Source organism: Leucopleurus acutus, assembly GCF_964270905.1.
Source record: "Leucopleurus acutus genome assembly, chromosome: 1".
Lineage (NCBI taxonomy): Eukaryota > Metazoa > Chordata > Mammalia > Artiodactyla > Delphinidae > Leucopleurus > Leucopleurus acutus.
In genome coordinates, this window is record NC_139142.1 from 28,552,402 (window position 1) to 28,797,699 (window position 245,298).

Below are 245,298 nucleotides of genomic sequence, written 5' to 3' on the forward strand. Positions count from 1 at the left end.
GAGATCTAGAGAAATTTTCCATTTTTCAACTCAGATTCATGTCCTTATTAGTTTACATATTCCATCTAAGTTAGCATCCCTTAGTGAACTACATCAACAGAAATCTTCCTGACCAGACTAACAGCAAAGGGAGGGCGGTGGGTCGAAGGAAAACACCTGCGTTAGAATTTGTTCTTTAGAATTTGTTCTCTCCCATCCCACAACCTCCCATTGGTTATCACTTAATCCTCCCACTCCATCGTATCCTTTCTGGAAGAGCTATACTGTCAACAAATAGTTACCAAATGCATGTATTATACTTAGGCATCATGGCTGTGCCAGGAAGTGTAAGACAGTTTTTCTGACTCTGAGGAGTTTGTTTTCTTACTGGATAAAAGGGGCTCATTTGTTGGAGGCAGCAGCATCAGTGCCTCTCAGAGGTCAAGAGTGAGCTGGATACTCTGACTTTTTTGAGACTTCAGCTATATTTTTAAAAATGAAGTGCCAAAATGAAATTTCTAAAAATACAGTAGGTTTTTAATGTATCCACTTAAATTATTGCTTTTAACACAAAAAATTACAATGACTAACTTTTGAAACAATGTCAAAAATCTAAATTAACATGAATGTTCATAGCAATATTATTCATAATAGCCAAGAAGTGGAAACAACCCAAATGTCCATCAACTGATGGATGGATAAATAAACTTTGGTGTATCCATACAATAAAATATTATTTGTCAATAAAAAGTAATGAGGTACTAGTCCATTGACAGATGAAAGGATAAAGAAAATGTGATTATATATATATATATATATACATATACACACATATAAATGTATACCCACATATACAATGGAAATACTACTCAGCCATAAAAAAGAATGAAATAATGCCATTTGCAGCAACATGGGTGGACCTAGAGATTATCATACTAAGTGAAGTAAGTCAGACAGAGAAAGACAAATATTATATGATATCACTTATATGTGGAATCTAAAAAAATGATACAAATGAACTTATTTACAAAATAGAAAGAGACTCACAGACATTGAAAACAAACTTATGGTAACCAAAGGGGAAAAGGGGTGGAGAGGAATAAATTAGGAGTTTGGGATTAGCAGATACACACTACCACATACAAAATAGATAAACAACAAAGACCTACTGTATAGCACAGGGAACTATATGCAATATCTTGTAATAACCTGTAATGGAAAAGAATCTGAAAAAGAATATATAACTGAATCACTTTGCTGTATACATGAAACTAACACATTATAAATCAATATACTGAAGTATTGATAAATGCTACAGCGTGGCTGAACCTTGAAAACACTATGCTAAGTGAAGGAAGCCAGTTACCAAAGATCACATATTGTATGATTTCATTTATATGAAATTTCCAGACTGGACAAATTTTTTTAATTTGTCTATTCCTTCTTAAACCAATTGTCTGTTGATGTGCACTTGGGTTATTTTCATGTCTCGGCTATTGTAAATAGTGCTGCTATGAACATTGGAGTGCATGTGTCTTTTCAAATTGGAGTTTTCAACTTTTCCAGATATATGCCCAGGAGTGGAATTGCTGGATATATGGTAGCTCTATTTTTAGTTTTTTGAGGAACCTGCATACTGTTCTCCATAGTGGCTTCACCAATTTACATTCCCATCAATAGTGTAGGAGGTTCCTTTTCTCCACACCCTCTCCAGCATTTTTTTATAGACTTTTTTCTTTTTTTAACATCGTTATATAGACTTTTTGATGATAGCCATTCTGATCGGTATGAGGTAGTGCCCAATTGTGGTTTTGATTTGCATTTCTCTAATAATTAGTGGTGTTGAGCATTTTTTCATGTGCCTGTTGGCCATCTGAATGTCTTCTTTGGGGAAATGTCTGTTTAGGTCTTCTGCCCATTTTTTGATTGGGTTGGGTTTTTTTTTTTTTTTGATATTGAGTTGCATAAGCTGTTTGTACATTTTGGATATTAACCTCTTGTCAATTGCATCATGTGCAAATATTTTCTCCCAGTCCATAGGTTGTCTTTTAATTTTGTTGATAGTTTCCTTTGCTATGCAAAAGCTTATAAGTTTGATTAGGTCCCATTTGTTTATTTTTGCTTTTGTTTCCTTTGCCTTAAGAGACAGGTCCAAAAAAATATTGCTACGATTTAGGTCAAAGAATGTTTTGCCTATGTTCTCTTCTAGGAGTTTATGGTGTTATGTCTTATATTTAGGTATTTTAACCATTTTGAGTTTATTTTTGTATATGGTGTGAGGGAGTGTTCTAATTTCATTCTTTTACATGTAGCCGTCCAGCTTTTCCAACACCATTTGCTAAAGAGACTCTCTTTTCTCCTTGTATATTCTTGCCTCCTTTGCAGTAGATTACAGAATATCAAATTTATATAAACAGAAAGTAGATTAGTGATTGCTTAGGGCTGGGAGAGGTGGGAATGGGGGAGGGAGAGTCGGAGAGGGGAATAGGAATTGACTGTTAATGGGGTTTCTTTTGGGGGAACAGATATGTTCTAAAATTAGACTGTGGTGATGATTGTTCAACCTTGTGAATAAAATGAAAAAACATTGCATCATACACTTTAAATGGGTGAATTGTATAGTATGTTAATTGTACCTCAATTCGGCTGTTTTTAAAAAATCTAAATCGAAAGGCTTTTGTGACTGTGAAAGGCCCACAAGTGTAGGATGCTGTGCAGTGTGGAGTAGTGAACAGAACACTGGCTTTGGAAGTCAACATGCCTGAGTCCAAATATTTTGCTGCTTATTAATTATGTGACCTTTGGTGAGTGACTTAAATTCTCTGAGATTTATTATTTTTTTAATAAATTTATTTTATTTATTTATTTTTGGCTGCATTGGATCTTCGTTGTTGCATGCTGGCTTTCTCTAGTTGCGGCAAGTGAGGGCTACTCTTCGTTGTGGTGCGTGGGCTTCTCATTGTAGTATCTTCTCTTGTTGTGGAGCACGGGCTCTAGGTGCATGGGCTTCAGTAGTTGTAGCACATGGACTCCGTAGTTGTAGCACATGGGCTCAGTAGTTGTGGCTTGCAGGCTCTAGAGTGCAGGCTCAGTAGTTGTGGCACACGGGCTTAGTTACTCCACGGCATGTGGGATCTTCCTGGACCAGGGCTCGAACCCTTGTCCCCTGAATTGGCAGGCGGATTATTAACCACTCTGCCACCTGAGATTTCTTTCATTCACTGTAAAATGGTGACAATAATTCCTACTTCATAGGACTGGGTTTTGTTTTTTTTAAAAAAAACATTGATTCAAAAAATATTTATTAAAGAGTTATTACATTCCAGGAACTGTTCTAGGTTCTGGGATATAGCAGTGACCAGGATAGCCAAGGTTTTCTACATTATAACTCATGCAAAAAAATCTAGATTTTTACATGAAACTTGTCCACCGTAAAACATTGGCAATTACTTTAAAAATATTAAAAACACTGAAAACTAACACTGTGCAAAACACATCTGGGAGCCAAATTTTGCCCTTGGGCTGAGAGTTTGTGACCCCTGATGTAGGCTTTTCAGAGGGTGAGTTTCTAGGCTATTGCCCTCAGCACCCTCAGCCTGTTCCCATGTGCTGCCCAGCGCCAACCAAAGAAAAATTCCTCAAAAATTCAGCGAAATCGTCCTAGCAAGTAATTGAGCTAGGCAGTGGCCTGGATCTTACCCATCTGTATAAGATGCTGCAGGCTTCCTCAATGACCCAGTGAGGCCCCATTCATTTTCCATGCCTGGGCTGAGCTGGCACTTCCTACAGGGTAGGTTTGGAAGTCGCTTGTGCTTCCCATACCTTTCAAGATCATCTGTCCTCTGAGAATCTCTTTGGGAGGCCAGTTTAGGACACAGTCTCAGATGTTAGGATTTAGCCCTTTCATTCTTCCTTATCTGCTGATACCTGTCACCTCAACTGTTTTTGGACAAACATATAAGTGTGCACTAGTTGTATGGGAGGCTGTTTCCTGGAACTCAGTAATGGGTAATTCATCTATTTTAGTTCTCTAACATATCCCAGATCTCAGAAAAGAAAAAAAAAAAGCTCTAAATATATCTTGTAACTATTCAATTCAGAGTCAAACAAATTTAAATTGCTCATTTGTCCATCAACAGAGCAGTAGAGTTTAAAGCTCTGGGAAGAGGGATTCTATAGAGAGAATTCAGGAAGTCAGTGCCTTCATTAGTCCATTTTACCCTCTCAACACCAAAATGCTGTTTGGGGTACTTCACCCCATAGGGTCATGGAATTTTCCAGTGCCTCTGAGTTTGAGACTTTCACAGGCAGAAGCTAAGTGGAGCACATCAGACTTCCAAAAGCCTCTACCAAGACAGCGTGGTACCATACCTTTGATAAAGGAGGCAAGAATATACAGTGGAGAAAAGACAGCCTCGTCAATAAGTGGTGCTGGGAAAACTGGACAGCTACATGTAAAAGAATGAAATTAGAACACTCCCTGACACCACACACAAGAATAAACTCAAAATGGATTCGAGATCTAAATGTAAGACCGGGCACTATAAAACTCTTAGAGGAAAACATAGGCAGAACATGCTATGACATAAATCACAGCAAGATCCTTTTTGACCCACCTCCTAGAGAAATGGAAATAAAAACAAAAATAAACAAATGGGACCTAATGAAACTTCAAAGCTTTTGCACAGCAAAGGAAACCATAAACAAGACGAAAAGACAACCCTCAGAATGGGAGAAAATATTTGCAAATGAAGCAACTGACAAAGGATTAATCTCCAAAATTTACAAGCAGCTCATGCAGCTCAATAACAAAAAAACAAACAACCCAATCCATAAATGGGCAGAAGACCTAAATAGACATTTCTCCAAAGAAGATATACAGATTGCCAACAAACACATGAAAGAATACTCAACATCATTCATCATTAGAGAAATGCAAATCAAAACTACAATGTGATATCATCTCACACCGGTCAGAATGGCCATCATCAAAAAATCTACAAACAATAAATGCTGGAGAGGGTGTGCAGAAAAGGGAACCCTCTTGCACTGTTGGTGGGAATGTAAATTGATACAGCCACTATGGAGAACAGTATGGACGTTCCTTAAAAAACTAAAAATAGAACTACCATATGACCCAGCAATCACACTACTGGGCATATACCCTGAGAAAACCATAATTCAAAAAGAGTCATGTACCACAATGTTCACTGCAGCTCTATTTACAATGGCCAGGACATGGAAGCAACCTAAGTGTCCATCAACAGATGAATGGATAAAGAAGATGTGGAACATATGTACAATGGAATATTACTCAGCCATAAAAAGAAACGAAATTGAGTTATCTGTAGTGAGGTGGATGGACCTAGAGTCTGTCATGTACAGTGAAGTAAGTCAGAAAGAGAAAAACAAATACTGTATGCTGACACATATACATGGAATCTAAAAAACAAAACAAAAAAATGGTCATGAAGAACCTAGGGGCAAGTCGGGAATAAAGACGCAGACCTACTAGAGAATAGACTTGAGGACACGGGGAGGGGGAAGGGTAAGCTGGGACAAAGTGGGAGAGTGGCATGGACATATATACACTACCAAACATAAAATAGATAGCTAGTGGGAAGCAGCCACATAGCACAGGGAGATCAGCTTGGTGCTTTGTGACCACCTAGAGGGGTGGGATAGGGAGGGTGGGAGGGAGACACAAGAGGGAGGAGATATGGGGATATATGTACACGTATAGTTGATTCACTTTGTTTTAAAGCAGAAGCTACACACCATTGTAAAGCAATTATACTCCAATAAAGATGTTAAAAAAAAAAAAGAAAATGTGATATAGAGAAAAATGGTAGAGTCGCGTTCAAACTCCCTTCTGCTACGAATAACTATGTGACTCTGTGAAAAGTACTTTATCATTCTGAGTTTTACTTTCATCATTTGTAAAATGGGAAGAATGATAATTATCTCATGGGTCTTTTGCAGTGGTTCTCAACCTGGTTGCACATTAACATTGCTTTTAAAAATGTGGCAGCCTGGGACTTCCCTGGTGGTCCAGTGGTTGAGATTTCACCTTCCAATGCAGAGGGTGCAGGTTTGATCCATGGTTGGGGATCTAAGATCTCACATGCCTCACAGCCAAAAAAACCCCCAAAACATAAGACAGAAGTGGGCTTCTCTGGTGGCGCAGTGGTTAAGAATCCACCTGCCAATGCAGGGGACACGGGTTTGAGCCCTGGTCTGGGAAGATTCCACATGCCAGGGAGCAACTAAGCCCGTGCACCACAACTACTGAGCCTGAGCTCTAGAGCCCGCAAGCCACAGCTACTGAACCCACGTGCCACAACTACTGAAGCCTGCACGCCCAGAGCCCGTGCTCCACAACAAGAGAAGCCACGACAATGAGAAACCTGCGCACCACAACTAGAGAAAGCCCACGCACAGCAATGAAGACCTAACACAGCCAAAAAACAAAAAAAGAGAGAGAAACAAATTCAATAAAGATTTTGAAAATGGTCCACATCAAAATAAATTTTTTTAATTAAAAAAAAATGTGGCAGCCTGTTCTACAAATTAAGTCAAAATCTCTGAGGGTGAGATCCAGATAGCAGTAGATTATAAAAGCTCTGTAGATTATTCTAATATACAGTCAGGATTGAAAATCACTGGTGAGGATTAAATAATATTACTTGTGTAAAAAAAAAAATTGTTACTTGTGTAAAGCCCATCTTACTAGTTCCTAGTTACTCCCTAACTTAAATTTCAATCCAGCAATTGACTATACTTTTGGCATAGGTTCTAAGATTGCGCCACCAGGTGTCAGTCTGACCATGCAAGTTGGTTCCTGAAAGCTTCTGTTTACCTGTTCTCACAGTAACAGCCATGTACCATCCCTACAACCATTTGTTGAGTACCTGCCTGCCTTATGCCACCTATAGTGCTAGTGACCATGTGATTTCTAATCGTATGACAAGTAGGCAAGATAGTTATTGCCTCTATCGTGAGGAAGCAGAGGGTCAGAAAGATTCCGTGACTTGTACAGGATGCACAGTAAGCAGCAGAACTTAGATTCAAGCCTCATTCATTCATTCACTCATTCAAAAACACTGAACCTTACTATGTACAAGGTACTCTACATGGAATTGCGGATCCAAAGGTGAACAAAGTATAGTTCTTATCCTCTGGAAGCTCATTTTATCCTTTACTTGTAGGTACATTTGGGGAGAAAAAAGTGGGGGGGCATCTCATTTTACAGTTGTTCTTGGCCTCAGGCGAGCTATATCTAGAACTCAAATGCTATGTCCCCAAGAGGGTAGAATGGCCCTCATAGAATTTCCTGGGATGGCTGTTCCACTGTACCCAGCCATTATAAAAAAACAAAAAGAATTTGAGAGCCTATTAGTTACTTATGAAGCTAGGGACCACATCTGTTTTACCACTGTCTTATTTGCTTATTTACACCCTCAGCAGCAAACTATTAGCATAGAGTATGTGTCTAATTTTTAGTCAATGGATATTTACTGAATGAGTGAATGCCTAGTATTCTAAGCACTGCACATGAAGAGTCACAAGGGAAATGTTTAAAGAAGTCTGCACTGTATTCTGGTAAGCAGATTTGAATATTTCCTTCCAAAGGTTGTTCTAAAAAGCTCCAGTTGATTCATCCCTGAGGTGGGAAAGTCTCACAGATCTTGCAGAAGGTTCTAAATGAGCCAGGGGCCGGAGAATTATTATATTACTACATTTGATCACTGGATCCAGGGTCTAATGGCTACTCTGGAGTTTGGTCCGTATCACAAAGATACCAGCTGTTATGTCTCTGAGTTGGCATTCACTAACCAAGCAGTTTGACAGTTAGGACCATAAGGATTACCAGGTTGAGACAGACCTATAGTCCATTTAATATTCTCTTACCTTGGACGAAAGGTTATTCAAGTAGTGGTTCTTAAACCTGGTTATGAATCAGAATCACTTGGTGGAGCTTTGCAAAAATGAAGTACAGATCTCTGGACCCTACTCCAACCTAATGAAGTGGAACCCCTGGAACTAGGAAAGGGATCTGGGACTCTGCAGTAGGACTGGGGTTGAAAAATGACTGGTTCATTCATGTATGACTCTGCAATTCATAAATTTGCTCTAATCATTTCTGTATTCTGACTATATTCCCTCCCTGGATAATGAGCTCCATGCATTTATTACCTACACCTTAAAGTATTCTTTTTTTTTTTACCAGTCCTCATCTTAACTCTACTGGAAGTTTGTCAATGATGTTATAATCCTAGGATTCGGGGATTTGAGAGCAGAGTTCATGCTGATCTTCCCCATGCTGTTTGTGATACTATAGAGTTAGCTCAGCTCTCCCCCTAAAGCATGCCTAGCAGTCACGTGCCCATTCTTGAGATATTTCTTGGTTTACATGCAGCTCTGGCTTTATTAGGTGATCCATTCTGCATCAGTTCGACAACCTTTGTCCAGTTTGTGCAGCAGCAGTAAAATAATATCTGTTCCTGTGATGATTGTGACCTGGGATTGTTACTGCTTAGGTCATTCAGGACAGGTAAGTACTTGTTACAGGCTCAGGTTAAAGTCCTGTTATGAATCTAGTCAGCCTGTTAGCTTTGGAGACACCAAGAAGGGGAATATACTTTCACTTAAGAACTCCATGACTAATGTATCACTTTGGAATGACAATCTGGTTGGTTTGTGGAACAGAGACCAGGAGGGGTAGTGGGGCAGGAGCATTTATAGCAAAGTATACAAGGGAGTGAATAGAGAAGTAGAATACCAGGGTCACATACCTGCCAAATAGAATGATAAAGGGTCTGGTTTAACCACTTCCTTAAAAATAAAAGGGCTAAGTGGTGGGAGATGGAGAGCCACAATTGGGGTGATCATTTTGGAGTCTCCAAATATCCTTTGATAAGTCAAAGTTCCTAAGTAGCCTTACACACATATAAAAAAGAGGATAGGAGGGAGGGCTTAGGAGAGAGAGAGAGAGGGAGGAGTGTTACCAGGTCACAGCCTATACATCCCTCCACACAAATTAGGCCTGGCCAGGATCTGTTGCACAGAAAACTTACTGGTGCTTGGTTGGAAATTTGTAATACTCCAATGATGGGGATTATTGGTTGTATTCCTTACAGACATCGGCAATGAACATGTTCTCAACTGAGGTTATTAGAAAACAGATCTCCAGGGACTGGTCCACCCAAGATGAAAATACTGTGGCCTCTGATTCCAATACAGGAGCTCAAAGATGCTCCGGGTCCTCTATGAATCAACAATCAAAATAATAACAACTTTTCCTGGCATGTCTTTTCATCTAGAGATTTCAAAGCTTTTCACAAACATCTGCCCATTCCTTGGGTAGCTGATTAAGCCACATCTCTGACAATCATCTTTTGCATGGGGTCCTTCCATCAACTGATGGCTGAGCAGGAAATAGAGTGTGGGCCTCCTGATCTAAGACCTCACACTCAACGCTCACTCCCTCTCTTTACTACCCAATCTGCAGCAATCTGTGCTCCCATGGGGCATAGTTCTTAGTAGGGCCTGTGTGTCAGATCTGCCCGCTTCTTTGCTGTCATCACTTCCCACTGACTGCATTTCTGATTCCCTGTGTCCTGGCAAGTGGGCAGTGCCTTGGTTGTTTGAAGGATCCTGTTGAAGGATCCCTAGGGATTCTTCATGTCTTGTCATCCTTCATCCCAATTCACAACTCCCCCACCATCTCAGGGCCATCAGAGTGCTGTGTCCTGTGGTGTATCCTTCCTCCTTCTCTATGTCCATCCTCACTTCCCCTCTGCAGAAGAAGAGGAAACCACAGACCAAGAGCTTTTGAGGTAGGAAGGAATGGGAAGGAAGAGTTTTGTCTTTTCTCTCAGTTTATCCTCTTGTTCCCAAGGAGGAGGCCAAGGCCATGAACAACGACCCCCAACGGGAGGATTAGCAGGATGAGTCTTTGCTTGCATCACTCATCCTGAGGGAGTTGAATTTTTTTGTTTTTTATCTGGAGCAGGAATGACTCAGTGCAGACCCTTGATGGGGAAATCCATCCCAGAGCCTGAGAGGGAAGTAGCAGAGGGCCACCACCAGCCCAGCATTTTAATTTAATTTTCAGACCAGAACAGTTTCACTGAGTCAGAGGAAACCGAGTTCTCCCTCTCCCCACTTTTGGCGACTGAAGGAATGACCCTGTCTCTCTATGGGAGTCCAACAGAGACAGGCAATGAGATTTCCAATTCATAATGCAGGGAAGGCCCTATACACACTGGTAGAAGGCTTTATTTAGTCATATCCCCCCACTGTGCTTTTACCAACTAATTAATGTAACCACTAGTGATCATTATATGATAATTAGCACATGCCTTTTTCATAACTCCCATAGCACCACCCCAAAATAAATGATGGTGTAGAGTGGGAAGGCTGCCCCTAGAGACAACTCCTGACTCATTCATTCACTAAACATTTAGTGAGCTAGTTTGGGTCAGGCCTCGTGCTAGGAGCTGTGAGCAGGATGGATGAGTTTCCTGGTATCACAATGCTGCAGAGGAGATAGGCACTATGCAAGTTTACACATGGGGTGTGTGTATTCCACACGGAAGTGCAGTGTGTGTAAGAGGGGCATCCAACCCAGTGGTGGCTGGGAGAGGAGGTGTCAGCAGGCCCCACTGTAGTAGTGACTTTGAAGGTGAGATCTGTAAGATGAGAAGCAGCTAGTAAATGGAATCTAACTTAGGGTAAACCTATACTTTTGGTATAATTTCCCCAGAACATAGAATTAAACCCAAAGCTGCCTCCTTATATCAACCCTCCAAAGTAACTCCCAGGCTCCTTCAAATACAGTGCCTTGGAGTCTGCTTCTGTACAGTGTGACGAGACCTTGGGAAAGTGTGAAATTCTACACAAGTGGAAGATGTAATTATTGTATCCCACTAGAGAGACTATTTCAGGGAGGAAGATGGCACGAGGGAAATAGGTGTGAAAATCAGGTTCTTCTATTTCCACACCCAGGCTCAGTTCTCCGTGCCCTTGGGATGTGCTGGGTCTGCCTCAGGAAATATGTTTGTCTGCCTTCACTTGAGCAACAAAATCCTTCTTATCAGCTGCTGCTCTGAGAAGACACTGGTGTCCTTTTGCAGGAAACTAACAGGAAAAGAAAGAAAGCCTACCACTAAATACACTTCCTGAGGACAAAATGAAATGGCTGTTGCTCTGGCTGCCTGTAGGAAAAGGCTGAATAAATAAACACACCATCTCTATTGTGTAGGCAGACTTCCTGGGGGCAAGTCCTCATCTCCTCAGCCCCTTTCCCTTCTAAAATTGGCCATCCTGCAAAAAAGCAGACAGAGATCTTCTCTGGCTGCTGAGTGGTACTGAGCCTTATTTATAATTCTCCCCTTTCTCAAACACAGAGGAAACATAGAGTTAGAAGAAGAAGAGACAAGAGTAACAGGAAGAGGAACTTGATGTTGCTATACACCTCTCCTTTAACCTCACCGAACTTTCCCAGCAACTTCTGCTTTGAGCCTTTCTGTGCACAAACCTGGAAACACCTGGGAACGCGCCCAGAGGAGAAGGGACCAGAGCTGGTGCATCTCAGAAAATCAAGGGGCCTGTTTAAATCACAGCTGCACAGGTGACTTGATTTGGAGGCAGAGGTGTAACTGTTATTACCTGCGAGTATTTATTGAGCTCTAATGGTCTAGCACCACAGAAGAAACTGTTGGAGACAGAGGCTCTGGATCAGGAAACAGCTCCAGTTGAAAAGATCCTAGGGCATTTCCTTGTGAGGATAGTTTCTTCTTCTGCCTGGAACACAGACAAAAGGAAAGAACATGTACAAATATAAAGAGAGGGGGGGGGAGGGAGGTAGGGAGAGAATATTTGAGTAGCTACTCCTAGCCTGAAAAGATAAGATGAGGTGAGCTATGCACTTGGACCTTTGTTCTTCTACAGTGTTTTCGGTTTAAAGATCATTTATACTTTAGGGGTATTTCTCTGCCATTTTTCTATATAATAATCATGGGTGAGCCCTGAGAAATGACTCAAAGCCAAAATAACGGGGTTTCCTTGATTATAGTTCCTCATTTTCTCTGGCCACTAGCCAGACCTCAATATCCTCCTCCCTTACAAGGAATCCACTCAACGCAGCCCTGCTGGGTCACTCTAACCTTGTAGTGATCTTTCGTTCATGTTGCAAACTGGACTCTCTTCTTCCAACTTTCTAATTGCAAAATTTCTCTTTCTTCAGTCTCTTGATTCTGACTTCTCCCAATCCAGGTGTGCAATCCACCTCTTGGGTGTCCTTACTCCATCCACGGAGCCTGGGTAGAATCCCCCTTTCTCTCATCCTCAGTTAACGACTGACAGCAGACTACACAGTGACCAGCTTCTTTTGAAAGGAACAAAAGTCACACAGCCAAGTCCTTGCTCATTCTGGGCACACTCCCCTCTCCCTGGAACTTTAATGGATCCAGGCTCAGATTTCTGCATACTGGAAGGTGCGGCCGTACTTAGCCCATCTTGCTTGTTTTGAGCATGCCTTTCTTAGTATAGCGCAGGCAGGAAATTAGACTGGATCATGGATTTGTTGGTCATATTTTATGAGCCCCAAATCTAGAATTGTGTTCTGGCAAGTATAGGGTACACATGGATAAATGAGGCAAAACATTTGAAAATTAGACCACTCTGGAAGTTACCGTAATCATAGCATATCTTTCCAGTAGCTTGGAGGGGCACAGATAGCATATACTCATATAACATTAATAATAATTAATGGTTACTGAGCGCTTACTATGCGTCAGGTCCTTCCTGAATTATGTAGATTATCTCATTTATTGCTCATAAAAGTTTCCTCCTAGTAGCTAGAAGGGAGAGAAAACCAATCATTATATACTCAATAATAACATTAATAGTAATAATAGTTATTGTATACACCAGGTACATAATATATGCCAGGCCCTGAATTGAACATATTCTCTCCCTTAATGTTTAAACAAAACCTACAAGTAGGTGTTATTATTATTATTATTATTATACTAAGGTAGTCTGCTTCTAAAGTGACTCCAATGATCCCTCTTCTGGTAAGTACATCCTTGTGTAATCCCCTTTCCTTGAGTGTGGGCTGGACCTAATGACTTGCTTTTAACTAATAGAATGTGGCAAGAATTTTGGGATGTCACTTCTGTGATTAGATTACAAAAGACTATGACTTGCGTCTCTTTAGCAGTCTCACTCTTACCGGCCCTCTCTCTTGCCCTCTTGCTGGCTTGCTCTGATGAAGTAAGCTGCCATGTTTTGAGGTGCTCTATGGAGAGATCCACAAGGCAAGGCACTGAGGGAAGTCCTGAGCTAACAGCTCGTGAGGACCTAAGGCCTTAGCCTAAAGCCTGTGAGCTAAGGAACCCTGCCAACAATGATATGACTGAGCTAGGATGCAGATTCATCCTAATTGAGCCTTTTTTTAAAAAAATTAATTTATATATTTGGCTGTGCCGGGTCTTAGTTGCAGCACTCAGGATCTTCGTTGCCGCGTGGGGGATCTTCGTTGTGACATGCAGGATCTTTAGTTGCGGCGTGAGGGATCTAGTTCCCAGACCAGGGATTGAACCCGGGCCTCCTGCATTCAGAGCATGGAATCTTAACCACTGGACCACAAGGGAAGTCCCCCAATTGAGCCTTGAGATGACTGCAGCCTTGTGAGACCCCCAGAGCCAGAGAACCCAGTTAAGCTGCATCAGGATTTCTGAACCACAGAAACAGAGATAATAATTGCAGTTTTAAGCTACTAAGTTTTTGCGTAATTTGTTGTGCAGCAAGAGATAACTAATACGTATCCCATTTTGTGGATGAAGGAACTGAAATTTAGGTAGATGAATCAACTTTCCCAAAGTCACACAGCTACGAATGGCAGAGCCAGGATCTGAACACATTTAGGTTCAAGAGTCTGAGTTCAAGTCTACTTTCTTATGAGATTCCAAGTGATTAGGAAACTGGAGCTCTAGAAGGTATTCTACTCTCTGAAATCCTTGGAGTGTAGCCATGTTTCCAGGAAACTCTTTGTGTGTGTGTAAAACTGGGATGGACAAAAGTTTAAAAGTTCTTTGAGCAGCCCACTCCCTGCTGCAGAAGAATGGCTGGTCCACCCATAGATCTGGTGATAGTAACCAGGGGTTCCATTCAATAGCACAATGGCAGAGCTAAGAGCTGCAGCCCATCCATTTTACAAGCACTCAAGCCATCTTACCTATGCTATGCAAGGTGGGTAGAGGGGTACACACACTTTTCTTGAGGATGAAAATTCATGCATTGAGTTATGAGAAGGTATGGTGTGCTATTTAAAAATCACATGAGCCCTGGAATTGGAAAGCAAATGGTTCTGCCTGAGGGAACACCCTCTTCCACTGACTTTTTTTTTTTGTCTTCTTCCCTCCATGGAACAGAGCCTTGAACTTTGAAACCACAGTGCTTTGTTCGAGCATGGAAAGCAGCTTGGCACGTCCTTTTGTTGGAAGCTCCCCAGTTTGGGATGGCAAAAACATCTTCTTCCAGAAAATTTCCCTTTGTTTATCCAGAGCTTCATGCCAGTGGTCACCTTTATGAAGTCAAATGAAGATGCACTTGATGGCTGGCTGCAGGGATCTATCCTTCCTTGTCAGCTTTGCCCTGGTGCCGAAGCAGCACCTGGGGATTTCCAGGTGGCAGGAGAACGATGATCCCATAGGGTAGCCTTCTGGCCCCATTCTCCTTTCAACCAGTGGCAGAGGCTGCGCTTGGTTGGTGCAATTGTGCAACCTGGTGTAAAGTCCATAGCTGCGGAGGTGGGGGTAGGACTCTAAGCTGGCTCAGCACTCTGATTGTGGCCTCTTGACTCTCTCTCGATTTCATTACCCTCTTCTCTATGGGCCCTCTCTCTCTTTTTCTTTCTCTTTCTCAGTTCTCATTTCCTCTGTCTCTGTCTCTCTTTCTCTCTCTTTCCTCCCTTCTCTCCGATGCCTTCATCCCTGTCAACCTCCACCTTCAGGGGTCCCAAACTCAGGGAACCATCGCTTATCAAATATCATGGCTTTGCCCCTAACTTCTAGCAGCAGGCAGCTCTGGCCCTTGCCCGCTTATCTGAGTGATTTTCTTCTCCACCAGTTGTTTGTTTCTCTAATCCATTTGGAATTGTGTGTAGAAATCACGGAGAAAAAAATCCAAAACCGAACAAACAAAAACCCCCAAAAGGAGCTTTTCCATAGTGAGACTGACCCCTGGACTAAAACAGAAATGAAAAGAGACTTAGATTCTGCTCCCTTGAAAAGTGATATGATGAAAAGAGAGGAGTAGCAAAGAAAAGAGAGCAAAAAGCACCAGCACACACTAGAGCCCAAGGCAAACCATACCACTCAGATATTGGGGCATCACTCTCAGTCCATCATTTTCCACTTCATCAGGATTTATAAAGGTTATTTTTGCCTGTAATATACCTGTCGTCCTGGTCTTGCTCAAGTGGTTTTGCACAGATACCATCTGCACCACCTCCACAGCCAGCCATGCGACGCAAAGCTGCAGACTCCCTGACCCCAGGGCTCTTGCTTTTTAAGAGGGGGCCTTGAGAGTGATGAAGAAGCACATAACACAGCAAAGAAAAGAGAAGCTGGATGGAGTAATTACTTTACAAGGTTACTTTGTGCACACAAAATCAAAACAAAATTAAAATGTAGGGTTCAAGCATTAACTTTTCCAGTACTGCATGGGCTTCAATAACACAATAGCCTTCTGTGGGATCAAAGAATGTTCCTTAAAACCTTCCTTCTTTAAGGTTTTCTCTCTTCTTACTGCATTGTACGTGTTTATATTACATTTTTCTTTTCTTTTTGAAAATTTATTTATTCTTGGCTGTGTTGGGTCGTCACTGCAGCGCATGGGCTCTCTCTAGTTGTGGCGTACCCTTTGTTGCGGTGCGTGGGCTTCTCATGGCGGTGGCTTCTCTTGTTGCAGAGCACAGGCTCTAGGCGTGCAGCCTTCAGTAGTTGTGGCACGCAGGCTTAGCAGTTGTGGCTCACGGGCTCTAGAGCGCAGGCTCAGTAGTTGTGGTGCACGGGTTTAGTTGCTCCACGGCATGTGGGATCTTCCCAGACCAAGGTCGGAACCCGTGTCCCCTGCATTGGCAGACGGACTCTTAACCACTGCACCACCAGGGAAGTCCCCATTTTTCTTCTTAACTGATTTTCACAAGGAATGGGAGGGTAGGAGTGTATATGTATGTGTGAGCAAAAATATTTATAAATGCTTTTTTTTTCTTTTAGTGTATGAAATAGGAGGGGGACTTCCCTGGTGGTCCACTGGTTAAGACTCTGCTCTTCCAGATGTGGCACGTACATACAATGGAATATTACTCAGCCAAAAAAAGAAATGAAATTGAGTTATTTGTAGTGAGGTGGATGGACCTAGAGTCTGTCATACAGAGTGAAGTAAGTCAGAAAGAGAAAAACAAATACTGTATGCTAACACATATATATGGAATCTAAAAAAAAAAAGGTTCTGAAGAACCTAGGGGCAGGACAGGAATAAAGACGCAGACGTAGAGAATGGACTTGAGGACACGGGGAGTGGGAAGGGTAAGTTGGGACGAAGTGGGAGAGTGGCATGGACATATATACACTACCAAATGTAAAATAGATAGCTAGTGGGAAGCAGCCGCATAGCACAGGGAGATCAGCTCAGTGCTTTGTGACCACCTAGAGGGGTGGGATAGGGAGGGTGGGAGGGAGAAACAAGAGAGAGGAGATATAGGGTTATATGTATATGTATAGTTGGTTCACTTTGTTATAAAGCAGAAACTAACACACCATTGTAAAGCAATTATACTCCAATAAAGATGTTAAAAAAAAAAAAATGAGCCCAGTAAGGAGAGTCTCAGCAAGCACCTGGGCAGATGGACAGCCTTGAAGAGTTGCTGTACCCTGTCATGCATGGGAGCAACCAAATGACTTCTGTGTCCCCGAGAGTAGCGGGGAAGTCACAGAGGGGCCCTCCATACCTGAAGGAGTCATACAGCTGGGATCTAGGGACACCTCCGCAGCACCCTGCCTGGCTGATGTTCAAAGCCCAGTCCAAGTGACTGCCATCGCTGTGGGTGTCAGTGTGAGCAGACGGTACCAGGGACTATGCACCCCTCACCCACTCCTTAAGTCCCCAAGAAAAGGAGAGAACAGAAATCCCCAAAGCCATTAATGGCATCTTCTCTATGCCAGGCACTTGTTCTAGGCACTTGTATTACAGCAATAAATAAAACATTAAAAAAAAGAAAAGACTCTGCTCTTCTACTGCAGGGGGCACAGGTTCGATCCCTGGTCAGGGAACTAAGATCCCACGTGCCGTGTGGTGTGGCCAAAAATTAAAATGAATAAATAAATAAAACGAAATAGAAGGAATAACTGACCTTTCTGGCAATTTTCCTGGTTTTGTGATAGTAATTCTGTTCAGTTCCTGAACTTAGATGACAAGTCCTCTTAGTGAGGCTGGCCTAATTCTATGTTCTCTATGGCACATAGTGACTATGACTGTGCAAGGGCCATTATTACCCAAAGTACCATAATAATGGACATGTCCTCCTATGACGTTATTGTTTCCTATCTTCCAGGACATTAATTGCCTTCTAACTTGCTCTAAAATTGGTAGGTAGGACACACTGCCAAGACTAGAGAGAAGAAAGCTGCTGGTAATATACTAAAAAGCTGGGTAAAGGACTTACTGCTACCTCCTTCTCATTGGAGCGTCTTCACATTTACACGTTACTTCTTTTGTTATGGGATGTTAGTTCAGCCTTGCCTTTTGTCTTGGATTCCGTCTTATCATGGTCAATGTCTGATCTTTCCTTCAATTGAATGATTCAGACAACTCTGAAGTTATTTTGGCTTTTCCACTTTCCTTTTACAGGCTTTTTATGAGTCATTGAATTGAAGGGGAGGTTATTTCTAAATTGGAAGGTGAGGATGAGAGAAGGGGGAGGAAAGTTCCGGAAAATAACTGGGAAAAGACACCTTATTGTTATGTAGAGTTGCTGGAGGAATAATTTCCGCTTAGTTTGGTGATAGAGGTATGTAGTTTATTTAAACCTGACTAAAAATATATGTTAGAAAATAGACAATGTTTTTTTGGATAATGAACCATGCAGTTTTAAACTCCTTGTAGCTTGCTGGAACAGGATATAAGGGTAAATAGAAGAGATATGGAACAAAGAGTTAGTGGGAATAAGAAAGGGGCAAAGTCCAGATTCCTGGTGCCACAGAAAGTCCCCAACCACTAAAGGGATGCTTAAGAGGGAAGTACCCTTGACCTGTCCCAGTCCATTCCTGAGTGTATGTTTCATGACCCACAGGTTTGTGTATGCTAGGTGGAGTTGTGAGGAAGGTACATTTAAATCTGATTCAGAAATTGAAAGAATAATTAGGCCAGCATTTTGCTATTTAGGAGCAGGAAAAGGGGTGGAAATGAAAAAGAAATGCAAAAAACTAATGATGGATATATTTCTAGGAGCTCAAGAGTTTTTATAGCAACACCAAATTTCTCAAAAGTGTCTACTGTGATTTGTACCCAAATGAGTAAAAATGCAATCATTTATTCTTGTGCATTGTGCCAATATGCGAAAGGAACTGCAGTCTTTCAATGGTCCTAATTTAGACTGCTTAGGAAGAGGAGAGGTTTAGAAAAAAAGACAAGTTTTTAAGTATCTGACACACAACTAGTAGGGCTATTTAAGAACTGCTGAGCATAAAAATCAAGTTGCGGGAGCCGAATTCTCTTGTCCAGAGCATCACAAGGGTAAAATATGGCCCATTTAGTCCAAACTTGCTGTTGGTTGCCTGGTCACTTCGCAGGAGCCAGCCAGGGGTGAGTCTGGAAGCTGGAGAACCCTCAACACGCCACTTCAATTTATTAACTGCAACCAAAGTGGACTGACCTCTGCAAAATAAACGGTTGTGCTTTGCCCTTTAGCATGGAGACTTCTGGAAAGAACGTCAAGGAAACTGGGCATCTTAGGACCTCAAGAAGGGGAAATTTTAATCTGTATACTGCTTTTCTCTCAAGGGGTTGTAAATGATTTTTAAACACAACCTCTGATGTTGCTGTTTTATAAGTACTACCCTCTGGGTAAGCTAGTGATAAGCTTCTCCTTATAGGGAGGAAGTTGGAGAAAGGGACGAGTTTCCAGAGTCCACTGTACCACAAAGAGTTAACCCTTCCCCTCGAACGTGAGCGTCTGCCCCTTGCTTTCTACTGCGCAACCAAACTGTGCCCAAGCTAGAACCAACCATGGCCGTCACATACTTTGCCAATTGACTTAACAGACACTTTCGGCAGCCTATCAGAACTTTGAACTGCCCAACCATCAACCAATTACAACTAAAGCTTGGTCTAGGACGCTCCAGGTCCGGGAGGGGGGGTAATACCGGGTCAGGAAAAGGGGTGGGAAGGAAGCTTTGACGGACGGGTAAACTAAACCAATAAGAGCAGAGAGCTGCCGCCCCACTACCCAATGGAGAGATAGGAAGTGTGAAGCGGGGTGGGCCTGTTGTCATGGGGGAGGTGGTGGCGCTAGGTGGCTACTGGCGCCCGAGGTAGAGGCAGTGGCACTGGAGTTGGCCGCGGGCAGCGGCAGGTGAGTGCTGGTAACGCGGACCTGAGGTCTGGGGGCAGTCGCGGGGCGGAAACTCCAGCTCGGCGCTCCTGAGACGGAAGCCAGCGGAAGGGGGCCTGGACTGCGGGCCGGGTCGGGCCCCGGTCGGGGCCAGGGCGGGGGCGGCGGCGGCGGCGGCGGCGGCGGCGAGTTCGCGCTGACTGGGCTGGTGGGAGAGCAGCCCGGCTCCTGGCGGCGGAGTTCGTGGTGGCAAGGTAGGCTGGGGCCAGACCCAAGCGGGTCAGGCCGGGAGGTCCCTTGGGACGCTTAGCTGCGCGGGTCTGGGGCACTGCCCGGCGTCCGGTGTGTGAGGGGTAGGTCCTTGGGGAGACGGGGGTGTCTGGGGTCCCAGAGAAAGGGGTGACCCGGGGTGACCGGTTACGACCTGGTCCGCGGGCCAGGTGACTCGGACAGGACAGCTTGGGTGCGAGGAGGAAGGGGAACCCGGGAAGCCCGGGAGCGGCCCGAGAGGAGAAAGCTGGGGGGCCGGGAGACTGGGAGTGGCCCGGGTCCGAGGGAGAAGGGAGGCCGAGGGCGGCCGGGGTCTCAGCGAGGGCGTCGAGGAAAGGCAGGGAAGGCACCTGAGGATCCTCCTGAGAAAGGCGGCCATCCGAGAGAGGAGCGCTCCTGGGGTGCTTGGGGAGCTTTGGAGTGTCGGACCCGTGGAGACCTTGAATAGCTTGGGGAGGAACGGGAGCGCCCTGCCCCCCACCGCTGGTCTGGGATGGGAAATTCAAGACTGGCCTGGGAACCCCTAGGTCTGAGGGTCCCCAGGAAACCAGGGTTTTGAAAAAAGTTTTGGAGGGGTAGCTCGGGTTTGAGACTGTGGTGAGGGGTTTAGCTGAGGAATGGAAGTTCTCTCAGTTGGGGATAAGTCAAGCAAAATGACACGGCGGTGGGCGGGAGAAGTTGTTTCCTTGTAGGAAGGGAGTGGGAGGTAGGGTGTAGTAGGAGGGAGCGAGAAAGTTGCTCGGGAAGAGACTAGAGGTCTTGTGGAAACTGGCCGGAACAGAAGATATGAGAAATTAACATGGGGCCCTTAATAGGTTCTAAAGACTTCAGAAATAGTAGAACCTTCAGCTTCATAATACTAAGATGCCATCTAGGACCAGGGAAAGGGTTCTAAAAGCAGAGTTGTGACTTACATTCCAATGCTTTAGAAAAGAAATTTGTTTCAGGACGCGAGCAATAATGTTAGAAAATAAGGACATTGACAATATGGGGAATTTAAAAGGGGAAAAGGGGATAGCTGAACTAAAGGAGTGCGACCGGGGACTTAGAAAGAAGAGAGGCATGAAGAGAACAGGCTTAACTTTCGCCAAATTAGAAATAAATTTGAATTCTAGTTCTACCACTTAGCTTTGACAACTTAACCTCTCTCTGTTTGGAAGTTTCATCTGTGTAATAGGAATAACAATACTTCCTACTTCTTAGGGTTGCTTTTTCACATGAGTTAATATCTGTGGAACTTTTAGAATAGTGACTGGCACAAAGTAAGCACTGTACTGCATTATTAAATGTGTAGAGGATAAAGAAAGTCCTGAATTCTTTAATGCGTTGTTCTCAAACTTTAACTTAAACCAGAATCACCTGGACGGCTTGATAAAATGTAGACTGCTGGCTCCACCCAGAGTTTCTGATTCAGTAGGTCTGGGATGGGGCCTGAGAGTTTGCATTTATCTCAGGTGATGGCTTATGTTGGTCAGGAGAACCACTTGCTTTATTGAAAACAGTAATAATGTAGCAACCTTAAAATACTTGTCTACCCTGCTAGAGACAGGTAGAAGCAAATTGCAAAACAAAGATCCTAATAATGTATAAGGGATGCCGTATTTTAAGCCTGTGTTTTTCAAACTGTGGATCATGATTTATTAGTAATTTATAAAATCAATTTAGTGGGTTAAATTGATTAAAAATAAAATAGAATAGAACAGAATTGACTACCATTGCACGTGGCAAGGAAAAATATTGTTTTGGGAAATTTTGCTCATACATGTGTGTACTAGGTCACAATGTAAAATGTATTTCTTGCATTAAAAAGAGTTTGTAAAACTGTTTTGAGCCATGCAGTGCAGCAAAAGCAGCCCTTCAGTAGGGACATCCAGCGACTGGGTTTATTGTTTATTTATTTTTCTTTTTGTGGTAATTTTATCAGGTGGTGATACATTCTATTAAATTGCTTCAGTTTCTGAATTGGTTTCTCCTGTGTTTGCCTTATCATACATTGTGTTGCGCTTCTTTTTAAATACTGAGAATCTTTAACAGGAGGACTAAAGGGAATTTGAGGTAGAGAGGTGAAATTGAGTGGTGTTTCTCAGATGTGGTCCACTTTGGTTTCACTCATGCCCTCTTGTTTACCTTTTCTTTTTTACCAGTGTACTGTAAAGCACTGTCTGTATAAAACCTAAGTATACACAGACGTGTTGACAGTAAACAACCAACACAAATAGACTGGTTTGAGATCAGTTCCTGTATAGAAAGTAAGCAAAAACCAAATAAGACACATTTCAAAAGAGAAAAGCAAAAGGGTGTTTCCTTTTTAGAGAGTAAGGAATTCTGAAGTTTTCATGGCCTTAATACAAAATATATAATATAAAAGCATTTTTAAGGGAACCAGATATACTTGTGTATTTTAGATTTCTAGGTTTTTGAAGAGAGAAGACATAGTAATAATGCTCAGATGCACCTGGGATAGAGTTTTAACTACAAAGTAAATAGTTTATTAAGCAGGAGCTTTTGTTTTGATGGTTTTCTCCCTTGAGAATGATCTGGATCTGGCATAGAGTTGTAAATTTAACTTGTTTGAGGGACCCAAATGTAATCTATATACTTATTTTAAGCTATATTAAGAATATATATGTATGTTTTGTGCTGTTCTTCGTTTGATTTTTCTTCTGTAAGACTAGATGGTTTATATTTAGAAAGAGTTGATTCATGTTTGTTTTAATGGATGTAAGGACAGAAAACAGTATTGAAAACTGAAAGAGATTCTTATAGCTCTCTTTAAAATCTTTAATCTAGGGGATTTATAACCCTTTCATTAATGTTTTATGAAATTGTGAAGAAACTTTTGGAGTAGCTTTGCATCAGGATTTTTAGATTTTTTTCTCTCAAAAATAATTTTTAGTTCTATTTCATGTTTTTATTATATTTTTACAAAATTTTAATTTTTGTTTGGAAGACTATGAAACATGTAATTATTTCATTTTTGAGTTGAAAAACATAAGCAGTCTTTTCATAAAACAAATTTACTAATTTTTTGTGACAGAGGTTCCAAGGATGAAAGCTTTTGAATTACTTGCTTTGAGTTAAATGTAGTATCCCTACCACCAAAATGGTTAAGTCATTGTACAATTGATGGGCACTTTTGTATAGATCATTCAGTTCTTCTTTTTTTTTTTTTTTTTTTTTTTGCGGTACGTGGGCCTCTCACTGTTGTGGCCTCTCCCGTTGCAGAGCACAGGCTCCAGACGCGCAGGCTCAGCGGCCATGGCTCACAGGCCTAGCTGCTCCACGGCATGTGGGATCTTCCTGGACCGGGGCACGAACCCGTGTCCCCTGCATCGGCAGGCGGACTCTCAACCACTGCGTCGCCAGGGAAGCCTGATCATTCAGTTCTTTACTAACTGATGGAAGAATGTAAAATCTTAGTAATCGAGTGTGGGAAAAATATAAAATTCATTCATCATAATTGTGGACATTAACTAGTTTGATTACTTACTTGCTTTTTAATGAATGGACTTTATTCAGTTGACTTATTATTCACCCATAATTTAATCATACTTATCTAGGAATATCTCTGATTGCTCAACCGTTTTTACAGTGAGATTTGTTAATTTGTAGTTGAAAAAATGGTGGTTTTTAAATCCCAGAGAAACTGCTCCTGATGGTACAATTTATTGAGGCTCATTTTCCAGTTTCAAAGATTATTCAGGTAAATGGTTTTTAAAAGTGGAAGTTCAATTAACACTAGTTCATTAAGTTTATTTTCTATTTCAATAAAGTTTTGTCTTTTACACATCGCTTCTGATCTGCTTTCTCTGCTTCTTTCTCTTCAACTACTCATACAATAAATCCTAATGGAAATGTGCTGCCTGAAAATCTAGTTCTGTGAAAGTACAGAACCCCAACATCTGGTTTTTAGTTTGCTGGGAGAATTCCTTTTATCAGAAAAGGTCCCTTGGTAAACTTATTACCTTAAAAAAAGTCTTTTAATAGAGTACTTGGAAAGCTACGTGTTTTTTTATTTTAAATAAATTTATTTATTTATTTTTGGCTGTGTTGGGTCTTCGTTTCTGTGCAAGGGCTTTCTCCAGTTGCAGCGAGCGGGGGCCACTCTTCATCGTGGTGCATGGGCCTCTCACTGTCGCGGTCTCTTGTTGTGGAGCACAAGCTCCAGACCCGCAGGCTCAGTAGTTGTGGCTCACGGGCCCAGTTGGTCCGCGGCATGTGGGATCCTCCCAGACCAGGGCTCGAACCCGTGTCCCCTGCATTAGCAGGTGGATTCTCAACCACTGCGCCACCAGGGAAGCCCGGAAAGCTACGTTTTATTTTGGACTTGCCAAAATACATGTATTGTGTTTAATAAATTTTGATTTCTATGGAATGGATCTTTAATTCTGCCAGTTTTTGAACTCTGATATATGTTTCCTTGGTGGGGCTAGGGAGAAAGGAAACAATTGTACTCCTTAAATTTTTTTGCTATATTATTTTTTATCTTGACATTATGATAAATCCTTTATTTGCAAAGAAATACAATTTTTTGGAAAGAAAGAAAAATTTATTTGCAAAGAAAATTTATATTCAGTAATATAATGTATTGGAAATCTCATTATTAAAGATGGAAATTCTATATAAGGCTTTAGGACGTTTGTTCAGATATGAGACACAGGTAATGATAAATAGGATGTCATTATCCTATTGCCATATATTTTTGAGAATATAAAATATGCACTTGTAAATCTTGGGGCAAAAGGATTGAGACTAAGGGAGAATGAGGAGAATACTGATATGTTTGAGGAGGAGTCGGAGGATCTGCAGGAAGTATGTCTAGAGGAGTGAGCCTTTCTTGGCAGTTTTCCTGGAGTGACATATGTAAAGGAGGATGATCCTATTTGCAACATTCTCGCACGGACATATTTTTCGCTGTGCTTGTTAGAACTCTTTCTTTGTTGTGTTCCTCTCAGGAAAGCGTGTCAGAATACAAATGAATACACTGAGAATTGCTAGTCCTAGGATGGGAGGCTTTGCAGGACCATGTGGATTTAGAAGGCTGGACACTTGTCTCTGCTTCTCCGGTTCTTGGGAATAGGTGCCCAACAATTGTAACTAGGCCAGGTCTTCCCAGTTGTCCTTTCTAATGGAGTCTGGGATTAGGCAGTAGGAAGAGACTCCCAGTCATCTTAAATGGATTAACCAAGGGGCTGCTTAATAATTAATGTTCAGTGACTTCCCTTTCCCTCTCTACCGAAACTGTTTCTCCCTACTTGCTTGCTGATACCTTACCTTCAGGATCAAAGTCTTGAGTTCTCTGATTAGATAGCAAAATATTAATTGTGGTAACTTGTTTATATTAAGGTGGATATAGTTAATTAGGAAAATGATTATTATCCAGTTTTTTTCCAGTTTAGTTGGGGAGGAAGAGGGATTTAAAGCCGTAGAACACTGCTTGGCTCCTGAATAAAGGCAAAGTCAGGGAAGTCAGGAACACAGAAAAAAGCAAAATTTATATCTTTAAAATTGACTTCCTTTGACCTTAGAAAAGTAAAAGTGATGCTTTTGTCCTGGTCAGCTGTGCACAAGTACTCCATGGGTACCTTTCAGTTGTGTCATGTGGTACTGCTTTGCATAATTTATAAGGGTTTATTTACCTAGTTATTTTTAATATAGCTGACTTTGTTATCAGGAATTTTAGCTCCCAGGATTATTTCATCAAGATAAACTTTTTTTTCAACCTAGAATCTCATGGAGTCATAGAATAGCCTGATGATCACAGAAGTATATTTGTAATAGCATATTATGATATTGAAAAAAGCATCATTTGTGTTCTGAGTAAGAATGATAGAATGGAAGAAAAATCCAAGTTTTATCATTGTATGACCATGTTTTTGAATCCTGGATCTGTCATTTACTAATTGACTAATTGGGCAGTTTATTAAATCTCTTGTAGCCTCAGTTTTGTCATCTATAAAATAGAGCTTATCCTCCTTAACTAAGCTGAGAACTAAATGAAAAGCATTTTATGTAGTACCTTGCTTATAGTGGGCACTCAACACATGATGATGTTAATTTTTTTTATTAGTAATTATAACAATATTAGACTTCTCTTTCTAGGAAGGGCTAATATCCCAGATACTGTGATTATAAGCAATGTGGCAGTTAGAAAAACTGGAATTGACTTTATTTATTTATTTTTAAGTTAATTAATTTATTTTTGGCTGTGTTGGGTCTTCATTTAAAAACGGGGTCATCTTTTATTATTGAGTTATGAGTTGTGAAAAACCTTTATATGTTCTGGATACAAGTCCCTTGTCAGATGTATGATTTGCAAATATTTTCTCCCAATATGTGGCTTGTATTTCCGCTTTCTTCCTTTCTTTTTTAAAATTAATTAATTTATCTTTGGCTGCGTTGGGTCTTCGTTGCTGCATGCAGGCTTTCTCTAGTTGCGGCGAGCTGGGGCTACTCTTTGTTGCTGTGCGCGGGCTTCTCATTACAGTGGCTTCTCTTGTTGCGGAGCATGGGCTCTAGGTGTGTGGGCTTCAGTAGTTGTGGCACGTGGCTTGCAGGCTCAGTAGTTGTGGCGCACGGGCTTAGTTGCTCCGCGGCATGTGGGATCTTCCTGGACCAGGGTTCGAACCTGTGTTCCCTGCACTGGCAGGCGGATTCTTAACCACTGCGCCATCAGGGAAGCCCCTATTTTCACATTCTTGATGCACGAAACTTTTTTTGAAGCATAAAACTTTTTCACTTTGATATAGCGCTATGTTTGTGCTTTTGGTATAATATCTAAGAAACAATCGCCTAATCCAGGGTCATGAATATTTATGCCTATGTTTTCTTCTAAGAGTTTATACAAATTTTAGTTCTTATGTTTAGTTCTTTGATCTATTTTGGGTTAATTTTTGTGTATGGTATGGAGAAGGGGCCCAACGTAATTCTTTTACATATGGTTATCCAGTTGTCTCAGCACCATTTGTTGAGACCATTACTTTTTGTTTATTGGCTTGTTAGAAAAGTTTAATAAAATTTTCTGCTTTGTTACTGATTCTTTGAAGTAGCATTTTGTTGGCCTTTTGGTCTAGTGTGGCAGTTGGGGTCATGGTGCTGAGGGAAACAGTTTAGAGTTGCAAGAATGGTTTATAAATGAACCTGCTGATTTAAATATATGGTTGTCTAATTTCATCATTACATTACTTTATACTTGAATACTATATGAAGTTCAGCTGCCATTTTTCTGCCTACTGGGCGACCATGTCCCATAGTTCTGCAGAAGCTTCAGTGCTGGACCATTTAATGGAAATCAGGGTCAGATTTTTAAACATGTGGCTTAAAAGAAGAAAAGCTTCTATTATGGCCCCTTTTCCTACCCCTCCCCCCTTTTCCTTCTTTAACTCACCTATCCTATTACCTTTTTATCTTAAGAAGACTCTTCTTTTGGACTATTAACAGATAGTCTTTTTCTGAAGGAAGATCAAATACTAAGGCTTTTTTATTTTAAGTTGGAGATTGAAGGAAATGTTTTATAGTGATGATTGAAAACATTATAGAGAAATTATAAGTATTTTTGTTAACCTTGGTAAATTTAAAATCCAGAATTAATATCAATAATATCAAAGTTTCCTTTTCCTTGTAATCCTAGTTGAAGGTTAGAAATAGCATGGTATTTTCCTTTCATTTAAAAAAAAAAATAGTTATTTTACAACTTGTGAGATTACTTAGCATTTTGAAAGAAACATTATTTATAGAACATTTAACTCTAAATTGGGCTTTTAACTTTTTTCCTATTTTAAGAGGCATTAATTATTCTCTTTTGGAGGTCTTACAAGCAAAGGCAAAAGTATACATCTTTTACGGAGTATTTGAATTTTTTGTGTCTCATCTCTGTAGAGTTCTGCTTCTTTAGAATATGAGGCCAGTACTTTGCCAAGAAAGAGCTAATTTCCTGGGAAATCAGATTGCTGGCTTGACTTCTTGCTGTGCCTTTCCCTTCTTCTTTTGTTGCTTTGTAAAAGAGCTGAGCTCAGTCCTGTGGAAAATCACTAAATTATCTAATTATTTTCCCCAGTTCAGATTAAATATGATTGATATATATTTGCACTGCATTGAATTCTGTGAGTTTTTCTTGTTATAGATTTGTTAGCATACCCTGAAGGACTTTGACTTCATTTGCTGAGTTGGCTGTTCGTATCTGAAATAATATAATACTAATGGTGTGTTTCTTTAATGAATGTTCTTACTCTTTTGGTCTTTTTTTCCCCCTCCAGTAGACCTAGTTAGTGAGGGGTATAACTTGTGTTCTTACAATAAAATTCAGACACTTTTATTAACATACATTTTATTAACATACATTTTAATATCATTACAATTATTTGAAAACAGTTTAAAAGAGCTGAAGAATGTTCCAATAATGGATACATCATTTATACAACCAGTGTCCATAGTGTTCACATTTAGATTGTTAATTTCCAGTTATTATAAACAAAACTTTAGTGAATATGCGAAACCCAAATCTTTGTCCACATTTCTGTGTTCTTTAAAAAATAAATTTATTTATTTATGGCTGCGTTGGGTGTTCGTTGCTGCCCGCGGGCTTTCTCTAGTTGCGGAGAGCGGGGGCTTTTCTTCGCTGCGGTGCACTGGCTTTTCTTTGTTGTGGAGCACGGGCTCTAGGCGCACGCTTCAGTAGTTATGGCTCTTGGGCTCTAGAGCGCAGGCTCAGTAGTTGTGGCTCACAGGCTTAGTTGCTCTGCGGCATGTGGGATCTTCCCAGGCCAGGGCTCAAACCCGTGTACCCTGCATTGTCAGGCGGCTTCTTAACCACTGCGCCACCAGGGAAGTCCCACATTTCTGTATTTTTAAGATAGATTCCTGTAAATGGAACTATCAAGTCAAGATATACATTTCTTAGGGCTTTGAAGAGAGCAAAACATTGCACAGTTGCTCTCCAGAAAGGTTGTAGGACCAATTTACATTCCCATTAGCGATACATAAGATTGAGATATATACCTTTTAAAGTATTTTAAATATTTAAAATGTTAACATAAAGAGAAAATAGTAACTGATTTCTTAAATTTGAATTTATTCGATCACTAGCCAAATATTTTAAATGTGATCTTTAACCTTTAAGTATTTCCTTTAAGTTAAGTTACTGTTGTTTTCGAATTTCATATATTTGCAGTAATACCATATGTACTCTTGGGACTTCCCTCGTGGTCCAGTGGTTGAGACTCTGCACTCTCAATGCAGGGGGCATGGTTCGAGGATCAGGGAACTAAGATCCTGCATGCCGCGTGGTGCGGCCAAAAAAACCCCCCAAAACCAAAAAACAAACCAAAACCCCATATGTACTCTTTTTATCTGACTTCTTTTGTTTAACATGTTTTTGAGATTCATTTTGTTTTGTACACTTTTATTACTAAGGAAACCATAACCAATAGAAAATTACAGCAATGGTATGGCCTTTAAAATAAAATGCCATTAAAGCATTCTCTAAACCACAGTTTGTTAACTATTTAATTTACCTCAAGTCCAAGTTGTATCTCCCTAAGACACCATTTCCATCATAGTAGCTATTTTAAGCCAGGCTTATTTCTACACGTGGGTAATTTCTGGAGAGAGCACTCTACTCAGGATGAACATGCACCAGGAATGCATAAGAAAAATATGTATGTGCAAATACATTTAAGAGTTTCTGTGGGAGAATCATTTAATAAAACCCTGGGATTTATTTGCCTCTTAAAAGCACCAATTAAAACATTTCTCAAAAGTTTATATTGTGGCAAGAAAACTCAAGTTAGTTACTAAACAAACAAAAAATAAGGTTATTTTCAGAATAAAAATTATCTTCAACTAGGGATTGTTTAAAATGCATTTTAAAATGAGAGAGAATTTGAAGAGAATAAAAATAAGACTTCCTCACTGAATAGTAAATTCAAAACATTTTTGTAAACACCAGATAACTTCCTAGGTGGCATAGTATCCCATTTTATAAATATAATACACTTTTTTTTTTCATTCTCCTGTGGATAGACATTTGCATTATTTCTGTTTTTTTTGTTTTTGTTTTTTTTGCCTGTTATGAATAAGACTGCTGTAAGCATTCTTGTACAAGTCTTTTAAACATATGTTTCATTTCTCTTGGTCGAATACCTAGGAGTAGAATTGTTGGGTCACAGGGCAGATATATGTTTAACTTTATAAGCAATTGCTGAATGGTTCTCCAGTTGCTCCATGTCTTTGCCACCACTTGGGTTGTTCGTCTTTTTGACTTTTAGCCATTCTAATGGGTGTAAAGTGATATCTTAGAATGGTTTTAATTTGCAATTTCCAGGTGACTAAAGATGTTGAGCACTTACTGATTTTTTTTTTTTTTGGTTAAAATCTTTTACAAAGGCAAATTTGCAGATTGATAGTAAATACTTTAACAGAAAGTTCAGTGTGTTTTATTACTATATAATGGATCTAGACTTATCTGATTTCTAAGATCAGAGATTAATTTGTAATTAAAAGTAAAATGAAAAATATTTCAAGTATAAGATTTTTCAGAAGTTCCATATCATAGTGATAATTCATAGTGGTTTCTTGGAGTTAAGTAAACATTTGCTGTTGATTAATATTTGTGAGAACTTTGTTTGATAAGTAAATGATTCAAAAGGAAGGCTTCAGACTGTGTGTTGTAGAGCTGCTTTTTGAATTTTTGCAGTTGAATCATTGATTCAGGAACATGAATATTGCATGATCTGGCTCAAAAACTATTCTGTATTTGAGCCACACGTGAGAACTGATAGTCTAGTAAGGGTATCAGGTAATAATAATAATACTGCCAACAGCTAACACTGTATTCCAGGCTTTGCTCGAAGTGCTTTACATGCACTAATTTAATCCTTACAATAATCCCTACGAGAGTAGGTACTGTTATTATCCTTACTTTCCAGTTGAGGAATCTGAAGCACAGAGGTTAAGCAGTTTGCCCCAAATCATAGAGCAAGTGATGGACTCATATTCTTACCCCTCAGTGCTAAAGTAATTGAATCAAATGCAGTCAAATTTGCATTCTTTATAGAATGTGTGGGTAGTGGTGGTCAGAGTTTAAACTGGGATTTCTAAGTTTGAACATAGGCTGTCTACCAGTCTCTCTCCCTTCACTATCAATACTCCTGTCATGTATCCCGGGGGGTGATTTATGGAAGGAAAGTTTTATCTGAATTAACAGATGATGGAAACCCTAGTAACCTGAGATTGAGTGCTTTCCTAGAGAAGATGTCATTTCTCTCTATACCTTAATTGACTCTTGGAATTGGAGCATTTATTTTTGGACAGTCTTTAGTAGTGTTTGTTTAACTGGTCTTTGTGAAAATCTCTAAGTGTAAATGTTTAACATCCTCTGGAAACAAACTGGGTGAGATATGAGGTTGATGGAACTTGTGCCTGAAAAATGTTGGGCCTAATCTAAAATACTTAATGTTCATAGATATTTATGATGGGGAATCACAGTTCTTGACATTCTTTTCTTTCTTTCTGAAACCCCTGCATACTGACCCATGGAACACTTCTTTGTCATTAGTTTGGGTTTAGATAAGATTAATCTTTGAGGGGAGGACTATATTTTTTGGCTAATTTCCTTGAAAGAAGATTTGGAGATGGAAGAAAATGAAAGAAGTATCGGCTTTTTCTTTCACCATACCTTTTGTGGCTTCCTCCACTTCTGATTTGTGTCTGTTGATATGTTGATATCATGGGTAACTTGAAGTTGGGGTGGGTGGGAAGTATTTTGTGTGTATTAAATGAGGGAATGCCAATTCCCGAATGAATAAATCATGAGATACGAGTTTAATTCCTGTGCTGCCACACTCTGTGATTTGGCTAAATGTTTTAACTTCTCTGGGTCTTTGTTTCTTCTTTAATAAAGTGAAGTCATTGGACTAGATCTTTAAAGTTTTTTTGATGCTGAAATATTTAAATTATTCTAAAAATTACAGTGAATAATACAATGACTATAATTCAGTTTTTCCATATAGAAAATAAGTAGTACTAACACCCCATTTATTGAGTAGCATCCATTCCTCACTGATCTATAGTGAGGATCTGGTTTTTTTTTTTTTTTGGCCACACCACATGGCTTGTGGGATCTTAGTTCCCCAACCAGGGATTGAACCCTGGCCCTCGGCAGTGAAAGCACCGAGTCCTAGCCACTGGACCGCCAGGGAATGCCCTACAGTGAGAATCTTAAGTCATATGTCATGTTCTGTATACACATGGGCCTGTTTTTATGCTCTCTCTATTTGCCTATCCATGAGGCAGTACTACACTGTCTTTATTTACTGTAGCTTTGTAATAAATTTAGATGTCTGGTATGGTGAGGCCCCATCCCCCCACTTCATTATTCTTTAAAATTATCTTGATTTTTCTTCTCTCTGTTAGCCTATAAAATTTTGTGATTTTGTGTGTAGTACTGTAATACTGCTTGGTAATCAATACTTACTTATTGAATGAGTATAATGAACAACAGCTAGTTATGTTCTATAAAGCTTATGGACAACAACGTGTCACAAGTTAATATCAGTAAAAATATGACTCTTGACTTTTGAGAATACCACTAAAATACTTGGCTTTTCCTTGTGGAAATGTTTAATTAAATTACTTTGAAATTTAGGCTGGGTGTAATATTAAATATCTTGAATGCTCCCCCCACTCCCTGCCCCATTCCATACTCCCTTTGGTTACAGTTTTGGAAAGAGTAAGCAGGATTTTTGAAAAATTGTAGTTTAGACAAATAGTTTAAAACCACTTTAAAAGTCATGATAAATTTCACATGAAATTGATGAAACATGCTTTATGAGTATCTTTTACTTTAAAACTAGTTGTCTGTATAAGCTCCGTCATTTGGAATTTAGACCTGGAAAGGACATTCGTTTTCATTTACTTGAAAACACTCCATATTTTCATTTTATAGTGGATAAAGTTGAGTTCTATATCACACTGACTGAAAATTTTGTTTCCTATTTCCTAACTACCATTATCAAACATTGCAGTAGAACTCTGTAGTTCCTCATGTTCTAGCTGCATTGATCTTTTTAACCTCCTCTCCTTATATACCCTTTACTTTCTCCCTTTTTGTCTTTTCATTAAGGTTGTTTGGTCTGCTTTGAATGCTTTTTCTTTGTTGTCCTTCCAAGCCATAATAGAACCATCTACTTACATGAGGGCTTTCTTATCACTTTCTCTACAGTTTTTCTTTCTCTTTTGATTCTTTAGCACTTTATACCAATGTTATATGGCATATTGTCTGCTTTGCATTATAGTTAAGTTTACATTTTCCCCCCTAACTAGATTATGTACATACTGGGAACAGGATCCGTGTTACTTTGACTTATTCTTTGTAACTCCCACAGTTGCCTATCATAGTTTCTTGCATGTAGCTTCCATTTTCTTAATGAAAGTGTCAAATTAAAAGAGTTGGGAGGGGGACTTCCCCGGTGGCGCAGTGGTTAAGAATCCGCCTGCCAATGCAGGGGACATGGGTTTGAGCCCTGGTCCAGGAAGACCCCACATGCCGTGGAGCAACTAAGCTTACGTGCCACAACTACTGAGCCCGCTTGCCACAACTACTGAGCCCGCTTGCCACAACTACTGAAGCCCGTGCACCTAGAGCCCGTGCTCGGCAACAAGAGAAGCCACCGCAATGAGAAGCCTGTGCACCGCAATAAAGAGTAACCCCCGCTCGCCACAAGTAGAGAAAGCCTGCACGCAGCAACGAAGACCCAATACAGCCAAAAATAAATAAAATAAATAAATTAAAAAAAAAAGAGTTGGGAGGAAATGGAGAGGAGGGGAGAGATGTTTAAGAACTGAGGAAAAAGTATAAAGCAGCAACTACGGGGAACTTTTAGAGCGATATTGAAACTGGGCGGGACCCTATGGGGCCCTCCCAGGCACAGAGGCCTTTCCCTGTCCCTGTTTCTTGTTTGTAGAAAAAAGGCTTTCAGTCTGCTAGACCTTCCCTGAGTTCCAAAGGGCAGATTCAAACAGTTGCTAATTGGGGGAGTGTAGGAATGCAGAAAGAAGCCCCAGTGCAATGATGGGCAGAGTCCTGGTTCTTCCTCAGAGGATGTGCATAGCAATTTGATAAATACATACCTCTGAGTTCTATAGGAACTAAGGCCCCCCACCCAGGTGGAGTGTGGTAACTTCAGGCTAAGCATAAGCACGTGGACCCCAGACTGGTTGGAACCAGAGGCTGATGATTGAGATTCCTAGAACAACACCTGTTACCTCATCACCAACCACTCAGAGGAAGGTCACACACCCTGCAGCCCTCCCTGCAGTTTTGCCTGTAAAACTTCTTCCCTGAAAACCATCAGGGAGTTAGGGCCTTTTGAGCATGAGCTGCCCCATCCTCCTTGCTTGGTCCTTGCGATAAATTTTTCTTCACTCCAAACTCCGATGTTTTGGTTTGTTTGGCCTCACTGTTTGTCAGGTGCACGAACTTGGTTGAAGTTGTTAAGTGTGAATTTATGACAATAACCATTCTGCCTGGATATGTTATCTTCTTCAAGATTCCACTGCTCTGTTGCAGTCTTGGAGAAGGTTAGCTGGAATTTTGCTAGGAGAGTGTGAAGGAGAGAGACATGGGAAACATTGAATTGAGTTCAAGGAGTGATTATATTGTTGGACTGTGAAATCTTAGTTGGATAAAAAAGAGAGGGACTTCCCTGGTGGTCCAGTGGTTAAGACTCTGTGTTTCCACTGCAGGGGGCACGGATTCGATTCCTGGTCGGGGAACTACGATCCTGCATGCCATTTGGCGAGGCCTCCCCCCCACCTAAAAAAAAAAAGGAGTGAAACCAGGAGATTGATAAGGACCAAGTGGGGACTTTCATAAATAGGTCCTCTCATTAAGCACTAAGAATTATTTCTTCTTTTTTTCCCCTTTTTGGCTGCTTTGGCTCTTTGTTGCTGTGCATGGGCTTTCTCTAGTTGCGGTGAGCGGGAACTACTCTTCATTGTGGTGCGTGGGCTTCTCATTGCGGTGGCTTCTCTTTGTTGCGGAGCACGGGCTCTAGGCACTCGGGCTTCAGTAGTTGCAGCACGTGCCTTAGAATGCATGGGCTTCAGTAGCTGCGGTGCATGGGCTCAGTAGTTTTGGCGCACGGGCCTAGTTGCTCCATGGCATGTGGATCTTCCCAGACCAGGGATCAAACCCATGTCCCTTGTGCTGGCAAGCGGATTCTTAACTACTGCACCACCAGGGAAGTCCTAAGAACTAAGAATTGTTTCTGACGGCCAGTTGAACAAGTGAGTTGGAAAGATCAAATCTTTTTTATTATGTCTTTCTCATTTATGTTCCAAATGACCAGAATTTGTGAAGACTTAACCACTTGGAACCTTCCATTCTAAATAGACAGTTTAAACCCACATTCTAGCTAGACTGAAGTGGGTGCGCACACGGACAGAGTTAGTGACCTATAGAGCTTTTTTTTTAAAAAAAATGTTTATTTATTTATGTAGCTGTGCCGGGTCTTAGTCACGGCACACGGGATCTTGGGATCTTCGTTGTGGCATGGGGGATCTTTAGTTGTGGCATGCAGGATCTTTAGTTGCGGCATGTGGGATCTAGTTCCCTGACCAGGAATCAAACCCGGGCCCCTGCATTGGGAGTGCGGAGTCGTAGCCACTGGACCACCAGGGAAGTCCCTATAGAGCTTACGACTGTGATTTCAAACATGACATTTTTTTTTTTAACATCTTTATTGGAGTATAATTGCTTTACAATCGTGTGTTAGTTTCTGCTTTATAATAAAGTGAATCAGTTATACATATACATATGTTACCATATCTCTTCCCTCTTGCGCCTCCCTCCCTCCCTCTCACCCTCCCTATCCCACCCCTCTAGGTGGTCACAAGGCAGCAAGCTGATCTCCCTGTGCTATGCGGCTGCTTCCCACTAGCTATCTATTTTACGTTTGGTAGTGTATATATGTCCATGCCACTCTCTCACTTTGTCACAGCTTACCATTCCCCCTCCCGATATCCTCAAGTCCATTCTCTAGTAGGTCTGTGTCTTTATTCCCGTCTTGCCCCTAGGTTCTTCATGACCTTTTTTTTTTTCTTAGATTCCATATATATGTGTTAGCATACAGTATTTGTTTTTCTCTTTCTGACTTACTTCACTCTGTATGACAGACTCTAGGTCCATCCACCTCACTACAAATAACTCAATTTCGTTTCTTTTCATGGCTGAGTAATATTCCATTGTATATATGTGCCACATCTTCTTTATCCATTCATCTGTCGATGAACACTTAGGTTGCTTCCATGTCCTGGCTATTGTAAATAGAGCTGCAATGAACATTTTGGTACATGACTCTTTTTGAATTATGGTTTTCTCAGGGTATATGCCCAGTAGTGGGATTGCTGGGTCATATGGTAGTTCTATTTTTAGTTTTTTAAGGAACGTCCATACTGTTCTCCATAGTGGCTGTATCAATTTACATTCCCACCAACAGTGCAAGAGAGTTCCCTTTTCTCCACACCCTCTGCAGCATTTATTGTTTCTAGATTTTTTGATGATGGCCATTCTGACAGGTGTGAGATGATATCTCATTGTAGTTTTGATTTGCATTTCTCTAATGATGAATGATGTTGAGCATTCTTTCATGTTTGTTGGCAATCTGTATATCTTCTTTGGAGAAATGTCTATTTAGGTCTTCTGCCGGTTTTTGGACTGGGTTGTTTGCTTTTTGATATTGAGCTGCATGAGCTGCTTGTAAATTATGGAGATAATTCCTTTTTCAGTTGCTTCATTTGCAAATATTTTCTCCCGTTCTGAGGGTTGTCTTTTCGTCTTGTTTATGGTTTCCTTTGCTATGCAAAAGCTTTTAAGTTTCATTAGGTCCCATTTGTTTATTTTTGTTTTTATTTCCATTTCTCTAGGAGGTGGGTCAAAAAGGATCTTGCTGTGATTTATGTCATAGAGTGTTCTGCCTATGTTTTCCTCTAAGAGTTTGATAGTGTCTGGCCTTACATTTAGGTCTTTAATCCATTTTGAGTTTACTTTTGTGTAAAACATGACATATTTTAAAGTCTTAAAAAAATCTTTTTTGTCTACTTGATAAATACAGATATTTATCAATATGAATATTTATTATTTATCAAATCAACTTCCTTTGTTAACTCCTACTTCCTATAAATAGGACATAGGAAAATAATTTCCTCTGATAAATAATTTCCTCTGGATCTATTTAGAATCTTTCTATGAAGTTTGTGACATAAGATCTAAACTTACTTTTCCTTAAAACCATTAAACAACTTATTCATTTTTGGTATAGTCTTTTTAGAAAACAGGTTGGCAGGTTCTTATATATAGTTAAACATACAGTTAACATAATAATCCAGTAGTTCTACTCCTAGGTATTTACTCAAGTGAAATGAAAACTTGTAGTCACACACAAATCTATATGCTAATGCCCCAAACTGGAAACAAACCCACATGAACCTCAGCTGGTGAATTGATAAACTTTGGTACATTCATAAAAATGGAGTACTATTTGGCAGTGCAGGCAACAACATGGATGGGTATCAAATGCATTATGCTAAGTGAAAGAAGCCAGACTCAAAAGGCCACATACTGTATGGTTCCATTTTAATGGTACTTTAGAATAAACATAACTAAAGGGACAGAAAACTGACTAGTGGTTGCCAAAGTGTGGGGGGATGGTTTAACTACACAGGGTAGGAGGGAGTTTTTTGTGGTGTTGTATATTGTCTGTTAACTGTTCTATATCTTGACAGTGGTGGTGTTTACATGACTATGTGTTTTTCAAACTCAGAAGTGTACACTTAAAAGTGAACTTTAGTGTATATAAATTATACCTCAGTTAAAGTTCTAGCATGTAATATGTTACCATACTAAAAAGTATTTTGGAAAACTGTCTCAAGAAAATGTTGTTTTGTTTATTTTTAGATTTTGCATATGTAACTTTTTGGGAGGAGAGAGCGGTGGACAGGCATTATTGGCATTTATAAAATTCTTTGAAGCTCTAGAAAACGCATACATGATGAATTTGTCTGCATTTAGCAAACATTCTTACCATAAGTTTAAAAGAATGTTACAATGTTACAATTAGTAAAGCCCTAGAGACTTATAGTGTTTGTTTTACAGGTAAAGATGAAGCCTAGTTTAGGTTAGCTAAAGTCACATAGCTAGTTAGTGGCAGAAGTAGGTCTAGAATTTAAATGGTGGGTTACTAATTTGATGCTTGTTTTACCAAAACACTTTTTATTCGAGTTATTCTTTCTAGAGACTATTTTAAATGGCCGTTCAGAACCTTTCAATTGTGTCATCTTTAAGCTGGAAACCACAACCTTCTTAGTGGTAGGAAAGTCCTGTGTCTGGTTGATAATAGGAAGGCTGAATTTGAGAGATACTACATCACTTAAAGTTTGTGTAGGCATAGTCAACACATTTAGTTATAAAGACAGTTTGCTTTAACCGTGGGAAACTGGATGCTAGATTTTGGAGTTGTCAAAGGCTATCATTTAGAAATAGGTTTTTGACACTTCATTGCATTTAAAAAAATAATCTTTTCAGATTATCGTGATTATTGGTTTGTTGCGAAGGTAGAAAAGGTTTAAGAGTGTTAGGTTTTTCCTGGTTACCTTAAGTAATGAGGATTTATCTTATAAATACTGAGATGTAAGAGAAAGCCCTGGAAACGGTCTTAATAGTTACACTTTCAGGAAATGGATAATGGAATGTCATTCAGACTATAACAGCAGCTTTAGTTGTCTTTTTTTAAAAAAATATTTATTTATTTATTTGGCTGTGCCGGGTCTTAGTTGCAGCACATGGGATCTTCGTTGTGGTGTGCGGGATCTTTAGTTGCGGCATGCAGGATCTTTTAGTTGTGGCATGTGGGATCTTTTAGTTGTGGCACGTGGGATCTTTTAGTTGTAGCATGCAGGCTCTTAGTTGTGGCATGCGGGATCTAGTTCCCTGACCAGGGATCGAACACGGGTCCCCTGCATTGGGAGCACAGAGTCTTAACCGCTGGACCACCAGGGAAGTCCCTTTAGTTGTCTTCTATTCTTGAGTCTCAGCTAACTTTCCTTGTCCCTCTTGTATTCACCTCCCTCCTTGTATAGTAGTTTCACACTTGCCTTTGGACCCCAGTTCTAGAACCAGGCTTAGAGTTCCTGCCCCTCAGAGATATTGGTGATACTGTGGATATTGCAGAGCCAGTCACAGACCTAGCAGGTGGCCTGGTTTCTTTCTTGGTTTTGAAGCTGTGTCTGTATCCTGCAACCTTCCTGGGGGTTATTTCCTGTAACCCATGACCTCAGGCAGAGTTGGCAGTTGTTTTATAAGAGAGCCCTACCCAGCCCTAGCTCTGGCCTAGCTCTGATAAGCCCTCTGTCTCATATGGAGCACTTTTAGTCCCTGTTCCCCAGGGAAGCCAAAGTCCCAGCTGCCACCGCCTGTTTCTAGACCAGGAACCCAGTGGGCCTCTGGTTTCAGCACCACATCATTTTACATCTCTGTTCCTTATCACTGCCTGAGAGATATTTATATTGTTTTTTGAGCCAGCTATGCCTTGTTTGTTTATTCTTTTAATTAATTAATTTTTAACAAATTTATTTTTTAAATTTTTGGCTGTGTTGGGTCTTTGTTGCTGTGTGCAGGCTTTCTCTAGTTGTGGTGAGCGGGGGTTACTCTTCACTGTGGTGCGTGGGCTTCTCATTGTGGTGGCTCTCTTGTTGCAGAGCACGGGCTCTAGGCGCGCGGGCTTCTGTAGTTGTGACACACAGGCTTTAGCAGTTGTGGCGCACAGGCTCTAGTGTGCAGGCTCAGTAGCTGTGGCACGTGGGCTTAGTTGCTCCGAGGCATGTGGGATCTTCCCAGACCAGGGTTCGAACCTGTGTCCCCTGCATTGGCAGGCGGATTCTTAACCACTGCGCCAAGTCCTGCATTGTTTGTTTATGTATTTGATACGTTTATATATTGATTGTTATTTGGGTGAATTTACTGTACCACCTTGAGAAGCCTTTTACACACTTGTATATAAATTCTTAGAACAATACCTAGCATAAAGTCAGTTCTCTATATATGGGAGCTGTTGTATGTTCAGGTGAGTCCTAGAATTCCTTGTTGATTTCTGTGTTGAGACAGTGTGTGTGTGTGTATATATACACACACACATACACACATATATATAGTGTGTGTATATATATAGTGTGCATTATATATATGTAGTGACCCCAAAACACTTGTCAGTCATTATTTGAAATTTCTGCAAATGTGTCTGGGGATTATGGCATGTTTTGAGGCTTTTTGGTGGGACATTTAAATTGAATTTTAATCTGTGTTTTGGCAAGCTTGAATTGGAAAATTTTCAGGAGGAATTACAAATTGTTTTTCAATGTAATAAAGTGCTGAAGTGCTTTATTCTTTGGGTTTGTGGTAGTCCGGTAATTGATATTCTTTTAAGCTCTATTGCATGTACTTTCCATTAGGTACTAGTCAAAAAGTCAGTGCAATATGTAAGAAGATCATAGAGATTATGGAAGTTATAACAGAGTGAATTTTAAGTCAGGAAAGGGAATGTTAAAAGTGTGCATGAGAGAGGAAAAAGGGTGGTTTGAGGGAGAGGTTTTGGCTTTGACAAGCATAGTTACGCTGAGGTAAAGATCCTCTTTGGGAAAGAGGAACAAAAAGGAGGGATAAAATATTATGACAGATTTCCAGTTTGTGTGTTTAGGTATAACTAATATGCTTGAATATTGTAACCCCTAAAGCCTTCATTCTAGTCTGTTAAACTTTACCCATGAATTCAGAAGCATAAATTAAAAATTTTTTTCTTTTAAAAGAGAAATGTCAGTTAAATTATTCTTTCTTCTTGGATTTTGGGTTTGAATTAGTGGAAGGGTGAGTCTGATAGATCATCAGCTACTACTGTTTTTAAGGTTATGCTGAATCGATTATTCTGCCCTTTAGAGATGTGTCTAAGATGGTGCTTGCTGATAAATGATCTTACTTCCTTATTTCTTCAGCTGAAATAATAAGACACACTACTTCCTTTTTCCTCTTGCATCAAGCCCTGATGCAAGGGCTTTTATTTTTGTCTTATGTTGTAAACTATTGTGCACATATAGGTATTTGGAACCAAGAAAGTGGTTCAAAGTAAGAAGCATGGCACAATACCATTTAGAGTCTTAATCTACTGGTCATGAATGAAAACTAATTCAATATGTCATCCCATCATGTAGTCATTCTCAGGTGAACTTTAGATATGTGTTTCAGAGAGGACTGATCCAGCTGGTGACTACGTTAGTGGTATTTTGCTTAAGTTGAGATTTTTAAAGAGTTCTTAATGGTTATGCATTTCTCCCCAAACTGAAAGTTTTTAAAAAAGACTTCATTAACTCTTTAATTGTCAGAATCTGTGGTGGGATTCTGAAGTGTTTGATTCAGTAGAAGATTCATTAGGATTCTGATCCAGAATCTTTCTGATATTAGGAAATAATTAGACACTATATGTCATGGTAACTGCTAAAAGTTTACTTTTTTCTTTTTAAGTATTTTTCTTTTTCTTTTTCAATATGAGACAAGACTGTTAACATTTTAAAATTTCTCATAGGACTTCCCTGGTGGCGCAGTGGTTGAGAGTCTGCCTGCCGATGCAGGGGACACAGGTTCGTGCCCCAGTCCAGGAAGATCCCACATGGCGCGGAGTGGCTAGGCCTCTGAGCCATGGCTGCTGAGCCTGCACGTCCAGAGCGTGTGCTCCGCAACGGGAGAGGCCACAACAGTGAGAGGCCTGTGTACTGCAAAAAAAAAAAAAAAAAAAAAATTCTCATATTGAGAAATAACTGACATATGTAGTATAAGTGCAACTATCTGTCATATATCAAAATAGATTGAGGCTATATATTGACACTTCTGTTGTACTGAGTGATGAATTTCCTTTGATCTGTATTGCCATATTGGGCCTTTGTGAAGCAGATACTAGTTTGAGGGAAAGACGCAGGATTTGAAATCAGAGGGCTTAAAGTCCTGTCTCTGTCAGTTTATTAGCTCTGTGACTTTGACCTTTTTTTAAAAAAATTTAATTAATTAATTAATTTATTTTTGGCTATGTTGGGTCTTTGTTGCTGCGCGCAGGCTTTCTCTAGTTGCGGTGAGCGGAGGCTACTCTTCGTTGAGGTGCGCAGCCTTTTCATTGCAGTGGCTTCTCTTGTTGCAGAGCACGGGCTCTAGGTGCGCGGGCTTCAGTAGTTGTGGCACACGGGTTCAGTAGCTGTGGCTCGTGGGCTCTAGAGCGCAGGCTTAGTAGTTGTGCCACATGGGCTTAGTTGCTCCATGGAATGTGGGATCTTCCTGGACCAGGGCTCGAACCCGTGTACCCAGCATTGGCAGCGGATTATTAACCACTGCGCCACCATGGAAGCCCCGACTTTCACCTTTTTATTTATTTATTTATTTTTTGCGGTACGCGGGCCTCCCACCGCTGTGGCCTCTCCCGCTGTGGAGCACAGGCTCCGGATGCACAGGCTCAGTGGCCATGGCTCACGGGCCCAGCCGCTCCGCAGCATGTGGAATCCTCCTGGACTGGGGCACGAACCCGTGTCCCCTGCATCGGCAGGCGGACCCTCAACCACTGCGCCACCAGGGAAGCCCTGACCTTTTTAGATTGTTTTCCTTATAAGTAATTTGAAAAGAATAATGATATCTGTCCCATAGAATTGCTATAAATATTAAAATTAAAAATGCTTTGTGATCTATAACATAATCTTTCTTACAGTGTTTTTCAGTTGTGACATTTGTTGTATTTTAGCCAGATAGCAATACTGTCCTTAAGGATTGCCATCATTTGGGTGGAAAGACTGCCAACTTTTGGTTTGATGTATCAGTTGTATTTAAGGCGAATATCCTTAGGTTTTTGCCTGCCTTTATATTTTCCCTAACAATAAATTCTTCACCTTATGAGGATTCCTCCTTTGCCAAAGTTAGAAATTGGTTAGACTTTATCATTTACATTCAGCTTCGTGATGTCATGTAAAATAAGGGGCGTCTAGAATCCAAATTGGGACCTAGCCTTTCTCAAAGTCACCGGTTCTCAATGGAGTAAGTACTTCCCCTATGATGTGCTTGGATCTTTGAGTGTGCACCTTTGGTTGCCACAGTGATTAAGGTGGGGTAGGTGCAGCATTGGCATTTAGTGAGCAGGACTCAGGAATGCCATACATCTCACAAGGTATGAGACAGTTCTGCATGAATTTTGAACATTTCCCCAGACCTTCTTAAGGGTGAAAAACCTGTTTGTACTTATCTGATCCTAGTTCTGTTTTACATTTAAACACAAAGTGGTTTTTTGCATGGCTTTAATAGACACTGAATTTTCCAGGAATGTAATTCCTGGGTAAATGGAGAGCAAATTGTACTTTGTTTTGTTCAGAACTACAACGAGTTGTTAACTGTTTTGGAAAATCATATTACCAATGGCATTGCCCCTTGTGGTATTTGATTTCCCAACACAGCTCATTTGTGTCAGTCTTCATTTGTAGCTGTCATGTTCATGGCATTTCTTTTCTTTTTTTCTTTTTTGTATTTATTTATTTATTTTGGCTGTGCTGAGTCTTAGTTGCAGCATGAGGGATCTTCATTGTGGCATGCGGACTTCTTAGTTGCAGCATGCAGACTCTTAGATGCGGCATGTGAACTCTTAGCTGCAGCATGCATGTGGGATCTAGTTCCCCAACCAGGGATCAAACCCAGCCCCCTTGCACTGGGAACACGGAGTGTTACCCGCTGGACCACCAGGGAAGTCCCTGTTCATGGCATTTCTGTGTGTGGGAGCAAGTGTCTATTTTCTTATTAATATGAATTTTAGGATGGTTATACTGGTACATTTACATATTAAAATATTTTATTAAAAATTACTTTTTTCCCCTCTTATATTACATTAGGCATTATCTTTTTAAAAATTTTTATTTATTTTATTTATTTATTTTTGGCTGCATCAGGTCTTTGTTGCCACGCAGGCTTTCTCTAGTTGTGGCAAGCAGGGGCTACTCTTCGTTGTGGTGCACAGGCTTCTCATTGCAGTGGCTTCTCTTGTTGCAGAGCACAGGCTCTAGGCCCGCAGTCTTCAGTAGTTGTGGCTCATGGGCTCTAGAGCACAGCCTCAGTAGTTGTGGCGCACGGGCTTAGTTGCTCCAAGGCATGTGGGATCTTCCCGGACCAGGGCTCAAACCCATGTCCCCTGCACTGGCAGGCGGATTCTTAACCACTGCGCCACCTGGGAAGCCCTAGGCATTATCGTAATTTTTAAAAACTGAGGATAGGTAAGTTACCTACTTGCGTTTCATTTCAGATTTATGCTTTCAAAACAAAAAACTTTTGTTTTAGTGGGGTTTCAGGATGGAGCGTATATTTAATGCAAGTTTATGTGCCCTTTGCAGGGAGAGATAGGAGTTCCATGTTGACTTTCATTATTGATGTCTGTCCTTCCCTTTCCTTTTCTTCCCTCTCCCTTCGTTTTCTGTTTTCCCTTCCCATTATGAACTATTTGATATATAGATTAGAATATGGTACTGTGTATTTAAGTAATGAGGCATATAATGAAACCAATACCTGTAAACCCACCACCCAACTCAAGAAAAAGAACATTACCAATGTTGTTGGTATATTTCTCCTTGTTTTCCATCTACTTGTCTTTCCACCAGGGATGAAACTATTCAGGATTTTGTTTTGGAGTGTTTACTTATCATTCCCTTCCTTTTTTTAAAAGTTTACCACATTTGCATGTATTTCAAAAATATATTGTTTAGTTTTATTTATTTTTTTAACTCTAAAAATAGAACCATGGTGTATGTATATTCTTGCTTGCTTTGGCTAATCAACATTATGTTTTTGTTTTTGTTTTTGTTTTTTTGCGGTACGTGGGCCTCTCACTGTTGTGGCCTCTCCCATTGCGGAGCACAGGCTCCGGACGCGCAGGCTCAGCGGCCATGGCTCACGGGCCCAGCCGCTCCGCGGCATGTGGGATATTCCCGGACCAGGGCACGAACCCGTGTCCCCTGCAACCACTGTGCCACCAGGGAAGCCCTGTTTTAACCATTTTTACGTGTACAGTTCAGTGGCATTCAGTACATTCACATTGTTGTGCAACCATCACCACCATCTATCTCTAGAACTTTATCTTTCCAAACTCAAACTCTGTACCCGTTAAACATTAACTCCCCATTCTCCTCTTCCCTCAGCCCATGGCAACCTCCATTCTTCTCTCTGCCTCTACATATTTGACTACTCTGAATATCTCATATACATGGAATTATACAATATTTGTCCTTTTGTATCTGGCTTTATTTCACTTAGTGTAATTTCTTTAAGGTTAATCCATGTTGCAGCATTTATCAGAACATTGCTTTTTTTTTTAAATTTTATTTTTTTATAAAGCAGGTTCTTATTAATTATCTATTTTATACATGTTAGTGTATATATGTCAATCCCAATCTCCCAATTCATCCCACCACCACCAACCCGCCCTCCCCCCCCACTTTCCCACCTTGGTGTCCATACGTTTAGAACATTGCTTTTTAAGGCTGAATAACATTCCATTGTATGTCTATTTGGAATAATATTCCATTGTATGTACATTTTGTTTATTCATTAACCTATCACCGGACACATGGATTGTTTCCATCTTTTGGCTCTTGTGACTAATGCTACTGTGAACATTGGTGTACAAATACCTGTTTGAGTCCTTCTTTCAATTTTTTTAGGTATATACCATATGGAATTGCTGGATCATATGGTAATTCTACGTTTAATTTTTTGAGGAATGGCCATACATTTTACTGGTTTTCTTTTACATCTATAATTTATTATAGATGTATTTTTAATCAATAATTATAGATCTGTTTTTATCATTTTTGACAGCTACATAGGGTTTCAGGGTATGGATATGTCATGGTTTATTTGTAGACATTTCTACTGTTAACAATTCTTGCTATTATAAGCAATATTATGGTTCATTCATCAAATATTTATTGAACACCTGCCATATGCTAGGCATATGTAATGGCTCTTCTGTACACACATATTTGCACACATCCATTTATTTAGAATAAATTTTTTAGAAGTGGGGCTGTTTTGTCAAAGGATAGGCATATTTTGAAATTTGATTATTTTCCTAAAAGTTTTTATAAACTATTTTAAAATATAGTACCTTCAGACTATACTACAAAGCTATAGTCATCAAAACAGTATGGCACTGGCACAAAAATAGAACTATAGTGCAATGGAACAGGATAGAAAGCCCAGAAATAAACCCACGCACCTATGGTCAATTAACCTATGACAGAGGAGGCAAGACTCTACAATGATGGAAAAACAGTTTCTTCAACAAATGGTGATGGGAAAACTGGACAGCTACATGTAAAAACTTGAAATTGAGATCATTCTTTAACACTGTACACAAAAATAACCTCAAAATGGATTAAAAACCTAAGTGTGAGACTGGACACTATAAAACTCCTAGAGGAAAACATAGGCAGAACACTCTCTGACAAAAATAACAGCAATATCTTTTCTGATCTGTCTCCCAGAGTAATGGAAATAAAATAAAAAATAAACAAATGGGACCTAATTAAACTCAAAAGCTTTTGCACAGCAAAGGAAACCATAAACGAATGAAAAGACAACCCAGAGATTGGGAAGAATATTTGCAAATGATGTGACTGACAAGGAATTAGTCTCCAAGATCTACAAACAGCTCCTGTGGCTTAATATCATCAAAACAAACAACCCAATCAAAAAATGGGCAGAATACCTAAATAGACATTTTTCCAATAAGACATACGAGTGGCCAAGAGGCACATGTAAAGATGTTCAGTATTGCTAATGATTAGAGAAATGCAAATCAAAACTACAAAGAGACATCACCTCACACCAGTCAAAATGGCTATCATCAAAAAATCCACAAAGAATAAATACCGGAGAGGGTGTGGAGAGAAGGGGACCCTCCTACACTGTTGGTGGGAATGTAAATTGGTATAGCTACTATGGAGAACAGTATGGAGGTTCCTTAAAAATGAAAAATAGAGCTACCATATGACCCTGAAATCCCACTCCTGGGCATCTGTCTGGAGAAAAACATGGTCCGAAAGGATACATGCACCCCCAGTGTTCCTTGCAGCGCTGTTTACAATAGCCAAGACATGGAAGCAACCTAAATGTCCATCGACAGAGGAATGGATAAAGAAGATGTGGTACATATAGACAATGGAATATTACTCAGCCATAAAAAAGAGTGAAATAATGCCATTTGCAGCAAGATGGTTGGACCTAGAGATTGTCATACTGAGAGAAGTAAGTCAGACACAGAAAGACAAATATTGTATGATATCGCTTATATGCAGAATCTAAAAAACAGAAACAGACTCACAGACTTAGAGAATGAACTTATGGTTACAGGGGGGCAGGGGGAAGGGTGGAGGGAAGGGATGGTTAGGGAGTTTGGGATTGACATGTACACACTGCTACATTTAAAAAGGATAACCAACAAGGACCTACTGTATAGCCCAGGGAACTCTGCTCAATGTTATGTGACAGCCTGGATGGGAGGGGAGTCTCGGGGAGAATGGATATGTGTATATGTATGTCTGAGTCGCTTTGCTGTGCACCTGAAACTATCACAACATTGTTACTTGGCTATACTCCAATATAAAATAAAAAGTTAAAAATAAAATGCAAAAAAAAAAAAATATAGTTCCAATAATAGTGAATAGGAGTGCCAGATTCCCCATACCTTATAAAACACTGGGTTTTATTGATCATTTTCGTATTTGTCAAGAAATTATAGTAATTTGCATCTCTTTGGTCGCTACTAGTGAAGTTGAACAGCTTGTGCTTATTATTTTGTTTCTTTTTTTGTCAGTTGGTATTCATGTATTTCTGCTCCTGTCTTTTTATTAATTTGTAAGAGCTCATTATACACTAAGGATAGTAAACCTTTGTTTTATATTGTAGATATTTTCCCAATTTGTCATTTGTCTTTTAATTTTTCTTCATAATGTCTTTTGCAGTGTAGATGTTTTACATTTTTATAGTCAGTTTTATTAGTCCTTTACTATTTCTATTTTGGCCCATTGTTCTGGTGGTCTTGGCCCACCCTGATTTAATATTTTATATATATATATATATGTATAAAATTGAGAGATTTCTAGAAAATGTTTTTTTAGAAATAGAAATCTCTGCATGAACTGATTAAATCTGTTTTGAATTAAATCTGATATTGTAAGTAGTTTGGGAAAATGAAATGTAAAAGGCAGGTGAGGAATCAAAACTTTATTTTAACCTTTTTTTTTTTTTTGGATGAAAATCTTCATAGAGATTGATGAAAACTTTTCCAAACCAATACTTAACTTGCCATAGAAAACATAGTACATATTGAACCTAATTTGCTTTTTATTCATCTCTAAGGGTTTGGGATGTATTTTCTTGTTAATTTAGATATGGAGGATATAGTAGATGGGAGAAATGATACACTAACCTCATGAGATATTCTACAGTCTACTTGCTCTAAAAATTTCTTGCATTATGTGTCATCATTAGAGGTTGTTGACGAGGATGCTGCCTCGGCTGGTATTCTGCTCTTTGTCTTTGTAGCCACTTTTGCCTATATCTCATTCCTTGAGACCTTTGATTACTTTTAATCCTGATCTCTTCTTTTCTATATCTTGTTGCTATATCTGGTTCCTGATTTTTTTTGTCTTTCCCATACCTTTATTCATTTCTTTTCCTTTTGTTTCTTTTCTCTGTTTCAACAAGAGCTAGATAAGGATCGAAAGAACTTATTTCTTCTGGTTTTAAAAAAATTAATCATACCATGTAATCTTTAATTTTTATGTACAGATTCTGTCCAGCAGTGTGTAAATTTTAGGCTTCCTTAAATTCTGAGTGCATAACTCTTCTGGACAGTTGAACTTGCTAGCTACCTAGATGATAGTGGAGGATGTATTGATATACGTAGAGGAAGTATTATAGTCTTTTGACCTAGAATATAATAATGAAATACAGTAATATTAATAATTATGTAATGATTTGATTAAAATGTTGTTGAGTCTTATGAACTTAACCATGAACCTGCCTTGTGACCTCGATCAAATCCTTTAAAGTGTTATATTTTTCCTTTTTTAAATTTAGGTGATCTCATATGTTAGCTTCCCTTACCTTAGGTAGAATTTTGCTTACATAGCAAATGGAAGAGCCAAAGAGTTAAGAGTTGGAGGACTTTAGGGATCATCTGCTATCTATTTTGTTCCCTTTACAAATATTTGCCTGGCACTGTTTTGGTTTTGAGGATACAATGAAGTCCCTGGCTTCATGGAGTTTACAATCTTTTATGAAAAGGTTAGGAAGAAACTATGTAGTCTTATTTAAAGATTCCTTATTTCATTTTGGTGGCTTTCAGTATGCTCAAAAGAAAAAGGATCTGGTCCCTTATATGCCAGATAGGAAGTGAGGAACTGTAAAGCAGGAGAAAGAGACCCTGAATGAGTGAACAAGGACAGTGCCTCTCAAATTTTTCTATGTGTATCAATCACCTGAGGATCTTGTTAAATTGCAGATTCTTAGCCAATAGGTCTAAGGTAGGGCCTGAGATTCTGCAATTCTGACAAGCTTCTTTCTGGGTGCTGCTTCTGTTACCAATCTGTGAACCACACTTTGTGTAGCAAGGAATTAGTGTATAAATAAGAGAAAAGAAGAATAGCCTGATACCATTTTGAGAGGAGTGATTTGGGGCCATGCAGCACAGACTTGGAATTCTGAGCAGCACATCACTCAGAACTTGGCCTTGGTGAAGTGAAATGATAAGAGCTGTTAATGTTCATATACAAAGAAGGGGTATTAAGGAGGTAATCAACTGAGGTTGGATAGTGGGTGGGTCTAAAACCTTTGAAAAGATACTAGGCGGTGAAAGAGATGAGGATCTTCAGGTATGATAAAAGTAAATATCTAGTCAGAGAAACAAAATTTGTTAAGAGTTAGGTATTGACTAGGAGGACTTAGTTTGTAATTGGGAAGATTTTCTCTCCTCTTTATACTTACTCTTAATTGGCATAGTGATTCTAGTAAAAAAAAAAAGTAAAAATAAGTGTTTGTTTTTTTTTCTTTAAATAGTATAATTTTTTCCATAGGCATATTCTGTGTGGAGAGTATGTCAAATTTCTTTGTTTGGGCTTCCCTGGTGGTGCAGTGGTTGAGAGTCCGCCTGCCGATGCAGGGGACACGGATCCGTGTCCCGGTCCGGGAAGATCCCACATGCCGTGGAGCAGCTGGGCCCGTGAGTCATGGCCGCTGAGCCTGCGCGTCCGGAGCCTGTGCTCCCCAATGGGAGAGGCCACAACAGTGAGAGGCCCGCGTACCGAAAAAAAAAAAAAAATTCCTTTGTTTTACAGATCTGAATAAGCTTAAATGTGATTAAGTTGCCCTTCTCTGATCTGTTCCTCTGGTGACAGCTACTTGGAGCATAAGCAACCTGGGAATTCATTTATCTTCACAGAATTAGCAGAAGACTCTTAATCTTGGAGGTGGTATAAAATGTCCAGTGGGTATCAAGCATTTATCCATAGAGAAAAATTTGGCAAGCCAAATCTTTGAACCAGCAACCTTTTATGAATTCACAATGCTAGTGTTTCCTGTTGTGTTTTTAGAAGTTTAGATTTTTTTTTCCCCTTTCTGGTACTATTTTAAAAGTAACATATTTTCATGTATCCTCTTTAATATAACACCTAGTTTGTTCCAATCTGAAGATATTGGGGAATTACTACTAACATCCATAATTTATTATGGCTCTTTGTTTTAGTGTCATTGGAACATGTTAGTTTCCTTTTAAAATATTGGGTTGGCCAAAAAGTTAGTTTGGATTTTCCGTAAGGAAAAACCCGAACGAACTTTTTGGCCAACCCAATAGTTATAATATTGTAAGGAGACTTAGTTATTGTACTGTTATGTAGGCAGAAAGATGTGAAATGTAATCATGGACAAAATCTCAGTGTTCCTTTAATTGTATTGGTTCATTATGATTAAATGAACCACATGTCAAGTTTTTTCGCTAGTTACATACCCAGTGCGATTTCTGGCATATTTGAAAAGCGTTTGCTGCACCTATTGTTATTTCAGTATTTCGTTCTCTTTTAACATAACTGTTAAAACTGAAAGTAAAACATTAAAAGCATTATAGTCTGTTCTAGAATCAGGCCAAGGAAGAAATTAAGTAAAACACATTATAGGCTAAAAATATATTTGCGAATTACATCTGAAATTGTTTTGTTAGAGCATCTACTGGAAATGAAATTCAGCTGTTCTTATTCTGTGGGTTTTAAAAAATGTAGTTATCTGGGGACTTCCCTGGTGGTCCAGTGGGTAAGACTCCTCACCCCCAGTGCAGCAGGCCGGGGTTCGATCCCTGGTTGGGGAACTAGATCCTGCATGCATGCTGCAACTAAGACGCCTGCATGCCGAAACTAAGATCCGGCTCAGCCAAAATAAATAAAATAAATTTAAAAATAAATAAAAAATAAAAATGTAAATATCTCAAAGTAGGTGTCCATACAAAATAAGTTTCTAACGTTTTCCAGTTTTTAACCCAGTTTTCCTTTAGAACCATATAAGCCTTTCCTATATATTCTGAAAACTCAAGATAGTAATACCTGGAAATGTAATTGAAATATGAAATAAATGAACAAGTAATGTAAATGTAAAGTAAATGAGAAAGAAAATACAGATAAGTCTAACACTGAAAGAATTAAATTTAAGAATAAAATTAGGGTGTGACTTGTTAATATTACATCACCACGTTGGTGTGTAATTGAGCCTTTGAGGGCAGGAACTATATTATATATTTGTGTTTAGCGCACATATTAAAGGACTCTTTGTTTAGTTTTTTTTTTAAGACTCATTAGGAGCATATGTTTCTAGTTCTGGTAAAATCTGTTTTGTTTTTTCTTAAAGTTATTTAGTTAAAGAAAAATAAAAAGAGGAGTCTGGAGTCATGCAGCCTGATTTTTTTTCTTTAATCCCAACCCTACTGCTTAGTAGTTTTGTGATGTTGGAAGTAACTTGACTTCTCTGTGCCTCAGTTTTTCTGGTTATAAAATTATTAATAGTCCATTTCATAAGTATTGTTGTTAGGATTAAGTGAGATAATTAATCCACGGAAAATGCTTTGAAGAGTTTTGGCACACAGTAAGTATTCAATAAATGTTAGTTGCTGCTAGTCTTTTTGTTTGGGAACACCACTATTGCATTGTCTATGATGAATTTATTTTGCTTTTTAAAACAGGCATGCATATCCAGGTTCTAATACGACAGGTTTGGGTGCTTAACATATACACTTAAAATTAGTTTTGAATAAAAATCTTAAGAATTTTTACTTTCAGCTACTATAACTTTAATTCCTGTATAAAAAAAGAGAGAGAAGCCATTCATTCAATAAGTCATTTTTTCCTAATAAACTTTATTGATACCTGTTCTTTATAAGGCATTGTACTAGGTGCTAGGAATGTAAAATGGAGCAAACTTGGTTGTGTCCTTCAGTTGTTCAGAGGCTAGTAGAGAAAGGTACCACTGAGTGTAAATCAGTGTTGTAAATAACCCCTTTTGTGCCAGCTCATTAATACATGATACATTTTTATTTTGTCTTCAGGAAGGTATATAAGCCAAATTTGTGGGTGGATTGGCCCTTTATTTTTAGCATCTTGTCATATTTACCACAACTCAGTGGTATCTGTAATCATTCCTGTTTTGCAAATGTGGAAATTTGCAAATTGAGGTTCAAAGAGGTAGTTTCCTCATACAGCTACAAAACTCAGTCCAAAATCCTACTTAATTTAAAAACTCATTCATTTTACTGTTCTACCTCCTGTATGTTTGTCGTAGGTGCAAGACCTCTCTTTGAAGACTTAACCCATTAAATTGTATTTGAGGTTTATGTGTCTGTTTCCCTGTTAGATTGGGAGATTATTTTAGAGCAGGGACTAGTCTTAAGTATTTCTGGGCTCCCCCCAGCAACTAGTAGAGTACTTGTCACATATTAGTTACCTAATAAAAGTTGAGTAGTGAATGAATATGTAGAATGTTAGAAGTAAAAGGAATTTTAGAGCTCATGTAAATATTAGACACTAAATTTCTAAAATAGAATTTTTGATTGTTTACATAGGGCTTCAGCTTTTGATTTTGCCTATTTAGGGTATTTAAAACACAACTACTGGGCTTCCCTGGTGGCGCAGTGGTTGAGAGTCCGCCTGCCAATGCAGGGGACACAGGTTCGTGCCCCGGTCCGGGAAGATCCCGCATGCCACGGAGCGGCTGGGCCCGTGAGCCATGGCCGCTGAGCCTGCGCGTCCGGAGCCTGTGCTCCACAGCGGGAGAGGCCACAACAGTGAGAGGCCCGCGTATTGCAAAAAAAAAAACAAACAAAAAAACACAACTACTACTGTCTATCACATCATCTCATAAAAGAAGCCATTTTAACACCAAAAAAGTAGGAAAGGCAATCTCATAGTAAGCACAGTTTGGTAACTTTAAACCTATCTTTTTGTCATGGCTGGTACCTGTTCAAGAATTAGATTTCAGGAACTATTATCTAATGCAGTCCTCTCCTTTTAGAGATGATGTATCTGAATCCAGAGAAGTATCCAAGTTCTTACAGCAAGGCAGAATGACCACTGAGTTTAGAACCCAGATCTTCTGACTCTCAGCCCCAAATTTTGATCCTGTCCCCTCAGTCTTCATCACATGCTGAGATTAAGGCACAATTTGTGCCTTCACTAAGATCATATAGCTGTTAAGAAGTAGAGTTGGACTGAATCCATGTTACCCAAATCCATTTTAGCGAAACCTGTGCATTCACTTCCATGTAATTTTAACCTACTCTAACAGCTCCCATTCAGTTGTAGAGATGGAATTATAAGTGATTTTAAAAAGATGTCTATATTTAGCGTTTTCTTTCCTTGAAAATTTCAGATTTGGGGCTTAAACAACTTCCAGGGAAGAAGGCCAGTGCAGCTGCTGTTGCAACCCAAGATTTTGATCCACATCCATAGATTGGAATATTGGTGGGCCAGCCATCCTCAGACACCTCACTGAGGACAGGTAAGTGAAAGAGATAAGAAGGATAAGAAAAGTAGAATGAGTGCTAATACGATTCCTTCCTATTTCTTGTTAGATGCAAACAGTTGACTGCCTTTAAGAATTTAACCCTTTATCCTATTAAAAACAAAGCATTTGGAATTCTAGGTGGGTGGGCAAAACATTTTCTTGATTGTAAAATATATGTCAAAATGTTATCAGTGGTGAAACTTAGGGTAATTAAAATATTTTTCTTTTTGTATGTTTTTCCAAATTGTATTTATGAACTTGCGTTAGTTACCTATTGTTGCATAACAAAACACTGGAACTTAGTGGTTTGAAACACATCAGTCATTTATTTTGCTCATGAATCCACAATTTGGGCAAGGCTCGCTTGGTGGGGACAGCTTGTCTCTGTTAAGACGTGGTGTGAGGTGGGGTTGCTGGAGGGAGGGTGGTGGCTCAATGGCTGGGAGCTAGAATCATTTTTCTTTTAACATCTTAATTGGAGTATAATTGCTTTACATTGTTGTATTAGTTTCTGCTCTATAACAAAGTGAATCAGCTATACGTATACTTATATCACCATATCCCCTCTCTCTTGTGTCTCCCTCCCACCCTTGAATCATTTGAAGGCTTGCTCACTCATGTGTCTGGTGGTTAGTGCTCTCTGTAGGCCAGAACACTTGCAGATGACCTCTCTTTTTGGCTGCTTGGCTTCCTCACAGCATGGTGGGTTCCAAGCGAGAGCATCCCAAAAGAACGAGGCGAAGTTACATGGCATATTTGACTTAGTTTTGGAAGTCACCTAGTGTTACTCTGCTCTTTTTTTGTTGGTTGAGGTAGTCATAAAGGTCCACCCAGGTTCAGAGGAGGGGCTGGGCATAGACCCCACCACTTGAAGGGAAGAGTATCAACATCAATTTATAAGAGCATATGGGATGGAATCTGCCATTGTAGCCATTTTTGGATGATATAATCTGCCACAATTTGTATTACTTTTAAGATAAAGAATATAAACATGGGTATAATAAATGAAAAACTGGGATATTTGCAGGAAATTATGGTGTATGAGTCCAATAAGAATTTTTTGTGCTCTTGTCTACTAGAATATGATATTGAAAATAAAATGCCCAAACAGGAAGAAGTGAAATAGATTTTGAATTTTCTTGCGTATCAACAAAGCAGCATACTGCTATAATCAAAAGTAGAGACAAAAATTTATACACAAGATGCAAAATAAGATTTGTAGTTCGGGTTTGTTGTTTTTTAGAAAATGCTAGTTATTTTTGTTCAAAGTTTACTTGGGTTTTTTTTCCCTTGTTTATTTTAATAATTTGAGAATTATTTGGGAAAGTGATTTCCAATACAGTATTTAGATTTGAGAAATTAGTGCCAGTGTTATCATCATATGTATCAAGTTTGTCTCTCTGCTTCTTTTAAGAAAAACTATGTAATCTTTTTCAGGATTTTTTTTACCTGCTAAACTTCCGCTAAATAGGAAAATATTTTTTCAGTGTGACAGTAAAACTTGGAAAGTTATAGAATATTTGGTTGTCTTATTGATCACACTTACCAATTATATAAATTGTGGCATTTATATAATTATATAAAATTATATAGATCTGTGGCAATTTTGAATATAGCTAATACTCAATTTCTGGATGTAACGGGATGTTTTTAGATAATCTTCTAAGCGTTACATGAGGGTGTTGATCCATTCACTATAGCTGGGAAATAAGTTCTAGGGAGCAAGCGTCTCGTTATCTCTTAGACCCAGAACATTTTCTTGCTATCTAGATGCTTTCCCATTTCTAGTTGATTTATGTTATAATGAGCCTAATTCAGTTGAGTTGGTTCATTACTATTTCCCCACTACTCACAGGTAGATAGATACTTTACAATGGAAAGTGACTGAACCAGCTATTGTGACAATAGAGGTAATCGTTTTTCTCTCAACTGTGAATAATAAGAATTGACTGAATTTGTGAAATAATATATTTTAGTTCAAAAGGTACAATAATTGGGAAAGCTGTTTTTGTTTTTCTTGGCATTTAAAAACAAGATGAGATGGTTTCCAGGAGAATTAGATTGGGAATAATGATTACAGATATTATAAAATAGTGTATCTTATACAACAACAAAATATGTGCATATATGTACGAACATATATAAAGTCTTTAAGCAACTAACTTGCTGCCTTTTTTGTTTTAAGCATTTTTTTAGCCCACTTTTGCGTTTAAGTAGTCTGAATAGGTGAATTGCTGATAACATCTTCAGGTTTATTGAATACTTTGCCTTGCCTCCTTTCCACAGGGCCAATGCCTGAGGGGATAAAAATCCCTTAAGTAAGTGAGATACTGCTTTCTGACTGAAGCTAAAACAAAAGACAATGGAAACTCCTAAAACACCATATAGAAATTGCAAATATGGTGGTGTTTAGTCTGTGGTACTTTATTCAATTCATGGAAGGAGGTAAATGATGAGGTTCTCTTGTAAATATGAATGGCTGTGTAAATATTCTTTTAAAACACAAAAAGAATTTTGAATAATTGTGGAAGGCAGACATATTTCTTTGGGGTCGGTGGTTCTCCTGCTTACCATTATCTTTTGGTGAGATTCTTATTTCTAACAAATGGCGTTCAGTTCATGCTCATTCAGGTTTTTGGCAAAACAGAAGTTGTGTGACTTTCTTCTTGTGTGTGCCCCATTATTAAAAGGTATGGTACCTTTTATATATGAAATGTTTAACAAAAGTATTTAAAATCTGTGGCAAGGAATTGATTGACCTAGCATAAAATTGACCATATTGGGGACTTCCCTGGTGGTCCAGTAGTTAAGAATCCGCCTTCCAATGCAGGGGACGTGGGTTCGAGCCCTGGGTGGGGAACTAAGATCCCGCATGCCATGGGGCAACTAAGCCCGCGTGCTCTAGAACCCATGTGCCACAAAAGAAAGATCCCATATGCCGCAACTAAACACCTGATGTAGCCAAATAAATAAATAAAGTATTTTAAAAAAATTTGACCATATTAATCTTTTTTTTTGGCTGCACTGCACGACTGTGGGATCTTCGTTGCCTGACCAGGGCTCAAGTCTGTGCCCCCTGAATTGGAAGCATGGAGTCTTAACCACTGGATTGCTAGGGAAGTCCCCATATTAATAATTTCTTTTTATAAATTTATTTTTTATTTTATATTTACTTTTGGTTGCATTAGTTCTTTGTTGCTGCACGTGGGCTTTCTCTAGTTGCAGTGAGTAGGGGCGACTCTTCATTGCAGTGTGCGGTCTTCTCATTGCAGTGGCTTCTCTTGTTGTGGAGCATGGGCTGTAGGTGCGTGGGCTTACGTAGTTGTGGCCCACAGCCTCAGTAGTTGTGGCCCACGGGCTTAGTTGCTCCGCGGCATGTGGGATCTTCCCAGATCAGGGCTTGAACCCGTGTCTCCTTCATTGGCAGGTGGATTCTTAACCACTGCGCCACCAGGGAAGTCCCCATGTTAATCATTTTTAAGTGTACGGTTCAGTAGTATTAAGTATGTTCACATTGTTGTGCAACCAATCTCCAGAACTCTAAACCTTGCAAAACTGAAGTTCTACCCAATAAACAACTCCCTATTCCCTCCCTCCCTCTAGCCCCTGGCAACTAACATTCTACTTTCTGTGTATGAATTTGACCACTCTAGGTACTTCATGTAAGTGGAATCATACACTATTTATCTTTTTGTGACTGGCTTATTTCACTTAGCATGATGTCCTCAAGGATCATACATGCTGTAGCATGTATCAGAATTTCCTTCATTTTTAAAGCTGAATAATATTCCATTGTATATACCACATTTTGTTTATCCATTTATCCTTTGATGGACACTTGGGTTGCTTCCGCCTTTTGGCTACTGTGAATAATGCTGCTATGAATACTGGTGTACAAATACCTCTTTGAGCCCCTGCTTTCAGTTCTTTTGGGTGTATACCCAAAAGTGGAATTGTGGTAATTATGTTTAAATTTTGAGGAACTGCCATACCATTTCCATAGTGTCTGCACCATTTTACATTCTCACCAACAATGCACAAGAGTTCCAGTTTCTCCATATCCTCACCAACACTTGTTATTTTCTGTTTGTTTTTCAGTAATAGCCTTTCTATGCAAAAAGCATGGACTTTTGATCAGATATACTGGAGTGAGTGCTGGTGGGGAGCCCACCTCTTCATACCCATGTGACCTGGAGCACATTTGTTAACCTCATCTGTTAGAAGGGTACAATTGTCCTTCTATCATTCAGTATTAAATGTTAGGATGGCCTGGCACAGTCTAGACATTCAGTAAATGTTGCTTGCCTCCTTGGCCCCATCACTCCTGGAAGTCTGCATTGATTCCTTCTGTGTCATCTTCTCTCCCCTGAGCAGCCAGCTCCAGTTGGAATTAAAGCTTGGGAAAAAAAAAAATAATAATAGCCTTTCTAACGGGTACTAGGTGGTATCTCATTGTGCTTTTGATTCGTATTTTTCTAATGATTAGTGATGTTGAGCCATCTGAGCATCTTTTCCTGTGCTCGTGGGCCATTATACAAATATAAATATAGTTTCTGTGGAGAATATCTATTCAAGTCCTTTGCCTGTTTTCTAATCACGTTGTTTGGTTTTCTTTGTTGTTGCATTGTTGGAGCTCTGGGTATTAACTGCTTGTCAGATATAAGTTTTGTAGACAATTTTTCCTATAGGTTGCCTTTTGACTCTGTCGATTGTGCCCTTTGATGAGCAGAAGTTTTTAATTTTGATGTAGTCTAATTTATCTATTTTTACTTTTGTTGCCTTTGATTTTGGTGTCATATACAAGGACTCATTCCCAAGTCCAATGTCATGAAGCTTTGCGCCAATGTTTTCCTCTAAGAGTTTTATAGTTTTAGGTCTTATATTTAAGTCTTTGATCCATTTCAAGTTAATGTTTGTATAGGGTGTAAGGTTGAGTTAATTTTTTTTATATGGCGTGATGTAAGGGCTCAGCATCATTCTTTTGCATATGGTTATCTAGTTGACCAAGCACCATTTGTTGAAGAGACTGTTCTTTCCCTCATTGAATGGTCTTGGCATCCTTGTTGAAAATCAATTGGCCATAGATATATGGATTTATTTCTGGACTCTCAATTCTTTTCCACTGATCTATATGTCTATCCTTATGTCAGTACCATACTGTTTGATTACTGTAGCTTTGTAGTTAAGTTTTGAAATGAGGAAGTGTGAGTCTTCTAACTTTGTTCTTTTTTATTTTATTTTTTGCTGTACGCAGGCCTCTCACTGCTGTGGCCTCTCCTGTTGCGGAGCACAGGCTCCGGACACGCAGGCTCAGCAGCCATGGCTCACGGGCCCAGCTGCTCCGCGGCACGTGGGATCCTCCCGGAACAGGGCACAAACCCATGTCCCCTGCATTGGCAGGCGGACTCTCAACCACTGTGCCACAAGGGAAGCCCCTAACTTTGTTCTTCTTTTTCCAGATAGTTTTGGCTGTTTGGGACCCCTTGAGATTCCATATGAATTTCAAGATTGTCTTTTCTATTTCTGAAAAACAGGCTGTTGGAATTTTGGGAGGGATTGCATTGAATTTGTAGATTGCTTTGGGTAGTATTGCCATTTTAAAAAAAATTATTTATTTGGTTGCACCAGGTCTTAGTTGTGACAGGCGGGCTCCTTAGTTGTGACAGGTGCGCTCCTTAGTTGCAGCATGTGGGCTCCTTAGTTGTGGCATGTGAACTCTTAGTTGTGGCATGCACGTGGGATCTAGTTCCCTGACCAGGGATAGAACCTGGGCCCTGTGCGTTGGGAGCTTAGAGTCTTATCCACTGTGCCACCAAGGAAGTCCCAGTATTGCCATTTTAACAATATTAAGTTCTTCAGTTCATGAGCATGGAATGTCTTTCCATTTATTTAGGTCTTTAATTTCTCTCAACAGTGCTTTGTAGTTTTTTTCAGTACAGAAGTCTTAGTTAAACTTATTTCTAGGTATTTTATTCTTTTGGATGCTATTATAAATGGCATTGTTTTCTTAATTGCCTTTTTGGATATTTTACTGCTAGTATAGTTGACCCTTGAACAACATGGGTTTGACTGAATCACTTTGATGTATACCTGAAGCGTAAGTTAACTATACTTCAATTAAAAACAAAAACAAGAACATGGGTTTGAACTGCAAGGGTCTATTTATACATGGATTGTTTTCAATAAATGCATATAATACTATGAGACCCAAGATTGGTTGAATCCATAGATGTGGAACCTCGGACTGGGAGGAATGGATGTGTAAGGCAGATTATAAAGTTTTACATGGATTTTCGATGGCATGGAGGGTAGTGCCCTTAACCTCTGTGTTGTTCAAGGGTCAACCTTATACAGAAACTCAACTGATTTTGTATGTTGATATTGTACCCTGAAAATTTTGCTAATTTCATTTATTAGCTCTAATGCGTGTGTGTGTGTGTGTGTGTGTGTGTGTGTGTGTGTGTGTATTCTTTGGGGTTTTCTACATGTAGAATCAAGATATCTGAGAATAGAGATAGTCTTACTTCTTTATAATTTGGATTCCTTCTGTTTCTTTTTCTTGCTTAATTCTCTAGCTAGCATGTCTAGTACAGTATTGAATAGGACATTATTTTTGTTTTAAATAAATTTATTTATTTTTGGCTGTGTTGGGTCTTTGTTGCTGCACGCGGGCTTTCTCTAGTTGGGGTGAGCAGGGGCTACTCTTTGTTGCAGTGCACGGGCTTCTCATTGTGGTGGCTTCTCTTGTTGCGGAGTGCAGGCTCTAGGCATGCAGGCATCAGTAGTTGTGGCACATGGGCTCAGTAGTTGTGGCTTGCGAGCTCTAGAGCACAGGCTCAGTAGTTGTGGCACACGGGCTTAGTTGCTCCACGGCATGTGGGATCTTCCCAGACCAGGGCTTGAACCCTTGTCCCCTGAATTGGCAGGCAGACTCCCAACCACTGCGCCACCAGGAAAGCCCCCAGGACATTCTTTTTTTTTTTTTTCATAATAACTTTCTTTAGCATCTTTATTGCAGTATAATTGCTTTACAATGGTGTGTTAGTTTCTTCTGTATAACAAAGTGAATCAGCTATACATATACATATATCTGCATTTCTCCTCCCTCTTGCGTCTCCCTCCTACCTTCCCTATCCCAGCCCTCTAGGTGGACACAAAGCACCAAGCTTATCTCCCTGTGCTATGCGGCTGCTTCCCACTAGCTATCTGTTTTACATTTGGTAGTGTATATATGTCCATGTCACTTTCACTTCATCCCAGCTTACCATTCCCTCTCCCCATGTCCTCAAGTCCATTATCTACATCTGCATCTTTATTCCTGTCCTCCCCCTAGGTTCTTCAGAACCATTTTTTTTCTTTTAGATTCCATATATATGTGTTAGCATACGGTATTTGTTTTTCTCTTTCTGACTTACCTTACTCTGTATGACAGACTCTAGGTCCATCCACCTCACTACAAATAACTCAATTTTGTTTCTTTTTATGGCTGAGTAATATTCCATTGTATATATGTGCCACATCTTCTGTATCCATTCATCTGTCGATGAACACTTAGGTTGCTTCCATGTCCTGGCTATTGTAAACAGTACTGCAGTGAACACTGTGGTACATGACTCTCTTTGAATTATGGTATTCTCAGGGTATATGCCCAGTAGTAGGATTCCTGGGTCATATGGTAGTTCTATTTTTAGTTTTTTAAGGAACCTCCATACTTTCTCCAAAGTGGCTGTATCAATTTACATTCCCACCAACAGTGCAAGAGGGTTCCCTTTTCTCCACACCCTCTCCAGCATTTATTGTTTGTAGATTTTTTGATGATGGCCATTCTGACCGGTGTGAGGTGATACCTCGTTGTAGTTTTGATTTGCATTTCTCTGATGACTAGTGATGTTGAGCATCCTTTCATGTGTTTGTTGGCAATCTGTATATCTTATTTGGAGAAATGTCTATTTAGGTCTTCTGCCCATTTTTGGATTGGGTTGTTTGCTTTTTGATATTGAGCATGAGCTGCTTGTATATTTTGGAGATTAATCCTTTGTCAGTTGCTTTGTTTGCAAATATTTTCTCCCGTTCTGAGGGTTGTCTTTGTCTTGTTTATGGTTTCCTTTGCTGTGCAGAAGCTTACAGGTTTCATTAGGTCCCATTTGTTTACTTTTGTTTTTACTTCCTTTTCTCTAGGATCTTGCTGTAATTTATGTCATTGCGTGTTCTGCCTATGTTTTCCTCTAAGAGTTTGATAGTATCTGGCCTTACATTTAGGTCTTTAATCCATTTTGAGTTTATTTTTGTGTATGGTGTTAGGGAGTGTGCTAATTTTATTCTTTTATGTAGCAGGACATTATTTTTTTATGCTTAACTATTTACAATGTTTAATGGAGGCTAGGCTATTTTCTACATTTTGCCAAGGAGGTCTTGCCTTTTGATGCATATGGTGATGTGTTTCACATTATGTGGAATACTAACTTTTCTTTTTTATCAATTCAGTAAATTAGAAGTTCTACATATTATTATTTTTTAAAGGTGGGTTTTTTTTAAATTAATTAATTTATTTTTGGCTGTGTTGGGTCTTTGTTGCTGCGTGCAGCTTTCTTTTTAGTTGCGGCGAGTGGGGGCTACTCTTTGTTGAGGTGCGCAGGCTTCTCATTGCCATGGCTTCTCTTGTTGTGGGGCCATGGGCTCTAGGCGCAAGGGCTTCAGTAGTTGTGGCACATGGGCTCAGTAGTTGTGGCTCGTGGGCTCTAGAGCGCGGGCTCAGTAGTTGTGGCACACAGGCTTAGTTGTTCCGCGGCATGTGGGAGCTTCCTGGACCAGGGATTGAACCCGTGTCCCCTGCATTGGCAGGTGGATTCTTAACAACTGCGCCACCAGGGAAGCCCAATTCTGCATATTATAAGAGCTTAGTCATTCATAATGACTGGCCATTTTTATATTATATCAGTAGAGATATAAATTTGTCTTGGTTTTAACCTGATCATAATATTTAAAAAATGTTAGCTTCTGAGAGAATTTGGAAGTTTACTAACTCCAAGTTACTTTGACTGATTGAACAGTCTGTGTCAGAGGATTGACAGTAAAAACTTCATGACATAAGCCTCTGTTTATAAGGGCACAGATTGTATGTTAATCAGTAAACATTAACGTTAGAGATACTTTGCACAGATGTTTTTCTTTTATCTTCTAGCTATGGAAGAGAAAACTTAACTATTAACTCCGACTCACAGAGAACCATTTAAATTTACAGGAAAGGTGAATCCTAAGAGCCTTTTCTGACTACAGTAGAAGGAAGTCAGAGCTCCCTCTCCCGTTGGGATAATTTAATCTTTAGAAAAGGGAGCCTTTGAGAATTTTGATATCTTTGAATCTCTGGAGAGTCTTAAAGCGATAAACATCAGGAAAGTCCAGTTCTGGCAGTGGTTAAAGGTAAATTAGAAAACTCAGTGCTCAATAAAACCAGGGTTAGAATGAGCAGCGAAGGATGAATTAAAGATTAACGGGATTTTTTTTTTTTTTTTTTGCGGTACGCGGGCCTCTCACTGTTGTGGCCTCTCCCGTTGCGGAGCACAGGCTCCGGACGCGCAGGCTCAGCGGCCATGGCTCACGGGCCCAGCCGCTCCGCGGCATGTGGGATCTTCCCGGACCGGGGCACGAACCCGTGTCCCCTGCATCGGCAGGCAGACTCTCAACTACTGCACCACCAGGGAAGCCCTAACGGGATATTTGGATATTTATATTTCTTTACATTATATCTCATCCTTTTGAATATGTTAATACTAGTTAATATTTATTAAGAACTGTTTCACAGAAAAATGTGATTGAATGAAAAATGTGTTATTTTCTGAGTCCATTAACTATATAAGAAAAACCTGGTTATTCATATCATAAAACTGCACCATTTTCAGCAATTGCATTTTACCCAATTCGTGACATGTTGATTAAGAAAAAGTAGAGGAGAACTTTTAGAGGCTTGAGCAGCTTGCAAATTAAGTCTGGAAAGTGATGACAGTGCCATAAGAAGGAATTTCCCAGAGCTTGGGGTACTGTATTGAAATTAACTCTTTTTGCCAGAGCAAAACTGAGATAGTGTTGATTGGGTCTGGTCTTTGGAATTTTAAGATTAATAAGAATATTGTCATTTATTTTATCAGTGTAATATGGACCTGCTAAACATGGAATCTCAGGATGATTTTGTGATGTGAATAATTTAATAGTCTTGCTCTGCATTTTAACTTTAAGCAAGTCTTTTTCTTTGCATTCTCACTGTCATTGTCTTGCATTTAGGTGTCATTGATGTCTTTCAACTGTCAAATAGGCCCCCAACCAGCCTTTTTACTGCCAGCTTTGTGTTCTAGTCTATTAGGAACTTGCTTTGCATAGATATCTGCATTAAAAATTTTTAATTATATTTATTTCTTATTTTTAGGTAGATTTATTGACAATACAAGCATACCTCATTTTATTGCACTTTGCTTTGTTGTACTTCACAGATACTGCATTTTTTACAGATTGAAGGTTTGTGGCAGCCCTGCATGGAGCAAGTCTGTTGGCAGTGTTTTTCCCAACAGCATTTGCTCACCTCATGTCTCTGTGTCACATTTTGGTAATTCTCACAATATTGCAGATATTTTCATTTTCATTATATTTGTTATGGTGTTCTGTGATCAGTGATCTTTGGTGTTACTGTTGCAAAAGATGATGACTCACTGAAGGATCAGGTGATATTTAACATTTTTTAGCAATATAGTATTGTTTTTACATGATTTGTTTTTCATTTTTTAAATGCACAGTATGATGTTAAAATACACGACACTGTTGAAAAACAAATATTTCAGAATTTTTTAAATGACATGAAATCCACTGATGTCCAGAATCCTTAACAAGGTAATAGATCATCCTGAATAATTCGTTTACTCAAATAAGAAGGAAAATAAAGTTTCACGCTTTCTGGAGAGTGGTTAATGAAAGTTCATTCTGTCACCTGAGTAAGTTGACAAAGACAGACCAAATACTAGTGATGTTTCTGGACCTAACATCTTAGAACCAGGTCTTGCAGTGGGTGCTGATTCTTTTTTTACACTACTGGATTGGTTCCAGAGGGCCCAGTGACATGATGGTAAATCAGGAAACTCAAAGATTGGCTTCGTACTTCACCAGATCATTCTCTCCACCTACACATGCTTTTTGCTCTGTCTCATGTCTGTTTCCCCTGGTGGGGTAATAGGATCCTTAAATAACTCAGGGCCCATCTCCTGCCCTTAGGAATATCACTCAGCCATCCTATCAGAGTCAGGCTGCTTTGGACAGGGCAAAACTGCATACCTATTGGAACTTAAATGTTGATGGCCATTGTCCCAACCTAAATTTTTAATCTTCTGTAGGGGAATTTGTTGCAGTTGTACCAAAGTGAGGTAAAGTTGAGTAACCCCATTTTTTTCTGAACCAGTTGCTCTGGGGTCAGGATGGACGAATGCAAATATACTGCAATGTTAATGAAGGGCAAGGTTGTCCAGCTTGGCTATTTTGGGCAATATTTATTTTAAAAACAAAACAAAACAAAAACCCTTAATAACATTTCTTTTCATAAAGAGATTTTTGGAAAGAAATTCCTTCCAAGAGTAATGTTTCAAAAACACTTAACATTTTCACTTGAAATCTTTATGTTGGAAGATGATCATGGCTTGGTCCACTTTCATGTAGTGGGCAGTCATAAGGTTGATGGATGCCTCCAGCTACCAAGAGGCCCTACTTGCTGGGAAGGGTTCTTTCCTCTAAGGAACCTAAAATCCATGTGCATCATTAACAGAGCAGATGCTTTCGTGTGAGAATAGTGATTTAGTAAACTCCCTACCCAGAGAGTAAGGACCTCACTGAATTCTTTTATAATGTTGAAAATGTGAATGGATATGTCTGGAAATTGACAATCTCAACTGTGTAAAGGATTAAGAAAAAAACAAACATATAGTCCAAACTTCCACCCAGTACATCCTCTCAATTTATCATTGAACTTCTCGATAATCAAGGGCTCTCCAATCCTGATTTCTTACAATTCTTACTACAGGGAAGAGAGTGCTCGGTTCTAACATGATGACTGGAAACTAGATTGGTTTCTCCGTCTCTCTCCTTCCAAGTAACTCTCCTTGGTTCCTCTTTTCACGGTTGGAGGAAACATCATCATGTTGGTTCTTTGGTTGCATTGGTGGTGATGTTCAACATTTTTTAGCAATATAGTATTTTTAAATTAAGGTATGTACATTGTTTTCTTAGACATAATGCTATTGTACACTCTAAATATTTAGACTACAGTATAGTGAAAAAATAACTTTTTTCCAGTTTTATTGAGACATAATTTACATACAGCACTATATAAGTTTAAGGTATACAGCATAGTGATTTGACTCATCTATAACATGAAATGATTATCACAGTAAGTTTTGTGAAACTTATCCATCATCTCATATATATATACAGAATTAAAGAAATAGGAAAAAAATTTTTCCTTCTGATGAGAACGCTTAGGATTTACTCTCTTAACAACTTTCATTTATGACACACAGCAGTGTTCATTATATTTATCATGTTGTACATTACATCCCTAGTACTTATAACTGGAAGTTTGTACCTTTTGAGTGCCTTCATGTAATTCCCCCTCCCTATACCCTCCTGCCTCTGGTAACCACAAATCTGATTCTTTTTTCCTATGAGTTTTATTTGTTTTTGATGACCTACAACACTATGTTTGTTCCTGTTATACAACATATTGATTTGATATTTCTGTACATTTCAAAATGATCACAATGACACGTCTAGTTCCAATATGTCACCATGCAAAATTATTGACTGTGTTCCCCACACTGTACATTTCATACCCGTGATTCATTTATTTTGCAACTGGAAGTTTAGACTTCTTAATCTCCCTCACTTATTTGTTTCCTCCCCATCCCCTCCCCTGGCAACCACCTATTTGTTCTCTCTGTCTGTAACTCTGTTTCTGTTGTTTGTTCATTTGTTCTACATATAATAAACATAACTTTTATATGCACTAGGAAACCAAAAAATTTATATGCCTTTATTGTGATATTTGCTTTATTGCAGTGGTCTAGAACTGAACCTGCAATATCTCCAAGGTATGTCTGTAATTTATATACCACAAAATTCACTTGTTGTAAGTGTACAGATCAGTGACTTTTAGTAAACTTACAAAGTTATATGACCATCTCCAAAATTCAATTTTAGAATATTTTCATTACCCCCCCTTCCCCCCCACCAAATTCCTTGTGCCCATTTGCAGTCAATTCTTGTTCCTACCTCCAGCCTCAGGTAGTCAGTGATCTACTTTCCATTTCTACAAATTTGCTTTTTCTGGAGATTTCATATAAATAGAATCATACACACATCAATATGTGGTCTTGTGTCTGGCCTTTTTCACTTAATGATTTTGAGGTTTATCCATATTGTAGCATGTATCAAGCAGCATTGTTCCTTTTCATTGTTGAATAGTATTCCATTGTATGGATATAGCACATTTAAAAAATTCATTCATCAGTTGATAGATGTTTGGATTGCTTCCACTTTTTGACTGTTATTATATTTATATCATTATATTTATCATCTCATCCTTTAAACATTTTCTACTTATGTGTTTAATATGTGACTATAGTAATGTCTAGATGTAGTATACATACACACACATTGAGGGATATGCTCAAAATTTTTGGTAATGGGGTACAGGATCAAAAAAGTTTGGAGGTCACTGTTCTAGTCCAGAACAGTCAGAAAATAACCAGAATTATCCTAAGTCACAGGTCTGATTTACCACTCATAAATAAACCCTACTACTTGTGAAATAAATTCCTAAATGTGGTGTTTAAGGAGCCCTACCTTATGGGCCTGAACTTTATCGGTAGCTTCATGGGTGAGCCACTTGCATGACCCTGAGAGTGAGTGCCACCTTAAATTTTGTGCTAGGGTACCTCACTTGCCTCATCCTAGTTTATTAGACCCTGCTTGCATCTAATAAAACTAGGCTAGATCCCCCTGGCTTATAACTGGACCTGATAAGCTTTAGATTGGTTTTAGATTGGCCATGCTGCCTTCTATTTTCAATAGTTGATATCACAGGAAATAAATCTTTGTTAAGAGACTTTTAATAAAATTTAGACTGAAAATTGGAGATCAGTTTACCTTGATTTTTCTTGTATCACACACTGCATACTATTTGGTACATAATAGGAGTTTAATTAAGGTCTGGTAAATGTAATAGTAATAGCAAAGAGTGATTGACCTTTTCCTGTGTGCCAAGTACTGCTCTAAATCCTTTACATGTATTAATTCATTTAATCCTCATAGCAAGTTCATAAGGTAGGAACTGTTGTTATCCTCATTTGACAGCCGAGGAATCTGAAGCTCAAATATTCACATAAGTAAAGGGCATGTGACTCAAACCTGAGCAAAATCTGGCTCTAGAGCCATCCCACTTAACCACTGCCACTGTTCAGTAGAGCAAAGGAAGAGGTTTAATTTTTCATATAGGGTGGTTCCAAAAATAGTTTTCAGGTAAGATAAATAGATATCCTCTTAGAGTAAATATTTTAGTGGCAAAGTTTGATCATTTAATAATTCAGTGTTAGGAATGATTATTTTTCTAGACTCAGCTTAAAAATTAGCTTTACTAGGAAGCTTTTGGTTTTTTTTTCTTTTTACTCTGTGTTCTCTAGCTCCCTTTAAAGAGTTTAAGTACACTTACAGTGTTTTGTGTTTGTTTCTCTGAATAAATGAAACTACTTAAGGGACAAGACTTACTCAGTTCTTTATCCCAAGGCTTAGAACAGAGTTACTGTTCAATAAATGTACGTTGAATGAGTGAATTGGTGAGTTTGGTATTGTAACCCAGGTCCTCTCATCCTAGGTTCTATGCTTCTACCTGGTTTAAACACTACTCCCTCCCTAGATGTTTTTTTTTGGTTGCTGCTGTTAGCTTTTGGGATCTTAACTTCCCCAACCAGGGATTAACCCCTTGCCCTCAGCAGTGAAAGCATGGGGTCCTAACCACTGGACCACCAGGGAATACCCCCTAGATGTTTTTATCCCTGCCAAAACTTATCTTTTGTCCTGATAATTCCTGTAGGATATTTTATGTATAGTGATTTATTCCTTCTAGTATGTATACTTCTGTTATTTGTATTTTTTTTTTAATTTTTAAATTTAATTTTTTTATACAGCAAGTTCTTATTAGTTGTCTATTTTATACATATTAGTGTATATATGTCAATCCTAATCTCCCAGTTCATCCCACCACCACCACACCCCCGCCACTTTCTCCACTTGGTCTCCATGCGTTTGTTCTCTACATCTGTGTCTCTATTTCTGCCTTGCAAACCAGTTCATCTGTACCATTTTTCTAGGTTCCACATATATGCATTAATATATGATATTTGTTTTTCTCTTTCTGACGTACTTCACTCTGTATGACAGTCTCTACATCCATCCACATCTCTACAAAAGACCCAATTTCGTTCCTTTTTATGGCTGAGTAATATTCCACTGTATATATGTACCACATGTTCTTTATCCATTTGTCTGTCGATGGGCATTTAGGTTGCTTCCATGACCTGGCTATTGTAAATAGTGCTGCAATGAATATTGGGATGCATGTGTCCTTTTTTTTTTTTTTTAACGTTTTTATTGGAGTATAATTGCTTTACAATGGTGTGTTAGTTTCTGCTTTATAACAAAGTGAATCAGTTATACATATACATATATCCCCATATCTCTTCCCTTTTGCGTCTCACTCCCCCCCACCCTCCCAATCCCACCCTTCTAGCTGGTCACAAAGCACCGAGCTGATCTCCCTGTGCTATGTGACTGCTTCCCACTAGCTATCTATTTTATATTTGGTAGTGTATATGTGCACATACACTCTCTCACTTTGTCCCAGCTTACCCTTCCCTCTCCCCGTGTCCTCAAGTCCATTCTCTAGTAGGTCTGCATCTTTATTCCCGTCTTGCACTAGGTTCTTCATGACCATTTTTTTGTTTTGTTTTTTTAGATTCCATATATATATGTTAACATACGGTATTTGTTTTTCTCTTTCTGACTTACTTCACTCTGCATGACAGACTCTAGGTCCATCCACCTCACTACAAATAACTCAATTTCATTTCCTTTTTATGGCTGAGTAATATTCCATTGTATATATGTGCCAAATCTTCTTTATCCATTCATCTGTAGATGAACACTTAGGTTGCTTCCATGTCCTAGCTATTGTAAATAGAGCTGCAGTGAACATTGAGGTACATGACTTTTTTTGAATTATGGGTTTCTTAGGGTATGTGCCCAGTAGTGGGATTGCTGGGTTGTATGGTAGTTCTGTTTTTAGTTTTTTAAGGAACGGCCATACTGTTCTCCATAGTGGCTATATCAATATACATTCCCACCAACAGTGCAAGAGGGTTCCCTTTTCTCCACACCCTCTCCGGCATTTATTATTTGTAGATTTTTTGATGATGGCCATTCTGACCGGTGTGAGATGATATCACATTGTAGTTTTTTTTTTTTTTGCGTTATGCGGGCCTCTCACTGTTGTGGCCTCTCCCATTGCGGAGCACAGGCTCCGGACACGCAGGCTCAGTGGCCATGGGTCACAGGTCCAGCCGCTCCGTGGCATGTGGGATCCTCCCGGACCGGGGCACAAACCCAAGTCCCCTGCATCGGCAGGCGGACTCTCAACCACTGCGCCACCAGGGAAGCCCGCATTGTAGTTTTGATTTGCATTTCTCTAATGATGAATGATGTTGAGCATTCTTTCATGTGTTTGTTGGCAATCTGTATATCTTCTTTGGAGAAATGTCTATTTAGGTCTTCTGCCGATTTTTGGATTGGGTTGTTTGCTTTTTGATATTGAGCTGCATGAGCTGCTTGTAAATTTTGGAGATAATTCCTTTGTCAGTTGCTTCATTTGCAAATATTTTCTCCCGTTCTGAGGGTTGTCTTTTCATCTTGTTTATGGTTTCCTTTGCTGTGCAAAAGCTTTGAAGTTTCATTAGGTCCCATTTGTTTATTTTTGTTTTTATTTCCATTTCTCTAGGAGGTGGGTCAAAAAGGATCTTGCTGTGATTTATGTCATAGAGTGTTCTGCCTATGCTTTCCTCTAAGAGTTTGATAGTGTCTGGCCTTACATTTAGGTCTTTAATCCATTTTGAGTTTATTTTTGTGTATGGTGTTAGGGAGTGTTCTAATTTCATTCTTTTACATGTAGCTGTCCAGTTTTCCCAGCACCACTTATTGAAGAGGCTGTCTTTTCTCCATTGTATATTCTTGCCCCCTTTATCAAAGATAAGGTGACCATATGTGCGTGGGTTTGTCTCTGGGCTTTCTGTCCTGTTCCATTGATCTATATTTCTGTTTTTGGGCCAGTACCATATTGTCTTGATTAATGTAACTTAGTAGTATAGTCTGAAGTCAGGGAGCCTGATTCGTCCAGCTCCTTTTTTTTCCCTCAAGACTGCTTTGGCTATTCGGGGTCTTTTGTGTCTCCATGCAAATTTTAAGATTTTTTGGTTCTAGTTTTGTAAAAAATGCCATTGGGGGCTTCCCTGGTGGTGCAGTGGTTGAGAGTCCGCCTGCCGATGCAAGGGACATGGGTTCGTGCCCCAGTCCAGGAAGATCCCACATGCCGCGGAGCGGCTGGGCCCGTGAGCCATGGCTGCTGGGCCAGCGCGTCTGGAGCCTGTGCTCTGCAACGGGAGAGGCCACAACAGTGAGATGCCCGCATACTGCAAAAAAAAAAAAAAGCCATTGGTAATTTGCATTGAATCTGTAGATCGCTTTGTGTAGTATAGTCATTTTCACAGTATTGGTTCTTCCAATCCAAGAACATGGTATATCTCTCCATCTATTTGTGTCATCTTTTATTTCTTTCATCAGTGTCTTACAGTTTTCTGCATATAGGTCTTTTGTCTCCCTAGGTAGGTTTATTCCTAGGTATTTTATTCTTTTTGTTGCAATGGTAAATAGGAGTGTTTCCTTAATTTCTGTTTCAGATTTTTCATCATTAGTGTATAGGAATGCAAGAGATTTCTGTGCATTGATTTTGTAACCTGCAACTTTACCAAATTCATTGATTAGCTCTAGTAGTTTTCTGGTGGCATCTTTAGGAGTCTCTATGTATAGTATCATGTCATCCGCAAACAGTGATCGTTTTGCTTCTTCTTTTCCAATTTGTATTCCTTTTATTTCTCTTTCTTTGATTGCCATGGCTAGGACTTCCAAAACTATGTTGAATAATAGTGGTGAGAGTGGACAACCTTGTCTTGTTCCTGATCTTAGAGGAAATGCTTTCAGTTTTTCACCATTGAGAATGAAGTTTGCTGTGGGTTTGTCATATATGGCCTTTATTATGTTGAGGTAGGTTCCCTCTATGCCCACTTTTTGGAGAGTTTTTATCATAATGGGTGTTGAATTTTGTCAAAAGCTTTTTCTGCATCTATCGAGATGATCATATGGTTTTTATTCTTCAGTTTGTTAATATGGTGTATCACATTGGTTGATTTGTGTATATTGAGGAATCCTTGCATCCCTGGGATAAATCCCGCTTGATCATGGTGTATGATCCTTTTAATGTGTTGTTGAATTCTGTTTGCTAGTATTTTGTTGAGGATTTTTGCATCTACATTCATCAATGATATTGGTCTGTAACTTTTTTTTTTTTGCAGTGTCTTTGTCTGGTTTTGGTATCAGGGTGATGGTGGCCTCGTAGAATGAGTTTGGGAGTTTTCCTTCCTCTGCAATTTTTTGGAAGAGTTTGGGAAGGATGGGTTTTAACTCTTCTCTACATATTTGATAGAATTCAGCCGTGAAGCCCTCTGGTCCTGCACTTTTGTTTGTTGGAAGATATTTTAACTTTTTTTTTTTTTTTTTTTTTTTGCGGTATGCGGGCCTCTCACTGTTGTGGCCTCTCCCGCCTAAGAGCACAGGCTCCGGACGCGCAGGCTCAGCGGCCATGGCTCACGGGCCCAGCCGCTCCGCGGCACATGGGATCCTCCTGGCCCGGGGCACGAACCCGTGTCCCCTGCATTGGCAGGCGGACTCCCAACCACTGCGCCACCAGGGAAGCCCTGTTGGAAGATATTTAATCATGGTTGCAATTTCATTACTTGTGATTGGCCTGTTCATATTTTCTATTTCTTCCTGGTTCAGTCTTGGAAGGTTATACCTTTCTAAGAATTTTTCCATTTCTTCCAGGTTGTCCATTTTATTGGCATAGAGTTGCTTGTAGTAGTCTCTTAGGATGCTTTGTATTTTTGCTGTGTCTGTTGTAACTTCTCCTTTTTCATTTCTAGTTTTATTGATTTGAGTCCTCTCCCTGTTTTTCTTGATGACTCTGGTTAATGGTTTATTAGTTTTGGTTATCTTGTAAAAAAACCAGCATTTAGTTTTATTGATCTTTGCTATTGTTTTCTTTGTTTTTATTACATTTATTTCTGCTCTGATCTTTATGATTTCTTTCCTCCTGCTAACTTTGGGTTTTGTTTATTGTTCTTTCTCTAGTTCCTTTAGGTGTACGGTTAGATTGTTTATTTGAGATTTTTCTTGTTTCTTGATGTAGGCTTGTATTGCTATAAACTTCCCTCTTAGAACTGCTTTTGGTGCATCGTATAGGTTTTGGATCGTCGTGTTTTCGCTGTCATTAGTCTCTAGGTATTTTTTGATTTCCTCTTTGATTTCTTCAGTGATGTCTTGGTTACGTAGTAAAATATTATTTAGCCTCTCTGTGTTTGTGTTTTTTACGTTTTTTCCCCTGTAATTGATTTCTAATCTCATAGTGTTGTGGTCAGAAAAGATGCTTGATATGATTTCACATTTCTTAAATTTACCAAGGCTTGATTTGTGACCCAAGATGTGATCAGTCCTAGAGAATGTTCCAAGTGCACTTGAGAAGAAAGTGTAATCTGCTGTTTTTGGATGGAATGTCCTATAAATATCAATTAAATCTATCTGGTCTGTTGTGTCATTAAAGCTTGTGTTTCCTTATTAATATTCTGTCTGGATGATCTGTCCATTGGTGTAAGTGAGGTGTTAAACTCCCCCACTATTATTGTGTTACTGTCGATTTCCTCTTTTATAGTTGTTAGCAGTTGCCTTACGTATTGAGGTTCTCCTATGTTGGGTGCATATATATTTATAATTGTTATGTCTTCTTCTTGGATTGATCCCTTGATCATTATCTAGTGTCCTTCCTTGTCTCTTGTAGCGTTCTTCATTTTAAAGTCTATTTTATCTCATATGAATATTGCTACTCTCGCTTTCTTTTGATTTCCATTTGCGTGGAATATCTTTTTCCATACCCTCACTTTCAGTCTGTATGTGTCCCTAGGTCTGATGTGGGTCTCTTGTAGACAGCATATATATGGGCCTTGTTTTTGCATCCATTCAGTGAGCCTGTGTCTTTTGGTTGGAGCATGTAATCCATTCACCTTTAAGGTAATTATCGATAAGTATGTTCCTATTAACATTTTCTTAATTGTTATGGGTTTGTTTTTGTAGGTCCTTTTGTTCTCTTGTGTTTCCCACTTAGAGAAGTTCCATTAGCATTTGTTGTAGAGCTGGTTTGGTGGTGCTGAATTCTCTTAGCTTTTGCTTGTCTGTAAAGCTTTTGATTTCTCTGTCGAATCTGAATGAGATCCTTGTGGGGTAGAGTAATCTTGGTTGTAGGTTGTTCCCTTTCATCACTTTAAATGTATCTTGCCACTCCCTTCTGGCTTGTAGAGTTTCTGCTGAGAAATCAGCTGTTAACCTTATGGGAGTTCCCTTGTATGTTATTTGTCGTTTTTCCCTTGTTACTTTAAATAATTTTTCTTTAATTTTTGTCGATTTGATTACTGTGTGTCTCGGCATGTTTCTCCTTGCGTTTCTCCTGCCTGGGACTCTCTGCGCTTCCTGGACTTGGGTGACTATTTCCTTTCCCATGTTAGAGGAGTTTTCGACTATAATCTCTTCAAATATTTTCACGGGTCCTTTCTCTCTCTCTTCTCCTTCTGGGTCCCCGATAATGCAAATACTGTTGCGTTTAGTGTTGTTCCAGAGGTCTCTTCGGCTGTCTTCATTTCTTTTCATTTTTTTTTCTTTATTCTGTTCCACAGCAGTGAACTCCACCGTTTTGTCTTCCAGGTCACTTATCTGTTCTTCTGCCTCAGTTATTCTGCTATTGATTCCTTCTGGTATATTTTTCATTTCAGTTATTGTATTGTTCATCTCTGTTTGTTTGTTCTTTAATTCTTCTAGGTGTTTGTTCTTTAATTCTTCTAGGTCTTTATTAAACATTTCTTGCATCTTCTCGATCTTTGTCTCCATTCTTTTTCCGAGGTCCTGGATCATCTTCACTGTCATTATTCTTAATTCTTTTTCTGGAATGTTGCCTATCTCCACTTCATTTAGTTGTTTTTCTGGGGTTTTATCTGGTTCCTTCATCTGGTACAAAATCTTCTGTCTTTTCATTTTGTCTATCTTTCTGTGAATGTGGTTTTCCTTCCACAGGCTGCAGAATTGTATTTCTTCTTGTTTCTGCTGTCTGCCCACTGGTGGATAAGGCTATCTCTGTATGTTTCTTATTGTACTAGAACCTTGCTGAGGTCATGTTCTGCTATTTTCCATAATATTTTATGTGGGTTGTGACTTACCCAGAAAATGTATTGAGTAAATATTTCTTAAATGCATAAAAATTTTTTTCATTAATAGGGAAAGGTTTTAGAAGTTCCTCAGTGGCTGTTGGTGTATTTTTAGTTCATTGTGAGCCAGAGGTTCTGTTATCTGTCAGATGTGTGTCGGAAAGATATAAAATTTGGTGTCTTTGTTAACAAGTACTGCATACAAATTTGTGGAAGTATAACAACCTTGTATGTTATTAAAAGAATTATTTTCATGGGTCTAAGAATTACGTGACAGTGCATCTAAAAGCCTTAGCACAGTGCTTGGCATGTATAAATGTTACTTATTGTTATCAATCATAGTGTTAACCAACAATTAGTTTGATTTATTAACCACTTGTACCCACCAACTCTAGTTTGTTCAGTGAAATTTAGAAATGTATATATGTCCCAACTTGAAAAAAATCGATATTTGGTATCTGAATTTACTAAGAAATTAAAGCAGGGGAGTAGCCTTTCACTATAGGTTAAGTAGGTTAGGTTAAATTTTTTCTTTTTAAAAATATGTAATTGGGTACTTCCCCCCACCCCCTTTGTATGATTTTCCTATATCCAGAGACTAGCAAGATTTGGATATTCCTTGTTATTGTTAGATGCAGAATTTTCTTTTTTTCTTTTTTTGGCGGCCCCCCGTGTCTTGCGGGATCTTAATTCCCCCAGAAGGGATGGAATCCCGGCCATGGCAGTGAAACCACTGAGTCCTAACCACTGGATTGCCAAGGAATTCCCAGAATTTTCTAATTCTGTCATTTTCTGAGTCATTTAGAAATCTAGCTTCCCTCCCTATTTTCTAAATTGAGTCTTGCCGTTTTTTAGAAAACAAGTGATACCACACTCTCTAGTGGACATTAGGAGAAGTTTTGCTTTTTAAAAGGGGCATTAATTTGTTTGGAAAGGATAGTAGCAATTGTTAATGGAAAGGCTTCAGGACAGTCAGGTGATATGTTGAGACTTCTGTCCTATTAGAAGTTCGGTTTGTTTCTTCAAAAGGTTCTTCAAGCCTGCTGATACTTCAATCTCAGGCACAGAGGAAGACGACTTTTGGTACTTAGTCACTTTAGGGGTTTAAGATTTTCATTAGTAAACAGAATGAATGATATCAGAATTCCTGTGTAGAGCAGGACAACTAAGGGTTGGAGGAGCTGGAAGAAGAATATTTTCTCAGTGGTTCTGCCAGTGGTGAAATGATAATACCAACTGCTGTTTACTGTGCATTTATTTGTATACCAGTTGCTATGTTAAGCCATGTATATACTTTCCTATTTAATCCGGATGAGGTAGATGTTTTTACAGACGAGGAAACTGAAGCCTAGACTGGTTAAATGACTTTGAAAGCCAGAATGAGAATTTAAATCCAGGATTAATTCCAAAGAGTGGATGTGCTCTTTCCACTGCCCATAGTACTGATTTGGGTGTCTTTTACTTGTAGTGAACTGTCTATAATTTTTAGCCCAAAGGATAGATGTTAAATTGGACTTCTGGGGGGTAGAAGGGAAAGTTGATTTTATGGTCACCTTCTATGCCTGTTTTATAGTATGGCATTGTTGTGTATAGATAAGAAATTTGAGAGTAGGCAATAATTGATAGCATTACAGCCGTTTGTTTAAAGTTGAAGGTGGTTATTACAACTTTTAAGTTAATCCCATTTTAAAGGATCAACTTCAACTGTTTTATCCTAACAAGTTATATCTAAATTCCTTTGTGTTCTATTTGCCTATCGGGGGACTAAATTATAATATTATTTCTTTTCTCTTTTAAAAGAAACTTTTGTAAGAAAAGGAGTAAGAATATGTCTCTTTTTCCATATTACATGTTTCTTCATTTCTTAAAAAAAATTAAGTATAGTTGATTTACAATATTGTGTTAGTGTCAGGTTTATGGCAAAGTGATTCAGTTATATATATATATATTTCCAGATTATTTTCCATTATAGATTATTATAAGATATTGAATATAGTTTCCTGTGCTATACAGTAAATCCTTGTTTCATTTTTTTTGTGAAAAATAATGATTTGTCATTCTGTAGATTATGTAGGTTTTGATTCATAAACAAAACTAAAACAGAGAAACTGAAAATTTTGATGTAGCTCAAAGTTCTTTAATTCAGTACATTTTGTTTCAAAGATCTTTTAATAATTGAAGTTAAATTCAACAAATTTATATTAATTCAGTGAAGATGTTGAGGTGGGTAAGAGATGGGAGCCAAACTTCATGGTCTGAAAGCATTTTAAATCTTTTAGAAGAGATGGAACTTGTAAATAACTATAAAAAAGAAATTATATTTCTTAACATAGATGCCAAATTTCAGTGTGCAACTTATAGTACTTCTTGAGTTTATAGGTGAGAAATGTTCTTTCTTACTTGCTTCATGGATATGGCATTTGAGTGGTGTCCTGTGATTGAGTAGGATTTTAGGTAAGTTGGAGTCTGAAAAGAGGTCAGTCTACATTGAGGGGTTGCCTAAAGATGAGGAAGAAGAGTGGTAGGTGCCTCCTGGTTCATTATGTGAGATGAATGGTTTCCGAGTTTTTTTCATTCCTTTTTTCTTTTTTTTTAGACTGAACGTATTTCAGTAGTTTGATTTTTTTGAAAACATTAAAATGGGAGGGAAAGAAAAAGTATATTTTAATTCAAAGGACATTGAAATCTTATTCACAGCTTTTGGTTACTTGATTTTTCAGTTCTAAAATTTGTTCTTCTTTATGTCTTGTATTTTTTTGCTAATGATTTCTAATTTAACATTTATTTCAAGAGTGTTTGATGTTCATTTGAGCATTTTTACAATAGCTGCTTTAAAGTCCTTGTGAGATAATTCCCACATCTAAGTTCATCTCTTCATTGGTGGTGTGTTTTCCCATGTGAGCAGAGATTTTTGTGGTTCTTCTTATGTTGAGTAGTTTTGGTTTGTATCCTGGACCTTCTGAGTATTATGTAATGAGATTCTAGATTTTCTTTAAAGTCTGTGGAAAATGTTGATATTTTTGTTTTAGCATTCTGTGGGTTGTGGTTCCAATGTCAATTCAGTTTTCAGAGCTTTGTCAGTGCCAGATCTGTCCCATATGTGTTCCACTCGTTGGTCAGTCTGGGATCTGGGTGGAGGTCTACTCATTTTCTCAGTTTTCAAAAATTTTACTATGTTAATTAGCATCAGATTCATACCTACACAGGTTGAGTGTGAGCTCAGGAGTTCATAAACAACTTTATGGAGTCACTTTCTTGAGAACGGAGAGAGAAGGAAAAAAACAATGGAGTTTGGTCTGCCCATTTGGAGGCAGGGCTCCATTGAATGGAGAGGAATGTTCCCCTCACAATTTTCACTCCTGAAGGCTTTCCATTCCCAGTTGATCTTGCTATTGTTGCTGTTGCACCCACCACAGAAGACCTGGGGACTGGGACATGAGAGAGAAAGGAGAAAGAAAAAATACCCAAGTGGATTTCTCCACTTTCTTTGCACTTTAGGAGTTCCCTTTTCTGGCTTTGAGCCAGAGCTAGAGGGTTTCTCCTGTATCTCGCTGCCTGCACAGGTAGTGCTCACTTCTGGGTTTTGGGTTGTGTTGAGTGCAGGCTGGGGGATACTAGAGGGGAAAAATGGTAAACTCACAGCAAGTTAGGTGATACTTTAAATTCTGGTGCTCTTCCCAGATCTACCTGTAATATTTACATTTCACAGTATTCAAATAGTTCTTCATGCATTCTGTCCAGGTTTTATAGTTTAGTTCAGTGGGAGATAAAGAGAGGTGTGTGTTTATTACTAAACTGGAAGTCTTCCCAGCGTTTTGTTTTAACATTTTATTTTGATATAATTTTAAATTCGTAGGAAGTTGTAAAAAGAGGACAGAGAGGTTCTGTGTGCTCTTTACGCAGTTTCCTCCAGTGGTTACATCTTACATAGCTATAGCACAATATCCAAACCAGGAAATTAACATTAACACCAACTTTTTATTATGAAACCTTCAAATGTATAAGAATGTTGAAAGAATAGTACCATTATCCAATACCATTATCATACCTAAGAATATTAACAGTATGAGTTTTTTTTGGACAGTAGTCTTAATGTTCCAGGGCTTTAATTTTGACTCTTGAAGGCTTAAGTTATTGTTCAAGGAGATGGCTCGCCTGATGATATGCTCTTGGTGGTTATTTTGAGAGTCTGGGCTCTTAACAGTGTGTGCAATTCAGAGCCTAGAGAGCTTCCTGATTCTATATTCTTGTTCTCTCTCATTCTTCCCTCAGCTCAGACTTCCTACAGGTCTGTGAGCAGATACTCATTAGAATAGTCCTTATCAGGAGGTTAGAACTTTGTCAGGCTAATTTATTACTTACAGTTAAAGTTGTAGAGTTTCTGATACGGTGATATATAAGGATTGTATAAACTATAAGTAATTAAAAATCTGACTACAAGGCTTAAACAAAGAGAAGTTTGTTTTTCTTACTGAAGTCTGGAAGTAGGCAGTTGCTCATGTTGCTTCAGTGACTCAACAATGTTGGGGCCCATATCTTTGTGATTTGCTTGGCCTTCATGGTCCTAAGATAACTACTGTAGCCCTAGCCTTCCACGCACAATTAAGGATGAAGGCAAAAGATCCAGGCCAAGCAAAAGCTTTCCTAGAAGTGACTTGCTCAGAAGTGCTTCTAATGTCTCATGGGCCTAAATTGGGTTATATGGACACCTCTAACTGTAGTTAGCCTTTTGGCCTCTATAGAGAGGCAAGGAGGGCGGAAGGATTTGGGAGTGGCTTTTTGGGTAGCCAGTAAACAGCATCTGTCACAATTATATGATTGCATTCATTTTACTTTAGAAATGCATTCATTTTATTTCAGTATGATGTTCAACACATAGGTGCTTTATAATTACATAATAACATCTTACTGGGTACTAAGGGAAACAGGAAACAAAATGAATTTTAAATTTAGCTGTGAAGGTGAGATTTTGGTTACGCAAGATGAAACTGGCTTGAATTTTGGGACCTTGGTACAATGATTTTGTGCTGGGAATTTCATTCCTTTTTGCTCAACACTGTTTTAAGACTTAAACGTGTATAAATCTAGTTTATACCTACTGACTGTTGTATAATATTGCATTTTATATGCATTTCTACATTTTACTTATGTATTTCTCTGATAATGGATTTCTAGGTGTGGCTTAAAAATTACTGATACAATAGTACTGCTATGAACTTCCTTATACATATCCCCTATCGACTTGTGCAAAGGTTTCTCTGTAGTACATACTGAAGAAAGGAATTCCTGACTTGTGGTCTATACACATACTTAATTTCACTAAATACTGCTAGATTGTTTTCCAGAATGGTTTCCCAGTTTATGCTCCCACCAGCAGTGTATTAAGGTTCCCATTTCCTTAAATCCTCGCCAGCATTTGGTCTTATCCATCTGTTTAGTCTTGTCAATCTGATGGGAATAAAGTAGTATTTTGTTTTAATTTACATTTCTGTGATTGAGAGTGAGGTTGGGTATCTCTTTATTTACTTTGATATCATTTGTGTCTCCCCTGCATATTGACTAAAAAAGTTACCCAAACAATACTTGTTAGTTGTAGATATTTTTGAAAATACAAATAGGCAGATACAAAAAGGTCATCTCTAATACTCCAGTCCAGAGGTAATTGCTATTAATATGGCTGTATCTTTCTGGTCTTTAAATATTCATGCATGTACAAATTCGTATACACATACACAAATATGTATTTTTGATTATTCATAAGATCATATACACAATTTCATAACTTATACTTTTCACTTCACAATAATTTATGACCATTTTCCCCTGTTGTTGGAAATTTTTTTACATCACCATGTAATAGGTGCATATCATTCCGTTTTCTGGCTTTAAGTTATTTAATCTACTATGGCACATTTATGCTTTTTACGTTTTTTCCTCTCATTATCCATACCTTGGTGAACTATTAATCAAGCCTGCATTTTGACGAGGCAGGGCTAGAGGCATCATGCTTTTGCTCCCTTTGTGAAACTGGGTTTATAGCAAGTTGCAGGCTCAGTCTGTTTTCTGCTTGGATTCTAGGGCAGCTGTTAACGCTTCATTTTATAAAGATGACATCTAGCCCTTGATGTTCCAGGGCTAGAGTTCAAAGATTTCCCCATTGGGCCTTATCTTTCTCTCTTTTCTTTCCCACTTTGGCAAGCCCAGGTTAGCAGAGAAGGATAGCTCAAGAGTAGACTTAGACCTGCATTTAATAAATATAACTGTCTCCTCTGATAGAGGGCTGCTAAATTTCAACTATAAAAAACTCTAGGGCTTCCCTGGTGGCGCAGTGGTTGAGAGTCCGCCTGCCTTTGCAGGGGACACGGGTTTGTGCCCCGGTCTGGGAAGATCCCACATGCCGCAGAGCGGCTGGGCCCATGAGCCATGGCCACTGAGCCTGCGCATCCGGAGCCTGTGCTCCACAACGGGAGAGGCCACAACAGTGAGAGGCCCACGTATCGCAAAAAAAAAAAAAAAACGAAAAAAAACTCTAATCTAAATTGATAATTTCATTTTATTTTTCAAAATGTTAATAGCTTTTTATTATAAAAGTAAGAATGTTCATTGCAAAACAATCAATATAGAAAGCCATAAAGAAAATAAAATTCCTGTAATCCTTCTACTCAAAGATAACTGTTACCATTTTACCTTATATCATTTTTTTTGACATATAGTGTCTGTGCATTTATTTTAAAATATTTATTTCTTTATTTATTTGGTTCCGCTGGGTCTTAGTTGCTGCAGGTGGGTTCCTAAGTTGCAGCTCACAACCTCCTTAGTTGCAGCACTTGGGCTCCTTAGTTGGGGCATGCAAACTCTTAGTTGCGACATGCATGTGGGATCTAGTTCCCTGAGCAGGGATTGAGCCTGGGCCCCCTGCATTGGGAGCATGGAGTCTTAACCACTGTGCCACCAGGGAAGTCCCTTACCTTATATCTTTTTTGATATTTTTCTAAATCATTGACTCACCAGAGCCAGTAATTAAAGAATTATGCAAATCCATATCATTGGTAACTTGATATTAGCTATGGTGGGAGTAGTTACACTAAAGAAATTGGCAAATGCTACAAATCGGGGCTTCCCCTTCCCTGCTGAGTTCTGTCCAGAATCCAGAGCCAGTTTATCAGCACACTACTGCATATATACATTATATCAATATAGATCTACTTCATTTTCAGTGGCTTCATGGAAGTCCATTCTGTAGCTCAGTGGTTCTCTGTGGTCCTTAGACCAGCAGTATCAGTGTTAACTGGGAATTTGTTAGAAATGCAAATTCTTGGCCTCTACCCAGACTTAACAGAATCAGAAACTCTTCTGTTGGGGCCCCAGCAGTCTATGGTCTTACAAGCTGTTTAGGTGATTCTGATGCATGCTGAAGTTTGAGAAGCACTGTAGAAGTATACAGATGTACTGTAAATTATCTGATTGATCTGATGATTTCTATATGATAAATTCCTAGATATATTTTCATTTAAAAGTCTTTGGATGCATATTGCCAAACTGTATTCTAAAAAGGCTGTACTAGTTTCCATTCCCACCTGAAGTCTACATCAACTTCATTTTAGGTTCTTTTTCTATATAGAGAAAAGTAGCTGTATTAAAGATCTTACTTCTTTTTTAGCTGTTTGTATCCATTTATACATCCTAGAACTCAGTTCACCTGCATTATCTTCAACAATAAAGTACTTTAATGTTATTTATACTTTTAAAAAGAGAACAGTTTAAAAAGACACAGAAAAAAACTATGCCTTTCCTGCTGCAGAGCACATCATATGTGGCTATACCTGTGAGTACCTACCTTTAATCCCTGTTGTGAATAGTTAGATCATTCTTCTTTCCTTACCTCTGGCACGGTATTTCATTCTGAAACACAACTTTAAAATGGACAAAGACTTGCTGTGAAAGTTGCTACTAATGGTGCCAAGCTGGTAAAACAGAGGAAAAGATCCCAGTAAGAACTTGTGACTCTTCTTGGCCCACATAGACAATAAGCTGGAAGTACTTTATTTTAAAGACTTTTGTTAAATTAGGAGCCAGAATTTATAAGTATTGGGAATTTTTTTCTGTAGAGCCGTTGTATATTTTGACATTCAGATTTTTAAATTTTACTTATTTAAATTTGATTTTGTCTACTTTTAACATCTGACAATGGAAAAGAGAATGGGTAGCTTCTTGGCTGAAACTCCTTTTCTTTAAGAAAAGAAAAAGTCTAGCAGTGCATTTATTTTAGTTCTTAAGTAAAAATGAATGTGAGTGAATTTCCGGCTTTCTTCTGGAATTTATATTATATCTGGAATGTTCTATATTTCTAAATATTTTGCTTCTAATAGCGAGTGAAACATGGTAAAATGAATGTCAGCATATTTTATAGCAATATGAATATTGAACACAGTGCATTATTTTTTCATGTAATTTATTAAGTGTGTTCTATAGTCACATTAATAAGTGATCTGGGGACTTTCTGGTGGTCCAGTGGTTAAGACTCCGTACTCCCATTGTAGGGGGCCCAGGTTCGATCCCTGGTCAGGGAACTAGATCCTGCATGCTGCATCTAAGATGTGGTGCAGCCAAATAAATAAATAAATTGTTTTTTAAAAAGTGATATGGGGGCTTCCCTGGTGGCGCAGTGGTTGAGAGTCTGCCTGCCGATGCAGGGAACACGGGTTCGTGCCCTGGTCCGGGAAGATCCCACATGCCACAGAGTGGCTAGGACCGTGAGCCATGGCCACTGAGTCTGCGCGTCCGGAGACTGTGCTCTGCAACGGGAGAGGCCACAACAGTGAGAGGCCTGCGTACCGAAAAAAAAAAAAAAAAAAAAGATATGGTTTGCAGTATTTCCATTCTTTTCTTCTAGAATTTGTCAAAATTCTTGAAACTTTCTGGAAAACAAATTCAGTAAATATAGTTGTTTTGACCTTTCTTTCATTTGAACCACTGTTCTTTATTTTTTGGCCGTGTGGTTTGTGGGATCTCAGTTCCTTGACCAGGGATTGAACCCAGGCCACGGCAGTGAAAGCCTGGAATCCTAACCACTAGGCCACTGGGGAACTCCCTGAACCACTGTTCTTAATAGGGAATATTGATCTTGCCCCTGCAGGAACTTTTGGTCTGATATGAAATAAATTAACTAGTTGAATGTGTACCTGTCAGTTTTCTTCTTTAATATTTGATTGACAAATGATTAAAAATGAGTTCTCAGAGCCACAATAGACAATAATGATTTTTAAAAGAAATAATGATAGCTTAATTATGTATAAATCATTTATTCTAATAAACTTCTACGAAATTTGCTTTCTGCTGTAATACAATCATTAAAAGTTTTAAGTCATTTCTCACTTAAAAAAAAAAGTCCTCACAAGGAAGTTATATCTTACAAGGGAGAGGTTTTCCATAATTTTCATTTTAGTGATAAAGTTTTTTTTTTATTAGACTGCTTAACAAAACATCTGATAGATTGAGTATGCTTTATTACCTTTCCTTTGATTTATAATCTCAGTGATTATAATTGGGCTGATAACATATGACTCTCAACAAAATCTCTGTGGGTTGCTAGGCACTGAGGGCATTTAGAATCTTTAGACTTCACTATGTAGAACAAATTTTGAATTGGAACTTTCTTTACTTTTGTTTTGTTTTGTTTTGCTGTCACAATTTCCTGGTAGTATTCAGTTAAGACTCAGGGATTTTCTTCTAGAGATTAGGCAGCCTGTTCTTCCCTTAGGAGGTTATTCAGAGTCTGTTTTTTCTTTGTGTTATGTGCTTACCAGGCTGAGTAGCCACTGTATTCTAGTAAGAAAACCTATTGCCAAAACACTCAATAGCAGAGAACTGTCCTACTTAATACTGACAAGTTAAAAAAAAAATCTTTGGAAATGTACCAACATTGGATTAACTTCTTCCTTCTCTTGTGGTGGATAGGGTGGAGTAGAGAAGAGGATAAGAAAGGAGAGTGAACTGCTGCAGGGGAGTAAATGAATATTTAATTATCTGAAATGATTTGATTAAAGGCTATTCACTGTACAGCACAGGAAACTCTACTCAGTGCTCTGTGGTGACCTGAATGGGAAGGAAATCTAAAAAAAGAGGGGATATATGTATACGTATAACTGATTCACTTTGCTGTACAGTAGAAACTAACACAACATTGTAAAGCAACTATACGCCAATAAAAATTAATTTTTAAAAACAGCTATTCATTTGGTACAATTTGAAGGCCTCTAAAGTGCTGCAGTTCTTCTTGGATCACTTTAAACTTTGGGGGGAAAAAAAAAAGCCCTAGGAAATTCCTAGGGCTTTCATGCTAATAATCTAGAAAAGCCCTCTGGTTAAGGTTGTCAGTCAGCATTTCCTGAATAATTGGGGTTTTTTGCAGGAGGGTATGGTAAATTTATTAAAAACTTTCAGTTATAGTTTTATCAGTGTAGTACATTTCAGAATTGATAGATATTGAAACAGAGAAGAATGTTTGGAATATTTATTTGTAGCAAGTGACTATGGGCCTTAACTTTATCAAACCCGTTTCCACTGTTATCCAACCAAATTTTCACTACTCGCAGTATCTCAGTAATTAGAGCTGTGCTATTCAGTACAGAAGCCACTAGCCATATGTGGCTATTTAAGTTTAAATTAATTAAAACTGAATAAAATTTAAAAGTAATTCCTCCATCAAAGCCACATTTCAAGTGCTTACTAGCCAAATGTGGCTAGTGGCTACCGTATTGGGTAGTACAGATATAAAACATTTTCATCATTGTAGAAAGTTCTGTTGGATACGATTGTTCTAAAGTCTGCCTCATTCTGTCATTCTTTAATTTTTGTTTCCCCACCTGGGCACTGTTGACATTTTGGGGAGGATAATTTTTTGTTGTGGAGACCTTATACGATGTTTATCAGCATCCCCGGTCTTTACTTACTAGATGCCAGTAGCACTCACCCAGTTGTGACAATCAAAAATGTCTCCAGACATTGCCACATGTCCCCTGGGAGCAAAATCAACCTTGTTTGAGAACCACTGACTACTTACACATATTAGTGCTGTATCAGTTAGTTTTTAGTTAAAAGGCTTAGTAGCTTAAAATAAATCATTTAATAGCTCATGGTTCTGTGGATTGTCAGTTTGGGGTATATTGGTCTCCATAGTCTGGTGGTGGTTTGGCTAGGGCCAAATGGTATAGAATAGCCTCACTTATATGTGTGTTGGTTGGCAAGCTTTTGGCCAGGGTAAGGGTGTGGGAAGTTTGTTCTCCATGTGTTCTTTCCAGCAGGCACATTCATTCACCTGATGACTCAAAGTTCTAAGAGTAGCCGAGAGATTGAAATGTGCAAGCACTTTTAAAGTCTCTGCTGTATCACATTTTCTAATGTCCCATTGGCCAAAGCAAGTCATATGTCCAAGCCCAAATTCAAGAGGTAGAGAAAATGAATTCCACCTCTTGATAGGAAGAGTAGCAAAGTCACATTGTAAAGGGGTGTGCATAAGGAATGGGAGGAATTATTGTGGCCATTTTTGTACACAGTCTACTGCTATTATTTTCTGGACACTACAGGTACCTTACAGCTCTTTCATTCCATTTATCGTTCCCATTTTGGGTTTTGTTTATTTGTTTGTTTGGGTTTTTTTTTGCTTTGTTTTTATTTATTTTTTTATTGTTTTAAATAATTCATAGTTATTTAATTTTACTCATGTTTTCTCTTTCTGGTGTTCTTGAGTCTTTCCTGTGTTATCATGCTTTCATCTGAGAGTATTTCTTTCTTCACAGATAATTTCTTTTTAAATTTTTAAATGAAGTATAGTTGATTTACAATATTGTGTTAGTTTCAGGTATACAGCATAGTGATTCAGTTATATGTGTATATATTTTTTCAGAGTCTTTTCCATTATAGGTTATTACAAGATACTGAATATAGTTCCTTGTGCTTGTTACTTATCTGTTTTACGTATAGTAATTTGTATCTGTTAATTCCATACTCCTTATTTATCCCCCTCTTTCCCCTGTGGTAACCATATGTTTGTTTTCTATGTCTGTGAGTCTGTTTCTGTTTTGTATATAGATTGATTTGTATTATTTTTTAGATTCCACATATAAGTGATAACATATAATATTTGTCTTTGTCTGACTGACTTCACTAGATCATTTTTTTCTTAGTGTGAGTCTACTGGTAGTGAATATTCTCTTTTTGTCTGAAAGCACTTTTTATTTTGTTTTCACTTTTAAAGGATATTTTCATTGGGTATAGAATTCCAGGTTGGTAGTTATTTTCTTTCAGCATTTTAAGTGTATCATCCCATTGCCTTCTGACTCCATTGTTTTTGTTAGAGAGGTAATGTCTTTGGTTTTTCATGTTTTCAGTAAGGCCTTTTAGGCAGTTTTCTTTGTATTTAAGGTGCTTGAGTTCCATAGATACTCTTGAATCTGTAGCTTGATGTCTTTTGTCAGGTTTGGAATATTTCTTCTGATATTGCTTCTGCCCCACTCCTGCACTGACTTTCTTCTGGGGTTTTAGATGTGTGCTGGATCTTTCTCTGCATCCCATATATCTCTCATGTGCTGTTCAGTATTTTCTTCCTTCCTTCCTTCCTTCCTTCCTTCCTTCCTTCCTTCCTTCCTTCCTTCCTTCCTTCCTTCCTCCCTTCCTCCCTTCCTCCCTTCCTTCCTCCCTCCCTCCCTCCCTCCCTCCCTTCCTCTGTTCTTCCCTCCCTTCCCTTCTCTTCCCTTCTCTTTTCCTTCCTCCCTCCCTCCCTTCCTTCCTTCTTTCTGTATTTTCCATCTTTTTTTTTTTCCCTGTTCTTCATCTGGATATTTTCTGTTGACCTATTTTCTATTTCATTTAGTGTCCAATCTGCTGTTACAAGAATCTGTTTTATTATTAATTTTTTATTATGTATTTCTTAGTTCTAGAATTTTAATTTAATTATTTTTCATTTGTTTTTGTAGATTCCACTTCTTTGGTGAAATTCTCATCTTGTCATCTGTTTTCCTGAACATGTTAATCACAGTTATTTTAAAGTGTGTGTCTAATAATTATAATATCTGGATCCCCTTTTGGTCTTTTTCTATTGTCTGCTTTTTCTCTTGGCTTTCAGTCATCTGGTCTTGTCTCCTAGGATTCCTGGTAATTTAAAAAATGAATGTCAAACATTATGTATGGGAAATTATAGAGGCTCTTGATGGTGATATTGTTCTCTAGGGAGGATCTAATTTTCTTCTGGTGGTAGTTAGAAGCAGGAGCAGATGACCCTGATTCAATACAGGCTTGATGACTTGAGGCTTTGTTTTAAGCCTCTTAAGGGCTGGTTTAAATCCAGTTTCCCCTTAGTCCAAGAGCGCTGTCCTTCAGAGGTATCAAATAGAATCCTGTGGTGTTTGCCAGGGCCTCTCCATCTTGGCAGGCCCTGAACTGTAATTTTTCTTTTCCTGGCATTGTGAGACTACCAAAAATTCTACTTACCATTTTGCTTTAAAATAGGCACTTTGCTTGGTTTTTGGCCTCTTGGCCCCACACAGGTTAGAATTCAGTAAATAGCCTGAGGGCAAAAACAGTACAGGATGTCCAGACTCACTTTTCTATGGTTGCCTTCTCTCTGAAATCTTAGCCCCTCAAATCCTGCTTGTCTTGATAAGCCCTGAACTCTGATTTCTGTCTCTGCAGGCCTGTAAGACTACTAAAAGCTCTAGTCTGCAGCTAGTTGCCTCAAGAGGAAAAAGTAGTGGAGAATGTTAGGCTTAACTATGCATTTCCTTTTTCGCTGGTATTTTGGTTTTTTTATTTTTTGGCTGCGTTGGGTCTTTGTTGCTGTGCACAGACTTTCTCTGGTTGTGGAGAGCAGGGGCTACTCTTCGTTGCGGTGCACGGGCTTCTCATTGCAGTGGCTTCTCGTTGCGGAGCATGGGCTCTAGGTGTGTGGGCTTCAGTAGTTGTGGCACACGGGCTCCGTAGTTGTGGCACCCGAGCTTTAGAGCGCAGGCTCAGGAGTTGTGGTGCATGGGCTTAGTTGCTCCGTGGCATGTGGGATCTTCCTGGGCGAGGGCTCAAACCTGTGTCCCCTGCCCTGGCAGGTGGATTCTTAACCACTGTGCCACCAGGGAAGCCCCTGGTATTTTGACTTCTTACATCCTGGCTGCCTTCTTTATTTTATTTATTTTTTTATATAGTTTATCTTGCCAAGAGAATTGGTCTGATCTACTCTATAATAATTTGTAATGGATGTCTCTACTTATTAAGTCATTTATTAAATAATATTAATAATTTATAATAATAAAGCAGGGCTTCCCTGGTAGCACAGTGGTTAAGAATCCACCTGCCACTGCAGAGAACACTGGTTCGAGCCCTGGGCTGGGAAGATCCCACATGTCGCAGAGCAACTAAGCCTGTGCACCACAACTACTAAGCCTGTGCTCTAGAGCCCATGCTCCGCAACAAGAGAAACCACCACAATGAGAAGCCTGTGCACTGCAATGAAGGATAGCCCCCGCTTACCGCAACTAGAGAAAACCCGTGTGCAACAATAAAGACCCAACGCAGCCAAAAATGAATAAATAAATTTAAAAAATAATAAAGCAATATTATAAATGATTTAAAGCATATATTAATCGTTGTAGTGAACTTAACGTATGGGTATCCTGCCTTTATGCAGCTTATATTCTTGTAGGGAGGAGAGATACCAAGAACATACTTATTTATTTATATTGTGATAAACAGTAGAGGAGACGTACAGGGTATTATGAGCTTATTATAGAGATTTAGTTCAGATGATGGGGGTGGTCAAGGATAGCTACTTTGAGGAAGTGATATTTGACCAGTGCTCTGAAGGATGAATAGAATTATTTAATATCTCTGAACCAGAATTTTCCCATGTGTTATATACTAATAATAGAAGCAATAATAGAAGGATTAAATGAGCTCTAATTGTTAAATGTGCTCAATAAATGGTAAGCCTTTTTACTATTGTACAACTATAAACCATGAACTCTGCTTTCAAGGTATCTAAGCTCTATAGGACATGACATATACGAATAGTTACAATATATAACTATCTCATTTGTAAACATCTACATTTTGTGAGGCTTAACAAACAAACTTCTCACTTGCCCCCTTAAGCCTACTCCACCTTCTGTCTTCTGCATCACTGTAAACGGCAACTCCATTCTTGCGATTGCTCAGCCCAGCAACCTTAAGGTCATTTTTCATTCTTCACTTTCTCTCACTCTGTATATTCAGTTCATCAACAAAATCCTGTCAGCTCCATTCTTTTTTTTTTTTTTTTCCATTCTTAAGATATATCTTAAGATACATGTCCTGGAAAATGACTGTGGATTATTGTAAATTTATTCATTTGGTGATTTCTCATGCAATTGCTGCTCCAGGTGTGGTCTCTTCTTGAGCTGAGGGCACATATAAAAATGGACCACCTATCTCTCTGACCTGTCTTACCTCCAGTGCTATCACTCTGGTCCAAGCAACTATCACCTCTCACCTGGATTCGTTTAATAGCCTCCTAACTAGTTTCAGCTTTATGATCTCTTTACCTACAGTAACCAAAATGATCCTTTAAAAATATGAATCTCATTCCTCTTGCTCAGAACCTTCTAACTAGTTTAGTTAGTTTAATAACCTCCTAACTAGTTCCAGCTTTAATAGCCTCCTGACTAGTTCCAGCTTTATGATGTTTACCTACAGTAACCAAAATGATCCTTTAAAAATATGAATCTCATTATTCCTCTGCTCAGAACCTTCCAGTGGCTTGTCTTATTAAGAATAGAAGACCAAGATTTATTGTATTTCTGATAAATAGGCCAAATATCCTGTGAAATCCTTTGAAGCACTTGGCTTCCTTTCTGACTTCAGTTTCTACCTTCCCTTCACTGTAGGAGCTGCAGCCACATCATCTCCTTGCTCTTCTCTAGCACAGGGAACATAGTTCTGCCTCAGGACTGGTGCACTTATTCCTTTGACCTGGAATGTTCTTTCCCACCTCTCTACTTGGGCTTACCCTCTCGCTACTCAATACCTTCAGAATTGTCTGCTCAAGTATAACCTAATGAGCAAAGCCTTCCTTTATCACTTTATTTAAAAGAGTCCTTTCTATCTACCCTCCAACACCAACACTTTCTTTCCTCTCACCATGCTTGATTTTTCTTCATAACATAACATATATTTGTTTCTCTATTATTTTCACATTCTCCCCAAATAGAATACACCACCAGGAGGATAGGGACTTTGGTTAATTCTCTGCCTTATTTCCACAGTTTAGAAGAGTATCTGTCCTATAAATGGTCCCCAATTCATATGGTATGTTTTCTGGTTCAAATAACAATGTTTTTTACAAACTGCATTAAAAAATAATTCTAGAATTAAGAAGCAGCACTTAGATGTTTTTGTCTAATATAGGAAGAGGAACTGTTACTCTTGAGACATGTTTTTGGATTAAGATATAGAAATGTGGGTTTCTTTTTTAATTGAAATATAGTTGACAAACAGTATTACATTAGCTTCAGGTGTACTACATAGTGATTTGATATTTGCATACGTTATGAAATGATCACCACGATAAGTCTAGTCCTTATACAAAGTTATTGTAATTTTTTTTTTTTTTTCGGTACGCGGGCCTCTCACTGTTGTGGCCTCTTCCGTTGCGGAGCACAGGCCCCGGATGTGCAGGCTCAGCGGCCTTGGCTCACGGCCCCAGCCGCTCTGCGGCATGTGGGATCTGCCTGGACTGGGGCATGAACCTGTGTCCCCTGCATCGGAAGGCAGACTCTCAACCACTGCGCCAGCAGGGAAGCCCTGTACTATATTTTTAAATTTTATTTAATTGATTAATTTATTTTTGGCTGTGTTGGGTCTTCGTTGCTACGTGCAGGCTTTCTCTAGTTGAGGCGAGCAGGGGCTACTCTTTGTTGCGGTGCGAGGGCTTCTCATTGTGGTGGGTTCTCTTGTTGCGGAGCATGGGCTCTAGGCATGCGGGCTTCAGTAGTTGTGGCATATGTGCTCGGTGGTTGTGGCTTGTGGGCTCTAGAGTGCAGGCTCAGTAGTTGTGGCACACGGGCTTAGTTGCTCTGCAGCATGTGGGATCTTCCTGGACCAGGGATTGAACCCATGTCCTCTGCATTGGTAGGCAGATTCTTAACCACTGTGCCACCTGGGAAGTCCTCTAATATTACTGACCATATTCCTTATGCTGTATGTTATATCCCTGCAGCTTGTATATTTTCTAACTGAAGGTTTGTATTTCTTCATCCCTTTCACCTGTTTCTCTACCTCTACCCAAAATGTGGGTTTCTTGATAGTTCAGGTAGGTGAGTTGATAACTGGGTAAAATGCTATACACAAAGGGCAAACATATATGGTTCCATGCCTACTTGATCCTGGAGAGAAGTCTTTTTGGCCTGTTGCAAGTTTCCTAATTGGGTCTGGTCTTTTTTTCTTTTTTCTTTTTTTTAACAGACTTTATTTTTAAGAGCAGTTTTAGATTCACAGCAAAATTGAGCAGAAAGTACAGGGAGTTCATATATTCCCTCTGCCTCCACATATAAACAACCTCCCCGCCTAGTAACATTTGGCATTGGAGTGGTGCCCTTTGTTACAATCAATGAACCTACATTACATATCATTCTTACCTCAAGTCTGTATTTTACATTAGGTTTCGCTCTTGGTTTTGTACATTCTATGGGTTTTGGCACATATATAACATATCCAACATTAGAGTATCATATAGAATAGTTTCATTGTCGTGACATTTTCTGTGTTCTGCCTCTTTATCCCTCAAAACCCTCTAGTCCCTGGCAACCACTGACAATCTTTTTAGTGTCCCCATATTTTTGCCTTTTCCAGAATGTCGTAGAGTTGGAATCATACAGTATGTTTAGATTGGCTTCTTTCACTTAGTAATATGCACTTAAGGTTTCCCCATGTCTTTTCATGGCTTGGTAACTCATTTCTTTTTAGTGTTGAATATTATTCCATTCTTTAGATGTATCACAGTTTACTGTTTATCCATTCATCTGTTAAAGGACATCTTGGTTGTTTCCAAGTTTTGGCAGTTATGAAGTAAGCTTTTATAAACAACCATGTGCAGGTTTTTGTGTGGAGTTTTCAGCTCCTTTGGGTAAGTACCTGGGAGGAGGGGATTGCTGGATTGTAAGATAACAGTATGTTTAGTTTTGTAAGAAGCTGCCATACTCTTCCAAAGTGGCTGTACCATTTTGCATTCCCAGTATCAATGAATGAAAAGTAACTGTTGTTCCACATCCTTGCCAGAATTTGGTGTTGTCAGTGTTCTGGATTTTAGTCATTCCAATAGGTGTATAGTGGTATTTCATTGTCGTTTTAATTTGCAGTTCCCCAATGGCATATGATTTTGAACATCTTTTCATGAGCTTATTTGCCATCTGTATATCTTCCTTTTTGTTTAGAAATTTATTTGTTTATTTATTTATTGGCTGTGTTGGGTCTTCGTTGCTGCGTGCAGGCTTTCTCTGGTTGCAGTGAGTGGGGGCTACTCTTTGTTGTGGTGCATGGGCTTCTCATTGCGGTGGCTTCTCTTGTTGCCGAGCATGGGCTATAGGTGTGAGGGCTTCAGTAGTTGTGGTGTGTGGGCTCAGTAGTTGTGGCTCGCGGGCTCTAGAGCGCAGGCTAAGTAGTTGTGCACGGGCTTAGTTGCTCCACGACATGTGAGATTTTCCCAGACCAGGGCTCAAACCCGTGTCCCCTGCATTGGCAGGTGGATTCTTAACCACTGTGCCACCAGGGAAGTCCTGTATATCTTCTTTGTTGAGATATCTGTTCAAGTCTTTTGCACATTTTTAAAATTGAATTGTTAGTTTTAAGAGTTCTTTGTATATATACTTTAAAATATTTATTTATTTATTTTGGCTGCGAAGGGTCTTAGTTGCAGCATGCTGGACCTTCGTTGCAGCATGCAGGATCTTTAGTTGGGGCATGTGGGCTCTTAGTTGCAGCATACAGTCTTCTTAGTTGTGGCATGCAAGCTCTTAGTTGCGGCATGCATGTGGGATCTAGTTCCCCAACCAGGGATCGAACCCAGGCCCCCTGCATTGGGAGCGTGGAGTCTTACCCACTGGACCACCAGGGAAGTCCCTCTTCGTATATTTTGGGTAACAGTCCCTTGTCAGATGTGTCTTTTGGAAATATTTTTTCCCATTCTGTGGATTGTATTCTCTTCTCTTGACAGTGTCTTATGCAGAGCAGAAGTTTTTAATTTTATGACGTCTAGCTCATCAGTTATTTCTTTCACAGATCATGCCTTTGGTTTATTTTAGAAGTGATTATCATACCCAAGGTTATCTAGATTTTTTTTTTCTGTGTTATCTTCTACAAGTTTTATAGTTTAGCAGTTTACATCTAGGTTTCCGATGCATTTTTAATTAATTTTTGTGAAGGGTGTAAAATCTGTGTCTAAATTAATTTTTTTTGCATGTAGCTGTCCAGTTGTTCCAGTATCATTTATTAAAAAGACTATCTTTTCTCCATTATAGTGCCTTTGCTCTTTTGTCAAAGATGAGTTAACAGTGTTTATGTGGGTCCATTTGGGGCTTTAAATTTTAGAATGAGTTTGTTGATGTCTGCAAAACAACTTGCTGGGATTTTGATTGGAACTGTGTTGAATCTATAGATCAAGTAGGGAAGAATTGATACCTCAACAATATTGAGTCTTCCTATCCATGAACATGGATTATCTCTCCATTTATTTAGTTTATCTTTGACTTTGTTCATCAGAATTTTGTAGTTTTCAAGATCTTGTACGTATTTTGTTAGATTTGCCATAAATTATACCTAAGTATTTAATTTTTTAGGTGCTAATGTAAATGTATAATTTTTAATTTCAAATTTCACTTGTTCATTGCTGGTATACTATAAGAAAGTGATTGACTTTTGTATATTGACCTTGTATCCTGCAACCTTGCTATCGTTAATTGCTTATTAGTTCCAGGAGTTTTTTTTGCCGACTCTTAGATTTTCTATGTAGATGATCATATCATCTGCGAACAAAGACAGTTTTACTTTGTCCTTCCTATTCTGTATACCTTTTATCTCCTTCTCTTGTCTTATTCCATTAACTAGCATTTCCTAGTTAATGATGTTAACTAGGAGTTATATGATGTTACAAAGGAGTGGTAAGAGGAGACATCTTTGCCTTGTTCCTTTTTTTAAAAAAATATTTATTTATTTAGCTGCCCTGGGTCTTCAGTTGCAGCATGCGGGCACATGGGATCTTCAGTTGTGGCATGCTGAATCTTTAGTTGCAGCATGCGGGCACATGGGCTCTTCAGTTGCGGCATGCTGAATCTTTAGTTGCGGCATGCGGATTTTTAGTTGCGGCATGTGGAATCTTTTAATGGTGGCATGCAGGATCTAGTTGCCTGACCAGGGATCGAACCCGGGCCCCCTGAATTGAGAGCGCAGAGTGTTAACTGCTGGACCACCAGGGAAGTCCCTTTGCCTTGTTCTTGATCTTTTCAGGAAGCCTTCTAGTTTCTCATGATTAAGTAAAATGTCAGCTGTAGGTCTTTGTAGGTGTTCTTTATTAAGTTGAGGAAATTACTCTCTACTCCTAGCTTGCTGAGAATTTTTATCATGAATGAGTGTTGGATTTTGTCAAATGCCTTTTCTGTATCTCTTGATATGATCATGTGACTTTTCTTTTCAACCTGTTAATGTGATGGATTGCATTAAATGATTTACAAATGTTGAATCAGCCTTGCATACCTGAGAATAATCCCACTTGGTTGTGGTGTATAATTCTTATTATACATTGTTGGATTTGATTTGCTACTATTCCTGGTCACATTTTTATTAATAGTTTCATTGGACCCTTTCATGGCATGGTGATCAAGTATTCAGTTGAAGCTTTGAAAAATAGCATATATATGGGATGACAGCATTGAAGTCAGATATTTTTTCCCTCCATAGACTGAATCGGTTAAATTGAGCAAGATAGAATCTAGAACACATTATATAAAGATTTTTTGAGAATCAGTTTAATATGTGCAGTTAATGGCACAAACTAACTGCCTGCCTGTTTTTTAATTCCAGCTCTATCACTTAGAAGCTTCGTAACCTTGAGCAGGTTGTTTAACCTCTTCATTTTTCAGTTTCTTCATCTATAAAAGGAATGTACTAATGATACTTATCACGTAGGGTTGTTTTGAAGTATAAAAGAAGTAATATATATAAGTCATTTAAAATAATACCTGGGACGTGGCAGGGACTATTAACTGTTACCTGTGGTTATTATAAAGTTCTGCACTTAGGTTCAAACAAACCCAGTTGTTTAGGATTTGAGTGGTATGGTCTAGCACAACTGAGAAAGATTAGCTAGCTTAGTCTTTTGTTGATTGTAAATGTAGGGGAGTGATAGTGTGATCTGGTTAGGATTAAAGGTCTAAAAGAGTGGTTAACAGCCCTGATAGTGCCTCTATCAATTTCCCACTAAAATCGTTTGAAGAAAAAAAGAAATTTAATATTTTGAGTTTGAGATTGATGGAAAGCCCTTTGCCAGAGTCTAGGAGAGATATGTAATTACTTACAAAGTAGAGGATCTGGATTGAGAAAAACCAACCTAAATATTTCTAGATTTTGGCTAAGATTCAGTGAAAGAAGGAAGGAAAATGTCTTATGACTTTTTTCTCATAGTCTGTCCCTGGGCCTGTAGACATAAGGTTAGCACCAACTGAAAAATTGGATTGCTCTTCTTCCCTCCTAATGACTTTCAAACTTAAAAAAATTATTCATATAGAAGGAAGCTTTCTTTTTTCAGTGAGACCTAAACTGGACATGCTATATAATATTGCAAACTATCTTGTTGAATTTTTTCTATAACTTTCATCTTTTAACTAACTATATACAGTTTACTTAGGTTTATAGTTTATCTCTCCCACAACTAGAATTGTAAGTCCCATGAAGGCTTTTTTCACTGAAGCACCTACAACAGTGCCTGGGACAACATAGACACTCAGTGAATGTTTGCTGAATGAATTGGATGAGCAAAATCTCAGACTAAAGCTCAATATATTGTATCAGTGAAAGCAATAGCATCTTGAATTCAAGTCAGGGCAGGGACCTGGGTTCTACCCACTGGGTCCTGCCCTCTTCTACCCTGTGGCATCTCTCTAAGTAGCATGAAAACTATTTTACAAGTAATATCTTGCTGTAGTAGGGTTTGCCCATTTCATTTTATCCTTCTTTCTATATCTAGAAACAGTAATTCCCGGAAAACAGCTTGGCCTCAGTGGGATGGTGGTAGATACATGTGATTGGCTACAGAAAGGCTCATTTCTTGTGGGAAATATACTTTCTAAACTATGAAATTGTATTACAATCACTGGTTGAGAGAGAACCCCTGGTAGCATTGCATGTGATATCAGTGCAGAATATCAGAGAACATTGTCATGCTAATGTTTTAGATACTAACCAAAACAAAACAAAAAATCAGCAAAGAAAATCAATAAAGTTGGGATAAAACCCTAAAATATAAACAGAAACAAATAAACCTGTGTTTCAAGTTAATAACATAATTTAAATAACATAATATAAACAAATTAATAACAAACACAAATTAATAAACCTGTTTCAAATTAATAACATAAATAACATGTTTTTATATTAAAAACATAAAAGGAAATCAATAAAGTTGGGATAAAACACTAAAATATAAACAGAAACAAACCTGTGTTTCAAATTCATAACATAAACACACTGAAGGGAGAAAGTAAGCCAAATAACTTTTGAGCATCCTATACTTTGAAATTCAAGATAAAAGGAGCTGTAAACAAATAACAAACCCTAATTTGTAGGCTGTTTTTTGTAATGGTGTGAATTGGTAATTTTGAAACTATTTTCTATCTATTTTAGGACTCAACAAATGAATGAGTGTATTGAGGAAAATGGGAGCCAGGTTTTTCTTTGTTGGAGAAGGGAGTTTTAGATATAAGGAAGAAAAGACTCCAATGAACCCTGTGACGCTGGATTTGAATCAGAGGTTATGAACTCATGGTTTTTAACATTTATTTATATAAAGACAGAGAAACATACATGTATGCATGTATACACTTCCGTATCTTTCCCTTAGAGACATATGTGTGTATTTGTATGTATACATATATATGTGTATGCATATGCGTAGATGTATTTGTGTATATTCCAGCTTTGTTTGCTAAGAGGCCTAGAAGCAGTTACAGTGAACACACCTAACTCCCATATGCTGGTTTCAAAACCATTCTCCACTTAAAGGAAACCACAGCTCCTTGGAGAAATAGATGATCCCAGGAGGAACTGGATCAGGGAAAGTACAAGAGGAGGCTGGAACATATTATTGTTGCAGAAAGTAAGGAGATAGTCAAAGAATGGTGGGGACAGTCAAAAGGAACAGGAACCAGTTTGGAGAAGCATCCACTGGCCAAATGAATAATGATAGTTATAGATTATAACCCATTGAAAAAATAAGAACCATACAAATATAAGTAAGTGAATGAATAAATTACTAAGTTGGGGAGAAGTGAAAGTTATTCATTAAAATGGCTAATAGGTGTAGAATTAGAAAATGGAATTAGAAAATGACCATTTTGGAACAATTAAAATAGTACTTTCTCACAAGAATCTTCTGCAGGTACCAAAACTATGGGGTGAAAGTTTGATGAGGAATATATTTACGTAGTCTCAAGACAGTTCCTAACGAAATATTTACTTATTACAAAGAGAAAAACAATAACTTCACAGTGGAGAAACTTGGCAGATACTCCTTAACCAAGTGATCAAAGTTAGCATCACTGGTAATAGAACCCACTAGCCTCTTGCAGCTTCTGATATGATGCAGTGAGAAGCACCTACCGTGACTTTGTGACATTCCTACAAAAATGCATAGCCTGAATTTAAACATGAGAGACCATCAGACAAACCTAAATTGAGGAACACTCTACAAAATAAATGGTCTGTGTTCTTTAAAAATATCAGTCTTAAAAGACATAGACAGACTAAGGAACTGTTCCAGATGGTAGGATTCTAAAGAGACATTACCACTAAATGCAGTACATGATCCTGAATTGAATTCTGGACTGGGGAGATCAGAGGACATTTTTAAATGGACATTTAATGACTTTATAGGACATTTTTAAGGCAGTTAATGACATTTGAATATGTGCTGTAATTATATAGTAGAAATTTTAACATTGACACAATACTGATTTGGTTAGCTATACTGTAGTTATCTAAGTGAAAGTGTGTGTTCCTAGGAAACTACTTGAAAATATTGAGGGCCGAAATGCTACAGTGTCTGCAACTCACTCTCACGTGGTTCAGAAAAAAATGTGTGAGGAAGAAAGAGACTGACAAAGCAAATGGGGCAAAATGTAAATAGTTAGTGATATTTGCAAATTTTCTCTATGTTACATAAAAAATTTAGGTAAAAAATTTACCTAAAAATTCCTAAATTAAAATATTTGAGTTGTGATTGAACCGACTTGACCTTATCAGTGATTTGTAGAACTCATGAAAAGGACAGAAAAATTATTCTCATCATTTAGAGAAAGTAGAGTAGTGAAGGAAATGTTGATCAGGTAGAAAAACTCCAAATTGTTAAGATACAGAGTCAAAGGACCTGATTTTTTTGTTTGTATTTCCGTCCTGGCGTAGTAACCTCGAGTACCTCATGTCGTATGTTCATTTCCTTAAACTTTTATAAAATAGGTAGTTTAAGGATTTCCTGAACATTTCCTATATAACTAATAAGTTTTCTTTAAAAAGGTGCTTTGTAAAAATTAGATGACCTTTGTTCCAGACAGATAATTTTACAAATTTATTAAGAAAATTTGCGGCTTCCCTGGTGGCACAGTGGTTGAGAGTCTGCCTGCCGATGCAGGGGATGTGGGTTCGTGCCCCGGTCCGGGAAGATCCCACATGCCGTGGAGTGGCTGGGCGTGAGCCATGGCCGCTGAGCCTGCACGTCCGGAGCCTGTGCTCCACAACGGGAGAGGCCACAACAGTGAGAGGCCCACGTATTGCAAAAAAAAAAAAAAAAAAGAAGAAAAATTGAAGGCCATTTTTGCAATTATTTGTTAAAAGGGGATATTTTGGGGGATGGAAGTTATTTCCTTATTAAATCTTTGAGCTACAATGAACACACAGTCATTTTAATAATTATTTTAATGTAATACGTTATTTTAATTAATATAATTCATATTTTAGACTAGTAACCTTCATAAAAACTCACCTTGATGATAGTAATTTTTTTTTTTTTTTTTTTTTTTTGTGGTACGCGGCCCTCTCACTGTTGTGGTCCCCCACCCCCACGTTGCGGAGCACAGGCTCCGGGCGCACAGGCTCAGCGGCCATGGCTCACGGGCCCAGCTGCTCCGCGGCATGTGGGATCTTCCTGGACCGGGGCACGAATCCGTGTCCCCTGCATTGGCAGGCGGACTCTCAACCACTGTGCCACCAGGGAAGCCCAATGATAGTATTTTTTTTCAAAATATATTTATTTTTGGCCGCATTTGTCTTTGTTGCTGCACGCAGGCTTCTCACTGTGGTGGCTTCTCTTGTGGCGGAGCACGGGCTCTAGGCGTGCAGGCTTCAGTAGTTGTGGCTCGCAGGCTCTAGAGCACAGGCTCAGTAGTTGTGGCACACAGGCTTAGTTGCTCTGTGGCATCTGGGATCTTCCTGGACCAGGGATTGAACCCGTGTCCCCTGCATTGGCAGGCGGATTCTTAACGACTGCACCACCAGGGAAGCCCTGATGATAGTATTGATGAGCTGTTTAACAAAATTATCCTATAGGATTTTTGTATAATATAATTCCTGGTTTTCCTTTTTTAAAATGATCATTGTATTGTATTGCTAAAATCACCCCCGTCAAAGAAACACCTAACCTTATCACAGATGGACGTATTATTGGTAAATACAGGTATTGATAGAAATCTCATTATTCATTGTAAAATTATTTTATTGAGTTCTAAAGACAGCAGTAGTGACAGTTTTACTTGTTTTGACTAGTGTAAAATGCCAGGTGTAAAGGGACACAATCATTCTTTGGTGGTAACGATAGTTGTACCCTACTTTGATGACATGTTTATTTCTTCATGTTTTTGTCTTAAAAAAATTTCTTCCCACCAGTGCCAGGAATCACTCCTTCTTGACACCGCTCTTCCTCTTTTGGGCCCCTTGAATACTACCAGTCTTAGAAAGTGTATGCGTGGAATGGGATTCGTGGGAGTTGTTATCAACAAACAACGTCTTACCTATTTGTCTCTTTCTCTATGTATATATGGTATTTTATATTTCAGAGATTCAGTAATTTACCTCTAGGCATTTGACTTTTATCTAGGGGAATTATTTATTATGAGTTAGAGGGTATTATGATTCTGTTTGTATGGGAGTCTTATAGTTGCTGTGGTGACTTGGAGTGGTCATCTTCATTATTTATAATAAAGCCCTGATTTCTGGGGGAAATTGTGAACCTCCTCTATTTTGTGTATCTGTTGTTTTGTTTGGATTTACATATCAATGTAATGTAGCAATAATTATGTTACAACAGTTTTGTGAGATGTTTATTATTCTCATTTTACAGATGAGGAAACTGAGGCTTGGTGAAGTTACGAAACTTGTCCAAAGTCACACAGCTTGTAAAGGGCACAGTCAAGATTCAGAGCCAGGTCTGTCCAACTTCAAAACTCTTAATCATGGCCATGAAACTTTGAAATAGCTGTGAAGTGTCAACCTATGATAAGTTGTATTGATATTAATATTGCTTAACTGTTGTTTAACTCTTATTGATAATTTTTTTAATGGTGAGTTTTTTCATCCATAGTAATTTTGTGTATCTTTTAAATATCGTGAAAAGAAATATAATATAGTAATTGAGGGTCTGGGCTCTGGAGACAGCTACCTGGGTATGAATCACTAAGCGTCTCCACTTACTTGTGTGACGTTGGGAAAGTTACTTAACTTTTCTGTACCTCAGTTTTCCTATCTGTAAAATGGTGATAGTAATATTATCCACCTGATGAGGGTTATTGTGAAGATTAAATGATTTACTGTATACAAAGCACTTAAAACAGTGCCTTCCACACACTAAGCATTCAATAAGTATTAACTATTAGTATTATCATCTCCTAACAACCAGTAAAACAGATGATCATTATTTTTAATACTCTATTAGGAAATTTGGATAAAGCAAAGTTTAAGCAGCTCATGAAATCTATGTAAACCAAAATTAAAATTGAATAAGTTAGACCTAAAGAAAATCATTCATTTGATCAAGTTCAGATCTATTATAAAAGCAGACTGGGCAACTGCTTATCGGTCTCACATGTACAAAGGGTATTGTATGTGTAAGCACCACACATAGGTCCACTAGAGGTACCCTTTGAGCTCAATATGATCATTGTATGATGAATGTGTTTTGTCTGTTTTCCTCTTGTAAGAGGAATTTGTATTCAAAATAAATGTTTACATTTTTAGGTGACTTTTAAGGAGATGGTGTTTTGGCAATGTTCACAGATAATTATCAAGAATGAAAACTTTACGTGTTATGTAAAATGTTGGCAACATTTCATCACTTGCAGGAGTGGTTATTAGAACTTACATTGTGGTGATTGTGCACACTGAATGACCTTTGAATCAGTGGGACCACAGCACATTCAACTAGAACTCGGCCATGTACCGATCATATGCTCCTCACTCATACTTGTTCCTTGCAGCTGTCAGAATTCTGAAGTGTGATATCAACTCTTGCTACAATTAGTTAAAAAGTATATATAATTAGTGCTTAATAAGTTTATACCAACTGCAAAAATATCCATCAAAGTGAGTAATTTGAGTCAAGTTACGTAAAAATTCAAAAGCTGTTATTAAAAATGGGACTTGCTTGTATATGAGCCCAAGATTCCAGAAGCTTTAATCTACACATGCATTTACTTTATTCTCTTTATTTTATGATATTGAGCCTTCCTTTCTTTGAACATAGTATATCTTTCTAGCTATTTAGATATTTTAAAGTATTTTTCAGTAAAGTTTCTTTTTCTCTGTAAAGGTCTCTCAAATCTCTTAAATTTAATTATTAGATACTTTATTTGTTGTTACTATTGTAAATAGTATGTTTTTCCTCTTTTTTTCCATTTTGTTTGCTGATATAAGCTTTTTTGGTATATAGATCTATGTTTAGTACCTAGTTACTAAAGTATGATGATTGTAATTGTGTCTTCCTTTCCAGTGCTTACACTGTTTCTTTTTCTTGCCTTACTATGCTAGTTAGGACTTTGACTACAGTATTCAATACAAGTGTTAACAGTGGGCATTTGTTTTTGGGTTTTGGTTTTTTTTGAAAAATTAATTTTTAATTATTTATTTATTTTTGGCCGTGTCGGGTCTTAGTTGCGGCATACAGGCCCTTTGTTGTGGTGTGTGGGCTTCTCTCTAGTTGTGGCATGCGAGTTTTCTCTTCTCTAGTTGTGGTGCGCAGGCTCCAGGGCACGTGGCCTCTGTAGTTGTGGTGCACTGGTTCCAGAGCGCATGGGCTCTGTAGTTGGCAGCATGTGGGGTCTAGTTGCGGCGCGTGGGCTTAGTTGCCACGTGGCATGTGGGATCTTAGTTCCCTGACCAGTGATTGAACCAGCATCCCCTGCATTGTAAGGCAGATTCTTTGCCACTGGACCACCAGGGAAGTCCCAGCAGTGGGCATTCTTATATTGCACTTAGTTTTTAAAAGGAAGTGCTCCTTATGTTTTACCATTAAGAATAATCTTTGCTATAGAGTTTTGATAGATACTCTGTAGGTTAAAGGCATTTCTGTTGCTATTTGGCTAAGATTTTGTATGTGTGTGAAGAATGAGTATTGAAATTTTTTTTTTTGAGTATTGAATTTTATCAGATGCTTTTCCTACATTTGTGAGATGGTCATGTGGTTGTCCTCATTCTGTTAGTATGATGAATGACATTTATCAAGTTTCTAATGTTGAATCACCTTTCCATTGCTGGGATGAACCCAACTTAATCATGATGGTCTTTTTAAATAACATGTAGTTGAGGGACTTCCCTGGTGGTCCAGTGGTTGACACTTAACACTTCCACTGCAGGGGGCGCAGGTTCGATCCCTGGTCAGGGAACTAAGATCCCACATGCCATATGGAGTGGCCAAAAAAAAAAAGTGTAGTTGAATTTAACTTATTAATATTCCATTTAGAATTGTTGTATGTATGTTCACAGATGAAATTGGTCCATAATTTTTATTTCTTATAGTATTGCCCTTATTTGATTTGGTATCTAGATTATGCCAACCTTAAAGAATGAGGTGGGAACTAACCCCCCCCCCATCCCCACCTCCCAGAAGGATTTGTATAGGACTCGAATGGTAGGGCTTCCCTGGTGGCGTAGTGGTTTAAGAGTCCGCCTGCCAATGCAGGGGACACAGGTTTGGGCCCTGGTCTGGGAAGATCCCACATGCCGCGGAGCAACTAAGCCCGTGTGCCACAACTACTGAGCCTGTGCTCTAGAGCCCACAAGCCACAATTACTGAAGCCTGCGCGCCTAGAGCCCACGCTCCGCAACGAGAAGCCACTGCAATGAGAAGCCCGCGCACCGCAACAAGGAGTAGCCCCTGCTCCCTGCAACTAGAGAAAAGCCTGCTTGCAACAATGAAGACCCAACGCAGCCAAAAATAATATAAATAAAAGAAAAAAGAAAAGACTGGAATGATCTATTTTTTGGAAGTTTGGTTGAATTTCTGTTTGACTCTCTGGGCTTAGTGTTTTGGGAGGAGAGGTGTGAGCTTAGTGTTTTGAGGGGAGAGGTGTGAGCTTAGTATTTTGAGGGGGAGATATGTATTTGGTTTTCTAAATGGTTTTATCTAGGATTTCTGTTTCTAGTTAAGCCAGGTTTTAGAAAGTTTTTCTCTTTTTTTTAAGAATCCATCCACTTTGTCTACGTTTTTAAAGTATTTGGCATAAAGTTGTTTAAAGCATTCTTTTTGTTTTAAATTTCTGTTGTGTATTTATCTCTGTCTTTTTTATTCCTCATATTTTTTGTGCCTTCCATTTTTTCCTTCATCAGTCTTGCTAGAGATTTTATGTATTTTCTTAGCCTCATCAGAAAAACAGTGCTTGACTTTGATTTTCTCTATTGTATGTTTCCAATTTCATTAATTTCTGACCTTTCTCCCTTCTTCATTTTTAAGGGAAATGCAGGGTCTAACATAAGGACAGTGGGGTGTCTCCCAGTTCCCAAGGACAGGCTTTCATTAGGGATTAAGAACAGCTGGAACCAGGGCTTACAATGGTACTAGGACCTTACTTCTTTCTCTTTCCTTTAAGTCTATTTCTTTCTGTCTTGCTATCAACTGGCTTTTCTACTCTTCAGTCTACATGGCAGAAAATAGTGAAAATGAGTCTCTGAAATTTGATGTCAGTTCCAGCTTGGTGTGCTCTTGATTCCTCTAGAGATTTCAGATTTTTCCATGTGCATACTGTCTTTCAGAAAATTTTCTCTTTAGAATTCTCTTTAATGAGATTTTCTATAGTAAACTCAGTTATTTTGTCTGAAAGTCTTTATTACCTTCTTTAGGTATAAAATCCTGGGGTGGTAGTTATTTTCGCAGTCATCGGAAGAAATAATTCCACTGTCTTCTGGATTCCATTGCTGCTATTGATAAATCAGCTGCCAAATAGTTCTTCATTTAAGCGAATTGTTTTTACCTCGGACTGCTTTTGAGCTCTGTGGTTTTTGATTTTCTGAAGTTTCATATGTTGTGCCTAGTTATCGATTTCTTTTATTTATCCTATGTGAGATTTTGACTGTGAACTGCTTAGTTTCCTTGGAAAAAATATTTGTGGGTGTTCTTTGAGGCCTAAGAAGGAAATGCATTGCTTCAAGAGGATTTACGTCTGTTTTTTTTTTTTTTCCAGATGCCTCAGGTACTACAGTTTGGTGACTAGATTCATCCTTTGAGGTTCTGGACCACCCAAAGGAATTGAATTTGGGTTACAGTTATGTGCGTGGGCTTGCTTGTCTTCACAATCTCTTAGGAATCCTTGTTCTCTTTTGCCACAGGAAGACAAATTTCCTTGTAGTCCTTTGGGGATCCTATGTGGCAGTGGGTGGACTAGGTTTACTTCTGGTTCACTTGTTTCCTGAGGATGAAACTTTTGGTGGGGTGTGTGTGTGTGTGTGTGTGTGTGTGTGTGTGTGTCCCAGCTTTATGAAGAAAGGGTCTTCTGTTAGATTTTCCATGTTGGGTGGGTCTTGAACTTTGACTTCTGTTCTTTGCCAGGAGATCATCAAATCTGAAACTCAACATTGTGAGTTAGGCAGATGTCTATAGGACAAAGACAGTTTTATTAAGCCACTTATCTCTTTCTTATAGATTTTGGTCTGGTTATTCCTTTACCATCTTTTGAGCTCCTCGATACTTTTAATATTTTTTGAAATAAAATTTTATCCATCACTTTTAGTTGTTTTCAGTGAGAGAATTGGGTGAATAATCTAGCCTAATATGTTACTGGAGGTGGTCTTTTGTTCTAATTTCCTTGGGTTTTCTTTATTCTTTTTCTGATTCCTTCAGATAGATGTTTAGCTCACCAGTTATTAGCCTTATTTTCTAATATAAGCATTTAGAGCTATACATTTGTAAGTGGCTCATGAGGTTTGAAATAGAGTATTTTCAGTATTATTAACTACACATTTTTAAGATTTTTAATTTGCTGTTGTGATTTTCAGTTATGCTTGCCTCCTTAAGCCATGACCCAGGACCCACAAGTCAATTGGAATTTTGAAGTATGTGGATTTTAAAAGATTTATCCTGGGACTTCCCTGGCAGTCCAGTAACGACTTCATCTTCCAAAGCAGGGGGAGTGGGTTCGATCCCTGGTTGGGGAGCTGGGATCCCACATGCCTCGTGGCCAAAAAACCAAAACAAAACAGAAGCAATGTTGTAACAAATTCAATAAAAACTTTAAAAAAATGATCCACATCAAAAAAATCTTAAAAAAAAAGATTTATCTTTTTGTTATATTTAACTCACCTTTAAAAAGAAACAGGATTTTCAATTTGTATTACAAAGCAGGACTCAACTATGCTGTATACAAGAGACACAAGGTGATATAGAAAAATAAAAGGGATAGGTGAAGATATACAAGGCAAATGGAAACACTAAGAAAGGAAGAGTTGCTCTGTGACCATTCCTTTCAGTGGCTTTTTGTCCCCTTCCTGATAGCAAACTTTAGTAAATAACTAATATTCCGTATCATTGAGATGTTTTGAAGAAGTCTCAAAAAGATTGATTTTGTGTTAACCATAGAATAGTCATTTTCTTTTTCTTTCTTCTCCTCCTCCCCGTTCTTTTCCTTCTCTTCTTCTCCCTTCTCCTCTTCCTTTTTCTTTACACTTGAACATATCTGAACTGGGATGTATCTCTCATATTGAGATGCATCTTACTATTGATGATATTTCACAATTAATGAACAATTATTAACAATTAATTTTGGCAGCATATTTTTCTCTTTTGGAACATAAAATAATGATATATCTTGCAACTGACGGTATCTTAGCTTTGATGAAATATACATTTTTACATACATACTATGACTCTTTATCCTACCCCATCTTCTACTTGAAATGCCCTATTTTTTGGTCTCTCCCATCCTATGCTTATATTATTCAAGATCTTAATGGAGGAAATAATCCTTATTTTCTCATCCTGACTCCTCTTCTTCCAGCACTTAGCACAGTACTTTGTTGGACACAGGGTTGTATTTAATTAACAATTAATGGAAGTGTGTAGGTATAATGAATCATAGCACAGACTGTGACACATTTATATTAGTGACCAGTTTTTTAGCTTCTTGGTGAGAGGAGATTAATACCTACATTAGTTAAGATTATTTTGAATATAAACAACATAATCCAGTGTTTCCTACATTAAGCAAGTTAGAGAATTTATTAGATGGATGTTTAGTCATCTGATGATGTTCAAGAAAGAGTTTAACCAATGAAACAAAAAAAGTAAGTAAAGGGAATTCCCTGGTCGTCCAGTGGTTAGGACTCTGCACTTCAACTGCAGGGGGCACAGGTTTAGTCCCTGGTTGGGGAACTAAGATATCCCACATGCCGTGTGGCATGGCCCCAAAAAACAAAACAAACAAAAGAAACCCAGTAATTAAAAAATATAAAGCACTGTGAAGGAAATGAAAAGAGTAGTAACAGTAAAGAATTACAGGGGAGGAAGGAGCTTCAAGATGGGAGAAGAGTAAGATGTGGAGATCACCTTCCTCCCCACAAATACATCAGAAATACATCTACATGTGGAACAACACCTACAGAACACCTACTGAACCCTGGCAGAAGACAGACCTCCCAAAAGGCAAGAAACTCCCCATGTACCTGGGTAGGGCAAAAGAAAAAAGAAAAAACAGAGACAAAAGAATAGAGACGGGACCTGCACCAGTGGGAGGGAGCTGTGAAGGAGGAAAGGTTTCCACATACTAGGAAACCCCTTTGCGGGCGGAGACTGCGGGTGGCGGAGGGGGAAAGCTTCAGAGGCACAGAGGAGAGCACAGCAACAGGGGTGCGGAGGACGAAGTGGAGAGATTCCTGCGCAGAGGATCGGTGCCCACCAACACTCACCAGCCCAAGAGGCTTGTCTGCTCACCCACTGGGGCGGGCGGGGGCTGGGAGCTGAGGCTCGGGCTTCCGTGGGATCCCAGGGAGAGGACTGGGGTTAGCTGCGTGAACACAGCCTGAAGGGGCTAGTGTGCCACAGCTAGCCAGGAGGGAGTCCGGGAAAAAGTCTGGAGCTGCCGAAGAGGCAAGAGACTTTTTCTTGCCTCTTTGTTTCCTAGTGCACGAGGAGAGGGAATTAAGAGCGCTGCTTAAAGGAGCTCCAGAGATGGGTGTGAGCCGCGGCTATCAGCGTGGACCCCAGAGACAGGCATGAGACGCTAAGGCTGCTGCTGCAGCCACCGAGAAGCCTGTGTGCAAGCACAGGTCACTATCCACACCTCCCCTCCCGGAAGCCTGTGCAGCCCACCACTGCCAGGGTCCCGTGATACAGGGACAACTTCCCCAGGAGAACACACGGCACACCTCAGGATTGTGTGACATCACGCTGGGCTCTGCCACTGTAGGCTAACCCTGCACTCCGTACCCCTCCCTCCCCCTGGCCTGAGTGAGCCAGAGCCCCCTAATCAGCTGCTTCTTTAACCTCGTCCTGTCTGAGCGAAGAATAGACGGGCTCAGGTGACCTACACGCAGAGGCAGGTCCAAATCCAAAGCTGAACCCCAGGAGCTGTGTGAACAAAGAAGAGAAATGGAAATTTCTCCCAGCAGCCTCAGGAGCAGCACTGGTCCACAAGAGACCTCCCAGCTCCACGTAATATCAAACGGCGAAAATCTCCCAGAGATCTCCATCTCAACACCAGCACCCAGCTTCACTCAACGGCCAGCAAGCTACAGTGCTGGACACCCTATGCCAAACAACTAGCAAGACAGGAACACAACCCCATCCATTAGTAGAGAGGCTGCCTAAAATCATAATAAGGCCACAGACACCCCAAAACACACCACCAGACGTGGACCTGCCCACCAGAAAGACAAGATCCAGCCTCATCCACCAGAACACAGGCACTAGTCCCCTCCACCAAGAAGCCTACACAACTCGCTGAACCAACCTTAGCCACTGGGGGCAGACAACAAAAACAATGGGAACTATGAATCTGCAGCCTGCAAAAAGGAGACCCCAAACACAGTAAGTTAAGCAAAATGAGAAGACAGAGAAACACACAGCAGATGAAGGAACAAGGCAAAACCCCACCAGACCTAACAAATGAAGAGGAAATAGGCAGTCTACCTGAAAAAGAATTCAGAATAATGTTAGTAAAGATGATCCAAAATCTTGAAAATAGAATGGAGAAAATACAAGAAACGTTTAAGAAGGACCTAGAAGAACTAAAGAGCAAACAAACAATCATGAACAACACAATAAATGAAATTAAAAATTCTCTAGAAGGGATCAATAGCAGAATAACTGAGGCAGAAGAATGGATAAGTGACCTGGAAGATAAAATAGTGGAAATAACTACTGCAGAGCAGAATAAGGAAAAAGGATGAAAAGAACTGAGGACAGTCTCAGAGACCTCTGGGACAACATTAAACGCACCAGCATTCGAATTATAGGGGTCCCAGAAGAAGAAGAGAAAAAGAAAGGGACTGAGAAAATATTTGAAGAGATTATAGTCAGAAACTTCCTTAATATGGGAAAGGAAATAGTTAATCAAGTCCAGGAAGCACAGAGAGTCCCATACAGGATAAATCCAAGGAGAAACATGCTAAGACCCATATTAATCAAACTATCAAAAATTAAATACAAGGAAAACATATTAAAAGCAACAAGGGAAAAACAACAAATAACACACAAGGGAATCCCCATAAGGTTAACAGCTGATCTTTCAGCAGAAACTTTGCAAGCTAGAAGGGAGTAGCAAGACATATTGAAAGTGATGAAGGGGAAAAACCTACAACCAAGATTACTGTATCCAGCAAGGATCTCATTCAGATTTGACAGAGAAATTAAAACCTTTACAGACAAGCAAAAGCTAAGAGAATTCAGCACCACCAAACAAGCTTTACAACAAATGCTAAAGGAACTTCTCTAGGCAGGAAACACAAGAGAAGGAAAAGACCTACAATAACAAACCCAAAACAATTAAGAAAATGGTAATAGGAACATACATATTGATAATTACCTTAAATGTAAATGGATTAAATGCTCCAACCAAAGGACATAGACTGGATGAATGGATACAAAAGCAAGACCTGTATTTAAGCTGTCTACGAGAGACCCACCTCAGACCTAGGGACACATACAGACTGAAAGTGAGGGGATGAAAAAAGATATTCCATGCAAATGGAAATGAAAAGAAAGCTGGAGTAGCAATTCTCGTATCAGACAAAATAGACTTTAAAACAAAGACTGTTACAAGAGACAAAGAAGGACACTACATAATGATCAAGGGATCAATCCAAGAAGAAGATATAACAGTTGTAAATATTTATGCACCCAAGATGGGAGCACCTCAATACATAAGGCAAATACTAACAGCCATAAAAGGGGAAATCGACAGTAACACAATCATAGTAGGGGACTTAACACCCCACTTTCACCAATGGACAGATACTCCAAAATGAAAATAAATAAGGAAACACAAGCTTTAAATGATACATTAAACAAGATGGACTTAATTGATATTTACAGGACATTCCATCTAAAAACAACAGAATACACATTCTTCTCAAATGCTCATGGAACATTCTCCAGAATAGATCATATCTTGGGTCACAAACCAAACCTTGGTAAATTTAAGAAAATTGAAATTGTATCAAGTATCTTTTCCGACCACAATGCTATGAGACTAGATATCAATTACAGGAAAAAATCTGTAAAAAATACAAACACATGGAGGCTAAACAATACACTACTTAATAACCAAGAGATCACTGAAGAAATCAAAGAGGAGATCAAAAAATACCTAGAAACAAATGACAATGAAAACATGATGACCCAGAGCCTATGGGATGCAGCAAAAGCAGTTCTAAGAGGGATGTTTATAGCAATACAATCCTACCTTAAGAAACAAGAAACATCTCAAATAAACAACCTAAGCTTACATCTAAAGCAATTAGAGAAAGAAGAACAAAAAAACCCCAGAGTTATCAGACGGAAAGAAGTCATAAAGATCAGATCAGAAATAAATGAAAAAGAAATGAAGGAAACTATAGCAAAGATCAATAAAACTAAAGGCTGGTTCTTTGAGAAGATAAACAAAATTGATAAACCATTAGCCAGACTCATTATGAAAAAGAGGGAAAGGACTCAAATCAATAAAATTAGAAATGAAGAAGTTACAACATACACCACAGAAATACAAAGTATCCTAAGAGACTACTACAAACAAATCTATGCCAATAAAATGGACAACCTGGAAGAAATGGAATAATTCTTAGAAATGCACCACCTTACGAGACTGAACCAGGAAGAAGTAGTAAATATAAACAGACCAATCACAAGCACTGAAATTAGGACTGTGATTAAAAATATTTCAACAGGGCTTCCCTGGTGGCGCAGTGGTTGAGAGTCCGCCTGCCAATGCAGGAGACACGGGTTCGTGCCCCGGTCCGGGAAGATTCCACATGTTGCTGAGTGGCTAGGCCCGTGAGCCATGGCCACTGAGCCTGCACGTCTGGAGCCTGTGCTCCGCAACGGGAGAAGCCACAACAGTGAGAGGCCCACGTACCGCAAAAAAAAAAAAAATCTTTCAACAAACAAAAGTGCAGGACCAGAGGGCTTCATGGGCAAATTCTATCAAACATTTAGAGAAGAGCTAACACCTATCCTTCTCAAACTCTTCCAAAATATAGCAGAGGGAGGAACACCCCCAAACTCATTCTACGAGGCCATACACCATGAGCAAGTGGGGTTTATCCCAGGAATGCAAGGATTCTTCAATATATGCAAATCAATCCATGTGATACACCATATTAACAAATTGAAGGAGAAAAACCATATGATCATCTCAATAGATGCAGAGAAAGCTTTCGATAAAATTCAACACCCATTTATGATAAACACTCTCCAGAAAGTAGGCATAGAGGGAACTTACCTCAACATAATAAAGGCCATATATGACAAACCCACAGCCAACATTGTCCTCAGTGGTGAAAAGCTGAAACCATTTCCACTAAGATCAGGAACAAGACAAGGTTGCCCATCCTCACCACTGTTATTCAACATAGTTTTGGAAGTTTTAGCCACAGCAGTCAGAGAAGAAAAAGAAATAAAAGGAATCCAAATTGGAAGAGAAGAAGTAAAGCTGTCACTGTTTGCAGATGACATGATACTATACATAAAAAATCCTAAAGATGAGCTAATCAATGAATTTGGTAAAGTAGCAGGTTACAAAACTAATGCACAGAAACCTCTTGCATTCCTATACACTAATGATGAAAAATCTGAAACAGAAATTAAGAAAACACTCCCATTTACCAATGCAACAAAAAATATAAAATACCTAAGAATAAACCTACTTAAGGAGACAAAAGACCTGTATGCAGAAAATTATAAGACACTGATAAAAGAAATTAAAGATGATACAAATAGATGGAGAGATATACCATGTTCTTGGATTGGAAGAATGAACATTGTGAAAATGACTATACTACCGAAAGCAATCTACAGATTCAATGCAATCCCTATCAAACTACCAATGGCATTTTTCACAGAACTAGAACAAAAAATTTCACAATTTGTATGGAAACACAAAAGACCCCAAATAGCCAAAGCAATCTTGAGAAAGAAAAACGGAGCTGGAGGAATCAGGCTCCCTGACTTCAGACTATACTACAAAGCTACAGTAATCAAGACAGTATGGTACTGGCACAAAAACAGAAATCTAGATGAATGGAACAGGATAGAAAGCCCAGAGATAAACCCACACACATATGATCACCTTATCTTTGATAAAGGAGGCAAGAATATACAGTGGAGAAAAGACAGCCTCTCCAATAAGTGGTGCTGGGAAAACTGGACAGCTACATATAAAGGAATGAAATTAGAACACTCCCTAACACCATGCACAAAAATAAATTCAAAATGGATTAAAGACCTAAATATAAGGCCAGACACTATCAAACTCTTAGAGGAAAACATAGGCAGAACACTCTATGGCATAAATCACAGCAAGATCCTTTTTGACCCACCTCCTAGAGAAATGGAAATAAAAACAAAAATAAACAAATGGGACCTAATGAAACTTAAAAGCTTTTGCACAGCAAAGGAAACCATAAACAAGACGAAAAGACAACCCTCAGAATGGGAGAAAATGTTTGCAAATGAAGCAACTGACAAAGGATTAATTTCCAAAATTTACAAGCAGCTCATGCAGCTCAATATCAAAAAAACAAACAGCCCAATCCAAAAATGGGCAGAAGACCTAAATAGACATTTCTTAAAGAAGATATACAGATTGCCAACAAACACACGAAAGAATGCTCAACATCATTCATCATTAGAGAAATGCAAATCAAAACTACAATGCGGGCTTCCCTGGTGGTGCAGTGGTTGAGAGTCCGCCTGCTGATGCAGGGGACACGGGTTTGTGCCCCTGTCCGGGAGGATCCCACATGCTGCGGAGCGGCTAGGCCTGTGAGCCATGGCCGTTGAGCCTGCACGTCCGGAGCCTGTTCTCCACGACGGGAGAGCCACAACAGTGAGAGGCCCGCGTACCGCAAACAAAAAAAACCAAAAGAGTCATGTACCATAATGTTCACTGCAGCTCTGTTTACAATAGACAGGACATGGAAGCAACCTCAGTGTCCATCAACAGATGAATGGATAAAGAAGATGTGGCACATATATACAATGGAATATTACTCAGCCATAAGAAGAAATGAAATTGAGTCGTTTGTAGTGAGGTGAATGGACCTAGAGTCTGTCATACAGAGTGAAGTAAGTCAGAAAGAGAAAAACAAAAACCGTATGCTAACACATATATGGAATCTAAAAAAACAGAAAATGGTTATGAAGAACCTTGGGGCAAGACAGGAATAAAGATGCAGACCTACTAGAGAATGGAATTGAGAATACAGGGAGGGAGAAGGGTAAGCTGGGACAAAGTGGGAGAGTGGCATGGACATATATACACTACCAAATGTAAAATCGATAGCTAGTGGCAAGCAGCCACATAACACAGGGAGATCACATCGGTGCTTTGTGACCACCTAGAGGGGTGGAGTCGGGAGGGTGAGAGGGAGAGAGACGCAAGAGAGAAGAGATGTGGGGACGTATGTATATGTATAAGTGATTCACTTTGTTATAAAGCAGATACTAACACACCATTGTAAAGCAATTATACTCCAATAAAGATGTTAAAAAAAAAAGAATTATAGGGGATTGTATTTAGAAAGAGAGAAAAGAAGGCCTCATCAATGAAGTGACATTTAGGTTGAGACTTGAAGTATGAGTGGAAGACATAAGTTTTTTGGGGGTTTTTTGGGTTTTTTTGGTTGTTTTTTAAATATTTATTTATTTATTTGTCTGTGCTGGGTCTTCGTTGGTGGCATGCGGGATCTAGTGTCCTTACCGCAGGGATCAAACCCGGGCCCCCTGGGTTGGGAGCACAGAGTCTTAACCCCTGGACCACCAGGGAGGTCCCAAAGACAAAAGCATTTTAGACAGTGGGAAACAGTAGGCCCAAAGTGGGAAAGAGCTTGCAGTTAACTGAAAGAATACTAGTTAGTTGAGGAAAGTGCCACCTCGAGGTAGGAGAGCAGGCAGGGGCTATACCTTAATACGCTAACATCTGCTGTGCATTAGTGAAGTGCTGGCCACTGTTCCAAGCACTTCTTGAGCATTTTGAGTAATTGTGCCATACTGACTCTCTGAATGCTGAGAGTTTGGATTTAATTTGAAGATGCATTGGGAAGCCATGGAACTATTACTCAGTGCCATGATCCATTTTTAAAGATTACGCTGGCTACTTTGTACATAGTTGATCAGAAGGGGACAGCAGAGGAAATAGAAATGAATACTAGTTGGTTCAGGTAGGATATGAAGTAATCTTGGACTATGGTTCTGATGGTAGAGGTGAAGAGCAGTGGACGGATTTAAGATATATTTACAAGTCTTTTGTTGATGTCTTGGATGAAGGGAGAGGGTTGTGAGGGAAAGGAAGGAGTCAGATTGGAGAGGGTTAAAGAATTGAAGAGATGATATGTGTAGATAATTTGCGAAGTTATTTGTCAGTAAAGGAGAGCAGAGTTCTTTTCAACCTTCTTATGTCTATCATTTTTCCTGTGGCATTTCTGTCTTTTTAAAAAATTCTTGGAACCAAATATATTTTTATTCTAGTCTGCCTCTCCAGATTGCAGCACCTTTTTCTTATCCCACACTTGACAGATGCTTAGAGGAGGAAAGTCAGTTGAAAAGTAGGCTAGCATTCTCAGCAGTTCTGCCCTTTTTCATCAAGATGTTCCTTGCTAAATCAGTCCTTGCTATATCAGAGCAAAACAATTTTGTTCTATAAGTAAAGGTTTAATTCTTGAAGGAACAGCATCTTAGGAAGTCAGTCTCTGTATATGTGTTTTGTGGGATTAGGGGTGATGGTCATATGTATTTTTATCTGTTAAGTCTCAACATGCCTTAAAAGATAAGGGTAAGAATAGCTGAACTGCAAATTCAGTTCACCAATTGTTTTCTCAGTTGAAAGGCAAGTGATCAACTAAAAGATAAAATTGGTTGTGTAACTGAAAGAAAAACTCTCAGAAGAGATAGCTTTCTTTTTTAAATGTTTCTTAAATATATATAGGTTCAGCTTTTGAAACCAACTTTGACTGCAATTTTATTTTTATCTTTTAATTTATCTATTTTGGCTGCTCCAGGTCTTAGTGGCAGCATGCGGTATCTTCGCTGTGGCATGCGGACTCTTAGTTGTGGCGTTCATGCAGGATCTAGTTCCCTGACCAGAGATTGAACCCGGGCCCTCTGCATTGGGAGTGCGGAGTCTTATCCACTGGACCACCAGGGAAGTCCCTGACTGAAGTTTTAAGTAGACAGGGTCTTTCCTCATTTTATGAAGCTCTAGTTTTCCACTGTTTTTAAGGAGTGAGTAAAGAAGCCGTGTATCAAAACAAAAGGGAGAATTTTGTGGACAATATGAAAATTCGTAAAGCAGAAATCTGAAATTAAAGTCAGATAATAGATAAGGATCATGGAATACTGTTTAAATCAGTGGTTCTTAAATTTTTGGTAGTTACAGAATCCTTTGAGATACCAAAGAAAGTTGAAGAATCTGGCCCCAGAAAGTGCACAGGTACATGTGCATTCAGATTTGTACATAATCTTAGGGCATTGCTAAATCTGAAGAGCCTATGCAGATGCCCTGGTCGAGAACACGTGGTCTGAATGGTAATCAGGGCTGAGGAGTAGAATGTGCCTAGAGAGCTTCAACATTCATACTGTGACAGTAATCTTTTCTCAAATACCAATCTTTAGGGCAGCCCAGACTCAATTTGTTGTTGTTGTTTTTTTTGTTTTTTTTGCGGTACACGGGCCTTTCACTGTTGTGGCCTCTCCCGTTGCAGAGAACACGCTCCGGACGCGCAGGCTCAGTGGCCATGGCTCACGGGCCCAGCCGCTCTGCGGCATGTGGGATCCTCCCGGACTGGGGCACGAGCCCGTGTCCCCTGCATCGGCAGGCGGACTCTCAACCACTGCGCCACCAGGGAAGGCCCCCTGAGTGTGAACTTTTAAAATGAACTTTATTAGTCCTATAGGTTAAGTACTGGACATATTTATTTCACAGTTGGTGATGAATCTGTACTTTGTTACTTTTCATTTGGCTTAGTGCCTAAGTGGAACACTGAGCTAGTGATACAACTTAATGAATTATAAATTGTTTCCTGTTAGGCAGACTATGCCAGTTAGACCAATATTTAATGAAATCCAGAACTCTTAGGATTCACTGATTGAGTAGGTGATTGACTAGATGACCTACCTCTAAGTCCTTTGGCCATGGTAAGAGTCTAGGATTCCTTACATTTTTTCACTTACTTAACTTGATCAAATAAAAGGATTTCTTTCCTTCACTCTAAATCTTGAAAGCAAGTTTCACATCACAAGAAAAAGTAGAAATCAAAGAAAGAAAATTCAAAAACGAAATGCTTTATGGTATAATATTATACTTTAAATGGTGATTTAATATATGCCATTTTTAGCTTACATTTTTAGTGACTGAACAAATTATTACTATTATTGGCAGATGGACAGTCAGTGCAATTTTTTTCTTGTAACTTATAGAATTCTGGAGTAGAAGTGTGATGAAGAATATAGTGGAGGGCTTCCCTGGTGGCGCAGTGGTTGAGAGTCCGCCTGCCGATGCAGGGGACACGGGTTCGTGCCCCGGTCCGGGTAGATCCCACATGCCGCGGAGCGGCTGGGCCCGTGAGCCATGGCCGCTGAGCCTGTGCATCTGGAGCCTGTGCTCTGCAACGGGAGAGTCCACAACAGTGAGAGGTCCGCGTACCACAAAAAAAAAAAAAAAAAAAGAATATAGTGGAATTGTATATATGCACATTCAACCGTGTTTGTTCAGAGAACAGTAAAATAAAAGTGAGAGTTAAAAACAATATAATTAAATTTAGATTCTCTATTGTTCTCAATGAGTTTCTGCTGTACAGTGTTCTTGTGCCTCCCATATTGTGAGCATGCTCTGTGGTTCTAGTGCTAGGTAGATATTTTTCTCATAGCATAATTCCTAAACATTAGTAAGCTACTTCAACTGTGTTCAGTTGAAAACAGCAAACTGTTCCATATTACAAATAATCCTTGGGTGTGTTGCACTTATTGCAAGAGAGTGTACTGTGGTACTCTGTGGATGATTTAAAGTATTCCCAGTGTTGGGACTTCCCTGGTGGCACAGTGGTTAAGAATCCGCCTGCCAATAGGGAACACGGGTTCGAGCCCTGGTCTGGGAAGATCCCACATGCCGTGGAGCAACTAAGCCTGTGCGCCACAACTACTGAGCCTGCGCTCTAGAGCCCAAGAGCCACAACTACTGAGCCCGTGTGCTGCAACTACTGAAGCCCATGCGCCTAGAGCCTGTGCTCCACAACAAAGAAGCCACCACAATGAGAAGTCCACGCACTGCAACAAAGAATAGCCCCCGCTCTCGCAACTAGAGAAAGCCCACGCACAGCAACAAAGACCCAAGGCAGCCAAAAAAAAAAAAGTATTCCCAATGTTATTTTGCATTTATGTGATGTTTTGCTTTTAGAGCTATCTTTGGAACTTAACCCTGTGAGATTAGAGTGTCCTGAAAAGATAAATTTAGCTAATCTAAGGAAATTTGTGAGTTTATTTTTTCCCCAGCTATTCAGAATGGTACCCATGGTTTTATATTTTAGTTTATATATTTTTACATTTGAAACCAACTAATACTGTTTTAACAATTAGAGTAATTTTATGATTTTCCCTAACTTTGATTTTTCTTTTTCTTTCTTAAAGGGAAACTATCTTAAGTGTCAAGGTCAAGTTTCCTGTATGTGTCTTTTCTATATCTGTGTTTATCAAGTATGTGCTATTTAGCGTTGTTTTTTTTTCTCATAGTGAATTTTCTAAAGCATTGTCTTGTCCAATCTTCCTTATAATTTATATACAAGAGGGGCCTAAAGCTAGAGGTGTAATTGTGTCAATAGAACAAAGAAAAGCAAACAAGTATAATTTAGAAGGAAAAAAAACTCTAGAGAGAAAAGTCCTCATTTTTCTAAGAGTTGTAGCTCTCTATTGGCCCTGCAGAAGCCTCTGGTTCATTTTATTTTCTCTTTTTAAAAAAACTTCTTTTTTAAATTATTTTTTTCTTTTTCTTCTGGCTCATTTTATTTTATTTTATTTGGCCGCACCACGTGGCTTGCAGGATCTTAGTTGCCCGATCAGGGATGGAACCTGAGCCCTCAGCTGTGAAAGCATGGAGTCCTAACCACTGGACTGCCAGGGAATTTCCATCTGGTTCATTTTCGACTGGGCTGGACAAACTGAATTTCAGTAACTTTATTCTTTTTAGTAAAAGTGAGACTTAAATATTATAACTAAATGTGACTTGTTTTTCTTTCTTTCTTTTTCTTTCTTTCCTTTCCCTTCCTTTCCTTTCTTTCTTTTCTTTCTTTCCTTCCTGTGCGTTGGGTCTTTGTTGCTCCACGCAGGCTTTCTCTAGTTGTGGTGAGCGGGGGCTACTCTTCGTTGCAGTGCGTGGGCTTCTTATTGTAGTGGCTTCTCTTGTTACAGAGCATGGGCTCTAGGCATGCAGGCTTCAGTAGTTGTGGCACGTGGGCTCAGTAGTTGTGGCTCGCAGGCTCTAGAGCACAGGCTCAGTAGCTGTGGTGCATAGGCTTAGTTGCTCTGCGGCATATGGGATCTTCCCGGACCAGGGCTTGAACCTGTGTCCCCTCCATTGGCAGGCGGATTCTTAACCAGTGCGCCACCAGAGAAGTCCCGTGACTTGTTTTTCTTACCCCTTGTTAGATATCTCATAATTATAGGTGTGTATGTATTTATATTTCTACACTCCCCGTCTCTATCCTCAGAAGGATTTTAGGTGACTTGCTTTCCACCTAATTAAAATTATAAAATAGTTGATGTATACAAAAGAATATATGTACCATATGTAGGTTATAGAGCATAATGAAATGAAAACTTGTGTATCTTCTACTCAGCTTAAGCCCTACTAAAACTTTTGAAGTCCCCATGTGAACCTTTCCTGATTATGTCCCCCTTTCTTTTCCCTCAGAAGTAACAGTGCCCTTAATTATGTTTATCATTCTCTTGTTTTTCTTTCTATTTCTATACACATATCCCTAAATGTTATCATGTTTAGTTTTGCATAATTTTGAGAGGTAATGTGAGGGGACTAAGAGCACAAATTCTGGAGCCAGGCAAATCTGCCACTTAACTAACCATGTGATTTGGGCTAATTACTTAACTTTTCAGTGCTTGTTTCCTCATTCATGAAATAGAGATTAAAAATAGAATCTACCTGATAGGGCTATTGTGAGAATAAAATGAGTCATTATATGCAAAGTGCACAGTGTACAGTGCCTGGTACGCAGGCAGTATTCTCTGAGTTAGTATTTGTATGAAGGAATCATAATATAAACAGTTTGCTTCCCTCCTCCCTCAACATGATTGTGAGATTCATCCATGTTGATAGTTACAGCTGTAGATGATTTATTTTTACTTCTTTTTCTCTTAATTAATTTTTTTATTTTTAAGAGTGTTTAAATTGAGGTCTTATTTTTATTTCTGCATGGTATTATAATAGTGTGAATATTCTCTATTGCTTGTGTTGATGGATAATTAGATTCTAATGTTTATTTTACTGTTACAAATAATAAACAATGCTACACAGACATCTTGCACACCTTCTTGTGCACATGTTTAAGAGTTTCTCTAGGATATACACCTAGAGAAGGAACTGCTGAGTTGTAAGGGTATGCGAGTCTTCAACTTTCCTAGACAATGCCAAATTACTTATCAAAATGGTTGCACTAGTTTATGCTCCTGTAAGAGTATGAGAGTGCCCATTGCTCCATATTTTATTGTCTGATTCTTTAATATTTGCAAAACTGACAGATGTAAAATGGTATATAGTGTCTTTTTAAAAATTATTTATTTTTGGCTGTGTTGGGTCTTGTTGCTGCACGCAGGCTTTCTCTAATTATGTTGATGGGCTTCTCGTGGTGGCTTCTCTTGTTGCGGAGCTTGGGCTCTAGGCGTGCAGGCTTCAGTAGTTGTGGTGCATGGGCTCAGTAGCTGTGGCTCGTGGGCTCCAGAGCGCAGGCTCAGTAGTTGTGGCTCACAGGCTTAGCTGCTCTGTAGCATGTGGGATCTTCCCGGACCAGGGCTCGAACCCGTGTCCCCTGCATTGGCAGGCAGATTCTTAACCACCGTGCCACTAGGGAAGCCCAGAGACAGTATTTCTTAACAATCTGTAAACTTGCACATGAAACTCCTGTTAAAGTACCATTCACAGTGGATGCCTAATATTTATTATTTCTTCTTGTTCTTTTTTTGGTCTTTCCTGGGTAGAGCAAATTACCACGTGTGCTTGTAATCCTTCATACACTCGTATACCTAGGTAGTGTTCAAGAAATCTATTTATCTTGTCAAGCATGAGGTTAATTACCATGAAAAGTATGATAATTTAGCTGATCTTTTGATTAATATTATAGATAAGATTTCCTATTTGAAACAGTTGAGCAAATACTTTTAGAAAACTGCCTTTAATTCCAGCACTGGAATTTAGTACACATTTCTCCCATTTAAATACTCTAAATCTGATTTCAACAGATATTGTATCAGCAAATAGTGCATTTTCTAGAGCAGGCATGAAAACAAGATTCAGGAGCACTTCTAGTACTAACCGTCTGGATTCAGTTCACTGTCATCTGCTGGATTATTATAGTAGCCTCCTAATTGTCTCCCTGCTTCATTCTTGTTCTCTTCAATCTATTCTTAACCCAGCAGCCAAATGTAAAATATAGGTGCTTCCTTTTAGAACCCTTCAGTGGCTCCCCATTTCTCTCAGAGGAGAAAGTAAAGTGTTTGGCCCACAGGGTCCTATATTACTTTGTCCTGTATAACCCATCTGGTCTCATCTCTCCTATTCTCTTGTCTTCATTTTGCACTGGACACACAGACCTTCTTTTGTTTGTCAGACACTCTAGGCAAGCTATCCCTTCAGGACCTTTGCATTAATTATTTTCTTTTTCTGGAACGCTCATCCTACTGCATGGCTCACTTTTTTACCTTCTTCAATTCTTTGCTCAAGTGTTACTTTCTTGGTTTAAAATTTCATCCCTGCCTCCAGTACTTCTAATCCCTCTCTTAACCCTGTTCATCTTTTTCTGCATAGCATTTACCACCTCTAACATACCACAGAGTTGGTGGTGTTTGGGTAAATGTTTCACAATTAGTTCTCCAAGTATAGTTCCAACATGAATGATGGTTGATATTTTTGCTTGTTTAGTAAGATGAAAGTGAAGCAATGAAGATGTGTGTCAAATTTTCACTCATTTGTCATTGACGTAAGAGACTTCTTTGCTGAATCGGATAATAGTTTTCAAGTAATGGAAGAATATTTCCTCAAAATTTTTGTGCTATTCACAATGTAGTGGTTATAGACACCACACACTTTTAAGTTCAATCTGCATGTTAACATTTTCTCCATCAGTTTCTTAGATCTAGACAATCACAGAACAATAAGTCAAGCAGTGATTGGTAGTTTTTGCCAAATTCTGTAGTGTAAATACTTCCACCATGGCCGATTTCAAGTTACCAACATGAAGTCACTGAACTGAACGTGTTGTTGGGAAGAGATGTACAATAGCCCGGCATTAGATAGTATTTCTACCTTACAGATAGAAAATCATAAATAACCCCAAGAGCATAGATAATGGTAAAATGTAGTTAAAAAAAATAGGAAGTGATGAGTTTTTACCTTTGTTTTAAAGTAACTTATATAATTATAAGTTATATAACATATAATTATAACATATAATTATAATTTAATTTGTAATAAAGGCTATGTTTAGCACCCAGTTCACAAACTTGCTGAAAACTTGACAGTTGGATCTTGTCAGTCAGCACACCACTGTGAATAATCTGGCTATTTATTTTCTGTCTATCTCCTTCATAGAGGCAGGGGTTTTGTTCTGTATTGGTTACTGCAGCATGGCATGGTAGGCAGTCAATAAATACTTGGTGACTGAATTTTAATTAAAAGATTTGAGGTCTTTTATATATAATTTAAAATTAATGTAAATAAATGAACTAGGTGCTGAGTGAAAAATAAATTTTGTCTTCAAATAAATTGAAAGTTTTTTCTTCATTTTTAAATATGAAGTTTTGATTATAACTAGCATAAAATTCTTGTTTCTCTGAATTATTGACCTAGATTATAAATAAAAGCATGTTACTCTGAAAGGGATGGAAGGATTTTCAAATTTGCCTTGCTGAGAGAAAGGTATCATGTGATCCCTCTTTTATAAAAAGAAAAAATTGAAGCATATATGCACAGAGAAAAACAAAGGTGAAAACTCTAAAATGTTGATGGAGGTTATTTCTGCTTAGTGGGATTACAGGTCATTTGTATTTCATTCTTTGGATTTTTCTGTTTTTCCTGTTCTTTACAAGTCACATCTATTACATGAGAAAATTATTTTAAAATCAGCTTCCTTATCATACCCTAGTATAGTATTTTAGTTAAATGAGGAGGAAAGTAAAATATTACAAGTAGAATATATAGGGTGAAGAAAGAGAAAGAAGTGGGAAAGCCACAGAATATTTGAAAGGTCTGATCTTCATAGGATTATGCAGGAAAGCATTGGGAGACAAGGCTGGACTGTTGAAGATCCTGAAGTTTAATGTCTGAGTCTGGCATTCAGGAGCCTCCACAACTTGAACCCAACCTTTTTCCAGCCCAACAGTTTTTAAACACATTCAAGGAAGAATTTTAGGAATATTAATCTGGCACAACTATGTAAGGAGATTAGAGGAAAGAGGACTTGGAGTCCAGGGGCTGTTGCAGAGGTTCATGGATGAAGTGATTTTTCTGCCAGGGCAATTAGGAATAGAAATGCTGAATGGCTGAATACCAGAGATATTGATACCTATTCCCATCCAGTAGCACCTGTTGATGGACTTGGTATGGAAGAATTATGAAAAAGTGTCAGAGATGAATCTTAGAGTATGCTCTTCTCATTTCAAAGCTTTGATGGATGTAAAGGTGTTACATAGAAATAGGGAAGTCAGGAAGAAGAGCTTGTTTGAAAGGAAAGATAAATTGATTTGGAGACATTGGAATTGGAATTGGAAGTACAAGACTAGAAATCACAAAGAAGTCAGGGCTAAATATGAACTCTATGGGAGATAGAGAAAGAAAAGAATTTATGCTTATAATTAGTTGAATTTTAACCAATTTAAAAAAAATCTCAGTTCAGTATATAATCTGTGAATTTGGAGAAGGAAAGGTACAGTTTGTCATGAGCTATATAACCTTACATATTAACAGGGACATTTTTAGTTTGCTAATAAGGTGACTTATGTTGATTGATTTTCAAATGTTGACTAACTGCATTGATTAGAAAAACTCCCATGTAGTCATGATATATTTTTAATGTATTTTTAAAATTTGATTTGCTAAAATTTTGTTTAGAATTTATGTATGTTCATGGGAGATATTGGTCATTCTATTTAAGAAGCTTAAATAATGTCTTTGTTTGGTTTTGGTGTCAGGTAATCTTAGCCTGATAGAATGATTTGAGAAATATTCCCTCCTCTTCAATTTTTTGGGAAGAGTTTGTGTAGAATTGGTATGATTTCTTCCTTAAATGTGTGGCAGAATTCACCAGTGAATCTGTTTAGCCCAGGAGTTGTATTTGTGGAAAGATTTTAAACTATAAATTCAGTTTCATTAATAGATATAGGACTATTTTGGGTTATCTATTTCTTCTTGAATAAACTATGAAAGTTTGTAACTTTAAAGGAATTTTTTCATTTCATTTGAGTTGTTGAATTTATGGGCATAAACTTGTTCATAATATTCCCTTATTATTTTTAATATCTAGAATATTAGAGACAACACCTCTCTCATTCTTGATCTTGGTAATTTGTATCTTTTTTTCCCCCTAAATAGTCCAGCTATAGGTTTATCAGTTTTTTTAATCTTCTCAAAGAGCCAGCTTTTGGTTTTCTTTCCTCTATGTTTCTATTTTCCTACTTTATTGTTTTCTGCTTTGATTCCTACTATTTCCTTTTTTTCTGCTTACTTTGCATTTCTTTGTCCTTTTAGTTTCTATAAGTAGAAGCTAAGGTCATTGTTTTAAGTAAGACCTTTCTTATTTTCTAATATAGACGTTTAGTGCAGGGTTTCTCAGTAGTGACACTATTGACATTTTAAGCTGGATAATTCTTTGTTGTCAGGGGCTGGCCTATGCATAGGATGTTTAACAGTATCTCTGGCCACTATCCATGAGATGTCAGTGGCATCTCCCCTAGTGACAACCAAAAATGTCTCCTCCAGATATTGCCAAATGCACAAGATTGCCCTTCCCACCCCCGGTTGAGAACCACCGGTTTAGTGCTATAAATTTCTAAGTACTGCTTTTGTTACATCCCACAAATGTTGATATATTTTGTTTTCATTCAGTTCAGAATACTTTCTAAATTCCTTTTCGATTTCTACTTTGACCGGTGGGCTATTTTGAAATGTGTTATTTAGTTTCCAAATATTTAGCAATTTAATTCCATTGTGGTCAGAGATCATACTTTGCGTGACTTGAAGCCTTTTAAATCTGAGACTTGTTTTATGGCCCAGAAAACGTTCTGTATTGGTAAATGTTCCACATGCACTTGATTAGAATGTATATTCTGTTGTCTTTGGGTGGAATGTTCTATAAATGTCAGTCAGGTCATGTTGGTTGATAACTGTTGTTCAAGTCTTGCTGTTTATATCCTTGATGGTTTTCTTCCTACTTACTCTATTACTTATTGAGGGGGGCGTATATAGCCACTCTAGCTTTCTTTTGACTTGTATTAATATGGTATACTGTTTTCTATCATTTTACTTTTAACCTATTTGTGTCTTTATATTTTAAGTGGGTTTATTTATTTTTGAATTTTATTTTATTTTTATATTTTTATACAGCAGGTTCTTATTAATTATCCATTTGATACATATCAGTGTATACATGTCAATCCCAATCTCCCAGTTCATCACACCACCACCACCACCCCACCCACCACTTTCCCCCCTTGGTGTCCATACATTTGTTCTCCACGTCTGTGTCTTTATTTCTGCCCTGAAAACCGGTTCATCTGTACCATTTTTCTAGGTTTAAGTGGGTTTATTGTAGGCAGCACATGGTTGGGTCTTGCTTTTTTATCCAGCCTAATGAAGAGTTAGTCTGTTTGACTACTGGGGAGCTAGTGTCACTGCTGAAGGTACTGTCTCCCCTAACAAGTCTATTCCACATTTCACTGGGGGAACATGTGGCGATGGGGGCCAACACTCAGGACCATGGTGGACAGGGTGGAGGGCTGGTGAGTACTGTTGTATCATCCTTGCTGTGCCTACCTGGGACCGGGCAGAGGCACATGAAGGCAGGCCAACCCTTTGGGGACCCTGTAGGAAGCCAGCAACTCTGCCTGAGAGAGATGAGACTTTTGGAATCAGACTTACATTGTTACTGACCAATCAAAACATTCACTGGCCTTACTACTCAGCTGAACCAGTTGTTGGATTGTGGACGGTCAAGGGGTAGATGCTAGGCTAGGGGCTCAGCACAGTGGCTGTTTACTATCTAGAATGCAAGCATTGCAAAAACTTAATCACTGCTATGGCTATGTTAATTCATACTGGCCAGTTATATAGTGTGTGCGCCTCTATTTATTCATGTTTGAGTGTGCTGGGTTTAATTCTACTTACTGTATCCTAACTCCTATTAGGAAAAATAGGGAAATAATGAGATCATCACAAGAAAAGTTTCACCTGTCGTGACTGCTTATGGTTGCCCTGATCTCTTCCCTGAACTTCAGGCTTATACATATCTCCACCTAGAAGCCCTATAAACAGACCCCTCAAATTCAACAATTCAGTTTGCTGAATTCATCTATCCAGTTTACTGAGGCCTAAAACTTAGGAGTCATATTTGGATTTCTCCCTCTTCCTCACCTTCTGTAATAAATTCCTGCTCTTGACTTTCCCCATAAAGAGAGTCCTGTTGATCAAGCAAAGCTGAGTTTATTAAACTTACTGCAGCAAGGGAGAGCACCACTTTGACAGAGCCTTGGTAGTTAGGGGAAGTTAGGAAAGGGTATTTCTAGGGTTTTGAGATCTGGACTCATGTGGTTTAAGGCAGGTCCTTCAAGGTGGGGAACTGGTTGGGATGGGCAAAGTTTGTGACACAATATTTAAAATTAGTGGACTTAACAAGAAAAGGTTCTTGAAGCAGTCTGTTATCCTGTCAGGAGTGCTGTTTGCCCTGATGTACAAATTGTTTGCCCAGATAAATTAGTTTGTAAAACTTACCTGACACAGTGAAGCTAATGCTTGGCTTACAGTCTTATCATTTTCATTTTGGGCAAAATACTTTCCTGGAGCACAGTTACATCATGTTGACTCAGTTAATTCATAGGTTTCCTGAATCTGTGTTTTGTTGATGCTGTTGCCTCTACCTGAAATATCTTTTCCCTCCTACTCTACACAGTATGTGGCTAATGTTTGTTCTTTTAAAACTTAACTCAGGTAGTATCTCCTACAGGAAATGTTTCCTGAACCTAGACTGCTTCTAGGCCATACTGTGTGTAGTATTATTATTCCATTCCCCATATTGTGTAGAAATTAACCTTTTATAAGGGAAGAGAGCCACCAAAAGGCAAGTTGTCCTACGAATTTCTGTATCCACTAGCATTAGTAACAGGGCCCAGCACATGGTAAGTTTTCAAACAGTTTTTACTGACCCAAACAATTTGGGTCAGAGGGGGGAAGACCGAAGGAATAGGAGATAAGAGGTGATGATTTTTTTTTTTTTTTTTGCGGTACGCAGGCCTTTCACTGTTGTGGCCTCTCCCGTTGCGGAGCACAGGCTCCGGACGCGCAGGCTCAGTGGCCATGGCTCATGGGCCTAGCCGCTCCGTGGCATGTGCGATCCTCCCGGACCGGGGCACGAACCTGTGTCCCCTGAATAGGCAGGCGGACTCTCAACCACTGCGCCACCAGGGAAGCCCAGAGGTGATGATTTAACTTTAAATTAATGTGATTGAGACAGCGTTGATGCACCCAAATGTAGGAATTTGAGTAAGAGAGTAAGACTTAAGAGTACAATTAGGAAATGATCATAGTTGGGGTAATAGTTTGTGTTGATTATTTCTCCAAGAGTGATAATGCACAGAGAACACCAGTGGAGGACTGATATTTGGGGAATACCCTCAATGTGTAGGAGAAAGTAGAGGAAGCCCTCAAAGGCATCAGTAGAGACAGAAGTGAAGAAGATAAACCAGAGGAGTAGAGTATGGGGACAGGGAAAGGCAGGGAGGAAACAGGTGTACAAAGGAGAGCTGGAATTGTGGTGTCAAATTTTGCAGAGCATTTAAGGAATGAGAACTGTGAAAAGATTTTCTGAATTTGGCAATTAAGTTGTACCTAGTGACCTTTGAAAATTCTAGTAGAATGGGGATTTCATTTTTTAAAAATTTAGAAAGGACAAAATAAGTTGGTTCTCAGGTTTTATAGTTACAAAAATATATTCTTTACCTATATTCAACCAGGACTGTCATAAGGGGTATGATTTTCTTTATTTGGGAGTAAAGTTCGACCTTGCTGAGGACCAATAGTAAACGTTACTTTGAATTAACGTTTTTATTTTTTTCTTATTATCTGTTTTTTTTTTGTAAGCAAAATCATTATACATAGATTACTTGAAAACAGAATGTTTGGTTTCTTCCCTGTATTAATTATTATCTTAATTGCTAGATTATTTTACAGGCCAGTGGTAGTTACTCATTAAGAAGTAACAAGCAAGATACTATCATTGTGTATTTTCACTTTGCCAAGTTCATTTTAGAACAATTATAATTAATATCACTAATTTTCAAAAATTTCTGGCTGTGAAACCCTTTCCTTAAACTTTTACATGGAACCCCAACATGTAAATCAGAGAAAGTGGAGCTTGTCTGTTTGAAGCTGTGACAGGGACCTGAAGCTCCTCCTGAGAGTTTTGTCTAGTCTTCTAACCTTCTCTTCCCTTCCAAACAACTGGTGGTCCTGGGGACTCCTCTGTGGAAATCCTAGGGCTACCTAATGCATAGTTCAAGAATCACTGACACGTAATTTTCTTTGTAGAAATGCTGATTGCAAAGCATTTTAGTACTGAAAGTGACATGATATTTAGACCCCCCAAACCAATTGACACTTCCAGTCTGTTGTCTTATTGGTCAGTAGAGTGGTACAACAATAAATAGCTGCCCAAGAGCAAATAAATTTGTAATAGAGCCATTTAGACAGAGGTTGGATGTCTTCCTCTAAGGAAAGTTGTCAAAGTAGTTCCTTTGTCAGTAGGAGGTTGGCCTACTATTAAATGCAGTCTCTTCCAACATCGATGATTCTCTGGTCTTACATGTCTACATTTATCCTACCTAGTAAATATCATCTAATACGATGGGGTTTATCTTTCATTTCTTCAAATTTCTAGTATGCCATATATATGACAGGCAGTGTATTAGATGCAGGGGTACTATTTAAACAAATAACTTTAAACAAACAAGATATAGCCTACCATAAAGGAAATAGAAAATTGCTGTAAGTCTTGAGGAGTAGAGTAATAGAGTTATCTGGAGGGTGTTCATGGGAATCACGTGAAATGCAAGGACCTAGACCAGATAGGGGCTTGTCAGAAAAAATGCTAGCTTCTATGAAGACTCTGAGCTGACTGTTTAAAGATTAGTAAACTTCAACAGAAGCAAATAGAGAAAGGTCTTTCTAGGCAGATGAAGGAACATGTACAGAGGCTCTGAAAGATAGCATGCCTTGTTTGGAGAACTGTAAGTAGTTTCATATGGCTGGAGCTTAGCATGTGAATGGGGCTGGTGAGTGAAGCCAGATTAAAAAAAGGACTGTGTTTGCCATGCTTGGGAATTTAGACTTTATCTTGAAAGTGATGTGACGCAATTGCAGGATTTTAAGCAGAGTAATTGCATGGTCAGATTTGTATTTTAGAAAGCACTCTTGCAGTAGTCAGGAGAACAGATCAGAATGGACCTCTCTTGGAAGCAAAGAGACCATTAAGTTGTTAAGCTTTTGCAATGATTTAAGCAAAAATGAGGATAGTAGAACCGATGTGGTGGGTGGGGGAATTAATTCAGGATATACTAAGGAGGTAAGATCCATAGGTATTGGTCAGAGAAAGAATAGAAGTGGGGATGACTTTCAGGTGTTTGGGTTGGCCAGCTGGATAGGTGTGTGTAGTCTTTTTTTGCTAAGAGAAAGAAATCAAAAAGAAAGGAATCATATAGGCTTTTTGCCTCAAGATTCTTAGGGTGCCAACTTGAGCAAGGATATAGGTGCTTTTTATTTTCTTATATTTGTATTTGTGTATATTTAAAAATGTGATATGAAAGTATATGACAGGATGTATTATCAAGGAAGGTTATGGAATTCTTTTTGGAAGTCTGTTAGATTAAGGTAGGCTCTCATTTAAGGTAGTTTAGGAATGAGTGATCTACTTAAAGGCAAAGGGATGGATTACCTTTTGTCGAGTCCTTTGATTGTTTAATATCTACCTCATCTCTATAAATCAACTTTGAATTGAGAAATAATAAATTGATTTTTAGAAAATCCAGAGATTTTTACATTACCATTCATCTGTCAGAATTTTTACCTTTTAAGAAAAACGTGTGGTAAGATTGTCCTGTCTGTGTAAATTAGCTAATTTGGTAATAGTTCTGCTGTGGCATTATGAACTTTAAAATACAAAATGATTTTTCCTCAGAATGCAAACTTTGATTTTCAAATCTTTCATTGCTGTTAATGTGGGAATTAATGTTCCATCCCTTGTTATTTAACACTCCTGACAGAGAAGATGTTTCCTCTATATAGCTTTGTCACATCATTTTCTCAAGTTAGGATCTCTTTTTTAGGCTGGTTGAGGTGCTTAAATCCCTCATGGAAAGAATGAGCAATGCTCCTTAACAGAAAACTGAAGGTATTGGTTTCAGATTTTGAGATTCGCCCCATAAAGGGACACTTAATCATTATGTTTATTCATTGGCTCTTAAATGCTCCATTGTTTCTTATCAGATAAGTCTTCCTTCCCTGTAGTTTTGTGATTTCTACTGTACCTTTGAAAGCATTAGAGAAGTGCCTCTTCCAGTAACAAAACAAAAACACTGACTGTAGTTTAATACTTTTAAATTTACAGAGTTAATGATGAGACTTGGACCTTTGTCATCGAAAACTATTAGATTACTTTCATATCTGTAATTATTATGAATATGAAAGTACATTCTGATGTCATACTACTTGCAAGAAATTTCTTCTTTAGAATAATGTAATCCTAGAACTTTTTCTTCTTTAAGTATGTTTAAAGGAAACTATTTCTTTTTATAAAATATCTTTTACAAAAGGCTATTAAAGTCCCTGCTTTGCTTAGTGTCTTCTGATAGTAAGCCAAAAAGATCCCCAAATTTCAGTGTTCCAGAATGTTTTTTTCTTAATAAGGATCAAAGTTTTCAGAATATTTTCAAAAATTGTTAGCAGTTTATAATTTGGCTACAGGTACACATTTCCTTATTCAGGAGTTAGAATGGATTTGAGAGGTAGATCAGGAGGAATATTCATTGGATTATTGCAATTAAAGTGCTTGAAAATTCTTAGAATAACATCTCTTCAGATCCTACAACAGGTTATTGTTGTTTTACAAGAATAGCATTATAATTGTCTTTTCAAAAAGTGAAGTGATTTGTTTGTTTGAACCTAGAGTTACTCTAAGAGGAAGTATACTAATTGCTCATTTCCCCTGAAACAAAACCTTTAATTTGGAATACTAGTTTTTTATTAGGACGGTAATCCAAACTTTAAATATGTGAGAAAGTAATAACTTCCTTTTCATACTTCTTTTACAGCTTGTAAAAATTAAAATGAATAAACTACGGCAAAGTTTTAGGAGAAAGAAAGATGTTTATGTTCCAGAGGCCAGTCGTCCACATCAGTGGCAGACAGATGAAGAAGGAGTTCGTACTGGAAAATGTAGCTTCCCAGTTAAGGTAAGAGCTCATGTTTCTATAAATCTAGATGTGGAAAAGGATTGACAGTTTATTATATGTGAAATTCCATTAATTAGGACAGTTAAAAGAAAACACTCTAAAAGCTAATCCCTTTATATTCTGCTTCAATGATAGAATTAGTAAGAAGAAAAACAGATTATAATTAATGATTTTTCTCTTTATATTTAAATAAGAATTTCTTGTATATAATCTGGAATCACTACAAATAAAATCACTTCCTTTTTTAAATTTAATTTATTTAATTTTGGCTGCGTTGGGTCTTCGTTGCTGAGTGCGGGGCTTTCTCAAGTTGTGGCGAGCGGGGGCTACTCTTCATTGTGGTGCCTGTGCTTCTCATTGTGGTGGCTTGTCTTTGTTGCAGAGCACGGGCTCTAGGCGTGTGGGCTTCAGTAGTTGTGGCTCATGGGCTCTAGAGCGCAGGCTCAGTAGTTGTGGCGCATGGGCTTAGTTGCTCTGCATTACGTGGGATCTTCTTGGACCAGGGCTTGAACCCGTGTCCCCTGCATTGGCAGGTGGATTCTTAACCACTGAGCCACCCGGGCAGTCCCAAGATCACTTCTGATGAGAATACTAATCCTGAAATATCTAAAAGTCCTGAATTATCAAGAATCACAAGAATCAAATTATTTTCAACAGGATATGCTTACTAAGTGGTGGGACAGAGAAAGCTGGCGTCTGCCTTCTTAAATACAGGCCTGGTATGTTCTAGAAAAGCTTAAATGGGAAGAGTTAAGTCAGAAGGAATTTCCTCTTTAATCTTGTAACTTTTAATCACGTAGAGGTCATTTAAACTAATGCTGTCATTTGTCAGATCAGAAAAAGGAAGCTTAAAGAGGTTAAGAACATAGTGAAGATCTAGGGAAGCGGGTGCCGTGCAGGTGCTTTTTGTTACTGCTACTTGAGACTGGAGAAGAAGGGTCTGTATTTAAGGTCATGGAAGAAATAAACGTACATGCTATACTGCTTAGTGAAAAGAAGCAATTAATAGTATAAACATGCTATGAGATGTATTAAGTATGAGGACAAAAAATAGAAGGAACTACAATAAAATGTTAATATCTTGAAGAAAAAAATTTAGTTTAATATAAAGTGTTGGCATTTTTCTCTATTTTTTGGTATACTCTTATGTGTGAATATGCTTATTGTGATTTTCTGCTCCTTTTTACTGCCTCAGTACTATGATTGAAACATGGACTAAAGTCTCAGAAAGAAAAACAATCAATATGACAGGAAAAGTGCTTTTGAGAATCTATAGGTTAAATTAATACATGATTTTTAAAATACACAAATTATCCACAGTCTGTCAATAATGAAACATTTTCCTAATCACTTAGCTTTGTCTACGCAACTCATTTGCTGAAACTTCTTTTATAGGAATAATAAACTTAATATTTAATTTTAAATGCTTAGTATGATATTAAAATACAAACAAAACAAAACACCTCTCTTACATAAAAACTAACACTCTTCTCTATTACCCCACACCCAGCCAAACAGTAGGTTCTTTTTTTTTTTTAATAAATTTATTTATTTATTTTTGGCTGTGTTGGGTCTGTTGCTACACATGGGCTTTCTCTAGTTGCGGCGAACAGGTTACTCTTGGTTGCAGTGAGTGGGCTTCTCATTTTGGTGGCTTCTCTTGTTGCGGACCACAGGCTCTAGGCACACAGGATTCAGTAGTTGCAGCAGACAGGCTCAGTAGTTGTGGCTTGTGGGCTTTAGAGTGCAGGCTCAGTAATTGTGGCGCACGGGCTTAGTTGCTCCGTGGCATGTGGGATCTTCCCGGACCAGGGCTCGAACCCCTGTCCCTTGCATTGGCAGGTGGATTCTTAACCACTGCACCACCAGGGAAGCCCAGTAGGTTCATTTTGATTATACAAATTGAGTATTAAGTATATCGAAGTCGGGCTTCCCTGGTGGCGCAGTGGTTGAGAGTCCGCCTGCTGATGCAGGGGACACAGGTTCATGCCCCGGTCCAGGAGGATCCCACATGCCGCGGAGCGGCTGGGCCCGTGAGCCATGGCCGCTGAGCCTGCGGTCCGGAGCCTGTGCTCCGCAACGGGAGAGGCCACAACAGTGAGAGGCCCGCGTACCGCAAAAAAAAAAAAAAAAGTATATCGATATGGGTACTGTTACACATTGTTGATTGCTTGGAGGATACTTTGCAGCCTTATAGGAGGACAATTTGGAAATATCAGTTAAAATTTTAAACGCACTTTTCATTTGACCAGCAATTTTACATTTAAGAATTACGTTTAAGTACATCCATAGATATACACTGGCATGAGTGATCATTCTAGCAGTTTGTTTATAATAGTAAAAATCTGGAAACAAGTAAAATGCCATCATTCTGGGATTGGGTAAAGAAATTATGACATCAATTATGGGGAATTCTTTGACACTTAAAGTAAGAATAAGGTAGATCTGTATTCACATATTTGGTAAATTATTTTGAATACCTGCTATGTGCCAGACAGATGCTAAGTGGTAAGCAAATAAGATATAGTTCTTGCTCTTGTAGAGTTTATAGTCTCCTTGTGGGAGAGATAGACTTTAATTAGATATTTGTGTTAATAATATATGATTACAAACCGAGATATGTGCTTTTTAAAACTTTTTTTCTCTCTTTAAAAAAATTTTTTTGAAATATAGTTGATATACAATGTTGTGTTAGTTTCAGGTACAGAGCAAAGTGATTCAGTTATATATATATATTCTTTTCTTTATATTCTCTTCCATTATAAGTTATTATAAGATACTGAATATAGTTCCCTGTGCTATACAGTAGGTCCTTGTTGGTTGTCTATTTTATATATAGTAGTGTGTATATTTTAATCCCAAACTCCTAATTTATCCCTCCCCCACCCCCTTCCCCTTTGTTAACCCTATGTTTGTTTTCTATGTCTGTGAGTCTGTTTTTGTTTTGTAAATAAGTTCATTTGTATCTTTTTTTTAAGATTCCACATATAAGTGATGTCATATGATATTTGTCTTTATCTCTGTGGCTTACTTCACTTAGTGTGATAATCTCTAGGTCCATCCATGTTGCTGCAAGTGGCATTATTTCATTCTTTTTTATGGCTGAGTAATATTCCATTGTATTTACCACATCTTCTTTACCCATTCATCTGTCGTTGGACACTTAGGTTGCTTCCATGTCTTGGCTATTGTAAATAGTGCTGCTGTGAACATTGGAGTGCATTTATCTTTTTGGATTATAGTTTTCTCTGGATATATGCCCAGGAGTGGGATTGCTGGATCATGTGGTAGATCTATTTTTAGTGTTTTAAGAAACTCCATACTGTTCTGCATAGTGGCTGCACCAGTTTACATTCCCACCAACAGTGTAGGATGGTTCCTTTTCCTCCACAGCCTCTCCAGCATTTATTATTTGTAGACTTTTTGATGGTGGCCCTTCTAACTGGTGTGAGGTAGTACCTCATCGTAGTTTTCATTTGCATTTCTTTAATAATTAAGTCAAGCATCTTTTCATGTGCTCTTTGGCCATCTGTATGTCTTCTTTGGAGAAATGTCTACTTAGGTCATCTAAGTAGACACTTTTGATTGGGTTGTTCATTTTTTTGATATTAAACTGTATGAGCTGTTTGCATATTTTGGAGATTAATCCCCTGTCCGGCGCATCATTTGCAAATGTTCTTTCCCATTCTGTAGGATGTCTTTTTTTTTTTTTACCTTTTTTTTTTTTTTTGGCTGTGTGGGGTGTTAGTTGTGGGATCTTCGTTGTGGCATGCAGGATCTTTTCTTGCAGCGCACGGCATCTTCTCTGCAGCGCGAGGGCTTCTCTCTAGTTGTGGCGTGCAGGTTTTCTCTTTCTCTAGTTGAGGTGCGCAGGCTCAGTAGTTGTGGCACGCACGGGCTTAGTTGCCCCACGGCATGTGGGACCTTAGTTCCCTGACCAAGGATCGAACCCGTGTCCCCTGCATTGTAGGATGTATTCTTTACCATTGGACCACCAGGGAAGTCCCTGTAGGTTGTCTTTTTGTTTTGTTTATGGTCTGTTTTTCTGTGCAAAACTTTTAAGTTTAATTAGATCACGTTTGTTTGAGGTAAGTGCTTTTTAAACGGGAATCTGGTTCTGTAAGAACGTGTAACAAAAAACTTGACTTAGACTACAGGATCAGGGAAGGCTTCCCTGAGAAAATAAAGTTTGACCTGATATCTAAAGACTGAGTAGGAATGAATTAGGTACAAAGATAGGCAGAACATTTCAAAATTATGGAAAGTGTATATACATAGGCCCTGGTGGTGGGAGGAAAGAATAGCAAGGAGCTAAAGGAAAGCTGTAGTATAGGAAGTTAGATGAACCTGGAAAGAAGTAAGGCAGAGCTTTGTAGGCCATGTTAAGGATTTTAGGCTTTTAGAGTAATGGGAAACCATTAAGTGGTGTGTTGTTCATTACTTGATTATTTTATTATAAAATATACATAACAAAAAAATTTAATAACATTCATATTGTTGTGCAGTCATCAGCACTATCTATCTCCAGAACTTTTTCATCTTCCCAAACTGGGACTCTAGCTGCAGTTGTTTGGAGGTCACCCATAGTGGTTACAAGGAATCTGGTGAAAGATTGCTAATCCAGAGGGGAGATAATGGTAGGCTGGACTAGGGTGGTGACTGTGGAGATGAAAAGAAATGAAGTAAATTGAAAGATAATTGAGATAAAGGCAACAGGAATTGGAGACAGATTGGATCTAGGAAATGAAAAAGGGTAGTATTAAGGATGATACCTAGTATCTTGTCCCAAACTGATAGAGGTGATGATCACTGATATAGGAAACATGAAAGAATATTCTCTGCATGTGCTTATACAGATGATTTTAGTGTATTATTAAGTGATAAAGACAAGGTGCAGAGCAGTTTATATAGAATGATTCTGTTTATGGTTAAAAAGAAAAAATCATGTATATGCTTATATATATGTAAGAAATATCTGTAAGAAAATGACGCAGGTAATTCTGAACTCTGAATGGTAATGAAGGATTGGGAATCTTTTACTTTTCAATATATATCTTTTGGAACTAGTGACATTTTTTTATCATGAGCATGTATCATATTTGTAATAAGCGTATATATATGTATATATATGTATATTTAAAACCTCATTCACAGGATTCTGAGAGACTCGTATAGTGTTGAAATAACTGTAGTAAAGTTAATTGAAGCACTTTTAATTGCCTATGAAATATACAGCTTTAACGTATTTTATGTGAGATAAGTAAGGCTCAGTATCTTTCAGTGAAGTTCTCATTTGTCATAAGAAACAGCTGGTTGGGATGTGTTTTAGAGGTAAACACAGAAGATAAGAGATTTTTATCTTATGCAGGTAGGGCAGCTTGTTTAGGGTGTTTTTGTTTGACCTTTTCCAAATGATCTTTTGAAATCCTTTCTACAAGATATTCATCCTCTCTGCTGTGTTGTGTTCCCCTTTCCTGCCTTCCTTCCCAACCCACCCTATCCCCCACCATCCCATGCTCTTACATACAGGTGACCCAGGATAGAATAGGAGAATCAAAACCTGAAATTCTTTTCCCATAGCCTAGAAATAGATGCATTTCCTCAGTCAGATATAACTGGGCAAATGATATCTTATCTGGGCTTGCCTTAGAAACCACTGAATTCTGAACTAGTAATGGATTGGTATAAATAAATTTCCCATGTAGGCAACTAGTAAGGTGGTGGGCATGCTTACTGAGAGAGAACATGTTTGGGGGTAGAGAAGATGAGTTTTGAGGTGCATATGAGACATGCACATGCAGATCCCCACTGACCACAAAAGCTCCATGAGCTTTGATTTTGAGGTTACAAATAAACTTTAGTGAGTAGGTGAGTTTGCAAATATGGAATCCTCGAATAACAGGGGTTGGCTATATATAAATTAACATTAGAGTCATGAGTAAGTAAGATTGTCTAGGGGAAGTGAGAAGAGAAGAAGGCCTGGGACAAACATAGAAAGAACAGGCAGTGTAATAGGTATCTTCAAAGGAGAATAAGAATGAGTAGCCAGGGCTTCCCTGGTGGCACAGTGGTTGAGAGTCCGCCTGCCGATGCAGGGGACACGGGTGTGTGCCTCGGTCTGGGAGGATCCCACATGCCAAGGAGCGGCTGGGCCTGCACTTCCGGAGCCTGTGCTCCACAACGGGAGAGGCCACAACAGTGAGAGGCCCGCGTACCGCAAAAAAAAAAAAAAAAGAATAGCCAGAGAGATAGAAGGGAAACCAGGAGAATGTGGTCTCAGAAACCAAGGTTTCAAGGAAGAAGAAAGTGGTCAAGTGCTATAAAGAAATCAAGTAAGAAATGAAACTTCATTAGATTAAATATTTGAAAGTGTTGGTGACTTACACTGGAGTCATGAGGATGGAATCTAGGTTGAGTGGATGGATGCAAAATAAGGAGACAACAAATCTAGAGATTACTAATCCAAGAAGTTTGTCAGACAAGGTTATGTGATGGGGGAGGGGTGGAAGGGGGCAGTATTGCAAGAGGTAGAAGGAAACTTTGGTGGTAATGGCTGTCTATTACATTGATTGTGATGATGGTTTCTCAGGTATATACATGATCCGAAAACTCAGCAGATTGTGTACTTTAAATAGTTTACTGTATGTCAGTTATACCTCAGTAAGGCAGTTAAATTTTGTGGGGTTTCTTGTTTTTTTTTTTTTTTTTTTTTGCGGTACGCGGGCCTCTCACTGTTGTGGCCTCTCCCGTCACGGAGCACAGGCTCCGGACGCGCAGGCTCAGCGGCCATGGCTCACGGGCCCAGCCGCTCCGCGGCATGTGGGATCTACCCGGACCGGGGCACGAACGCGTGTCCCCTGCATCGGCAGGCGGACTCTCAACCACTGCGCCACCAGGGAAGCCCTTAAATTTTGTTTTTAATGAAGAAGTCTGTCTTCAAAGGAGACCAGAAAGGCAGAGTAACAAAGGGAGTGTGAGGTTGAAAACCTGTGTGTGTGTGTTGGGGGTGGAGGGGTATTTTGTTTTGTTTTTAAAAACAGTTTTATTAGATAGGTTGCATAAAATGAAGTTTACTCATTTAAAGTGTGTAAATCACCATGGTTTGATTTTGTGTTGAATTTCGTTTTTAAAATGGGAGAGACTTGAGCATAAATAAAGGTCTTTACAAAGAAGCCTGTAGAGAGTAGATTAGTTTTATACTGGAGGAAGGATGCTGCTTCTATTTTTAACAATAGCAAAGGTGAAAAACGGGGTAAATGCACTTAAATTTATGGTGTTGGTGGCATGAGATTGATGGAGTTCTATTCTAAAGACGTATTTTCTCAAGGAAATAGGAAGTGAAGACATCTGTAGAAGAGAGAGGGGAGAAGTTGTGGAATTAGATTGGCATAGCTACTCTAGAGAATAGGTGATACAGAATATGCAGTTACTAGAAATAGAAATGCAATTACTAGACACTAATCAAGTGAAGCTACAGCTGGTTTGGGCTCTGCCATGTATGTTTAAATAAACTGGTGCCTGTGGAAGTGTAATAATTTAGTATTAGAGTAGTGATAATTAGAGTTAAGTAGGTTTCAAAGCTTGTCTTGCAATTCTGTCTGCTAGTATAAGAGAAACTATTAATAAACAGAATCCAGCAACCAAATTAAAGAATAATTTATGTCCTCACTCATTATTATCAAAAGATAAAGATCGAGGGAGCAAATACCTTTTATATCAGAATGGGACAGCTCTTTACAAACATACACACAGAGACTTCCCATTACTTTACGTTGGCTAAGATTGAATCAAATCAAATCCATAGTTGCAAGCAAAGTCAAGAAAGCAGTTATTTGTTTTTTTTCAGCCTGTACCGTGGAGGCAAGCTCTTCTGGCAGGGAAACCATTCAAAAGAATGGCTGTCATAGGCAACTAACAATGTCAGCCACAGTCACTATATCATATATAATCTTCTTAAGTATCTGTCCTCTCTTTTTTTGTTCTTTTTCCTACTGCCACTGCTTTAATCAAGTCCTCATCTTTGTTTTCTCCCTCAGACCATTACAAGAACTCTTGACTGTTTTTCTTGCTTTTGATCTTGTTTCCGTTCCAAACTGTTGTCTTAGTGCATAATAGTGATCTTTCTAAATTGCACATATGGTTACGTCACTTACCTGCTTCCTGTCCTTCAGTGGCTCTAATAAAATTTTGGAGAGGCATCTAGACTTCTGTAAAAGCATATACTTTTAAGCCAAACTACCTGAGTTGAGTTTGATCTATGCCAGTTATTATTAACTATGTGATCTCTCTTAAAAATTACTTAACCTCTGTTGAATGGATAAAGAAGATGTGGTATATACATACACTGGAATATTACTCAGCCATAAAAAAGAATGAAATAATGCCATATGCAGCAACATGGATGGACCTAGAGAGTATCATACTATATGAAATAAGCCAGTGAGAGAAAGACAGATAACATATGATATTGCTTATATGTGGAATCTTAAAAAAAAAAAGATACAAATGAACTTATATACAAAACAGAAATAGAAGCACAGACATAAAAAATAAATTTAGCACCAGCTTCTGGTGGCCACCGATCTATTTTTCTCTTCTGTATTTTTGCTTTTACCGGAAAGTCATATAAATGGAATCATATGATATTTTGTTTTTTGAATATGGCTTCTTTCACTTAACATGATGTACATGTGATTCATCTATGTTGTTGTGTTTAGCATTTAATTGAAGAGTAGTATTTCATTGTATGGTGTACCACATTTATTAGTTCTCTAGTTAGAGGAAATTTGGGTTTGGCCAGCTTGGGGGGATTGCAGATAAAGCCTATAAACATGATTGTGTAAGTTTTCATACAAATATAAGTTTCCATTTTAATAAGGTAAATACAAAGGAGCAGAATTGCGGACCATGTGGTAAATCTGTGCTTAACTTTGTAAAATACTGCCAAATTATTTTCCAAAATGTCTCTACCATTTTGCGTTCCCACCAACAAATATAAGTGTTACAGTGATTCTACATCATTACCAGAACATGGAATTGTCAGGTTTTGAAAGTTCTAATTATTTTGTCTATTCTAAAGATACTTGGTTGTATCTCATTGTGGTTTTAATTTGATTTTCTCTAATGACTAGTAGTGTCGAGCATCTTTTCATGTAACTATCTTGCCATTCACACTTTTTTTTGGTAAAATTTCTATTCATATCTGATGCCAATTTGAAAAATTAGATTATTTTCAGATTTTTGAGTTTTGAGAGCTCTTTATATATTCTATATATATATGTACTTTATTAAATATATGATTTGCAAATTTAAAAAATAAATAAAAATAAATAAATTTAGGGTTACCAAAGGGGAAAGGGGGAGATAAATTAGGAGTTTGGGATTAACATATATACACTACTATGTATAAAATAGATAACCAATTAACATATATACACTACTATGTATAAAATAGATAACCAGCAAGGACCTACTGTATAGCACAGGGAACTGCACTTTTGTAATAACCTATAAGAGAAAAGAATCTGAAAAAGAATATATAATGGAATCAGTTTACTGTACACCTGAAACTAATACAACAGTTTAAATCAACTATACTTCAATAAAAAAATAAAATTAAAAAAGAAATTACTTAAAATCTCTGTGCCTCAGGTTTTTCATCTGCAAAATGAGAACTAGTACTAGAATTAGTATAGTGTTATGAAAATTAAATGAGTAAATACAGTATATGAAAAATACAACACTGTCTGGCACATAATGAGTGCACAATAAATGTTTGCTGCTGCTGCTGCTCTGATTGTTGTTATTGGTTAGATGACAACTGAATACTTGAGTTTTTAATCTGCATTTCTTATTGTTTTGGAGTTTTCCTCAATTGACTTTTTTAACACTGCAAGTTAAATGTGTTCTCTTGAAAAGTAGCCGGAAGTTTTTGATAGATGTTTGGTGCCTGAGGACTTATGCACTGGTTATACCAACCTCTCCCAGCTTTAAAAATTCTGTTTATCCCAAGAGATGAGATATTTTCTGCTGCTTATAATTTTATTGCTTGTGTGTGACAATCTTCTGCATATGTAATGTTTTGTTTCAAAGCTGCCTCACACTGTAAAACTTAATGTTCAGCCACGTGTGATACCAATGAAATAAATCGACTGAAGTGACAGTTGGTTGAACAGATACATTGTATTCACATCTACGTTTGCTAGCACTCTGACAATGACAAATACATCATAATTTGCTCTTCTTTCTGAAAATTAAAAATTTGGAAAAATCGGTCCTTGGATCAGAGCAATGAGATATTTCAGATAAGTTTTGTTTGTTTGTTTTGGGGTTTTTTTGCGGTATGTGGGCTTCTCACTGTTGTGGCCTCTCCCGTTGCGGAGCACAGGCTCCGGACGCGCAGGCTCAGTGGCCATGGCTCACGGGCCTAGACGCTCTGCGCGCGGCATGTGGGATCTTCCCAGACCGGGGCACGAACCCGCGTCCCCTGCATCGGCAGGCGGACTCTCAACCACTGCGCCACCAGGGAAGCCCTCAGATAAGTTTTTAACATAAATTTTGAAATGTTTATTGGCTTATTCGTCCCAAGCATTTCAGTTACTCATGATTTGCTGTATACTTTACAAAGAAGCTTCAACTCTATTCAGTAACTCTTTTTAAAAAAAATTTACTGAAATATAGTTGATATACAATGTTGTGTTAGTTTCAGGTGTACAGCAAAGTGATTCAGTTATACATTCTTTGTTTACATTCTCTTCCATTATAGGTTATTACAAGCTAGAGTATACTTACCTTGCTCTACAGTAGGTCCTTGTTGGTTATCTGTTTTATATAAACTAGTATGTATATTTTATTTTATTTATTTATTTTTTAAACCTGTTTTTTAAAAAATTTATTTATATTATTTTATTTATTTATTTTTGGCTGTGTTGGGTTTTCGTTGCTGCGCATGGGCTTTCTCTAGTTGCAGCAAGTGGGGGCTACTCTTTGTTGGGGTACACGGGCTTCTCGTTGCAGTGGCTTCTCTTGTTGCAGAGCATGGGCTCCAGGCACACAGGCTTCAGGAGTTGTGGTTCTTGGGCTCTAGAGTGCAGGCTCAATAGTTGTGGCTCATGGGCTTTGTTGCTCCATGGCATGTGGGATCCTCCCAGACCAGGGCTCAAACCCATGTCCCCTGCATTGGCAGGCGGATTCTTAACCACTGCGCCACCAGGGAAGCCCAGTATGTATATTTTAATCCCACTACTACTTTATCCCCCCCCACCCCTTTCCCCTTTGGTAACCCTAAATTTGTTTTCTATGTCTGTGAGTCTATTTCTGTTTTGTAAATAAGTTCATTTTTATCTTTTTATTTTTAGATTGCACATATAAGTGATATCATGATATTTGACTTTCTATGGCTTACTTCACTAAGTGTGATAATCTCTAGGTCCATCCATGTTGCTGATAATGGCATTATTTCATTCTTTTTTTATGGCTGAGTAATATTCCATTGTATGTATGTATCACATTTTCTTTACCCATTCATCTGTTGATGGACACTTAGGTTGCTTCCATGTCTTGGCTATTGTAAATAGTGCTGTTACGAACATTGGGGTACATGTATCTTTTGGATTATAGTTTTCTCTGGATATATGCCCAGGAGTGGGATTGCTGGATCATATGGTAGCTCTATTTTTAGTTTTTTAAGGAACCTCCATACTGTTCTCCATAGTGGCTGCACCAGTTTACATTCCCACCAACAATGTAGGATGGTTTCTTTTCCTCCACAGCCTCTCCAGCATTTATTATTTGTAGACTTTTTGATGGTGGCCCCTCTAACCAGTGTGAGGTGGTACCTCAGTAGTTTTGGTTTGCATTTCTCTAATAATTAACATTGTTGAGCATCTTTTCATGTGCCTTTTGGCCATCTGTATGTCTTCTCTGGAGAAATGGCTATTTAGTCTGTTCAGTAACTCTTAAGAATTTATTTTTTTTGTGGAGTAAAATGCAGTAAGATTACATGATATTGTTAGGGAATAGTTGATGATATCTGATTATTTGAAGTTAGGATTTGAACTTTGGCAGTCTAGATTTAGAGGGTTGTGTTCTTAAGCACTGTTATAATTTTATAACACAATGTGTGAATTTAAAATTACTTTATTAAAACAGTCTTGAATATAATTAAACTTTAAAAAATTTCATGATATATGCTTTTCATTCATATGATATATGCTTGTGGCTAAAAAACAACAGTGCCTTCCCTACCCCTAATCCCACTCCCCAATGACACTTAACCATTTTTATTTCTGCTTCCCATTGGTAATATTTTAAGTTCTTTAGATAATATGATTTTACTGTCTGTTCTTCATTTACCAATGCTTATCATTGGTTCTCCACTATAAAGAAGAGAAAGGATGATTTAACCCACACATCCTGCCCTTCCATCTTCTCTGTGCCCCTTCTCCACACAGACTTCAGGGATTAGATTATTTTTAGTTTTTTCTCTTGGTTTCCTATACTCATAAAATTTTTGTTCTATTAATTTTAGATGGTATGTCTTCATTCCCTACCATGTAATATAAAAATACTAAAACCCTTTGTTCTCTTACCTTCAAACTGATATCAACTGTGCTTTTCTTTTTAACATTATATAGGTCAATAATATTTGCATTCTACACCATAAATTGTCTCCCTTTCTTTGTCTTGAGTTTATTGTAAAAGTTTTCATTATTATGACTCTTATTATTGTTTAATGTAGCACTAAGTAATGTGTACATTTCCTTCTCTGTCCAGTAATTCGTTGATGTAGTCAAAAGATATTCACTGAGTGCCTGCTGTGTTGTAGGCATCTAGGCACTGGGAACACAAGGGAACAAAACAGACAAAATCCTTGCACAGTGCATACATTCTAGTGGGTGTTAACAATGAACAAATAAATGTACCTGGCATACAAAAAGGGAATTAGGTGTTAAGGGAGTATGTGGAGAGTGAGATTTAAAATAGGATGCTCTGGGAATCCCTCACTGAAAAAGTGATTTTTTAGGAAAGACCCAAAAAAAGTAAGAAAGCAACATTCAGGTGTCTGAGGAAGCAGATTGTAGACAGTGGGGCAGCAAGTGCAAAGACTCTGGGGTAGGAGAAAGCCTGGTGTGTTGGAGGCACAGCAAGGAGGCCAGTGTCTTTAGAGCAGATGGCACAAGTAGAGGTGAGATCAGGTAAGTAGCAGGGTCCCCTGATTATGCATGTAGTTTAGTACTTCTCGGTACTATCAGAACTATCACCTGTTAATTTACTAGTTATATAACCTTGTCTAAAGCACGTAACTTTTTTGACACCTAGTGTCTCATTTGGAAGGTGAAGTTTTTTGATCTCTTTAAGTTCTTTTAAGCTTTAAATTTACATGATTAGATTTAGTACATATGCTTAGTTTAGTGGGGTTTTTTTGGCCGCACTGTGCAACTTGTGGGATCTTAGTTCCCTGACAAGGGATTGAACCCTGGCCCTTGGCAGTGAAAGTGCGGAGTCCTAACCACTGGTCCACCAGGGAATATACTTAGTTTAGATCACTTGTTCAAATGTAATTGTATTATTCCAAATTTATACTTAAAGAATAGTCCATTTTAATTTAACTACTCCTTTTTGATTAAAGACCCTAAACAAATTCTGATGTCATGTTCTGCACATCTGCGTCCTGTATTTGCTAAATAACATAGGCTATGTGTATGTGATAATGTGCCTTGTAGCTTCTTATAAATTAATGATTCTGTCACTTTTTGTTAATGCTGGGAACTGCTGACTGTACAGTCTCTCACATCAGAGCTCTGCAATTTCTTCTCATGGATAACAGTCAAAGCAGGGGGGAAATCTACTTTTTAAATAATTTTTTTCAAGAAAAGGAAAAATGACTTAATTCATCCAAGAATGAAATTCCACATACTAGTTTTTCTAAACTACTTTTTGTGAATAAAAGCCCCTGACTCAGAGGGAGTTTGGAAATGGTATACAGACAAAAGACGTTCCAGAGTCAAATATTTTAGCCATTAAAGCATAAATCAGCTGCAGTTCTTCAGTGAGATAGTGTCTCAGAGAAGAAAAGAGACCTCTTTAATAATGTTTTTTCAATTGGCATGTTTTTCTCATAGTCTAATAAGACACAAGGCTGATTTCCATCTCCACATTTCTAAAATAGATTATGCGACTGAGTTAGTCCATATATGAGATACTTTTGTTTTCTTCTTTCCACCAAGCCTTCCCTCCTTTTTTTTTTTTTTTCCTGGCATAAATACCCATATGTGACCAGTTGAGATGATCAAGATGATAGAATAAAATCCCTTGGAAACACTTTGAAACCTCTATTCATTTCTCAGCACCTAAAGGTAACTCGAAGAACATAAAACCCTACTTTCTCATTTTATTATTAATATAAAATGGAAACAGAGGTAGTATTAGAAATGAACCTTAATAAAAAACAAGTATTAGAAATGAACCTTAATAAAAAACAAGAAAGAAAACATATATAAGGGAATCCCCTGGTGGTTCAGTGGTTAGGACACCACATGTTCACTGCCAAGAGCCCAGGTTCAGTCCCTGGTCAGGGATCCCACAGGCTCTGTGGTGCAGGCAAACCTCCCCCCCACCACACACACACAGATAGGTGATACTAGAGATAAGAAAGTGTGAAGGGACTTCCCTGGTAGTCCAGTGGTTAAGATGCCATGCTTCCACTGCATGGGGCGTGGGTTTGATCCCACACACCACGTGGCGCAGAAAAAAAAAAGAAAAAGAAAAGAAAAGAAAGAAAATGGCGAGACCCAATTACAGACTAAATATGTGAATACTGTATAGTTTGATAAATTTGAAAATTTAGATTAAGAATATTCTAGGAAAATATGCATTATTAAAATTAGCTAAAGTACAAGCATAAAAGTTGAATAGACCCCTAACCATGAAGGAAATAGAGAAAGTTATTAAAACTCCAAAGCTGGGATTCCCTGGTGGCGCAGTGGTTGAGAGTCCACCTGCTGATGCAGGGCACACGGGTTTGTGCCCCGGTCCAGGAAGATCCCACATACCACGGAGCGGCTTGGCCCGTGAGCCATGGCCGCTGAGCCTGCGCGTCCGGAGCCTGTGCTCCGCAACGGGAGAGGCCACAACAGTGAGAGGCCCACATACCACCAAAAAAAAAAAAAAAAAAAAAAGCAAAAAAACTCCAAAGCTATCCCCAAAAGACTTAGTATAGATGGTTTTACAGGTCAGTTTTCTTTCACAACCTTGAAGCATAACTCTTATGCTATTTAACTGTACCAGAACTGACGGGGGAAAAAAATAGAGAAAGAAAGGGAAGAAAAAGAGGACAGTTTCCAATTTTTTTTAAGGCATTAACAAAATCCTGATCCAACTACCTAACAAAGATAAAAACAAACACAAAAAATCATAGACCAACTCCACTTAAGAATATAGATGAAAAACTAGGCAGAAAAGTAGAACAAATGGGATGTAAAAGTAGGGTTTAACTCAAGAATCCACAAATGATTCAGTATTAGGAAATTTGATATAGTTCATCAAATTGATGGACCTAAGAGGAAAAAGACTTCATCATTGCAATGGAAGCGACATTGAAGGACTCACACTTTTTGATTTAAAAACTTAGTACAAAGCTTAAGTAATCAGACCATTGTAGTAATGGCATAAGGACAGATGTAATAGAACAATAGAATAGAATTGAGAGTACAAAAATAAACCTAAACATCTATGGCCAACTGATTTCTGACAAGAGTACCGAGACCATTCAATGGGGAAAGAATAGTCTTTTCAGCAAATGGTGATGGGACAACTGGATTTCCACGTGGCAAAAAATGAAACTGGGGGCTTCCCTGGTGGCACAGTGGTTGGGAGTCCGCCTGCCGATGCAGGGGACACGGGTTCGTGCCCTGGTCCGGGAGGATCCCACATGCCGTGGAGCGGCTGGGCCCGTGGGCCATGGCCGCTGGGCCTGCGCGCCTGGAGCCTGTGCTCCACAGCCGGAGAGGCCACAACAGTGAGAGGCCCGCATACCGCAAAAAAAAAAAAAAAAAAGAAGAAGCTGGACTCCTACCTCACACCATATACAAAAATTAATTCAAAATGGATCAACAACCTAACTAGAAGAGTAAAACCATAAAACTCTTAGCTGATAACATGGGGATCTCTTCGTGACCTTCATATACATGACACCAAAAGCATGAGCAAAAAAGGAAATAATATACGAACTGGACTTCATTAAAATTAAAAACTTTTGTGCATTGATGTCAAGAAAGTGAAAAGAGAACTACAGACTGGGAGAAAACATTTGGAAATCATATGTCTGATAAGAGTCTAGTATCCAGAATATATAAAAGAACCTGATTTAAAAAGGGACAAAGGACTTGAATAGAAATTTCTCCAAAGAAGATAACAAATGGCCAACAAGCACATGAAAAGATAGTCAGCATCATTAGTCATTAAGGAAATACATATCAAAACCACAATGCAGTACCACATCATGTCCACTTGGATGCCTATACTTAAAAAAACAAAAAGGAAATCAAGTGTTGATGAGCATGTGGAGAAACCAGAACCCTCTTACATTGCTGATGGGAATGCAAAATGGTTCAGCTTCTGTGAAAAGCAGTTTAGTGGCTCCTCAAAAAGCTAAACATAGAATTACCATATGACTCAGCAATTCTACTGCTAGGTATACACCCAAAAGAGTCAAAAACAGATACTCAAATAAATACATGAACACTCATGTCTAATAGCACCACTATTCATGATAGCTGAAAGGCGGAAACAGCCCAAATGTCCTTCAGTGGAAGAATGGAAAAACAAACTATGGAAATATATCAGCTATAAAAAGCAATAAAGTACTCATACATACTACAGTGTGGTGACCCCATACCACAATGTGGAGACCTCAAAAACAGTATGCTAAGTGAAAAATATCAGACATGAAAGGTCACATATTGTATGATTCCATTTATATGAAATATCCAGAATAGGTAAATCCATAAAGACAGAATGCAGGTTACTGATTGTTAGGGCCTGTGTGGAGGGGCATTGGGAAGCAAATGCTTAATAGGTACAGGTTCCTCTTATGGTGTAAAGAAAATGTTTTGACTATAAAGCTACTATAAAGTATGGTACTGGCGCAAAAACAGAAATACAGATCAATGGTACAGGATAGAAAGCCCAGACAGAGATAAACCCATGCACCTGTGGTCACCTAATCTATGACAAAGGAGGCAAGAATATACAATGGAGACAAAGCAGCCTCTTCAATAAATGGTGCTGGGAAAACTGGACAACTGCATGTAAAAGAATGAAATTAGAACACTCCCTAACACCATACACAAACATACACTCAAAATGGATTAAAGACCTAAATGTAAGACCAGACACTATAAAACTCTTAGAGGAAAATATAGGAAAAACACTGACATAAATCACAGCAAGATCTTTTATGACCCACCTCCTAGAGTAATGAAAATAAAAACAAAAATAAGCAAATGGGACCTAATTAAACTTAAAAGCTTTTGCATAGAAGATGAAAAAACAGCCCTCAGAATGGGAGAAAGTATTTGCAAATGAAGCAACAGAGTATTAATCTCCAAAATATACAAACAGCTCATGCAGCTCAATATCAAAACAACAAACAACCCAATCAAGAAATGGGTGGAAGACCTAAGTAGACATTTCAGCAAAGAAGACATACAGATGGCCAAGAGGCATATGAAAAGTTGCTCAGCATCACTAATTATTAGAGAAATGCAAATCAAAACTACCATGAGGGCTTCCTTGGTGGCGCAGTGGTTGAGAGTCCGCCTGCCGATGCAGGGGACATGGGTTCGTGCCCCGGTCCGGGAAGATCCCACATGCCACGGAGTGGCTGGGCCCGTGAGCCATGGCCGCTGAGCCTGCGCGTCTGGAGCCTGTGCTCCTCCACGGGAGAGGCCACAACAGTGAGAGGCCCGCGTACCGCAAAAAAAAAAAAAAAAAACTACCATGAGGTATCACTGGTCAGAATGAGCATCATCAGAAAATCTACAAACAGCAAATGCTGGAGAGGGTGTGGAGAAAAGGGAACCCTCTTGCACTGCTGGTGGGAATGTAAATTGATACAGCCACTATGGAGAACAGTATGGAGGTTCCTTAGAAAACTAAAAATAGAACTACCATATGACCCAGAAGTCCCACTACTGGGCATATACCCTAAGAAAATCATAATTCAAAAAGACACATGCACCCCAATGTTCATTGCAGCACTATTTACAATAGCCAGGACATGGAAACGACCTAAATGTCCATCGACAGATAAATGGATAAAGAAGATGTGGTCCATATCTATAATGGAATATTACTCAGCCATAAAAAGAAATGAAATTGAGTCATTTGTAGAGATGTGGATGGACCTAGAGCCTGTCATACAGAGTGAAGTAAGTCAGAAGGAGAAAAACGAATATCGTATGTTAAAACATGTGTGGAATCTAGAAAAATGGTACAGATGAACCTATTTTCAGGGCAGGAATAGAAAGGCAGACATAGAGAACGGACATGTGGACACAGTGGGGCAAGGAGGGGTGGGATGAATTGAGAGATTAGGTTTGACATAAATACACTACCATGTGTAAAATAGATAGCTAGTGGGAACCTGCTGTATAGCACAGGGAGCTCAGCTTGGTGCTCTGTGATGGCCTAGTTGGCTGGGATGTGGAGGGAGGGAGGTCCAAGAGGGAGGGGATGTGTGTATGCATATGGCTGATTCACTTCGCTCTGCAGCAGAAACTAACACAACATTGTAAAGCAATTATTGTCTAATAATAAATAAAAAAATGTTTTGGAACTAGATAAAGGTGGAGATTGTACAACATTGTGAATATACTAAATGCCACTGAATTATTCACTTTAAAATGGTTAATTTTATGTTATGTGGATTATATCAGTAAAATGGAAACATTAAAAATATTATTTTTCAATCCTGATAAATCTTCTTATCAAAATCAGAATAGCATAATACTTTCTTTCAGTGACTGAAAAACTATCGCAGAGTCATGCATAATGGTGAAACATGTACAATGAATTCAGGAGGAAAGTCAGGTTGTTCTTAAACATCATTATTATTCAAGAGTGATTGAGAAATGGTAGTAAGTACCTTTGGATAAGAAAATAAACAAAAGTTGTTAATGTGGGAAATCCAGATATTTTCTGTATTTTCTTTTTCTGCAGATGATGTCTATCTGAAAAACCCAAGAGAATCAACCCAAAAAACTGTTGAAAATGATAGGAAATTCTAGTATTTTGGCTGTTTTTAAGATAGACTGAAATCAGTGGATAGAAAAACCAGTTAGTTTAGTTGGGAAATATTATAGGTCTTAGATCCTGGCAGAATGTGGATTAAGCTAACACAGTAATACTCCCAATACAAATATCTAGAAATGCTGACTGTATTTTCAAACAAACTTTTCTCTTAAACCATAGCTGAGCTTTCGATAAAGACAGATCTCCAGTTACCAGAAATTAAGAGGGAATTTGAGAGCAAGGCAGAAATCACACTAGCAGCCTAAGAGGGAAACGGTTTGTGAGCTAGAGCCTTTGGTTTTAACATCCATTCTGAAGGTCCTGGACCATAAAAAGCAGAGAATTAGAACTGAGAACCCAGCATGGAACAGAACCTTCAATGAGCTTTACAAGCAGTGAAATAGAGAACTAGAAGGAAAAGCCAAAAAAAAAACACAACAAAAACAAAAAAGGAAGCATCCCTCTACCCAGAACTCGGGTGAGAAAAGGAATCTCCCAGGAAAAATTGAAACCATGGATTTGGACTTGATGTGCTAAAACCTGCATGATGTAAGAATCTTCAAATTAATATACAGTAGGTCTTAGGCTACTAAACATCTGCGGTACCTTTTAGAAGCAAATATAAAACTACTCCACAATGTAGAATGCATGAAATTTCCCTACAAAAATTGAGCTTCACTAGAGGTGAGCTTACAGTTTTTTTAAAGTTTTAAATCATATGTGGAAATGATCAACAGAGACAGTAAAGGATTATACAATAAAGATCAACAAGAGGATTAACACTCTAAGAACTTGAAATAATAGGCTATAGAGGAGACTATAAAATGTGTATATATAAAATTATTAGAAACCAAAAAATGAATTCAAACCATAGGAAAAAAAATAAAACTGAAAAAAGGAATGGGCAGATTTGACAAAGAATCAAATCTTACCTTCTAAAAATGAAAAACACTATTACTGAAATTGAACTTAGTAAATAGATTAAATAGTGAATTAGAGCCAGCTGAAAAGGCAATTGGTAAACTGGAAAATAAATTCAATGAAGTTACCCAGAATGCAGCACAAGGTGATAAAGAGAAAATATGAAAAAGAGGTTAAGAAACGTGGATGAACAAATTTAAAAGTCCAATGACACTAGCAGACCTAATGGAAGCTCCAGGAAGAGAGAGGAGGATGAATTCATTCAGAGCAGTGTTTGAATCCTCAGATTGAAGAAGCAAATGGGATAAATAAAAATTAGTCTAATACATCTACATCCAAGTGATTTTTGACAAGTGTGCAAAGTTCATTCAATGGAGAAAAAATTATCTTGTCACCCAGTGGTTCTGGGACATCTGGATTTCCATATGAAAGAGTGAAGTTGGATTTCTGCCTCAGACTATGTAAAAAATTAACTCAGTGAATCAGTGACCTAAATATAAGAGTAAAAACCATAAAACTCTTAGAAGAAAACATAGGGGGTAAATCTTCATGACTTTGGATCTGGCAGTGGAGTCCTTAGCATGAGCAGCAAAAGAAAAGAGAGATAATTTTTTGTTGTTGTTTGTTTATTTTTGGCTGCTTTGGGTCTTTGTTGCTGTGCGTGGGCTTTCTGTAGTTGCGGCAAGCGAGGCTACTCTTCATTGTGGTGCGTGGGCTTCTCACTGCAGTGGCTTCTCTTGTTGTGGAGCACAAGCTTTAGGGTGCACAGGCTTCAGTAGTTGTGGTGCACAGGCTTCAGTAGTTGTGGCTCACGGGCTCTAGAGCGCAGGCTCAGTAGTTGTGGCACATGGGCTTAGTTGCTCTGTGGCATGTGGGATCTTCCTGGACCAGGGCTCGAACCTGTGTCCCCTGCATTGGCAGGTGGATTCTTAACCACTGAGCCACCAGGGAAGCCCAAGATAGATAAACTGAACTTCATCAAAATTGAAAAATTTTATGCATCAAAGGACGTTTTCTTCTGAAGAAAGAAAGTGAAAAGGCAACCCAAAGAATAGCAGAAAATATTTGGAGATCATGTATCTAAAGAGTAAAACCCAATTTTTAAAATAGGCAAAGGATGTGACTAGGCATTTCTCTAAAGAAGATATACAAATGGCCAATTAGCATATGAAAAGATAGGTGCTCAATATTATTAGTCATTAGGGGCATGCAAATCAAAATCACGAGATATGCTTCACACGTATTAGGTTGGTATAATTTTTTTTTTAAAGGAAAATAAAGTGCTGATGAGCATATAGAAAAATTGAAGCTCTCATACATTTTGATGGGAATGTAAAATGGTGCAACACTATGGAAAACGGGCAGTTCCTCACAAAGCTAAACATATAATTACCCAGTAATTCTACTCCTAGGCATATACCCAAAGAATTGAAAGCAGGGATTCAAACAGATACTTATATGTCAGCATTCATTGCAGCATTATTCATAATAACCAAAAGGTGGAAACAACCCAGGTGTTTTGTCAATAGGTGAATGGATGAACAAAATGTGGTATATACATAGAATGGAATATTATTCCACCATTAAAAGGAATGAAGTTTTGATATGTGCTACAACATGGATGAACCTTGAAAACGTTATGCTAAGTGAAATAAGCTGTACATGAAAGGACAAATATTGTGATTCCATTTATATGACATATCTAAAATAGGCAATTTCATAGAGACAGGAAGTTGATTAGAGATTACCAGGAGCTGAAGGAAGGGAGAACTTGGGAGTCATTGCTTAATGTTTTCAGCGTTTGTGTTTGGAGTGATGAAAAAGTTCAGGAAATAGGTAGTGGTAATGGTTGTACAACATCGTGAATATAATAAATACCACTGAACTATACACTTAATAGTTTAAATGGCAACTTTTTTTGGCAAATTTTATGTTATATGTGTTTCACCACAATTTAAAAAAATTAATTGATGACTCAGTGGTGCACGTTGAGTGAATTGTATGGTACGTGAATTATATCTCAATCTAAAAAAAAAGTCTGTTTCCTAGACACGTGAATGAAACTGTAGATATCAAAGACTAAGAAAATCTTGAAAGCAACCAGAGAGGGAAAGACAAATTATATACAAATAAAAATATAATGAGTTTACACACCTATCAAGAATGGTCAAAATCCAGAACACTGACAACATCAAATGCTGGTTAAAACGTGGAGCAACAGGAACTGTAATTCATTGCCGGTGGGAATGCAAATGGGACAGCCACTTTAGAAGACTTTAGGAGAAGTTTTCTCATAAAACTAAATGTACAGTTACTATATGACCCAGCAATCACACTCAAACCAAATGAGTTGAAAACTTATGTCCACACAAAAACCTGCACACAGATGTTTATAGCCACTTTATTCATAATTGCCAAACTTGGAAGCAACAAAGATGTCTGTTAGCAGGTGAATGGATAAATAAACTGTGATATGTTCAGACAATGGAATATATGAAAAGACATGGGGAACCTTAAATGCATATTACTAGTGAAGGAAGCCAGTCTGGAAAGGCTACATACTGTATGATTCCAACTCCATGACAGTTCTGGAGAAGGCCAAACTATGGAGACAGTAAAAAGATCAGTGCTTGCCAGCGTTTAGGGGAGAAGAAGAGATGAATAGGAGGAACACAGAGGATTTTTAGGGCGGTGAAACTATTCTGTATGATACTACAATGGTGAATACATGTCATTATACATTTGTTAAAATCCATAGAATTTACAGCACCAAAAGTAAAACCTAATATAGACTGTGGATAAACTATAGGTTTGTTGATTGTAACAAATGTACCACTCTGGTGTGGAATGTGATAGTGGGGGAAGCTGGGGGGGCGGTGCAGAGGGTATATGGGAACTCTGTACTTTTCTGCTCAGTTTTCCTGTGAACCTAAAACTGCTCTAAAAACTAAAGTCTTTTAAAAGAATATATATACACAAATATATACATAAATAATGGGTGTTAAGCCAGTTCACAGTAGCAACAAAAATTATTAAATACTTATTAATCTAGAAAATGTGTATTTGAAGCCTACCTTAAAACTTCAGAAACATAAAAGACTTGAATAAATAGTATTAGATGGAATAGGTCAATATTATGTCAGTTTTTCTCAAATTAACCAGTGAATTTAAGGTAATCTTAATTAAAATCCCAAAGGTTTTATTTGTCAGCAACTGAACAAAATTACTACAAAGTTGATCCCAAAGAATAAACATGGGAAATAACCAGGAAAATTCTGTGGGATAAAAATTAGCGAAAGTGATTATGCCAAAGCAGTTGTTAACATAATGATCAAAATAGCAGCTTGTGCCAAAATAGAAAGAAATATTGGTAGAGCAAAATAGAAAATTCAGGATAATGTAATTTTTAAAAATACATATTTGGCATTGAGTCAGTGATCAAGGATAGAGAATAAATTAAAAAACAAAATAACAAATTTAAAAAAATTGATAGTATATGTGGCAAGGTACCCAGAATGAGATGTCAGAATTTCTTAAAATGTTAGAACAGCAATGCTGAGAGCTCAATTGCTGAGATTTTACTCTTTCCCAGTACTTGATTTTCTTTACTTATTGGACCAAGAAATTAAGAATATATTATTAGGCTTTGAAGAAAGCCAAATATCAACAGAACATGAAAGAATATTTTCTAGAGCCGAATTCAAAGAATTAGTTAAATGGCCATTCATCACTGTCTCCAAGCTGAAAAATACAACTTTCCAGGATTTGAGTGTAATATGTAGTATATCACTGTAGCATCTGACTGAATGATGAAAAGCGGTCTTCAGTGACAAAGTATTCTATTATTTCTGGGTGTGAGCTCAATCTCAACATCTAGAACGAGTTCACAGAGTCACCAAACACTTGACATTTCTGACAGCCTATAATTTTGAATTAAAATTTTTCTAATCTAGACAAGTAAAAGGAACAGAAGGTAGCCAAATTGGGAGGGAAGAGGTAAAATTGTCATTATATGCAGATGACATGATACTTTATATACAAAACCCTAAAGACTCCACATAGAAACTATTAGAACTGATAAATGAGTTCAGCAAGGTAGCAGAATGCAAGATTAACATACAGAAATCTTTTCCATTTCTTTACACTAACAACGAAATATCAGAAAGTGAAAGTTAAAAAAAAAAATCCCGTTTAAAATTGCATCAAAAAAAAAAATACCTGGGAATAAACATGACCAAGGAGATGAAAAATTTATATGCTGAGAACTATAAAACATTGATGAAGGAAATAGAAGACAATTCAAAGAAATGGAAAGATATCCCATGCTCTTGGATTGAAAGAATTAATATTGTTAAAATGGCCATACTACCCAAAGCAATCTACAGATTTAATGTGATCCCTATCAAATTACCCATGACTTTTTCACAGAACTGGAACACATACTCCTAAAATTTATATGGAACCACAAAAGACCCGGAATTGCCAAAGCAATCCTGAGGAAAAAGAACAAAACTGGAGGCACAACCCCACCCCCCAACTTCAGACAATGCTACAAAGCTACAGTAACCAAAATAATGTGGTATTGGCATGAAATCAGACATATGGATCAGTGGAACAGAATAGAGAGCCCAGAAATAAACGCACACACCTATGGTCAATTAATCTTCGACAAAGGAGGCAAGAATACACATTGGAGAAAAGTTAGTCTCTTCAGCAAGTGGTGTTGGGAAAGCTGGACAGCTGCATGTAAGTCAATGAAATTAGAACACTCCCTCACACCATATGCAAAAATAAACCCAAAATGGCTTAAAGACTTAAATACAAGACATGACACCATAAAACTCCTAGAAGAGAACATAGGCAAAACATCCTCTGACATAAATCGTAGCAATATTCTCTTAGATCAGTCTCCCAAGGCAAAAGAAATAAAAGCAAAAGTAAACAAATGGGACTTAAACTTAGAACCTTTTGCACAGCAAAGGAAACCATAGACAAAATGAAAAGACAACCTATGGGCTGGGAGAAAATATTTGCAAATGATGTGATCAACAAGGGCTTAATTTCCAAAATATACAAACAGTTCATACACATCAATATCAGAAAACAAACAACCCAATCAAAAGATGAGCAGAAGACCTAAATAGACATTACTCCAAAGAAGACATACAGATAGCCAACAGGCACATGAAAAGATGCTCAACATTGCTGATTATTAGAGAAATGCAGATCAAAACTACCATGAGGTATCACCTCACACCAGTCAGAATGGCCATCATCAAAAAGTCTACAAATAATAAATGCTGGCGAGGTTGTGGAGAAAAGGGAACCCTCCTACACTGTTGGTGTTAATGTAAATTGGTACAGCCACTATGGAGAACAGTATGGACGTTCCTTAAAAAACTAAAAATACAGTTACCATATGATCTAGCAATCCCACCCCTGGGCATATATCTGGAGAAAACTGTAATTCAAAAAGATACATGCAGGGACTTCCCTGGTGGTCCAGTGGTTAACCACTCCGTGCTTCCACTGCAGGGGCACAAGTTCTGTCCCTGGTTGGGGAACTAAGATCCCATATGCTGCATGGCGTGGCCAAAAAAAAACTCAAAAAGATACATGCACCCCAGTGTTCATAGCAGCACTATTTCCAATAGCCAAGACATGGAAGCAACCTAAGTATCCATCGACAGATGAATGGATACAGTGATGTGATATATACATACAATGGAATATTACTCAGCCATAAGAAAGAATGAAATAATGCCATTTGCAGCAACATGGATGGACCCAGAGATTTTCATGCTAAGTGAAGAAGTCAGACAGGGAAAGACAAATACTATATGATATCACTTATATGTGGAATCTAAAAAAACGATACAAATGAACTTATTCACAAAACAGACTCACAGACATAGAAAATGTACTTACAGTTACCAGATGGTAAAGGGGAAGGGAGGGATAAATTAGGAGTTTGGAATTAACAGATGCACACTACTATGTATAAAATAGATATAGGACCTACTGTATAGCACAGGGAACTATTCAATATCTTGTAATAACCTGTAATGGAAAAGAATCTGAAAAGGAATATATATATAATATATATTATATATAACTGAATATATATATTATTTGATTCACTTAAAAGTGAGCATTCTTGCTGCTTTGTATAATGTTTATTCAAAATTATAGCTGTTACAATTCTTTAATGTCCTTAGTCTATATGATCTTTATGATCGATACCTCAGGTATTTTGCTACCTAAAGTCCAACAGTTTCCTAAATTGATTTTAATATGTTGGTTTTATGCATTTATTCAGTATTGGAAAGATAGGGGTAAAAATGAAAAATTCAATATATGAGCATTATAGGACTGTCCTGGGTCAGGCTGCTTGGGTTTGAGCATTCACTAGCTGAATGGTTTTGGGCAAGTTACTTAAACTCTCCATGCCTGTGTTTCGTAGGGCACTGGTTATTGTGCCCATGAATTACTACTGTTTCATCTTCATCCAGGGCCAAATGGTGGGAGATTCGGGTGGGGGGGGGGGAAGCAGAAAGGGGGGTGGAGGTGTTGGCCCACCTTCCTGGAATCACAGTCTCTTTAAACAGAGGACAGCCGCCTTTTCTCAGAGGTGTGTGGCTCTTGCAGGTTTCCCTTGCTGCTACCACCGACACCACCACGGAATTTCCTGGGGACTGGGGTGTGAAAGTTCAAAAAAAGATAAATAAAAGGGAGGGGGATTCCTATACTCTCTGAGGATAAGGAGTTACCTTACCTGGTCCTTGGGCCAGAGCTAGAGTGCTTTTCCCAGAGTTCTGTCTGTGCCATAGCACTCACTTGGATATCTGGCTGTGTAAAGTTCAGGCTGGAGGTACCAAAGGGGAGGAGGGGCAGGGAAGGTAAACTCCCTGCCAGTTCAGAAATACCTTGAATTCTGGTATTCTCTGATTCATCTTATACTCTTTACAGAGAACTCAAATAGGTGCTTCCATGTATTCTGTTCCGGTTTTATGGTTTCATTCAGAGGGTGGGACAGGGTAATGTATGTCTACTCCATCTTACCCAGAACCAGACTCTAAATTTCCTTTTAAAAGAGAACACTTGTGATATTGCCATCATCCTTTGTGCTTTCTAACCCAAGACTATTCCCATACTAAGGTACAATTTGAATAATATTACTACCTTGCAAAAACAAACCAAAAGAAGCTTTATTAGCTCTCCATTGCCTCTAGGATTAAGTACAGACTCATTTCAGTGTTCAAATTCCCCAGCTGCATATACCTCATATTCTTGCCAGACAGGAATATTTGCTGATATATAGTTATTCTATTCTACACCTATAGCTTTTGTTAAATTCTACCTGCCTAAAATAGGTTCCCAACCTTTCCAATACAGCTTCTTCAAGTTCTGCACATCTTCTAAAGCTCAGATGCACTCACTACCTTCTTAAAATTTTAGTTTTCTGCCCTGTTCTTATGTGCTTCCCATAAAAGGAGTATGTGATCTCTTCAGCCCTTGAGTAACTGTTTTTTTATTTGTACCTTTTCAACACATACACACACACACACACACACTTTATTTTAGGACTATTTTTATGTTTAGAGATACAGTAACTGTGTCTAGCATAGGCTGTTATGCCTCAGATCCAATAGATTCAGGTAACATTTAGTGCTTATCATGTACTTTTTTGCCTACTCCTCTATAACAGCTCTTGGAGACCTTTATTCTAAATCTCAGTCACATGAGGACACTGAGGGTAAGTAAAGTGACATTACCTTAACTCTTCTATAATGGCTGTGAGTTTCTTGAGTGCAGGAATTTTAATATTCAATTTTCTACCATGTAATATCTACCATATAGTAGCTACTCAGTAAACAGCAATAGCTGTAACTTTTCTCTTCTTTCTACAGTACCTTGGGCATGTAGAAGTTGATGAATCAAGAGGAATGCACATCTGTGAAGATGCTGTAAAAAGATTGAAAGCTGTATGTATTTGATGGTTGCCATTGTTGATCTATATGCTGTAAATATTTTCTCAAAAGATTTTGCTCAGTAAATTTTAGTGACCCACTATCCAGTAAGAACAGTATTTCTCTTAAGGCAAAATATGTGGGCTCATTAATAAAGAGCATTTCACGTTGTCCATCCAAAGGTGTAAGTTACAATGACCAACTTCTTCAATTTAGGCCAGACATTATCTAAAAGATACTTTTAATTCAGAACCCATATTAAGCAAGTGGTATGAATTCTTATAGATGAATAATATTCTAAAACCAGGATAAAACTATTACAGTTAGTCTTTTAACCTAACTGTGACAACTGGGTTATAAATTACTGATTTTAACTCTATAAGAAACAGCTTTCCAGGAAAAAGTATAAAATAGAGATATCTGTGTTGACAGCAGGTGAGGTTTACATTTTGGGGAGACTTAATTATCATTACTGCTACTCCCCAGTTTCCTTCTCTATACTCCTCTAACATAAACAATGTATTTCCCTGCCTTTTGCACAAACTTCAGCATACTTGAAATGGAGAGTCCTTTTCCAGGATAAATAATGTCTGTTTTGCCTATTATGCCATAGAACACATCCCAGGCACATGCCTGTGTATTTAATAAAAGGAGAGAATGAATTCAGAGTTCATAAAGGTTAAGATTAAAGTGTTAACTTCATATTTTGGATAGGTTTGAAGAATGTTTCTTAAATTCTGACAGCCCTCTTCACAACCTTCTCTCCAATGTGTGGCCTTTCCCCCCTTTGCTGTGAAAGCTTTAAGCATTACTTCTGCATGCCCTTGCCCCAGAACAGCATTAAATACTTGTTGCTTTGGGTTTGCTGGTATGGTGGGCTGCCACAAGTTTGGCTACTAATGAGTGCTTTTTTTCCCCCTCAATTTGCTTAATCAAAACTTTTCTGCTTCTTGGTACATTCTATATGACCTCTTACATACAGTTCCTCAATATAAAAGATACAAAGTCAAGGAAGCAACCAACTCAGAGAAGTGGATTATGTTTTCGAACAAATGTCTGAATCTATTATAGAAAGGAGAGGAGGAGAAAAATAACTGATTATGGTATGCAAAAAACTAAAAAACAAAACAATATATAGACACACATACATACCCTTTACTGCAGATTTTGGTCATTTAAATTCTTAAATGTTTGAAGCCCTTCTTAGTCTATCTGTGCTCTCCATTTAATCATCATTAATGTTAAAGGGACTTTATATAATAATTTATAGACTTGCCATGTCCACGTAAATATAGTCCCCAGTTAAATACAGCCTCAGATAATGCAGTTTTCCAGGAAATTTAAATTCAATCTCTTATTTAACAAAATAATTCTAAGTTCAGTAATAGAATAAGATTTTCTAAGAACATTTTAAAAAGTAATGCAATGATTTACCCTACTAGTCATTAAACATCATAATGCTAATAACTGAAAACAACAGATGAATCAGTGAATAGACTAGATAGACCTGAAACAAACCTTAAATAGTTATTAAAATCTTAGAGCCTACATAAACTTAACATTTGGAAGGTCACTGTGGAATGAGCCTTTGGAAAGTCTTAATTCAGCATATGGCTTCATGTTTACTCTCTAAATAAGGAAAAACTAGGGATGGTTTAAGTTTGCCCAGAAGATAATTAAGAAGTGGTATTTAGTTGTTTAATGAGCAGTCAGTCCTCTTCACTGTCTAGTTTTCTTTAACCTACTTTTAATTAGAAACCTCTCTTTATTACATAGGTAGTATATGTTCATTCTGTAAAATACAAATGAACAAAAACAGTACATAAAATCTCTTGCAGTCCCAGAGATAGCCACTATTCACTGTCTATTTTTATTTTTATTTATTTATTTATTTTTAATAAGGGCAGAGTGCCTGCCTCTATTTATTTATTTATTTATCTATCTGTCTATTTATTTATTTATTTATGGCTGCGTTGGGTCTTCATTGCTGTGCCTGGGCCCTCTCTAGTTGCGGCGAGCAGGGGCTACTCTTCGTTGTGGTGCGTGGGCTTCTCGTTGCAGTGGCTTCTCTTGTTGCAGAACATGGGCTCTAGGTGCACAGGCTTCCATAGTTGTGGCATGCGGGCTCTAGAGCACAGGCTCAGTAGTTGTGGCGCACGGGCTTAGTTGCTCCGCGGCATATGGGATCTTCCCATACCAGGGCTCGAACCTGTGTCCCCTGCATTGGCAGGCGGATTGTTAACCACTGAGCCACCAGGGAAGCCGTCTAGTTTTAAAACTGATTGTTTAGTTGAGTGAATTCTTTTATTTTACCTTTTGGTTTTAACCAAGGAAATTGTAAGCTATAAGCATGGTTATTTGAGATACAGGACTTATTTAAATAATAAAATTATCGAAAAAATAAGTTTTTATTTTTACTAGAAATCGGAACCAAACTGCTGTTTGAAAAATTATATCTATGCCTGGAACAGTGTCTGGCACATAGTAGCCACTCAAAAAATATTTCTGGAATAAATATACAGAAAACAATTCAGTCCTCAATATGGGGTCAAATTGAATTTCATAATAATCATCATAACAATGTTATATTTAAAGTTTATGAAACCCTTTTGCATATCTCTTAAAAATCCTTATTTCCCTGTGGTCTTTTACAACTAAATTGAAATTATGCATATTTGGATTGCTTTTCTGGACATACTTAAACTTTTGAACTTTGAAGGAAGATTGACCACTTCTGAACTTTTGATTCAAGAAGTTCTTTAAAATTTTTCAGACTAACCCTACCCAGGAGACTTGGAGCAAGTGTTGTATAATAATTTTGCACAGGCAAACAAGTATTTTTAAAAATAAGATTGAATTTTTGGGAGACTAGTGCCAATTTCCTATTTATTATACTCACTGGAACTTCCCCTTCTATTAATACCCTTTCTAATGCTGTATGAAAAAGGCTGCAGAAAGTTGGAAGTCTTCAGATGTTGTTCATCTCAGATCAATGTTAGTCCACAAAAATTCATGCTTTTTGTCTTCTTTTCATATTTTTACTATACAGAATTTTCTAGATGCCTTTTTCCCTTCTTTTAGCGAACATTCCTCTAACAAACATGTATAATCTACTGTGCCAGATGCTTATATTGTGCCAAAAGCTATGTGTCTGGAGATGTTTATTTTCATAGATGATAAATATTCCTCTTATCGTTTCAAATAAATAGAAGCAAATGTAAAAATGTACAGACTTACAGATTAAAGAAGAAATAGCATGTCTGGAACAAGTTTGAATGCCAAAAACGTTTTAAAATTTAAAGAATTATGTAGCTCAGATGTACCAGTTAAATAGGAAAACAAACATCTTAAACCTATCACTCAAATGATCTTTGAACTAAAAATGTAACATTCTAGCGCTTTTTAAATTTGTGCGGGCTTGAAGAAGCAGGATAATTTGCAAGTTTTTTTTTTTCCTTCCAAGTAGTCCCTTACAATTTAGGATTACTTTAACTTCAGTTAGAAGTTATCAGCATACTTAATATTTTCAAATGAAAAGATATTGTAACTAAACAACATATGCTTCTCAGAGCATAAATATGTTTAAATTTTTTTTACTTTATATGCATAAAGTTAGTTACAGTTATTTGCCATTCATTTACTTTGTGGCGTAATTTTACCAGTTAGCCACTTAGGGACTTAGATTGTATAGGATAAATGACAGAAATGACTATTGCCCATTTTCATTGCCTTAATGCAGAGTTAGTTGCAGGGGGAGGAGTACTGTCATTTATCAATCTATTTTGTAAAAAGTGTATTGGACCTTTGGTTATCTTGCTTGATACTGGTGCAAGATGCCTTTCCTTTTAAAATGTCTTTTCTTCCCATTGTCTCTGTGTTTCTCCCTCTCTGTCTTGGTTTTAGACTAGTTTCATTACACTACCAGTTTCTAATATGTTGATTTTTTATTTGCTATTTGATAAATTTGTTTTAATGTATGTTCTTGTTTTAGCAGGTAAAAGAATCATAATTTAATTTTTTTTAATTAATATTATTCTCTACTCTAATAACTGTCTTTTGATGCATTTTGCACGTCAACTTTTTTCATTAACATCTGAGGTCTTTTATAAATAGAAGGCAAACTCCATGTTTAACAGGAGCTTTTCTGGGAGCTAAATTAAATATTAACGAATCTCCTTCCCACATCTTCCTATCCCTAAAGAATGGTGAATCTTTTAACTTGGGCTGCATCTTTTAAAAGCTGGTGGTTACCTAAAAGTCTAACGAAACTAGGGTCACCAAACTTGGCAGCAGAAATAAGCTTAGTCTTATTGTTACAACTATCCCAATTACCTTATTATATTTCTAGCTTAAGTTCAAAACATTTTATGGAAATATTTGATGCTGTTTGTGATTTTCAAAACCTAGAGAAAAAACAAACCATTCAGTGTTTGAGAGTATTGAATGAGTTTTATGAGTCAAATTTCTGTAGAGTTGTCTTTTTCTAGACATTTATTCACTATTAATAATGGATTATAAAAGGTAAAGTCTTAAAGTATAGTTCAACCAAAACTAGAAAATGTTAAAGTTAAGCTAGCTTGGGTGAGTTAGAACTCATCTATTTTGCATAAGTTCTTCAGATTTTAAATGGTGGGCAGTTTTCAAGGTTTGTATATGCTTAAAAATTGGTGCTGGGACCACAGACAATTGTGTCTCTTTTACCTATGTAGTTTTAGAATTGTATAGTTATAACTGTCAGTACAAATTTCTTTCTTCTAAAACAGTAGCATTTAAAAAGAAAACAACCCTATTCTTCAAATTTTAGTTGTGGTTAACAGATGTGGTTTGGTTCTCAAATATATTAGTTTTCTCAGCTCCAGTGAAAGCATTGGCCATGTGTTCTTTATAGATGATTTATTCTGTGTTTGAAATAGAACATATCTATTATTTCCCCACAGTTGCTATGGAATTGATCAGCACACACATACATACAAACCTGTCCTAATGCATAAGTAAGAATTCTCAAAGTGGCATCTTGAACTCATCAAGAAAAAGTCTGACAAGGACCCTCCCTTCACACTCATAATTTAAGTGTAGCATTTTTTTAATGTTACTTTGTGATCATTTGAGTGTGGACTGGTTTTTTCATTGGTGACTTCCACATATTTGACCACTGATTTTAAATTGAAAAATGTATGTGAACCGATCAATTTACCACTCACTATTACGAAAATTTAAATGCAAATCTCACAAACCAGTATGTCCTAGTCTTTTTCTCTGCTGCCAAATTTGAATAATCTCTGTTTTAAAAGTCAGTAGAGAATGCTAAAGTAACTAGTTGCTCTGCATGGATACAGGTCCTGATTTCTTCTCTTTCTGCGGATTATTAGGCCATACAGTATGTTTCGCTGCATTTTCATGCACCCTTCCTTTTTCCCTGTCACTCCTGGTATGGATAACTCTTTAAAACTCTCACTCCCTTCCCCTTCTCCTACTTTGTCCTTCACCCAATCTCTGTATGTGCTTATTGCTGTGAAACCTTGGGACATTTAGCCCATACAATAATAGCGCTCAACCTGTCCCCCTGTTCCTCCAGGAAAGGAAGTTCTTCAAAGGCTTCTTTGGAAAAGTAAGTTTGATGCCACATTCATGCTTGCTTTATAAGGAGTTACACCCCTAGTATAGCACTGACACATTTTTTGAAAAAGAAGTACAGCTTTGGTTTCTTTGTAATACAGAAATTGATTTGACTAAATATGTAAATTAATGAATTGGAAAGCTATCTATGATATTACCTGTGTGTCTGTTGATACTAAATCTGATGATTCCTAGGAAAATCCAATAAATAAATCAAGTAGGTTAAAAAAGAATTGCTTCCTCAAGACTAGGTGTTAAAATAAATTTAATTTGATCTTGCAAAATTGTTCATATTAGCATATTTGTTGAGTTTTTTAACAAGTTTTACTTAGTGTTCAATATTGACAGAGAAGTGGGAAGAAATACTAAATTCAAGTGAAAATTAAATGTATCCCAAATTTTACATTCATTGCTATTACTTTTTTTCAATCCAAGTTAAATTTCAGATGAAGTAAGTGAAAGTACATAAACTTATCTTTGAAGATCCTGTGCTCTTTAACCTGGGATGGTAACCTAAGAAAAACTGTCTTAATTAGTAGTCTACCAAGTGTCTGTCATATGTGGAATGTTCTTTATGTAGATACTTTTCAAAGAATGCTTGTTCAAATTTCCTTAGAATTAAGAATATATAGGATGGGACTTCCCTGGTGGCACAGTGGTTAAGAATCCACCTGCCAAAGCAGGAGACATGGGTTCGATCCCTGGTCCAGGAAGGTCCCACATGCTGCGGAGCAACTAAGCCCGTGTACCACAACTACTGAAGCCCATGCGCCTAAAGCCCGTGCTCTGCAACAAGAGAAGCCACTGCAATGAGAAGCCTGCGCGCCGCAACGAAAAGTAGCCCTCACTCAACGCAACTATAGAAAGCCCGCGTGCAGCAACAAAGATCCAACACAACCAAAAATAAAATAAATAAAAATTTAAAGAAAAAAAATATATATATAGGGCTTCCCTAGTGGCGCAGTGGTTGGAGTCCGCCTGCCGATGCGGGGGACGCAGATTCGTGCCCCGGTCCGGGAGGATCTCGCATACTGCGGAGCGACTGGGCCCGTGAGCCATGGCCGCTGAGCCTGCGCGTCCGGAGCCTGTGCTCCGCAACGGGAGAGGCCACAACAGTGAGAGGCCCGCGTACCGCAAAAAAAAAAAAGTGTATGTGTGTATATATATATATATGATGACAGTACAGAATGTATTTATCTGTATTATAGATAAATACATTTCTAACATTTTTGTGTCTAAGCTTATCATTGTCTAGTTTTGAGTAAGTGCTACAAAATAAGTCAGACTGAGAGAGTATAAGAAAAAACTACTGTCATTGTATAACTGAGTGTACATTACTAAAAGTTTATGTGAATATAAAAATCCCATCACAGTTCGTTTTTCACTGGGTGGTTTTGTTACTTTAAAGAACGATTTCTTTTTCCTGACCCTGCCATATGCCACGTGAGATCTTAGTTCCCTGACCAGGGATCAAACCCATGCTCCCTGTAGTGGAAGCTCGGAGTCTTAACTGCTGGACCTCCAGGGAAGTCCCTAAAGAACAATTTTGAAAAATTATTAGGGCTTCCCTGGTGGCGCAGTGGTTGAGAGTCCGCCTGCCGATGCAGGAGACATGGGTTCGTGCCCTCGTCCGGGAAAATCCCACATGCCACGGAGCGGCTGGGCCCGTGAGCCATGCCCGCTGAGCCTGCGCGTCAACGGGAGAGGCCACAACAGTGAGAGGCCCGCGTATCGCAAAAAAAAATTATTAGTTTCCACTTTCTTCTCAATTAAATATTTTAGTTGTAACCCTTTTTTTTTTTTTTTCACATGTTCTGGTTTAGGTCACCTTTATATTAATGTAAACAAATTTGAAGGATTTTAGATTGAATGGTTTAATTCAGTAACTTCTGTCAATCTGAAATAAAAAGTCATATAATTTACCCACACATGTCACAATAAAATCTTTTAGTAGATATTTTGAGCCTGAGTCAAAGGTCCGTAGAATGTGGGATCTATAACTAGAAAGAATAAATCCTATAGACATTTGCATCATTATAAATAGACACTATAATTGTTAAGCAGATTTTTTTGGTGGAGCATTTATTCTTTCCTAAATAGAATTTCTCAAAGCAATTTCACATCACCCCAGTTAAAATACAATTCTAATTATCTTCTAAGTGATCAGTTTTTAATATATCTACTTTAGTAAAAGTCTTTCTTGTCCATGAAGGCTAGATAGAGAAAGCTAAAGGAGAAAATATTGATTTGGTTTATAGAAAAAACATGTTAAAGTATATTTTTTAAAAGGTTATAACATGATGTTAAAGAACAAAGATAGCTCTCACTTGAGAATCACCTCCAAGGTGGCAATATTCATTGCTATAAATAATGGGGTCATTGTGCATCTACAGTGTCACCAAACTGGGTCACACTGTGCTTCTTAGCTGTTTTCACTGCATTTTGCTACATGGCAAATCCATACGGTATGAGAAAGAAAACTATGAATTATCTCACTTAATCCTTACAGTAACCCTGAAATTATTATTTTCCCGTTTTACAGTGAGAAAACTAAAGTTTACAGAGGTTAAGGGACCTGCCTGAATCCACAGATACAATAAGTGGTAGAATCTAGGATTTGAACCCAGATAATCTGATTCCAGAGTCTACACTCTTAATCACTATGCTATAAAATCACTCAGTTTTCAGATTATTTACAAGCAAAGTTTAAAAGATTTAACCTTAACCTTAACCTTAAAAGATGCTAGTTAAGAAACTCATTTTTACTTTCTAACTTTCTTCTTTAAAGGTAGTAAATTTTTTTAAATTTATTTATTTATTCGTTTTGGCTGTGCTGGGTCTTAATTGCGGCATGCGGGATCTTTAGTTTTGGCATGCAGACTTCTTAGTTGCGGCATGCCTGCGGGATCTAGTTCCCGACCAGGGAATGTACCCGGGCCCCCTGCACTGGGAACGCTGAGTCTTACCCACTGGACCACCAGGGAAGTCCCTAAAGGTAGTAATTTAATTTTGGACTTTTGTCTCTTGTCAGTTTACTTTGTTACTAGTTAATGCTTTAAAGAATATTTTTCAGTGGTTCAGACTAACATTTTATTTATTTAGAGATGTTTAAACCATACTAGTGAGATTTTCTTAAAAGATACTAATTGATCCCATAATGTGAACAAACATGAACCTCAGAATTTTTTTCTTCCAGTTTTATTGAGATGTAATTGGCATACAGCACTGTATAAGTTTAAGGTGCACCACATAATGATTTGACTTCATATATCATGAAATGATTACTGCAGTAAGTTTAATGAACAACTCTCATCTCACAGAGATACAATGCAGAATTCTTATGTTATTGTGGGGAGAATTCTTTTTATGGCCAGGCAATTTTATTCTTATGTACAATTTTTTTTAATTACAGTAAGTCATTCAAAGAGTTTGGAAAATCAAGGGAGAAAAAACCATCACCTGTAACTTTCCAGAAATGTGCTTAATTTTAAGTGAAAAACTTTTCTTTAATTTGGAGCCTTTTAAACCTTTCAAGTTGGCATCATTCAACTCACATTCACACTAATCTACAAGAAGTAGTCTGGTGAAAGAGATTTGGTTTGTTGAGTTTGCTAGGTCAATTATGTTTTGATGAAAGCTAAAAATGAACCTCATAGGGAGTTTTTATCTAGTAGAGTTCCTCATAAATTTTGATACTTTCTTAGCCTTCTTATCATGTATGGTTTAATGGTCCACGATAAAGAGAACAACAGTTATCAAGTGTTTCCATCAAACACATTTGGAGAAAAGTAGGTAGATGGGAGAATTATTAGCCCTGATTCTGAATTTGTAAATCATGGCCAGGAGAACTGCTGCTGCTTTTCCCTAAGTTGCGTCCTGGACCTGTTCTATTCCTGTCAGGGGCCTGACCTCCCTGTTCCTCCAGCAAATGGGAGCAGTACCTTCAGAAGCTTTAGCAGTGAGGAACAGATAAACCTGGGTGTGTTATGGGGCTGTATTATTAACCCGTTGTAAGATTACACACATCTTAGAAGGAAAAAAACCCCTGAGGCTCTGAAATACCTTTTTCTAAACTTAGCTACATTAAATTGATCATTTTTTTAGGAAAGTCAAGAATGTACTCAGCTTTTTAGGAAGTATTACATACAGCTTCTAGTGTATTTGGCCATACTCGGCAAATATTTTATTACCAAGCAATTACGTGACACTTAACGTTTGAAAAGGATATTAAAAGTTTAATATATTTGAGGAAACTCATGAGCTAAGTAATCTATATTACCATTTTATGAGGAACTGACTGAACACAGAGATATAAAATCTTTTCAGGCCACCCCATTAGGTCTCTTTTTAAAGCCATTGTATTAGAAAAACTCAGTTCAGTCTACCTCCTGTGAGTCTTTCTCCTGGGTGTGTCCTTTACTACTGACACAAAACACTTCTAGTCACCAAATGTGTAGAGATTTTTTCCCTAACCAAACAATTCTCTGTGACACCAGCTAGGTGTCCTACAATTTAACTCAATTCTAACACTATCTACTTGGAGATAGTGTCAGATCCCATAGATTTAAAGACTCAGTCTCACAAGACTGCTCCTACCCACTTCAGATGCCAGTTGCAATTGTAGGTCCCCAGGTTACCCATAATAACTTCTGTCTAATTTGGCTACAAATTGGAGGTTCCCATGACCTCCTCCCCAGGTTTGATTAATTTGCTAGAACAGCTCACAGAAATCAAGGAAACACTTATGTTTACCAGTTTATTAAAGGATATGATAAAGGATACAGGTGAAGAGCCAGACGAAGAGATACATAGGGCGAGGTCTGGGAGTGTCCCAAGGGCAGGAGCTTCTGTCCCTGTAAAATTGGAGTGTGTCACCTTCTCCATGTGGATGTGTTTGCCAACCTGGAAGTTCTCTGAACCTTGTACTATTGGGATTTTGTGGTAGCTTCCTCACGTAGGCTTGATAGATTATTCCAATTCCAGCTCCTCTTCCCGCTCTAGAGGATAGGGGTTAAGGCTGAAAATCCTAAGCTTCTCATCATGGCTTGGTCGTTCTGGCAACAAGCCCTCATCCAGGAGCCCACCCAGGGTTGTCTCATTAAACAAAAGATGCCCTTCACTTAGGAATTTACAAGGGTTTTAGGAGTCTTGTGTCAGGGATGGGGTCAGAGGCCAAATATCAGGACAAGAGATGCTCGTTGTGCTCTTATCACTTAGGAAATTACAAGGATTTCAGGAGGTCTGTGCCAGGAACCAGGGACAGAGACCAGTATATATTTCCTACTATCTCTTAGCCATCTACTTGTATTTATATAGAACTTTATAGTTTGTGATGTGTTTTGACCTACTTTCTAACTTGTTACTCACAACAGCTCAGTGAATTAGACGTGATAGTTCATGAAACTACATTTTACAAATGAATAAACAAGCTCAAAGAGGTCACCCAGCTAGTAGTAAATGGCAGTGCCTACCCTGAAACCAAAGTTTTCTGAAACTTAGTGCAGAGTTCTTTCACCTACCCTGTGTTGTTCTGTCATTCAGAAGTGTTGGCCTCTGCTTTCCTCAGATAGGCTTTAATTATAGTGAATGGAGAAGTGTCAAATGCAGGGGACACTAGATAGCTCAAGGGCCTGAATGCTTCCCACAAACATGCATTGTATGGCCTGCGCACAGTTCATAAATTTGGATTAGTTGCTAATATTTCAAACATTGAAATTTTTTACATCAAAACTATTACATCTGGGCTTCCCTGGTGGCGCCGTGGTTGAGAGTCCGCCTGCCGATGCAGGGGACACGGGTTCGTGCCCCGGTCCGGGAAGATCCCACATGCTGTGGAGCGGCTGGGCCCGTGAGCCATGGCCGCTGAGCCTGTGCGTCCGGAGCCTGTGCTTTGCGACGGGAGAGGCCACAGCAGTGAGAGGCCCGCGTACCGCAAAAAAAAAAACCAAACTATTACATCTATCTTAAGAATGGAAGATCTGGCAAAACAGCATGCTTTGTCTGCAGCAACAGTGGCTTGAGCTGAGTACCAGTTGTGCCCTTTGGTTGCTTGTTTGCCACATCCCTGCAACTCCCTATGGTCCCTACACACTCAGCCTGCTTCACTCATTTTGTTACTGCTTTTAACCCTGTAGGCCTTTGAGTTTGTGAACTCCTCCCTGGGCTATTATTTGATTGTGGTGGGGTGTGTGTGTGTGTGTTAACCACTTCTAACTGTATAAAAAGCACCAAAAATATTATAATATTTGTTTTAACAGATACTGTTAATGTACTGCCAGATATAAGTTTTCAAGTTTTGATGCTGTTACAGTTGTTAAATGGCATCATTAGAAATGGTTATGTTTTAGAGAATACATAGTTGAAAAGTAATGCAGGGTTATATTGTTTCCAACTAATTATCAAGAGTAAAACATTTCATGGTATTTATGACCACTGTTAAGTCAGTGTACTCACATCTACATTCTAATTAGATTTCCTAAATTTTCTCCTCAATGGCAAATTGTACTTAGTGCTTATCTTCACTCTGGATCCTTTCCTTTACATGTGAGGGAATATCACTTGCTGCCTCTTTCCTTTTCTTCCTTTCTGTTTTTTAAATTCTCATGCCCTTCTATAAATTTTACCTTCTTTTGTATTTTATTAGTTGCATCTTTTAGGATTTGGTTTATTTATCCTTTTGAAGTGCAATATAACAAATTTCTGAAGAAGAAAAAAGACAATCCCAAGAGTACTCAGAAGCTTTCCATTGATCCTTGGTTTCAGTATTTCCTGTGACATGATCAGCTAATATGTCAAATGCCCTGGCCATTGATCTTTTCTAGATTTAAAAAAAAAATTCATTAACCTTTGGAGTTATCTTTTTTATTTGTATTCATGAAGACTTAGTGGTTCTCAAGCCTCAAGTCACAGTGTCTAAAACATACTAGGGACTGTGCTAGGCTATCCAGATCAAAGATGAGCGAGACAATCTCCATTTTTTAAGTCCATTTTACTCTCATTTTCAGATGACTATTTGACTCCTCCTTCCTTTTCCTTAAACCTCCAGAATTTCTTACTCTTCTTTCAGTTGATGACCTTGCTTCCTACTTCACTGAAAAAATAGAATCAACCAGAAGAGAACTCTCAAACATGACACCACATCTACTTACCTACGTGAATCTGTGCATATATACCCTGTTTTCCCTCCAATTCAAGGGATGAACTGTCTGTGCTCCTAGCTGAGGCCAACTCCTCCACAAGATTCTTATACTAGCTCTTAGTCATTCTAGTAATGCTACCCACCTCCTCCATAATCAGTTTTTCTTTCTCTAGTGGATCATTCATTAGCATTAAAACAAACCATCTTTCTAAAAAAAGGTTTCTTCTTGGTACCTTCAGTTTCTGCTCTCCTTTCCCCTATTAAACTCATTTAATCAGACTTTATTTACTCAACCTATCAGCAGCATTTGATGTAGCAGCCAAATCCCTCCCGCTCCTCGAAACAGTCTATTCATTTGGAGTTCAGGTGCCATATTCTCTTGATTTTCCCTTGTGTTGACGCCTACTTCTTAATCTGTGGACTGTTCTCTACCTACACTTCTCCCTTGATGATCTCATCCAGTGTCATGGATTTAAATACCATCTCTATGCTGATGATTTTGAAAGTTCTGTCTCTAGACATCTGCCCTAAACTCCATAATGGTACTTCCATCTTAGAAGCAGTATAGCATAGGGGTCAAGGACACAGACTGGGGATCTGGATTAATTGTATTTAATCCTGGCTCAGCCACTTATTAGCTTTGTGACGTTGGGAGAGGTTCTTAACCATTCTGTACCTCAGCTTCCCCACTTATAAAAAAAGGATAATACTAATTCCATCTTCACCTGATTGTTGTGAAGATTAAATGAGTAAATATAAGCAAAGTGTACAGAATAGCCTGCCATATGGATGTGTCAGTATCATCATCATCATTAAACATTTCACACTAAGGCATTTCACACTAATGTGTCACAAACCAAATTCCGAAACGCTCTCCCAAATTAGTCTTCCCTAGTCTTTCCCATCCCAGTCCATGTGCTTTAGCCACAAATCATGGATCTGATCTTGACTCCTCTCTTTCTCTTTTACCCTGTATCCATCCCATCAATAGTTCCTGTCTCACTACCCTCCACCACTATTGCCGTGGTCCAAGCCAGCTTCTCCGCTCACCTGAATCATTGCATTAATGTTCTACACAATCTGCTTTCATTATTGTCCCCCTACCATCTGTTCTCAAGATATCAGTCGGAGTGATCTTTTTAAGACAGAGGTCTGATTGTGTTGCTCCACTGCCCTAGATCCTCCAGTAGCTTCCTGAGCTACTCAGGGTAAAAACCAGTCTTTTAGGCCTAGCAGGCCATTATACATGCATTATCTCTGTCCCTTTTCCTATCTTCTCCTATTCTTGCTTCCTGTGTTCCAGCCACACTAGCCTCCTTGCTGTTCCCTGAGCATACCAGCTATGCTTCCACCTCAGGACCTTTGCACTTACTGTAACCTCTAATCTGGAGCACACATCATCCAGATATATGCATGGCTCACTTCCTCATCTCTTCCCATTTGTTCAAAAGCCCCATTTTCACTGAGGCAGTCACTGAGAGAACCTTATTTTAAATTTCAAATACCACCCTCCTCCATATACAGACACTCACTATTCCCCTTCCTAGCTTTATTTTCCTCTGATAGGGGTTATCACCATTTGTCATAGCATACATTTTACTTATTTGGTTTTTTTTTATCTCTTCCTCACTAAAACATAAACATTTTGTGGACAGAGATCTTCACCTAATTTAGTTCACTGCTGAATCTTCAATGCCTAGAATAGTTTGTGGTCCATAGTAGCTGCTCCAAAATGTCTGAGTTAGTGAATGACAAATGCAGTGCTTTCAAGTTCACCCTGTAGTGGGAAAAACCAGACAGGTTAAAAAAAGGTAGTTAACAAATTGTGTAACAATAATAGGTACTACTGGAGCAGAGAGGGACAGTGAATGTTGGAGATTGTGATTAAGGCTTCTGAGAGGAGATGATACCTAAGGCTGAGACTTAAGACTGTGACTTCCAGTTAAACTAAGTTAGAGGAAAAAGGCATAGAAGGAACAGCATTAACAGGGCCACTGGAGCGACAGAGAACCTGCTCCGACTCATTCACTTATTCAACCTAGGGATATACAGAAGGAGACAGAAGATAAGACCCAAGTTTATGGTGTGGATGAAAGGTGGTGGGGAAATCATTCACTGTGAGAAGAGTTATGAATTTGGTTTTGGACAGGTTGAATTTGAGGTCCCTGTGGAATTTTCACTCTATTATATGCATTTGAAACTTAATATGAACTTAGTATGAACTTAAATGAACCTAATATTAGAATAATTTCTGTTCTAGGTTCCCTCCTCTCAGTTAAAAGTGATTTATAAACTAGGAGAGCTAAATAGCCTCCAAAAATCTCGCCATGTTTGGTTCATGACGTGCTATTATCCTTATTTTTTCCCCGAAAGCCTTTAAAGGCCCTTCTCACTTAAGAAAGTGCAGGTTAAAAGTTACTGTACTTTTAAGGAAGCAGCCATTGGAGATAGTACCAGTCTCAAATCCTACAGAAAGTTGTGTTTCTCGGAGGTACATACTGTATCTTGGAATTATAAGACAAAATTTATTCGTTACACAGTTCTGTTCAGAAATTCAAATGTCATCAAATGATAGATTTGAAGGCCCTCTCAGATTAAAAAAGAAGAAGAAGAAGCCAAGTTTCCTGTTAAGGAAGTCTCTCATTCACTCATTACAAGACACACCGTGTCATGGTTGCCTACGAATATATCATTATTACTCCATAATGACTGGGTTCTCTCTGTGTCTAGGTGTGACAGAAAGACTGACCAGAGATTCTTTACATATTGGGTACCCTTGAAGACCTCTTTGGTGTGTAGCAGAAGAGCTTTGCACAATAGAATGGCAAATCGCCGTTGCTCAGAAAGAGTGACTTGCTCTACCCTTCCTGCCCAAATTTGTCTGTTTGCTGCTGTTGCTTCTTAACATTTCATAGCTATGCCAAATTATGCTTCTGTGTGTCTTTAGCATTTCTTTGCTTTGGCTTACATTAGAACACCTTTTTGTTCTTGTCTGTCATATGCCCAACACAATTGTCTTGCCTCCAAATATCACTTCTGTTTATGTTGATTAATTGCGTGTTCTTATCTCACTGGTGGCCTTAGGAATCATAGAACTTTAGAGTTGGACTGCGCCTGAGTTTGGGTCTCAGTTTAAAATAATAGGATATAAGCACATTTGTTTAAAAATATAAAAGAAAAAGAATTCAGGGACAATTCCAAACAGTTCTAGTATTTCAGTATAATGAATTGTCTTTCCAAAACAGGTTTAATCACTTTCCAGGGATTATGATGATTTATATCAGAGGTCATCAAACTATGGCCCACTACCTGTTTTTATAAATAAAGTTGTATTGGAACAAATCCATGTCCATTTGTTTACATATTGTCTGTGGCTGCTTTTGTGCAGCAGGGCAGAGTTGGGTAGTTGTGACATAGACTGTATGGCCTGTGAAGCCCTAAATATTTGATACCTGGTCCTTCACAGGAAAAGTTTTCCAATCATGATTTAAACAGTTTAGAAACATACTTCTCCAAATGGAAATCCGAAGTACTTCCCCAGATAACAACATGTAAAACAGAAGAGTGACTGTGAGGATCTGTTAGCATACTGAGCACACTACCAACTTGTGATCTCCATCCATTTAAAAAAATTTTTAAGTGGTGTCTACCAAAAAAACAAAAGAAAAAAACCCCTGAAGATTAATAGGTAGGCAGATGGCAGTTCTTTATTGTAATTAGTTATTTCATTGCCTTTTATTGTGAGTAGCTTTTATATTTAGGGGAAATGATCTTAGTGTACTGAGTTTGTTTAGTTACTATCTCCATGTCATTTTTGCAACCTTTTTGTCTTTCTTCACTGGTATTTTCACGTTAAGATTACCTGTGCATTCTCTTACTTGCAGTGTAAGCTTCCTGATTTAATAATTTGTAATAGACCCATTTCCTGCTATCATTTTCTCCAGTGTCAGAGTCTGCTTAATTTCTGTATTGGTTTATATCTACCCAAAGTAAAAGATGTTTAAGGGAAATGTTAGTTTTAAAATTTTAACATGGATATTTAGAGAGTTGAGTGGTTACTTGAAAATTATATTTGACATTTTTCACTCATAGGGTAGTTTGATCCTTCTCAGTTTAAATTCTAAGTTACTGAAATTCTGTTCATGTTAGACCCATTTTCTTTCCTTGAAGAATAAGCAGTTTTCTCTTTGTTGTAAAATTATTTTTCATGCATTAACACTACTCAGTATGAATTCTACCTATAACCTTGAAATTATTATTAAAATAAAAAGCGTTGGAACCGTGGTGATGAAATAATTCTTACTGTCTCACATATACGTTACCCCTACCACATTTTTATTAGTGTCTGAAGTATTACGTAGTCTTTTTTTAAGGGGTGTTTGTGTCACTAAGATGTATGTATATTCTATCGTATAATAACGCATATGTGGAATCTAGAAAAATGGTATAGATGCTCTTATTTGCAAAGCAGAAATAGAGACATAGACGTAGAGAACAAATGTATGGATACCAAGGGGGAAAGGGGTGGGGAGGGAGGAATTGGGAGACTGGGATTGACACATATACATTATTGATACTATGTAGAAAATAGACAACTGATGGGAGCATACTGTGTAACATAGGGAGCTCTACCTAATGCACTGTGGTAACCTAAGGGAAGTCCAAAAGGGGATATCTGTATGTGTATGGCTGATTCATTTTGTTGTGCAGTGGAGGCTGACGCAACATTGTAAAGCAACCATACTCCAATAAAAATTAATTTAAAAAAATTTAAAAAAAGTTTTTAAAGATGTATGTATATTCTATATGTCATACTTACTCTGGGTTATCTCTTTTTTTAGTCCTGTGGCTAGCTAACTTTGGCCTTATCTCCTAAGGTATTGGCTTAAGTAGATAGTTTTAGGGCAAACAAAAGGAAAACTTTCATCTTCTGTGACTTTTATCATTTTCTAAAAAGTGTTTAGGAATCTTAGTTTATATTATCAGAATGAAAGACACTAAAGTTTACAGATAGTTCAGAAGCATTACTACTTTAGAATTTGTGAGAGGAAGTCCGGACTTAATTTCAGCTGCAGGTGTCTTTGAGTGTTAATATCTCAATACCTGATTGAAATAATTGTAATGTGGCAAACTATACTGATATCCAAGAACTGGCACTCAAATGTATGAACAAATGGAAGAATTCATATTATCTGTTTTCTTCGCCTATTTAGAGAAATCAGATGCTGTGAAATACGATAAATACAATGCTTCACTGATATATTAGTACAACACTATAAAAATTAATATAAAGACATACCTCAAAAAGCAGAGATATTTTCATAATAGTCTAATAGGGCCAATAAACTATTTCCGTGTATATGATAAGGAAACTAAATGGGGAACAGTCCCATTCTAAAATGACCTTTTATATTTCCCACTGTTAGTCTCCCAACCTTGAAGTAGTTCTGTCTGTTGCCTCCGATGCTGAACACCGTGGGCTGCATTTGCACAATGAGCGTATTGATATAACTGCAAATTGAAATTTCTTACGCAGGATTTTCAGTGCCTTTTGGCAGTCTTCTGTGTCACTGATTAGCTGTCTCCTATTTCCTACAGGAGATATTTAGCAAATTTATTCCTTCAACAAATATTTCTTAAACTCCTACACTGTACCAGGCATTGTTCTAAGCTCTGAAGTTATAGCAGTGAACAATAAGGATGGAAAAAACCCTGCCATCATGGAGCTTACGTTCCAGCAAAATACTAAATGCTACATAAGCGTTGGTTAAATATGGGCAGTTACTGTTGTTGATGGGGTGACTGTTGTCCCAGTTTGCCTGAACAGCCCCAGCTTAACACCTGTTTCTGGGTTTTAATAGTGTCCTCTTTCACTTTCAAAGTGGTCCCAGTTTGGACAGTAAATTATATGGCCACCGTAGTTCTAAACCTTTTACATCTATTTATTTATTGAATCCTCATAATAATCCCATGAGGTATGTGACATTATTAATATCATTATGCAGATGTGGAAACTGAAGCATAGAGAGGTTAAGTAATTTGCCCTTGGTCATGCTAGTAAGTGGCAGAACCAGAATTCAAACCCAGACAACAGCCTGGCTCCAGAGTTTGTGCTGAGTCACTATACTGTACCGCCCCAATACTGCTATGGTAAATCTGCTTTCTTATTCTGCCTGTCTACCTTCTTCTCCCTAGCAAAGTAAATCAGGTAATCTCATCTCCTTGACAGATGAATTTGTGGCTCTTTGGAGTGAACTTCCTCAACTTGTCACTCACTCCTTTACAAATCTGTCTTCATTTTTACTTGGCTTCACTCCATCCCTCTATTTCAAGGATGGGACATCCCTCTTCCCATCTAAAACCTGTATTCTAGCCTCATCCCCTTTTGCCTCCTAGAGGACTTTGTTCTCTACATTACTCTTTTTGGGCCTTCAGTCTCCATCTTTCCACTGGCTTTTCCCATTCAGCATATAAGCATGATCTGTTGTTGTTGAAAGTGTGTGTTACTCCTTCAACAAGCTTTATTGTTGGGAGAATTTTTTTAAGTTTATTAATATAATGATAAATGAATACCAATTATTTATTACCCTCTTTAAATTCCAGGTACTGTATATATCTCTGATCCTTTTACCAACCCTATGGATACTTTACAGATGAAGAAATGGAAGCTCAGAGGACTCTATAACTTGCTTAGCTTATGGATAGTGGCATTGAATTCAGACTTGTATTTGTCTTACTCCAAAATCCATTCTATTTCTAGTATATCATGTTAGTTTACCACAATTCTTAAAGGATGTCCCTTGATCCTCTGCTTGTCCTCCATCGCCTTATAGCTCTTTTTGTATGTGTAGACTCATCTTGCCTTTCATTTACTTCTCAACCCATTCTAGTCTGACTTCCACCTTTTTATTAGTCAGATCCTCCAAAGAAACAAAACCACCATCTGTCTCTCTCTCTCTCTCTCTCTCTCTCTCTCTCTCTCTCTCTCTCTCTCTCTCTCTCTCTGTGTGTGTGTGTGTGTGTACACACAGAGGCCAGCAGGCTGGAAATTCAGGCAGAATTTCTGTTACAGACTTGAAGCAGAATTTCTTCTCAGGGAAACCTCAGTTTTTAACCCTTAAGGCCTTCAACTGATTGGATGAGGCCCAGCCATATTATCAAGGGTAATCTCCTTTACCTAAAGTTAGTTGACTGTAAATGTTAATCATAACTGCAAAACACCTTTATAACAACATGTAGACCAGTGTTTGATCAAACAACTGGGCAACCATAGACTAGCCAATATGACACATAAAAATCACCACCACAACCTCTATCACTGTGGTGTCTTACTCATTGCTAAATCCAGTGGACATTTTTCACATCTTTCCTTAACTTGGTCACTTTGCAACATTTGACATTTTGGACAACCTGTTACTTCTCGAAACCCTTCTCCCTTAGTTTCAATGACCCTAATCTCTTTTCATTCTCCTGTCCGTCTGGCTATTCCTTTTCTGATATTTCATTACTCGTCTCCCAATTCCTTAATTATTAATATTCTCTCCTGTCCTTGGCCCTCTTATTACTCCCGCAGTTGATGTCTCCCCAAACTAAAATTCCATCTTAGAATTCTCTACTGAGCTTTAGACCTGTATATCCAATTGCTTGGATGTTGCACAGACATCCCAAACTTTGCTTGTCTAAAACTGAAATCCTATTCTCCCACTCTCCAACTTGCTTCTGTATCTCTTCTTTCTCTATCTTAGTTTGTAGTACCGTCTGCACCCAGTTAGTTTACCAAGCCAGGAACCAGAGAGGAGTCTTCAGCATCTCTCTTACATTTACCATTTAAGACTTTCCCATCTCCATTCCTATCTCAACCAAGAGAGCTCAACCTTCATTTTCTCTCACCTAGAATCTTGTTGTGGTATTTCTACCTCCCATCAGTCTCTTTCCAACCCCTCTACACTGCTGCCAAAGTGATATTTTAAAAATGCAAATCTGTTTATTCGTGTTTAAAATTCTTTTAGTAGCTCCTAATTGCCCACCGAATTAAGATAGAATTCTTTAGCAGGCATACAGTCCTCCATGGCTAGGCCTTTTCTGCTTTTTATATTCCACTGCGCCTCGCTCACCCATCCTACTTCAAGCCACACCGACATATTTATAGAGCCCAGATTTGCTGTATTGTTGGCTTCCACGTCCTATTCTGCTGTTTCTTCTGCCTGGAATGTCCGCTACCTCTGTTACTTCCCTACCTTCCTACCCCCGCCTGGGGCATCTAGAAAAATTATTTTAGTACCCAGTTCAATCTTTAGTTTGGAATAACCTTCCCCCAATTCCACAAATAGATTTGACCATACCTCCTTTCTGACATTGTTACAAGCTTATCAACTCTACTATAGCACTTACTACTGTATTATTTATTTTTTGTTTATCTGTCACCTTTCAATGGACTGTGAACTCTTCGAGTATTTCTACTGCCTGGCATATAATAGGCTCTCATCAGATTTGTTGTGGTGGTGGAAACGGAGCCCAGAGTGGATTATACAGTTCACTTAAGTAAGGCCATGCCTTATTGAGGAGTGCTGGGCTTGGACATGTATAGTGAAGAATGGTAGACATTTCTTTATCTTCCTTTGTTCCTTCTAGAGGCTGCTGTTCCAACCTTTAGTACCAGATTCCTTTTGATCTATACTTTTTATGATGTTCTGATATCTATTCTCAGCCTTCACTTTGCTTTTGTTTTATTTTGCTTGTATCTTTGGAGCAGTTAAAAAGAAAGGAAGCTAAATTACTATTACAAATTCCCACTGTCCCATTTTCATTCCATCACAGGAGAAATCATACATCAGCTTGTTCTCATGTGATTCTTGTGTGCCAAAAGTCTTTTCTCAGCCAGTAAAAAGAATTCATGTTATAATGACAATATTTTTCCAACAGTTTTTTAATTCTCCTATGTCCCCAAAATGTCTCCATGCATTTAATGTCAAATTACAAACTAAACCAGTTCTGTGTTAATCCTGAGAGAAGAAATAATGGTTTTTAAAGATTGTTAAAGGAATAATGAAGACTTCTTGGGTTTTTAATATGAAAGTTTCAGGTGACCAAGGGTCCTACTATACACATTGGGGCCAAAGGATAGTAGCATGGTCAGCATCTCATTTTAGACTTACGTATTACTTTCTACTCTAAATGCACTTGTAGAAGCTACTTGTGGTGTAACTCCTTATGTATTTAATATTTATCTAACTCTTGGTTTTCGTGGTTGAGTTTTGAAATGAGTGAAGAATCTACTTATTCTTTGCCCTTTACAGAATGTGATATCTTGGTTTTTATTCCATTTGTCCCCCTTACCCTTTACTTAATTTTATCTCATTATTTTGCATTGTGTTTCTAAAATAATGGCTTTGGCTTATTTTTTCTTGAATGTTTCTGCAGTTTGGTTTGAGTATCTAGCTTTGGCAGCCCTCCTGAACTTGACTCCATCTGTACTTGTGACTTTTGGAAGGCAGAAGTCAGTGTTTTCTAGGGAGATGACTATTTTTTAATATTATATATGTGTGTGTCTCCCTTCCTTTTTGGTTTCTCTTAAAAGACTGGAAAGAAAGCAGTTAAGGCAGTCCTGTGGGTATCGGCAGATGGACTCAGAGTTGTGGATGAAAAAACTAAGGTAAAACTTTCATAAGCTTAAATGTTACATGACACAGCATGTTTAGCCTACGGTGTATTAGCATTTAATGTTAAGATCTGAGTTCTGTTTTTGTTCTGACACGTTAAAAAAGTTTACCCCCACATATACGATGTGAAAAATGATGGACCTTTTATTGATATCACAGTTAAAAATTAAAAAAAAAAGTTGATAGACCATATCTAAAATTTCTTCTTGTTCCTTAATAAAACACTATTTTTAGAAAGTGATATTTGAACTGATTAACCTACTATTTAACTGAAGACTCAATTTAAGTGAAATCTTAAGGACTAGTAAATTGCTCATTTGGTTAAGATTTATTTAGAATACACACAGTATCTCAAATAATATGTAGCACTTTGCATTTGAAAGAAAGTGATCCTACATGCCTAAATAAGAATAGACATAGACTCAGCCCTTAGCATAAGGTGTTATTTATATAAGTACATTTAATCATTAATTCGAAATTTTTAAGAGACCTAAATCTGGAGAAATTTTAACAAGAAGGCAATTTTCAAAAAAAAAAAGAAAAAAGAAAAATAACCCTCAGGTGTCACTGGAAGGAGGAGAAAGTCTGGCAGGTAAAGAACAGTTTTCATGGGTAGCTTGCCTGATATATTGTAAGTGATTTAATTTAGCTACATTTTAGTTCTTTTCACTAAGGCTTTTCTTTTTTTTAAGTTCAAGAGAAGTGGTAGTCTCAAGTGTACATTACAATTGGAAATAACTATCATTTTAATTAGCTTATTTTGTGTAGTTTTCATTAGTGCTTTGGGTGAAATTTGTTGTATGTGGAGGCTATATTTTTTTGTTGCTTTACACGATAGTTAGAAAGTGATGTTGCCCCCTGTTGGTTACTTATAACACTGGAATTAATTAATTTACTTCTTCCCACATTGAGTGATAATAGTAATTGATGACTTGTCATCCTGGGACCCATTATGAGCAGAAAAGAAATTTTGCAATATGTATAACAAATGAAGGGCTCATATTTAGAATATATAAATAACTCCTACATATCAGAAGAAAAATGACAGATAATCCAAAAGACTTGAATTACTTTGCTGAAGAGGAAATTCATAGTAATCAAGGTTATGCAAAATAAAATTATAATGAGCCACCAGCATTGCAGAACTTTAAAGAATTGACTGGCAAGTTTGTGGAGCAATAGGAATTCTCATAGTTATGCTGTATAAAAGCCATTTTGTTTGCATGTTTTAGCACTTACAGCCCGCATCTCAGCATCTAGGGATTTTAGGTGACTGGAATATCACACAGAAGAGCCAAAGAGTGTCAAGATTTTAAAAAACATTTTGTGCAATGTTTATACTATGTGTATATGATGTCATTCAGCAAGTATATAAACATAGAGAGTCATACTCAAAATTAAATAATCAGTAAGTTAATAAATACATAGAGCTGTTCTGGAAATGATGTTATTTGAATGTAAGTTATATGGAAATTGGATTAAATTGATTTACATATATTGTAAAATTGAACATGGAATTTACCATCATAAAACTAGAATCAGCAGGCATATATTATATATATGAAGATGAAGTGAGGGAGGCATCTGGGGAAAGTGCCTCTTGGGATTTCTCCTAGGTCAGATTCTTAGTATTCAGACTTCTGGCTCAGATCCAGCTATTCTGTAGCCTTGATGCATTAGATGTAGACATTCTGTGTTGTGAAATGAACATCCTGTGTTTCTTCTGAGAAACTTGATTAACCTCATAAGTCCTCTATTCCTTTGTGTTTTCCTTTTTTCCAGGACCTCATAGTTGACCAGACAATAGAAAAAGTTTCCTTCTGTGCCCCAGATAGGAACTTTGATAGGGCCTTCTCTTACATATGTCGTGATGGCACAACTCGGCGCTGGATCTGTCACTGCTTCATGGCTGTCAAGGACACGGTGAGTCCAATAGCATGGATTTCATCATGACTAGCCTCAGTCACCAAGCTCCTTCTGGGTTGGCTCAGCCAAACAGTTTCCACTACATTTTTTTTTTTAACATCTTTATTGGAGTATAATTGCTTTACAATGGCGTGTTAGTTTCTGCTTTATAACAAAGTGAATCAGCTATACATATACATATATCCCCATCTCTCTTCCCTCTTGCATCTCCCTCCCTCCCACCCTCCCCTATCCCACCCCTCTAGGTGGTCACAAAGCACCAAGCTGATCTCCCTGTGCTATGCGGCTGCTTCCCACTAGCTATCTATTTAACATTTGTTAGGGTATATATGTCCATGCCACTCTCTCACTTTGTCACAGCTTACCCTTCCCCCTCCCCATATCCTCAAGTCCATTCTCTAGTAGGTCTGTGTCTTTATTCCCGTCTTGCCCCTAGGTTCTTCATGACCTTTTTTGTTTTTTTTTTTTTTCCCTTAGATTCCATATATATGTGTTAGCATATGGTATGGGCATATACCCTGAGAAAACCATAATTCAAAAAGAGTCATGTACCAATATGTTCATTGCAGCTCTATTTACAATAGCCAGGTCATGGAAGCAACCTAAGTGTCCATCAACAGATGAATGGATAAAGAAGATGTGCCACGTATATACAATGGAATATTACTCAGCCATAAAACGAAACGAAATTGAGTTATTTGTAGTGAGATGGATGGACCTAGAGTCTGTCATACAGAGTGAAGTAAATCAGAAAGAGAAAAACAAATACCGTATCCACTACATTTTTAACAAGTACGTGCTGTTACAGCACTTGGAAGTGCCTAAACTAGCCTGCTTTCACTCCTTTTATTCAAGTAATTCACACTCTTGGTATAACCCTACCACTCACAGAGCAAGATGATTGGCTGAGGTCCAAGGTCATTAAAGGAAAGTAAAAGTTCTCTGGTGATGGTGGCTGCTAAACTTTATTTGAAACTTTTCATTATTAGAACTATTTTCAAGATCCTTACATGCATTTGTTTGCTAATTCATCTGGGTAGAAGATATTGGCATTTGAAAGGCACTTATAAATTCATTTACAAAGTGACTCTACCACAAGAACTGAGTGGGAGTATATTTTCAATTAAAAAAATAGAAATACTAAATTATGGTACAGTGAACTATGCTAGAAATTGCTACATAGTAGAAATTTTGGTTTTGTTTAAAAGTAGAGAATAGGGACTTCCCTGGTGGCGCAGTGGTTAAGAATCCGCCTGCCAATGAAGGGGACACAGGTTCAAGCCCTGGTCCAGGAAGGTCCCACATGCCACGGAGCAGCTAAGCCCGTGTGCCACAACTACTGACCCTGCGCTATAGAGCCTGCGAGCCACAACTACTGAGCCCACGCGCCTAGAGCCCGTGGTCTGCAACAAGAGAAACCGCCACAATGAGAAGCCTGTGCACCTCCACGAAGAGTGGCCCCTGCTTGCCACAACTAGAAAAAGCCCATGTGCAGCAACGAAGACAATGCAGCCAAAAATAAATAAAATTAATTAATTTTAAAAAGTAGGGAATAATCGAATCTATCATTCTTCATCTGAATTACCCAAAATTCTGATATGAAAGACAAGACTCTTAGATGATGATGATCTTCATTATAATATAGCGTTGAGTGTGTAATATTTGAGTTTTTAAACATCCAGACAGAATAAGGCAGTTGTAGCAATTCATGACTACAACTCGATGAACTCTTGCTAAGGTTTAACCTGGAAGGGAAGTGGTGGCCATATTCTAATATTGACCAAAAACTTTTTAAAAAGCAGTTGTATAAACAAATATTAGGAGCTCAAGCTCTGAATCAGATATGGGTTCAGTTCCTCTTTCTGGTTCTTACTAACTGTGGGTTTTGGGGCAGGTTATTTAACATTTTCTAAGTCTTAGTATCCACTTCTATAAGATGGAGATAACAGTTGTGGGGACTAAATTTGGTAACAAGTATAAACACTTATAGCATAGGGTCTGGCCCGTGGTAACTGCTCCACTTCAAGAACTTCTGCCATAAGGCCTCGCAGAAATAATAAGTTTCCTTGGCCTATAGTTCTGTCCTTGTAATAGAGCTGTGTTCAAATGCACACGGGTTCTAAAATTCTTTCGGTCCTCTCTCCTATTTCACCCTTCAATGCCTACCCTTGTATCATCCTACTAAGAAGTTAGATAGAAACTCACGCAGATTCATAAAGAGTGAGTCTGTCAGTCTTTAAATAAGCAGTCATGTGAGATCTTACAGTTTACAGTCATGTGAAATGTTAGGGACAAAAGCATTTCAGACATTTACCTCCCCTTATGATATCTGATATTGGCATATAAGATGCAGTGAAATTACTTACTCAGAGCGATACGTAGGAGCAGCTGCTTACATGGTATGATTTTGGAAACTCCACAAAGGTTTCCCTGTTCTCAGATTTTCTTCTCACTGTTAAAGACGCCAACAGTTATTATATCATCCCTAACTTTTTTATTCCACAATTAGGGATATAGTTTAAAATACAGATAACCCTGGTAAAAAGTAACCCACCAAATCTATTAAATTTACTCTAGGTAATCCAGTGTATCTTTAAAAGAATATTTAGTTTACATAAGCCTTCCTCCCCTCCCACACACAAAAAATTCAGGTTTATCTGTTTAATTCCTTTATAAGTAGAAAATGTGAGTGAAAACATGCTTTTACTTTTGCCTGTGTGTGGTTGGGAGGTAGAGCTGGGGTTTGAGAGAGCTAGAAGAAGATAGGGAAGTTATGGGAGAGAGCCTGCAAGCACTGAGGGCCCAGATGGGGCAGGGGAGGAGCATTCAGAAAGACTGAGAAAGCTAAGCTTTTTCGTTTGCCGGATTGCTTCTCATCGCTGCAGTTGTATTTATTTATGTGAAGTTTTAAGTTTGCGCCTTTTGTTCCTAGACATGTTGATAGTATATTTAAGCTCTGAAATAAACCCTGCTTTTCCAGTGGTTTCTTAGAAATGCTTGGTAAATATTCCTACTATTCCCCTAAATGGCAAATAGAGGTTTGTGTGTCAAGACTTAGGGCTTGGAACCTTGAGCAGTGTCTTCTAAGCTGGTGACCAGAGTTAATGTGAGTGACAGAGGGACCTGACTAATAAGGAAGTATTGGTGGCTGCTCAGAAAACACCGCTTACCGATGGTTGCTTTACCCAATGCCTACTACAGTAAAGGATCATAAGCATTACCTAAGGTAATAATTCATTTAGATTAATTTGGCGTATTAATATACTAAAATCTAATTTTAAGCTGGAGTTCCTAACATTTTGCCTGTGTGGAAACAGACTTATTTTGTGGTCCAAGCTAATTTGTAATTTTTGACACCATAACTCTAAAAAGGTTTTTTAAACCTTCTGTTACATACAGGGTGAAAGGCTGAGCCACGCAGTGGGCTGTGCTTTTGCAGCCTGTTTAGAACGTAAGCAGAAGCGGGAAAAGGAATGTGGAGTGACTGCTACTTTCGATGCCAGTCGGACCACTTTCACAAGAGAAGGATCATTCCGTGTCACGACAGCCACTGAGCAAGCAGAAAGAGAGGAGATTATGAAACAAATCCAAGATGCTAAGAAAGGTACAATCTGTTCTACTACAATGTGTGTTTATTTAAACAGTTTTTCCCAACAGGTTAGTATTTGGAAGCTATCAGAGGCAAACTTTTTCAGTCAAGGAGAACTCTTAGCAATATATGAAGACCTTAAGAACAAAGCTAAAAATCTAAACAGAGTCCTTTCCTTTAGAGTGGCTTGTTTAGTGGCTTCAAAGTGTTTACTCTTCCCATTATGTTAAACTACTGGGGAAGCTGAGAGTGTAGTTGAAGAAGTTGAGAAGTGCAGTTGAAGCTGCAAAGACATTCAAAAACAAAATTGGGAAAACCTGCATCCTCGAACAGATTTTAAAATTCTGATGCATCTGATGTCTGTGAGAAGCAAATGCTATCAAGGACCTACATTTTAAAGGAAGAAGTACAAGTCCCAGGTTTACGCTGCAGAGGACCCACTGATGGTGATGCTGGGTATAAATGCAGGCAGAAATTTCTCAGTGATACTCTTCTTATTAGATTATTACTGTTGTTTTAGTGTTTTTGTGAAAAAAGTCCACAGATTTTGAGATGCTGGCCCGTCTTTTTTCCATAGCCCCATTAATTTTAGTGTGTGGTTTTGCAGAATGTGTTTTTTTTTTCAGATACCCATAGCAGCATAGCAGAAATGCCTGTACAAGCATTCAAGTCACTCAGGAGGCTATTGAGTCAAGTGTGTTTTAGAACTGAGTGATAGGGCTTAGGGAGAATGCTTTGCATTCTTGTGTATAACTAGGGCTGAAACCAACAAGGAATATTTTGGAATTAAACAGTTCGGTTTAAATATAAATATAATTTTGCTAATTTTTTTATTATATTCTTTCAATTCTAAACCAGCCATTTTAGGTAACTTCATTAATACTGACCCAAACAGCTCTAATTTTTAAGCCAAAAAAAGGATACATATTTTTATTTGAAATTAAATTATTGATTGTGATTTTTTTTCATTTCTTATAAACATTTGTGCCAGGATACCAAAGAATAAAGAAACGCCATGCTATTTTAATTAGGAAATGTAGTATGTATACTTGTTATGTAGTATGCTTCAGTGATTTTCAGACTGGATGCATATTCTTTAATACCACCAAAGAATACTTTTTGATACACACAGCAACTGCCAAAATGGTTGAGTCCTAGCATCTGCAGAGGATTGTGAGGGGAGGGGAGTAGAGACTTACCACAATCAGAATGGGACACAGTGGGTACTCACATGGAAACAGTCTTGTATTTATGTTTACTCCAATTTAAAATTTTACTTCTGTATGCTTTTATTCAAATGAGCCACAAATGCCTAATGTCCATGTCTGCTTTATGACATTCTTTAACATCTAATCAAACTTACGCTTATTTAGACCTTTCTGACTCTGCCACTCCTAAATCCTCTCCCCCAAACAAAAAAGCAAACAAATATTGAACACTGTGAACCATCATTCTTTAAAGGACCTTTTGCTAGGAGTTCATAGGTAGTTTTGTTTTGTTTTGTTTTGTTTAATCTTGTTCAGAGTCTTAATCACTGCATGGGAATAAAAGATCTAATATTTTTGTCTTAGTAGATATACCATGTGACATGTAGTAGGTTACTAAACGTTTTATTTGTCTGAAAAATAGGAGATCTGAGCCCCACTTCTAACCTGTCTTTTAAGAGACATGGTGAAGGAGATGGGTAAAAAGACCTAGAAGAGTTTTTGAGTTCCTCAGCAATATAAGCTCAAATTATTTGAAGACATTGCTAAGGTCCTCTTTCTCTTGACTTTCTTGAGCTGAAACAGATAAGACAGTTGTTGGTTCATCAGTGGCCCCTGGCAACACTGCCCCATCCCCATCCTCTCCCACCTCTCCCACTTCGGATGCTACTGCCTCTCTGGAGATGAACAATCCTCACGCCATCCCACGCCGGCACGCACCAATTGAACAACTTGCTCGCCAAGGCTCTTTCCGAGGATTTCCTGCTCTTAGCCAGAAGATGTCACCCTTTAAACGCCAGCTATCCCTGCGCATCAACGAGTTGCCTTCCACTATGCAGAGGAAGACTGATTTCCCCATAAAAAATGCAGGTAATGCAGCATCCACCTAACTCACTGGGTGCTCTGGCACTGAAGCGTTACCATCACTTCCAGTGGAGTCACTGATCCCATCAAACTAGCCACCCCTCTTTCTGAGGCTGGTTGGTGGTTACATATCTTGTATCATTTCCCATTGGAAGAAAATGGAGATTCATGGAGAGGGACGTGAGTCATTCATTTCTCTTCGACAAATAGGTAACAGAGCCATGATGGGAATTCCCAGCCTGAGCTACAAGGTTTGTGATTTGTCCTGATGAAAGTGTACCTGCTTCCAAACATCAAGGGGCTCAAGTTTCCATTCTTATTCTGCCATTTGGGACCCAGCAGGGAATTAATTTAAAAGGCTTTGGAAACACATCCAGTTAAATAGCATTACTGTCAGATGTACCAGAAGAAATGGATAAGTTCTCAATGTCCTTGTGGCTGGTTGGCTCCATAGGGAGGAAACTCTAAACGGGTCTCCTGCATAAATCTAAGATCTGTTGTTCATCAGAGACAGTGGGATTGCTCACACATATTCATTACCTTTCAGAACTGCCACACAGGCCTTTGTGTGGCCTGTGTACAGCTGAGCCAGCCCTGGTAGCTCTATCCTCATCATAAGATCCGGAGCTAAAGTGTCAGATCTGGTCAGTGCTTTTATTGGGCCCTATTTTACTTCACTCTGAGACATGTTGAGCTGGTGCTATAACAGAATCTGAGGAAGCTCTGTCTCAATAGGGCACTCCCACTGCTGGTGGTACAAAAGTACAGAGAGTTAAGTTCTTTGATGGATAAAACTCAGCCTAAAGAACAGTTAAACTAGATGGTTACTGAGGGTCTTTTCACCTCTCAACTCCTGTAAAAACTGAAACTCCAGATGCTTCAGGTACCTCATTTTCAGTCTCCCTCTGGAGCAGATGGGAAAAAAAAACGATTATTCTCTTTCCACAGTTGAGCAAACAGAGGTTCAGCACATACAATTAGCTTCCTCTGTGACACAGAAGTATCCCAGTGTCAATTTTTTTGTTTTGTTTTGTTTGTTTGTTTATTTTTGGCTGTGTTGGGTCTTCATTGCTGCATGCGGGCTTTCTCTAGTTGCGGCAAGCAGGGGCTACTCTTTGTTGAAGTGCGCAGGCCTGTCATTGTGGTGGCTTCTCTTGTGGCGGAGCACGGGCTCTAGGTGCATGGGCTTCAGTAGTTGTGGTACACGGGTTCAGTAGATGTGGCTCAGGGGCTCTAGAGCACAGGTTCAGTAGTTGTGGCGCACGGGCTTAGTTGCTCCATGGCATGTGGGATCTTCCCAGACCAGGGCTCGAATCCGTGTCCCCTGCATTGGCAGGCGGATTCTTAACCACTGCGCCACCAGGGAAGCCCCCTAGAGTCAATGTTAAGAACAAAGCCTCTGGAGTCCTGGACCTCAGTTCACTTTTTCATGTTATCACAGCTCAGGTACTTGGTACTTTGGAGAAGAATGAGAGTGATCACACTGTCGTAGTTTATTACAGAGAAAAGGACTGAGCACCCATTAGTGTGCCTGACTTTAACCCATTTTTTGACAAGAGTCACTGGAAGGTTGCAGAACTTAACTCAGACCACAGCCTTGGGACCTGGTTGGAAGACAAACAGGTTGATCTTACTGACTGGACATCTTGGCACAAAAAGAAAACAGCAGGTTCTCAACAGTGTCACACAGGAGAGGAAATAAGGAAATCTGGGGATTTGCAAGGGAGGAAGATAGACCTTAGTACAGGAATTGTTATCATTTTATACCTTCTCATGTGAAAAGCCAGTGAATAGTGGTCAGGAAATTTTTTGAAGCTGCTTTTATATCCCCACCTGACAGTTGAGTCTTTTCCTTCCACAAATAAAAGATTCAGTATAAAATGCCACCTTGTGTGATGCTGTTCTGTTTCAGGATCGTTCCATTTTGCTGTCTGGAGCCATCTTCTGTTTGTCTTGCAGTGCCAGAGGTAGAAGGGGAAGCGGAGAGTATCAGCTCCCTGTGCTCACAGATCACCAATGCCTTCAGCACACCCTCCGAGGATCCCTTTTCATCCGCCCCAATGACCAAACCAGTGACAGTGGTGGCACCACAGTCTCCTGCCTTTCAAGGTTGGTGCCCACTTAGCCTGCTCACCTGTTCTCTTTGAAACTAGTACTTTTATGACACTGCTCACTAACTGTAAGTTGGCATTCTGAGCTTCCCAAGACCTGGTCATACCCACTAATTTCCCTGTTTGATATTATCTCGGAATCGTTAAATTTCCCTATTTGACAGTGTCTTTGTGCTTTGTTCCCCTTCCTATTTCCTGAGATGTCTGCATTTGTCATTTTGCACGTACCTACCTGTCTTTCATCCCATTCTATCAGGAGCATCTGTAGTCCCAACCCACTGCTTTATTTGCTACTTAACTGTTAAGAGTCAGAGTATCCAGCCATTTCTCCAGAAACAGCAGTCATCAGAGTTGGTTCTAGCCTTATGCTTTCTTTAGCACAGTGGTTCTCAACCTGGGGTGATTTTGACCCCTCAGGGAAAATTCGGTATCCATTATCTGGAGACATTTTTTGGGTTTCACAATGTGGTAGCAGGTGCTTACTGCTGACATCCTGGTAGAGGCCAGGGATGGCAGTAAACATCCTTCAGTGTTGTTTACTGCCACACTGAATAGCCACCCTCACAACAAAGAACAATCTGGCCCAAATTATCAGTGGTGCCAGGACTGGACCCATCTAGTCTCTACCCTGTCACAAGAGGCCCATAAAGAAAAAGGTACTTCAGTTCATTTCATTTTCCATAACAAGTATCCTAAAATTAGCCTTTGTGGCATTGAAGAATTAGTAAAAGTGGTTGTTTTCAGAGATACTGAATTAATAGTTGGTATTGACTCAAAGGTCAGCAAAGAGTCTATATAACTTAAATTACAGACTTTTAGAATTTGAGCTCCTGTAGTTGATCTTTCTTCATTTCTTTTGGGAGAGAGCTCAGAAAAAGTTTTTCTGTGGAGACGTTTTTTGCCTGCTCTTATTGAAAAGCTACAACATGCTTTTCCTCTAGGAGGGAGTCTCTTTAAAAAAAAAAAAAAAAAACCTTAATAGTCATATGCACCAAGTGGCTTTTCATTTCATCTAACAAATATTTATACTACCAATAATAATAGGCACAATTTATTGGGCACTTAGCACAGTGTCTACCACATACATCATGGTAAGGACATACATTTTTTCATCTCATTTAATCCTCACAACAACCCTTTGAGGTAGGCATCACAGATAAGGAAAATGAGGCTCACAGAGGTTAAGTAAATTGCCCAAATCACACAGCCAGGATTTAAACCCAGGTCTTTCTGAATATACTTCCTGTTACATTCTACTTACTCTGTGCCTATTTACAGGGCAGTGGGTATACAAAACTGAATAGAATATAGTCCTTTCCCTGCCTTTAAGGGAATCTCAGTGTGTGGATAAGCTAGTCTTTTAGGCAAGCCCTGGGTAAATCATACCAATGCCATAAGCATAGTCGCTGAGTCTTAAAGAGGGACTGATTGGTGTAGGGCAGGAGAAGGTGCCTGCTTGTCTGTTCCATATGAAATATAGAGAGCTAGGCTAAGGAATAGAAAGTGATGGAATAGATGTCTGGAGTAAAGGAGCACGGGTTAGGAGATTTTAATAAAGGGAGACAGGAAAGAACAGTAGGTGCCTTGAGATATTACAAACATTACTGAGGGGAAAAAAACCTTTAAAAAAGATGAAATTAATTCTGTAGCAAATTAAAAAATTATTAAGCGTATGAAAACATATACCAAGTTTGATTTTTCTCATCTGTAATACGGGGGTTTTGAGAGAATTAATTGAGATGATGCATACTAAAGTACTATTAGCATAGTGCCTAGCACATAATAAGGACTTATTGTATTTAACCATTGTTGTTATTGTTGGCATAATTTGATCTTTTGGAATAGTGGTAGGAGAAGAAAATACTTTATCATTATGCCGAAGGCTAAACTGTATCTTAGAATAGTTAGACTTTTTTCTGCTTGTAATACAAAGCAGCTCTGTTCAACTTAATTTGAAATTGTTTTTCTAGTCTTCATTTCCTTTCTCTCCATACACGTATTTTCCTAAAAGAGTCATACAGCTTTATCAGTACACCCATTTTAATTACATCCTCTAATTCCCTCTTTGCCAAAAGGTTTGTGTATCCATTGCAAATGGCATGGTTATCCCAACACCAACTTTTCTGTTTTATGTGTTCCACCAGTATTGCACATTGACCTGACTGACCCAGCTCCAAGGGGCCACCTGTACACCTTGCATGAATTTAACTACATTGGTGTTGTCTGCTCCCATTGTAGCTAATGGCACTGACTCAGCCTTCCATGTGCTTGCTGCTAAGCCAGCCCATACTGCTCTAGCACCCGTAGCAATGCCTGTGCGTGAAACCAACCCTTGGGCCTATGCCCCTGATGCTGCTAACAAGGGAATTGCAGCCACACATTCGGGTAAGGTGACCACAGATGATGGTGAGGATTCTGGGATCAGATAAGTGACCCTTGTTCAAAAATCAGCCATTTAGCTGAGTGGGAACCAGGGAGGAGTCCTTTTAGGAAAAGTATGATCCCTCTTGGAAATAAACTACTACTAAGAAAGGATGGTGTCACAGACATAGAGAACAAACATATGGATACCAAGGGGGCAAGGGGATGAATGGGGAGATAGGGATTGACACATATTTACTACTATGTATAAAGTCGGTAACTAATGAGAACCTACTATATAGCACAGGGAACTCTACTCAGTGCTCTGTGTGACCTAAATGGGAAGGAAATCCAAAAAAGAGGGGATATATGTATACGTATGGCTGATTCACTTTGCTGTACAGCAGAAAATGACACAGCACTGTAAAGCAACAGCACTCCAGTTAAAAAAAGACAAAAAGAAAGGATGGTTCCTTCAGAGAGGAACTAAAGAGGTTAGGTTGATAGTTCTTAGGACCATAGAACCACCCATAGAGCTCCATAATACCCAGATTCCTGGGCCCCACCTCCAGAGAGCCTGTCCCTGGAGCAGATCCGTGGCCATGCCTGCAGGAAGAGACGACTCTGCCTCTTACAATGGCAGGCCTACAAAAAAGGCTGCAAAAAGCACCTTGTATTTGCTTTTCTATATTTTCTAGTTTTTCTGTAATGAACATTTTAAAAAAACTTAATAACATTAAAGGCAGTTCACCAGGAAGACAACATATGTCTGGAAGCCAGGAAGGGTCCACAAAGTACGGCACCAAGTCGCTGGTTATTTTCTTTTCATTCTGTTAGAGCAGAAGGTAAATTACCTCAGGCCCTTTAGACTATGTGCAGGCCACAGCAACGGTGGGGACGGGTTCTGATGCCAGCCAGCAGCCTTGGTTCGATGCAGTTGAGCCATATCTAGCAGCTCCTCAGTGTGGCTGAGGTAGCCACATGGTCTCATGGGTTCTCCCTGTCCTACCACAAAACCTGGTAATAGAGACTTTCCTCCCACCTACCAAAACCACAGAATATCCCACTGGGGGGCTTGTTCTACGTTAGGCTCATTCAAATAGCCAGGATTATCCAGTGAAGAAAGAAGCCCCTAATAATTCTGATTCTCTCCTCTCTTCCTCTTGTTGGTTCCAGGGACCGAGTGGGGTCAATCTTCTGGTGCTGTCTCTCCAGGTCTCTTCCAGGCTGGTCACAGACGCACTCCCTCTGAGGCTGACCGCTGGTTGGAAGAGGTGTCCAAGTGCGTCCGGGCTCAGCAGCCCCAGGCCTCAGCTGCCCCTCTGCAGCCAGTTCTCCAACCTCCTCCACCCAGTGCCATCTCCCAGCCAGCGCCACCTTTCCAAGGAAATGCATTCCTCACCTCTCAGCCTGTGCCAGTGGGTGTGGTCCCACCCCTGCAGCCAGCCTTTGTCCCTGCCCAGTCCTATCCTGTGGCTAACGGGATGACCTATCCAGCCCCTAATGTGCCTGTGGTGGGCATCACTCCCTCCCAGATGGTTGCCAACGTGTTTGGCACTGCAGGCCACCCTCAGGCTGCCCAACCCCATCAGTCTCCCAACCTGGTCAAGCAGCAGACATTCCCTCAGTACGAGACAAGCAGTGCTACTGCCAGTCCCTTCTTTAAGCCTCCTGCTCAGCACCTCAACGGTTCTGCAGCTTTCAATGGTGTAGACGATGGCAGGTTGGCCTCAGGAGACAAGCACACAGAGGTTCCTGCAGGCACCTGCCCAGTGGATCATTTCGAAGCCCAGTGGGCCGCATTAGAAAGCAAGTCCAAGCAGCGTACTAACCCCTCCCCCACCAACCCTTTCTCCAGTGACTTACAGAAGACTTTTGAAATTGAACTTTAAGCAGTCCTTATGGTTTACGTATTTTGTCTGTACTTAAGCAAGGGCGGAGGGTGGAGGTCAAAGGAGCAAAGGGGACTTTGTGTTCCCAACCAGTACGCTTTTCACTAATCCCAAAGGTTCCCAGGAGCATGTCCAGGCATAGAGTGCTGAAGGGGTGATTGAAAAAAGTGGAGAAAACCATTCCTAGAGAAGAGCTGTCTTGCAGTTAGACTAAAGAATTTAAGGAAATGTTACCCTCTGCCCCCCTCTTCCTCCCTCAGGCCCTCACAAATCTCTGGCAACAGAGAGGCAGAAGTATCTGAATAGGAACCTGTATTCAAAGCACATTTACTGGAATATAAAACACAACGGGAAGCAAAACGATCTCCCTTTGTTTTTCAGGCCATTCACCTGCCTCCTCTCTCAGTACTGGCCTGTCTTAAAGATCAAAAACAAGGTGGGGACAAGAGGCAGGCTGTGCTGCCAGAATTCCCAGGAGGGCACATCAGGAGCCACCCAGCAGAGCTATATTTTAGGGGTAAAGTTGAGCTTCCATTTTGAGTAAGAATAAATATTATAAATATATATCAAAAAGCCAAAATCTTTATTTTTATGCATTTAGAATATTTTAAATAGTTCTCACTATTAAAAAGTTGTATGAGTTGTAAGTAATCTTGCCAAAGGTAAAGGGTTAGCTGTAAGAAATTGTACATAAGATTGATTTATCATTATGCCTATTGAAGTAAAAAGAGGAAGGGTTGGAAGTTGCAGACGGGATCCCTAGCTTACTTGGTATCATTTACTGTAAGTAGCACATTGCAACAACAATCATGCTTATGACCAATATAGTCAACTAGGTTGTAGTTTTAAATAAAGAGTGAGCAGTATTGTCCTGGTTTTAAACCTATAAAGAAATTCTAATGTCATTATTTTAATGGAATCAATCTAAATAGAGAATATGTATTTTCTTCTATATATTGCTGCAGTTTCCTTATGTTAATCCTTTACTTTGTTTTAACACTAAGGTGACAATGACATAATCATATCCATAGACAGGAACACAGGTTACTGTGTTGGTTTGTCATGTAGGTCTTGGTGGGTTTTGCTTTCAGTAAGTTTTGTTCCCACAAGTTTTGTGGGGATGGAGGTTCTAGTTTTATTAGCACTGCTTGTGCGTGTGCATGTGGGGGTGTGTGTGTCCATCCCTCTCCCTCCCAGTGAGCAGAACATCCCATTTGCCAGTTGCAGCCACTTGACCTCTGGTAACAACGTGAGATCCCATCTCATTTTTACTTTTGAACGTCGGCCTTACAATCAAATGTAAGTTATATATATTTGTACTGATGAGAATTTATAATCTGCTTTAACAGAAATAAATGTTCGTGGTAGAAGCTTTTGGCCATGAAGGGCTATTCTTTCCCCTTTATTAGCAAGTGAGTTTTGGTTCTTTTTGGTCTTGTCCTCTCTCCATTCTACTGCCGCCACAGATTTCTAGGTTGATGGCTAGAAAATCTTTCACCGGGATTAGTATATTCTTAAAGTTCATATTTGTATCCACACTTTAGGCTTTGGTTGTTCCTAAGCGCATCTCTGATGTCAGATTCTTCTTGCTCAAAGTGCAGACTTCAACCTGGCAGCTGGTTAGAGATACAGAACCTCAGCCGACCCCAGACCTAGTCAGGATCTGCATTGTGACGAGATTCACATTCTGAGAAGCTGGGCTGGAGCAGTGATTTCCAACTTTGAATACGTATTAGAATCATCTGGGAGATTTTAAAATCCTCATGCCTGGCCCATACTCCAGACCAATTAAATCAAAATCTCTGGAGAGTAGAACCCCAGGTTCAGTTTTTTAAAAAGCTCCCAGTATGGAAGAAGGTTGAGAACCACCGGTCTAGGTTGAGTTTTACTCTCACCTCTAACCTTACCCCACTACTCTGTGACTAGTTCCAAGAACTAACCTACCTCAAACTTACCTTCTGAAGTGTGTCACAAATTTGCCAAATACTAGTTTAACTAAAGAATGGGGGAGTCCAAGAAGGTAGCCCTTATTTTCCAATTTCTACAGCAAAACCAGCCATGGTTAGGGAAAGGGATGCACCTCAATATTTTTTTAAAAATGAAAAAAAGACCTGTGCCACCGCATTTCTTTTGTTGAATGAGAGGTAGACCAAGAAGAAGTATCACTCACCCATGATGCAGCTGTTTGTCTTTTCCAGCCAGTGTGTTGGTAATAAAAAAGTCACCTTTCCCTGTAATGCCTGTCTTTCTTGTGTCCCAGAATAACCTCTGTTACTAGGCCCAGCCAGTCCTCTGGAGGATGTGTAGAAGGTTAAAGTGGAAAGAAACTCGGAAACTCACTGAAACCAGGCCTCTTGATTTAGCAGCAAGGAATTAAGAGGCTCCAAGAGAGGAAGAATGACCTCTTCCAACTCAAACCATTTCTGAAACCACTTCCCTGTATTACATTGCCCTCCACTCCATTGGTTCCCCCCCATCCTGCTGGTGCTGTTTTTTATAATAGTGTTTTTGTTTTATTTACTTATTTATTTTTGGCTGAGTTGGATCTTTGTTGCTGCAACACAGGCTTTCTCTAGTTGCAGCGAGCAGGGGCTACTCTCTGTTGCGGTGCGTGGGCTTCTCATTGCGGTGGCTTCTCTTGTCGCGGAGCACGGGCTCTAGGCACACGGGCTTCAGTAGTTGTGGCTCGCGGGCTTAGTTGCTCTGCAGCATGTGGGATCTTCCTGGACCAGGGCTCAGACCTGCGTCCCCTGCATTGGCAGGCGGATCCTTAACCACTGCTCCACCAGGGAAGCCCAACAGTCTGCTTTTTATCTGGCAGCAAGTATTTTGCATCAGACATACTGGCTTGAGGAGGAGAGGCTCCTTGGTGGTCACTGCACCGAACAGGCTCACCTGCTCCCTGCAGGTGTGAGACGATCCTCACGGCTTGGCTTTGCATGTCTGCCTCGGGAGGAAGGCTCCATCCAGCCTCTTGATGAAAGGAAGGCGCTTTTCTAGTTCTTTCATACTCAGATAATGATGCAGTGGCTGCTGTTTCATCCCAAATCCCTATACTGGGCCTTTCATTTATATTCCACTTCGTCGACAGTTTTCACAAACATCATGCTATTAATGACCATATGCACAGATGGGATTTGAAGCTGGTTGCTATACTACCTAGAAGGGCGAGAGAGGCTAGAGCAATGAACCGCTGTTTGGACCCCAGATGAGACCTAGTTCTATCAAAGTATGCTTCCCTGACACAACAGGAGTTAGTGTTCCTGTAGAAGATAGGTATTAACTTTGAGATCATTACACACCTCCCCACACAGCTTTAAATGAAGGGAGAACCCTGGTGGCTTTCTTTAAAACACAGTGAACTGATCCTGTGTAACAAATTTCAGAGGGAAGTTGTAAAGTGAAGGATGTCCTTATCCAAATAGATGCTTCTTCTTGACAACTCAGCAGGCGCTTGTGGTACGTCAGAGAAGCAAACACTGCTGGGACTACAGAGGGAGGCTGCCGCTGGTGCTCAACTGCCGGAGCAGCTTTGAAGAGGCCAGTGTCTCCGGAGGAGAACTCCCTTTGCCAGCCAGACAGGGGAGACCGAGAGCCTGTCTCCCCTTCTCCCAGCCCTGTGAGTTGTATCCCTGCTGCCAGATGGGCTGAGCAGGAGGCTAGATCCGGGAACAGCTGGCACAGCAGAAGCTGGAGTAGTACTCATTGCCGCAGAGCCGGGCCTGCAGGATCAAATCACAGTTGGCCAGCTCCGGCTGGTCGATGCACTCCCTGCCAGGGTCCCTCGGCACGGTGGCCAGTGCTGCAAGACAGCGGGGGAGAGAGGGTGGTAAGAAAGCTCTGTGTAGGCTGAGAACTCTCCCCTACTATTTCATTTCATTTCGTTTCCCTGAAAGGAAAGTGCTGTCACACTGTAACCTTGTGACACCTGTATGTACAGCTATGGGAGGGCTCTCAGTTTCCATTGTCACTGGCCTCACTTCAGCATGCAGTTGTCCTCCCATTCTTTTGCAGCTTCCGCCCAGTGCACAGCCCATCACAGACTCCCAAATATTGACTGCCTGGACGATTAAACATCTCTGGAAGTTAACCCCCTGCCCTGACCATTGAGACCCCAAGAGCTGGACGGCACTGTTGCAGCCTGTGGATGGGGCAGAAGAGAGAGCAGGGTCAGCCCTAAGCACAATTGAGTCGGCAAAGGCTGTGTTCTCTTTCACTACTGGTTTCCTCCTACCTCAAAAGTTTTGTGCCTTCAATAGACCCAGCTTAGTCACTTAGTTCCCCATCTTTCCAATTTTTCCACTTCCCCCGGAGACAGCACAGAGTATTAGGCAAGGTGACAGGAGGACAGGCTGTGAACGGTGGCACTGACATTACATCGAGCACAAAGTGCTGGTTGCCTCCCCCTCTGTATTTACTGGAAGCTTCAGTATCTTATAAATCCCTGTGAGAGTTTCATCCTGCTGCTTCATCTTAGCACTGAAGTGGCCTTTTCTTTCTGGAAGGGGCTCTTATGACTCAGCTTGGCTTAGGCCTGAGCAGCACCTCCCTGAAGTCACCTCACGGAGCTGGGGATGGCCTACTCCATGCCCTCTCCCCTGCTCCCTCCTAAAATACAACTGAAAGACCATACCTAACAAGTGGACGGCTGTATAAAGTAATACCGATAATACAAGAGTATGAACTACTTACGTTTACATAAAGAGCAAGCCATCTATGCCTATTCTTAAAAATCATAACTTTGGTATCAACTTTATCTCAGCCATTGCAGCCCTTGGACCCATCACGGCCAGAGGTGAGGAGGTGCTGGGCTTGCTGGTGAAGCACGCTGGTTGCCTGGGCGCCATCATGGCTCTGCCACTTCTAGCCGGGGGTCTCTGGGCAAATTAATATTACTTAAGCTCTCTGTTTCTCAGTTTTCTTATCTGAAGTGGAGATAATAATAGCACCTGGGGCACATAGTAACCATGGCTAGAATGTGCGCATGTAACTGTTTTGCCCCATAGCATTCCCACTCACTTAGAGAAGTGTGAGTGACCGTCCCCCGCTATGTTTTAACCCTATGATATTTTCTGTTTCTCACCCTAAACTTTTAGGCAAAAAGCTTGAGAGGTCTTCACAGTAGAAGTATGTCCCTTACACCAGAGTGTGACTAGCTCAAGGCCCCCCACCCTGATTCGAACACTGCAGTTCCAACATGCCACCAAACCACGAATAGGGCACAGTGAGCCTCAAGCAGTGAAATGCTACAAAAAGCTTACATGGGTGACAGCAGATAACATGCAGCCTAATCGATGGAACGAACACTGTTAAAGGAGGGAGGGAGATAGCTTCTCATCAAGAAAGGTCCCCCCCGCCGCCCACACACCAAAAAGTAAGATTAGCAACGCTCATCTAACGGGGCGGGAGAAAGGCAGCTGGACTGAGGCCATAGTGTCCTATCCAGGAAGGCAGTCACATCACACCACATCAGGAGCCCCACCAAACTTCAGCATCAACCAAATTTCTAATTACAATTTAGCTTCCCAGGTAGACATGTCTATAGCTAATCACAAACATGCCCATCTGGATCCTCCTAACAGCTCTCCTTCTCTCATAAATCTGCCTTCTGGCCCTGTCGCAAGTCTCGTAAGTTTGGTAAATACACAGACAAGGATCTATTTGCTGGGCAGGACAGAGGTGAAAAGTGGCCCCTACAGGACGGTGCTTTGGCCAAGGCAACGCCTTCACGCAGGCACGTGCTCCATCACTGAGTCTCTGAGCACCCGGTGATGCCGACACTGCGCTGGGCCCTGGGACGTGCGCGTCCCAGTCGCTGTCTGAAGGAGCTCGGACTGGAAGCCCACTGTCAGTCCCACTCACTAAGCAACATTTCTACCAGACTTCAACCTTTAGCCTGGCCAATTCCAGCCTCAGCCCCACAGACAGGAGGTAGCCAGGCCTGACCATCCAGGCTGACCAGCACGGAAAGGCCCTGGCAGTTCTCTCCCAGGCTGTTTCAAGCCCCCCATGATAACTGGCCTGCTCCAAGTCACACTACCAGGAACTGGCAAGGTGAGGCAGGATTTGGAGTTGAGTCCCCTGGACTGCAGAGCCTGCCCCCTCCGCATTCTGCAGCAGGCAGCTAGCTCTCAAGGACAAGCAGATGCCTGGGGTAGGCCTTCCTTACCCGGCGGGACCACCTTCACCTCGGTGCTGCGGCTGACCGCCTGGCTTCCACGGTAGGCGCTGCATGTGTAGGAGCCCTCGTCCCTGGCCTGCAGGTTGTGGATCAGCAGTGTGCCATCCGGGGACTGGTGGACACGGTGGCCATCGGCCCGCACCGGCAGCCCATTCCTAGGGGGGAGAGGACGCTGGGAGAGCTGTCCAGGCCCTCATTTTCAGGCCCTGGGAAGCTGTGCCAGCCCTCCCGGGGCCAGGGGGAGGTGGTGATCCAAGGCCACTCCAGAGCCAAAGACTCCCTCTTTGTGGCCCCTCACCTTAAGGAAGGGATGGGTCTGGTACCAAGATGATAGACCAGCAATGCCGAAGCAAAATACCTCGGAAGTGAGGTGGACTCACACCAGCTGATCTAAGTGACTGCAGATCTGCCCCTTATCCCCACAGGAGTCTCTCTCTCCCTCTTCGTCCACAGAGGTCCTCTAAGCAGCGGGATGAAGGACACGAGCATCCTGCCTCCAGCGAGGTGGGGCGGGGTGCAGGTGGTAGGGGAGCCTTCCCTAAGGAGGACAGCTGGCCGAGGCCTGACCTGAGGGTGAGGAGGAGCGGCTGGCCGACAGGAGGACACGGGGACCCGGGGGTTTGAAGGAAGGCCATGGCCGCAGCGAGGAGAGTGGGCGTGGGAGGAAGTGCGCACGGCTCCTGTCAGGAGTCCGGACCGGATCCTGGGGGTAAGCGAGGGGTGTGAGCTGAGCAGGACTGACAACACCATGTGTGCTTGGAAAGGATCACCAACTGCAGCGTGGGGCAGGGACAAGCCCGAGGGCAGAGGCCAGGTGAGTGGCTGCCGCAGGTGTGCACACAGGTTGACGAGACAGACAGTAAAGCAAAGGGACCTGGGTGAGGGTCAGAGGTGGGAGGTGGGGGAGAAGAAGAGATCAAGGGTAGCAGGTTCCTAGCTTGGTTACTGGGCAGTGGTGGTGCACCTCCACCGTGGGGAGACCCAGGGCAGGATGAGGAGTGAATGGTGAGGTTATTTTCCCCCATTTCGCATTTCGGGCGCTCTGAGACACCAGGAGCCATCAGGTTTGAGGTCTGGACCCAGGTAGTGTCTCAGCACTGATGGTCCTGGAAACTTCATGTCTACAGGGCTACCCAAGGTGAAGTTAGAGAAAAGCCGAGGACCAAGGACAGACCTCAAGGTACACCAGCCTCTCAGAGAGAGGGATGTGATGAGCGGGCCAGGAAAACAGAAGCTGCAGCCGGAGAAGCAGGAAGGAGACTGCAGGTCATGTGGGACTGAGTCTGTTCAAGGACTGAGGAACAGGGAGGTACTGGTGACCTCGGTCAGGGCAGTGTCCCTGGCATGGGGGTGCGGGGGTGGAGGAGAGGCCCCGGGGCAAGGGCTGAGCTGCCAGCAGGGAGGTGAGCAGACCAAGATAATGTGAACAGCCGTGCATGAAGGGGACACGATATAGGACCCCACTGCAGGGAAACACTGGGTCAGAGGAGGGTGTGTTTATGTTTGTTTGTTTTGAAGAGGGGTGTCCTGAGCCTGTTTGCTGCTGGGAAGATCCAGGCCTGATAGGATAATCACAGCCACAGCTGATCAGGGCAGGGCCGGCTGAGGGCACCAGCTGAGAAGCCTGCAGAGGCTCCCACCACCTTCCCTGGCATCAGGGCCACAGAGAGGCAGCCGACCTCTGTGCCCCTCACCGTTCCTGCCAGTGTGCAGGCCCATTCCCATCCTGGCATCATCGCTCCAATACTCGCCCTTGAGGCTTGACCAAGAACATCCTTCCCTTCATCCATTCTCCCAGACAGGAGACAGCCTCACCCCACTGTGCACAGATGCACTTAGGGCAAACCTCTGGAGCCTGGGGGACACTGGGCCATCTGCCTGGGAGTTTTTGGGGGGCTCAGATTACCCCAGGATCCCCAGAGCCTAGCCTAGTCCTGACATACTGCAAGGAGGAAGTGGGCAAAAAAACGCTGAATGAATAAAAGACCAACAGATTTGGGGTAAAAGACCACTGAAGTCCTCAAAGCCCAGGGTTTCTCAACGCCAGTGGAGATTCTGTCACCCAGGAGACATTTGGCAACATCTGGAGACTTTTTATTGCCATGACTTGGGAGGGAGTGCCACTGGCATCTGGCAGGTAGATGGCCTGGACGCTGCTAGACGTCCTCCAGTGCACCCCAACAGACGAACGTGTCAGCCCAAAATCTCAATAGTGCTGAGGTTGAGAAACCCGGGGTAGCCCGACCAACAGAAAAGAGCAGTCCCAGGGGGCTTCCGGGTGTCGGTATGAGGGCGCTGTGGCCCCTTCCCTGACACCAGGCCGGGAGGCAGGAGTGGAAGAATAAGGGGAGGGGGCAGTGGTGACCGCAGCATCCCGCAGGAAGGTGCACCCCCCTCTGTCTGGGCTGTACCACCTCAGGTACGAGGGCCAGAGGGCCAGGCCTGCCTGGAGCAGAGCCTTACCTGGACCATCTGATGTTCACGCTTTCGCCCGCCACCGCACACAGCAGCCTGGCCGTGTCACCTTCTGGCACCATCACCGTAGAGGGCAGCCCTGTGATTGTCAGCTCCCCTGGGCCCAAGGAGGGGGCACTGTCAGCCACCACGCCCATCCTGGCCCACCTGACCTCAGAGGCCACCGGCCACACTTACCCTCCTGCCCGGGACTGCCGCCTTACCCAGAACTCTGAGCTGGACCCAGCGCTGGTCTCGGTCCTGCCCGTTGACTGCAACACAGGTATAGAAGCCTCCATCTTCCACAGCCACGCGGCTGATGACCAGGGAGCCGTCGGACTGCAGCTGGTGTCTGGGGGCCAAGCACAATCAGGTGTCCCCACCCCAACGTGCCCGGCAGGGGGCAGGAGGGGCAGGATCTTCCCTCCCCTGGTGAGAGGCTGAGCAGCCCCTGCTGTCACTGGGATCTGACCAAGGGCCAGTAGGCCTCCGGCCCTCAGGCCCTCCAGCTGCTGGCACTCTCCTTAAAGATGCCTGACTTTAGAGCCTGAATAAACAAGTCCAGTTTTCTGATACAAAATAATTCTGGTTTGGGTTTCTAGTTTTTGCTACACTTGTTACTAGGCTCGGTTCTGGTTCTACCACTTAGGAGCTGTGTGGTGTTCAGCTTGTGCATGTCAAATGGGGATGAACTAGCACCCACCTATTTGGTCTCCTCTGCAGGTCATAGGAGGAGAAAAGCCTCACCTCCGAACGGGCCCAGTAAACGTGAGCCCTTGGGATTACGGCCAGAAGTGTGTCGCCTCTGTTTCCTCGCTCAGCTGTCACCTCTGTTAGCAAGCCCTTACTTCTGTCCGCTAACCACAGTCCAGAAAGACCCAGAGACCCAAATGCGGTCTGCCCGAGGAGCCCGACGCCACAGCTCCAACCCTCAAGGGGCCCTGGGGTCCTGCTCAGGACCAGGGGGCACCTGCAGCTCCCTCCCCCAGTGGGGGTGCGGCTGGAGGCCGGCCAGGCGGGAGGGGAAAGGAGCTGAACACACCTGGGAGAAGAGAGGGGCCGCCCATCTCTCTGCCACTCGACGCTTGTGGGTGGGAAGCCCTCCGCACGACAGGTCAGCCGGATCTGCTGGCCTGGGTGGGCGTCCACCACCCCAGGCTGGTGCCGGTCCAGACGCAGCCTGCAGAGCAAGCACCCCATGGCCGTGAGGGGGTCCTTGCCACTGCCTCTCCCCCACTCCCACCCACGTCAGGGGACGGGACCTCCGCACAGCCTCGTGGGCCCCTTCCCCCTCTCCAGCCAGATTCCGCTTCCCAACATCACCCCTTTGTTCCGGTTGGGACCTCTTGGACCAGGTCTAAAAGACACCTGTGGCTTATCTCACCTCCCCACCCAGAACCTCCGACTGTCCCCCGCCCGACCTGCGCGTCTGCCTCCAGGTCCTTGACTTGGGCACCCCAAGTGCCCAAGCTCTCTGCGTCCACTCCGTAAACTGCCCTTCTTCAAGGCCTTCTCAGGCCCTCTAGCTGCCGGTGTCCTCCCCTCCCTCGGCTCCTGAGGCCTGGGCCAGGCCCCGGCTCCGTTCCCCATGACTCAGGGTGGTGGGCGGGGTCCCCTTCCTCCTCCAGAAGCTGAGCTCCGGGAGCCATGCCTCCCCAGCCCTCCCCTCACAGAGCCCTGAGCAGGCGCCAGCAAGCCTGCTCACAGCACACGCTGGCCTGGGACCACCCTCCCTCCCCCCGCTCTCCCCGAGACCTCCCCTAACCCCGGCCGCAGTGGGGCAGACCAAGAGCGGGACAGCACTGCACACTGTTACCTGCTCGTGGGCCATGGGTGCGAGGAGGAGACGGCCCCCCGGCCCCCAGAACCGCCCCCTAGGCTGGGGTCCCGAGGACTGTGGCCCTGGGCTGGGTCCCTGGCCTGAGGGAAGTGCCTTGGTTCAGCCTCAGGAATCACGGCCACGTCACCCCCTGTCATGAGGCAAGGAGAAGCAAGGGGTGAGCTGTGGGGAGAAGGGGGTGGAAGGAAGGGTGGGCCATGGGGCCCGCGGGGAACCAATGGAGAAATGAGGGCCACGAGGGGCAACACATCCGCCCCAGCCCAGCTGGAGCATGTGGTCCCTGCCACCAGGAGACCTTGGCCCAAGGAAACACTAGTCCTCCAGTGTCGAGGCCCCCTGGCCCAGGCCCTCCCGGCCGGTACCCGACCCCGGGGCCCGTGAGACCCACTGCGGGGGCGTGGGGACAGAGACCTGTGATGCGAAGCTGGATCTTCTGAGAGTCACGGTCTGGCCTGGTGCTGCCACAGCTGTAGGTGCCAGTGTCCTCTGCCCGCAGGGGGCTGATGACCAGGGAGCCATCGGGCTGCAGCTGGTGCCTGAATGAAGAGAGGGCGCTTGAGCTCCGGGCTCCTGAGGCAATGATGAGCTGGCTCCTGTAAGAGGCGCCGTCGCCCCACACTCACCCGCCCGTCTCAGGAGATCAGAGGGGCTGTGCAGGCTGCACACACACCTGGCAGAGGAGATAGGCCGCCCGTCTTTCTGCCACCTGGCGTGGGGGTCCAGGGAGCTGTCATCTGGGCAGAAGAGCCGCACCAGCTGCCCCAGGGCCACCTGTACCAGGGAGAGCTCTGAGCCTGCCAGGGTGATCCTGGAAAGGTGGGAGGGAGGGTCTGCATGAGTGCCGGGACCAGGGACTTCACCACACAGAAAGCTTGGTGCCCATCCCGTCCTGGGCACCGGTGGGGCCAGAGGGTCGCAGGGGAAGCCAAGCTCCAGAAGCCCGAGGACTCAGGAATTCGCCCTCCCCCACCCCCCAATATCCCCAGGCATTGCTACCTCAACCTGTTCCTGCCAGAGCACAGAATAGGCACAGAGCCCAGGGAATGGAGAGGCTGGGAGAGAAGCAACACCAGGTTCCCATGGGGAGCTAAACACATGCCTGATCCCTTTGGAATTCAAAGTTTTATTTATTTTGTTTTTAATCTTCCCAAATCTCATTAATATGACAGTCACAAGACTAACAACAAATGAGACCCACATTAAACCTATGAGATCACATCACCATTTTACAGGTCAAGAAACTGAGGCTTCGAGAATTTGGATGACTTGCCAAAGGTCATGAAGCTTATAACCTAGGCCTCAACTAGACAGGCCCTGGGCTATACCGGCAAGATCTGCTGGAGAGTCTAGGCACCACCATCCACCGATTGCCTGACCCTAAGCAAGTCTCATATCTCCAAAGCCTGAGCTTCCCCATCTGTAGAATGATGGTAGCAAGGCCCTCCAGTCTGGGCTGTTTGGAAGATTCCAGGTTAGGGATGGAGGGGGGCCCAGCTGACCTCAGGGTTTTAGCTCCAAAAGGCTCAGCCCTTGGGCCTGGGTCCCTAATCCCCCATCCCACCTGGGGAAGGTGGGCCTCACCTGTAGGAGGAGCTGTGGGAAGGTGGCACTGGTGGTCCTGCGTCTCCGCCCAGTCCAGCGGCACTGGGCCCAAGCTCCTGGCCCTGGGGCCCTTCTCCAAAGGCCTGTCTGTGGTCCACGGCCCCCGGCCCAGGCTCTTGATCTTGCCTCCAGAGGCCACCGGAAGGCAAGGGCTTTCTCTGGACAACAGGCCCCGTCCCGTGCCGGCTGGCCTCCTGCTGTTCCCCAGGACCGCTGCCGCCACTGTCTCTATGGGTGCTTTGGCCAGAGGCCCCGGGGTCGTGTCGGCGGGGCCCATGTTGGGGTCCCCGGCAGCTGCTCACACACTCCTCCTCTGAGGCAAAGTTATTGGCGTTGCCATGGCAGCCACCATACCAGAAACGGTTACACTGGCCCACGGAGGCGATGAAGTACCAGCGGGCGGCCCAGTCCGTGCAGGAGCCATGGGCGCTGGGCAGTAGGCACCGCACAGGGTACACTGAGGGGGCAGGGAGGACGCAGGTCACCGAGACCCAGTAACGAAGCTGCAAACGCTGCCCGGGACGTAGGAGTGAGGCCCTTCCCAGGGTACGGAGCACATCTACACTGGGCCCCTGACCAGCCCTGGGGACCTGCCCTGGGCTGGGAACCCAGCAGCCTCCACAATCATCCCCGTCCACCTCCACCCCCAGAACTAGAGCCGTCCAAAGGTCAGGGCCATGAGCTCCCCGGACAGGCTCCCTCCTGCTCTTCCCCACCTGACCCAGGCCCCAAGGGCGCACACAGAGCAACCCCAGGGCCAAACCTTGCTGTGCTTAGCTCACAATGAGGACCCAGCCCTGAGCCCCCAAAGGCCTGTGAAGATGCCCAGTGAGGGGCCCACCCTTGTTCCCAGGGCCCTTCACCAGCTCTGAATCTTCTCCAGCCCCCAGCCTGCCCATAATCATCACCCTCCTCCCAGGCACAGCCTGCTCCCTCTCCGCATTCAGATGTGACCACGCTGGCCCCTGCTTAAAGCCCATCCAGGTGCCCAGCCCCCTGCAGACTCAGCCCACCAGCCCACCTGGCTTCCAACGTCCCTGTAATGGTCCCTGGCACTCCACCCATGCACCCGCCTCACAGCCCTCCTTCCAGGACTCATCCCAGGCAGGGTGGGGACACCCCACCCATCCCAGCCCTGACCTCCCTGTCTCTGGAGGGGGCTGAGCCCCGGGGGCAGCACAGCCTTCCTTCTCTGTGGAATCCCCACCGACAACTCTCCCCAACTCCCTCAAGCAACCAGGCGGCGACAAGGGCAAACTGTTGGACACGATAATAATCTTGCACTGTTCTCTGGCCCGGCACCTCGTAGGTGATCAGTAAGTATTTGTGGAAGACAAGAGCAATAACCAAGGCAGTAGGAAGGTTCTCGGCTCTGGGCGGGGCGGCGAGCACAGTGGGACCAGAGCCTACCCACCAGGAAGGGCAGGAAGGGGCATCCACTCACTGTAGCTGGGCTGGCCCACACAGCCTTCCCCAAGAGGGCCCACCGCAGAGGCCACGTTGTCGTAGCAACAGCCGAACTGGGAGACCCGGCACTCACTGGGCTCATTCTGCTGGGCCTGGGGAGGAAGCCCAAGGTTGGGAAGTTGGAAATAAGTCTGGTTCTTGGCGGGAACCCTAGGCTGCCAGGCGGAGGATGGCAGGAAGAGGGACAGAACTGTGAACGCACGGAGCATAACCCCAGCCCTGGGGGCAGATCGGAGGCCAGGAGAATGTTGGCCGAACCCCCCAGCTCCAGCCCAGGCCTGTCGCTGAAGCCCTATGCCCTCCAGAGGATGGTCCAGTCCAGCCGGCTTCAGGGACCTCCTTTCTGCAAGGCTAAAGCTGCAGAGCCTGGGTCGCAGTGGCACTGAGCAGGCTCGGGGGCTGGACTCCTGCCCCTCACGTGACCAGACACTTACCGTGGAAGCCACCTCTCTCGACTGTGGCCTGCTCCCGGTGTTGCTGCGTCCATAAGAGCTCGCACAGCCAGCCTGATGGGGCCCCTCGGCCACAGACACCCCGTCAGGACAGCACCCGAACCTAGACAGACATCACACAGCCCTCCCCTCACCACCCAGCCCTGACCCCCACCCCTACCAAGGACCCTGAGCTTCCTGCATCCCAGGATCCAGGCTCTGAGGCTCCCTGAGCCAGGGCCTGACCGGGTGAAGATCCGCGTGGGAGACGGGTTTGTGAACCCCAGTCTCTGCCGTGTCCACTGGCCGCTTAGAGGCTCCCAGTGAGGGTGACAGGAAAACAATACGCAGAGCTGAACCCTTAATAATTGAGAGATCTTCAACTCACACAGCCCACCACAAAGCCGAGGAGGGGGAAATGCACCTGAACCTGCCCAAACACCAGGTTCCCAGGGAGTTTTTACAAAATGTCAGCAGTTGGGCGATGGGGCAGAAGAGGGTGTCAGAGGAGCCCACCACTTATTTCACCTCCACCAACCAGGAGCTGGGAAGGAAGGTGAAAGAAGGAACATATCAAAGCACCTTCTATGTGCCAGGCACCATGTGATACGTTTCAGCCTCACAGGAACCCCAGTCAGTGGCTGTCATGGTTCCCAATTCTCAGCAGAGGAAGCCAAGATCAAAGAGGTTAATAACTTGCCCCAAGTCACCCAGCACGCAACCGGTAAGTGGCTGAGCTGAGAATCAGCCCCAGGCTGCTGGGCGCCGAATCTCAGCCCTTAGCACCCAGCCTCTGAGGGACTGGGGGCCTGGTTTGGATTGGAGAGCTAGAATCATAGCCCACTTGCCTTCCCAGAGCCTCAGGCTACATCTCAACAGGCTGACTTCTGCAGAGAAAGCAGGGGGTTTTGCCCACAGCCAGCACGTGAAGGAGCTCAGCGAGAGGAACCCAAGCCCTCGGTTTTGCGCTACCAGGGCAGCGCAGCCTGGAGCTCTGCTAAGCCACCCCACGCCCTCTCCGAGCAGAGACACTGCCCGTGCATCAGACACACCCCCTGAACACACACCTTCCCTCTTCGACCTGGGGAGAAGGAAGAGGCACCCACCTGCTCTGCTGACATGAGGCCCCCGGGCAGCCTTGCCACTGCGGCCCAAGAGACGCAGTGTGGCCATCGGGGCAGCACCCATGGGGGCTGTGTCTGCAGTCACGGGGCCCCAAGCCAGACCGCAGGGGCTGCCGGTGTGAGGAATGCCGCAGAGATGGGGCTGGGCCCGGGGCTGGCAGGTGTGGGCTCTGGTCGCCTCTGGGGTTACCCCGAGCTGAGGGTTGCTCCTGGGGTGCCCACCACTGGTCTCTGAAATCTAGAGAGAAGAGGAAGCAAAGGTCATGTGATGTCTCCACCTGGCTCCTCACCCTCCATCTGTGTCCGCATCAGACCCACCTCTCCCCATCCCCCCAAACCACCTGCCGCCACCCTCAACCTCCACCTCAAGGGCCCGGGGCTGGGGGCTTCCACTGAGCTTCTCACCTGAGGTGGGGGCCTCCCGTGGGCCCAGAGACATCCACGGGTCCCTGGGGCTGGTGTGCATGTCCTGCATGCTGGGGACTTCTGCAGGGAGCCGGGGCAGTCAGGGTGCAGAGGGAAGGCCACCCCCACCAACATCTGCTCCCACCCCACTACTCAGGCAGGACATGGGGAACCCAGGACAGTAGAAGGAAAAAGCAGCAGACTTGTGTTTTTATAAACACCCTTCCCAGGTTTCAAGAGAGTCTTTGATTGCATAGAAAATGCTCATGTTACGTGTTCAGCAAAAGGAAAAGCGACATGTAAAATTAGCGTTTATGTTTGATCCCAATGACATAAAGCAAAAAATGATACACATTTTTAATTGAACTGATGAAAAGATAAACAATCCAGTTTTAAAATGGGCAAGGAACTTGAACATATGCTCCTCCAAAGAAGACAGACAGATGCCAACAAGCACACGAAAAGATGCTCTACATCATCAGTCATTAAGGAAACGCAAATCAGAGCCATAAGGAGACACCACTTCGTATGCACTAGGATGACTCTAATCAGAAAAGACTGAAATAACAAGTGTCGGCGAGGATGCAGACAAACTGGAAACCCATGCACTGTTGGTGGGAATGTAAAATGGTGCAACACTGTAGAAACAGCCCGGCAGTTCCTCAAAAAGTTAAACGGAGTTACCATAGAGCCCAGCAATTCCACTTCTAAATATATACCCAAGGGAACTGAATATACACACCCACACAGAAACTCCTACATGAATATGTTCATAGCAGCGTTATTCATTATGGCCAAAGGGTGAAAACAACCCAAATATCCATCAACAGACACATGGATAAACAAATCGGGCACATCCATATAACTGAATGCGATTTAGCCGTAACAAGGAATGAAGTGCTGATGTATGCCACAACTTGGATGAACCTCAAAAACATTCCGCTAAGTGAAAGAAGCCAGATGCAAAAGGTCTGCTCTTCCTTTTATCTGATATTATCTAGAATTGGCAAATCCATAGAGACAGAGAGCAGGTCAGGTGACCAGGGAAGGGGACTAGGGTTAATGGGGAGTGATTACTTGATGGGTACAGGGTGCTTATATGGGTGATGAAAATTTTTGAACCTAGAGAGTTGGTCGTTGTACAACATTGTGAACACAACAAATAAGAGCACACTGTCTACTTGGACTTCCCCGGTGGCGCAGTGGTTAAGAATCTGCCTGCCAATGCAGAGGACACGGGTTCGAACCCTGGTCCGGGAAGATCCCACATGCCGCGGAGCAACTAAGCCCGTGCACCACAACTACTGAGCCTGCGCGCCTAGAGCCCGTGCTCCGCAAAAAGAGAAGCCACCGCGGTGAGAAGCCCGCGCACCGCAACAAAGAGTAGCCCCCGCTCGTCTCAACTAGAGAAAGCCTGCGTGCAGCAACGAAGACCCAGTGCAGCCAAAATAAATAAATAAATAAAAACAGCACACTGTATACTTTAAAGTGGTTAACTGTGTTGATTTTCACGTCAATTTTTAAAAATCCATATTAAAAACAATTGGATTAATAGATGAAGGGATAGAGAGTAGATGATGAAAAAGTAATTACAACAAAATATTAATTGTGAACCTGATGGTGGACACGTGGCTGCTCACCACACAGCTCTTCAACTTTCCTGTGTGATCCAAATTCCTCATCGTCTCTTGTCCAGCTTAGTGAACTTACTAAAACCCACAAACTGTACCATTAGCATGGGTGAATTTTACGCTGTATGATGTTTAACCACCTCAATATTAAGTTCTTAAAAAGATTTTCATCACAAAATATTAGAGAAAAAATGCAAAAGGCTGAGTAGATAAGATTAGGATAATAGGAATTTTTAAAAATGATACCCAAAAGAATACTAGCAGGACACCCCCAAAATGCTCACAGTGACTGTGAAACAGACTCACAGAGAACAGATTTGTGGCTGCCAAGGGGGAGGGGGGTGGGGGAGGGATAGATGGGGAGTTTGGGATTAGCAGGTGCAAACTATTTCAGAGGATGGATAAACGACAAGGTCCTACTTTATAGCACAGGGAAATATATACAATATCCTGAGATAAACCATAATGGAAAACAACATATATACTTATACACATACATATATATATAAAACTGGGGACTTCCCTGCTGGTCTAGTGGTAAAGAACCCGCCTTACAATGCAGGGGATGCGGTTTTGATCCCTGGTCAGGGAACGGGGATCCCACATGCCACGGGGCAACTAAGCCTGCGTGCCACAACTACTGAGCTCGTGCGCCTCAACTAGAGCCTGCATGCCACAAGCCACAGAGCCCATGCACTCTGGAACCCACGCCACAACTAGAGAAGCCCAGGCGCCACAACGAAAGATCCCGCATGACTCAATGAAGATCCCGCGTGCCGCAACTAAGAACCAACGCAGCCAAAAATAAATTTTAAAAAAAATGATAAATAAATCTTTCAAAAAATAAAACTGAATCACTTTGCTGTGCAGCAGAAACTAACACAACATCGTAAATCAACTATACTTGAATAAAATAAATTAAAAAAACAAAACCACCAAAATGCTCACAGTGAAAGTTTCTGAGTGCTTTGTGTGTGTGTGTGTTTTGTGAGGCAGAGGTGGGGGGGGGGTCCCCTCCTTCTATTTGTTAGTTTTTCAAATTTTCCACAATAAACATATTACTACCTCGTGGAACAAAGTTATAAAAAATAAAATAAGTGAAAATCCCATTCTCGCATGGACATCTTGCCAGTCTCCAGGGAATATTTAGAAAATAATGATTTAGGGTTGGAAGATTCCAGTAGAGAAGAGGTAAAATCTTTGTTTTCATTTTATTACCTACCCTCCCTGGGCCAAAACCTCGGACAAGGCTGATTCCAGTTCTCTCCCCTGTTCTGGTCTCCTACGCACATTCGGCCCTGCGTTCACAGTCCCCAGCCAGCCTTGGAATTCCTGCTATCTCTCCGTTGCCTGAAAGGCACCTTTCTGCCAAGCCCACCCTGCCTCTGGCTTCCCCTCCTGTGACTCTTCTCTGCCACCTTTTCAGGCTTAACTTGGAGTCCGGGGCCCCTCCCCACACCCACACCCGCAGGGGATGAGGCTCTGCTGGGCCAGCGCCGGCCCCTCCACTCCCATCATTCTCTCTAAGAGCCTGGATTTCTGCACCTGCTCCCCACCTGGCTCCTACTTCTCAACTCTCCCCACTTTGGCCTGACAGGCAGGTGCCAAATCTGTCCTAAACATCTTTCATGGCGTCACTCTAGCTCCAAAACTTTCAGTGGCTCCCCTGGGCCTATTAGACAAATTTAATCAGTAGCCAGAGGCCTGAGGCCCTCAGCATTACCCCAGCCCGAAGAGCACCCGCCCTGGACAGACCTGTCATCACCCCCATACCCTGTGCCGAGGGCCGGTCCTGGGCCCCTACTGGTCTCGCAGTTACTGAGCACTTGAAATGTGGCTTGAGGGACTGAGAAACTGAGTTTTAAATTTTACCGAACTAGAATTATTTTTAAATTTAAACACTGACACTTGATTCATTTATTGAAAAACCTTCAGTATGTCTGGAACAACTTGGGGATGTGAATCTGCTTTTTCAACTGTACGTTTCATGACATCTAAATCGAGATCGACTACACCAGTGAAATTTTAGCACTGTGGGTTCAATCCCTGGTCGGGGAACCAGGATCCCACATGCCGCAGGGCAACTGGGCCTGCGCGCCACAACCACTGAGCTTGCGTGCCTCAACTAGAGAGCCTGCGTGCTGCAAACTACAGAGCCCACACGCCCTGGAGCCCATGCGCCACAACTAGAGAAGAGAAAACCTGTGCACCACAACTAGAGAGAAGCCTGCGCGCCACAAGATCCCACGTGCCTCAATGAAGATCCCGCATGCCACAACTAAGACCTGATGCAGCCAAAAATAAATATATATATATATATAAAAAAAAATAAATAACTCTTAAAAATAATAAATAAAATGTGGTTCTTAGAAAATTTTAAATGACATGTGGGGCTTGCCTTCTATTTCTATTGGCGAGCACTGCTCAAGAGTCTAGAAAAGATGGGGAAGCAGAGCTGTCCTGTGTGTCCGCTCAGAAGCCCACCCCTCAGGGGGCCGCGTCTTTGCACCCTTGGCCCCTCCTCCCGGGCACTTGCCAGTAAGCACTACAGCACTAGTTACAGTACCCAAAACAGCAGGAACCACCTAAATTCTAAATTCATACCCACCATGGACTTCTGTGGAGCCCCTAGAAATCACAAGACGAAAATGTTCACAGACCAAATGTCATTAGGGGCAAAAAGGAGATACAAAAATCACCCATACGTTACAAGGAAGTTCACTAAATATTTATCCCAACAATGGATGGAGTCAAGGGTAATTTAAGTTTCTCGCTATATACTAATTTTCTAAATTCTCCAAATTTTGCACAATGAACATAATTATTTTTATAATTATGAAAACAGCAATGAAGGTTATTTCTTTTACAACTCAGCCTGGCCTGAAGGTCTCTTTCTGTTTCCCTCCTTTCGACCTATGTGAATGCCTCTCTGGGGTAAGTTCAGGACAGCCTCTTCCAGGAAGGCATCCAGGGTCCCGGGACACCGAGTGGCTCCAGGGAGCTGGACTTGTAAGAGCCCGAGGATCCATCTGCTCGTGCACCCCAAGGGCCAGGCCCAGGCGAAGGAGCCCCAGGAGCCCGGCCCAGGGTCCCCCAGAGCCTCACCGTCACTGCCACCCACCCTTTGCTTATGGAGCACTGTGTATTCAGGCACTGTGCCAAGCGATCATCACGAGCCTGGAAAGTCAGTCTTATTAACCCCACTGTACGGATGGGCAAATCGAGGATCAGAGAGGAGGGGCAGTTGCCCACGGCCACATGGCTGGTCAGCAGTGGGGTGGAGATTTGAATCCAGGTTAGCTGTTGACTCCAGGCCACTGGCTCTTAGCCACCTTGCCACGTGCCTCCACTGGAACCCAACCATTCCCCCATCATTAGCACATCAGGGCCACACGCCTCTCTGCAGTATCTCAAAGCCACCCCCCGGCTCAGCCCCAACCCACACCTCCCTCAGTAACACCTCCTCACACCAAGTAAGTGGCTGGCCTCTGTGCCCTTTGTCCTGCAGCTCCTCACGACTGGGACACCTTCCTTCCCAGTGGGGATGGGGGTGAGGGGAGGCGGGAAGGCAGAGGCAATACGCGAGGACAATCCTTCCTGGACGGCCTCCCTCTCTGCACTCAGTCACCCAGTCACTCAACAATTACTGAGTACCTAGCACGCGCTAGCTAAGTTCTGCAGGGGTATAAACAGAAAGAAGGAAGGGGACCTGGCCCTCAAGAAGCTTACAGCTAGTAGGCCTACAAGCCATGTACAACCACTGCAGCACCCGGAAACCAACCTAAGAGTGACAGCAGTTACAGTGAGCTACGGGGGTGGGGTAAGGGATGCTACCTCCGAGGGGGGAAACAGGGCTGCCTGGTGAGGCTGTCCAGAGCCGGACTTTGTGGGTGGCAAAGGCTTCACACACGGTGATGTGTGAGAGCGTTCCAGGGGGCTGACAGCACAGGCAAAGGCCCAGCGGCAGGAAGGGCTGGCCAGGTTGATAGCAGGGAAAGAGGTGGGGCCAGGGGCCAGCTGCCCCCCCTGTCCTTACCTGGAGGAAGATGGCAGGGCTGCGTGTTACAGGGCTCCACATCCGCAGGCCTGGAGGGCTGCAGGCTCCCACAGAGGCCGGGCGGGCCAATGGCGCAGCCCACCTGGCGCCTCCGAGTGCCCGAGCTGCAGCTCGTGGAGCACTGGGGCCCCCCGGGGTGGGAGTGGGGAGAGAGAACAAGCCCGCAAAGGGAGAGAGACCCTGAGACCGGGTGGGGGGGGGGTACCCAGAAGACAGGGGGAAGGGGGAAGCTGCCTGGTACTGCGTGTCAGACCCAAGGACAGGCACATGTGCAGCCTCCGGTCAGAGGCCCGAGGGACCGGGATTGGGCAGCAGGTATGGGTGGGGGGAAGTACTCACTAGACCCCAGGCGCCTACGTGCCAGGCCTGGTCACTGAGGGGGGGACAGCTGTCATGCACACAGGGCTCAGTGAGGGGGGGACGGTCCTCCAAGGAGCACGCTGTGGCGTGGAGCAGAGACCCCTCGCCACCCCGGCAGGTGACAGTCCGCCTCCGGACCCCGGCGCCACAGCTGACAGAGCACTGTAAGGACCGGGCTGTCAGCACAAGCTGGTCCTCGCCCAGCTGGAGTCCCACCAGCCTGGCCCAGAGGGCAGACAGCACCCTGCTGCCCCATGCCCAGTTCCCAGGCCCAGAGAGGCCGAGTCATCCTCCTGCGGTTACACAGCCTGAACCATGGCTGCAGATACCAAGCTGAGGTGCGTTTTCCACATTCCTTCATTTGCAACTGCAACATAGGTAGGTGCCAGAAGCAGTGACCAGCAGCCCTATTTTCTCCCTGGCCCCCAAACAATGTGCCCGGCTTCTTCTTTCCCACCCGGCCTGGGACCCTAGAGAAGGAGGAAGAACACGGGAGCAGGAATCCAGGCCCTCGCTCTAGTCCCAGCCTTGGCCACTGCTTCCAAGACCACGTGGCAGGTCACTTTACTCCCAGGATCTGTCTGCCCGAGGCGGAGGACGAGCCTCCCAGCCCTGCCCTGCTGCTGCCCAGGCCCAAGACCCAGCTCCTGACTTCCGCCCCTCCTAGCAAGGCCCGGGCCTCACCTCGCCCCAGGGCTCCGCGCTCCAGGCTGTGCAGCGCTGCAGGTTGCAGGCCTGCGTGGTAGGGGGCTTCTCAGGCAGGGCCGCACACTCAGTGTCCTCAGCAGCCTCCTGGACGCCGGAGCCATCAGACGAGACACAGTAGACGGTGCGGGACTGGGAGCCGCCCTCACAGGAGGCCGAGCAGGGAGTCCAGGGCCCCGTCTTCCAGCTGGCAGGGAGCAGGAAGGCGGTGAGGCTGGCCCTGCAGCAGGCGCCAAGGTCCAGGCCCAAGGGGGCACAGGAGCGGAGGGGGAACCACCACCCGGCCCATTCTCTGAGCATCAGGCAGTGCATGTGAGGGGCAAAGAGCCCTGCGCAAAGGCCAAGGTCCGGCCCTGCTCACCCATTCCCACCACTGTGCACTGGTCCCTAAAAACACAGAGCCTGGCCGCCTCCCTCTCAGTGTTCCTGTCCTCACCTGAGTTCCCCTTCCTCCTCCTCACCAGGTCAGCCATCACCCCCAGCCAGACTCCATCCCCTCTGGGGCTGAACTTAGTGGGGAGCATCTCCCGGAGGGGCTGTGCTCACCCAAGTGGGGAGTGGCCCTTCCTGGCTGTGGGGCCCAAGGACCTAGAAGAAAGGGCCAGCCCACATGCAAAGCCACACCCACCACCATCCCAAGAGACCAGCTGCCACCAAGGCCACAGGGAGGAAGGACTGCACAGCCCTGCGGGGAGCCTGTGGCCCAGGAGCACCTGTTCCTGCACACACGCTGGGCACCAGCGAGGTGCCACGCTCTGGGCTGGTGCAGGTAAGAGGTCCCTTGTGAACAAACACAGGCACTGCCGATGCCCTCAGGCCCCTTGGCCCGAGCCCTGGCCCACTCCTTGGCATCTGCCAAGTCCCCTGCCAGCTCAGACAAACGGGGCCTCCAATACCGCCCCCTCAACCCTCCCGCCGCCAGCCTGGACATTCTGGGCACTGTGTGGGCTCAGGATGGCGGACGGAATAGCCTGGGGTCTCATGCTCAGGACCCCCCACTGCCCCTGCCCAGCTGACGGCTGGCTCCTCCCCCTCTGGCCACAGCTCTGAGGAGCCCCTCAACCTCCTTCTTTGCTCAACGCCTAAAGCGGCTGAGGGACCCCGCTCCCTTCCCACCTAAGAGCTTGGATCCCGCAGGGGCCGAGGGGGCCAGCAGGGCCTCACCGCTTGGTGTGTGGGCAGGGCTGAGGGCTGCAGGGGCGGCGGTCAGCTGGCCGCGGCTGGTGCCGGCACAGGTGTTCAGGGTAGACCTCATTGTCGATGATGCAGAACACTGGGCGGGTCTGCTGACCTGCAGAGGCCCGGCCGTAGCAGGCAACCAGTCAGTCCAGACTCGCCAAATGCATTCTCTGGGCCAGGCACCCTTCCGGACACATCCCAAGCGTCACCCTGATTAAGCCTCACGTGACCCCCTGGGGTAGGCTGCCATCACCATCCTCAATTTACGGATGAGGAACCTGAGGTTCAGAGACTTGTATCTGTGGGCGATGGAGCCCCGCTCTGAGACCTGACCACTAGCTCCAGGCCCAGGCTCCACTGACAATGGAATACTGTCTCCTGTGAGATGCCACTGCCTCGGGGAAGCCCTCTGGTTCTCTTAGGTTGGGCGGGGGCCCTTCCTTGAGTCTCCTGATCTCTGGGTTTCCCCCAGGTGACCCCCCATGACGTGAAGCTGTCTCCTCTACTTGTCCACCTCGCACCCACAGCTGGAGCGCCTGGAAGACAGAGCCAAGCCCCGCGTGCAGCCGCGCCCCCTGACCGGGGCCCTGCCCTCACCTCCACCACACGTGGCGCTGCAGTCGCCCCACGAGCCATGGCTCCAGCTGAAGCCGGGCCGGGGGGAGCTCAGGGGCAGGTGGTACTCGAAGCGCACGCCAGGGTTGGGCTCCTGGCTGATGAGCTGTGCAGGAGAGTCCCCACTGAGGCCTGATGCCAGGGAGCCGCGCCCGCCCAGCCCACAGCCCTCCTACTGGCCGCCCCCCTCTCCCGCCAGCCCCGCTCACCTCGATGATCAGGGGCTCCGAGGTGGGGCCGCGGGCGTGGAGCCGCTCGGGCGCCAGGTCCCCCTCAGCTCCCCGCTCATAGTGCAGGACGGTGCTGGCCACAGGTAGGGCCCGGGCGCCCTCGATGGTCCAGTGCCCGTTGAGGTAGTATTCACCACGGACGCTCTTCACCGCTATGCGGGGCGAGCACCCAGGTCAGCTGCCCTGGCAGGACCCACCCCCCTGCCCCAGACCCAAAACTTTCCTCACCCAGGAAATTCCTGCTGGCGGCCGCCTCCTCAATGCGGATGCTGGTGGCCCCCACGGGAACTATGAGGATCTGGTTGTAGCCTGAGGGGACAGAGATGCTCCGGGACCACTCTGGCCACAGGGAGGAGTTGGCCCTGAGGATGCTACGTGCCCGGCAGCACAGGTGGGGTCAGGGAAGGGCAAGGAGGACACAGGCAGGGCAGGGTGCTTGGGAAAGAGTGTTCCTGAGGAGCAGACAGCCTTACAAAGCCCAGAGGGGCGGGCAGGCTCCAGCACCCATACTGACCGGGAGGGGAGGGGGCAGATGGGGACAGTGGGGGAAGGGATGAGGAGGCATCCAGGTGGCCACTGGATAAGGGGGCAGAGATCCTAGTGTGAGCCCACAGGCTCCTGGACAAGGGTTTGGCCTCCACCCTGAGGCGGGACCTCAGGGCTTTCATGACCTGAGTGCCACATCAGACCCTCTAAGTGCCATGAGAGCAACTCAGCCAGTGAGGGAGACAGGCCAGGAAGGAGCAGGTAACAGACCCTTGTCTCAACTGTCTGTGGACCCCGGGAGGAGCCCCACCTCTGCTGAGGTCATTGGCATCAAAGATGCCTGTGACGGGGTAGCAGGTCGTGCCATCACCACCACACTGCAGACATTTGTCCTCCTGCTTCGACGAGTCCAGGTTGTAGTCACAGCCGACAACCTGCCAGGTAGAGATGAGGGGAGATGGGAGAGACCAGAGTGAGTCACGGTCACACCAGGACTTGAACCCTGGCCGCGTAGCCAGGTCCGGGAGGTGCAGTAACCAGTCACTAGCCATGGGGGCCGAGGAAACCTTGAATCTGGCCTGTGGCTGACAGTCCGCCTCTTCTGCCTACTCGGCACCGTGTCCCCTGCTCTGGCAATAGCACCTCATTTTCCTTCCTCTGTGGGAGCACCTCTCTCCCACAGAGTTTGCATACGGTTCCCCAACAGGGGCTTCGGGCCAACCAGCGGGTTGTATGCCTTGCTCAAAGCTCACAGGGGGAGCCCCAGGCCAGGACAAGCCAAAGGCAACCCCAGGTTGCTGGAACTCCTGGGAATAGGGCGCCCTGTCCCAGGGAGTTGCCAGGCTGGGACAACTGAAGCCTGGGCTGCTGGGCCATCTTCACACCTCATCAGAAGAACCTGTCTGCCCCTAAGCTGACCAAAGAGACAAGGAGAGAGATGTTTCCAGCATCATCATTCAAGCACCTGCAGCCAGCCAGCCACCCCCTCCCCCAATGGCATTTTTTTTTCTTAAGTCAGTTTTAGTTGGGTTTCTATTACTTGCCCGTGTGCCACAACTACTGAAGCCCGTGCGCCTAGATCCCATGCTCCACAACAAGAGAAGCCACCGCAATCAGAAGCCTGTGCACCTCAACGAAGAGTAGCCGCCGCTTGCCACAACTAGAGGAAGCCCACGCCCAGCAACAAAGACCCAACACGGCCAAAAAAAAGTAAATAAAATAAATAAATTAAAAAAAAAAAAAGAAGAAATACACTGGCGAATGCTTAGAATATTTATGCCCGGAAGATTTGAGGATACAGGAGAGAAGGCTATAGGGACATTATCTTCAAGTATCTGAAAATAGGAGGAAATCCAGGGGTGGGAGAGGGGAATGCAAAGAATTAAGAATAATGGGGCTTCCCTGGAGGCGCAGTGGTTGAGAAAATGCCTGCTAATGCAGGGGACATGGGTTCGAGCCCTGGTCTGGGAAGGTCCCACATGCCGCGGAGCAACTAGGCCCATGAGCCACAACTGCTGAGCCTGCGCGTCTGGAGCCTGTGCTCCTCAACAAGAGAGGCCGCGATAGTGAGAGGCCCGCGCACCACGATGAAGAGTGGCCCCCGTCTGCCACAACTAGAGAAAACCCTCGCACAGAAATGAAGACCCAACACAGCCATAAATAAATAAATTAATTAATTAAAAAAAATAATGGAAGAGAGGTTCATTTAGTATAATTGTGAGCAGCTGTGAAGAGCAGCGTGGAAACAAAATTACCGGGAAGAGGTGGTAGCCTCAGTGTTCACAGTGCCACCCAGAGGGTTCCTCTTACTGTGGGGCTAGAGTTTTCAAAGGGCAAAGGTAAGAGGGTCACAGGGCATCTGCGATGCAAGGCACCTTAGAAGCTAGTCTTGAGAAGACGTCAAAGTCATGAGAGCCCCTGGCCTGCTGGTGCGGGGCTGGGCGACGTCTGCAACAGGCCCCAAGCCATCTGGTGGGGGTGGGGGCATAACTCACCCGGCAGCTGCCATCCACGCAGATGTCCCGTTTGCCAGGCTCGCAGGGTGTCCCGTCTATGACGGCCTCCCTGTGCTTGTAGTAGAAGCTCTCCCCCTTGGGAATGCAGTTCAGTTCACATTTGTTTGGGGCTGCGGCGAGCAAGAGGGGAAAGCTGAGAGGCTGCGCAAGGTTCAAGGTCTGTCCTAGCAACAGCGACGTGTGGGCAGGAGCCAGAAGCACGCGCGCCCACGACTGGGAGGGGCCCACAGCGCCATACATACTCCCAGTGGCTCAGAATCCCACCCCCAAGCCAGGGAGAAGGGATGCTCTCCCCGAAACTGCTGCATCTCTGGGAATCCCTGGGAATCAAGTCGAAGAAAAATCCCAGAATAAGGAAAAAGCTAGACATTTGAAGAGGTCTATCCCAGCCTTATTATTTATAATAGTCCAAGTTTTAACAATCAGCTACTCTATTATCTATCACTAGAATATTAACGCGTGTTGACTGTGCTATTAAAAACTATGATTATGAAGACTAGACAGTCATGTGGGAAGATGCTTATAACAGAGTGCAAAGTGATACTATGTAATAACTACAAACAGGTAAACAGAGAGAGAATAATGTGAAAAGGGCTAGCATGAAATGCTAGCCTGGATCCTATGAAAGAGATAGGGCTAAGGTTTTCTTCTTGTTTCAATTTTTATATTTATCTAAATATTATATACACATTGTTTAAACAGCCCAGAAGTGCTAACAGGATTGTAATCACCTCCACCCAAAGAAGGCATCCCTCAACAACCCTTTTTAAACTTTCCTCTGTGTTCTAATTTTTCTATAACATGTATTTAAATTATTTTCAACATACCCTCACCTTAGGATCCAGGAGGAGCAATGAATGCAAACCACCCCACTGGGGCCGCCCCCCCTCTGGCCAAGACCCCTTCCCCACCCCAGAGCACACACAGCTCTGTTAACTGATTTGGAATCCCGAGTGCCACAGAGTTTCCAGGAGTCATCCACAGTGAGCAGTGAAAACTACTACTCAGAAGGTATGTTCTGACTCATCTAAAATGTTTTAAGTACACATGTTAGTGTTTTTTGTTTGTTTGTTTTCTTGAACTGTATTGCTCTAAAAATTAATGACCTACATCTTCCTCAAATTTACCCAGAGCCAGGTTCCGGCCCCAGAGACTCTGAGTAAACGAGCTCTTGCCACATCAAGCCCCCTGCAGCCCAGCCTGCAGTTTGCCCAAACTCAGGCACAGACACCACTCACCACCTCGCACCCCACCCCCTGCCCGGCCCCCCACCATGCCTCCTGCCACGTGAGGAATGCTTCCGGAGCAGGCCAAACAAAAGAAGTCTCAAAACGTCAGCGGCTTGGCCGAGGCTTTGTTTGAAAACGTATGTACGGAGGGGAAAAGGATGGAAAAACCTCAAAACGACCACCACTGTTGTGCCCTGCTGGGGGTACTGGAGGTTTTTCTTTAAATGTATTTGACAACGTGTCTATAATATGGTAATGAGAACTGCGAAATGCAGTCAGTGTAGCAAAGAGATCCCCCAAAGATGGGGCCCAGCATAGGGCAACGCAGTGGGGGGCAGCAGTCGGAGGGACTCGCGCACTTACCGCCGTAGTACGGCAGCCACTTGTACCGCCGCCCCTGGAACTCCTGGCCGTCGAACTCGGCGCACTGCTCCGCCCTGAAGTCGCGGGCCCCGTCGGGACAGCTCTGCGGGGCGAAGGGGACAAGGGAAGGGGCTCGTGGGTCCACCACTGGGGTCTGCCGCCCGGTTAGTCCCGGGGAGGTGGGGTCCTGTCCCCCCAACCCCCGCTGTAGCTTCGGGGAGGTGGAGTCGGGTCCCAGGGCTCCCGTGCGCCCGCTCTAGGGGCCTTGGGCTGCCCGGGCGAAGCTATCATTTCAGGGTGGGTGAGGAAGGGGTTGCTGTGCACCGACAGGAGGGCCCCCGAGGGCTAGGATGTCAGCCGAGCAGGGCGTCCGGGAAGCTGTCCCCCCACCCCCGGGGGCTTTACCTTACCTCGGTGCGGCAAGAGCGGTGGCTCCGGGAGGGGCCCACGCAGCCGGAGCCCCCATCTCTCCTGCAGGGCGAGAGCGCTGGGAAGACCCGAACCCCCATGACCCAGCACCCCGCCCCCTCCTGGGGCTCCCCCGCCAGGACCCCAGCTTCGGTGGCGCCACCTGGTGGGCACCACTGGGCCCGAGGGGTGGCAAGGAGGGGAGGGGTGCGGCCTCACACATAAATCCCTTTACGTAGGTTTAATCAGCCCTCTGTTTATACCTGGGAGAAGCCAGACCCAGAAGTCTAACTACCCCGGAGTTTGTCTAACTTGGGGCCACTCTGCCTCTTAAAGCAAATTCCCAGAGAAGCCTCAAATTCTGCCCTTGGAGACACAATAAGATGTAATACCTACCCACCTGGTAAGGTTATTCTGCCACTTAAGGAGTAAATGAGGATAAGGCACTTATAGTAATGTCTTATCTCTCTCCCTCTTCACGCAAAGTTTTCAGGAACAGGTAAACCCACTGACAGGCAGGGTGTCATCACCCCTTCTTTTGCACCCTATAGTACCTATCAGAGTGCAGAGCACAGAGCAGGTGCTTACTAAGTCACTTAGAGTGAAAAACATCTATACTTGACAAAGAGGCTGACAGTAGAGAAACCACACAGGTTAAACTGTTGAAGATTATTCATTAATTCAACAAGAATTCACTGCGCCTGCCAGGCACTGCATGAGGATCTAGAGACTCGGGGTGGATGAAGCAGGAATGGCTCCAGCCCCCTGAAATAAGGTTGTTGTTGCAGTCAGAGTGTAAGGACGTGGAAATGACTCAATTTCAAATTCTCCACTAACGCTGCTCCCAGCACAAATCCATTACGTCTGGCACTGTGGCCTGGCACTGGCCCGGGACACCTAGCCCAAGACCCAGCTGCTCCCTCACGCCTGCCCTCTTTTTACAAGCTGGCCCATTCCCACCTTCCTACCTCTGGGAGTAGCAGGGGCGCTCCCGGAAGCTGACGCCCCCTCCACAGGTCCGGCTGCAAGGGCTCCAGCTGCCCCAGGAGCTCCAGGTGTCACTCTGCCGCCTCACCCTGGGAGCCTGCGGGAGGAGACACTCAGGAGGGACTCAGCACTCGGAGCCCCACAGGGTGCTCAGGGCTCCCCCGGGGCCCCCTGTCTCAAAACACCCCCTCCCCTGCAAAGAACCTGAGATCTTGTCTCCTAGAGCCAAGCCTTCAGGACGGCAGCACCGCCAGGCACCCGGACATACTTATTTGTGGAACTGGCCAGCTGTCACCATAAGGAGCTGGGAGCCGGCCTTCTCATCCGTCAACACCACCTCCCCCAGCCGCCCCTACTTGCCAAGTACAGCGGGCAAGCCGCCAAGCTGGGGGCAGAGATCTCTCCCCTGACCGTGATATCCCCTGGCTGGGAAGAGCCTGGTTTGAGAATCAAGATGTCTGCGAACATTCCCTTGAATGGAAGCCCACGGATCAGCAGAGCATGCCCTTCCAGGAGGGAGATACAAAAGGGCAGGAAGAACAGCGTGTCATCAGGCAGACAGGGCTCCACCTGTGCGGGGAATGTTGCCCACGGGCAGCGCCATGTTTTTGTAGCTCTGGCCTATTAGAATAAGAACTTAATCTAACCGTGCGTGCGAGCATGCGTGCGTGGTTGGAGTGGGGGCTGTGGTTTCTTCCTGCCGATCTGTGGCAGGGACTCCCAGGACTTCCCCAATATCCATCCTCCCCTTCTCCTATTAAGAGAACCCTTGACTCTTAGCTGGATACCTGGCTGCCTCCACCCCAAAATTCATTTCCCAGATTTCCTGCAGCTAACCACAGCTATATCACTAAATTCTTGTCAGTGAGATGTACATAAAAGTGTTGGGTAGCAGCCTCCAGTACAGGCATACCTCAGAGATATTGTATGTTTGGTTCCAGAACACCGGTATAGAACAAATATGGTGAAAAAGCAAATCACACAAATATGGGGATTTCCCAGTGCCTATAAAAGCTGTTTGCATTATACTGTAATCTATTAAGCATTCTGTCTAAGAAAAAACAGAAACAAATGTATGCACCTCAATTGAAAGTACTTGGGGCTTCCCTGGTGGCGCAGTGGTTAAGAATCTGCCTACCAGTGCAGGGGACACGGGTTCGATTCCTGGTCCAGGAAGATCCCACATGCCGCGGAGCAACTAAGCCCGTGCACCACAACTACTGAGCCTGCGCTCTAGAGCCCGAGAGCCACAACTACCGAGCCCGTGCCCCAACAAATGAAGCCCCTGCCCCTAGAGCCCATGATCCGCAACAAGAGAAGCCAACGCAATGAGAAGCCTGCGCACCGCCATGAAGAGTAGCCCCCGCTCGCCGCATCTAGAGAAAGCCCACATGCAGCAACAAAGACCCAACACAGCCAAAAAAAATAAAATAAAATCATTTATTTTTAAAAAGTACTTTATTGCTAAAAAATGCTAACCATCATCTGAACTTTCAGGAAGTCGTAATCTTTTTGCAATAGTAACAAAGATCACTGATCATAGATAACTAAAAAATATAATAATGATGAAAAATTTGAAATATTATGAGAATTACTAAAATGTGACACAGAGACACAAACTGAGCAAATGCTGTTGGAAAAACGGCACCGACAGGCTTGCTCGACACAGAGTTGCCACAAACCTTCAATCTGTAAAAAATGCAATATCTGCAAACGCAATAAAATAAGGCGTCCCTAAGAGATAGCTTGCATGTGCATTTGTCCTTTTTCTTCTTCCTCCTGTATTCCTTCCTGCTATTTGGAAATCAGATGTGATGGCTGGAGTTGGAGCAGCCTTCTAAACTATAAGGTAATTTGGGAATGGAGGCTTCACATAGTGAAGCAAAGATAGAAGAATCTGGAGCCTGGAGGATGTGGTGAGACAGAACATCCCTAGACTTCTGACCTCTGGGTGTTTATTTGAAAGAGGGATCAAGTCTTTCTTGTGGAAGGACTGTTATTTGGGACTCTGTAACAGAAGAATAATCCTAATAGATGCAGTTTCCCACCCGAAAAATGTGACACCCTGCAGCTGGCATCAGAAGCCCACATGCTACACACATATTCTCTTATTCACTCCTCAGAATAACCTGACGGACCCCAGTGCATGGAGTAGAGAGAGGCAGAGAGAGAGGGAGCCACGTAGGAACAGGTGGACACAATAGCAGGTTGTCTTCACTCAAGGCCTCTGCTCTTTCACCAGGGTCCCACCGACCTCACCTGGAGAACCAACGCCGACACTAGCCGAGGCCTAAGGAGCTGGAGAGGTGTTGGACGTGATTTCTTGCTAGGAGGCAAAAGGTGGACTGGAAATATGTCCCGTTTGCTGGAAGGGGACTTTATTTTAGGGCATCACGACATAATAATCTCTAGGGGAAAGAAATCCCTGCCATTTTCCAGAGGAAGAATTCAAGTCCTAACGTGGAAAAGCAAACTCTTCCTCCCGTCGCGAGCCACCCGCCGGCTGAGGATGGAGGTTTGCGCACGCGCAGATTACTCACAGTGTTCTAGCGCCTCGGTGCCAAACATCAGGTTTTCCTTGTTTTATAATAAAACCAGAACCCTGAATCAGAACAACTCACACATGCAATGAACCACGTACAAAACCAAGAAGGAAGGGCCAGCCAGACCAAAGGTCTGAGCTTCCACTCCTCAAATCATTTACCCGTCAGTTCTAACTGGGCCCAAATCGCCAAGCCTCCAAAAACCAGCGAACCAGAATATAAAAGTGTTCTCTCTATGAAATTTAAACTAAAATTTACTTGGATCCGTTCCCGTTTTAAAGGGGAAGATGTTGAATGTCGGGGTTGGAGGGTGACTTTCCAGGGACCACAAGCACCTCCACTCCAGACTCATCACTACAAAATAAGAATTCTGGAAGCGGCCCACCAGAACTGCTGCTTTCTCATCCTGCCGCCTCCGCCTGGCTACTAATTACCTCTGATCAAGTCCTGTTTGGGTGTCAGTCTCACTCCTGAAGCACGAGACTGAGCCTCCCCAATCTACCCTTCCCTGCGACTGGGCTGGGCTTACCGGCGTGGGCAAGGCAACAAGGGGCACCCCTGCCACCCAGCCACCTTGGGCCATCAGGATGGGGTGGGGGAGGACTCACCTGAATACAGGACCCCTTAAGTGCCAAGCCTTACAAACATCCCCTTGCCCCCGAGCCCAGCACCCGTGAAGCAGGCATCCTAGAGCCAGGCCCTGTCCTGTACTTTAGTTTCTCTGACAAAAAGAAATCAGTCAGCCAGCAGCATCACAGACACATCTTGTTTCTCTATAATTACCCAAACCATGAGCCGCATGATGGTGTGAAGCCAGAATGAGCTGCTCCAGTCCACCCTCACCCTGGGCCTGTCCTCACCTGTCTCCTGACGCTCTCAGCACCCCACCAGCTCCTCCTCCAACCCCACCTGGGCAACTCAGGAGCCCCCTTTCCTGCTGCACTGTTCCCAGGGGATCAGCTGCCCGACGTGCATGGGTGAGGGTGGGAGTGGGAACAGAGGCGAGGAGATTGGAAGTCCCCCTCGTGAAGCCTCCCCCCAACCAGCCTGGGGTTGGGGGCGGCAAGGGGCGTGGTGCTTTATCCCTCCGTAATCAGCTACTCACTCTGCTCAGGCTGACCCCTGTCAGCACAGAGAATGAGCCCATGAAGTTCTGGGGGTCCGGTGAGGAAGTCCTGGCCTCAGCTAGAACCGGCCTGGGCCATGGGGCAGGGGGCTGCACCCAGCTAAAACCGGCCTGAGCCACACCCTCCCGCAGACAGTGCAGGGGGTGTGGAGAGTTTTCAGCCCCAGCTATCCAGGTGTCTCTAAGGGAGAGAGCACCTAAGAGGACCCAGGTTGCTATGGACACCTTGACTTACTTCACCTGCACGCAACCTGTGGGTGGGTGTTATTATCCCCCCGCCCCCCATTAAAGGAATCTAAGACCTGGTGATTTGCTTAGGGTCACAGCTGTTAGGAGGTGGCTCTGAGTTTCCTCCTGGTGTCCTGACACTGTCACCATGCCCCACCCGCACCCTGAGCTCTGAGCTTCAGCCAGGCACCAGGATAAAGCCTGTGCCGAGGACCTCAGAGTGTGGCACTTAGGGAACAAGGACCATGGGGAGGCAAAGCTGACCCGGGGAAGCCAGAAGGTGGTGGAGAGGACATGAGCAAGGGGGCTTTAGCCCACTCTCTGCTCTGACTGTGGCCCATGCTAAATCCGTGGGGCGCTGGAGCAGTGCCCACTGCTGACGTCCATCCCTGCCTGCCCCTCTCGGCCCTGGTCGGAGGAGTCCTTCTCATCCTCCACTCACATTTCCACTGAGGCATCATTCCCCCTGCCCTCCTCAAGGCAGCAAACAGTTTGGGTCCTTTCTCAGGGGTCCTCCTGCTGGCCTCAGAGGGCTGGGTAGGGCTGTGGGTCTCCCCCTGCAGAGCGCTCTCCAGGGACAGGACGGAATCTGTGCCCTCCATCCTGTCAACGCAGGAGAAACTTGGCAGGAGCAGCCTCCAGGACCAAGCCCTGCTCTGCAGACAGTCCCTTCCCCAAAGATCGGTCCTGTGGTCTAGAAGATTCTCTGTACCTCCATAGAACCCAGGTATGTTCTCCAGGGAGCCCTGTCCTTCGGGCTAATGAAACCACTACTGTGATGACCAGTTGACTTCCTGTGTCCACTTTCTAAATTTGCGCTAATGCGGTAGCCACTAACCACATGAGTCTATTTAAATTCATATTAATCAAAATCAAATAAGATTCAGTTGCATTAGCCACATTTCATGTGCTCAGTAACCACATGAACTGAGTGGTTATCTTATTGGACAGCACTGATGCAGAACATTTCCATCATCTCAGAAGGTTCTATCGGTCAGCCCTGCTCTAGATGCTAACCCCAAAGGCAGTGGGGAATGGCTGGCACCCCAAACCCCCCCACTGAGGAGCAGCTGAGTTTGGTCCCAGGCAGGTGGCAGACATCTGGTGGGATGGGCCACCTAGCCCTGCATCTTGGCTGGTGCCAGCACTGACCCCCTCTTCCTACCACCGTGATATACCACCCAGACAGGACGTTCCCAGAATTAGCAGTGCCCCCCAGCACCTTCTGAAGGGGGAGGGCGCTGGGACGTTGCCATTTCTGCAAACTGTGCCCCAAAGCCAGGAGGGAAGTTTCAAGGTCCCACCCCTCTTTGAAGGAGCTGGGGCCGAGGGTTCCCTCCTCCCACACCACCGTCCCCGTCGCCGACATTGGCCCTCTCCTGGGGATGGCGCCACTGCCGGAGGTGCTCCAGCCGTCGGGGGCTCCGGCCCGCGGCCAAGCCCTCGCCCCCGTCTCCCCAGCAGGGTCCTCCCGGGGCGGGACGGAGCAGGGTGGAGGGGAAGGGTCGAACTCACCGAGGACCCGGGCGCCTGGGGCAGCAGCAGAAGCGCGAGCAGCAGTAGCTGCATCTCGGCCTGGCCTGCGGGAGAGGCAAGGGTTGGAGCGCGTGGGCGGGACAAGGCGCCGCCCCACCCACCCCGAATCCCGCGCTCCCCGCGGTCTCCTGGGCCGGCGCGGCGGGGGTGGCCTGTCCCTCCCTCCCGGCTGCCCACAGGTGACCCGGACACCCGCAGAGGGACTTGTGGGGATGCCGTGGGGCGCAGCGGAGCGGCCGTGCCACTCACACGGTGAGGGAGGGAAGGCCCGTCTATAACTGGCTGCTAAAAGTTCAAGAGTAACTTCTTTCAGGGTTTCAGCGGGATGGAAAGAGGGCAATTAAAAATACTTCCTTAAAAACAAAGACAAGGGCTTCCCTGGTGGCGCAGTGGTTGAGAGTCCGCCTGCCGATGCAGGAGACGCGGGTTCGTGCCCCGGTCCGGGAGGATCCCACATGCCGCAGAGCGGCTGGGCCCGTGAGCCATGGCCGCTGAGCCTGCGCGTCCGGAGCCTGTGCTCCGCAACGGGAGAGGCCACAACAGTGAGAGGCCCGCGTACAGCAAAAGAAAAAAAAAAAAAAAAAACTTCCTTGTTAAAAGACCGGGAGTTCAGAATCAAAGCAATCAGACTCACTGTTTTAATTCAGCAAGAGATTCTTTTTAAAAAGCCATTACAGCGCTTGTTTAAAAACTCGTTAATAAAAATGTTTTTTAAAGTCTCTGCAGGCACTTTTAAAACTCAACTTAAATGCTTTAAAAATGTTAATTGTATCTTACTTTAAACCCAAGCCAGCATTTCTCTGTACTGGAGAAGCTCCACAAGCAGGTTCCCTAAGGGGTGTGTGTGTGTGCAGAGTGAGTGCAGTGTGTGCGTGTGTGCAATGTAGTGTGTGTGTGTGTGTGTGTACAAAATGCCTGTGTGGAGTTTGGTGTGTGCACGCATATGATGTGTGCGAGTGCAGCAGGTACAGTGTCTGAGTGCAGTCTCGTGCATGTGTGCAGTAGGTGTGCATGTGTGTACATGTCACTGTACTGGAGAATGACGTACACAACGTGCCCCTTTCAGTACAAAACATTAAACAAGTACTGGCTTGTATGCTTAAGTTTTAAAATCTGAAATTCTATCATTGTTCTCTTTAATTTTCTTAAGCATAAAATGATTGCAGTTTAGAAGAACAAAATAGAGCATACCTAAGCCAGGTTCAGCCAGATATAACCTGGCACATTTAACCATGCACATGCTCCGTTAATTTAGCACCAACTGTGATTCACGTAGGCATCATTTTCTCTGCAAACCGGAGGTCCACGCGGCTGGCGGGGTGAGGGCGGTGGCGTGCTGCCTCCCGCTCGCACCGCCGCGGTCCAGCCTCGCCTCTGCGGCCCCTCGTGTAAGAACCGCGCGCGGGAGGGGAAACCGAGGTGCCCGGGGAGCCTTGTTCTCGGGCTAACGGCAAAGATGCTGCTTCTCTAAAGTAGAGACTGCCTTCAGGGGGCGGGGATGAGCCTAGCTTAAGGAAAGACGGCAGGAAGGACAGAAGAAAAGAACTTTATTTATAGTTGCTACTGGGAGCGGCGGACTCCGGCCGAGCGGGTCTGCGGCTCCGCGCGGGCTGTGCCGGGGGCCGGCGTCTAGGGTCCCCTCGCGCCCTTCCCGGTCCCCACGCGAGGATCTCCCTCGCGCCCGCCCCGCGGGGGGAACGGGCCCCGTGCAGCGCCCGGGACGGAGAGGGGCGGCTTGCGACGTGAGGCGCGGGTCGGCGGCGCAGGGACCCGGGCTCGGGCGCTCCAGGCCCACACCCGCAGCGGCACCGGGGAAGGGGGGCGCTCGGTCTCCGGAGACCCGCGCCGGAACGGCGTCCGACGTGGGGGAGGGCAGAGGAGGCGGGAGGGTTGGCGCGGGCCGCCTGGGTTGCGTCTGTCCGCCCGGCCCCAGCCCTCGAGGCTCCCGGGGTTTCCTGCGCGCCCACGACCTCCCCCAACCCCGCCCGAGGGCGCGCGACGCGGAGCGGGGACCCGGCGCCGCGCCCGCCTCAGCGGAGAGTGGGAGGCGGGGTCTTCTCCCGGAGCCCCCAATTCCTCCCACGCCGCTCTCCCCGGGAGGCGGGCGGGGCAAATTTCTGCAGCAGCCCAGGGGCGAGCCGCCCCCGCCCCCGGGGTCCTGTCCATCCGCCTCCTACCTGTCTCCCGGAGCCCGCTCTGTGGGTGCCCGCCCCAGCCCAAGTCTGGGAGGTCTGCCAGGCCGCCCGGAACGCCTGAGGAGGTTGGACTTTCTCTCCCCGCCGCTGGCTGGCTTCCTCCCCGCCCATCTCCCCCCGTCCAGCTCTGCTGACATCCATCCCCGGTGACCTGCGATGCCCAGGGCCTCCATCCCTTTGGGTCTATGCTAGGCTGGGCTTGCCCTTCGCTTTGGGGGCTGGCACCAGTCCCATTTCCTCTGTACCCAAGTCTTCCGGTTCTGTGCCATCCTTCCTCCATGCCCACCTTACATACAACACAGCCCTGTGTCCAGCCGTCTGCTTGTCCTCTACCCCTGAATTCTATGCTTCGGCCACAACTGAGTTTCTCCACACACAATCTGCTGTTTCCCACCTCCCAGCCACCATTTCCCGCTGCCTAGAATGCACTCTGGAAACCCCCTCTTAACCTTGCAAACTCCTAGTCACCCCTCAAGATCCGCCAAACATCATCTTCTCTAGAACCCTCCCCATGCCACCCCAGGCTAAGTTGGTGGCCCCTTGCTCCCTCAGTCTCCATCTCTGTCTGCTGTAGTTCTACGGTGCATCACACAGCAGGGATCTGAGTCTCCCTAATTCAGCTGTGAGGTCCCTGAGGGTAAAGCATGCATCCCTGTCATGTGAGTTCAAAGCACTAGTTGGGATCAAGGTAGGAGCTCAATAAATGCGATACATTTAATTTCCTTTCCTAGCTGTCCTTCTTTTTCTCAACCGAGGCACTCCTTGTCTGCCATCTCTGTTTTGGAACTGGAAATCACCTATCCCCAGAAAAATAGCACTGGCCCTGGGGCACTCAGAGGTGGGGAGGTCACAAGGTTGATTCCTTTCCCTCATCCTCTTCTGTCTTCACCCCGTTTCCCAGCCCAGCTATTGGGCATTTCTCCCCTGGCCTCCTGAGGGTCAGAGAAAAGTCACCAGTGGGGAGCTCACCCCCTCTTAAGACCTCCAGCTCCTGCAACTCATCTCCCTGGGCCATCACAGATGCTCAGACAAAAAGCTTATTAAAACATAAGCATGTTGGTCTTCCCTGGTGGCGCAGTGGTTGAGAGTCCACCTGCCGATGCAGGGGACATGGGTTTGTGCCCCAGTCCGGGAAGATCCCACGTGCCATGGAGCGGCTGGGCCTGTGAACAATGGCCACTGAGCCTGGGCGTCCAGAGCCTCCGCAACGGGAGAGGCCACAACAGTGAGAGGCCCGCGTACCGCCAAAAAAAAAAAGTACGCATGTTAAATCTGGCCCATTTCTTACCTGTCAGTGAAGAGAGGAGATGCAGCAGCTGTGTAGCAGGGGCCCCTGGGGACTTCTGTGAATTCTTAGGCAAAGATAAAGCTTGGCAGAGAAAAGGGAGTGGGATTACCCAAAGCCTCTCTAGAAAAGGGAAATCTGTTTCTTCCATTCCAAAAGCCCCACTCCCTGCTCCCCTCAGCCAGGAATTTTCGGAGCTTCGTCAAAGGTCCCTGTAAAGTGGGAGGCAGCTGCTTCTCCTGCTGTGGGGTTGAGCAGCCGAGGCACCTCCGGATCTGTTCCTGGTTTCCCTCTACGATCTATGATCCCTTCTTCTCAGACACCCCGGCCCATGATTTCTTACTCCTCACCCCAGCGGCAAAGGAGACCCAGAGGCTGGGGAGGCAGCACCCGCACGCAGCGCACCCTTGGACCCACCAGCTGGGCTCTGGCGGTTACTGGTTAGGGCAAGCACTGGCCTTTAAGCCTCACGTCCCACCGCCTCAGAGAGACATGGTGAGCACGGTGCCCAGCACATAATTCTTGTCCATAAAAAAAATGGTGTGCACAAAAACATGGTGGTTTAGAAGGAAGATTCCAGGTACAAGTGTAAGACCTTCTCTTCCATTGTAAATTCCCCTCTGTACTGGCCCTGTGTCACACTCACTGTGGCTGCACCAGGCTCCCTTCCACTTGGGGCTGGGGGTAGGGTTAGCCTGGGATGGCAGAAGCAACAGGAACCTGCTCTGCCTCTCACTGTGTGTGAACTAGGGCAAGTCATGTCACCTCCTGTCTCAACTTGCTCACTCGGGCCTCACGCAGAGGGTGGTGGAGTAGGGAAGTAACTGGCTTCTATAAAGCTGCTACCAGGTGCTCAGTAAAGCTTAGTTCCTTTTGTCCCATGCTCCCTCCACCCGTATCCTGGATTCCCTACATCTTGAACATCTTTGTAGATTGCAGATCTAGGGACACAGCCAAGAAATAAGTGGCCAGATCTCTTTGTGAGGCTGGGTTGGGATGGGGAGCTGAGAGAAGAGGGAGATGGCGAAACCTCAAAAGCCTCAGGGCTCCCGGGATGCACCTCGGCCAGGAAGCCTTCCCTGTGCTCCCATGGTATGGGGTTTGCCCTAGCACTTTGAACTACTGCAGTGATGCATTTGTCTCTCTTTCTCCGTTTAAGTTGTGAACTTTGCAAGGGCAGTGGTCTGTGTTGTTCATCATTGTGCCCTGTACCAGGGGTTGGTAGTGGCCCTGAAGGTGCCCCTCAAGAGAGTGGTGCGGGAACCATGGCTGGTTGACAGTCTCCAGCTGCCAGATCTACACCGGATTCCGAAAGGCTCTCTCTGCTTCTGCTCCCTTCCTTTTATCTTTGCTGCATTTCCCCCAGTAGATCTCCCGTGCACCTAACCTGACCTGACACACGGGGCTCTTGGTTACAATCTGCAGAAAAGAATATGGCTAACTTAGAAAATTTATTCAGAGGAAGGACATTGGGAGCTCCTGGAATTGACAGGAAGCTAGAGAATCAGGCACAGAAATGGGCTGGAATCACAGAAACGGTCATAGATCATGGCCCAGGACCAGTGCTGGTTAGGACATCCTGCTGGACGCTTGACTTTAGGCAATACTGACCCATGTGACCCCCAGAAAAAGCCCCTTCTAGACTCCAGCCCCAACAGGAGCATGTCGGCACCCTGACTGCCAGGACCCGGGAAACAAGACTTGGCAGGTTCCCCAGGTGGGAGTTCAGGCGCGGGGCTACCCCAGAGAACAAATGTCCACTCTCACCCTGTGGCACCAGCACTTGGTGTCTGCTGACCTGAACTTAGAGAACGCCGCTTCTCTCCTTTCTTCTGTTTCAGATGGTGGTTTATTAATTTATTCAGTCCTTGAACACCTGAGTGCCGATGGAGAGAATAAATGTCCAGCGGTGGTAAACGCTTAACAACCAGCTCTCTGGAGGAGAAAAAGCACTGCTTTGTAGCGTTGATCAGTTTCCATGGTGTAAACACCCCATGGCTGTTTTCAAGCTACCGAAGCAATGTCACTAAGCACAGGGTTGCACAGCAGCTCTCCCAAGCCGTGGACTGTAACACACAGATCGCCCTGCCCTTGGTGAGTTTGCCTTCCAGTAGGGCACTGCATTCTACCCTTGTGGGTTCCTTTAGAATAAAACAAAGCTTACAACCTGAATATTCACATATTTCCACTATAAAGTCACAACTTATGCTGCAGCCCACTACGAATCCAAAAGGGAAAAGAGAACACTTCACATTTGAGGATTTCTCCATTTACCTCTCTACTTCTCCCCACCCTCCAACACATACATCCATTTCCCTCGATATAGCCACTCAAAGTTGGGGGGGTGGGAAGGAGAGCGTTCAAACACTCGGTGCCAGTCTGCACCCCTCCACACCAATCCCCTTTCCTCCTTCCCGCTGCCACATCCAAGTCAGGACCTTGAACAGGAAGTGAGACATGAGAGGGCAATGCTCAGGATGGCTGACGAGAGGCCATCACACGCCACCCGGCCTTGGAAGGGAGCGTTACCCTCAAAGCTGGGACAGAAATAAAGGTTCCTCAACCCTCCCACTGACACAAGGGCCATCCAAAACAGAACAGAATTCCTGGGATGTCCTTCTGTGCCCTGGGGCCTGAACCCAGATCCTGGGACAGGGCACCAGGGGGAGGTTGAGGCCTTGTGAAGACCCTGGGGTGTGGGCAGGACACTGCCCTGGGGTGGAAGACTGGAGAGCAGCAAAAAGGAGGAAAAGAAGGGGTTTTCCAGAAAACTTGTCCTGATTGGCTCCCACCCAGCAGGTCTATCCTCAAAGATCTCATCCCCTTCCTTCCACATGGACACACACACACACACACACACACACACACACACGCGCGCATGCACACGCTGCAAGGATCCAGGCTACAGTCTCCTCTGGAGAAGCCAGTTGCCTGAGCTCCTGGAGACATTAAGGGGCTGGTGTAAGGAGAGCCCCTCGCCCACCCTCTGCTTCCTGAGGGGGAAGGGCTCTGGCCTTCATGGGGTGTGAGGCCAGCCTGCAGAGCACAGCCTGGAGGGTCCCTCTGAGCCTAGCATGGGTGGCCTGGCCTCTAGAGCACAGCTGGTGTCCTGCGGCAGAGCAGTGTGGCCTCGGTGCCTCAGTCACTGCAGAGCGAGGGCAAGGTGTCATTCTCTTGTTGTGGGTTCTGACTCTGGCTCGGCGTCTCCTGCTCTGTGGCTGCTGTCCCTGTGGGCTGCCAGGGATGGGTCCTGGATTGGGGGCCCAGGAGGCCAGCAGCCAAGGCTCCTGCAATCCTCTCCTCTGGGTTTCTCTCCATCACTCTCTCAGGACGCTGCTTACCTCCTCTGCTGCTTCAGCCTCTGTATTTGGATGATTCTCAGCCCAGAAATGGAGAGGTGACTGTGCCTTGTGCCCAAGGCCTGGAAACATTACCCAGAAAGTTAGAGGACCTGCACCACGCAATTCAGAAACAGACTTTCCAACACTCAACTTAACGAGGGGGAAAGTACTAACTTTTTATCTTTTTGCTGTGCTTCTCTAACCAGTAAATTTCAGACCCATCATCCTGGACCCCTATTTTAGAGTACAATGCCACTTAAAGATAAGTGGTGGTGTGGTTACTTTTGTATTAAAACAGACTTACAGACTTGCAACATGGACAAACCTTGAGAACAGGGTGCTAAGTGAAATAAGCCAGATACAAAAAGACAAACGTTGTATGATTCCACTTATAGGAGTTACCTAGAGTAGGCAATTCATGGAGACAGAATAGTGGTCACCAGAGGCTGGGGCCGGGGTGGAGGAGGAACGGTGAGTTAGTGTTTAATGGATACAGAGTTTCAGTTTAGCAAGATGAAAAGAGTCCTGGAGATGGACGGTGGTGATGGCTGCACAACATTATGAATACAAATACCACTGAACGATACATTTAAACTATTCACAACATTATAAATACAAATACCACTGAACTATACATATAAACTATTCACAACATTATAAATACAAATACCACTGAACTATACATATAAACTATTCACAACATTATGAATACAAATACCACTGAACTATAATCATTAAAAATGATTAAGGGAGTTCCCTAGTGTCCTCGTAGTTAGGATTCTGGCCTTTCACTGCCGTGGCCCGGGTTCAATTCCTGGTCAGGGAACTGAGATCCCGCAAGTCTCATGGCACGGCCAAAAAACAAACAAAAAAAAGTGATTAAGATGGTAAACTTTATGTCATGTGTATTTTACCAGAATAAAACAACAACGAAATGCATTATGAAATAAAATTACAACTTTTGTTTTCTTAAAACTCCAGAGACATTTCTGCCCGTGGCTGCCACTCTGGGCTGTGCCCAGGACCCTCAGGGTCTCTCACGTTCCTCTGTTGCTTGAGCAGCTTTAGGTAGAAAATTTGAGAAATGCTGTCTGCCTTTACAGAAGAGAAACCGGAGGCCCAGAGAGGTGATCCAACTCACAGTGCCCTCTGTCCTGGAGGTAAGAAGCACAGGCCTGGGGCAGCCCCTCCCACATTCTTGCTGTATGCGTCTGGGAGTGTTATTCATCTTCTCGAAGCTTCCATTTTCTCACCTGTAAAATGAGGATAACCCTACTCACGGGTGAGGTGAGGATGACCTGAGACAATGCTTGTGACGGGCTCAGTGTAGGGTCTGGGCACGTTAATAGTAAATGCTCAACGGACGTTGGTTTTATGGGACAAGTACGTTCCTCTGGGGCTTTTCTTGGTTAAATGAGGGGTAAGGAAAAGTATTAAGAACCGTACCACCCTTTATTCCTCCTGCATTCAACATGGTGACACTGCCCGAGGACAAACCCATGTATTTCTCAAGATGTCACAAGTGCTCCCTGAGGAGTAATCCTGTGTGGATTCAACCCCGACCACCTGTTTATAAATACTGGGTCTCTTAAGTAGATAAGGCCAACTGACCTCAGGCTCCACCAACTCCAGCACAGCCTTGTAAACAAGGGCAAAGTGGTTAATGTTTGTTCTTACTTAAAACATGTTCACACACATGTGCCCTGTTTATATCATCCTGCATGGAAATCCCCTCCTGTGGACCCCTAATCCACCCATTACTTCATGTATTCACCAAACATTTATTGAGCAATTTCCAGGAGCCCCAGATGGGTCGGTGAGTGCATGCCCCCACCTCCCTCTTACCACTCCGGCCAGTGCGTCCCCACACCTGGCAGCAGGAGGGTTTGGGTGGCCAGGCAGAAGGCACACCTCTGTGGTCTATGTGAAGGTGCCCACATTGGTCTGGCTCAGAGGCATCAGGGTGCATGAGACAGTTTCCTCTGCCAGCCTCCCTGTCCAGAGAGCCAGTCTGCAGACAAAGCTGTCTGCTCTGAGAATAACGAAGAAGGAGTGTGTTGGGGAGGGAGGGGGAGCCACAGGAACATCAAACCTCAGGGAGATGGAGGCAAGAAGCAGGTCCCCGGCCCCCACCAGCCAGAGACAGAATCCTGGAGCAACACAGTCTGGGAGGGAGGGGCTTGTCGTGTGAGAAACTGGCTGGGCAGAGGCGGGGTGGGTCAGGGAGGGGCTGTGGGAAACAGCTGGCTTGGCTGAGTTCCCAGTGGGGAGCTGCGGCCAGACTTATCTCCAGCCCCAGGGTCAGGAGCCCAGGCCGCTGAGGGGGCGACCAGGCCTCACCCGCCAGAAGGCTGGAGCACTGCCAGGAAGAGACAGGCAGCCTTCCAAGCACCCAGGGGCCGATGGGGAGGGAGCCCAGCTCGCTGCTGGCTGCTCTGCTCAGCCCCCAGCTTGGCAGCTCCCAGGCCTGGTCTCTGGGGAGCTCCAACTGGGACAGGGCCTCTCTGGGTCACATCACCTGCCTCCCCTCACAAAAATGTTCACCAGTGCATTTGACTTAAAAACAAAAATCAATTAATCAGCAATTAATGAATGCTTGGAGTGCCTTGGTGAATCATCTCTTTAATGACAAAAGTTGCATAATCACTTGTAACAAGTCTATGACTTCATTATTTACTTATTTAAGTCATTAGTTTATCTATTGCACAATCGAGGAAAGGGGGGATTCTAACCCTTGTTGGTTAGAAAGAGTTCCCCAAAGGATGATGGGACAGGGAGAGGACCCGGGTCCCTGTCACTCCTGAGGGTGGGCTGCTCTGGGGTCATTGCCATGGGCCCATCTGACACCAAAGGGGTCCCCGGGCTTAGAGGACAGGATCCAACATCAGCAGAGTCAAAAAGGCAATGCCGTCAATAGCACATTAACCCCTGGGCAGGCTGGCTGCACCGTGACGTTCCCACAGAGGCCGAAGGCCCTTAACAAACAGCCATGGAACTCACTTCCAAATGCCCAATGAAGTAACCTGAGAACCAGAGTAGCCACATTAACAAAAACAGAGTCTAGCCCATCTCTCCCAGGCCTGCCTTAGAGATAGCACAGACATGGAGGGAATCAGGGTGCAAGTGGACACCCTCTTGGCATCCTCAGACCTTGCCCCCGGGCCCTGTGCAGGTTACCCAGCATAGGAAAGCCCTTTCCCTCCCACTGGGATGTTACAGTACTCAAGCCTGATGACCTTTGCAAACTGGATGACCTTCTGGCTGGGTTTGGCGTCTCAGAAATAAGACTTCCCAATGAGATTCCACGACGGCGGAAGGTGGCGGAGAGGTCATTTTCAACATCTCAGAAAATCTGAGGAAATCACACATTCATATCTATCTGGCTCAAGCAAGTTAAAACTCAAGTCATTTCACTAAATATTTATGCTATCTTATGGCAGATGTAGGTAAATCCGATTAGTAAACAGAAAAACAAATTATTTCCCAAATGAGTTATACAGTTCTTGGTGGGCAAAACCTCTGAAAATCTAAGTGCAGGATAAAGTTCCAAAAAACCTCTCCTCAGTTTCCTTGACAGATATGTGATAACCTTACTGGGAGAGGATGCACCAACCCTTAAAAAACTCACTTAATTTCAGGTATTTAGGTGTAGTATAAACATTTTATTCTAGCTGCCAGTGTTGTTTCCACTTTTAAATCATCCTTGTATGTACATCTTTGAGGTTAGTGGTTCTTGACTAGGTCTGCTACCCAAGAAAACGAATCCAATCAGAATTTCATCCTCGGTCCACTTCGAGGTGTTCTATGGGTAAAAGGGTAACAAAATCCTTTTCTCTTTTGCATAAGGAATTAACCTTGGGTTACTACATAATTAAAACAGTTTTAGGGGAAGAAAAGACAGAGTCAGCAAGAGTATGTCACCCTTTCTCCCAAGAATTAAGACTCCCACCAACTTGGTTTCTGAGGCTTTTCCATCTCCCTCCATTAAAGGGTCTGGCATACCAGGCACAGAAGGGCCAGCCCATGTACGAGAATCAATCTTTGTCAAGAATAAGAGGCCCTGTGTTGAAAGGTCCCTGTGGTAGGTCAGGTCATCATTGTCCACGGTTTCTACAAGTCATTTAATGAAGGAGGTATAGTCTAAGTAAAAATGGAAACAGATTTAGTTAACAAATTAGGTTTCCCTCTGAGTAAATCAACTGAATTAAAAATCCGACTATCCTTGGGTGTCTCCCACGTTCCTCCTTTTTAGCTTATGCTCTTTGTCTTCTTGCCGATTCAGATTCTTCCCTTGTTCCCAAACTTGGTTCAAACCTTATGCTGCTGGAGGAAACTCTGCGCTTTTTTTTTTTTTTTGGCGGTACGTGGGCCTCTCACTGTTGTGGCTTCTCCCATTGCGGAGCACAGGCTCTGGACGCGCAGGCTCAGCGGCCATGGCTCACGGGCCCAGCCGCTCCGCGGCACGTGGGATCCTCGCGGACTGGGCCACGAACCTCCGTACCCTGCATCGGCAAGCGGACTCTCAACCACTGCGCCACCAGGGAAGACCGGAAACTCTGCTTTTAAACCCTGTCTTTTGTGGATCCCTCCTTACTCTGCTTTCCCATTTAGATCATGTAGTGAGCCAACATTGTACTTGCTTGTACTCAAGCATGCTGTTTCACTTTTAACCAGATCCTAAGCTACTGGTGGGCAGGGCCTCCTCCGACTCTGACCCACAGAAGAATCCCCAGGGAGAGTGGTTGTGCTACAAAAAGCTGTGGTACTTACCTAGTGATGCAGGAAATCCAGCCTCATTACTCCTGCTTCTCAATCTGCTTGAGGACATTCTTCCTTCTCATCGAGAGCACCATTATCAGGGCCCCTAAGAACCAGACAGCTGTCAGCTGATGAGGACAAGTCATGATGCTGCTCTGGCAGACTCTGGTGACACTGCCTACAAGATTCATAAAAGCAAATGATGCTTCTGATTCCCGTAGGAGGGAAAGACACCTTCTTTTTTTTTTAATAGTTTATGTTTATTTTCTTTCTTTTCTTTTTCTTTTTTTAACATTTTTATTACCTTCTTTGCTTCTTGATGCCCTTGGCCAATGTACCCAGGAACACATCTACCACCTCTCCTCTGCTTCTTCTGAAGACAAATAGGCCAACTCTGGTTTTTCTGCCACAAACTTATTTTTGACCAATAATTCCCAACACCGTGTATGCAATTCACTGTGCAGAAACAAAAGGCTTTGTAGAGTTTGGGGGTAGAGTGATAGGACAACCTATGCTCTACCAGGTCAATAAAAGTAATGTTGCTTTTTTCCATTCATGTGACCTACATAATAATTTTTAAAAGATAATCCTCTAGCTTATGAAATATCTACACTGTACTACAACATACATCCTATAAGTTATTTTGATAGTCTTTACATTAATTTGAGTTAGATGTTTTCTAGAAGAAACAGTCTTCAGAAACTAAGTGTTAAGAATAGTTGAAGGCTTCCCTGGTGGCGCAGTGTAAGAATCTACATGCTAGTGCAGGGGACATGGCTTCGAGCCCTGGTCCAGGAAGATCCCACATGCCGCAGAGCAACTAAGCCCGTGTGCCACAACTACTGAGGCTGTGCTCTAGAGCCCACAAGCCACAACTACTGAGC

The 245,298-nt window shown here is 41.5% G+C and overlaps 2 protein-coding genes across 10 annotated transcripts; one reads left to right on the forward strand and one right to left on the reverse strand.

The window, feature by feature from the left end:
• Positions 1–19,536: 19,536 nt before the first annotated feature.
• Positions 19,537–199,305, forward strand: NUMB (NUMB endocytic adaptor protein). Of its 9 annotated transcripts, none has more exons than XM_082864348.1 (13): positions 19,537–19,624; positions 53,895–54,023; positions 102,306–102,390; positions 132,948–133,088; positions 161,213–161,287; positions 166,848–166,880; positions 183,604–183,678; positions 185,468–185,608; positions 189,011–189,215; positions 190,982–191,275; positions 193,229–193,378; positions 195,619–195,765; positions 196,918–199,305. In XM_082864348.1, exons 4-13 carry the CDS (start codon positions 132,963–132,965, stop codon positions 197,631–197,633), a joined length of 1,962 nt encoding a protein of 653 aa, XP_082720474.1. In that variant the 5' UTR covers positions 19,537–19,624; positions 53,895–54,023; positions 102,306–102,390; positions 132,948–132,962; the 3' UTR covers positions 197,634–199,305. The 9 variants fall into 9 exon arrangements, with proteins under 9 accessions (XP_082720474.1, XP_082720478.1, XP_082720480.1 ...); XM_082864352.1 differs by having other exon boundaries at positions 190,991–191,275; XM_082864350.1 differs by lacking the exon at positions 19,537–19,624 and adding an exon at positions 19,770–19,857.
• A 1,987-nt stretch (positions 199,306–201,292) lies between these two features.
• On the reverse strand, positions 201,293–232,868 carry PAPLN (papilin, proteoglycan like sulfated glycoprotein; the record flags this gene model as incomplete). The annotated part of the gene is made up of 26 exons (XM_082849736.1): positions 201,293–201,435; positions 203,803–203,969; positions 206,278–206,386; positions 206,493–206,620; positions 207,311–207,448; positions 208,085–208,270; positions 208,471–208,644; positions 208,779–208,916; positions 209,690–210,139; positions 211,151–211,308; positions 211,606–211,732; positions 212,715–212,970; positions 213,138–213,218; positions 218,805–218,946; positions 219,165–219,347; positions 219,870–220,077; positions 221,055–221,181; positions 221,667–221,790; positions 221,894–222,066; positions 222,143–222,223; positions 222,711–222,834; positions 224,395–224,525; positions 226,008–226,110; positions 226,418–226,478; positions 227,384–227,499; positions 232,815–232,868. 26 exons carry the CDS (start codon positions 232,866–232,868, stop codon positions 201,293–201,295), a joined length of 3,882 nt encoding a protein of 1,293 aa, XP_082705862.1.
• Between the last annotated feature and the right edge of the window lie 12,430 nt (positions 232,869–245,298).

Excerpts from the sequence above, each read along its gene's own strand:
- NUMB (XM_082864348.1), top strand. The coding sequence starts at position 132,963 with ATGAATAAACTACGGCAAAGTTTTAGGAGAAAGAAAGATGTTTATGTT. Across the intron at positions 189,216-190,981 it reads AATCCAAGATGCTAAGAAAG|CTGAAACAGATAAGACAGTT; the intron begins GTACAATCTGTT and ends GACTTTCTTGAG. Across the intron at positions 191,276-193,228 it reads TTTCCCCATAAAAAATGCAG|TGCCAGAGGTAGAAGGGGAA; the intron begins GTAATGCAGCAT and ends TTTGTCTTGCAG.